Source organism: Toxotes jaculatrix, chromosome 13 (assembly GCF_017976425.1).
Source record: "Toxotes jaculatrix isolate fToxJac2 chromosome 13, fToxJac2.pri, whole genome shotgun sequence".
In the NCBI taxonomy this organism is placed as follows: domain Eukaryota; kingdom Metazoa; phylum Chordata; class Actinopteri; family Toxotidae; genus Toxotes; species Toxotes jaculatrix.
In genome coordinates this window covers 13,960,086-14,247,134 of record NC_054406.1, presented here as the reverse complement: position 1 = coordinate 14,247,134, position 287,049 = coordinate 13,960,086, and the positions used below count along the sequence as shown (strand labels likewise).

General features: G+C 41.3%; 18 protein-coding genes and 2 long non-coding RNA genes across 35 annotated transcripts in view; 14 read left to right on the top strand and 6 right to left on the bottom strand.

The window, feature by feature from the left end:
- The window catches only part of LOC121191950 (gasdermin-E-like), a 5,646-nt gene extending 3,514 nt beyond the window's left edge, over positions 1 to 2,132 (bottom strand). Inside the window, exons 1-3 of one of the 2 annotated variants that reach the window (XM_041053438.1) lie at positions 1,884 to 2,132; positions 218 to 470; positions 1 to 33 (exon numbers count right to left, since the gene is read on the bottom strand). The exon at positions 1 to 33 is cut by the window's left edge and continues 163 nt beyond it. In XM_041053438.1, the coding sequence (XP_040909372.1) occupies positions 1 to 33; positions 218 to 428 (244 nt within the window). In that variant the 5' untranslated portion in view covers positions 429 to 470; positions 1,884 to 2,132. The remainder of the gene's footprint in view (positions 34 to 217; positions 471 to 1,883) is intronic. The other variant, XM_041053437.1, reaches the window with a different exon arrangement.
- A 2,869-nt stretch (positions 2,133 to 5,001) lies between these two features.
- On the bottom strand, positions 5,002 to 22,220 carry LOC121192015 (oxysterol-binding protein-related protein 3-like). The gene is made up of 22 exons (XM_041053549.1): positions 22,127 to 22,220; positions 15,853 to 16,044; positions 15,282 to 15,398; positions 14,393 to 14,446; positions 14,206 to 14,319; positions 13,887 to 14,039; positions 13,647 to 13,737; positions 13,332 to 13,435; positions 12,987 to 13,076; positions 12,726 to 12,885; positions 12,444 to 12,568; positions 12,225 to 12,356; positions 11,681 to 11,774; positions 10,451 to 10,686; positions 9,596 to 9,733; positions 8,916 to 8,979; positions 8,345 to 8,423; positions 7,942 to 8,086; positions 7,307 to 7,451; positions 7,059 to 7,185; positions 6,372 to 6,494; positions 5,002 to 5,813 (listed from the first exon to the last, which is right to left on the bottom strand). Exons 2-22 carry the CDS (start codon positions 15,913 to 15,915, stop codon positions 5,717 to 5,719), a joined length of 2,451 nt encoding a protein of 816 aa, XP_040909483.1. The 5' UTR covers positions 15,916 to 16,044; positions 22,127 to 22,220; the 3' UTR covers positions 5,002 to 5,716.
- A 7,447-nt stretch (positions 22,221 to 29,667) lies between these two features.
- On the top strand, positions 29,668 to 33,713 carry tril (TLR4 interactor with leucine-rich repeats). Its single transcript, XM_041052576.1, has one exon. It carries the CDS (start codon positions 29,934 to 29,936, stop codon positions 32,409 to 32,411), a length of 2,478 nt encoding a protein of 825 aa, XP_040908510.1. The 5' UTR covers positions 29,668 to 29,933; the 3' UTR covers positions 32,412 to 33,713.
- Positions 33,714 to 34,233: 520 nt separating this feature from the next.
- LOC121192496 (cyclic AMP-responsive element-binding protein 5-like) lies at positions 34,234 to 49,941 on the bottom strand. 4 transcript variants are annotated; one of them, XM_041054253.1, is made up of 11 exons: positions 49,892 to 49,941; positions 47,255 to 47,321; positions 46,841 to 46,934; positions 44,739 to 44,848; positions 44,106 to 44,359; positions 40,341 to 40,467; positions 39,971 to 40,042; positions 36,390 to 36,749; positions 35,997 to 36,275; positions 35,791 to 35,899; positions 34,234 to 34,899 (listed from the first exon to the last, which is right to left on the bottom strand). In XM_041054253.1, the coding sequence occupies exons 2-11, from the start codon at positions 47,306 to 47,308 to the stop codon at positions 34,763 to 34,765; spliced, it is 1,596 nt and encodes a 531-aa protein (XP_040910187.1). In that variant the 5' UTR covers positions 47,309 to 47,321; positions 49,892 to 49,941; the 3' UTR covers positions 34,234 to 34,762. The 4 variants fall into 4 exon arrangements, with proteins under 4 accessions (XP_040910187.1, XP_040910190.1, XP_040910189.1 ...); XM_041054256.1 differs by having other exon boundaries at positions 34,234 to 34,893; XM_041054255.1 differs by having other exon boundaries at positions 49,896 to 49,935.
- Positions 49,942 to 54,330: 4,389 nt separating this feature from the next.
- On the top strand, positions 54,331 to 67,458 carry LOC121191924 (juxtaposed with another zinc finger protein 1-like). Its single transcript, XM_041053388.1, has 5 exons — positions 54,331 to 54,594; positions 61,601 to 61,673; positions 63,334 to 63,530; positions 64,911 to 65,080; positions 66,093 to 67,458. Exons 1-5 carry the CDS (start codon positions 54,480 to 54,482, stop codon positions 66,267 to 66,269), a joined length of 732 nt encoding a protein of 243 aa, XP_040909322.1. The 5' UTR covers positions 54,331 to 54,479; the 3' UTR covers positions 66,270 to 67,458.
- A 1,611-nt stretch (positions 67,459 to 69,069) lies between these two features.
- On the bottom strand, positions 69,070 to 88,831 carry tax1bp1a (Tax1 (human T-cell leukemia virus type I) binding protein 1a). Of its 3 annotated transcripts, XM_041053213.1 has the most exons (18): positions 88,717 to 88,831; positions 86,954 to 87,168; positions 83,494 to 83,596; positions 82,569 to 82,759; positions 81,995 to 82,150; positions 78,844 to 78,992; positions 78,270 to 78,360; positions 77,959 to 78,144; positions 77,583 to 77,834; positions 76,905 to 77,096; positions 76,716 to 76,788; positions 75,761 to 76,272; positions 73,683 to 73,769; positions 72,584 to 72,770; positions 72,278 to 72,486; positions 71,479 to 71,561; positions 70,970 to 71,045; positions 70,608 to 70,745 (listed from the first exon to the last, which is right to left on the bottom strand). In XM_041053213.1, the coding sequence occupies exons 2-18, from the start codon at positions 87,140 to 87,142 to the stop codon at positions 70,743 to 70,745; spliced, it is 2,739 nt and encodes a 912-aa protein (XP_040909147.1). In that variant the 5' UTR covers positions 87,143 to 87,168; positions 88,717 to 88,831; the 3' UTR covers positions 70,608 to 70,742. The 3 variants fall into 3 exon arrangements, with proteins under 3 accessions (XP_040909144.1, XP_040909145.1, XP_040909147.1); XM_041053210.1 differs by lacking the exon at positions 70,970 to 71,045 and having other exon boundaries at positions 69,070 to 70,745; XM_041053211.1 differs by having other exon boundaries at positions 70,607 to 71,045.
- Positions 88,832 to 89,275: 444 nt separating this feature from the next.
- Positions 89,276 to 109,837, top strand: hibadha (3-hydroxyisobutyrate dehydrogenase a). Of its 2 annotated transcripts, none has more exons than XM_041053214.1 (8): positions 89,276 to 89,400; positions 91,867 to 92,027; positions 92,196 to 92,305; positions 92,498 to 92,619; positions 102,469 to 102,602; positions 102,793 to 102,869; positions 107,976 to 108,132; positions 108,949 to 109,837. In XM_041053214.1, exons 1-8 carry the CDS (start codon positions 89,331 to 89,333, stop codon positions 109,105 to 109,107), a joined length of 990 nt encoding a protein of 329 aa, XP_040909148.1. In that variant the 5' UTR covers positions 89,276 to 89,330; the 3' UTR covers positions 109,108 to 109,837. The 2 variants fall into 2 exon arrangements, with proteins under 2 accessions (XP_040909148.1, XP_040909149.1); XM_041053215.1 differs by lacking the exon at positions 89,276 to 89,400 and adding an exon at positions 90,952 to 91,531.
- Positions 109,838 to 128,761: 18,924 nt separating this feature from the next.
- On the bottom strand, positions 128,762 to 131,459 carry evx1 (even-skipped homeobox 1). Of its 2 annotated transcripts, none has more exons than XM_041053805.1 (3): positions 131,093 to 131,459; positions 129,822 to 130,057; positions 128,762 to 129,289 (listed from the first exon to the last, which is right to left on the bottom strand). In XM_041053805.1, exons 1-3 carry the CDS (start codon positions 131,457 to 131,459, stop codon positions 128,762 to 128,764), a joined length of 1,131 nt encoding a protein of 376 aa, XP_040909739.1. The 2 variants fall into 2 exon arrangements, with proteins under 2 accessions (XP_040909739.1, XP_040909740.1); XM_041053806.1 differs by having other exon boundaries at positions 129,822 to 129,967.
- Positions 131,460 to 140,979: 9,520 nt separating this feature from the next.
- Positions 140,980 to 142,448, top strand: LOC121192022 (homeobox protein Hox-A13a). The gene is made up of 2 exons (XM_041053560.1): positions 140,980 to 141,640; positions 142,201 to 142,448. Exons 1-2 carry the CDS (start codon positions 140,980 to 140,982, stop codon positions 142,446 to 142,448), a joined length of 909 nt encoding a protein of 302 aa, XP_040909494.1.
- A 10,672-nt stretch (positions 142,449 to 153,120) lies between these two features.
- On the top strand, positions 153,121 to 155,969 carry hoxa11a (homeobox A11a). Its single transcript, XM_041053999.1, has 2 exons — positions 153,121 to 153,827; positions 154,652 to 155,969. Exons 1-2 carry the CDS (start codon positions 153,161 to 153,163, stop codon positions 154,882 to 154,884), a joined length of 900 nt encoding a protein of 299 aa, XP_040909933.1. The 5' UTR covers positions 153,121 to 153,160; the 3' UTR covers positions 154,885 to 155,969.
- A 4,982-nt stretch (positions 155,970 to 160,951) lies between these two features.
- LOC121192348 (homeobox protein Hox-A10) lies at positions 160,952 to 163,262 on the top strand. Its single transcript, XM_041053998.1, has 2 exons — positions 160,952 to 161,816; positions 162,595 to 163,262. Exons 1-2 carry the CDS (start codon positions 160,952 to 160,954, stop codon positions 162,867 to 162,869), a joined length of 1,140 nt encoding a protein of 379 aa, XP_040909932.1. The 3' UTR covers positions 162,870 to 163,262.
- Positions 163,263 to 167,317: 4,055 nt separating this feature from the next.
- On the top strand, positions 167,318 to 169,499 carry hoxa9a (homeobox A9a). Its single transcript, XM_041053228.1, has 2 exons — positions 167,318 to 168,105; positions 168,495 to 169,499. Exons 1-2 carry the CDS (start codon positions 167,553 to 167,555, stop codon positions 168,734 to 168,736), a joined length of 795 nt encoding a protein of 264 aa, XP_040909162.1. The 5' UTR covers positions 167,318 to 167,552; the 3' UTR covers positions 168,737 to 169,499.
- A 3,199-nt stretch (positions 169,500 to 172,698) lies between these two features.
- LOC121191610 (homeobox protein Hox-A7-like) lies at positions 172,699 to 176,387 on the top strand. 2 transcript variants are annotated; one of them, XM_041052838.1, is made up of 3 exons: positions 172,699 to 173,170; positions 174,108 to 174,468; positions 176,281 to 176,387. In XM_041052838.1, exons 1-2 carry the CDS (start codon positions 172,786 to 172,788, stop codon positions 174,419 to 174,421), a joined length of 699 nt encoding a protein of 232 aa, XP_040908772.1. In that variant the 5' UTR covers positions 172,699 to 172,785; the 3' UTR covers positions 174,422 to 174,468; positions 176,281 to 176,387. The 2 variants fall into 2 exon arrangements, with proteins under 2 accessions (XP_040908772.1, XP_040908771.1); XM_041052837.1 differs by lacking the exon at positions 176,281 to 176,387 and having other exon boundaries at positions 174,108 to 176,230.
- Positions 176,388 to 179,985: 3,598 nt separating this feature from the next.
- Positions 179,986 to 181,794, top strand: hoxa5a (homeobox A5a). The gene is made up of 2 exons (XM_041052834.1): positions 179,986 to 180,625; positions 181,257 to 181,794. Exons 1-2 carry the CDS (start codon positions 180,043 to 180,045, stop codon positions 181,505 to 181,507), a joined length of 834 nt encoding a protein of 277 aa, XP_040908768.1. The 5' UTR covers positions 179,986 to 180,042; the 3' UTR covers positions 181,508 to 181,794.
- A 7,226-nt stretch (positions 181,795 to 189,020) lies between these two features.
- On the top strand, positions 189,021 to 209,858 carry hoxa3a (homeobox A3a). 6 transcript variants are annotated; one of them, XM_041052830.1, is made up of 4 exons: positions 189,021 to 189,142; positions 199,230 to 199,284; positions 203,141 to 203,720; positions 206,394 to 209,858. In XM_041052830.1, exons 3-4 carry the CDS (start codon positions 203,258 to 203,260, stop codon positions 207,188 to 207,190), a joined length of 1,260 nt encoding a protein of 419 aa, XP_040908764.1. In that variant the 5' UTR covers positions 189,021 to 189,142; positions 199,230 to 199,284; positions 203,141 to 203,257; the 3' UTR covers positions 207,191 to 209,858. The 6 variants fall into 6 exon arrangements, with proteins under 6 accessions (XP_040908764.1, XP_040908763.1, XP_040908762.1 ...); XM_041052829.1 differs by lacking the exon at positions 189,021 to 189,142 and adding an exon at positions 196,802 to 196,973; XM_041052828.1 differs by lacking the exon at positions 189,021 to 189,142 and adding an exon at positions 197,531 to 197,874.
- LOC121191609 (homeobox protein Hox-A4) lies at positions 190,605 to 194,819 on the top strand. Its single transcript, XM_041052835.1, has 2 exons — positions 190,605 to 191,084; positions 191,617 to 194,819. The coding sequence occupies exons 1-2, from the start codon at positions 190,667 to 190,669 to the stop codon at positions 191,943 to 191,945; spliced, it is 747 nt and encodes a 248-aa protein (XP_040908769.1). The 5' UTR covers positions 190,605 to 190,666; the 3' UTR covers positions 191,946 to 194,819.
- LOC121191612 lies at positions 195,580 to 200,731 on the bottom strand. The gene is made up of 3 exons (XR_005895125.1): positions 200,353 to 200,731; positions 200,090 to 200,267; positions 195,580 to 196,191 (listed from the first exon to the last, which is right to left on the bottom strand). It is a non-coding gene; the product is annotated as an uncharacterized LOC121191612 (long non-coding RNA).
- A 1,210-nt stretch (positions 209,859 to 211,068) lies between the features above and the next one.
- LOC121191607 (homeobox protein Hox-A2a) lies at positions 211,069 to 213,824 on the top strand. The gene is made up of 2 exons (XM_041052833.1): positions 211,069 to 212,095; positions 212,728 to 213,824. Exons 1-2 carry the CDS (start codon positions 211,732 to 211,734, stop codon positions 213,450 to 213,452), a joined length of 1,089 nt encoding a protein of 362 aa, XP_040908767.1. The 5' UTR covers positions 211,069 to 211,731; the 3' UTR covers positions 213,453 to 213,824.
- Positions 213,825 to 217,419: 3,595 nt separating this feature from the next.
- Positions 217,420 to 218,803, top strand: hoxa1a (homeobox A1a). Its single transcript, XM_041052839.1, has 2 exons — positions 217,420 to 218,032; positions 218,424 to 218,803. The coding sequence occupies exons 1-2, from the start codon at positions 217,426 to 217,428 to the stop codon at positions 218,801 to 218,803; spliced, it is 987 nt and encodes a 328-aa protein (XP_040908773.1). The 5' UTR covers positions 217,420 to 217,425.
- Positions 218,804 to 220,509: 1,706 nt separating this feature from the next.
- Positions 220,510 to 268,451, top strand: LOC121191453. Of its 2 annotated transcripts, XR_005895108.1 has the most exons (4): positions 220,510 to 220,582; positions 224,416 to 224,506; positions 266,198 to 266,315; positions 267,931 to 268,451. It is a non-coding gene; the product is annotated as an uncharacterized LOC121191453 (long non-coding RNA). The 2 variants fall into 2 exon arrangements; XR_005895109.1 differs by lacking the exon at positions 266,198 to 266,315.
- Positions 268,452 to 287,049: the final 18,598 nt, after the last annotated feature.

The window sequence follows — 287,049 nt, the reverse complement described above, 5'->3', positions numbered from 1 at the left end:
GATAGGTTAGGAAATCTGCTGTCTCAGACACTCCTGAAAAAATATGTGGTGTGAGATGTTTATATTATAAAGAATTTTGAAAGGAGAATAGCTGGTGTTGAGAAATGCTTTATGTACTTTGAAAATATGTACAAAAATATATTATGCTAATTTAGCTTGAGGTTTTTTGTTTGTTTATTTTTAAACATAAACAGCTTTTGTGTGCACACCTACATACCCGGGCTGAGCACCTTGTCTCCCTGCAACACGTCACTGAGGGTGAAATCTGTCGGTTGGTATTTGGGCCTTTGCCAGTACCAGATGCGGTTGCGTTTGACGACGAGTGCCATGGGAACCAGTTTGTGTGAGTCATTTATTCGAGACACGTGGATGAGGCTTCCTTCTGGGTCAATCTGACGGACAAAGTTGGCAGTGGCCTTGGAAAACATGGCTTCAGCAGATGAGGATTGCAGACAGCTGGAAGAGAGAAACTTTCTAGGCTTCAATTTGAGGTAATTTTTGTCCACTGGAAGATGCAGACAGCAAAGACAAGCCCTCAGATGCACTTATGTACTTATTTAAGTACTAAATCACTAATGGTGATTCCCCTTTGGTTTTCCCCTCTTGATAAAGTTTGTGTCTCTCAGCAAAGTTCCACTGATGCCCCAACACCATGTAATACCCAAACCTCTGAGTATCTTTCTACCAACAGAAGGCAGTGACTCACCATGCATAAAGAAAGTCCCCTGCATGTTGTTAACATATTAGTGTGACCACAATCACACAAATGCAAACACAGACACAGACACACACACACACCTTATCCTGCTAATTCAAACGGCTCAGCTTTCATAGCTTAAATATTTAACGTTATCAGGTGTAAGGGGGATTTGTGCTGTAAGAGAAGAGAGTCAGAAAGAACAGATGAAAGTTCTGTGCTGGTTTGAGGAATGTTAAACAAAAGAATGCAGCACTTGGCTGAGGTACAGCGCAAGAAGCCAGTTCGTGGAAGTAAACCTGCAGGAGAGAATTCAGATCTTTGAACCTTTTCACCCTGAATGTAGCCTTGGATGCCAACATCTTTCCCCCGTTCTGAACAACATCACAAACTCCCCTTGACTTTCAGCGTGTTGAGTCATTCGTTTTGAATAATTGAAGATTTGTCGTAGCGTCAGCAGGGACCTTTTTCTAACCCCAAACTCAAATTCCAAAAGCTCAAATATGCTGTTTCTAAATATTTTATGTTTCTTTTGTTTAGTGTGATCTGGACCGAGGAAACAAGAGGGCAAAAACAAAAAGACACAATAATAGTGATAACAATTTAAATAAAACTAGGTTTGGGGTATATATGAGCAAATGCATAGTGCCATGTGTTTATGCCTATGGTTTTTTTTTTGTTTGTTTGTTTTTCAGTAACAGGCACATAATAAATGACTTGCTACTGTGGCATCAAACATTATCAGTTCAATTTACTAAACTTTAATGGTTTTAAAGAAATAAAATTAAAATTAAGATGCAATTTCATGTTAAAAAAAAAAAAAAACACACACACACACACTCACACACACTAACACGTGCGCCAGAGCGCCTACATTCCCGGCAGCCCACTTATTGTAACATACTGTAACCCACCAGGCTGCACTGCGCGTGCCTACATGGTGAAATCAGCTGCGCAGGAGCCTTAAAGACTCAAGACTGAGAATATGAATTTCAAAATCAAAGAAATAAAATGTAGAAATTCATGTTTCTGTCGCAAAATCACAACACACCGATCGCGTCAGTTAGCTCTAGTAAAGTAGACCGACAGTAGAGTCTTTTTTTTAAACTAATAACTAACTAACCAATACGCCGATAAATTCGAGTTCGTTAAACTTGGTTGCTGTGTAAATGATGATGTCTCTTACCTCAAATAAACAACTCTATGAAGATGACTTTGAGAAAGATGACTGATCAGGGTTCCTGTGCGTCCAGTTGTCACTCCTGGAGTGTCACCCAGGTTGCCATGCGTAAAAGTAGACCCAGCTGTTCAAACGCGGACAGAAATAGTCTTCTGGTTAATTTCAAATATGCCTATGGGCTAAGTAAGTAGAGCGATCAACACTGTAACGGAAATTAGTTGTACAGATACTGTTCGGTCAGAGCTGTGGCTGTTAGTGGTGGGACTGCAAATTAGTCCACATGTCCCTCCTCCCACTTTTACTGGAGTTAATTATGATCATATGAGATCTTGTTTGTGTCTGTGCGTGTGTGTGTGTGTGTGTGTGTGTGTGTGTGTGAGAGAGAGAGAGAGAGAGAGAGAGAGAGAGAGAGAGAGAGAGAGAGAGAGAGACTGCGTGGGCATGTACGTTTCAGGACAAGAGCAGACTTGCCTCCTTGATTTTCCCTTTTTTCAGTAATCATGTCTCATTGATTCATTCATAGCATTTTGCTGCTAACCTGAATGAATGATGGTGGTTTGTAAGTAGGACTACAGAAATAATGTAGGGCACATGTTGCTACAAACCACACCACACATCCTGTAATCATGTAAAGCACCACCTGTGCAGTTCAGTGATGAACTCCAAAGATGGTGTGAGGACAGTTTTTGTTGTCAGTGTTGTTGGTTCCCATAATTTATCGGATTCAGATTTAAGGTCTGATGTCGTAAGGGAATGGGTTTAAGAGAATGTGTGCATGTGAGTGGGTGGGTGCATTTTGCTTTTGGTATGTGTTTGTCAGTGGTGATAAGTAAGAGGGCTGTCAGGGAGTTGTCAGTCATGTGTAGAGATAATGGTCCACTGTTCCCCAGAGGTATGGATGCACCCAGATGCACAAACACTGTGCAGTCGTAGCTGGTCCAAGACTACTGTGACAGGTTGCTGATGGGCCTCTGACCACTGATAGTAGTCATGTAAGAGGTCTTCAGAAGTGTTACTTGAGCTGAAGTAATAATTTCACAGTACTTCAGTAAAACTGGAAGAGCAAAGTGCATGTAGATATAAAAACAATAAAAGCACTCATTACACTGAATGGCTGCTATGTATTGTCAGTATTATGATGTTGTATATTTAAATACTAAATATACTGTGTGATTGTTAAATCTATATACCAATACATTTTATTATATAAGCTGCTGCTTATCATTTGTTCTGTGAATAAGTCATATCTTAATCTGCTAAGTAACTAGGAAGTGGAAAAAAATATTAATTTTCTGCTGAATTGTAGGGAAGCAGAAGTACAAATTAGCATAGAAAAAAGTACCTCAAACTGTACTGAAGTATAGTACTTGAGTAAATGTAAAAGGTGTAAAATGTAAAATGGACTGCACACAGATAGTGTTTTTCTACCTTAGCAAAACGAAACTTTAATTTGTCTCTCATTCACCTACTTACACTTACCACACACACGCACACACACACACACACACACACACACACACACACACACACACAGTTAGCCAATATGCAAAAAAAAATTTTTTTTTAATAAAAGAAAGTGAACCCACTTAATTCTGATACATGTAGACCACATATATATATATAGACAGTTATCACCTGCTTGTTTGCTTCAACTCTTATTTATTTGTAGATAACCATGGCAACGATGCTTGAGGCTTCATCTTCAACTCAGCAAATAGTTTGTAGCTGGCTATTTAACACAGAACTCTTAAATAAAGGAATAAACACCAGAACTTAGGAACATCACGTAAACTCAAAATAAATGGTGATGTTGCTCTGTAACGAACAAGATGTGTAAAGAAGCAACTGTTTGTTAAAAGTTCTGCTCCCAAGTGGCCAAAAAGTAAAATATGGCATGTGGAATATGGAAGTAAATATCATGTTTCATTATGCAATTAGCATTTCATTCATTTTAAATTGCCTGAGCTTGACCTTGTTGTTCTTTAAGACTAAACTGACACGAAAATGTGTATTTCAGCTTTTTAGTTTCTGTTACCAAGTGCAGGAAGTCTTTTCCTCTTCTCTCTTCCCTGTCTGCAACATTTTAACACAGATCATTTTTAAATTATGAAGGTTTCAGCTGACAGAAGGCAACACAGATTCCCTGCCCAGTTCCATGCCAGTTTAGTCTTTAGTCTGGTTTTCAGACTGAAGACTAAAACAGAGCAGATGAGAGTCTCTTCTTTTTGCACAGAAAACAAATTTGCTTAAAGTTTATTCAAATTTGGGTGAAATCAAAACAGCATAGCAGATGGGTGTGCAGATTAATTTGGAGATAAAGTGGGAAATGAGAGAATATATGCAGAGATGAGTGTGAGGGGAACATGAGAGACTGTGTTTGGATCGGGACTGGCCCTGTTGTTGAATCTGAATAACTTTCTAAAAGAAAATTGGCTTTCACATCACTAGTCTGGACAAGACTTCTCAATAAAGTTTATTTCCTGCAAAAGAAAAAAAAGATTGTGCTGCAATGGACACCATAGCAGAGCTTCACATTCACCTTGGGAAGGACAGGCCGTGTCCTGCTGCTGAAGTTGCCACCGATAATCGGCACCTTTTTTCACCAGCAGGCTACCTGTCCTGTACTTGTCCTGGACGTGCTGGTGAAGGGTTGCAACCTGTTAAGAATTATGAGAGCTCTACTCAAAACAGGGATGAGGTATGAGAACAGAATCTGATCAGACTTTCAAAGGAGGTGTAGTATCAACAGTTTTAAAAGTAAATTTAATGAAAATATAGTAGCATAGCGACTTTCTCAGTCAGTCAGGTGCCATGGACAGAAGATGCTCCAGGGATTTGCCAACCAGAAGGAGATTGTGGTCCTGTGGACAAAGGTTATCCCAGTGAAAGACAGTGACAGCCATCCCCTGGAGAATATTTTGAAGAAGATGAGGTGATGGAAGAGGAGGTAATGGAAAAACTGGATGTATATGTGTGTTTGTAAGTAGTGGTCTTTCAAGTTGTTGTTTCAGTGTTTTTGGGAGGGATTTCATTATTTGTAGCAGTAAGAAAAACAAGTAACCTAAACTGTGGCTCATCCTTTGTACACAGAAAAACAAACATGTGTCACAATATAACTTGTCTGTCCATTGTACAGTTTATTGTCCTCTTTTAAAATGGAAAATTATTGCTTTCTTCCCCCCTCAGTAATAAAAAAAACAAAAACTGTACCCACAGACTGTCAGGACTGATTACATCAAAGCAGCACACTGAAATAAGGCCGGAGTCCTTCTTTTAGTAGTAGAACCTGCGATCAGCCACTGACTAAAGCAATCAGACAAACCTGGAGTTAGGATGCTGATTGGATGGAGGAACACTTCACTTCCAACCCTGATCCTTTTCTCTCCAGTCAAGTTCATATATACTGACATCATCCAAACGAGGAGTTTTTAAAGTCTCTGAATAAAAGTGTTTTTGCATAAACTGCTGAAGCAGTTGCTTGAGGGCAGCACTGCAGTAAAAGGCACTTTGGTAAATGCTGAGATGCAACATCACATAATGATATGAATATTTAGTCTACATACACTGACACTGTGTAAAATTACAGTTATGATAATGAGAAGAGAAAGCGTACCCTTCAGGAGAAACATAATAAACAACAGGAACAACAACAACAGAAGGTCTACAGGCTCTGCTCTGTCCCGGAAGTGGAAGCAGGAAGTCCAAACTGGTTTGGGTTACCATGACATGGAGTGATTCATGTTAACTGAGTCAGGACACTTGTACGCTGGTATCAGTTCAGTTTTACTCTTCCCTCTCTATGATATGCAGTAGTGGAGAAGATTGGTTAAATCCAGAGGTCACCATAACACAGGGAAGTCCATTTTGCTGAAGCTGGGGTCTCTACGCAGCTCCCAGTACGTGTTGTTGCTCACCCATGTGTCATCCTTAGACTTCCTGTTGACACAACAAGAACGAAATCTTTTTTTATGACTGAAACATCTTGAATGATACGTCACTCTTATTTAAGTCAAGTCTTACCTGTCGAATGTACAGCATATTACATGACCATATCCAGATTCCAGGAAAATATGAATCTACTCTGAAATAATTTTGATGAAAACTAAACATAAATATCAATGTTAACTTGCACCATCTAAGAACAACATAATCAAATGTCTGATTTAAAACATCCAGGAATGTAAGGGAGGATTGTATTTTAAATTTTCTGGGTGTAACATAAAGTTAATCATGAGTAGAGCATCTGACGAGCGATGAGTTGCATGACATTACTTCTGAAATGGATGTGATGTAATGGTCAATGAAACAAAGAGTAATAATGACTTATATTGTCGTTATGAGCTGAAAACCTATGTTCACAATCCAGTTTGTCCATCATGAGCCTGCAAGACTGTGACTTTTCAGTCACAGTCATTTATTACACATGAGCCACAGTGGCTGCGATGGAGGTCGCTGATCATCTGGGAAAGACTGATAACATGGAAAAGGACATGCCTGAAAAAGCGTGGCTGGTGTGTCATGTTGTTGTCCTGCAGCACTTTCCTCCTCTCCCTCTGGAGCTGCTCTATCCTCTGTTTCTGCTCCTCGGCTCCTTCTGGGTTCCCCTCCTCCAGCAGCCTGGACAAAGAAAACAAACACCCTTTATCTGACACTTGACACTGTAACAAGAAAAACAAAGAATGTTCTGTGACACCTTTTCCTCTAATACTCTTTTTATTCATGTACTTGTGTGGACTAAAAGGTGCATGATGGCATTAAATAACATTTTAATGAGTTTCATTTATCCAAGCTAAGGAAGATCTTACTATATAATGTATATATATATATATAATATCATCTTTGTGTATGAGTGGGTACTGGTATTTGTATGACATCCTCCTGGATCTAATCTCCCATAGACTGTTGTCATGGTTATGGTCATATTTCTGACTTGGTGTGCGTCGCACCACATGGACACAGACTTGGCCCACAAAATCATGTTTGTAAAAAAGAAAGAAAGAACAAAAGGGGGGGGGCCAAATGGTTAGAATTGGCAAATCTGTTCACATTCTACAGGTCACTGGAATAAGAATAAATATACAGTTACAAAGTAAAGTATAGTAAGTTTCTATAAAAAGTAGGGATGATGTCTGTGAGGACACTAACAGAAATCAACACTACAGACAGATAAAGAGCGCCAACCTCTGGTCCGGCCTGAAGCGTGTGTCTGTGGGGGGCAGCAGTGGTCTAAGGGTGGAGTCCAGCTCATTCAACTCCACTGCAAACTGGGTGAAGCCATAGTACTGCTCTTGGTCCACGGGCATGGGGTCTACACATACACACACACAGACCAATTAGCAGCTGACATGTCAAGTATAGTTTTGCTTTTTAATTGAACTGCTGAAGCTTAAAACATGTTTGACTGACATTTCCATGGACCAGTCACTCACTTGCTCTCCAGATGCACGTGGCAGAAGGCGGGTCTCCTTGGAACACAGACTCGTTCCATTTTCCAAAAATGGAGTGCACAACTTTTCCATTCGAATCTGTCACCACGCCTTCTATCTCGTTCACAGTAGAGCTCCATGATTTTGCCTGAAAGAGTAAAAGACAAAAGTAAAACACTAGCTGAAATGTAGCATTTATAACTACAATGTGATAAATACGCCATGATCTAGGCCTATCACACTGGATGAGAGGAACAGAGTCATGGGGATCAGGGTTTTTTTTTTTTCCTCATGTTTTTATTTTTGGAAATTTCAGTTCCTCTTTTTGTCCAGAAGATGGTGCTGTGTGCCTTGATATTGATGGTACCAGGAGTGAGCATGTCTGTTTGAGTAGGCAGCACTGCATTAACAAAATGCAGCACTTTCTTTTCTTTCTTTTACAAAATAACAAATTTAAAGTGTTTGCTCAGATGATGACGAAACTAAAAGTCAAGTGGTAAATGCCGGGCATAATGATCACGAGTCACTCACCGAGGTTCATGTGAATGTGACAAATTAAATCATGGGTCCTCTCATTCACAGCTCAAAGGCAGACATTCACAACACAGACAGTGATTTAAACATTTGTGTTTCCTAACCTTGACAAAAGTAACTTTACACTGGCAGACGTCACTGTTGGTATTTTTGATGGCCATCTCTCCATAGTGTTCGATCCAGCGCTGGCCACTCAGGATGTTGTGGATGCAGGACGTCACTTTGTTCCATTCGTAGTGGTCCCCAAAGCTGGACAAATCACACACACACACACACACACACACACACACACACACACACACACACACACACACACACACACACACACACACACACACACACACACACACACACACAAAATTCATGTTTCATTCCTAGTACTTACACTTGCGGCCTATACTGTGCATTGTGATGTGGACCCTAATGTTAAAAATACAAGACTATAAACCCCATGTGGACATGCAAACACACACCCACACACGGTAAGTAAAGGAGTAAAGGACTTACGCAGGTAGTGTGACGTGTGTTGTTCCCATGGGAACAATTTCCATGGATTTGCCCCAGAATTTATTTTTCCATCGGACATCTAAAAGACAAAAAAAAACAGGTGGGCGCTTGTGACAGTGGAAATTGCCGTAATATCTTAATTTAGATCTTAAAGGTTCTTTTTTTGGTCTCGTCGGCAAACAATAGCGTCTTTTTATAAATCAGCTTCTTTATTCATGTGCACGGAGAGAAATGCAAACAAGGCAACAGCCTGCAGTTTCTTTGACTACCAATAGCTGTTCAGCTGTCTCTGAACAAAATACCAGAATTTAAAGTATCAGAGGTAACAAACGAAGCCACATGTGCAAATATTAAGAACTTAATTATCACACGATGGAAAATTACAGAGCTCACCAAGCCCACATAAAGTTAAATGAGGTTACTTAATATTGCACAACACCAGTTTTCACCTCAAATATAACCTCCACACTCAGAAACAAAGGTGTGGCGGCACGGAGGCGACCTCCAAGTAAGCCCAGACAAACAGAGGGGAAATGGGATGTTTATTCCAAACGTGCTCTCTCCTGCTCACCTTGCCAAAAGGTGAAGTTCCTTGAATCAGAGTGACATGCTGACACAGGTGGGTGATGACTCACCTGGGAAATGGAAAGAAGAGATACAAGATGAGATCAAGGCAACTTATCAAAAACAGACAGACACTGTAGCTCATGATGTATTCATCTATCAGTCAAATACAAAGGTGGGAAAGGTGATACGTTGAACTTTTTGCTGGCGATAAACCATTACTGCACATTTTCAGAGATTACTGTAATCACTGTAAACAAACAAGACAAGGCCACAGAGAAGGCTGGCAGGTCAGAGCAGGACTTCACAGCTGAGGTGACAGAGGAGATCAGGGATGCAAACTGTGTTTCATCATAATGCACAGCTTTGTACATTATGTTATTATGATGATTATTATTATTTACATTGTTTGCTACTAGATTGGATTCTGTGAGGTCCTGTCAACTGCTTTGGCGCATAGAACAGGAAGAGGGCATTGATAGCCCTGACATGAGACAACCAAACCAAGGTGAGACAATTAAATTGAGAATCACTGTTTGAAACTACTAAATGAAGCAGCTTTAACTTGAATACATATATCAATTACAGTACCTTTAATAAGCAAGAAGTCACTTTACATATCAAAATATATGTTTTGTATTAAAAGTTCTTGTGCAGTGAATCGTGTGCGAGCTGTGTGAACTCTACCTGTTCAGATATAAACCTGAAGCCCTTATCAGGTCTGTCACATTCATACGTCTCTCCCAGGACAGGGTTAAAGGGTTTGCTTCCTGCTCGATAGTAGGTGGATGCGTAGGCCGATATTGCAAACGTAGCAACATACACCTGTGTAGGAAATCAGAGAGGACAGATGAACATCTGGCAGGCTGTAGGATTTTCTCACTGCTCTAAGTAATGTCAGTATATGACTGTAAACACATGTACCCAAGATAAAGAAGATAATATTGTGTGTATGCATGTGTGAGACCTTGCTGTGTTTCAGTGTGCAGATATGTGACATTTCTGTGTCAGTGAAAATGCTGTGTCTCTATCTGACTATTAAAGTGTGTCAAATACTCAGGGTCTAACAGCCAAGCACGGAGGGAAAAAAAAGACAACCGAAATCTTTTTGCCAGCAAAATGTATTTTATTTTTGTTATTAAAGCCTCTGACAGAAACGCACACTGAGCAAAACACGAACCTCAGAGCAGAATTTAAAGTACTGGGCTCAAAACACATTCCCTATCTATAATTTGCTACAGCTACTGTGATGTTCATTTTTTTTTAAAATATCTGTTCACTTTTGTTGATGTGCACATCAAAGGACATAAAATATTTTTACTTTCTGCAAGCTAGAACATTCCAGTTTTCTTTTTGTTAACATATGAATATGAGTCAGTGCTCAAGTGAGACTAGTTTATGCATGAGTGCAGATGTATAAATGATTGTGTGTAAATGAGATCTCACGTTTTAAGGTAGAATTAGTTCTTATTTACAAGGCTCCATTTTGCTTCTGCAGACTTGTACATGAGGTATTATCATTATCGTGTTCTTTCCACTTACCATGCGTTGGTAAGGGTCTTGGGTCTGGTTTGCAGTGTCCAGCAGCTCGCTGTACTCCAGCTCCTCACACAGCCTCTGCAGGGTGTTGATTGGCTCATTGAGCTGTACTGGCATGGCCACCTTGGATAGGTCCTTTCCGATGTTGTTCCTCAGGATGTTCCACAGGCTCACGCTGCTGGTGGGGCTGGGAGAGGGCAGCGTGGAGCGCCGACGAGTCAGGGTCAACACGCTGCTGACTGGAGGAGAAAAGTGTCGAGAGAGGAGCGGTAAGACAAGTGGGTGTTGTTAAAGAAACGATAACAAGTGAGACAGAGCAGTGTGAGAGCTGAAATGTCAGAGAGGTGGGCGCTCGAGTGTGCACACTGTCTAAAATTCATTCTAAAGTCCCTGATGCTTAAAGGTGATTTGATGGAAATGAGGATAAATTGTAGCTTCAGAAGTGGCACTTAAAGGCAGCACAAAAACATTTTTTCACACAGTGTGAACAAGCTGTGAGTATAACTGTCTCAGTGGAGGATGTTGGTATCCCATCATGGTCTAAATGTTTTTTGAGAGGCTTTTCCTGAAAGGAAATAAGGAAATTCTAGGAAAAACTGTGAAACAGTTTGACTGACTGGCTTTGTTTTTTTTAAATATTTTCTCAAATGAAAATGATTAAATGGGTTTATACAAAACAACATATTGACACAAATGTTGGCTTTTTATCAGCTTCGATCCAGAAATACTATACTCTCTCTGCACAATCTGTAATTGCACGATCTAAACCAGATGAATCCAGTTAAAACAGCCTATTTGCAACTGAATAACTTAATTCCCAAGTTTCTTCTGTTTTGTGCGAACTGGAGGCAAAAGGTTTATGCACTGAAAACATAAAACAAACACCATCTGCAGCAGTGAATTGATGACGCCTGTTCACAGATGCTTTGTTGCATACTTCACGATGAAACATCGCACTGAGTTTGTAAACATGTCTGGAAGTTGGCGGTGGTCATGTTCGACATATTCTCTGAGCAAGTGAGTAATTTATCTGATTCCAGACATTGATAATTTATGTGATGCTGACACTTTCTGAGAAATACACAAAAGAACACACAGAGGCTTAGTCACAGGCGCAATGTGCAGAGACAGAAAAGTCCTGCCTCTCTTTGACAGAATAAGGTTTCTTTACACCGTCTTTCTCTCTGCTGTTCACACATTCACAGACACACAACTTGTTACTGTCTCATGTACCAGAGTTGTGTCTCTCGCTGCCTCCCTCGTTGCTGCAGGTATCCATGGAGACACTGTCACTGACATCACTGATGTACGAGTCATCGTCGGACACCTGGAGACAGAAAAATCGATGGTGAAAGGTCAGCAAGCGTCCAGAAGCCAAAAGACACACAAACCGTTAAGTTTTCAGTCAACATAGATTACTTTTCCTGCACTACCTGCCATTGATTAGACTTTGTCTCACTGCAATGCTGAAATAAATAGTCGATTAATAATAATAATAATGTTAAAACGATTTATAAAGAAAAAATGCCAACCATTTACTGCTTACAGCTTGTCACGTGTAGGGATTTGCTGCTTTCTTCTTTTTTACATGATTATAAAATGAAAATATTTTGATTTTGGAAGTTTGTTGGACTGGTTTAAAAAGGCGTCACCTTGTGGTCTGGGAAATTGCTATGTGATTAGAATGATTTTTCCCAATTTCTCACATTTCACAGACTTAGGAGGAGATGTTCTTATGAAGAATAGGAGGAGGATGAGGCACTAGATAACGTCTGACCTCGTTCTCAGAGGAGGAAGATGAGAGAAGGTACTCCTGAGCGTCAAAGAACTCTGATATCGACTCTGGGATAGACGCTCTGCTATCGTTGGATGTCTGGTGGACCAAGGAGTGGGAGCTGCTGGGACATTCCTGTTGGAGAGCAAATGGACCTGTGGTATAACATAACTGTGGTGAAATCATGCAGAATTATGAGCTCTGAATCACAAAGTCACTCACTGAGGCATAGGCAGTCTTTAAGCCAAGGACCTGCACTGGCTGGGGGCCCTGCATGTCGATGGTGTGCCTCAGTCTGTCTCTTTCTGCTACCAGGGAACTAAAGGCTGATTTCAGACTGGTGTGGACTGGAGAGAAGCAAGTGCCAGAGAAAGAAACAAAGAGGACAACAACAGGTGCAGAGTTGTCATGGAAACTATCTCACCATACCATACCATACCATACCATATAGAAGCAAAAGAAAAAGCATCTTCAGAGCACGTGCTGTCTTAGGCAGGGACTCACTGTTACTGGCCAGCCTGCAGAAGTCCTCCTGTAGACGGGACACATCTGTAGGTGAGTCTGGGGATTCAGGACAGACCTCCTGGGTGTTGGTCTCAGTGGTGGAGAGGTTAGGGTTGGAGGCGTGAAGACGAGGGGACTTGGAGGAGATGCAGCTTGGGATCTGGGGGACAAACATAGACACAGGTGAAGAAATGTCAGCCATTTTTTTCCCCTTCGTTCTCACTGTTGAATGCTTGTGAACTAACAAAGCTGTACATGTACCTGTAGTGTGGCTTTGGGTTCTTTGCCACTGTTTTTGGATCGCCACCTCCTCGGCCTCTTCTCTTTTTTGGGGATGTCATAAGTAGATGCCTGTGGCATCACAAAAAGAAAAGAAAAAAAAAGTTTATACTGACCTGAGAGCCATTACTCATCATTACTTAGTCCCTGAGTAAGATCATTATTTAGCTTCTTAGTCCATGGGAATATCAGCCACTTTTCTGTTACACCCGCAAAGTTGGCAAATGCAATTTTCACTGGGAATTACTGAGAATAGCTTTAAGGAAGGACAAAGAGCACATCCACATTTCACACCGTGGCCAGCTTAATCTGTGTGCCTTTGTTTACTTGTAGTGCGCTGATGGCTGGAGCCGAGTATGTGCGGTGGAGGTCCTCCATGCTCTTCAGCAGCAGGTTGAGTTCCAGCAGGTACGATTCACATTCCTCCAAGTCTGGGTGAAAGACAGATTTTTATTAGATGAAAGTTTGGGTGCGTGCAGGCACAGTAATGAGAGATAAACTAGAACATGAGGAGGATTCGCTGCAGTGAGACACACTTATAGAAAAACTGTTGACAGAGAAGGATGACAGGCAAGCCAGGAGACAATTAGTGAAGCAAAAAAAAGCAGAGAGAAATAGACAAAACAACAAAGAGCAACAGACCTTTGCAGCACTTGTCCATGTCTTCTGAGGAATGGAGCCAAGAACTGACCTTAGCCTGGTGGACTGACGCCTGCTTGGTAAGAGTGGCCCTCTGTTTGAGGGAGAGAGAGAGGGAGACAGATGAGGAAGGGTGATGCACACAACTTCACCTAACCACATCCCTACTGCACCAAATTTAGGAGCAACAACAAAGATTATTTTCAAAATGTTTCCCCACAAACGAGCACCGGAGCAACTTACTTTTCTCAGAGAGTCACTGAGGGAGGGGGAGGATGAGGCGTGGGGGTGGAAGAGGTGCCTCTCGTGGGGATACATGGCAATCTCGTTCTGCCGAAACACGCGGTGATGACGCAGCTTTGACACCCACTCCTCAAACAGCTCTGGAGACTTCACCTGGGTGCCATAAACTCAAATTACTGAAGAGAAGCCGCGAAAGCTGCTGTGAGTCGTGTCTTTGTATGAAACAGACCCAGGAAATGAATGAAAAAAGATGCTGAGGTATTTTGTGTACTTCGCTAAACCTGGCTCACATCTATCTCATCTGAGTTTCAAGAATTACCTTCAGGTGATAGATGTTATCCTCTGTGTCCAGGTCAATGCACATGGCTTTCTTCTTGATTGACATGACGGAGAGGCCGACGTCTATGCAGCCGTGAAGCTTCCCCTTCTTCAGCTGTGCAAAAACACTTTGTTAGCATGTGTCTGTATGAAAGAGTGACAGACAGTGCTATTGGGGTGATACCTACATCACTTCCACGCTTTGCATACTTCAGGATGCCTTTCTCCAACAGAAAGTATCGCTATGTGGGAAGAAATCAAACGCAATCAATATTTAGTTTTTATAGAATTTCCACCCTTAAATCACAGATTTATTGAACTCTTTTGGTTATACAATGGTTAAAAACACAGATAGAAAAAAGGTCTGCAGACATTGTGCAGTTTTACAAAAATAACATAACTTTATCTTGACCTTGCCATTCCAGTTCACAACAGCAGCAGTGAAATCAGCAGTGTAGAGACCATATTTAGACAAAACCACAGCTTACAAACACACCTTGCTCACCTTAGATTTACAATAAAAAAAGGCTGACATTACTCGTAGGTTATTAAAAGGTTAGTAAAAGTGGTAGTTCCATCATGTTGCAAGGCAGAAGTTTCCAGGTATGCATGAGCACACTCATGGAGAGAAGAGGGGGAGGAAGATGAGTCAGGGTTACAGTATAATCAGCAGGGAATAAAAAGAATGGAAAGAAGGAAATACAGAGGACTATAATGGTGAAGAGGAGGAAATGCAGAAATAGCTTGAGGTATTAAAAGATAGAAGGTCAGGACTCTAGTTAGACATTTAGGGAGGACTAAAACTGTTGCTGGTCCAATCTTGATACCAGCAGGAAAAAAAAACAGACATGTACAGTATTACTCTCAAAATGCATAACTCCAATATCTCTTTACATAAATGAATATGAGGCATTTTATAATTATAACATCATCCTTCCTTTTGAGAAACACAACTACATGTGATGAAGAATCAAAAAAGTTTAGAAACATCACAGAAATGTTGTTCTGTAACGACAAGCGTGGCCACACAGCTGTTGCTGTCTAGGGTTTTAATAAGAGAGTATGTGAGGTTCTCACCTTATGCCATCCCTTCATGGGCCACTTCCTCCTCTTTAGCAGGAACCCCTCCTGCCTGTCAGGCTCCTGCATGTTGGCAGGAACCCCCCTGAGCCCCTCCACAATCTCCCAGCTGTCCTGGAGGGAGACACGGGACCAATACTGAATGAGTTATTTTCTTTCTCTTGAAATGACAGAGGTCTAACGCAATCTAAGCCTGTAAACAGCACACAATTCAAGCGCAATCCAGTTGTGAAAAAAAAAAAAAAGTATTACAGTGCTTAAAGCATTTCTCAGTATTTACAGGGTGTGGGCTGCCTTTCTAGGAGCACTTAAATGTTTAGTCAGTGAGAAGAACTCTTAACAATTAAATCAGTTTCAACAGTTTGATCTAAACAACACAAATGAATAATATCTGACATGCTTCATTGCCTTAGGGAAACCATGCTGCACGGTGCATTTAAAATCAGCAAATCTGAGGTCAGCTCATATTAACTGAGAGGAAAAACAAGCGCTGAAAAGCTAACAGTGGCTGCAAGCACTTTTTATGCACACAGCACACACTCACGCAGATACACCGACGCACACACACCTGGTTGCTGTCATGCTTAGAGGAGCCGCTGCTGTCACTGTGAGTGGGCGACGGCGACGTCATCTTTTTGCGACCTCAGTGCTTTCTGCCCACCGTTGTCCTGTTTCTGTGGAAACCGCAGCAACACAGATCACAGCGGAGCCGCCAGGAGCATCACTCTGACCTTTGAAGGCCACGCCACAACAGTCAGCACTGTGGAGAAAGGTTAAAAACAAACTGAAGTCAGAGCAGCACAAAGGTTACGCTCATTTTAAAGAGAACAGCAGCAGGTCAAAGAGCCACACAGATAAAAACAGGGAGGAAGCACTCACTCACTGCGTGTCTCACTAACTGTGAACAGCCTAATTGTGGATTTGAAATCCCCAAAATCCAAAGCAGCTTTGTTTTACGGAAGCTAGATATAAATATCCCAAATAAAAACACATGAGAGGCTAATAACACTTTATCATGACACCTCTCTCTCTCTCACAGACACACACACACACACATTTCAACATGCACCATGTGAATTCAGAGGTGTTCAGACTAATGCCCGGCTTTGTGTGGCCTGCTATGATAAATCTGAACTATGAACACATATGAACTCAAATAAATGAACCATACATGTTGTATGATCAAATGTCTCCTTGTAAACAAGCATGTGAGAATCGGGAATACAGAAAAATCCCCACTGGAATGTGTAAAGCATCATATAAAACACAACTATCGTTTAAAAAATAACAGCAATGTAAATGTATAACTACGTCATAACTTTTTATTCTGGTAGTTGCATCTGACACATTTGCATGATGCTAGATGCAACTACCACTTTGCATACTACAGAAGAGAGGAGTGGATCCTTAACTGACCTAAACCACTGGCTGCTTTTAGTAAACTGAATTTTCTCCAACTCCCCAGCCTCGTCCTCCTGTACCAACATTTCGGATTCGAATGCAAATTTTTTCCATGTCCTGATCAAATGTTGTGTTTATGGCTGTATGGGATGTACAGGGAACACCACATTCTCAGTGTGATGTAACACCGATGTCTCACTTTTCCACAATAGACATGTCCCAACCTGCATGTGTATGTTATACCTCTATGTATGTTTTATAGCCACTCCCTGTGTACACTGACTTTGTTAAAGACGAAACTCAGATGTGGCTGTGGGGACGTGTAGTCTTCATGTGAGCAGGGCACATCCCTGTCTGGTGGTCTAACACAGTGAGGGAATGCCTGTGGTCTGTGTGCGCTCGCATGCATGCAAATTTGTGTAAACTTCTGGAGTTTAAGTATGCTGATAACTAAATATCCTTCAAACGGTCTGGTGGTTTAAGTGTGTGTGTGTTTGTGTGTAATCTGTAGTTCCCCAAGGTCTTGCTTACAGTCAGTACCATGCCCAGGACGTGAGTCATCAACAGGAAAGAATGTGTGCCGTGCTTCGATACCTCCGACACACCATAACACACAGCTAGCTGCAGTCAACCCTCGGCTAAAAGCAGACTGAAACACATGGAGGGCTCACTTACGTCGGGTGCTGTGGAGCACAGACTGAGAGGCCAGACAACACTTTTGAGTAGGCTTCAAATGATAAACTTGGGGAGCTTGAATTAGCTCATCAAGCTGTTGTGTTTGCACTTTTCAGGCTGTGACATGCCTGGTGTCTTCAGCTTAATCTGAAGCTTTGTGGATAAAAAAAAAAAATCTAAAAGTTAAAGAATGTGTTGCACATAGCTCCTGCTTTTTTTATTTTTACATCTGTGCAAATACATCTGCATGCAGTGTAAACTTTAAACAACAAAAGGTGCATCCAACCATAAAAAATTTGTGTCGGGCCTCCATGGCAAATTCCCAGCTCTAACCAAATTCTTCGAAGAATACGACCATGATTATATACACAATAAGTAGTGAGTAAGGGCAGCAGCACCTAGCACTGCTTTACATAACACACTCAGCCCTGTCTTCTATTCCTCTGCCTTTTCTCCCTTTGATACAACTCAGCAGCAAAGTCTGCAACATCACACTTCCTCAGAGAAAAACCTCAAAAATGATCTGAGCACAGATGCACAAATTTTGTTTGAGATGTCACTACCTCACGACACTTCCTCTCCTCACTAGCTTAAAGGCTCGAGCGAAAGCGGTGTATTAGTCTATAATACTTTCTGCTGTAGATGCACTGTAAAATCTGTAAATGAAGCTGAGAGATGTGAAGCCCCGAACATCTCACTGAGTGCCCTACTTACCTCGACTGAGTGATTACTGTTGTATTGTACACCGCTGAGCCTCCTGCACTGTAAGACTAGAAGTGCTGGGGTTTTGCCTTCAGCCTTACGTAATGAGAGTCAATCATTAATGGCACAACACCTTGTAAATGATCTGTTAAGATGGAAAGGGGTCATTCTCGCAGCAAGGGCCAATGTCGCAGAGTCACAAGACGCTAATGAGGGAATAAAAGGTTTAAAGGTGATGGAAAAGTGATTACTTTTTGTGTGTTTCTTTTGTTGTTTTGTTTTAGTCTTTACATGTGTCAGCATGCATAAGGTCAGCTGATGGGAGGGAGGAAGGGATAAAACACATGCAAATAGGGTGGGGATTGGTTTTGCGTGGATGTATGACAGCGTGACGACGGTCTTACGTGGGAGACCAGAGGGTAAGATTTTGCATAAACTAAGTGCTGTGTGGTCTAACAACAAACGCCTGTGTAGTAAAAGAATCTAACTTGGATATGCTCTTCTTTCTTTCCCTCTAGCATACTTTGTCTTTGACTATACTGTGGAGACGGGGAAATACACTTTTCCTTCCACTTGTCCGTCCTCACAGCCACCAAAGTGCCAAACGTCCTGAAAAGGCCCCACCACACTAACCACTTGAGCTCTCTCAAAGCTCTGCTGCAACAAGCTCTTGCAAACCATAAATACACTAAATTGTCCAGGAATGTTGCTTTTAAATGGCATCATTCAACTAAAACTTATTCAACAAGTCATTAAGTCCACTTTTACGTCCTGTTTTGAGTTGAACATGACTACGGGCCAACACTTACTGTTCATATTTACGGAAAGCCCTGTGGCTTCTCATAAAGCAAAGCCTCGTCTGTTGTTCAAGACTTTCCATGAAAAGGATCTCAGGGCAATGAGGCTGAGGAAGCCTGAGGAATTGTCAGGCTGGAGTTTCCAGTCCTGGCATGACAAACACTCAGACATTGACTTAGCAGCCAGTCCATCTGCTTTCTGCCTAAGCACATTCTTGCATATATAGCTGTATATCCTTCCCATTACTCGCTGACTGGGACTGCAAAAAGGTCCTTGCAAATGGCCCCATCTGTGACAACTTCCTCCAATAATGCACCAGAGTCTTCCCGTAAAGCTTCTTCTCAGATTTATGGAGTTAAAGCTGTATATGATCCACTGATTATCAGACCGAGAGCCAGCATAAGATACTTTAAACAGACTCACATCTGGCAGTATACGATATTATGTGGCTACTTTATACATCAACACCCATCAAAGTTTATAACAAAGTGGTGAAACGGATGTGTGGCAGCATATGGTTTTGAATTAGTTGGTGGCAGTAGCACTTAACTTCTCTGACCTCTGACATCATCTCCGACTGAATGTACCAGCAGATAGCGTTGGCCCACTGGAAGATATTTTTACCAACATTCTTTATCTGAAAGCAATGCAGTGGCTGTGTTTCCTGCATGCAGGCAGAGAAAACCTAATGTGGTTATCAGCGAGTGATCAAAGAGTTAAAAAGCAGCCCCAATATGCCATTCAAGCGTCAAGTTATTTTCAAGTGCACTCAAAGAGAGACGGAAGGAAGAGGCCTGAAAACCAGCATGCCCATAGATTTCTGACCAATGTATTTTTGAAAATCTACATCACAAAAGATGTCCTTCTGTCTCTTCCCTGCTGAGACAAGGGACACTTTGTGTTCGTGCTCAATCAGGGGTTGCTATGGATACTAAAAAAAGAAAGAAAAAACAAAGGCAAGAATATAGTCAGTTTGTTTGTTCTTTATGGAAAATCTAAGGGCATAAAACATGGGGCTATTAATAGAACCTGTGCTGTTACCAGCAGAAACATGATTTCACGAGAGTCTCAGTGCCGACCAGTCAGCTCGGCTGGAAGTAGGGCACAACGGCCTGTAACCCTATAAAACCATGAGAGATCACGGGCACGCTGTTCTCAGAGTGGCCACTTGGAGTATTAGTCAAGGCAGGAGTGCTCTGTATTTACCAGCTTTTAAGTGGGTGTTGTGCAAAGGAGAGAGTGACATAGAGATAACTCGGTGAGTCATGTCGGCCACGCTGGATGTTCATACCCAGAAATGTTGCTGTGGGAAGAAATATTTTGGCTGGACAGTGATCAGCTGGTCGAGAGACTTAAAAGTGATGCCTGTGGCGCAATCCTCTTTTGCTTTAGATGACAAGAGTGCAAGGAGAGCAGATTTAAACAGTGACCCATGGAGCTTGTATTGACTTAACATCCCGCTCAAGCGCACTTCAACTGCGCAGACGAATGCCAACACATGAACCCAGATTGTCTAGCTGCTGGATAGCCTCTAATGCTCTGCCTACTTTTGGAACTAAATTAATCTTCCAATTGTTTTCTCTATTAACTGATTAACAATTTAGGCTACAAAACATGTAAAGTGAAACTAATGCACAGATCTAAGTGTGCAGAGACATTTTCTGTCATTTTGGCCGCAAAATGTCACAAATATACCAAACTGCCGGAGCCCAAGGTAACATCTTTAAAAGTCTTAAAGTGACCAAAAGCCAGAGATATTCCTTATAAAAAGATATAAAACAGAGAGCGGCAACACACCCTCACATTGCAAAAGCTGGAATCAAAGAATCCTTGGCATTTTTGCTTAAAAATGACTTGAACAATTCTTTGTTTTGCATATTAAAATGGCTGCAGATTCATATTATCTCTGTCATCTTATTCACTAATCAGTGAATCGTTTCACTGTCAGTAGATCATATAAATGCTGTTTGGTGAGTATAGTACTTGTAATTGAACCCATCTTGTATCTTCACTCTCTTTAAATTCCTGAAGAGAGGAAAAAAAATCTACAAATATTCTTCATTCATTAACTTCATTACGGCTTTATAAACTAGCCTCACCCTCTGTTTAGATATGTTTACAAAAAAAGCTTCAGGGGCTACAGTTGTGTTTACCCTAGTAGAGTGCAGGGCTGGAAATGTGTGCCCACGGGCAATCGTGTTAATGTGAATGGCACAGTGATAGTGGTGACATCACCGCTCATGCATAAACTGATCTTGTCTGGACTAAGTGGTGACGAGGCCAAGTATTGATTTACAGTATGATAAAAAAAAAGTCATTCAAGCACCACACAAGTGAAGTGAAAGAAAGCGCTGATCAGCTGTTGATTGAGTTCATGAATGAATGGTGTGTGGGGCCATCACAGGTTACCTCCATCTAAAGAGCCACCTTCAAACGTCTTGTATTGTTCAACCAATAGTCCATTACCCAAAGATATTTAATTTACGTCTACAGAAGCCTTAGATAACTAGTAAAAACTGAATTGTTGCCAGACATTTTTTATGGATTGACTAATCATTTCAGCTCTAAAGGTGTGTGTAGCTTCCTGGAAGACACACAGTCCTGTGTCTTGTATATGTGGACCACACAGGAAGTACTGCCCTATGCAAAATACAAAACACTGCCACACTGTAACTTCACAAACAACAACTTTGTACGAATGTCTCCCATAAAATCAGACCTGACCAGCAAGACAACATGTAATCTGAACACTCTGAATAAAGGAACAATAGTTAGCTTAATGTTGGGAATGATGCCAGCAAGGCAACCAGCGCTAATTGGCTAAATCAAACAGTCATTAAAGGAGAGGACAAAACTGAGAAAACACAGGTGTGCCGTTTAAATTCACAGCCCTGCTCGGGCTCAGTTCCCATTACCAACACCGCAATTCAAACTTGTCGGCGCAGACAAAATGTCCACAAAAAAAAAAAAACCCCAAACATGTGGTCGTTAAACTCGGTGCTCACACAGCCTCGATAAAAACCCAAAACGTGACATTAAAACCGGTACATGGAGACTCTCACACACTAATTCAGCACCAAATGTCAGGGGGAAGTCCATTAATAATTCTATCGACAGCGATATCTCAGTTGAAACGGTCAGCAGGAGACACGACAGGAGCGCTGTCAACTCTGCCGCTTAATTCAAACCGAAGCTTGGACAGTAGCGGCGAAAACACAGATATAAATTCACATAAGTTAAGAGTATTAATGAAAGGAAATTCTTACGGTTCTGTGGCGAAAGCTACAGCATCGTATCTTCATAGTAAAGACGTACAGTACCTGCTTTGGGGCTTTCAGCTTCTCGCTTCAGCGCCCGAGCCTTGTGGACGGGGAGGGGCTTGTTCAGTGGGCAGGAGTGACTGGCGCTCCTCATAGCCAATCGCGATGGAGGAAGCGGCAACGGGGTGGGAACCGAAGCGAGGGGGGGGGGACCAAGTTTTTGAACGGACCATTGAGTGACGTAGCCAAAATGTCAGAGTGAAAAAAAAAAAAAAATCAAATCAAGGTGAGAGTTGGCGTCGGATAAAGTAGTTCCAGGTAACTTCCAGCTGGTAAAGTGACGCATAGTCACGGGAGTACACAATGTAGAATTGTATGTTTCTGTTTTACTTTCACCCATTTTTAAAATTATGACTTTCAATCACATGTATGTTTCACATGTTTCACAGGTCAGAGAAAGTCATACACGATTAATATTATTCATGGAACCAGCTCCAAACTCCAGAAAATGGGCCTTCATCGTATTAAGGATGCAACTCATTAACTTATTTTCATTACTGAGTTGTCTGCCGCTTATTTTAGCAGTTTACCGTGATACAGTCGTGAAAAAGCTCCATTACAATTTCCCATCACTTGGGCTATACATATGCCATATATATGCTATATATATGTATATGTATGTATACAAAAGCCAGTAGGTGGTGAGACACACTATGTCTTAATAATCTGTCTGGCCTCATTGCTTCATAACATCATAACAATCATAACAGTCATACACAGTCCAATGACAGATTGTTTGGTGCTTTTCCTCAGACATTCTGGTTGCAAAAGATGGCTTTACAAACAAGTGCTGACTGTTTTCTGAAACGATGAGTAAGTGAGAGAAGTTGTGTGATTGCACCCAAGTGGAATGAGCGTGTGGGTGAATTATGAGCATGTGTTTGTGTGTTTCTACTCAATGTGCGTCTTTCTCTGATGAAGTTATGCTCCTCATGTCCTCTTCGGAGAAAGCCCAGCTCAGTCGGTCCACCTCTGTTGTCCTTGTAGAGCTCCAAACCACCTTCATGCTTTGGATTTGTTTACCCAACAAAACAAATTTCCTCCTTTGCATGGGCATGAGGTTGTCACTTCCTGCCTAGGCTTATTTCTATGGCAACAGAGGGAAGTGAAAACACACAAGAAATGGGGGGGGGGGCTTCTCTGAAAGGGAGAGTCAGAGCTGGGTGTGTCCATGGCAATGTTTAGACTATAAAGGAATGTAGGCCTACTGCGTCAGGACTGACTGAGAGAAACTGAATCTTGATTACTGACATGTAGTGGTGTGATGTTAGAAGTAGAACAGACAGAAACAGGATATTGTTATCGGCCTTTGTATCACAGGTCTTTTCATTGTCCAAACCAGGTGGATTCCCTTTACTCACCAAAGCAATGCACAGTTGGAGCCACAAGGGACTACACCCTTGTATACCTGACAACAGAGACACACACTCTGAGACACGCCTGTCTGCACACAAGAGTGCACCAGACATACACCAATGCTGACTGTCAAGCATTTGGTATTTAAACCTTATTTTAGAAAGAGAAAACATGAAGAAGACACAGTGAGGCAGTCATAAATAGGATTATGTAATAAATGGTGATACATACACTTTTATCTGTGTGTGCCAGTATTACTATTTATATCCCCTATCACCTTTCTGTCACTCACAGTGCACACACTTACACACACACACACAGTGCAGGCAGGTTGTGTATGACAGTGTCATCTATAGGTTAGTCATGGTTACTGCACACTGAGCAACTTGTATTCATGCTGGGAATTGAACGAACCTCGTTTCACTGAGTGCTGCTGGTTGACAGCCAGATGAGCTGGACTTTTGTTTAACAAAGAGGTAAAGCAGAATGTTTGTATTGTTTTGCACTGCCTCATAGGGTCTATAATTTTCTGAGTTACGTGCACTGTGAAATTTGACTTTAAGTGTAAGGAAGGGATAATGAAAAGAGACAACACCCTTCTACAAGAGGACCTCTTAGTCTCCCTCTCTGTTTTAGACCTTTAAGTGTCCTTGAGCAAGACACTGGCAGAGTCTCTTCTCTGAGGCTGAACCTGAAATTTTGACCCATTAAAGACATTTCACTATTAACTATATATGCCAACGTGCTGGTGGCACTCAGTTGCAATATTACTTTACTGTGTCCTCCACATTTTATATTGTTCCATGTCTGCAGAGGGCGACGTTGCGCAGAAGCAAAGCAGTGTGGGGACTCTGAGTTGACAGCTGCAGATCAGATGTCTCAGCTCTCTAAATTACTGACTGACGACTTTGTTGTAATGACTCATAAAGCCTACTTTTTTTTTTGTACTCTTGTTTGTGACTTGTTTTGCATTGTGTTAGACTGAGTGATACTAATCCAGAGTTCATGTGCATATGTGCGTTTTTGTGCTTGCTTTCATGTTTTTGTGTGTGCTCCTGCAGCTCGGAGCAGCCTATCACAGCTTTCAGGGTGTTTGAGTTCCTGGGTATGAGTGTTATCTTCTGTGCAGCTCAGTGATCTTAAGATCTTAAGGCATTACATTCTCTTAGTGTCATTATGTGATTGAGGCTGATTATGTGCATGCAGACAGTTTCTATCAGACTTTGTAGATCAAAGGGTTGCACCAGTACATACACACGCACACTATCCTTTACACTACCCTCCTTATTCCTCTATCTCTCCCTCCAGTCTCTCCATCCTTTCAACAGGGCAATAGCATACTCTCTAATTTTTTCCAGATGTCGAGTACCTCCCTTCCTCTTTTCCTTGCTCACAGGGTCGACTGAAACCCCGAAAGTTCTGCCACCCCTCCTTTCCTCCCTCACCCTCTCTCCTCTCCTCCCCCGGCTCGTTCAACATATTGGTCGCAAAGAAAAAACGTGACCCCTGGAGGTCAGGCAAGAGAGGCTGCAGCTCTCCCAAAGCAGAAAGGAATGTTGTGCAAATGTATTTCCCACATTGCCTGATGGGACTAGTGTTGTTGCAATCAGCCGTTTGGTCCATGCTGCTTATTCAGAGTGCCAGCTGTTTGTGACGTGTTCTTCTGCTCCGATTTTGTTGAGATTTTGATTTTTTTTTTCTTTTTTTGTAGAGAACATTCTTTCAGTTGCTGCAACTGGGCTTGGTCCCCTCCACTCTATGCCTCCATCTTGCTCTCCTTTTCTCCCCCTTGAGATGGGAACCAGCTGCGGGAGTTGAGCAGGGGAGCATTGGGAATATGGAGAGTTGCAGTCATGGGGCCCAGGTGTTCCCTCCACTCTTTTTCTCGCATCTGAATACATTTAGGTGCACCTAAAATATGGTTGCATCTTCTGCATAACATACCGAGCATCTACAATCTTCTTCTCACAGAGCCATGCCTGTGCAGTTGCAGACACGTGTTGCGCAGAGGGGATAGAGTCTCTTTCACCATTTCCCTCTAAGTGCATAAACATACTCACTCATCCGCTCACAAACATACAGACACACACACACACACAACATTAATGTGTGTGAGTGTAGAGTAGATCTATGATTCCCGGCTCTAGCTAAAGCGCTTAATGATCCCAGCAGCTGTTGCTCATGTAAACTCTCCCCAAACACACACACACGCGCACAATCCCACCTCCTCATTCCCTCTTTCCTTCCTTTACTTTGCCCTCCCACCATTTATCCCTGCACAGTCATTCATTTAAGGACCTAAAGAATACATCGAGTGGACACATACACAGCACTCGTACACATGATCGTAAACATCATCAAAAGTACACATACGCAGACAAATGGGCCCACACATGATTTCCAACCCTGCCACACACAGGGACAGTCTGTTATTTGTTTGAACTATTTCCTATTGATTAGAGCACTGTTGGAGGGCTAATCTGAACAAAGCTGCTGTTCATCTTCATTCACTGCAGCCCGTCCTCTACGCTGATTACCATGATAAGCCCCAGATATGTGCTAGTTTCATGCAGTGTTACTTTACCAGGACGTGTCCCACACGGATCCCCTCTGTGATGCATGTTAGGCCCGCAGGGAATAAGTGAGCCGCAGACATCCCTGAATTCTGAGATACAATAGGATGCACGTGTTTCCACTAGCACAACTTCCTGCAAGTTTGTGACTCTGTGTGAGGCTCATTAGTCCCTACATTGTGAGTCCTGTGGTGTTTGGTGCATTTTTTATATGTCTACATGTGTGGTATACATGATAAATGATCACTTCAAGGCTTTCACCCCTTATCTTATGTGCTTTTGTAGTCCTGTGTTTAATTGTGTGCATGTATGTCCATGTGCTAAACCCATATTTGTGTGCTTTATCTGTCATGGCATGGTATGTTGCAACATTTTAGCCTTGTTGTATGCTTTTAAATGTATTTACTTCATTGAATATCTGGATTAAACGGTATTATACTGAAGAGCAGTTGTGGAAAAGCGCTGACATCCATTAAAGGAATATTTTGACATTTTGGGAAAATCACCTTGTCACTTTGTCATCATCAGCAGTCATTTCTAATGTGGTGTGTCTGAAATTACTTCCTATTTTCTATTAAGCACACTATACAAACCTCCGGACTCTGTAGCAGCTTTTTTTTCCCCAGTTGTGTCACTGGTATGTACACTACTTTCTGCTAACAATACCACAATGCAATGCTCCACACTTGTGTGAAAATTACCATTGTAAAAAGCACCAAGAGTAAAAAGCACAGTATCTCCCACTGAACTATAGTGGAGTAAAACTATGAAAGGCTACAAAATATACTCAGGTACTTAAGTAAATGTATTTAGTTACTTTCCACCTCTTCTAAGGATACAGTGCTCGTGCAACAAAACTGGCTCTGTATCCTCATCACAAAGACAAGCTGTTTCAGCACCTGAAGACTGTGCAAGAGAAATGTAACACCCCAAGCCGACCTGCATCAGCTCACTTACACACAAACTCACCTGCACTGACCTGGATATTCTTTATTTCACGCAGACATACTTTTGAGTGCGCGCGCACACACACACATTTGTCAGCCCCAAGAAACAGGCACACTCAGGTGCAGACATATATACAAACCCTTCTCTCTCCCTCTCTTCCCCTGATGGCATTAGGTTTCCCACATACACGCTCTCACTCTCTCTCTCTCTCTCTCTGCTCAGAGACTGAAATGTCATATGGCCAGTTGATTGGACAGTGAGAGGCCCGCTGAGAGGAGAGAGAAGTGATGAAAAGATGGGCTGGTGAAACCAGTCTGCAGCCTTTATTGTGCGCAGGCACAGTGGTAGACAGCTCTTTGCGGGGTCCTCAATGCTGCCTATTGTGCCAGCGTCTTTGTGAATCTGGGTCAAGTCCAGAACACTTTTTCCCTCGCAACAATCTCTGTCTAGATCAGTTTAAGATCGCACTCTCTTCGCCCGGCCTCTCTGATCCCCAGCTCTCGCTCTCCTCATACTGTTTTATCATTTCTTATCCTGTTTCCATATTTCATTCTTTATCTGTCCATCTCATTTACACACTGGACTCACTTGGGAATGACACCTCTGCCCTTAACCTCCTCCACATGTTACGGCATTAAAAGTCAATCTCAAGTTATTTCTGAGGCTACAGTGAAAACCAATCTACGCTGACGAAATCTTTTCTGTATACCGTTCAACTCTGACACACACCAGGCGACTGCAATAAAACAACTGGACCGGTCCCACTGTGTCTGAGGCCACATCGCTGAGTGATTTTTCAATGTGTGTGTTCCACAGAGAGAAGGAAAGAGAGACAAGAAGACAGGGATAAGGGGGGGAGGAGAAGGAGGAAGAGGAGAGGGGTGCAGAGATTCAGAAATACTATAGAGAAATGGCCAGACAGGAAATGACCTCCTAGAGAGAGGGGGCTTCCCCAAGGGTTGTGTTTCTCTCGGCCTTTCTTTCTCTCATACACTGACACTCACTCACACACACAGCCTATAAGCTGACTATGATGTCTACCAGCAGATATTCATGAGAATGAGGCCAATAAGGGAGTGCTTTTGCTCTGTGCTGGAAAAGCAATGAGTTACAACAGTGGCTCATTTGCTGGGCTCTGGAAACCATTGCATCACTTGTATCTCAAGGGTGGTTGAAAAAGCATGTGTGTGTGTGAGAGAGTGAATTATGACTGCACATTCTTCCCACGGTTGACAAATCTCTATTCATGGACCTTAACATCACCTGTTGCATTTGAGAGTGTGTGAAAACTAGTTAGAAAGTGAAAAGAGAAAAACAAATACTGAGCTAAATGTAATTAATAAACCGTTGGAAATGGATGAAGAGTTGAAATATTGAGCTAAACGTATGAATAAATGCTTCAAACGTCCAGCTTCTGCAACTTGTACAACTGAGATTGTACGACTGCAAACCAAAGCAACCATAAGCAATGATGATTCAGTTGCATGGGGAAAAAAAACATTATGGGAAACATGCCGGGTAGTGCTGGTGAAGGTTGTAGAGGCACATGAGGCAGTATAGGTTAGGAACAACTGATTTAGGCTGCGTGTAGGCTATGTCAGTGGTTGAACGCTTTACCTCATGTGCAGATAAATGTGCAGATGTCTTGGCAGTAACGTCACGTGCTTTTTAGACTGGGGACTGGAGCTTTTCTGCACGCTGTAGTGCAGAGCATCACTCCTCGGGCTGCACAGTTCTGCGCAAAATCTTCACATGCATGCTCCGCTCGCCCTGCATTTATTTTCCTTCTTTCAAGTCGGAGATCTTTAACTCAGATTTTGGCACCTCTCCTCGTCAGTCTTAACACACACACACACTTCACGACCCGAATTCCTCGTCTGCAAATGTGAACCATCTGGGCTCCTTGTGGCTCCGGCAACACAGGGTGCGTTAATGAGAGAATGGTAAATTACAGTTAAGCTGCATAATAATGGCGTCCCTACTGTACACTGACTAGAGTGCGTGCAGGGCTGTTGATGTGTTGATTGCAGCTCTGCTCACTCACTTTGTGTATTTAGTGTCTGTGTTGGGCAGACTGAGTGTCCCCTGGCTTTCAGAACACAAAGCTGTTCACTACAGCTCTTTTGTGAATCGTTTTGCATAGATGATCAAAATCAGTGACAATATGGGTTAAAGTGTTTTGTTACGCTTGTTTCACGAGACTTGACTGCGTTTGCTGTGTATGCACCCTCCTGCGACGGAATCCAAGACTCTGGAGTTCTCTTGGGATTCCGTGGGAAGGAAATCTTCCCGTCTGCTTTGTCCATACCAGGGATCCGATCCAGATCTCAGACCCCCGGTGGCTGCGGGGGCGCGCAGAAAACTCGGTCAAAGGGTTTCTCAATCTCTCCCTCTTTCACTGTTGACTCGTATGTGTGTGTCTGTGTGTTTGATTACCTGCGTGCACGCGCAAAACTCTGGCTCTCGTGCGTCAAAAGACTTGTGCACATCTGGTTTTGGCAGGGTCGCAGAGTTGCGGAGGAGGGACTACTTCACCGTGTGTGTGTGTGTGTGTGTGACTGTGAGCATGCTCTGCGCCTGAACTCTACTGTTTTTTGCGGAACTCTGTAATTCGCAGCAGATGACCACTTGGGGGGATGGAGGCTTTACAGGGGAGGTGAGCGTTTCCCCAAACAGCATCAGAGCGCACTGCACAAATTAATTTGCTCTGTACATGATGCTGCTCAGTGATGGACCCGTGCGCTTGATCGGTTCAGCGGTTTTCAGAGCAACAAGTGGATTATGGTCTCCAGCTTGAGAGAGGAGAGGGGCGACTGCACCTGAACAACACAACGAATGCCGCATCTGTCTCTGACTGTGCCAGCCGCGCTGTGGGAATGGATACCGGCAGTTTCCTGGCAGGGATATGCCTTTTCCTGCTGTCGCTCAGCGGGTTCGTCTCTTCCTCTCCGGCGACAAGCTTTTGTCCCGACCGCTGCGACTGTCAGCACTCGCAGCACATAATGTGCACCAACCGCGGGTTGCGCGCTGTGCCCAAACCCGCCATGCGGGTGCCCGAGGAGGTGCTGATCTTCAGCCTCGGGGGAAACTTCATCAGTAACATCTCTGCCTTCGACTTCACGCGGTACAGTGACCTTGTAAGGTTAAATTTACAGTACAATCAAATACAAACTATTCACCCCAAGGCATTTGAGAAACTCTCCAAGCTAGAGGAGCTGTACTTGGGACATAATCTTTTATCAAATGTACCTGCTGGAACTTTACAGCCCTTGAAGAAATTAACTATTCTCTATGGAAATAATAATGACATCAAGAAAATTACACCGGAGCTCTTTACCAACTTGGATAACCTCGTTAAATTGCGTCTGGATGGCAACTCAATAGAAGCTCTGCAGGACTCTGTTTTTAAAAGTTTGACCAGTCTACATTATCTCCATCTGGAATCCAACAAACTGCAGCACATTCACAGAAACGCTTTCTCTAAACTCGCCAACCTGCGCTTTCTAAACCTGGCCCACAACAAGCAGTCTGCCGTGCGCAGCGTCCTCACTTTTTCCCAACTCAGAGCTTTGACAACTTTGCTGCTGTCTGAAAATGAAATTCAATACATTGGAAACCACGTCTTCCAAAATCTGAAAAAGCTGTCCAAACTGTCCCTGAGCAACAACAGAATCTCACGTCTGGAGAGCGGGGCTCTGAAGGGGCTGTCCAGCCTCAGAGAGCTTCTGATTGACGGTAACGGACTGGAGGAAATCCCCGCCGGTCTCCTCGACCCTCTGGACCGCATCGAGGAGCTCGACTTCAGTCGTAACCGGATTTCCAACGTGGACTCTCTGGCCTTTTCGCAACTTAAACATCTAAAGGTGCTGAAGCTGAAGAACAACTTTCTCACCAGTCTGTCTGGTGACATTTTCGCCCTTAACAACTTGCTTTACGACCTGGATCTCCATGGCAACAATTGGACGTGCGACTGCCGCCTGGAGGAGCTGAGGAGATGGATGACACATGCGCATTCTCAGGGCAAACTGTTGACTGTGTTTGTGCAATGCCATCACCCTGCAACTCTGAGAGGGAAATATCTGGACTATGTGAACAGCTCCCAGCTGCAGCCCCTTGGGAACTGGACCCACTTGTGTAGGAGCCAAGCTGGGCCTGAGGAGAGCCGGGGAGGGGGTGTACTGGTAAAGAAGGGAAAAGAGATAACAGATGCAATAAAGCAGGAGGAGAGAGGTGGGGGAGGCCAAGTGGAAGAGACAGAAGGTGTAGGTTTAAGACAGGGAAACAGGGATGGGGTGATGCTGAGGAAAGATGCAGAAAAGTGGAAAAGAGAGGGACAGGAAGAGGTGGGAATCCAAGGAGACCAGGGGGGTCCAGAGGTGGCAGAACCCTCTCTGTCATTGGAAAGAAAGAAACCAAAGAAGGAGTCCCTCAGTACAAGGTCACGACCTGCCGCAGAGGCCACTGGGAAACGTGCAAAAGGGCGACGCAGGTCAAATGTAATTTCCAGAACGGAACCACCAGCCTTTTCCACACCAAGTCACAGAAACTCCACGGATTTAAGCACAGTGCTCACCACATCTTCTCCTGTACAGTCAGGAGAAAAGTTTGATCTCCTGAGATCAGATCAGGAAGATTCTCTACCTGTAATCACAGATCCATGTGTGTTCAACCGCCATTTCATCACTAATGTTTCAGTGGATCAAGTGACATCCAGTACTGTCACCGTCTACTGGACCACAAGGGATCATCACCGCTACACACCAGGACTTGGGCCAGGCCTGGATGAAGTCCACTACAGGATTCTGTTTGACCGCTTTGGCGCCCCAGATCGTTTCCCCCGTTACGTTTATGCCCGTGGAACAGCTCGCTCTGTAACCCTTCGAGAACTCAGCTCAGATCTGACCTACATGGTCTGTGTGGAAGGAGTAGTTGGAGGCTCTGTCTGCCAAGTCGCCCCTCGTGACCACTGTGCAGGACTGGTCACTCTCCCAGATGTGTTCAGTCGTGGAGGCACGCTGACCTCTGACCTCCAGCTGGTGACGGTGGCGACACTGGCTGGCAACGCTGTACTGCTGCTTGTCATTGGTGGAGTCTGGCTGGGGCGGAGTTTGAAGAGGAGGCTGCAGAGGAGGAAGTCGGCCGTGCACGTGCGCCACATGTACTCCACCAGGCGACCGTTCCGTCCCACCATGGCGACTGCCTCCGTGTCCACTGACTTCACCAGCTACCAAAGCAGTCGTCCAGCACGACTCGCACCACTAGAGGAGGGGGATCTCATTGAGTTCCCTTGTGACCGCTTTCTGGACAACAGCAGTGTTCGCAGAGACAGTGACATGCAGAGATTCTCTGACTAGAACAATAAAAACTCTGAAAATGCTGACACTGTACTACAGAAGGATATGTGAAATAGTTTGTGCTGCAATCTTTAGCCTAGCCTTTAGAATACAGAAAATGCAAAGCCCTCTCAGTTGACACTGTGCAGTATCACAATAAAAAAAACCTAGGTGTATTTTAGGCTATGAACAAACCAAGTCAACAATCTCACCTTTTATTGTTTGGTTTTTAATTTGAAAATTGTTAAAGTGACAACAGAACAGCTGAGCTCATCAGGGCTTTTTCAGACACCAGAGGAAATCCAATCCCTCTGACTTCCTCTTCCTGCTCTGTGCCTTTTCTTCTTTCATTTCCTCGCACCTGTGTTTCTAAATGTGTGATTTGTTGTGAGTGCAAATGTCATACGCATGAATGATGTACCACTGATTTCAACTATGGTGCTAATATTGAGTTCACAGACATCATATTGTCTTGTATTTGTACAGTTTGTAAAGATGGCTGCTGGTTGGCAGGGAAAAAAACATTTGTTTTGTATCATATCTATCTTTGTTTTGTACTATTATATTGAACTTTGTATCAGTTTGCATTACATGAAGAAGTAAAAATCCCCAACAATGTGACTGATTTGTAATTTCAGTGTTTATGGATGATTTACTGCTGTGGTATATCTGTGGCTTTCAAATATCTTTTATGTAATCCACTGATTATATAAAGAACAAGGGGATTATATCTCTAGAAACAGGAGAATATATAGCATACTGTACATTCATGCACAAGGATTATTTGTGTTAACCTCTTGAACTCCAGGTTGTGTTTTATTCCCTTTATTTTTGCTGTTGTGAGATAGTCATTATATGCTTATAGAGTTAAGAGTTTGTGAGGAGGGGGATGATAATAGCAGTAGTATGTTGGAGAAGTAAGTGTGCATGTGGATCCATGTTGTTGCATGTGTGTCAAGATGAGATCTGGCAATAGTTAAGCAGTCCCTTTGTTTGAGTAGACAGGGTGGAGTGCCTCCCACACTTAGTCCGAATCACATACACACTCACACAAGCAACAAAGTATTTTCATATCATTCGAGAGTCAAAATCTCATAAAGCAGTTAAGGCGTCCAAGATAATATTCTGCACCACAGAGCTGGTTGTTTACAACTTGTATAAGACTTACATTCTTAGGTTTTGGACACTTTACTCATGATAACTATAGTCAGACAAATTAAACTTTTAAATAAACGAGTAAAAGCCCAATTTTAGCTGCTTCTTTTTGTGTTATATATTTAGAAATATTAGTACGGGCCAAACACCAAACAGGATATGATCTACTTTTCTGACCACTCTAGTTATCAGGGTCAATCACCACTAACAAAACCAGTCACTAGATGGCAGACTAGACCATACTGTATGTACAGAATCCCACTGATAATCTCAGACTGCTTTACTGTGTCCAAACAATTTTATATCAAACAGATTTTAAAAAGATCACAAGAAAATACCAGAATAAGTGTTTTTATTTTAGCATTAGATTTACAGCGATTGTCAACATCTTTACAGTACAAAAAGTGTAATTTAAGTGAAAATTAAATTAAACTCATTGGGATTGAGACATGAGGTGCAGTTTATAGTTATTTAGTGTCTTAGGGTAGCTGTGTTTAAAAAGGAAAAAAAAAGGTCTGAAAAGGAAAACCTGTACAATCATGTTTTAAATGGCATTCTAAGTCAGACGTGGGTTTGATTTGAAAACTTACAATAAACATTTTTTTGTTTCCATATTAATCATATGTAGAAAAATACATACATTTTGACAAGCTGCCTCTGCTTCAAAGAGAAGGCATAAGGTGCGCACTTGCAGCTGCTCAGTTAGAAATATAAACTAATAATATAGGCTTTGTTTTTTTTTTAAATTAGTGCAAGATGAAAGAGCAAGAGAAGACTGAAAGGATGTGTTATGATAGTGTGTATGCATAGACAGTGGGTAGCAGGCAATGGTCAGATTGCTCTGAACAGAAACAAACATTTTCTGAACAAACACAGGATCCAGTTGCCATGTAACATCACAGTTTTTAACAAGGCTTTCAGAAAAAAAATGGACATTGTTGCACCTGTTATGGAAAGAAAAACTACAAGCATCTCTCAGTATGTGGTTCTGGTATCATCTCCAACGAGAGAAGATAAGGATACTGTTGAAAAATATCTCAGTGTTCAACACAGATTTATAAAAATGTGCCTATCCAGTTCACTATTTCATCTACAATGTAAAGAGACATGAATCCACAGTTTGGTGAGACTTTAGTGTGATTATGACAGAGAGATATGTCAGTCTGATAGGATTCAACCATCCAGTCTCAACCCCCCCTTCTTCTATAAAGTGAGAGCTAGCGTCCAGACTTGGGGTCGTGGCTTGGGTCTCCTGCAGTTGCCGAGGAGGTGGAGATGCTGTTGTGTTGGATGGCCTGCAGATGAGGCCCAGGACCTACAGGGGTGGGACTTCCTCCTGGGCTCACCCCTGCAGCTGGACACAGAGACAGCTGTCAATCAAAGTCACTGATGCTGTGTGGATTGTCCGTTTTGCACATGGGGTTTGTACACATTCAGTTTCATATGAACAAAAGTGGAATGAAAACCCGTTACAGTTGAGATTAAAGGAAAATATCTCTTTTATTTTAACAAATGAATACTGTACATACAGGTAAAAAGACAACAATAGAAATATATGAATACAACTCATGCCAATATTGCATCCGTCTTTGTTCTCTTAAGCTCAACACTTACACATAAAACAACACATAATGGCTGCTTTCCATTTAAGCCACAAGGTGCAGTGTTTTCTTTTTTCAGTATCTTTTATTTTAGGTCAGTTACTGATTCAGTTATTGTTGAAGATCAAATTTAGCCCTATAGGAGTGCAAGATGGGCATGGTCTGCATTTTGTTCCATGCTAGCGTCATGCAAAGCAAAACAGCCAGTGCAAGAATAGCACTGCACTCCAGAGTATTTCAAAAACCATCAAGGTCTGGTTCATTAAATGAGTATGAAAAATAAAAATGAAAAATAAATTTCTTTGAATGGAGAGTTAAGAGTGCAGTGCTTCCCCCCTGATTGGTTCTCCACAGGAACAAAAGTGCATGTACTAATAGACTGTGGGTGTAAAAGCAGAGTTTTGACTCTTAAGTGCTGTTTAGTTGCATGTGGTAATATACAGTTTAAGGTCCCTGTGTGTGTAGAGGGGTGGTTTGTTATAACAAGACAACATGTAACTGTGGGGTATTCCCTTATGTGCACAAATATGGTATAATGCATCTGAATTATACCCTCAGTGGTGGATGGAGATGATTGGTGTCAGGCGCCTGGAAAACTTGATGGTATTTCTAGCGAGGGGTACAGGGTATGAGGTTTTACTCACTGGGGTACCCCTGTGCCTCTCTCTGCCGGGCGGTGACAGGACAGTCCTTGTGGGTGAGCAGAATCTGCTTCAGCTGACCCACCTCCGACCTCAGTGACGTCACCTCGTTCTGGGAACACACAGACAAATACTAAGTATCCTTGAAGTGTGCATTGTGTTTGTGTGTGTGTGTGCGTGTACTTGCCCGTGTACAGAGCGTGTCCCACCTGTAGCTGCAAGTTTGTGTGCGTCAGCTCTTCAGCTTTCTTCTCCAGTGACGACACCCACAGCTTTCTCTTCTGTCGGCAGCGGGTGGCTGCAGCCCGGTTACGTTCCAAAAACTTCTGCCTGCGCTCGTCAGGGTCCTGCTCTGCCGTCCTCCTGCGACGGTTGCTGCCTCCTCCTCCTCCTCCTACCCCAACACCACTGCAGCTACCACCTGCTTGCACTGCATGCTGGGAATGGGAAGGCTGCGAGGGCTGCATCTGTTGTGCAACTGGTGATAACTGCAAACAAAAAAACATTTTTAAAGTAACCTCACTGTGCCTGAACGCAGAAATGTGAGGTCAGGTGTTTCTTCTGCCATTGTTAAAATAATCAGTAAGTGTAAAGCACCGTACCTGTGCTGGAACAGGCAGTGGAGGTGCAGGAGGTGATGCCTGGTGCATGTGTGAAGGCGGTGATTGGTGAGCCTGAGCGTGCGGTACATTCCCTGACTGGTGAAGCTGGTGCCCGTGCGAGCTTCCCAGGTGCTGTGGAGGAGGGGCATGGCATCGCTGTTGGTAGGGGAGGGGAGGAGCTGGAAGCTGTGGATGATGAGGATGATGATGATGAGGATGGTGGTGGTGTTGCAGTGGAGGTGCCTGGTGGCGCTGTGACATCATCTCCATCATGTGACCCATGGATGTAACGGGGTTGTTGATGGCGACCATTCCAGGGTGGTGCTGTTGGAAATGATGACCCAGCGTCTGTTTGGATCTCTGAGTGGAGATAATTAGATAAAAAACGTGATAAGAGATAAAAAAACTGAGCAGCCATCAGGACAATCACTAAAACCAATGTACAGCAAACCAATACCAAATATATATACATTTTCTACTACTCAAAAGATGAATGATTTTATAAATGACCCTCTTAGAAATATTTGGATGAACCAGTTCTAAACTCATAGAGACAAAGAGTTGTACATGTAATTTCTTTAAGAAAGTTAAACACAGCGGTAACTGGTGCTTCTGTGATTGACATTCACATTATGAGTTGTATATTTTCATATCATCTCACCTAAATTGCACATTCTTTTTGAGTTTATTATGGCCTCTAGGAATGCTAAAGTCAACCAAATTCCTGTCTGAGATATACCAGGAACTCATGAACCAGGTATGAGGTTTTGGAAATGGGTAGATAGAATATAGAAGGACAAGTGACAACATTTGAAACTGCTTGAGGTTTTCTCTAACCCGCATTCTTTATACATGCCTGCCCTTTAGATACATAATATTGTAATTCTGTTTCTTCATGGTGTAAATCTACTGTCTTTGTTTCTGTTTATATATAGAGCATGCCTTTCTTGAAGACTCTTAATTTTTTTAAACTGTTAAAACACTTCCCGAGGAGAGTGTTTCCTTATCCTTTGAAGAAAATGTGTGTGTTTTGTGATTTCCGGCTGTGTGAATAAAAGTTTATTTGATCTCCAGATTGCCCAGTGCACGCTGTGATAATTAGGGCCAAGCCTGCACTAACACTGAATAAGAGCTGGCTGTCTCAAGTAATTCCTAGACTATTATTTATGGCAAAAGAAATCTGGATGCTAAACATTACAGAAAGTCTTTTGTGCCCTTATGAATTTAGGACTACATTGGTATTTTATAAAAGTATGATTTTTATAATTAAGCATCTTAATACTTACAACTTGTTCCAGAAAGTGACAGAAAATGAGAAAATCAAACACTGTTTTATAAAGTACATTAATGCAAATTCCATGTTATATTTTGTTAACCCCAGAAAAATACATAAAACAAACACACATCTCAAATATGTAACCGTATGTTCCATTGAAATACTGCCTGTTACTGTCATTATGTTATGTGAAGAGCTTGCCATTCCACAGAAACATTTTCCATCTCTCTCATCATGGCTGGGGTGTGTTTGACCCCCCCCCCCCCCCCAGGAACCAGCTATATTAGTAACAGCAGATAAGCTCCCAACCTAAAAGCCACTTCAGGTCAAACAAGCCCAAGAAGGCAATCAGTAGATGTAGATCTCCACAGTATTCTTTAGCGAAATGTCTCAGAATGACTAAACTGGACACTAAATAACATAACAGCTCTCAGCCAAAATCTCCCACTTACTCCATCATCGCCATTTCTCCTAATCATCTACAACGCAACCGTGAAGGCAACTGTAGATCAGATGGATAATGTGTTCCAATAAGTGCAGCCGTCTGCAGCTTGATATCTTCACACTTTATCATTCCCACGTATCATCTGACTAAACACACTGTAAGAGCTAAATTAAACCTCATCTCACCTTTCTCCTACACTCAGCAGAGGAGAGGGAGCGAGAGGGAGAGGTCATGTTTGGAGCATGACATCACCCCCCCTCTCTGGCAATATTGCTATCTGCTCCCTGTTACACAATATTTCTTTAAGAGAAGAAGCTGCTGAGTTTTTTTTTTTTTTTTCCCCTCTCTCTTTCGACCATTCAGCGACGAAAAAAAGGGAGCACATTTAGCGGCTGCCAGGGATGAGGTCACTGAGCTGTCTGTGCCAGCTTTACCAGCCAGCCAGGCTGCCAGTCAAGCACACACACACAGACACACGCACACACACACACACACACACACACAGGAACAGGACAGGACACGAGTATTTCTTCTCTGTTTACTACATAGAAACACCCTGACACTGGGGCCGGTGATTACATCATGGATCGCCTTGGAATGGATGACAACACCACGCTGATATTTCTGTCTGGAGGGATCAGTGAATGAAGACATGAATCTGTAAATGATACACTGATCCACTTGTCAAATGTTTACTTTTCGACTTGAGCTGAGTGTGGGGTTACTGTACGGCATAGGTTAATACACCTACTGTGGTTTTACACAAGCAAAGTCCTGTTAAAAAAACAACACCTGATGAGAGTAAACTAATATAGAATAGAGTAAAAATGGTCTGGAGAATGAGAGAGAGAGAGAGAGAGAGAGAGAGAGAGAGAGAGAGAGAGTGTCTGTGTGTGTGTGTGTGCGTGTGTGTGTGCATACGTGTGTGCGTGTGTGTGAACAAGAGATGAAGAGAGGCTCAGATTTGAACCTGTGACCTGAGTGGCTCTGAAACCTGAAACCACTTTTCATTTGCCATTCTATATACAAGCTCTGCACATGGAGTCATAACCTGTGAGAGTGTGTATGTGTGTGTGCGTGTGTGTGTGGTGTGTGTGTGTGTGTGTGAAAAAAGAGAGGGTGCGTGTGTGGACCCTGGATGACTTCACAGTTTTCCCTTTGAAGTTACTTATGATAGCACACATATACTTAACAATTCATACTGCATGCACCTAGAAAGAGGAAATGTAAAATTTACAAGGTGGAGAGATTGAGAGCATGTTGACACAGGAAAATAAAATAACCAAGAAAGTCACAGAGAGCATGTAGATAGTGACTTCCTGTGGTATGTTTATGTGTGTGTATATGTGTGTTTTTAAGTGTGTTAAATTGCAGAGTTGAAGAAGAAGTGTTAAAATGACAATCCGCTGTTTTACGGAGGGAATGTGAATGAAAGGCTGGTCTGTGAACTGTCAGTTTTACACTTAGGTTTTTGTACTTATTAAACAAACAAAATATAACTGAACTAACTAATAAAATTAGCTTTATAGGTGCATGTAGGCTGGTAATGTTACTGCTAGCTAAGCTAGCTGTTTCCCTGTTTTCATCTCCTCATCTAACTCCCAGCCGGAAAGCAAACAAGTGCATTTCACAAAATATTGAACTGCTCCTTTAATACTGTACATAACACTGCATAATCAGCTTTAGTTCACAACTCTGGTATCAGTTTTCAAAAAGCCACTAGTAGTCTATGCTGTAGCACTTAACGTTATCATAAACGGTAAATTATGGTGTTCACATTCAGACTACAAAGCACAATGTTAATACCAGAGGAGAAAGGAATAATCCACAGAAACAGGAAGGAAAATATCCGGTCAGTACCTGAGGCGAGGAACAGGAGGGGTTGTGTACAGGACCTGGTATGCCCATTACACAAGACATCTGCTTCTCTATCTGAGGAAGAAAAAACGAAATTGTCACAAAAATAACCTTTCAACCATGACACGAAAAAGCATCAGCACCTACATAACCTCAAGCATGAAGAGTTCCCCACAAGGTCACATCCATCTGGAGGTTTGACACTTTTGATTAATTCATCCACAAGAGTGAAGTGAATTTTTCTGTCAGCCATGAATATTTCCAACTCGGGGATTTTGACCACTTTGGCCACTATACCTGCATCCATAAATCATAACGCATGCGTGTCTGAAGCCGACTGTACGTGTGTGAGTAACCAGTCTCCCATACTTACAGGCATGTGCTGAGCAGATGCCCCTTGCATGGCGGGGTCTGGCAGGGTGCCAGGTAAGGAGGCTGGCAGCGGTTGTCTGTGTCTGTTCCGCATGTGGTGGAGGGAGGACACTTGCCCGGGAACTGGGCTGTGGTCAGCCACAAAGACAGCAAGAGAGGGAGAGGGGGGAAGAGAGGGATGGGTCATGCCAGAGAGCTATCCACAGCTAAAGTTTCACTAATCCAGGTTCAGAGAGAGGCGCAGATTGAAACATTTATATCTAGGTCTTAATGGCAGATGAGATTGAGCTAGATGGATATGGGTCAAAAAAAAAATGTCAGTGTGGGAAACAGAGATGGATGAATCGAAGGAGTGATAAGTGAGGGATTTGGTTAATATCTGCTAGAACCTACTCACTTAATCTCTCACTTTAAAGGGTTGAAAAGTCAACAAATTTTGAACCTCACACTTACCTCTACAGGTACCCAGCTGTGAATATAGTTTTGGTTTATGTTTTCAGTTTTGAAATATCTATCCCTGAGATTTTTGCCATTACTGCAATGCAATGAAGGTGAGTGGTATTTTGTTTGTGGTGTTAAAAGAAATGAAAACATAACATTTATACATTAAAGCGTCTTTTTAGAAACAATCATGTTTTCAATGGATAATCCACAGAGCTTACCATGAACAGTTCTTAGTGGAACTATTTTCTACAACAAAAACTGTCCCCAAGAAATCTTTTCCATTATCCAGGATAACAAATTGTTTTGGGTAGCTTGAGATATTTTGGGCTACTCATCGGTATTTGTATCATTTCTGCAGTTGAACTGGCCTGATTTTTTTCTTTTTATTTCAATTTAATTAATTTAATTTAATTACTATTTAAATTTAATTATCATTCCTTCAAATCACTGTGACGAGGCCTTGTAAAATCTGTTACAGCTGTTTGTGCTTTATCTAAGTGCTTTATCTTTTTAGTATGATGTTTATTCAAAAGATGTTATTCTTCAGCCAAAGTGAGATCAAGAGTTTGATGTTGTCTAAATGCAGACACCTTCGTGACCAAGTAGCGAGCATGTGTGTGCTGTTTTGACAAAATGCCATCACATCCCACCAGAGAATGTCGGATGGACAAAAACAAAATCTTTCTCCTAAGTGGAGAAAAATGTAGTGGGCTACATTTATAATGATTGGGCATATTCAAGGCAGTGAATGGACTGTTTAACGTCAGTCAATACTGGAAACAATGGGGGGAGAAGAAACCTTTTATGTGCCCACATTTCTGAGGTAAATATCTTGAAAATGTGGGCACATAAAACTGAAACTACAGAGCTGTATTACACTGGAAGTAAATGAGAAAATATGCTGTTTTGTCATCAGTGAACCAACACTTCTGGTCAAAAATAAGAAAAAAAAAAACAATATAAATATTGTTGTGTGTGATGTAAAAAGATGTAAACAGAGGTTTGAGGTGAAGCAATCACAATGGAAAGTATGATGAGGTGAAAAGAAGTGAAGGAAAACAGAGAATGGGAAAAAAGTGACAGCTTGAGAGGGAGGAGAGAAGTTGAGGGATCACAGCGGGGGATTCAGAGATCCAGGGTGCCATGTGCTGACTTAACCGCTCTGGCTCCTGGCCAATCGGACAGCGTGGGCCCTCCGTGGCCGCGCTGAGGTCATCGGCAATGATGTCATCACCGAATCTGGGGTATGTGGCCCCGTTTAACATACAACAAAGTACAGACAAACCAAAACAACATTTCCTAACGTAACCACAACAGCTTTACCGGGCCAACCGCCAGACACTCAGAGACCAGGTCGCTATGGAAACCGGTGGTAAACACGAGGGGAAACAGTCAGATTCCCGATCCACGGTTCATTTAGTAACACTTAGCTGGTCTTACTGACTAACATGCTGTCTGGATTCAGCTGGCACTGGTTTACTGTGGCATAACTGACTGTCAGCTCTCTGCCCACTGCCCTGTCATGTTCCGTCTGGTGCTGGAAAGATGTTTGGTAGTTATTATGTCACTGATTTACTTCTGGTACCTTGACTCATGTAATCAACTGCAGGGATGTGACAGGGGCCTGGTTTATCCGCGGTATCTGCTGCAAGCAGAAATCAGCAATAGGTTTTTTGACAGGCGATAAGAAGGCTTTTACTTTTGTAAGACTGAGTTTTGGGAAAAGAGAAGAGTTCAGAATTCCTTCTCAGCCCTTAAGGTATTTAGAACTGACTCATAAATGTGAGCCATTCTGGTGTCCTAGGGATTTAAAGTGCTGACCATATAATTGCAGAATCCTCGGTTTGAATACGGCTGGAGATCTTTCTCTTTCTCCAGTTATATCCTGTCTGTCTCCACTGTATATTCTCCAATTGAGAAATAAAATGCCTCGAAAAAGTATTAGAAGAAAAAAACACATAAAGACAAAAATGTCAATATGAAACAGTGTAATTTAACTTATTCACTGATTACTAGTAGACACAACAATAAAAAGAAACTACAAAAGGCAAACAGAAAAAAAAAAATTAACTATTACAGTTTAAAAAAAAGTGCTTTTGACACATTTAAATGCTGAAAGAAGTTAAGGTGACAGTCGAATTACAATTAGCAAAAGAAGTTGAAAAGGCAGTGAGAATAGACATGCTGCAAGATGTTTCACTTTACGTGTAAGTGATGAATAAAGTTTGAGTGTTGATTTAAGTGTAAGCTTTTGAAAAACACTAAGTTTGTGGGGAAAAAAACGAAGCAAAAACGGTTTCAGTTTGTTTTCCTTTATGGTTTGTTTATTTTATTCAATTTTGTTTATTTTATAAAGTTCCAGTCACAGACATGTTGTCATTGGTAGTCTTACGGAAAATTTCAGATATCTGTGAATTATGAGAGCTTCAAATTAAATAATATTAAAATTGTGAAATGTATAAATGTTGCAAATGTAATCTATATTAAAACAGTGGTGCTAATTTTTACAGTCTATGGTTAAAGAGCTGATTGTATTTTCAATTACAATGTTCCCACCTATTTTCATTGCCTGAAGGCATGTAGAATTTTATTAAATTTCATTAAATAATTGAATAGATTTTAGAGATTTGACATGGGTAATATATAACAAAACACTTTTTCTCATTTAAGAGCACGCTGTAATTAAAATTGCTGTGAAAATTTACACTAAACCCACAGTATATTTCCAAACAATCTGATATTCAGATGACTGAGTATCAACTGCAGTTCACAAATCCACAAAACTGAACTGTCAGGAAGAGTGGGAGCAGCTGTTGGGAGCTGGTCAGATGAAAGACAGGAACTCCTCTAATCTATCTCTTGAACTGGGTGATAACCAGGGAGCCATGGAAGCTGCCCAGACACTGAGAGGCTCTGAGCTTTAAGAGACATAACAGAAGCGGCAGCTGGGTGGTAGGGTGGGTAGTGTCAGTGGGTTTGAGTGGGTGTTATGCAGCGGTTCTCCATCTCTTTTGCTATTTCTTTGTTCTCTCAGTAAATTGATGTTTGATTTTTTTTTTCCTCCTCTCTTTCTCTCAGTTCATTAGCGCAGTGATAAATTATGCAGGGGGGAAATGCCAGTCTGTGCCAGACAGAATGAGCTATAATATGCCCAAAACAGGATGGGCGAGACAGGGTGAAGGAGAGGAAGAAAGAGTGAGAAAAGGCAACATTCAAAGGACATGTGTATGTGTGTATGTGGTGCATGAAGATGAAGTAAGATCCATATGTGTATGTTTGTATATGTGTGCATTTGGATGCATGGACCCATAACCATACTCACCCTGAGTGTGTGAGTGTGGAAGGAGCCTGGGTGATGACTGATCCAGACTGGGAGGACAGAGTTTGCTGGGCAGCCAGGCTGCAGCTAGGGCCCATCATGGGGCCATGACACTGTGGATGCTGCAGGGGATGGGTCTGGGGATGGTGCAGTGGTGGCTGAGGATTTGGGAGCTGAGGCTGGGGTGGGTGCTGGAGCTGAAGCTGGGGTTTGAGCTGGTGCTGGTTCATACAGGACGGCCCATTATGAGTAAGTGTCTGTGGGGAGAAGAGGGGAGCGAAAAAGAGCTGGGACCATTTTGAACTTTTGAGGGCAGTGGCTTCTTTCAGTATTTAGGTGCATGTCTGCCTAGCTGTTTCATTTACAGGGGAGAATGTGATCGCCTGGTGTATCTTTCCTTGCTGCAGGTCAGATGTCTGCAGTTGCCTAATTGGGTCTCTTTTATTTCCCTCACACTCAAGTGTCACTCAAAACACAAACCTGACAGACCTCAGAAGCAAACAAGCAAGCATCTGGCAGTAATAAAAGACAAGACTGTGTATGTCTTGATTCTTGCTCTCTATTCCTTACAGGGTAACTGTGAGAGCTAGCCAAAAATTCTTCTTAATTTTACTTTATATTTTTGTGTAAATTTACCTGTTTGCTCTTTTCCTCTTCTTGTGCTTGAAGAAACTCTTCCTCTATCTCCTTGAACAGACCAACCTCTTCACAGTTCTGCAAAAATCGGGTTGGCGTCGGCGTCTGGTCTGGAAGGAGAGGCAGGTTTAAAAAATGAGCACACGTTCATGTATCGCTGCCCTGTTGCCACAATAGTCTCATGTTTTAGCTTATTTGCTTCCTAAATCAACTATCGCTCAGACTGTAATGCCAAGAGGAGAAACAAGTCTCCTCTCAGCCGCGCTCTCTGTCTCTGTATGTGATAACATCAGTCTGTCTCCCTGAGCCGTCTAAACATGCAGGGGTCAAAGGTCAGCTGGGCTCTTTGTTTTGACATAAGATTTCCTGCAGGAGGTGTGACAGGCTGCAGGACAGAGACACACAGAGAGAAAAAGACGGGGAGGGAGAATCTGCGGAGGTCAGATGTCATGCTGATGTTTACGTCCCGACAGACAGCTGTTTCCATGGTTACAGACAGTGTCACGTGACAGTGTTCCGACCATGAGACTCAGTAGTAAGTGGATCATGGTGGTACAATGCAGAAAAACTTGAAGTAAAACTGTGTGTCATGCACGATAGGTGAATGGCAAAGCTAATCGTCATGCACCTATCGTGCATCCTTCATTAGCGGTGCGGATGCGTTTACTTTTACAGTCTTGAAGCTATGATGTGCTACTATATTACATGGAAGCAAGAGCATGTCTCAAATAACTGGGTACAAGATCATTCATTTTGCCTTTAAATAACTGCAAATCTGTTTTATTTAAAGTCTCAGTGGAGAAAGAACCACGGCATTATAAATAATTCATTGTTACATTCAGTACACACTAGGGTTTGACTGTGGTTTTTGAGTTTTTGAAAGCCCTTTTTTTTATCCCAAATTCATATTATTTCCAATCACAAAAAGAATCTAAAGTAGCATTTAGACGGTCATGGGACACATATCTCTCCACTAAAACCCATGACAATTAAATTCTCATAGAGATAAGCAGACCTTTAAAAGAGGATGAGCCCTCTCTATTCACTTATTGGAGAAATTAAGCCTTGAAAGAAGAGGAAGAAAATGAAGATTTTTCCTAGTTTTACAGTTTCTCTGTAACTGTGGTATAGAGATTAAATCATCAGTCGGTGAATCAGTTAGTCAATCAATAAAAATTCCACGTTCCAGTAATTTTTCAAGCAAAAATGCCAAACATTCTCTGGTTTCTGCTCGTCCATGTGAGTATCTACTGCATTTCATTGCCATATATGATAGTAAATTGAATATCTTTGCATTTGTGGACTATTGGTTGCACAAAATGCTATAAGAACATCATCACCTCAACAGACTAATCAATAATAAAAACAACTGTTTGTTGTGAGCTTACTGTGGTATATTTACAGTATTTAGCCACTGCTGTAATGATAAATGACACTGATTGTATGTCTGGCCTTGGTAAATATTTACTCAGTTATTCCTCCCGGTCTACTGGGAGGACCCATGCAGTCCTCCCAGTAGACTGTCTCCTGTGTTCCTTACTTTGGCCAAATAAAGAGTGAAATATTTAAGTTTGTGCTGACCCATGTGTGCCCCCTTCCCACTTTTTTTTTAAATCAAAGTGGGTCTTCGCTGATGGCGTTATCAGTATGTTTGGTCTAATCTGATGGAGTATACTGTACATGTTGCAACATGAGCAGCTCTGTTTCACAGCACAGACTATCTGAGGGAAGGAAGCTTGTATTGAGCTTATCTGATTTCATACTGTATAACGTAGCATCATCATTTTTTCATCAAGCACTGATCCTGAAAAGAGGTCATCACACACATATACACATGCAGCCAGACAACAGCTGAATTGAGTGACATATAGCATGTCTAAGCAGTGATGGTCAGTGATACGGGGGGCAAGCCGCTAATTAAAAGCAAAATAACCCCAGAGGCTCACAGACAGAAGCCACACACACACACACACACACACACACACACACACACACACACACACACACACACACACACACACACACACACACACACACAACTATTAAAAAAAAAGCCAGTTTGTTGTTGTTGATGTGGGAGAAAGACTCTGTGTTAGTCTCACCTGTGAAAGCCGTGTCTGTTTTGATGGAGGGGAACTTGAGGGTCATCTCATGCTTGTGTCTGTGGATGATCAGGTGCTCCTCTAACTGGAAGCGCTGCAGCACACCGACAGAGTGAGAAAGACATGAAGAGATGCGTGCAGCTGTACGACATGACACATGGGAGGGGTTTTCAGTGAAATCAGCTGATGCCTCTTGGCCTCTTTCTCACACACTAGCCTTTTTAGCAGAGCCTCCGGAGTCTGCCGCTTTGCATTTTAATGCAAATCTTGTATGATCATGTGACAAATAAAATCTTTAATCTTAAATGTTGAAAAATCCTGCAGTTATATAATCAAACTTTATAATGATTTTCTTTTGGTTTTGCAGCCTTTGCCACGTATGTGTAACACACACACATGCTGTACCCAACTGACCTGAGAGCAGCCCGGGGCGCCGCACACATAAGGCCTGTCCTGTTTGTCATTCATGTCATCCACAGGCCTACAAAACAGAGGAAGCAAGAACAACATTTTAACCTGCAGCGTCATCATACTGTGTCAGGTCACAGCTAATGTAGGATGATTTCATTCAGCAGGCGGCCTTGTAGTCCTCCTCTCTATATTTCTGTTTACACAGAGACAGTTTCCTTAGATAAATCAGACAATAAGCATGTATTATACAGTTATCCTGCTATCATCACATCTTGTAGTGGCAGCATTGTGGAATGAGGTAGATGCCACAGATGATGGATGTTTCACCCTGAGACACAACATTATCTTGAGGAAAATGATCCCCCGGGTGCCAGCGGGAGTGCAACTGTCTTGGGTTCTGATGATACTGTTTTACACTGTAGGTAGTCATTTTTATTAGGACAAGTACTATAATACCCACAATCTGTTTGTGCTTTTCCTATTCATTACACATTACTGATAACATGTAAGCACCAAAGGGCATCAAAGTCGTACAGAGCCACAATCTTTACTTTTATGGTTATTATGTAGCAAAGTGCTAAGTGTAGCACAATTGTGTCAGCCTACAATTTGGCTTTCAGCAGATGCATTAGTCAATAATACAAGTGTGATGAAAGGCTGCACACTCGCCATGCATAACATAAAAATCAAGTCACCATAGGATAAAAATATCAGCACAAACACAGAATAGAACACAATAATAAACCCGCTTGCAGCACACTAACCCTGACTTGACCCAGGCAGCTCTTTGGTGGAGATATTAAGCCAGTGATGGGGGGTAATTATGACTTATTTGAAGTGCTACTGGTGCTGCTGCCCCTTCATTTTCCACTGAGAGCAAAGGAAGAAGTCTCCAACTCCCTGACCTCAGGCATTTCTCTGAGCTGCCTGTCACTAGACAAGAATCACACACTTGTAGAGAAGACCCAGGGGTCATTAGGTCGACCATCCTCAACTTTTTAACCTATTAACTCCAGCAAGGAAGAAGTGTCCTTTTGGGTGGAGATGATGGTTCTGAGAAGTGCGTTGGGTACATATTCACAGGTACACGCACGCTCTGGGGGTTTGCGTGAGCGGAGAGTTGCTGAGAAGACAGCAAAGTATGTCCTGATGTTATGGGAAAGAGTGAGAGCTTAAGAGAGGAGCGAGGAGAGAGAGGGCAAAAGTACACACTTCCATAAGAAATGGAAAGTGTGTGTATGTGTGTGTGGGGATGATGGAGAGGGGAATGGAAAGGGCAAGTGGCAGTGAAATGCAGACAGAAAGAGAGAGAGAGAGAGAGAGAGAGAGAGAGGACACAATGAATGGAAGAGGGAAGGAATGAGGGTGGGAGGCGGCAGAGGGAGGGCTGCACTGTAGGCCTACTCCTGACAGGTTTGAACCTGCCTCAGCCCCCATTTTCCAACCCCAGGCAAGGTGACTTCATAAGTGTGTGTGTGAGCGTGTGAGCATGTGTGTTTGTGTGTTACAAGATAGAATGAGCAAGCAAGTGTTCACAACACCACGGTTGTAGATAAATACACACAAATAGATCTTTAGATAACTTACGTCAGTTGAAAAAGTCAGGTTTAATTGTTTTATAGTGTTTATATAACTAGAATTTACCTTGTAACTTTTTTTTTTCTTGCATTTGTATTACATAACCTCATATTTCATGGATAAATAAAAACTGACAATCTGAGGAAAATTATCACTATCTTCAACAGATTTCACCTCTCACTCCTCCTTTCAGCAGCAGTTGGACAAGACAAGCAGACTCAGCACATTTCCACCAAAACCTTCTGTCAGTGGTTACATCAACGCACCATGACGTCATCCTTAATTCATAAATCCAACAACAGACCAGACAACATGTTGTCTATTTAAGACGGATTAATGTCTGTGTTTAAAAAAAAGAGAAACGAAAGGAATCTTTGGGGCAACTAAATTATAAGGCTTTTTTTCCCGCCTCTTCCTCTGCCCTATATGCTCGTGATCAACACAACAATGATTTTGATGAATGACATAATACAGACACAACTTTTAAAATCACCTTGTGCTTGTGAATCACGTACAGCACGTCAATCTTTTTAAAAAAATCAGCTAACTTTAGTTACTTACTACTTCTCAAAGCCCCCATGTTTGATGGATGAATGTCAACAACATGGAACCGGTCGCGCCGGCTTGGAGCTCATTCAGCTCAAATTAAGCGGCGGTTCTGACCAGCAAATCCTCCGACAGGCGGGCGGTCAGTGCCTGTGTGCGTCTCAAGAACATGACCCGGTGCGTTTCCTTCCCTACAGTTCCGTAAAGCAACCTGTTCAACTCATAAACAAGTCCGGCACAGCTGTATGGCGAGTGCTGTCACACCCCCCAAATAGACACTCGCGCTCAACCCGACGTCCGCCTGGTGATGAGACTTCACCGGGACAGCTAGCCAAAAAAAAAAAGAAAAAACAAAAGAAAAAAAAACTTGCCCTCTTAACTTTCCGGCACCGTTAGAAAAAAAATAATCACATATTAGCTGTACAAACAATTTCAGCAGACTGTGGTTTAGTGTCCGGAGAGCGGCGGCAGCTGAGTTTAAAGTTTTGTGAATGAAAGTAGATTGCGGAGGCTTACCTACAAGTAGAGCGGGACAAGCGGCGCTCCAGAGAGGAACCACGTTGGACTGGAGCGAGATTACAATACGTTCTATTTACAGAAGCATTACATCACCCTCCGGGTGACGTCACGTGGGATTCCTGAACTTCTAAATCATTGCGGTCCCGTACGGAGAGAGGGACTGAGGGGTGGAGGCGGGGTTAACGCACCGGCCGGTAGGGGGACGGGACAGGAGAGGACAGCAGCATGGTGGTGGACCTGGACCAACAGAAAAAGCCAAATCAGACACACCAGAGGCAACGTGACGGGACACGGGGCAGACCGGGTGGGCGGGTGAAACCCAGTTTTATTTTTTTTAATTTTCTTCCCACTTTCAGTGTCTGTCCGAACGGGACGTCCCAGACACTGTATCGAGTTTATGCGTCAAAATGAGCAATGACCCTTGGGTTTTCTCTTTTCAGAACTTTTGTAGTGTCTTTATATTTATCCCAAAATGCTGTTCTTGTTATGAAACATAAACAGGCTTGCGGTGAGGACAAAGTAGGCCATACTTTGTCCCGAAATTATCTGCACAAAAGAAACTGAGACATTATGAAACAACGATTAAAGGACTGGTATAGTGATACAGTGAATCCACAACAACAACAACAACCAACACTACAACAACAACAACAATGATAATAATAATCATAAGCATAATAATAGTAATGGCACTCTGTCTTAATCTCTGTTGAACCAAAAAGTTGTACTGCAAATCTTTATTTAATCAGTTACTCTCACTGAGATCAAGATCTCTTCTTCAAGAAAGACCTGAGAACAAAACCATTTTCGGTATAATCAGACAGCCAACATGCAAAAAATAACACATTTATTTAGACAACCAACAATCAAGCAACAAACAGAATTAAGAGACACAAGTTATTCACATACAGGAGTACATATCATATTGCAGCAATCATAAAAGTCATTAGGGATTATAAATCTTTAAAGTTTGGAGAGGGATATGACAGAATGGTATATATAAAATGAAACACAATGTGATAGACTGGGTTTATTGTTACCATCAGTAGATCCACAGACACTGGTAGCCATTGTGTGTTTAATATGATGTCATAAGTCATGATCAGGGCATTGAGAGTCGCACCCCATCCTGACACAGGTTTGTATAGAGGACACAAATCTTACACAGGAACAGCTTCACTGTTTTTTTGTTTTGTTTTGTTTGTTTGTTTGTTTGTTTGTTTAAGTTGTTATTTATTGTCTTTTGTAAATGAAAAAAGACCTTTTATTCAAGGATGTGTAGTTGGACAGTTTCTAATGCAGGTTTGAGATATTCAGTGTCCCCTTCAATGCTTTTCAGTCAAATTGCAATGATTTAAATTACAAAACACATAAATGCCCATTTTTCTCAGATTTGTTATGTTATGCCATGGAATCCCATTGGTCTTGCTAAACAATAGGAGGTACTCTGGTCATTCACATGTCCACTGAGCTCAGCCATGGAGTAATATCTCTGCCATGTTTGGTCAGGCTTTCCGGTGCTCCAGCCAGCCTAGAGCTGAACAGAGGGATATGGTTTTGTTGAGGTTGGAGTGCAACATGGGGCTGAACCCTACTGACTCATCATCCACCAATTGCCTAAAGTATGCAAATTCTGGTAGCCAGGGCAACTGCGAGAAACAGGAAGTTGTGATGATGTCACTCTGTGTTTTGAGCTCTTCCCCTGTGTGGATGTGAATCACTGTGTTTTGTTTTCAGTGATGATAAGGGATGTTTTACAGCACGTGTGTGTGTGCCTGTGAAGAGTGCGCAGTCACACTAAAAAGTGTATGACGGCAGCCAGGAAGTCTCTAGCTGGTGCCCTGGAGCAGACAATGCCACTGAGATTACAACTACCTCCATAACTCAGTGGCAATACCAGCCATTACCATCTGCCATCTTCACCTCAGCATGGCTTTTAACAGCCAGACTGGGAGCCTTTAGAGAGCTGCCTGCTCAGAGTTTGATGTCACGTTGTCTGTAAAAGTATGGTGTTTCAGGTCAAAGGTCGGATAAACTTACTGACCTCAATGTCCATGAAGCATTATGCTCACTGTGGCTGCATCGCTTAGCTGGATCAGCTGCTGAAGTGATACATGGTGGTTTCTGACTATTTCTGTCTGTGAATTGCAGAGTAATGTGGGACTGGTGAGCGACTTAGAAAGTAAATGGAAACAGATACTTTAAACAGCATCCAAGTATACAAGTTACAGTCATCTGATTATGTAATGCTTAGAGTTAAATTTACATCCAACTCTTGCCCTCACATGCAGATCTGCTCGAGAGCAGACCACTGGTGTGTGTGTGTGTGTGTATGTTTGTTATGATTTTGCTTGGTCCGCATTGTACAGCATGTTTAAACTGGAGTTGTGTGTTGGTCATCACACTCGTTGGACTGTTTGTTTTCAGCGAAAAGAGGCTGATAATCAGTAAATCCATGCTAGTTTGAAATCTTTCCCAAACTACTACATTGTGCGCCACCCTCAGACCTCAGATCAGATGATGTCATGCACCATAAACTGTCTCTGTGTCTCTCCCTTTCTCTCTTGCATTTCACAACACATGCTAGCACTTCTAATTTACGTAATGGTGTTGGGAACTGCGTCACTGTCACAGGTCTGACACGCCATGTGTGTGTAATGAGCGTGTTTATGTTGAGTGTGTGTCTACATGTTTGTGTGTAAGAGGGAACATCTGTGTTTGGCTGATGAAGTCACTGAATCTCTGTACTGTACATGTGTGAGAGACTGTGGATACTGGGTGATGTCATGTTGTTTGTGTGAAGTGTGTGTGTGTACTTGTAACAACTGGTACTTGTTGGTAGCAGTGAATCGTTGTGTATTTACTATTTTGTGTGTTTGTGTTGCTGTGTTTCATGTAGTTGAGTTTTTCTGACAGAGGGCAGTCAGAAAAAGAGTGAGTGTGTTCCCAGGTCTTAAGGTTGTTTGCTGAAGTCTCCGGCTGGTGGTTTATGACAGGCCATTTTAACGCTCGATTAACAGGTTCAACACAGGCCAGCCGGCCCTGGTTAGCCAGTCCCAGTGATTTAAGGACATTCTCCTCTCTCTGGGAGCTATACACACACACACACACACACACTCTCTCTCTCTCTCCTCACCACTGAGCCATTATAGGGTAACATTAATCAGTAAACTTTATGGATATATTCGATTCTGTTGTCAATGGTTTATGCAACTCTTATCATTTATATATACTCTTATACTGTATGTTGAGACAACAATAACAATCAAACAAACAATGAATGATTTTTTATGTTTCCAAAATTTCATATTAGTTTCTTTTTTTTGAAGCAGTTGCTTGACATGTTTTATAAACAGCTCCAGCCCATTACATGGCAATAACTGAATCAATTCCATTACAACAAAAAGGTAAGCCAAGGAAAGTATTTATATAGCACACTTACACTTCTACATACACATAAGCAACTCAGAGTGACTGGATAAGACATAAAAAAAACATTTAAAAAAGAAATACAGCAAAAGACATTTATGCTAAGCTCATTACTAAAAATTAATGTTTGGAAAAAATGTAATCCAGGAACTATTTACCATTGTAAATATAAAAAAGAAGACTGTAGATTGTCCTGTTCACAACCAGTCATTAGGCTGGGACTATGATCCTGCTGTTCCTGTTTCTTTGGTTCCTCCTCCAAACTTCTGTCCACATAGATGACATAGAGAATGACTGCTCAGGCCTATTTACTGGAAAGCTCTTAAGTCCTAATGGGATTCCTATTCAGTGTTTTATTGCAGGCTGATGCACAAGTTAAGCATCATCCATAGAACAAGTATACAGTCCATTACTTGCCATAGGTGATCTACAGTAGATTTCCAGTTCCATAAAAAGTTACAGATATTTGTGAATTTTGCTAATTTCTTATACTTACAAATTTAATTTAGGCATAATCGATGGTATGTGTCAAATTAATTAATATTAAAAGTTCTGCTACTTTCTTAAACACTGTTTAGCTCTAAAAGGAAATATGTCAGTGTGTTCAAAAATGCATGGAATGGATGCATTCCTGTCAAATTTCCTTCAAATGAAATATTACATTAGACAACATCTGAAAAATATTGATAAATCTGGTTATGTTCACAGCATAGGCCTACACAGACTGGGATACTACATGCTTTGCATATGTGGTACATGTTTCTTTGCTGTGTATTAAGATTTAACCTTCAGGTATGCACAAGCACTTAATACAGGAGAGATGATGACAACACAAACAGAATATAAATATTAGAAAATAAGAGATGATAAAATACATAAAAAGAAAGAAAAAGATCCCAACAGGTAGGCAGGTCGTGACGTAGATCCCACCAGCCAGCCCTCCTCCTCCTCCCCCCATCCCCACCCCCACCGTCCCGCCTGCCTCCCAGCTGCGTCCGCCGCTGTCCTGTCTGTCCGCCCGGTGTCTGCTCCGCCGCTCGGCGCTCTGCCCCGCTCCCACCCCGGACCCGAAGCCTCTGCCTCCTCGTTCACCACCCCCGGCTCCCCGGATCCCTCCCCATCCCCTCCACCCGGTGAATGCACCAGTGCCGAAAACATGACGGGCATCGCCGCCGCTTCTTTCTTCTCCAATTCCTGCAGGTTCGGGGGCTGCGGTCTCCAGTTCGAGTCTCTCGCCGAGCTCATCGTCCACATCGAAGACAATCACATCGGTGAGTCGGGCCGGAGGGGGAGACGGAGCTAGGCAGCTAGCTGGCACTAGCTAGCATCCTAGCTAGTTAGCTAAACGCAGATAAGCTCTGCTTCGCATTCCGCTATTCCTGCCGCTCGCTGTCCGTCGAGGCTCGTCGGCGTGTGAGTTATTCAGCTGTGCGGGGACTTTATTTGTTTTGAAAAACGCCGCTTCTCTGTGAAATGAGGGGGCGGCTTTTTTGTTTTATTGCGCTGTGACCCCGACAGTTACCTTCTGCAGCGGTATCTCGACTACGAGGGCCGCGTAGGTCTCATAGGTGTAACTAGCATCCCGACCAGGCAGCGGTTTCACAGCTAACGCTGCAGCAGAGTGTGTTTACGTTTCCAGGCCTGATGCAGTGCAGCCGGGGCTCCCCTCACACTGCTTGTGTATTGCGTCTGTCGCTTTTCTCACCTCAGGTGTCTCGGCTCGTCAACACATCACCTTTTTGCAATGCTTTCCGATAATGTCGGTGTCACTTAATTACCATTGACAGTGTATCACATTAAACCGAGTTGTGGCAGACATGCCGCGGCGTAATTAGATTTTCTTCCACATGCACAAGCTTCAACTTGTTGCATCGGCTTATTAGATTTCCACCTGACAGTAAACCCACTGATCTGTCACCTGGCATGACTGTCAAAATCAGTTTTCCCACCATTTAACAATAGGCAAAAAATAGCTACAGTGTAAACAACATAGGAATAGTATGAAATTGAAGAAATAAACTCCATCAGCTTTATTAAATTCATGCATTTTATTTGTTCATGTACTGATATTAATTGTTGAATGAGTAGTTCTCTGTTGTCCAGGTATATTTACCAGCATCACAGAATGCGACAAATACTGTGGAATATCAAGATAAACAGGGCAGATATTAAGTTTTAATTACGAGGTTATGAGCTGCAGATGTGGCTGTTAGATGAGGGCTCAGTAAATAAAATATCAGCAAGAGTGTATGACTTTGTCATTAGCATTGCCTAGTTTTTAATGAGGGACCGTTGCCTTGACATGGCAATGAAAAAGCATTCAGATGTAGTCTAATTAGTGCTCTGCAATGTAATGCTTGTTGAATATTTAATTCAGGCAGATCAAACTCACAGCTCCTCTAAATAAATCCACTTTTATAGCTTAACCTATAATCCACCATAGCAAATTACACTATAGAAGGGCATTATATTCATAAAGTTGAGAACCACTAAAACACACAAAAAAAATTGTGACAAAGTTGATGTGGGCTAATCATTATTTGTGGTGTGTATCCATCCTCAGGAGGCTGTTTGAAGGGGGTGAGGCAGTGTGTGTGTGTGTGTGTGGGGGGGGGGGGGGGGGGGGGGGGTAAAATGGATGCTTCATTGAGCTTGTCTCCATGGCAACTGGCAGTCTCTAAAGGGGTTGGGGGCAGTATATTGGCTGAGTTATTGCACACCTGCTGTCTCACTAACAAAGAGCGCTCCCAAGCAGCCAGCTGTGGTGAGGACTCTTAGCGTGGGATGCCACATCACATGTGGGGGCAGGAATGATGTGCTGATGTTTAAAAAAAAAAGGGGGGGTTAAGTTTTGTGTGACTGCGTTTGTAGGAGAAAGTGGAGCAAAGTAGTGGGTGGGTGGTGGTGTGGTGGTCCACTCCTCTTCCTACCCTAAGCTCCAAGGATATCTTCCAAATTAACCAGAGAGGGGGGAAATGAAACAAACACAAACACCTTTGGTTATTTAGACCACAATGTTTCCCCCAGTAAACTGATTTTAAAGGATCTAAACTCACAGAAAGGCAGGGATAGATGATGTTTTCTCAGCCACACAACCCAACCCGCACAGCCACTGATATATGCCCCATCTGGCTCTTCGCCTGACCTTTGACACCAACCGTCAGCTGAGCAGAATGGCGGTTTACCAGTCGGATCACTTGGATTAATGAGTTGCCCCTCTGCTTGCTTTATACCGCGGCTGATCATCAGCGGTGTCAGGATCACACACAGTCTAATCAATACCGCTCGCAGATCGGTTACCACAAGGATAAGTGTGACAGATGGAGGGGATTGAGGTGAGAGTGTGGGAGATGGAGTGGGGTGGAAGGGGATGGGGGTAGTGGCGGCATTCAGCTTTGACTCCCCTTTGGCTTTGAAGTGGTGCAGTGGTGTGTGATCAATAATCAATCAAAAAAGATAAGCTAATTTGATTCCTCCTAACTCCTTCACATGAGATGTGGGATTAGATGGTTGAGGATTTGTAGATAACAGATTGCCTTGATTTGTGGTCTTTCCCGCTGTGTGTGAAAAGATGAAGCTATCCATAAATCAGGTAATCTAGAGGTGATAACAGGCTTGTGATAACAGACAGAACTGGTGGTAAAAGTGAGTCAGTGGGTCTGAGGTCAGGGTGCAGAAAACAAATTGTCGCTGGTCATTACCATAGACTATGCTGCCCTCTTGTGGCGGGACACCCTACGTGCTGCATAGCTGGAAAAGCCTGATTTTGGTTAAGACTTTGGTTTGGCACCCTGTGTATCTCCGTTATCTCACCCTGTTACTTATCCTCCTCTGACACGGCACACAATAGCTGGCAGCAAAAAAGGCCAGATGATCCTGTCGTGATCCTTTCCGTGAGAAAATTGGGTAATGTGTGGGTCTTTGGTGCTGACCTCATCCCAGAGGAAAGCATAGCAGTCCTCCAATAACACACCCGCACTGTTTAGATAACAGCTGAATGCAAGAGGAAATGGGCTAGGTGAACTGTGTGTAGTGTGATGTTTGGTTGTTGTCGGAGGCTTTGTGCGGTGACTGTAGGTAAGGTCTGAGGAATGTAATGATGTCAGGCTCGCCTGCCTACGTGCACGGCAGCGATGTGCTGTGTTCCCACCTGCACAAGCACATACCTGCCTCTTACCTCAGCAAAGAGGTGGAGGGAGGGAGGGAGGGAGGGGGAGGCAGATAGAGATTAAAAGTGGGGAAGAGATTTGAAAGAGAAGGTTGAGAAAGGAAAAAGATGGGGGCGAGAACAGGGAAATCCCAAATGTCTCAGCTTTGTTTGGACAGAATTTACTTGTTCTTTTTTTTTTTTTTTCTTCATCTGGATTCGATTACACTACAGCTGGAATCAAAGGCTGAGCTGTGACTTGAGCTAGGCCAGCATTGTGTTGTAATAATGTAAGCTCTGCTGTGGCACGCTGATAATGAAGCTGCAGTAATTTTTAAAGATGTAATCATTCAGCCCACAGGACAAGTTTGGCTGTAGCCCTGTATCTGCCTTGGTTAAAAGAAAAGGCAAATGCAGACACAATATGGTGAAGAAGTTGTTAACTGTCTGCCATTAACAGTCAGAAAACTGCTTTCCTGCTGCTGTTAGTTTGTTTTGAATAAGGATATAAGGGTGTAACTAAGGACGTATTAAGTGAATTACTAGAAGTTATCTCTATGCAATCTCTGGTTTCAGCATCTCAGATGTGAAGATTTGCTGCTTTTCTCTCTCACAAGATAACAAACTGAATGTCTTTGCATTTTTGGACTGTTGGTCAGACTCAACAAGGCATTACATTTAGGCCTGCAACTAGTGTTAAATTTTGTTATCAATTTTTGTGGTAATTATTTTCTTGATTAATGGCCTGTTTGTTTGGTCTGTAAAATGTCAGAAAACCAGCAGTCTAAAAACACATAAATAAATAACTCATGCATAATATCATGATAATGTTTAAAACTTTACATTCCAGCACTAGATGCCAGCTTGTTTCCCATCCTGCTTTCAGAGGTGTGACAGGGGAAGGGGCGTGTGTTTGTTCATGTGAGAGAGCGTGTTCACCATACTTCCTAAATGACCTGTCAGGGTGTAGTGGAGCAATTAGTGGATTGGCATCCCAAACTAGAAACTGCAGTCCCTCTCTTTTCGTCCTGCACATACATCCACACACACACATTCACACAGATCACCTTTTCGGAAGTCGCAAGGCCCCGAGTGCCCAACCAAGCCCTGGGAAGTGTAATTACAGAGAAGTTTGCCTTTCCCCCCGCCCATATCCCCCCTTCTCCCCTCTCCTCCTCCTCCTCCTCCTCTCCTCTCCCTCCATCCGGTTGCCTGCTGCTCTTGAAACATGTTAAAATGCTCTCTGTGGCTTAATTAGCAGCCTGCAAAACAAGCCATGCATTCTTGGCCTGGTTTCAACACATACGCACGTACATAGACACACACTCACACAGACCCATACACATGTTCATATACTGTACACATGGACACATGCACACACTGTGTATGCAGCAGGGGGCAGCAGTGCGCTGCTGGCGAGAGATGGATGTCTGTGTTGAAATGCTTGGAGGGGCTTTTGATTGGGTGCTGCTTTTAATGACAGGAATGCTAATTAGGGAGATATTTATAGACCCTGGAGTCTCTGCAAAGTCTCAGACATGCAACACACATGCACTGAAACACACAAACATGTAGATGGAAAACACACATCGAGTGGCAATGCACAGTATAGGTTAAATGTAAAGCTTTGACCCCCCACAAGTTTTAATATCTGTTTATGGATTAAGACTTGGTTTTAGTGTTTAGGTTAGACTTTAGGTTAGGGTAAAGGTTAAGGTTTGGCATTTAGTTTTGATTGTTAGGGTTAGGGTAAGGGGCTAGAGAACACATCATTCCACTGGCGGGTCCCCACGAATACAGTAAAACCAGGATATGTGTGCGCTTTTGTGTGTGGATGTGCAGGTTCCCCTCCTGCTCTAGTGGCAGGATCAGCAGTGTGTTAGCTTCCTGTCCTGCTAGGTGAGCGGAAGTCATAAAACCCGGTGAACATTTACTGCAGCTCTCTCTGTGCACCTGGCTTACTCCACTGCCACCAACACCCCACCTTCCCCCTTGCTCTCTACACACAAACACACACACACACACGCGCACGCACACACACTCACATCATCTTAATCGTAAATCTGTAGCTCCTTGTACATCCCAAGTTATTAAAAGGAATTTTACTTCTCATTCTTGTTCTTAAATACATGGCTGTCAGACATTTGCCTAAGTATCATTCAGCCATGGTTACAGTGTTTGTGTTACTTCTGAATATAACCGACCATACAGAAGTGTGACTCCTGGTTCATCATTGCAGACAGACGTTCTTAAAGTGAGTGCTTGGTAATAGAGTGACTGCAGTGCTTAAAAGATAATTATTTGGTCAGGCAGTCTACAGATTTATAAAGAAGTGGTTCCAGCTTTTTCAAATGTGCATTGGCATTTCCTCTGAGTTATGTGATTGTAAATAGAAAATCTTTGGAATAAATGATTGTGACAAGAAGATCAGTTCATTTTTTTTTTAATATTTACACACTCTTTATAGACATAGCAATGTATTTATTGAAGTGAATTAAAGTGACGCATTAACTGATCATGAATCTCATCACTAGTTTTTGATATCAGTCTGGAAATTTGCTGCCATTAATGGCTACCTTACATTGAAGTGATTAGTTTCTGAGTTTATTGTACCATTCCAGCAGAGTTAAACAAGCACTGAATGCCTGAAGCACTGAAATGTCATTTCCATATTACACACAAGATCTGCACTTAACAGTTATTTTCACTGTCAGTAAATCTTTCGATTCGTTTCTCTGATTGGCTGATCAATCGTTTTGTCAGTCTAAAACCAATTTACACTGTGATAGATTATTTCCTAGCGCTGCTACAAAAAGGTTCTCAGTCAGTGGTTTTCAAAAGGACACTGTCATGTCCCATTACTCAGCCTTGTCAATGCTGTAGGTCGTGGTGTGTGTGTGTGTGTATTTGTGCATGTGCATGCTCAGAGAGCTCTGGCCTCTGCATCTGAGCAGCAGGTAAGATTATTAAGTCTCAGCTATAAAAGACCACCTCTGTGGACCACCTCAGACTCGTGTGTGTGTTTGTGTGTCAGCGTATGTTTGTGTGCACGCCCCTGGTATCTTATGTCCTTACCTAGCGATTTCAGTGCTTCAGTGTTTTTAATGTAAACTCAAGCGTATTGGACTCTGGTCTGTGCAGCAGCAGAAGCAGTAGTAGTGTGCATTTTTTTTTCACTGGGTTGTTTTCTTGTTTGCTGGTCTCCTTGGTGTTCTTCTGCACTGTGGGAAGTCCGCATTCTTTTTTAATTATGAGGTGTGAAATCCTGAAAACCAAAGGGCTAAGAAGGCCAGCACGCAAGCACACACACTTGGGATTAGTTTGGACGGAGCGTCCAGGAGTGTGTTGTTAATTGTTGCACAGAGATGATCCAGTTCTTGGATCTGAAGTTCAATACATCTGCCAGTCATTACATATGCAGCTCTCACACACAGACATGGACATGCATGCCACAGCACAAACCTACTAATTTAAAGTTTGGATCCTTCTGAATGTTCCCGTGTTGAACACTTGATGGCACTGGTACTTCACAGATGCGTGCAGGCGCTGTGTTTTCACGCACACTTGCTCCTGTTTTCCATGGGGTGGGAGGTGGGGCTTTGAAGTTAACACTGCTTCCCTCAGGCAGTGGAAGCTGCCTACTGTAGTGTTACTGACTTAGCAAGCAAACTGGAAAACGTGTGTGTGTGTTTCGAGTAATACACTGTGTACATTCATCACAAGCTCCAAGTCGCTCCTTCACTCTCAGACAGATTTCCTCTTTGCCACAGTCAGACTCCGGCGATGATTAAGCAGCCTTGGGTCACTTAAGGAAAGGCACTGGTGCTAAATTAGACAGGCCTTGACGCTGGCGTAATAATGCGCCACTTATGAAAGTATTCGAAATGTATCTGCAGGCTGCCATATATCACAGACTAATACAGAGAACGCAGTGTGAGAAACATCCAGTAATCTATCAGCCAGTCTGGCAGGAAGAATAGACATATGAGTCAGCTACATACTAAGAGTATTCACATAACATTTTCCCTCCACAGAGAGCCGTGATTAATCTGAATGCCTCTCTCTCTCTCTCTTTCTCTCTCTCTCTCTCTCTCTCTCTCTCTCTCTCTCTCTCTTTCTCTCTTTCTCAGACACAGATCCGCGGGTTCTGGAGAAGCAGGAGCAACAGCAGCCCACGTATCTGGCCCTAAGCTACATAAACAGGTACACACACATGCACACACCCTTAACCAAAGCGTGTCCGTCCACAGAGGGCAGCATTGCTCCATCAGTGCAAGAAGACTGCTTATGTGTGCGCATTTATGTGGGAGTGTGTGTGTGTGTTCATGTGGCTTGCGGGGAGTAGCTCAAAGAACTGATGTCTTCCCATACACACAGCAGTGACTCATCCACAGACCAGCACGGAAAAAAACCACACAAGACAATCACTCCTGACTCCCTGCTCTGCAAGCGGCACAGCCAAAGGCAGCGTTTCAGCATTACGGCATGTGTGTGTTTTTGTGTGGTGAACCAACGTGTCACGTCCCACTTAATGTCCCATTAAATCACTCCAAGATGCAACATTGAGGGAGATAACGGTAAAACAGAGAAAGAGAGAGTGAGGTTTGTTTTCTGTGGTAATTGTTCAAGTGGCGAGGTTGTAAATGTCATCTGTATTTACAGTACAATATTGTGATGACTGTATATTTAAAGGGGCAGTACATTCAACAGCTTAATTATGCCTCGTTAAAGCTCAGACTTCCCTCTCAAAACAAGAGTCTACAGAACAGCCATAATTAGATGATATTAAACCTTAAAGGCTCCTATTAAAGCAACACTATAGAAACTTAGAAAGCACAAACAAAATTAGTATAAACAATATTACAGATAACAGAGCTCTATTAAGGTATAATTACACTTAATCATAACTTGGGTTATTATAGTGTTGTATTTACCAAAGACATTGCTGACTTCATCTCAAAAAGGCGTCAGGTGGAGCAGTTGATCAGAACAGATTTAAACATGCCTGAATTTATTTGGGAGAGAAAGCAGAAGTTAGATTATTGCCCAAACACAGTTGGCACAGTTTAAAGACTGTCTTCCTGGTTCAGTTTTCTCATAACATACTTGCCATAGTTGTGCGTGCATAGTTTTCCTCGCAATGAGGGATTATTGCCAACATCTCAGGTGTGCTCACTTTTCGTTTTACCTGCGGAGAACCTGCCTTTTTGATAATCTGGCCAAACTGTTGACTTGTTTACAGTCTGTCTGATCGTCTCGTCACTTTCTTGTTTCATCTGACGTCACTGTAGTGATGTCTGTGCGTTCCAACATCTAAATAATTACTTTGAGTACAATGTCATTATAACTGACAGAAAGGCCAAAACTATAAAAAGGAGTTGTAATAAACCAGAGTTACCCTGTAAATTATCACTGATAATAAAAGGTAAGATTGATAGATCAAATGAGTGCTATGATTTTTTTGAATAATGTTTGGCAGTTCAGGTTGGACAGGTGGAATATTTTGTTTCATCGAAATATCCCGCATTTATAAATTGACATCAACATGTGGAAGGTTTGTTGGTGAATAATATTAGAGGCAGGGACAATAATTTGGTCAGTCCTATATATCAGGTGATATTAGCTTGTTGCAGATGTATAGACTTAGTCAGTTCATGTCACCATAAAACACAAATACAGTTTTCAAACGTGAAATGTTTAGTATGTTAAAAAAAAAAAGAGAAAAAATAATGATATAAATATATATATATATATTTTTTTCAAACTCAACGTCATTTTCGGTCCAGAAAAAAAACAATGTCAGCTGGGTCATAACAGAAACGCATCACCGCATCTACTGATCACCCCATGTTCGTGCCATCAGGTTCATGACGGATGCGGCGCGCCGGGAGCAGGAGACCATGAAAAAGAAGGCCACGCCCAAACTGTCCCTGTCCATCACGGGAGGAGTGTCCAGGAACAGCACAGCCACTCCTCCTCGCCACACCAGCGGCAACCTGACGCCTCCCGTCACGCCCCCCATCACCCCTTCCTCCTCCTTCCGCAGCAGCACACCTACAGGTACGACAGGTGTGTGTGTTGAAATGTACGTTTGAGAGGAAAGAAAGATGGATGGCTCGTACGTGTGGAGTGAATGGAGGTGTTGAAACGAATGCAAATTAACTCTACTGGCAGTAACAGAAAAAGCTCAGAGTTATGGTTGAGCCATCGGGAGCATATTCATCAAATTCAGACAGTAGTGATGAGCAAATGAAGGTTTCTGTAACCTAAATGGAATGCAGCTTATTTCATACCTGATGTCTGAGCAAGAGAATTCAAAACATAACTGAAAGCATATCTACTAAGAGAGCATGAGCCAGCTGACTGTTTAAATAATATTAAATAATGCAACCTGTAAATAGTAACCACAAATTATTCACTTAGAAGTCTATTTTGTAATAGTTTGGAAATGTTTGGACATTTCAGGCCAGTATTTCCTCATATTTTTAAATCATGAGGAAAAATCTTCTTCCAGCATTGAAAGTGGAAGAGGCTAGCACCCCAACAACTGTCTACTGCTGTATGCATGTGTGTGCGTGTGTGTGTGTGTGTGTTGTTGTTGTTTTGTGTGTTGGGTTACGTGGCTCCTGCAGTGAGCAGACCAGTCAACACTCTGCTAATTACATAGCAGCTGTCACGCTGTGTGTTCGCATGGGGCCGTGTGTTGCACAGCCCAGAAGCAGATGTCCAATTCCAGCCCAAATGGTTCCAAACGTAGTGTTAGGTCTGGGCTCATACACCAGCATGGCTACACACACACACACACACACACACACACACACACGCACGCCCTCTTTCAACATGTGCCAGGGTGCCATCCATTTCCTCATGCTGAGGTGCAGCATTTCCTGTGAGATGGTGGGGGGTCAGTGGGCCTTAGTGTGTGTGTGTGTGTGTGTGTGTGTGTGCCTGAACATTTCAGTAATGTGTCATGTGGATGCTTGTGTGTGTGTGTGTGTGTGTGCATGCATGTGAGTGGAAAATGTTCTGCACTTAGCAAAGCACTTTTTCCAGGCTGAGCAATGGGGATCACTCCCACTTAATGATCTCTTTCTCAGTGCCAATCCCTGTGTTTTGACTCACAGGCACACACACACACACACACACACACACACACACACACACACACACACACACACACACACACACACACACACACACACACACAAGCAGACATGCAAACCACTGCTGTTTTGTCTGAGCAGCGCTTTCAGTGACATGTGGGCTGCTAATGCATCAAAAGTAGGAGCAGAATACAGAGAAAAGTATTAATAAAAAGTCACATATCATTTCTGTTTGGTAAATTCCCAGGGCACGATGTCCTTTTGGGTGTAACCCAGTCCATATTTCATCTGGGATGACTAGATTTTTTTGTTCTGCGTGTCTCCATCGTGCCCTCAGGCAGTGAGTATGATGAGGAGGAGGTAGACTACGAGGAGTCGGACAGCGATGAGTCGTGGACCACAGAAAGCGCCATCAGCTCTGAGTCCATCCTCAGCTCCATGTGCATGAACGGGGGAGAAGAGAAGCCGTTCGCCTGCCCCGTCCCCGGCTGTAAGAAGAGATACAAGGTAAGGCTACACCACAGGATAAAGAAGTCAGTCGCAGCCACGCAGCAACAGGACACACTGGAGCTCTTGTCTGAGTATCACATGTCTGGACATAATGTTTGAAAAAGCACATTATAAATCCAGAATGTCGTGATTGGAAGCTGGGATAAATATATCATGGTATATTTGCTTTGGTTGAATTTTATTACAGCTGGTCACAAAAACCTCTTTCAGCTCGACGGCTGTGCTCTTTAGCTAATGGACAGTGTGGGAACGTTACTCTTTCATACCCTATTTTAAACCAAAACAGTGACGTGGGATAAAGCCACATTTGCTGTTCGTCTGAATGGGTCCAGATATTTTATCTAACCTGGCTCCCCCACCCTGCCTCTCACCACGGTCTGATGCAGGTCTGACACTGTTAAGCTTTGATACAACAAGACGAGCTAGCAGCTTTGGGATGCTGTACCTGGGCACGAATCACAAATATTAGCCTCATGGTGGCGCCAGAGGAAAAGTCAGGATATCACCGAAGTAATTAGGATACATTATCCTGGAATGACAAATGTCTGTATGATATTACACCCTTGCTAGTGTTGCTAAATAGGCTGAGATGAGGGTTGGATGTTGGATGTCTGTCCAAGATTGTGTTAAGTATGTGTATTAAAGCATCAAACCACTTTTAGACAGTGAGATGATTTGATGCTCAGACATAAAAAAAACCCTTAGCAGCAGTTTCATGCTCAGAATGTGGATTTATCTTGCGTGTAGTACAGCGTATCATATGCATCCTTTGTTAAAGCGGTTTTCTGGATGTGGATTAGTGCCATGAAAACTCAATGCCAATATTTCTACATACAAGAGCTTGTGTAATGCTGTGGTTTAATAGAGATTTACATGGTTTTATAACCATAAACAGGCTGCAGCCATGTTCAGTACTGCATAATTAACATGCAATATAATGTAATAAGAAGTGGTAATAGTTTTCCTTGTTTAACTCTGTGCCCCTCCTCTCCCGTTCCTGTCTCATCAGAATGTGAATGGTATCAAGTACCACGCCAAGAACGGCCACCGCACGCAGATTCGCGTGAGGAAACCCTTCAAGTGTCGCTGTGGCAAAAGCTACAAGACCTCGCAGGGCCTGAGACACCACACCATCAACTTCCACCCACCTGTCTCCACCGAAATCCTCCGCAAGATTCAAGGCTAGAGCCTGTGGTCACATCAGTCAGCTGCCCCAAACATAGCCTTGTTCTGTCCTGACTTTCCTTACCCGACCCTTTTACACCCATCCCACACACTAAAGGTTCAAGTGCATGCTTTAAGTTGTTTTTCATTTTTTTTTCTTTTTCATCTTTTTTTTTATGTTGGTTATTTTTTTTCTACCCATGTTATATCACTTGTATTTTTGGAAAAAAAAATGTATCTTTGTAGTATTTTTTTATTGTTGTACATTTGCACATTCGTATATGCTATCACGTTATTTTTTTCTATCGTTTGACTCACATAAGGTGCTAACTGTAAAAAAACAAAAACAACAGAAAGAAAAGACAAAAAAAACAAACGAAAGAAGAGAGAGGAAACGTAAAAGGAGATGTGAAACAGGAAGTGTAGCCGAGCCCTGCCCCCATTTTCCCGCTTGCCTTTGATTGGGATGAAGTTGACTTTAGTGCTGATCTACGCTCAGTCGTCCTTACACTCCCTTTCTGTGAGATGCAGAGAGTTTGCTGAGCTTAGGTCTGTGCCTCGACAGGAACTTCTGGGGGTTCAAGTGCGAGAGTTAAGTTATACTTTAAATAGATATATTGATATATAAACAATAGACAGATATGTATGTGTACATAAAAATATATAAAAAATATTCATGAGCATACACATAAATAGTTACACTTTATTTTCAAGCTTTATTTTATATATTTTTGTCAGTGTTTTAGATAGGTTTTTTTTTCTGTGTATCGGTAAGTGTTCCTTTCATTCCTTATTTGCTGAGACGGCCAGCTTTGTCACCTCAGAGGGCAAGGTCAGACAGCTGGCTGACTTTATGTTCAGAGAGTCAGGTTTTCTCTCACACATCATAGAGGTTAGGAGCTAATACGCCTTTCAGTTTGACACACTCTGAATGCGATATTTTACTGTTGATCAGGAAGAGAACGTATTCGAACAAGGGCCGGGCCAATAATCCATACCTTGTACATTTCATGCCCACGGAAAGCCATCCATGTATTTCATATCTCCAGTGTTTCCTCATCCAGAGTGCCAGAGCTGTGTTCCATAGACCTAGCCGTGAAAGCAGGTTAAGCATCATATTGTGTTCCAGTTGCCAAGATCTGTGTTGTTTTGTTTTTCCATGATTGTTGCCAACAGCTCTCCACTGCCAAACATTGACCATACCATGTGCCTGATGAGGGGAGGGAGGGTGGGAGGGGTCGAAGGGTGGGGTGTGGGTGGTTTTGGGAGGGAGGGAGGGAGTTGTAACGGTTTCACCCAGGAGGTCGCCAAAGGTGTGGCAGCGGTTTTCTTGTTCATCGCGCCTCCAAAATGTGCGGCTGGGTGGGATGTACGTCGTAGGAATGTCTTCACGCATGCTTTCTGTGTCGTAGCGCGAGAAACAACATGTGGAAGAAGAGGGTGGATTTGTATTTGAAAGAGATTACCACCTACAACCTGTCATTTGTGTGTGTTGTAGACAACAGCATTCCGGTTCATTGTATGTATGGATGTGTGTGATATGTATGAGTGTTGTTTATGTGTTTTTGTTGTTTTGTTTTTTTTTTCCTGCAGTATCCAGGTCATCAGCCTATAGAGTGTTACTGTATTCGGTGTGTTTCAGTGCCAGGCCGCTGATTCGCCGGCTGGTGGCGGAGTTGCGCCGTGTAGTGTTTTCAACCCCTGATTGGGATTTCGTCATTAATTGCCTCTAGAAAAAAACAAGAGCGGCGCCGTGGCGAGCCGCGTGCCAAGACACATTCATTCGTGACGTCATTTCCCTCATCACGCACAAAGTTTTGAGCAGAAGGCTCAAAGCATGAGCCTTTCTCTCTCTTTTTTTTTCTCCACTTGATGGGTACAGTGACCTCTGACATGCACACAGCCTCCTGTCCTCCGAGCTGCTATTGCCATGGAAACCACCGGGTTAGCATGGCAAAGGGACCTTTTTAGTGAAAATGACCTTAAAGAAACAAGTTGTCCCATAAATGATTTAACCCCATAATTGCTGTTTAATACCCTGTTCTGATTATAGTAATCACCATGCACCTGTGCTCACAATACCTTTAAGCTGCCTAACGAATAAGCACAATTGTTGCCTGACAGAAATCCACCTCTATTCTTAAGCACCAATAAGTGAACTGAGATCTGTAAAATCTTGGTATCAGTTTCAGAGTACATCTTTGGACCCGATACCCTGAGAGTAACCCTGAGATAATGGTTTGTAAAGAGTGTCTGTGGCCAGGATCAGAGCAGAGACGGTCGAAGATGGACGGAGACCGAGAGTCTCCCATTTGAGCTCTGTCAAACACTCGTAAAACCATCCCTGCTTCACGGACACCGCCGTCACCATGGCAATGGTTTGATCTTTACACGGGGGCCAAACTGCAGTATTACACATATGGGGAAGGAGGAGTGGAGGCTGTGTGCAGAAGGAGGGGATGAGGGAGGGATTTAAAATATACTGTGTACAGTGAATGTATTGTAACGTGTCTGTTGTCAAGTGCTTTTAAATTATATTTTCATATGTAACGTGGAGACCAATGTTTCCTTTTTGTATGGGGGGGACAACAGGTTGTGCGCAGAGTGACTTGTAAATGATGTCAAACTGTCTTTCTATATAAAAGAGAAGCTGCTTAAATGTAAACAGGAAATGACTGAAAAAAAAAAAACAGCAAAATAAAGTAAAAAGCTCTGTAGCTCAGACTGACGGTGGCGTTCTTTGTTCCCCTTTCAACCCCAATGAAGGACAACGGTTAGTTAAATGCATTTAGACAAGCTTACTTTATTCATAAAGATCTTTGCAGTACACACTTTAACCATCGTCCTGACATTCTCACGTGAAAAGGGCTGCGTCGGACACATGACGTATACACACGCGCGCGCAAACACACACACACACACACACACACACACACACACACATTTGCCTTGTGATTAGTGGGCATGTGCAATTTTTAAAGCCTGAACACAACACTGTCAGGGGTTACTTTGTAATGACAGAAAAATAGACAAGCGGTGGTGTGAGGCCCTGTGGGGAGACACATATAAATGACATTCACTCATGAGGGGCTAACACGGAGCTGCGCACAAAGCAATGACGTTTCACAGTCCCAACTTTAAAACGTGGAAGTACATAACGATAAAAGTGTCTGTAACTCAGTGTCCTGCAGCCTATTTGCCTTAAACATGGCAGTCCAGCCTTCTTTTTTTTTTTTTTTTTTTTTTTTTTTACCGACCGACCAAAGACCGGAAAGTGCACACCAGGAAGTAAAACCTCATTGGTCCGTCATTCTTTCGTCACTAAAACATGAGGGAAGTTAACAGTGAGAGGAGGCAGGGTCACGACAGTAATTCACAGGTCTCTCCACGACTTATATTTTCCATATGTACAGTACATTCAGAATAAAGCCTTATTTAGTGCAGATACATGAAAACATAGTGCTGTTTTTTTTGTTTAAACCACCTGACGTCTTTGTTCTCAAAACACTACCATACGTACAGTAGCTCGGGAGTAATCAAAGATCGCTTCCCAAGTCAAAAAAAAAAAAAAATCCACCACACCTTTCTTCAATTATGTATGTACACACTCAGATGACTCTTAAAAGACATCACATATTCAGATTTCTCTGCATTTGCACTTAAAAAAACATTTTCTTATCTCTTCTGCCTTTCCAAGCTTTGAACCATGTGGACAATTAAAAGATGGAGCGCCTTCTTGGCTGCTTCACCCCAAGAGAATCCTACTTAGTGTAAAGAAATATTCAGGGTAGTGAAAGAACAGGGACGTTAAGATACTAAAAGGATTTTTTTCCCCCAAATCACTGGTTCAAAGCTCCTGCTACAATTCACTCTTTTCGCTTGAACAGCTGTAATTTTGTAGTGCTGATTTGTTTTGAACACAGAATAAATGCATGCACTTCCGATGGTGCTCGAGTCCCCCTTGAAGCAGAAAGATGAGCACAAAAATGATAGAAAAGTAAAGGACCGTGGCACTGTTCCCAAGTGTTAATGGTCCTTTTACCCACTGTGAGTTAAGGTGAAAGCTACCCTACTAAATAAACACCACGGCGGAGGAGCTGTCAAACTCTGCTTCCGTTCAGTAGTGAACTACATTCTTTTCTAACCTTTAAGATTGCAAAAAAAGTGCTAATGATTGTATATTAACAAGACAACTTAACCGAACCCCAGTTAAAATGAACTAATAGCTGACAACACACATTTACCCGGACGGGGATGTTGGGATTCTAGGTTTGCCCTCTGAACCCTTCATTCGATCTGCTCAAAGTTGAGCACGTGGCCGTCAAAGTGCGTGAGGACGTGCCGCTCGAAGAGCTGCTGCTGACAGTCGAGCGGGAACTGCTCGGAGCACACGGGGCAGACCTTCCAGTGGCTCTCGACGTGCTGCTCGAAGCTGCGCTGCTCAAAGTGGGGCGGGAAGATCACCTCGCACAGTGGGCAGCGCTTGTGGACGTCGTTACTGGAGATAAAAAGGGAGGGGGTTAAAGTAAACATTAATATGGTGCGTTTACATTTCCTATGCAGCTCCGTCCTCCATTGTTATAAAGCTGAGAGTGCCTTCACTTTCCAACACACTGGGACACTTTTGCTCCACAGCCCATAATATCACTAATGAAAAACAGAAATTTCAGCACCTAGAAGAGTTATTGTTGAGTCACTGGTATTAAGCAACAACTGTATTACCTCCTGCTGGTTTATTTCAGAGCCTGGGGTAGAGACTAGACACATAATGTTGTCCTCAAGTGATCTTCTGTGTTCTCTAAATGAAGATTGTTACCACATGATTTAATACAAGCTGCACGTATGAGAATGAAAGTGATCCATTGGACTGCAAATGATTTGAGGTTTAATGATTAGATAATATTTTCTTGTGTTTTATAGACTAAATTTTTAATAGAATCGTGAAGAAAATAACTGGCACATCAATTAATTAATTAAATAATCCCTACATGATTTTAAAAACAGACGCCCACTCACTTTCTGGAGTCAGTTAACCACTCTGCAGGTTTTTTATATTAGCCTTGTTTTGTTCCCCACCAGCACATAAGATGCACTGAAAAGGAAGGCCACCGCCCTGACGTCTGTTTTTATCTATGATCTTGTGTTTGCTCGTGTAATGTTTTTCCTTCCTTATATGTCCTGACTGTAAAAGTCAAGTTATTCTAACATTATCTTTTATGTTTGTGAGCTACCTGGAGTCAAAGCAGAAGCTGCTCCTGGCTTCACTGCGCCTACTGGACTGATGGTCACAGGATGGCTGAGCCCCGTCAGCAACCTGCGATGCACAACACAAGCACATTATGAAACGGACGGCCACACTCACAGAGCTGTGTACATAGGGACATCAAAAAAAAACAATACAAAAGAGGAGCTGGGTTGAAAGAATTAACTGAATCATTAAAGATTAGTGTGTGTATGCGTGTGCACGCCAGGTTTCTATTTAAGATCAGCATACTCTAAACCTTCCTCTCTAGTCCCTGTTCAGTTTGCTACAACAACCAAAGAAATAATCTGACAGACGCTTACTGATCTTAGGTCTGTCCCTGTGTAAGATCTCCCCTAATTACTATCTCCTGGCGCTTGTTATCTTCGTCTCTCTTGAGTTTTGAAGGAGTGACGTTAATTAGAGCTTTATGCAAATGAGTTCAAAGCTTAATCTTTTAAGGGCAAGCTGCATTTCCCTCCGTTGGGTGCAGAGGAGCACACCAGAGATAGAGACAGAGGTGAAATAAGCAAGGGATTGCCATGACAGGAACTGAATGGCTGCAAAAAAACGCAAGGATAGGAACGAAAGGCTGTGATCAAAATGAATGAGTCAGAGGCACTTATGCTGCTATAAAATACCCGGACATATTGCTGTACTTAGATCAAACTGATGCTGTGACTTTATTCATGTATGCATTATCGATGCATAATCCAAACCATGTAAAACCTTAAATAATAATGATTCTACTCTAAACAAATTTCCAGCCTCTGTTTTTATGAACATACATTTCGTGGTTCCTCTGGTGGATGCTCCAGGCTTTCGGGGGGGCTCGTGCTGCGAGAGGGCTGGATGCAGACCACCTCTCGGTCCCAGTCAGGTGCCCCCTGGTCGGGGCTTCGAGGTGTGATTGGGGGTGCACAGGGAGGGGCGCACGGTGGGGCCTCCGGCGGTGGACGGGACATGTGCTCAGGAGACAGAGCAACGTCGACCCGGTCTAGAGAAACAACAAGAACAACAACAACATGTGGAGGTGTTATCGTATATACCTGAAATATGATTTACCGATTTCCCAAAGTTTGAATTCCTCCCACCTCTCGTGGTGTCGGTGGAGTAAGGATTGCCGTACTGCAGCTCAGCCGGCCTCTGTGGCACCAGTGGGGGAGGGGAGGGGTCCTGGGGGTAGGGCATGGGGTAACGCAGCACCATGGGCTGCCTGACCTCAGCACCCTGGACACCAGCCTCCTGCTCCCTCTGCCGGCACACATAACGCTGCAGCTCCTGGAGGAGAGAGAGCATCCAACCCTTCAGTATCATATTTCCTGTTACTCAGTATACTCAGCAGTCAAACTTTGCACCTCCACATCTTTCTTCATATCTTTCGTTCACAATTACATTTAGATTGCCTCTGCTTTTGTTTGTGCTTAATGTGTAAATACTATAAGAGCAGAATCACCATCATTATCTCTTTGAAGAGTGAGGGACTGAAGAGGACAGCTGTGTGTGAAAGAAATTCAGTCAGCGTTTCCACACAGCACATTCTCACTGTGGGGACCACACGGGGAGTAAGTACTTTCAGCTTTGAGTTAAGTTTCCCTCTACAATGTTACTGCCCTTTGTGATTATATCTGAAGGAAGAGAATTAGTACCCTACTCATTACTGTAATGGGTGTCAAACTCTGGCTCCCTCTGCTCTAGCTTTGCTGATAGAGGCACTCGCCCTCTCCCTCTTTTACCTCCCTCCTTCCTCACACTATTCCCCCACCTGACCTCCTCTCTTGATGACTTCATTAGTGCGCTGCTATCAGGTTTAACATTTAAACCAGGGTTGGGAAGGTGAAACAGACACGTCGCGTGGCATTTGCACTGTCTAATGGCACTGTACCGATGGGCGAAAGAAGCAAGTATAGATGTTTTAATTAGTGGGGAGTTGGGGGGTTTGGAGAAGGGAAGGAAAAGCTACAGGAAAAGAGCTCAGACACTGGACTTAAATGTGATGACATTTCTACGGAATTCAATTGAAAGCCTTGATTATCTGAACACAGTATGTGATTCCTAAAGTCCGAAGCCTTATGAAGAGACAGGAAGTTAAATGGCTTATAGCTTTATAGCTAGAACCAATAAAGTTACTGCTTATTTACACAAAGCTAATACCTGCTGAGAAGCATACAAGGAATATGTGTAATGTTTTACCTCTTGTAGCTGCTCCTTGTCTTTAAGGGCCTGGGCAAGGTTGCGTTTCAGCTCTGTCACCTCATTGGCTCGCTCTGCCATCTGCACCTACAGACACAAAACACAAAAGGAAAAAAAATTTCTTTGTACAAGTTTCTCTGTTGAAGATCTGTGACCTTTTTGTGCATTTTTACAGTGAGTCTATCAGGACACAATGAGTTTGTCTTTGCTCTCCGGTAATGGATGCTGTATTTTGGAGTAACAATTGCTTTAACATTAAAACTGATAAACTGTGGCACCCTGGCCGTCAAAGGGCTGAGGCGCAGATCATGAACTGGAGTATCATTTCCTATCTCTGTCCCCCTCTTACTTCCTCTCATCTCTCTATTGTTAGATATCTAATAAAAGCAAAAAAAAAAAGGAACTGAAAAAAAAAAAACATAATAGCTAATTGTCTGATTAGTAATAATATTATTATTAGTAGTATAGTATTAATATTTGCTCATGGTGTTTGGTGTGCATATTACAGACACACAGGAGATTATTATAGCTCTCCAGTGCTCCAAAATAGTAGAAAGGTCAAAGGCAGAGTTTGAATGATAAAATAACTTGAGCTGCTACGAATAATTATTTTCATTATTGATTAATGTCCTGGTTATTTTCTTGATTAATGGATTTCATTTATAAAATGTCAAAAAAGTGAAAAATGCTCATCATATTTTCCTACAGCCCAAGGCCACAACTTCAACTGTCTTGTTTTTGCAAACCAACAGAGCCAAACCCAAAGACGTTCAATCACATATGACAAAAAACTCAAGCAAATTCTCCCTAATAAAAAGCCAGAACCGGGGAAAGTTTGGCATTTTTGCTTGAAAAATGATTGCAACAATTAATTAATAATTGGCTAATTGATTAATCAGAAAGTAAGTGAACAAAATAATTGGCGCCGTTGGATTTTATGTGACTCGGAGCTGTGTCAAATGTGTGGCGCTTACTGTAAAGCACACAGGTAAAGCCACAGAAACATGGCCTGTGTCCAGGACAGGCTGGAGCAGACCAGGGGATCACAGTAAATCTCTTACTTTCTAACAGGACCGACCCCGTAGGATCGTTTACGTGACTTGTTGCCCGCTCTTCTCTTATTTCATCCCATTACAAAGGTTCCAATTCCCTCCTCTCCCATGGTTTCTCTTTCTGCTTCATGTCTGTCCGTCTGTCCCACTTTTCTCCCTCTTAAATTCTGTTAGCTTCTTGCGCTTTCCCCCTCGTCCTCTTTCATCTCCTTTTGTCCACTGTCGCTCTCCCCCTCTTTCATGAATTTACGGCTCAGCATTAGAGGGTTAAGTTCAGGTGAAGGGAGTCTGCAACAGTGAATTTCTGTGCCCCCCGCCCCCTCCCGCTCCTCTCTCTCCCCCTGTCTATTCCTCTCCCTCGCTCCATCCTCTGGGTGGCTGATGTAAACAGCCGTAAAGCATGGCGTTCTGCGGATGCCTCTCTTGTCAGTCTCCGGGGCCATTAAGAGCGGCTCGGGGCTCGGGGCCCGGGGCGCTCGCCTCAGACAGGAGACTCTATCAAAGACAGGGGAGAGTCTTATTTACAGCGCCGATAAACACACACTCACTCGTGGAGATTAAATGCCAGTAGGACGTTCGCACGCAAAATGCAGCAGGCCCACGTAGACGCAGCACGCTCAAGTGCACGTACTGAGTCACACACGCACATACCACACACATTGGCTCATGTGTGGCACAGATCCAGCGGCTATTTGTTCATGCATGCCATAACCTGGTTACTGTGAACACTGTGTGTAAAGTGTTATTGTTGCCATTTAGAAAGCAATTAAGAAAATTGTTCTCCAGCCACAACAAGTGCATTTATCCAAGTGCTGCTACTCGCTCTGCCCTGTCTCCTTGATTGGTCAGATACTTTACAAAAGATTCGCCCCACGCTTACAATTTGGTGACATTTTATGCACTAAATCAAATTAAGGTGAACTAGAAAAAAAATGTGCAGGCTAATCAATTATAGCACCATGTATATGTTGCATATGATGTATATCTTGTACATGGTGTACTTGTTTCTTTAAGTGTGTGTCTTACTCTGAATCGCTCCTCCTCGCTAGCCAGCCGCTGTTTGAGTGTCTCGTTGATGGCACACTGCTCCTTCCACTTCTCCTCCATCATCGCTAGCTCTTCCTCCACCGAGCGAGTCTGTTCCTTCTCTGCCTCCCCCATGCTCCTCCCCTCCACCTCCAGCAGCACCTGCTCCTCCATACCGTCCCTCACTTCCTCTGCCTTCGGTGAGCTTTCCACCTCGCTGTTCTCTTCGGCACTTGGTCCCTCGTTCTCCACCTCCACCCAGCTCGTCATCCGCAGGCTCTCCTCTGGCAGGCTCTCCTTCTTCTCCTCTTTTTCTTTCTCTTCTTTTTCATTACCTTCGTTCTGGTTCACTTCTGCCTCTCCCTCCGCCTCGGCCCTCTCCTTCTGCATGTTCTCCCTCTGCCTGTCTTCCTTATCTGTGCTGATGTCAGTGTATGTGGGTTCCCTGTTATGGAGTTCTGGGGTGATTGTCATCTCAGCTGCTTCTTGTAGGACTGCAGTAGCTATATTACCTGAAAAAACACAGAACATATGGACATCCACTGCTTTTATCAGTATTAACATTAAGTATTAAGACTTACTATGAAGTCATAATTATGGATATTTACAGATATTACAAATATATTTTTCCCTATAACTCTACCAAGGAAACACTGTGGAAATTTTTAAAAAATATTTTATCACAGCTTTGTAATTGAACATTTTGGCGTCATCACTTTCCATCACTCCATCTCATCGCCCTCTACTTTCATTTATCTCCTATTTCCAAGAATGATTTCCACTGAATCTGCATCAGCTTGTTGTTTTGAGATGTGCATGTTGACTCATTTCCTTCTACCTTAAGACACGAACCTATCAATCACCCCTCGTATGATTTGCAGGAGCAAAGCATTATGGTCTATTGAGGATATTGATAGGGAAATAAATTAAAGTGCATGTTTTTATGAATGCATACCTGCCGTGGGTGATTCAGGACTAGGGGTCAGTGGCTCCTGTGTCGTCTCAGTGGATGCATTTCTCTTTGGCTCCTGGAAACAGACACACAGCAGCATGAACGATACATCAACACAATCTAGTTTCTGGCCATTTATGTATAAATCTATAGAGCGGTAATGTCTTTTAGTCTCACGGTTCAGTTACTCACCCCCTGTGATTCAGTTGTGTTCAGCTTAGCAACCTGCCTGCGGAGGCGCTGACACTCCCTGTACTTCTCCTTGTAGTGTTCAGCCGCCATGTGAAGACGCAGCTTCAACTCCTCCACCTCCCTCTGCAGCTCGGCCTCCGCCTCTGACACCACCATCATACTGGGTGTCACCTCCCCACTGGTCCCAACACCCTGAAATGGATGGATGTTAAGAGAAGAAAATGTAAATGTATTTAAAAAAAGAGAGCCATTATTTGTGGATGTTTATTTGTGTCGTATTTAAAGAAACACATGTTGATGGAATACAAAAATCTAAAATAGGATTTACATGCTTAACTACAAGAAGTTTGTTTTTTAATGTTGTTAAAATGTGTGATAATTGTCAACTCTACATTAAATCCAACCCTTTTTTTTGATGTGATTACTCAGTTCATAAAACATGCACTCCTTTATAAAGCTAAAAGTAGCTCAAATTTAAAAATAATGCTCCAGATGAGGCTCAGTTTTTTTGATCCTTCTTACTTCAGCCTTCCTTCACTCTCAGATAAAAAGCTGCTTTCTAAATCAAAATGAAATTTAAATTAAGAGTGTTCCCTCAGAATAATTCCTTTCCATATTTAGTTTCAGAATTCCCTCTTTCCTGGCCGATCACACCCGCAGAAAGTGAAAGACACTGACCACTTCCTTCTGAGCAGTGCTTCTCATGCGGTCTAACTGACTCTCCATGCGTTGGCACTCGGCCTGAGCATCAGCTAGACTGGCACGGAGCTTGTCAGCCTCCAAGCGGGCGCGGTAGAGCTCAGTCATCGTGTGGTCTCGGGCGCTGGCTGAGTCACGGAGCTCCGAGGCCAGCAGGGAGGCCTGCTGCCGGGACGCCTGCAACTGCTCCTCAGCCTGACGGAGCTGCTCACGCACACGGGCCAGCTCTGCCTAAAGACGTAAAAGGAATTTATATACATATTATAGACTAACTGATTTTACAAAAAAGTTGCAGTAGACAAGTAATGAATGAGGATGATCATATTGGAAAAGGATTTATTACTACCACCACTACCTTGTCAGCCTTGTGCGCCAGCAGCTCTTTCTCCAGGCTGTCCCTCTGGGCAACACAGGCTCTGAGCCTCTCCAGCTCCTCCTGGAACTGGGCAATGGTCACCTCCCGGTTCAGCTCCACTGCTTTCAGCATCTGCAGCTCTGCACTCAGCTTAGTGTTCTCCAGCTCGGTGCTGCGCAGGTGGGCCTAAACACGCCACAGCACAGAGATAGAGAAAAAACAAATGGAAAGGTCAGAATAAAGACAGACGCACACAGGCTTTGTTAGACAAAACGAAACTTTCCATGCGTCCAGACTTTTATCTCTCCTACCTTGTAGAGGTCTCTCTCGTCCTTCTCGTTCTTCAGTTGGCTCTCCAGACTGTCTCTCTCTGCTGTCAGCTTCTTCAGCCGATCACGCAGACTGGGACAAAAAATAAATAAATGTCAAACTAAGGCATCACAGTACACAGGATGTCAAGCCACAGACTGAATGTCAGGGAATGCCCCCCTTATTCTTCACTAGCTAACTTTAGCAGCTTTAGCAGGCCTTACTCATGGTGATTCATGTGTAAAATGAATGACAAATTACAGTAAAATCTGTTTTGGCAAAAGACTGTGTAGGAATATTTCTATGCGATATGTAATACTTCCACGGGGGTATGTTTTTGGCAAAATTAGCTGTCAGGCTGGTGCTGATTCCATTCAGTTACTATGTTTGAGGCCCTAGTTTGTGCTCTCTTTTATTTTGTCAGCCCCATGTAGATGAGTGGAATGATGAAGATGCTGAGGAAGCAGAAGACCGGCAAGAAATCCTCCTCAAACACCGTTATTTCACCGTCATGTCCTCACATAAATTGGAAGAGTTTGGATGATTGATGGCCATGTGCCAGTATTCTCCGCTCACCAATCGAGCTCCGTCTCCTTCTGCAGGCCTCTCTGGGTGACTCCCAGCAGGTCCTCCTCCAGCTGGCGGACCCGGTCGGTGGCCTCTGTCAGCCTCCTCCTCACCTCCTCCCTCTCCTCTGACAGGCCCTGCGACGAGCGCAGCAGCTCCTGCGGGAGACAGACAGACAGACGGACAGACAGGCAGCTGTGGATCACACTGACAGGAGCTGCAGCCAATCACAGCAGCTGAATCAGCGGGCTGAGCTTGGCAGGAGGAGAAAAAGTGCTGGACTAAGTCAGGAGATTATGCAATACTGACAATTTATCAAGTCAAGTAGAGTCAAGTCAACTTTATTTATATAGCCCTAAATCATAACAGACATTATCTCTGGGCTCTTTTCATATAGAGCAGGTCTAGACTGTACTCTTTAGAATATGAATCACAGCTGGTAATATTTCATGTCATGTCGGACGGTCGTCTCGCACATATTATATACTGTATGTCGCGCTGCTGTATTTGTTTTTATACTCTTTATGTATATTGTATTTATCACTGATGCCTACACTCAGCTGTCACTTTATTAGGTACACCCATTTAAAACTCATGCAGGCTATTACAACAGCACTGCAAAAAAAAATGTCACCTTCATGAATATCAGTGTTGAGGTTTTGCTGTAACTGTTTTAAATTTGCAAGAATGGAATACTTATCCTCACACATGCACGACTATTTGCAAAAATTCATATACATAGTATATATACATATGTATATAGTCTAAGATACTCTAATGCATATGTTGCATTCTACTATCCTGGCTTTTAAACTTTGTTTCATGCTGTCTTTCTATTTTATTTCATTTTCAATAGTTCTTTTTCTGGTTGCTACCTCCATAGCATATTTCAAGTGCAGCTATAAAATGTGAAATTTCCCTCTGGGGATCTGTAAAGTCTTATCTTATCATCACAAGTCATCAGTTACAAATTACGACTTGTGAGCTTTTTGCTGGGCGCAAAAAAAAAACAAAAACCCGAACACATTGAGTATTTGAAGTTACTCAAATGTTCAGTAGCCTTAATTGAACACACAGCAGCGGTGTGGGGTTGACACATGCAGGAATAACCTGCCTAGTATCAGTGAACTCCTACAAATTCCTGTCATCGTGCATATAAGGTCTGTTTTCTCCATGTGGTGTGCCTGTGAAGAAATGCCTTGTTTGAACTTGATGCTAATCAGCAGTGAAGGACATTAAATCACTCATAGCTAATACTGGTTGTGACAGAACAACATACCTCGGCACACACCCTCCTTTCTACTCGTAGCATGCGCGCACACATACTCGCCGGCACACACTGAGGAGGACGGACACACAGCTACACATTCAAGGACATATGGAGACAGACGGATAGCACAGAGTACAGCCATCAATCCAACGCAGATAGAGTGCACATGCATACACCAACACATACTCAGGCCTGTCTCCCTCTGGGCTTGGCTCTGTGCAGATTACTGTATGATTTTTACGGCTGGCGTTTGGGAAGCACTTTAGCAGTGCATAAAGACCTTATAAAAAGTGTAGTCGTAAAATTAGCAGCCACAAAATATGTACTTATGTTTTCATGTTAAACTCAAAGGATATTTTCATCAGCGTGGCATGAGCTAACGCACCTACTGTAACTGCTCTACAAAAGACACACACACAGAGACACACCTACTCGCACAAGTCGTATATCTACAGATGGACATGCCTGTTGAATGAAAAGCGGCACGGTAATAACAGTGTGTGTGTGTGTGTGTGTATTACCACGTAATTTATGGCGATTTTGTCCTTCGTAAAAAGAGCAGCGGACTAACTCAAAGCAGCCTGCTCTTTCTCTGAGCCTGGACCTGAGAGCTGCACTAGGGGGCGATAAGAGACTAGATTCAAACTCACTAAGCTCTTGGCAAGGTTCAGAGTTTCACGTCTCCCTTCCTCTGCCAAACCCCCCTCTCTGCTTTCACTGCGTTTCCTTGAGCTGACTGGTTTTAGGCGTGTGTGCCAAGCTACTGCTTATCAAATGAGCAACTCATAAAATAGTAAAATCTGCAATCTGACTCATCCTGGTGAGTGAGTGAGTGCAGAAGGCAAGGGGGGAAAAAGCAGATTAAATTAATGGGAAGGTTTACCCATGTTTAATTTTGATAGAGATAACTCAATGTATTTTTTATCTAACTCGCTTGAACTAAAAATAATTTATTTCCTCGTACTGGCAATAAACTAACTCTGAACTGAAATTACTGATAATTGAGAGAGAAAGACAGGGACAGAGAGACAGACAGGGAGAAAATAGACAGTGAGAAAGCAGTGGCCACTGAATCGCGTGACTGAGTGGTGTTTGTCCCTGAGGCTGGGCAGGGCTCTTTTTTCAGGCAGGCGGTTTTGCGGACTACCCTCCTCTCATTCCACACACAGACTAAAAGGGTTTGCAAGCGGGTGGCATAATGAGTGTGTTTGTGTATGTGTGTGTGTGTGTGTGTGCGCTTATGCATGTGTGAATGCACATTAGAGGGGCCCTGTGGTGTGGAACCCGAATGTGAGTGTGGGGGGGGGGGGGGGGGCAGTTTGTGCCTGTGTATGAGCACGAGTGTGTGTGTTTGTGTGTTTGACGTCATGTTTGTTCACTCTGTGGTTGCGATGGCACCGTCCCTGACGCCAGATGCCCGAGAAAACTGCGTCCCAATTCCGTTCTGGCCCACTGAGTCAGGTCATTAAAGAAGGAGAGAAAGACTGGCATGCACACACACACACACACACACACACACACAAACACACACACACACGCTTGCGGCTCTTTGTGTGTCTCTAAAACAGGGACACAGATTACTCATAAATTCGGGCTTTTGAAGTTTTCAGACCTGTGATCACTGGTGAGGAACTGGCTCCACACATGTGCAAATAGGCTAACCATGGGACTAACCGTCTATGTACACCCTCACCTCTGCACATGTACACGCTCCCACACACGTGCACGAACACACTGAAACTACCTCACCTTCAATTTCAATACATTTTGATTGGAAACACAAATTTTGGATGTAGATACATGTACAGACAAACTATATCCAGTCGTCCTAGATCTCTACCTCCACGCATCCTTTTCTGTTATTACGTCACCTCACCCCTTCTCTCTAACCTGGTTGTGTGTCCGCAGCAGGCAGCACGTCTCCCTCTCCTGCTCCCTCTCCCTGGCCAGTCGTTTCTGCTCCTCCTGCAGCTGTTGTTTCTCCTCCTGCAGGAGCCGCATGGCCTTCAGCAGCTCCCTGCGCTCCTGCTGCGCCTCCTCCACTCGCTATAAAGCACGAGGGAAGTTAAGGGTAAGAAGAGAGAAGATGAGAATAGAGATTTTTGGTGTTCAAGTCACAGAGTTGTGTCATTTTCATGCCCTGTCTCAGGAGAGTTGATGTCATTTTGAAAACATCAGAAAAAGGCATGACATGCGTCATTGTGGGGTTTTTTTTAATTCAGTTTGTGTTGTATGATATATCATGTTGTTTTCATGGAGGCCTAGAAGGACAATAATGTAATAGTATATAAATACCAAGAGGGCTCCTCTCTTTCCCCTACATGGTGAGGTCAGAGGTCACGGTGAGGTCCAGAACAGCACCCATGAGTCTGATAGGGATCTATTACCTTGCCATGACCCTTTTTTGGGGATAAATACCCAGAAAGATGGAAAAATACAATTATGTTCAACTTGTGTGGTCTACCTCTAGCAGGCCAGTCTTGGTGGTGACGACCAGTATGTCTGAGTTGCTGTCGTCCTCGGTAACAGTCAGCAGCTCTTCGGTGGGTGTGGCTGACCTGAACTGGAAGGGCGTGCTGGCTCCTCTGATATCACCAGCATGCGTGACATAGCAGAACTGGTAAAACTCTCCGTCAGATTTAGGTACATAATACCCTACGGTCCGAAAAGATAAGAGAAGGGTGTGTTAAATTAACTTCTTTTGTTTTTCTTTTGATTTCATATTTACTTCCTCAAGTGGTACCTATTTCAGTGAATCAGGAAGTATTTCAAGTTGGCCTGGCCGAAACATTCCGACAATATCTAAAACTGTTCTGCTTCAAAATGGAGAAAAGAAATACTACAGTGATTTAAAAGCAGTGAACATTGTCCCTTTCACACAGCACTGTAGCAAGTAAACTGATTAGAAAACAATGTTTCAATATGTCACACACCATTTATACTAATATAATAATATTATATATCTATATAATATAATAATATACTAGTAATATATGTACTAACATTTCAAAAAGCGCACAGCTACACACTGAGCTCTCGCTAGATCGCATTAGTGACGTGTTAGGCCTGGTTCTCTGGGACGGAGGAGTATGTACAGAATATCCGGCAGCCAACTGGTTTTACTGACTACTGACACACCACAGCATGCTCTCATATTTTCACTGTGTAATATCTGACCGTTCCAGGTCCAGTAAAACCAGTTTGCAGGCCCTCAATGTGTATGTGTGCGGTTTGAGAGGTCCTCAGGTCCCAGGCCGCCGTTTGCGGCTGTGTTCCCTTATTAAATAAAAGTGCTGGTTTTAATACGTGCCGTAAAATGGAGGAGTTACTTTGGAATACCCCGAGTCTGTATAGTGGTTTACATAGGGTGTGTGTGTGTGTGTGTGTACCTTGAAACACCACAGTCCTGTGCACAGTAGTTCCTGGTTCATAGTTTTCAGGCATAGGAGACCAAAGGAAGGTGTAGTAATCCCTGGCTGTGCTCCAACCCACCTGAGGAGGCAATGTAAACAATAATGGACATGAGATACATCCAAGATTTAAAAAAAATAGTGCCTTACTAGACAGGGTGAAATAATTGATTTTATGTTGAAAAATCATATTACAATCATTTTAACATTAAACTCTCCAACAACACACTTGATAAAAGCATCAGGAGGATTACATGCAATGTTCAGGGCAAGAATGGAAACATTTAAAACCATGCCCTCTCATTCTTCCACACACCTCCTCCTCCCTTCACTTCCTGCCCCCTTTTGGGCTCACAAAAAAAAAAAGAGGGGCAACGAAGGTGTGAGAATGGGGTGGGAGCGCAGGGGTGTACGTAGCTTTGTGTGCCAGCACACACATGCGCAGACTCGTGAGACTGCAGAGAATGTCCCACAAGGAAATGAGAAAAAAGGAGTGAGGGGGGTGAATATGAAGCGGGGGGGGGGGGGGGGGGGGGGGGTGAAAATTTTACACAAAATGGCAAGGGAGATGTAATTCCATGAATTTCATGTGTTGTTAGGTGACAGATGATGAAAGGGAGTTGTGAACATCATAACTCAGGTCCTGTGTCGTAAATCTGCTGCACACAACCGCACACTCTCCCTGCCTGGACCGTTCACGCGCAAACACACACCTCATTTCAACTCACATGCGCGATACATGTTTTTGACATTACATAACTGCACTTCAGCTGTGGCTAACTCAAACACCTGTGGTACTCCGGGACTTTTTCTTTCTTTTTTTTTTTAACTTTTTAAAAAATAGAAGGAAAAGTAGCACGAGAGTGAAACCTTGTTTGGACAGCAGCCACGTAATAATCATATAATATTACAGATTTGGCAGTCACTTGACTGTGTTTTTCAGAAAATTATAGGATGCACAAAATACTGGGAGGGGTTACTCGCTTTTGTTGAATTTTAAATGAGCCATAATATGCAAAAATTGAATTATAAAGTTCAAGTACATTTTCAACTGGTTCCCATAAATCAATTCTGCAGTTAAATATTTAAATAAACAACAATTAAATTAATAACTGAATGAATTTTAGTGGCCAAAAAAAGAAAACAATCGAGGAATAAATGAGAACAGGCCAATAAGTGACGAAGCATTTGGAAGCTTTAACTGGGAACAGTAAATCAAATGAACTACTCAAAACATTTGTCAAAATTTCAGGTTGGATAATGCTGTTGCATGATACATAATTGCAGTGTTTGCCTTATCTATCCATCACACTGAGCATAATGCTATTCCAAACCAATAGTAATAGTCAGCATGGAAACCTAGGCCAAGAACATTCTTTCCACCTCCAACAGTATCTCAGTGAGAGGCTTGGCTGCGGTGGATTCCTGCCAAGTTTGCTTGTGCGCTCACGTGTATTTGCTTAAGAGAGAAGAGACACAAATAATTTTGCTAATTGCAGAGTGAAGTGGCATTCCAACACGGGAGTGATGTTATAAAATAATCACAGGCAAAGCAGCTATCAATCATTCAGCCAAGGTGTGAGGGAAGAGCACGATGACATGTTAATTATACACTCACACAACGGGTTTCTCCCTGCCGACCCAACAAACATGCCACAACCAAAAAATCCTCCACGGGGCTTTTTAGGGAGCTGTGTGTATATATATATATATGTGTGTGTGTGTGTGTAGGTATGTGTTATATGTGTGTGTGTGTCAAGTTAAACCAAACTTTCACTGGACAAATAAAGGAAAAAAATATGTCCAAGTTATGAGTGATGTATGTAAAAATTATCCACCATGCCGGAAAACAAAAGAAAACTCGACAAGCTTGATTAGAGTGTACACTGTTGGTGTTTGGTGTGTACACAATGCAAGCATCTGAGTACTGTTTGAGAGCACCACCATCTAAGAGCAAGTTTGTTTTACTAGGATCCTTATTATTGGACTATGAACATGTTCGGCCAGTAGGTGGTGTCTGTGCACAACTCAAATTAACAGTGCCTCCCTGAGCAGTCTGAGTCATCCTCACAGCAAGTCGGCTTTATTGCTTAGTGTCTCTTTTTCTCCCTCTCTCTCTCTGAAACAGGTAACGCCTACCTGTGTGAAAGGTAAGAGGGGGAAATGCTCTCTCCCTGAGTCATCTCTGCACAAAGGTTTTGCCCCTGGGAGGCAAAAAGAGTCTCACATTACAGATTAACTTTTTTTTATAAATGTTGATCATCGGTGCTGAGTGAGAAAGTCAAATCGAATCAGTCATTTATAATAATCCAGCAGCCTGTTGATTTTTACATGATTGCTTCCAAACACCCAAGGCCAAACGTAAGATTGATGAGCATTTGTATAGTGATGTCATCTCATTTTCTAATATTATCAAACTGAGTGATTATTATTTATTTAAGGACACATCAATACTGACCTGAATACATAGCCACAAATAAAAGCAAGAAAATGATCACAAGCAAAATGAATTTACTCTAATAATATATACAATCACACTTCAAATATTTCTAAATAAGATAAATATCTCTATGAACACACAAAAGGACAGACGTGTACATTAAGAGGATTAAAGAAGTGTAGTCTGCTTGTTCCCCGACATGAAGCACTAACCATCAAACACGTTTCATTAGCGAGGATTACAACAATTAAATTTTCCAATTGACTTTTTCCAAATAAACCCAGCATCTTTATTCTTTTTTAATTGAGCTGGTCGATTTGAAGTCAGTTCTTAAACAACGATAAAATGTTTGTCTTTTGACTTTACGAGACATTAAGTTTCCTAGTTCACATTTCCTGTTAATTACGTGTGAGATTTGATGGCCTTGATAAAAGAACGGAGCAGGGGGGAGGCTGCTTTGCAGGAAGCAGAGAAAAGACTGACGGAAAGACAGAGGGGAACGAACAAGTGAAGTGGGGGGGAAGAGAGCTTCTAATAAGAATCAGAGTGGTTCATAAAGAGCACCAAATGTTTGCCCCCCAGCGAGACCTACTGTAACCAGCCCACCATGTACACTCTTCCTCTTTCTGCATGCAGAGCAACCACACCAAAGCTTGTGGTGAAGTTTTAGGCATGTAGTGAAGAGTTGAGGCAATAGTGTCAAGGCGGATGTATGTGTTAATGTGCCAAGTTCAAACCTACGGCCAATTAATAAAACCCTAACACGTAATCCATGTCAGAAACACTTATGTAATGACCCGGGAATAGCTCCAATCTCTAAGTATCTCTTTGTAACATAAGTGTTTCAGATTAATAAAAGCCTGGTCCTTAATTGATAAAGCTTGGAAATGTCTTTAAAGGATGGTCTGAGTAACTGCAGCTGTTGTGTGTGTGTGTGTGTGTGAGTGTGTGTGTGTGTGCACATGTGTCTGTGTGTGTGTGTGTGTGTGTGTGATGTACCTTAAAGATGCCCACCCAGTCTTTGGGGTGGGGTGTAATGTAAGGGGTCAGGGTGTAGCGACACTCCAGGGGCGCCTGGGGCAGGAAACTCTTCCCCACATTCTGGAAGATGACGTGGGCGAAGTTGGACGTTTCCATGACGCTGACGCTGCTGCCCGGCGAAGAGTCCACCACCTGGAATGACGACATTGTATCCTGTTGGTCACTTCATTTGTCTGTAAGGGAAGAGCAGCAGAGGAAAGGGACCTTGAGTATTAAAAAGAGTGAAGGAAATATTTAACTTTTCCTCTGAGTCATGCACACAAAGCCAAAAGCTGTTAATTTGTACTACAGCAAGAGCTCAAGTCAAGTTCCAAAACCAGCTCAGAAAATATGTATGTGTGAAGTCAATAACTACCTAAAGGTGCAGTGATGTGTATACACAAATATACGGTGTATACCCACCTCTGTGCGTGGGAATTTACAGTGCTCTAGATCTACCTTAAGTAACCAGTGTCAGTGTTCATTTTGCAGAATAAAGCAGCAGTCAATTACGCTGAATAATATCTCATGTAATCTGTAGTATTTACTGAACACAGGTGACTTTTGTTGACCGACTTCAGCCTTTAAGGCAGTGCATTAAAACAGCAACAAATGTGGGGGACAAACCCTGTCCTTCTCATGGAACAAAAATCCCTTCTGCTGTTGCTTTTCTGTAACCCACAGGAGTTCTGGAGGAGGAGGACAAAATGCTGGACATTTACTGGTAATGGGAGTATTTTTATAGTGTGGTATTGTTCTTTCACATAAGGGGGAACTCTGTGATTTTACTTGTCAAAGTCAATTTACTAGTCATGGTGAGAAGGTACTACCCAGTCTGTGAAAACAGTTATGTACTTTGTCCACAGAGATGGTGATGGCATGGTGAGTAAAGGACGTGGGCTTTAACCAGGCAGTGACAGCCTAAGGACAGATGCTTTTAAATTGCATTACAGGAAATTAAGCCTCCAGTATTTTTGGAGTATGATACATACCAGGGACCTAAAATCAGGATAACTGTGGCATCAGCTTTAACCTTTTAACCTTTTTTAAGTCACCAGTGTTTATGAGAATATGACACTAAATTGCTGAAGCACCCCTTCAAGTAGAGAATAAGAGTTCTTTTTTAAGCTTTTGCAGTTAAGGGGGTTGAAAGACATCGCATACCCATAGACTGAGACACCAACATACCAATACTGTAACTAAGCACCTTACAGCAAGAACGTTAACAGCTCAAACTAGGCCTTTGGGGAGAAGAGAATAAAAAAACAATGTGTGTGTCAATGTGTGTATGTACTTGTAAGTGATGCAGCTGCTTTGCATCATTGTCCTCTATTCATTTTTCCCTGGAGGAGACAAAGGCTAGAAACAACAAACCACCCTGCCCTACATTTCCATGTGACCCAGCCCTGTACTCATGACTGAGGTAAATTAATGAATGTGAAAGTGACTAAGTCATAACCACGACTGTGGCTCGATTCATCTAACCAGCTAACATAACATGGCCTGTATACTGAGTCACAGCAACCGACACTTAGTAAATGTATCGCAAAAGCGTTACGGGACAGCTCTGCCGTGTAAAACTGGCTCAGTTAGCCAGAGGATAATCTTATTTACGGTGGCTAGGAAGCTAACATTAGCTTGCGAACAGGCCATGTCGTGTCAAGACTAGCTAGCTAAACATTATCACAGACACAAGAGACGAAAATCACAGGCGTCAATTTTGCTTGAAATTGAAAGAGTACCCTTGTCATATGAAATTCACTTGCGAAAAAGAGTGAATTTCTGCCGGACAGGCCGATGTTTTTCTCACTGTCCCCGATGTTGTCAAAGCTCTGACGATGATGCGTCTCCTCCTGAAAGAGCAGATGATGCTGAACTTCCGGGATGCTGAGCAGCGCTGAGGATGCTGAGGGTGCTCACGAGGAGAAGGCTGATGTGGTCTCTAAGACTAAAAAAAAGCTCCGTAATTATTTTCTGAAAATTATTTAAATCATTTCTTTCCCTTTGTTCCGAATATTTCACCCCTTATGACTTAAATCAATTCCAGAAGTGAATAAGTAGTTGTAGTGTAAAAGTTATCTGCAGTTCCCAACACTGCAAAGCAAAACATACATTATAAAGTTAATTTTGCACTAAGTAATTCTATTGATTTTGAGTGAATACTGTGCTTACAGTAACGGCTAAAAGGCATTAACAAGTTAAAGAACAGGATATCCCACCTTTGCTTCATTCCCATTGGCTGTCGAAAGTCGCCGAGAGCTGCGATTGGAGGAAATCAGAGCCACTCATAACAGTTCAGTTTAGCTTTGTTGGCTTGACAGCTGTCACTGTACGCCGAGGTCAAGGGGAAAGAAGCATGGCTGCGTTGTTTAGAGGGTCACGAAATTTATTGTTTAGGTGGAGTAAGCATGTCGACCTTGCCTACGGTAACGTATTCGCTTATGTTGTCGGTTTCTTCGTGCCGTTTTGTTTTCCGTTTTACGAGTGTGTGTTCATGGGAAAATGCAAGCGGAACACTTTCTGCTCCAGCCTGTTAGCTAGCTCGTTAGCCCACTGGAGAAAGTATGAATACTTGCTGCCCATGTTAGTGAAGTGCTCCAGTCTGGACACAGTGTCCCTGACCACCTGCTGTGTGGTGCTCAGTCATGCAGTGTGTTAAGACAATGTGAGCAACGGACACGAGCATAGTGAAATGTGAAGCAATGGTCAGCAGCTAATTTTAAATGACATGGTATCGTTATAACTATCTTTATGGCTATGCGTTATGTGTGTACAGAAATTCACATAATATTAGTCTACTTTAGGTGTTGCTAGTCACAATACTGCAGTTTGTTCTACACTACCCAAAACCATGGATTAGTCTTGGACTACAACACTGTTACAAAGCTTGCTCCACTCTTCAATCCACTCTTATCTGCCCATCCCACACAATGCAAGGCACAATCATGTTTCTGAATCAGGAACAGTGAATATTGATTTGAATGATGCTCCTTGAAATTCAATGGACCACTGGCATGATATAGTTACAGAGGCCCCTTCTTCCTGGCATGTAACCCTCTGGTGTTGAAATAGTAGTGTTCATAACTCTGTTATACTCTCTATATTATATTTTCTCATTTCTGTGAAGGTGCTCCCTTAAAAGTCCCCACAGTTTGTCCCCCCTTTCCCCCAGTAGTACCTTTGACACAGTCTTACCCAAGTCCTGTACAGCCAGTTTCAAAGTTCACAGTTAAATAATGCCAACAATTGGTTGATATCAATATGTGAACACATTAAACTAACATTTGAGAGCTGTTGCCTTACTATATTGTTTATATTCAGTGCTTTGACTTGGTTGGTCTGGGTCTAGTATGATTTTTTTTAAAAAGTCTCTCTACCTCCATTAGTAAAGTATGTTAGTAAGTTTTAAGCTCTCATTGACGTAAATTAATCAGTGACTAGCTCTGCTTATATTACAGGCTAAAACTGAAACATTAGTGCTGAAATGATGAGATTGCAGAACAAATCAATTATTCATTCGGTGGAAAACATTTCCTGGTTTCAGCCTCTCTAATATGAGATTGTTCTTTTTATCTGTTTTGTATCTGCGTGAACTGAAGACAATTTAGCGTAGTGTTGGATTGTCGAACAAAACACAATTTAAAGACCTCACTTTGGGCTTAAAGAAACAGCCGAAATTATGGACTAAACAATTGATCGAAAAAACCCCCAACATAATTATGTAATGGAAATAATATGGTGAATATATGATGAATGTGTACAACCTGAGAAAGGAGTGTGTCATTTAGAAAATTTAAAGTTCAGTTTATAAATAAGATGTTCCTAAGAATGTGCCTTAGTAATAGTTTCACTTTACTAACATTTATAATATCTGAGACTGCAAAATGAAACAATGGGCATTTTATTGGTTCAGTTCGCCATGTGCAATTCAGTGCAAAACACCACGTTGTTGCATCCTTACTAAGGACTGTACAGGACTGAAGTAAATGCATATGTGGGTCATGCAAAGAACAGGCTAGAAAATAAGGTCAGGCTCATATAAAAACTATATTTTACACAACTGAAATATGTCATCAGCTTTAACTGCAGGAACAGTGATTCCACTCTAAGGCAAAGCAAAATTATTTATATAGCACATTTCGTACCCAGAGCCAACCCAAAGAACTTCACAGAGACAGGCAGAAGCCCAAAGCACAAAGAACGAGAACAAACAAGCAAAAGCGCAAGGAATAAAAACAGTAAAAACAAACAGGCAAACTCACAAAGAATAAAACCAATAAAAACAAGCAAACAAAAGCACAAAGAATAAAAACATACAACCAAATAAATGTTTATCATCACATAAGTAACAGGATTGTGGTATCCATTGTATATGTTGAAGGGTTGACAGAATTTAAGGAAAGGCTTTTTGTTAGGACTTTGCAGACCTAATCCTTTTGTTGTAGTCTGGTTGGCCCACCGCCATTGTTTCCACTGTGTTTAGTATCTGTTAACCTGGCTGGACCTTGGCTGAGCCAGCAGTGTTTAATAGATTGGCCAGACTTCCCAAAGGTGGTGGTAAGTTACAGCAGAAAGATTTGCTCTGTTATTACTGGTTCTAATTAGAGCATTTCCAGCGTAATTAGAGCATATTTACAGGTGGTATTCACTGCCATTTAAACTGACAGTCATTAGCCAAGGGGACCCAAGTTTTTAATAGTGGAACTACAGTTGTAAATGGCTACAACATGATGTTATTATAGATAACTGTAAAAGCACAAATCATTGAATTGCTCTAAAGCCTTCCTAAAGGTCAGTCTGTTGAGAAATGAATTTGTCTTGCTCTGGTCTTAAAGCTAAACAAAACATCTCACCATTTTTTTCTCACTCTTTTCTTTGTTTTTCTTCCTCAGTGTCAACACGATCAATGGCCTCAAAAACACCAGTGGGGTTTATTGGTCTGGGAAACATGGGCAGTCCCATGGCCAAAAACTTGTTAAAAAATGGTTATCCTGTTATTGCCACCGATGTCTTCCCTGAGTCCTGTAAGGAGCTGCAGGACCTGGGTGCTCAGGTAACGCAGTCACACATTACATGCGTAACATTCTTTTCCCACTTATTGTTTTAAACTCATTGTAACTCTTAAAACAAACTTCCGAACAAACTTCAATACCTGCAGTTTGTTCATCAGCAGGTTTGTTTTGTGTTGATGATATTGTGCAATGATGAATCCAATATCCAGGTCGTGGACTCACCAGCAGAGGTGGCAGAAAAGGCAGACCGCATCATCACAATGCTGCCATCAAGTCCCAACGTCATAGAGGTCTACACAGGCCCAAATGGCATCCTCAAGTAAGCAGACTTCACTATCACACACTGTTTGTGACATTGGTAACAGTCATGCTGCCCCACCCTACCTCTATTAAAAGAAAAACAAACATAATTGCAAGGTGTTTAATGTACACAAAGAAAGGCTTGGGTAGACAAAATTTCTTGTATGTACAGTACATGAAGTTCTAATGTGTTTTGTTTTGCCTTATTCAGAAAGGTGAAGAAGGGAACACTGTTGATCGACTCCTCCACCATTGACCCTGCGGTTTCAAAAGAGATGGCAGTCGCTGCAGAGAAGATGGGTGCCGTGTTCATGGATGCCCCAGTGTCAGGAGGTAATGTCTCACCTGAAGCATGAGTAAACGAGTGTGCCTTTTTCATTTGCTGTCTGACCACAACAAAGCCCATCTCTGCATATATGCTCAAATATATTTGATTCATTTGTCTTAAAATGGTCCCCAGCTCCCCTATTGTAATTTGCTCTTTTGCTTTTATTAACTGGCAACGTGTCATTGTGCTTGACTCAACACAAATTGAAAATGATGTTGCTTATGCAAGCTGTGTCTGAAGAGAGGATATAACATTTATGTAAATGGTTTGGTAGGATTTATTCCTTTCTCAAAGAGTATTGCGACTGATTAGGTAATTCAGTGGGAATGAGAGAAGAAGGAGACAGTGTCAAAAGCAGAATCAGACAGCTAGTTTGTCCATTTGAGAATACCAATCATGGTGTTAGGCCTATGACCTCTCAGCCTTGCTTCTGAACTGTCTTACACTCTTTTGTATATCTAAACTATGGGACCTTTTGGGTTAGTGCTAGGACATGGATTGTAATTACTGAGCGGGCCAGCCAGTAGGTGCCCTCCGGAGATTTTTATTGCTGCTTTTGACCGGGGGTCTTAAAGGCAAGGTTAAGGTTTTAAGTCCTCATTATGTTGGTGCTGTCTGCTTGTGACGGCTCCTTGACAGAGCACAGGATCGCCAGTCATCCTTAATGGGCTGAGTCGCAGTGGAGAATCCCGTGTCAGAGCTTTTCATGTTGATGGAGCCGTAATGGCGGGTATCCCATGTTAGTGCCTTTCATGTCAGATAAAGAGTCATAAAGAGGAGAGAAACTGCCTTCACATTGAGTGCAGGAGAGGAGAAGAGAGGAGGGAGATAAGACATGAAGGAGACACACTGCAGTAAAACCGTCCATCTCTCTGTCTCTGTCTTTCTCTCTTTCTCCTTCACACACACACACACGCAATTTTTTGATTTAGGTATTCAGTTAAGGTATTCAACATCCTGATATTCCTGCATATCGGGCTGCTAACTCTGATCACAGTCTATTTGCTTTTTATTGCACAATCATTTCATGCATGCACAATACCCACTGTAGCTCCCTCCCTCTGCCATACAAACACAGACTCGGCCCACACGGGCATGTTTACCAGCTGGCGTCAACAGAACAGACCGACAGCAGTCAGTGAGATCAGAGCCTTAAGCCGGTTACTCTCCTTTAACACACACACACACATACACACACTGTTTACATACTATAGACAGTGCGCAGTTCATGTGTGCACTCCTCTGTGAAGGTTCTTCCTCTCCTGTCTCTTAACTAAGCCTCTTTTACTAGCCTGAGATGACCAATGATTTACCTGCTACCTCTGGCCTCTGCAACAAGCTCTGCAGACACTCTTCCCTCTCACACACGCATGCACACATGCTGCATGCACCCACCCACCCAGTGAAACCTCCAGACGTCCATAAGTCACATCCCTAAGTGCATACAGCCATTTTATTGTGCAACAGCAGAAAGTTCTCAGCAGAAAAATAAAATAAAAGTGATTTTTAGTAATAATCAGTTAAAGTCATTTATGACACAAAAATACCAAAACTTCACTAGCACCTGCCTCTGGAATGTGAAATTCTCTCTTTTCTACATTATTGTAAATGGAAAATCTTTAAAGTTCAGACTGTTGCTCGGACTAAACAAGGAGCTAATAGATGCCAGCTTTGGTTCTGGGAACTTGTGATGGGCATTTTTCTCTATATCTTGATCTTATATGGACAAAACTATTAATCTCATTGTCTTAAAATGAATTGACTGGTTAATTTATAAGGTTAGTTGCAGCACCACAGTGTGCGCACTGAGCAAGTTGAAGGTTGGTCGTGATGGTGTGACCCTGATAAGCTGAGACATGCTAAACTTGTGGAGACAAGTCATGAAAAAGTGTTCCAGTATGTGGCAGCTCAATGGGAAAAAGCTGAGACTTGGACCCCCTCCACCCCTCCTCACCCCATTTTCCACATCTCTGGGTGGGTTATGAGGTTACATGCCGTGTTCCAACCAGGAGATGGCACCCTACCCAAATAGGGCACTGTTATCATAAGGTTGGTGTGTGTGTGTATGTGTGCAGGCGTACAAACGAGAAAAGTATGGATGACATCAGCTCAGCTCTATAACCGGTAATACTCAGAACAGTTCTCAGTATTTCACAAAAATTACAAATTAAACACAACAGAACATAAAGGTAAAATGAACTTAAAAATAAAATACTTTAGTGCTTAAATTTAGTTAAAAAACAGAGTGAATTGTCTCAGAGGGACCCCAGAGACACACAGTAATATACAATCATATCTGTGTTATATTTTATAAGGATAATTTATTATATCTTTTGGATACATTTGATTGAATTGACTTAAGGACAGGCATAATCCAGTCAAAATTTATTTTGTTCGCTGAGGACGACGCACTCAGCACAGAGTTGCTGTGACTTCCTGCACTCTTAAACTTTTGCAGATGCAGCCTGGTCTTTTTGTGGTTTCTGTATTTGTTTTTATTTTTAATTTAGATTTTTCTTTTGATATAAAATGAATCCTTTCGTGTGTGTGTGTGTGTGTGTGTGTGTGTGTGTGTGTGTGGTGTGTGAGGTGGCGCATTTTACACAGTAATGTGTATTTGTATGTTGTGTGCGTCACTGGAGGTTTGGCAGCCAACCGTGGGATCTGAACTGCAGAGTCATAACCCTTTTTAAAAAGAGCGATCAAAAAAAACTCTCACTTTCTTCTCATGGGCATCCTGCTGGCTTTCTTTCTTGCACATTGACCATTGTCTTGGCTTTAGCCCTGCATGACCCAGCTGTGTCTTGGCGTACGCACACACATTCACACACACACATATCCACACAGGGTTGTAATCTTCATGCAAACACTTTCCTGAATAGACTCAGTTATATTAACTCAGACACAGGCTCTTTAGGCATGCTAACATATGCTTGCACACACACACTTCTACCACTGTCTGGTGTCATTAAAAGCGTCCGCATGCAAAGTTGACCCACAACAAAACAAGCTCTGATGTCACAGGCCCAGGGTGTTGGCACAGCGATGGCAAAAATAGGAGGTCTGGCTAACAAGCGACGGGGTCGTTAGCAGTAATTACCCAGAATGCCTGTGTTTGTGTCTGTGTGCCCATGGTGGGCTGCCACATTGCTAACTGACGATGGCTTTAAAAAGGCTCTAAAAAAACCCTTTCATTGTGTTTTTCCCAGCGCTGGGAAAGTCAGCTATTGGTGCAAATGAAAGCAAGAAGGAGCCTCGCAGTTGTGGAACCATGGGCACTCGGGCTAATGTTGCTTGTTTGCGAGGCCTTATAATCCTCAGCTAACTACCTATTTAAGCTGAGTCTCAACACCACTCTAATCATATCCATACCACATCAACTGAAGCCTGAGTGTTGCAGTGTGTCATTTGCTGACAGTTTGAACGTCATCCTCCAGCCTGCAGGAGCTTGTTCAAGCCAAGGCTGGCACCGGTTGTTTCGTCAATCAACACTGCCAATCCACTTCTCTGCTGACAGATCTAGGCTCTGTTTCTCCCTCGAGGCCTATACGACCAGGAGCTCCTTCCACAAACATCAACTCTGTCTTTAGCTCATACTCTGGTTTTCCAGAGTATGAGCTAAAGACAAAATTGATTCTTTCATGTTTAATTTTGAGGCCAGTGTTAAAGAAGAAGTCTAAAAGTGCTATGAATTAAATAAAAACAGCAGCTGAGCTTGCAAATCAGCAGAGCCGTCGCAGTGACAACAGAGCAAATTCCATCTGCTGACGAAGACTATGCAGTACGATTAAAAACTTTTAAATTCTGGACACTGTGAAGGGCAACCACTTTGTTGAGTTTTCTGGATGAATCCTAACTTTTCACACTAAAATACATTACTGATTGAGCAACAGATTTAAAACGCCCAGATCTGTTCGCACCTTTTGGAAGAACTGTTAACAGGACTTTGGATTTGGAAAATTCATTTATCATATAACCCCGCTGGAATTCACAGTGTTCCTGAAGGGTTATTGCGATTCCTAAAACGTCACTGTGCCTCTGGCACAAATCACAACTTATGAACCATGTTGTGCTTTTTGTCACCAGGTTTGTGTCTGGAATTAGCCCCTGGTTCACTTATGTGCTGTTCTCAATAAAATAAATTCTCACTTCATCTGTCAAAGGCAAAAGTATTACATTGTTGGATTATTTTAGCACAAAGTAGTAAACTTGTTTTGGATACTAGTATTTTCATTGCATTGTGGTTTTTTTTTTACAGTGCATAAACTTCAAACGTGGTGAAGTAGGTAGCAGATTCTCAGTGATTCTGTATTTTACTTTCTCCTTAGACTAATCTAACATGTTTTAGTGAGAGCTGTCCCTGGTACGTCTGCTCAGGCCAACCTAATCCAGTCTGAGAATGGGATTAATTGAGAGGATGAGTCTGGGAAGCCTGAGGGCAGTGTAGTGAAGGTTAGTGATGATTCTCTGACACTGAGTTAAGGAATCAGGTTGGATGGGCAGGGGGTGGTGCTGTCGCAGTCTGTCATGTTGATGGCTAACCAGCACCAGAGAGCGTCAGTCGTCCAAAGACTAGATTAGCATAACAAGCCTTTCACTGACGGGTTTTGGTGACACAGAGGGAGAATGAGGGGGGGGGGGGGGGTTCAGTGGGCAGGGTGACCAGGGGTGGTGATGGGGGGAACTCTACCCTATGCTCCAGATGGAGGTAGACCCACAGCAGCTGGGGACTGGCTCTTACATCTCTGCCCCTGTGTCATCTGTTGTGCACGTGTGTGTGTGTGTGTATTGTGTGTGTGTGTATGTGTGTGCGTATGTGTGTTGTGTATGTGTGTGTGTTTTAGACAAAGTCAGCTGGTGTATGAGTCATACAAAAAGTCTCTGTCCATCAAATGTAGCCCAAACATCACATTGCATGTCACTCCTCTAAAAGGGAATTAGCATTGTGTCCTTATGAAGGACAGTTTCTGCACCTCAACCGTGTGTGTGTGTGTGTGTGTGTATTTGTGTGTGTGTTTGTGTATGTCTGTGTCCCTGCCTGCGAACAGCCTAATTGGGGATCATTATTAACTTGCTCTATCCTAGATGAGTCTCGTTGGGCCAGGAAAGGATTGATTGTGGATCTCTCCTGCTCCCTCCGTCCTCTGTCACCTATCATTGACCAGCCTCTCCCCTGCGGAATAGAGCAGTTACTGATGATGATGATGATGATAATGATGATGGTGATGATGATGAGGGCTGGTCTGGTGGTCAATGAACAGACATTGCAAACTAAACGCTTAACGCCTGTAGCAACATTTGTACACAAGAAACTGTGCAAACTCTTTTGTCGTTCTTTCCAAAACCCAAACTTTCTCCGGTCGCCTGCTTGTTCGAGGTTCTCATGGAGTGTTTGTGTGCAGGAGTCAGTTCTCATGGGTCTGCGCTCGTTAACTGGAGCTGATAAAGAGTCTGTTTTTAACATAACAGAGGAGCATTAGCAAAGTTGGCAGATAAACTGTTGAAAGTGCTGATTTTTGTGTGTGTGTGTGTACGTGTGCACGTCTGTGTTTTTATGTGTAAGCGATTTTGGTTAACGCATACCCTCTTAGTGTTTCACTTATTTACTTGATATCCGTTACGCTTTTTACGGGGCCTTTTTGGGTTTTTAATTTGTTTGAGAAAAAGATCTGCCCTTGGGTGTAATTATAATGGTGGACCACACGAGGCTGTGTTGTTGGCCTGTAAACATCCTACCCCCACTGGCTTACGCTGCAAGAAGTCAACTCCCTTTGACTCAACGCTGTAACGCTGTTATGTGTGAAGGCTCTTTTCAGTCTGATTTGTAGATGACTGCAGTCAAGCCAAAACTTTAACCTTACATGTGCACATAGTTAAAGTCATAATAGCAAACAAGGTAGGATATTGCCAAAGCTAGAGTTTGTTTACACCAACTGCATTTGGACTCGAAGGTGTGACATGAAATTTGGCATATCCCCGTATCTCTCCTGGCATTCTCGCAGTTAGAGCAGTTACATTATCATTTGAGGAAATGAGGTGTTTGAAGGAGCGCTAATGATATTATAGGTGTTGTTTTGCTCTAAGTGTTTTTCCATATACTCTGGGGGGAAAAAAGCAGGGTTGTGGCACGCTGTCAAGTGCGTCACTCATTACCAAACTCTGGGAACATCCCTTCTTCTGTGTGTACGTGTGTCCGTGACTGTGTGTGTTGTTTGTGTAGCCTCATATTCACAAATGTAGTTTAATTTAAACCCACCGCCAATAAAAAGTGCCTACTGGTTTACATGCGGCTCGTAACTCCGAGACACAGCCTCAGAAGCTCCAACTGACGTCTTATTGGCGGCCCGCTCTAGGATCTGCACCTGTCCCTGGTACACACACATACACAGGAACACACACACAGATTCCCATTTACTTTGTATGTACAAACGCCACTTCAAAAAGAGCCCAAGTTTAAACGGTTATAAGGCTGTCATGAATTGCTCTGGTTGATTCTTTTGCGTGTAATGAAAGAAGTGCTAATGAATGTAGTGTTCACTACAAACAGGCCAAACCAAAGTTGTTGCTCTGATCTTCCTTTGCCTTCACACAACCAGCTTCACCCGCTTAAGCTGATGGTTAATGCCTGGTGTTGAAGCCTGCTGTTAAGCATCTGTCCTAATAGTGTTTGATTGCTTGCCTATTAACGTGAATCTTGTTAATAGAGGAGATCAGATGAAGGAACCGTCTAAACGTGTCCGCAGCTAAATAGAAGCATGGGCCACACACAACTAAACACACACACACAGATATTTACACAGCGCAGTGCCTGTCTGTACTTAATACAATGTAGTAAGGGAGCCATTTTCATTATCCTCCTCCTCACCCTTACACTCTAGAAAGTAAAAGCCGCAGAGTAGCTTATTATTAGTCCAGCCAGCTTCAACGTGGGCAGGGAATGTTTGTGTTGTGTTGGGTGATTTGGGGGTGAGGAGGTTGGCACCCACTACTCAACCAACCAAAACTTGTCTCCTGGAGCGGGATGAGAGAAAGTGACCAAGGAGAGGCGTGGAAGGCTCGCCTGCTAGACATTAAAGTGGCATTTTCGTCTTTGTTCTCAGCCTACTCCCCTTTCCTCGTATGTATTGTTTTGCGCAATCTTACATAATTACGTTATTCTGAATTTATGAAGTAGATTTTGGTGTGGCACCATACAGAATCTCTAACTTTTTCTGTTGTGCATGTTTTCTTAGTACCTTCATCCCTCCTCTCTCCATCTCTCTCCCCTGTATCTTCTATCATAGCCCCCCCACCCCACCCCACACACACACACACACACACCTTGTCTCCCCCCCTAGGGGGCGTCGTGTAGTTGTGCAGTGCTAACGATCCAGGACTGTCACTCCCGCTGGGATGGATGAGCCAGCGGACCCGGTGCTCAGGAAGCCTCATTAGGATTCTTCTTTAATCCGTCTCTGACAGGACCGGCCCGAGAACGGGACGTCCCCTCACACACACACGCACACAGTAGGAGTGTAGACGCTATCATAGACTCATACATGCAAACACAAATGCACTTTAGTCCATGCACAATAAACAGACTCACCGAGAGCCCCAACACACACACACACATACACATTGTTATGCTAATCATGTGTTATTCTTCCAGCACAGAGGATCCTCCATCATCCTGGTGTCACTGCTTATAGAAATCCACTACAGATCATAAGAGCTTATTATGGGTGATTAGTTAATTTGAGGGAGGGAGACTTGGGAGGGATGCTGGGAGGTAGAGAGAGAAAGATTGTTTTTCTTCTCTGCTGTCATATCTACATCTCTCTCTCCTTCTCTCTCTCTCTCTTTCTCTCTGTTGTCTCGCTCTCCTTCTTCCTATCCCTCTTTCCTTCCCTTCTTAGTGAGATATATTGATCAGCACGTTGACTGTGTTATCAATAATCTCCTCTTTAGTCGTCCGCGAACAGTGATCTCCACTAATGAGCCAGCACAGTTGTCACAGTGCTCTTTCTGTGTGTGTGTGTGTGTGTGTGTGTGTTTGTGTTTGTGTTTGTGTTTGTATTTGTTAGAGACTGAGAGAGAGAGCTCAGCCTGCAGCATGAAAACAAGAAAATGAAATGGGGAAAAAATCAGAAGGGAATTGATATGACTGGATGAACTTTCACAACTACAGTACCTATAATTAAAGGAAACTCTTCTTCAATAGTTTTTTTTAATCAATTCAATTTTTTCTCTGAAGTATAATCATAGCATTTTTAAGAGATGTACTGTGACTTCTTGTATGTGTGTATGATACCTAACTAAAATTATTTGGCCACTGCGGCTAAAAAAATATATATATAAATAAATATATATATATATATATATAACTAGACTAGAGTGAAATAGATTAAGTCGGACATATAAATAAGATAGAAAAGATAACATAAAGGAACAAGAAAAGAGATAAATCTATCATGTCTGTGGTCTGTGGACCATATGTGTGTATGATTGGTGTGTGAGGTGGCCTTATGTTAAGCGTGTGTTCGCCGTGGTCCATAGGCAGCTGCCGCAGTGTGCGCTTCATTATGTGGCCCTAATGACCTGCTGACAGCTCATCACTGCCACACACACAACATACACATACAGTGTAGTGGCATCATCATATACTTGACAACAGTACAGCCAATTAAAGCAGGGGGAGGGGAAAAATATGTATATTTATGTTTATGGGTCATGGAAATATACAGTAGCTCTCCTCTCCTCTGCAGTGAGGTCTGATAATGTGTTTTCAGCTGTTTTGTGCCTGGTAATTCCCTTTTAATTATTAACACTGACATTATTAGGCTTTCACTGTTAAGAGGCCTTTCATTAGAGTTAGACGACACCCTAAAGAGAGATTTGAACTCTCTTCCCTTTCTCCGAAGGAAGAGAGAAGGGGGTAGAAAGTCTGTCTCTTTGTCTACATGTTCCTGAAAACTGCTTCTCTCCGAACTTCCACAACTTTTTTGGCCTCTGTATTACTTTCAAATCACTGTAAATGATTTTTTCCCCCTCCTGTGTGTGTTACTGCTTATGTGTCTACCACCAATTCATTGTGTTAATGTTTTGAGCCAATCAGTGAAGCATTTAAGGGACAGTGCCATTTCATAAGAGACTCGGGCCAGCTGGGTAGAATCCACTCTGAAAAGAGGTTATTTCTGCATTAAGGACCCTGTGGAGGAGATGAGGAGGGGGTGAGGTTGCCTCCTACAACATGGCACGCTCCTTAAGCCATCAGGCACGGGGAGGGACACCTAATTGAACATGATAAAGTGTAAAGTTAATTACCCCTCAAGCCTGTCACTGATACCCCCATGAGGGGGCCTGGCCTCAGGCACAGCTGTTGGTGTATGTGTGTGTGTGTGTGTGTGAGAAACAGCGAGAGTAGGGGTGACAGGACAAAAGGCAAGGGCTCCCACGAGAGTTGTGCAGTGGATGATGGCAACAATCGGCTTTTAAAGATACCTCTGTCCCTCTGGTGCCCCACTACTTAACACGCCTGTCCCACTATGAGTCTCACGCACACATACACACACAGAACAGTACAAAGCTGACCTTTTAGACACAGTTGGTGATGTTGAAACAGTCATGTGGTTCATATATTTTGTTCTTTCGTTTGGAAAATCCATATACTTTATTAAGACATTCATACTTCTGCTCAGTTACAGTTTGAGTTGCCTGCAGTCACTTATATAAAGTTGCTGTGTCTTGCAGGTCTACAGGTTTGCAGGGGGGTGTATTTGGGATACTGGGGACTGATATCAAATGTGTGTACTGTTGAGTATGTGTTCATCTCTGTTAACCTCAACTCTATGTGTGAACGTATGGTGTGTGTTTAGGTGTCGGGGCTGCCAGCATGGCCAAACTAACCTTCATGGTGGGTGGAGTAGAGGAGGAATACAACGCTGCCCAGGAGCTGCTCACCTGCATGGGAGCCAATGTTGTCTACTGTGGACAGGTTGGCACTGGACAGGTGAGGATGGACACATAAAAAGGCAAATTCAGTAGTCTGCTCCAAATTTGGGTGACCCCACATTCATGTCTGATGTACATTTAAATGTATTTACACTCTTCCTTACGTTATCTGTATTAGATGTTGCCTTGGAAGCCACATTCATGTACACATAAACTGCTCTTTTCTCCTTCTGTTCAATCTTCACTAGGCGGCAAAGATCTGCAACAATATGCTGCTGGCCATTGGGATGATTGGGACCGCAGAGACCATGAACCTTGGCATTAGGTATTGTCAGCCAGCACTGTGCTAAGATGCTTCCTAATGCTTCCTTATGCTAAAGGGAAAAACAGAGACCAAACAGGCTACAATTACATAGGCAATTTTAATGCTTTTTTTTGGGAGAGCACAAATGAAAAATCTGATACTTGTGAGTGGATTATTAAAAGTGGACATAAACCATGACAATATATTTATAACATGGAAATATATACAGGGGTTCAGTAGGTCCATTGGGGTTCCATTGCCCTTGTTGAAGGATTTGGAGAAGCGGACATTTTCTTCTGAGTTGACAAATGTTTTCAAACATTTGGCCATCATGAGAAGTCCAAGAACCATGAACTTAAAGTGGCACGTTTGAGGCTTTCACATTTTAGCCACGCATGAATACGGCTATGAACTCGCCCTTAGATATAGCCGTCACTATAAAAGCAATTACTATACCAGTGATATGGCTGTAACTGTGGCAGTAATTTACTACTTCGATACAGGTTTGGAAATGTGTGTGTGTGTGTGTGTGTGTGTGTGTGTGTGTGTCTGTCTGTGTGTGCATTTTATGGAAGTGCCAAGGGGTCAGTCCAGCCCAGAGTCAGAGCCGCCTGTGCTGGAGAGAGATGGATGAGGGGGCAGATCCACAGACTCTGATTTACATCTGCTGATTGAGCTCTCACTAGTGTCCTGTCACACCCCTGTCACTGAACACCGCCTAGAAATCCCATCGTTCATAATGCCTCGTCCTTTCACAAAGCCTCACTGGCCAGCAGGCTGAGCATGATGGGATATGGAGTCTCCTTAGTTAAACCAGTACAATGGCTTGGATATGGCTCGTAATCATCCAAAAATCCAAACTCACTATGGGGAAATTTAGGTCTGTTTTTAAGGAATCGAGAAAATATTTTTCTTGGTGAATGTGATTGCTCTTAAATTTTCACTGAATCTTCATTTTAGAAAATTGTACCTGTTCATGCGTCATAACTGGATCTTTGTCGCATTGCACATTATATTATGCATATTGCGTTAATTCGTTTGTAGTGTGCGACAGCTGCATTTGTCTGTGTTGTTTGTGCTCATTGTTGCAACAATATTTATGCTGCGCTCTTTGCCAGATCTGTCTTACAAAAGATATTTTAATCTCAATGAGACACACACACACACACACACACATGCACACACACATTCAAAGCACAGATTTTTTTCTGAATATCCTTTTTTTGGAAGGAATGAGCTTTTCTACAGTCCACAGCGGACACATCAGTTATTCCTCACATGAACAAAATTACCAGGGTCATCAGATTAGTTTTCCATCTTAGAGGTGGGAATTTATTATCTACCCTGTTTATACATATCCCTTGTCAATAATAGACTGTTTCCTCTGTTCACCGCGTTACTATGTGTTTTATGAGTTTTGCAACTTAAATGGTGTGCGCACCCATCTTGTGTGTGTGCGTCCATGTACGTGCGTTGCTCTTCTCACAGTGCAGCTGTGTTAGTGCAGCTGATTTATCTGTGCTGAGACAGAGGAGGAAAATTGGCATGAGCAGTTGCACATAAATCCCCCCACTAGGCTTCTGAAATATGGAGGCATTAAGGGAGCAACACAGATTTACACATTGCCACACTGTCTCTGATGCACACACACACACGCACACGCACGCACTAAGGCACAGATTTACATCCAGAGACACTGAAGACAGCAGTTTTCTACCAAACTACAACAACTTCTACTCACAGTGCACATCATTATAATGTATGCCTATGAAGAAAGAATCAGAAAACTACTGCATCCCGTCACTTTGAATGTGAATTATTTTTTATATCTTTGTAAGTCTGACCCATCTTCAGTCAGCGTTGTGTGAGTGTACGTGCACGGTGTGTGCGTTTCCATGTTTCCCCTTCTTCTTACTAGCCAATCTCTAGGGCTTTATTAGAGGGGTTTGACAAAGACTGTCATCGTTTAGAGACAGAGCCCACACCCTTAAATCTCCCATGCTGCATTGCGGCCTCTTATGCAGAGAGGACACTCTCTTAGGCGTTACGTGTGCTGACACACACACACACACACGACACAGTCCGACACAAAGGAGACTGTGCGCTCACAGCCAATTTACAGGAAAACGGCAATAACATTTTATCATGTTAGACTTGGGCCTGATAGAGCTGCCCTTTCTTCAGATATGTGTGTGTGTGTGTGTGTGTGTTTCCTTACCTGTACATGTAGGCAGACACACAAACACACACTCTCACACACACAGTTCTGTTCATGGAGCTAATTTGTTGATCTCAGATGGAAGCTCGGGCCGTCTCCAACAGAGCGTGACGTTCTCTTAGTGCAAGGAATGGCCACGCATGACAATTATGAGCGCACACACACACACACACACACACACACACACACACATATACACACCCTGTCTTTCTGTCTTTTTTTCTTTCCATCTCTTTCAGCTTTTCTTCTCCATCCTTATTTGCTTTATCTCACAATTTTACCCTTCTCTTTTAATCCCTTCATCTCTCGTCTTCCTCTTTTCTGCATGCCGTAATTTCTGCATTCAACCAACCAGTCAGTGAAAGAGGGGGATGAGAAGCGGTAGCGTAGAGGGGCAGTAGTGATTTTAATGATGCACGTGGAGATGAAAGGAGAGGAAGACGAGGAGAGAGATGACTGGCTCAGGGAGGGATATGAGGCTTTTACGGCTTACGGTTCACCTTGCACGCCTGTGTACCTGCACTCATTCGTGCATACAAACATCCAGTCACTGATGCGCAACTAGGAGCACACATTTGCTCCTTTATTCATTTTACGGGGAGAAGGACAGGCAAATCAAAGGGTACAACAAAACACAATCCATTTTGTTGAGAGACAGAAATGGGCTTGCCACAACACACATGAACACAAACACCTCCTCCTCTCTCCATAGCTCAAATGAATTGTGAGCATATGTTCCGATGAGGATTAAAGTTGGGTGATAAATGTTGCTTGTTGCCTCTATAAATGGGATAGTAAATGCTTGTGTGTGTATATGTGCTCGTTAGCTCTTTAATGTAATAATAAATGGGGAAGGGGCTGGGCTTCTTCTCTCATGGCATCAGACCAGGACGAGGAGCTAATTGCAATGAAAAGACAGTTAATATCAGTGCTGCAAATGAACCCCACCTGCCAGAGCTCCCATGCACATAAACACATAAATACCCTCCCCTCTTATTTTCATGCCCACCTCCATCTCTCTCACATTTCTTTAATCTACAGCGGCATCACACAGCAACACGTTTGTTTTACCGTTTGTGTCTGTGTGTGTTTATCCATGTCAATCTTGTTAAAGCGTGACATGTCCTCTTCTCCACGCAAATTACCGCAGGCGAGGAACAACACCACTGCGTCAGCTAATAACCAGGGCTGTGTGTATGTGTGTGAGAGTGAGTGTGTGCGCGTGTGTGTATATGTGTGGGGAGCAGGAGGGGAACTTCATTGATTTATCGTTAACAGAGGACAACAGCTCCCCGTCAGCGTCTCTGGTCGCTATAACAAACGATCTGTGCGCTCGGACGCGCTTTATTGTAGCTCAGCCAGTAACCTTTTCAGCTGCTGACCCAGAACGCAGGGAGGGGCTGTCTATGTGTGTGTGTGTGTGAGAAGAGATGGTTGGGGGGGGGGGGGGGGGGGGGTTGTGTGCGATGTCAAACATATGTCCCCCAGAGTCCTCAGACAGGGAGGTGTCAGCAGGGAAGATGAGGGGGAGGAAGAGGAGAGCAGGCGGAGGAGAGGAGAAGCAGGATGGCGAGAGATGCTTACAGACGTAAACTAAAAAAGCCATCATGAGCGAGACTGCCATTAAAAAAAATTGCGAGCTAAAACACATGTTTACACACACAAATGCACACACACAGTGTCACTTATGCCACATTTCCAAAACAGTTTGTTAGAAAAAATTAAATGAGGGAGTCTGAGGGGACACAAAAGAGAAGAAGGGAAAAGGAGGAGGGAGACATGGAGAGAGTGTAAATGCAATTCCCATTCTTAATTAGTTGGTAGACAGCTAATAAAAACTGTGGTAGTAATGGCAGAATGAGAGCCAGGTGGAGGGAGGGAAGGAGGGAGGCTGCTGGCCTTAAGGACCTATGATGGTTTAATAGTCATATTGAGAACAGAATAGAGTTACAGGCCTGTAAGTAACAGTGAAGTGAGGCAGCCAGGGCTTGATGTGGTCAGCTTTACACTGGCCTTTAAACCGTTAATATACAAAAGCTACGTTCTACACAGGCAGATTGAACGACTGACACAGACACTATAGCTGCACCCTCCCTACTGTAATGCTTGGCACTTTGTTTCACTCCCTGTTTCTATCTGTCTGTACTCTCCTTTGTCCCATTTGCTTTTTTGCTTCTTCATATAGTAGTCTGGAGATTTGTCCTCTTGCATATGAAAGTAGGTTGCTGCAAAATGGGGCAGCAGGAGTAAGAGCGCACTTCTGTACGTGACAGGGAGGTTTATGGCTCCCCTGTGCTGCTTAACCACTTCTCCTCCTCCTCCACTTTCTTTTTTTTTTTCATGAAAGAGGAATGATGAAGGATAGATGTGCTGGTAAACATCAATACTGCATTAGCCAGCATTACAAAGCCTCCAGCCATTAACACTGAGGAATGGTCACAGGCGGGCATAAGGTTCAATGGGGGTCACTATAATCACCAGGCGCCCCCACGCCCATCTTTCTCCATGTTTCTCCATCACCCTGTTGTGAAAATGAATTCTATAATCGCTGTTCCCTGCCTGTCCCATTTCCTCACTACTTATAATTCCTCTTTCCTTTTTTACCTCTACCATGTCTTCACTTATCCTAAAAAGTTAAATGGAAATATAATAATCTGTTCATCAATTACATAGTCCTCTGACAAGAGTCAGTAATATTACGGTGTGCCTCTGTTTAGGAGACATTTATATTGCACTTCATACAAGGGAATGTTCTCTGGGCTTTTACTGGCTAATATTGTGGAGTTTCCTTGCTGTGCTTGTTGTTGTGGTCGATGTGAACCTCCAGAAACTACACTTTTACACCAAGGAGAGCTGGTTTGACTCAAACTCTGATCTTCACCTCTGTCTTCTTCCCCTTCTTGTCCCAGACTGGGTTTGGACCCAAAGCTTCTGGCAAAGATCCTCAACATGTCCTCAGGTCGTTGCTGGTCCAGCGACACTTACAACCCAGTCCCTGGAGTCATGGAGGGAGTCCCCTCTGCCAACAACTACCAGGGCGGCTTTGGAACCACACTAATGGCAAAGGTACAAGACCTGCTGCTGCTTTTCTGTCTTTGTGTCCCGCTCTCTTTTCATCAGTGACATCTGTGACTCTTTGTTAGGGCTGCATCAGGTGACTTGTTTCATTATCAGTGAATCTGTTGATGAGTTGATTATTTGTTTAAAATGTTAGAAAACTGTTAGAAATTTATGAAAACTACCCAAGGTGATCTTTTTTGTCCAACCAATAGTCCAAAAGAAAATAGCCCAATGAAGTAAAATGGGGAAAAGCAACAGATCCTCTACGCTGAGAAGCTGGAACCAGAAGATATTTGCTATTTTCGCTTGATGAATGACTGAAATGGTTAAGCCAGTCTTCAAAATTGCTGCCATTGACTAATTGAATAATTGACTAATCGTTTCAGCTGCTACTCCTACTCTCTCTCTTGTTCTTTTCTTCATTTAGTCTCTTTTTTTTTGTCAGGCTCTCAACTGTGTCATTGGCTTTGTCTCACTTCTAACTGTTCTTTTGTCTCAGCGTGGTACTATCTGCTCTCCTCTTCACCAGTCCATCTGTGACTTATTGTGTGCCACTTGATTTTACTGTCACTGCATTAGCTCCTCTGTAATGGTTAGTCCGTGTGTTATTTTGTGCATCTGGGTGTGTGTTAAATCACTTACAACGTCTGCTGCGCGTACATAGCCTGGGTAGTTCTGTCAGACAAAATCTGATAGAGTTAGGATGAATACTTACTTATATATCTTATAAATCAAACATCAGCTGTTAGATAAAGAAAAAGAGATTTTAGTATGTCAGTCAAACCTATCTGACACTGTATTTTTCTTTCTTCCTGTTTCTAGGATCTTGGTTTGGCCCAAAACACTGCCACCAACACGAAGACACCCATCCCTCTGGGTTCCCTCGCCCACCAGATCTACCGAGTCATGTGCTCCCGCGGCTACGCTAACAAGGACTTCTCATCTGTCTTCCAATTCCTACGCGAGGAGGAAGGACAGTGAATGTAGGGGGAGCGCAGCTGACTGTACCATACACACACACACGCACACACATACACACACACACACACACCACAACCGCACACCCCAGTGCCCCTTATCCCACTATGCTCAGGAGAGACTAAGGCCGTGCCCTCAGGCACAGATCTGTGGTCCAATTAACATACTGTATGTCGACATGTGTCCCCTCATTGCATTAGCTGAATCATATTTTCAATTCATGGCACTCTCTCTGCATGCAGGGAAATGCTAAAACTGACCTTAGATCAGTATCTAGAGACAAAGCAACTCTGTTCCCAGTCTGGACTGATCCACCAGAGTGGGGGAGAGGAGAGGTAGGATGAGGCGCTGCAGGTTTACATTTTTCAGGATGATTGGTAAGAAATAATTGCATGACCGTTAAAAGTGTAAGTATGTTTTTGTCGGGTTTGTGCTTTTTGCCTGTTACCCAAATAACCTGGATCTGTCCCTGTTAAATGATAGAGTACCAAAAAAAAAACCTAAGATACAGTAAAGATTCACATTCACATGTCTTTGAAGAGACAGTGCTAGAGTGTGCAGAGTTTGTGTTATACTTTCACTAATGGAAAAAAAAAAACATCCCAGATTCACAGCACTACATGTAAAATAACCAAAACTGGCCATGCTATAGGCCAGGGGTGTCCAGACTGTTCCACAAAGGGCCGTGTGGCTGCAGGTTTTTGTTCCAGCCAATGAAGAGCACACAGTTTGACCAATCAGCTGATGATTAAATGATTCAAGTCTGGTGTGCTGCTGCTGCTTGGTTGGAACACAAACCTGCAGCCACACGGTCCTTTGTGGAACAGTTTGGACACCTCTGCTACAGACTCAGACTTTACTTGTTTTGTTACGTTGTTTGTTTCTGGCAGGAAACTGGTGTCAGTCAGTTACTTACAGTAGGTGCCACCTGAGACTTACTGCCACACACATACTCATTCGTTCATTTCATTATTCACTCATCCAGTAGTTATTTTTTTACCTTGTGAATACGAGTTTCAGTAGTTTCAGTTCTTTGGAACTACATTTAAGTCTCACTGGATCGACCAGTTCTGCTCTACTATGCTGTAAGATAAGTATTTGGTTATTTTTGCACTGTGTGCGTCGCGGTGCGACGTGCCGGGCTATTTTGATACCGTTACAGCAAATCTCTTTGAACTTACCTCTCTTCTCTACTGTCTACATCTGCTTATCGAGCCGCTGGAGTATTATTTTGTGACCAATACTGTTTAAATTTTATACTGTTCACTACAAAATGTTGTTCTCACTGTGCAGCACTTCCTCTTGCCCGTTTTTACTTCAATTAATGCCTATCCCTGCGTATTTCTCTCCTCTCTTTCAGCTTGTATGACGTCTGTGTAAAGTGTCAGTGAGGAGCAGTTCCTCCCTGCTATAAGCAAATGTACATAATGTATATTTCTTATTGTTGTGTAGTATTTTTTTTTTTTTTTAGTAAAATTCATGAATAGTGTCTACAGTTTGTCTTTCCTGTGAAACAGATCGTCAGTCACTCTGTAGCCTAAAATAAAAGTTGTTCTGTGTATTTGGTGTTTGTCTGGTTTTGTAAGATATAGTTCACGTAATTACCTCTCAGTGTGAAATTTTTTTTATTGACATAGGTGCACGTTGTGATAATGGAGCTTACAAATGACATTAGTTAGTGATTAGTTCAGTGAATACAGAGCTTTTAGTGACTCAGTGGTCATCTGACCTGTTAACTGATGACTGAAGAAAGACTCTTCAGTGTTGTGTGTGTCTTCGTCTGACGTAAATAGAGTATGTGAACAAATCAAGATGGCTGATTTTTATGCACCCATTATGTTCACTACCAACTGAAACAAGACTAGCAGCTCAGTGAGGCTGCGCAGAAGTGCTAACATGACATGCTAACATGTTTACCGTGTTCATCATCTTGGTTTACAAAGTATAGCTGAGGCTGATCAGAATGTAAAAATGTCTGCAGGTATTTGGTCACAAAGAAAGTACTGGACAAATTTTACTGGATAAAAAGTCAAGATATCACCAGAGTGATTACAGTTCATCCTGAGAAGCACACGTCTTACACGTACAAGATGTCAGTGTAATCCATCCAATAGTGGCTCAAAACCATTCTGGGAATCATGAATATCTGAAATGAATTTCATGGCAATCCATCCCATAGTTGTCAAGACATGCATGGACAGATTACTGACTGGGCCTGCTGGGCACAAGCCCAGGGGCCCAGTGGGTCAGGGGGCCCTTAATCACAGCCTCTATTGAAGTGACTGTTAACATTTCTTTTAGGGTAATCAATCAAATAACTTTAAAGAGGCTCAAAACAACCACAGAGAGGCACAAAATGATCACAGATATGCAAAATGACCACAAAGAGACACAAAACAACGAAAAAGAGAAATGAAACAATTGTTTTGTCTCTCTCCACTCTTTCAGTCTCACACGCTCTTATATAGTAGGGGTAGGGGGCCATCCATAAAGACATGTCACTAAAAAAAAAAGTCAGAGGACCACCAAAATCTGTAGGATTTATCCTCTGAGGACCTTTAATGTTTGTACCAGATTTCATGGCAGTCTAATACAGATATTTCAATTTAGACCAAAGTGGTGGACCCACAGACAGACCGATATATGCCAGCAGGTCATAAATTAGCAGCCAAATTCTGTTCCACTCATGCACTTAGCTTTATGACTGTATTTATTCCTTATTTTCTTACTTTTGCGGATCTGTTACTGCACAGAAAAGTTAACATTTGTTATCTACTGCATGTGTTCATTACTTTCATCCTGTGAGGGGGACCCCTCCTTGGTTGCTCTTCCTTAAGCTTCTCACATTTTTTTCAGATAACGTTTTATTTGGGAAGTTTGTCCCTGGTCCATGGTCTTCTAGTTCCATGTTTCAGAGGCTGTTAGAGAAGCCTATGACCCCACTATCCTGCTCTTCAGTGGGTTGTTGTTCCATTGTTCCTCCAAAGCTCTTCAGCAGCCGCTCATATAACGTTTAACGTCAGTCGGGGAGAAATAGCAGCACTAATCTCAGAATGATGCCCTTATTTCCATCATTACAATGAAATGAGAGGAAAAAAACAAATGCGGTTTTGTTTTATTTTGCTCTCCTTTTTTTTTTTTTTTTTCCTGAGGGCTGGTGTTTCTTCGCGACATTTTATGGAGCTGCTGTCGTCTAAGTGGCAGCCGCAGTTGTAGCAGACTGTGGCGAGCCGTTGGTGGCAGGAGTTGTGTCGTGGGCTTGTGACTCACTCTGTTATTGTTCTTTGGGAAGTTATGCACTTGCCTCGGCTGTGTGCTTTGAAGATTATCTTCATCTGATTACAAAAGAGGGGAAGTACTTCTAAGTTCAGTATCTGATCAGAAATCTTATTAAGTGGCCAATGTTACCATAAACAGTATATCTTCCCATGTAATAAGCTCTTTTTTTCATCTTTTAGCTTCCAACACCATCTTGGCCTTTGCAGACAATAGACTCTGGTCTTCCTGAGGTCTCCCTAAAGAAGAGCTACGCCTTTGGCCTGGCCTGCTGAATTAGGCTACGTAGCTGATTCATATTTGGGTGTTTTAATTTGCCTGTGTTTTATAGCAGGCTGCTGAGCCGGCGGTTTCCTCATTAAAGGACACATGAAAGCAGGCTGTAAAGGAGCCGTGGTGAGACCGGCCTGCGCTGACGTCTGAAGGGGGACGCGAGCGACCGAGGGACCGACCGAGTCCCGAGCCAGCCGGTCTGAGCCGGAGGGCCTCACCCTCTCAGCCAGGCAGCCAGTGGCGGGACACCAGACACACCACATTGACTGTGTCCACACCAGGAGACAACACCAGTCTGATGCGTCAGCAGGAGTTCACCGTTTGATGCTTGACTTGTGTTTTGTCTTGTGGGATTTGAAGAATAGTCCAGTCTTACAATTCTAAGCTCAAAGATATGAGGCATATTAATTTTTGCAAGCTTTGTACATCCCCCTCTCCTGATTATAGATACCGAGCACCTGCATCGACCTGAGCTAAACTGTCCTGACATTAAATTTATGTACTTTATACACAAGTAATCAAGTTTTGTATATTTCCTACTTCCGCTAGTGTGTTCTCAGACTTTGAAGTTAATTGCCCACCTGGTTAAACCCCCCCTTCACTGCCATTTAGAAAATAAAACAGCCTCGGCTCTGAGAGTTGCTGCTGTGATAAATACCTGAGGCAACAGCGTTCATTATTTCTCCATTATAACTGCTGGTGGATCCTCTCGGCTGTTTAACGACTCGCTCTTTAAGGAAGTAAGAGCGGTGGGGTCACGCCGCAGGGAGGGGGGAGAGGCTCCTCCAAGCACCCCGTGATTCATATCAAACGCCCGTTAAGTGGCATGTGGCTAAATTAGTGGCTGGAATTTAGCAGGTATAATAGCTTGCTCGGCAGCGCGTAACGAGCCACTGTCTCACTGTGTAGTAATGGGGCCTTGATATCTTTTACATGAACCCACCAATAATAGTCAGGCTGTTTAGCCCGAGCCTGTGTCCACACCCACCGTGTCTGCACATTGGCGCAACACCCACACAAGTCTTCTTCCTGTTTTGTAGACAACATTCTCCCATCCTGAGTCATTGACTCCGCTTAGGTTCATTAGTGAAGATAATTCCATTGCAGGCAGCGGGTCAGCACATAACATGTCCTGACAACAGCGAGGCAAATAACAGCAGCTAATTATAACTATGAAGGCCTCATTTGAATATTTATGGGGGTGTAGTGAGTCGTTGTGAAGCATGGACCCACTACCTGGCTAAAAGGTTGCATCTCAGCAATCTGAGCGAACATCTGAGGGAAAAGGGGAGTCCATAAAATATGCCCCTGCCTGTCTTGTAATGCTCTCTAAGTTTAACTCTCACTTTTCCTGCCTTCACTTGCTCCAGGCCGGACATGTGGTGGTAAGGAGGATGTAAATAGTTTAATCAATTTGTCCCCTGATTTTTGAGACGTTCACGCTCCTCTATCCTCCAGCATTGTTTTGATTCATTCATACTTTCCTTTCCTACCCCGGCTCTCTTGTTATACCCTTGCCTTCTCTTCCTGCAATACACCTCTGTCTTCATGTTACCCCCCACATACCCTTTGTCACCTATGAGTAACAACAACACACACTCTCTATTCATCACACACTGCTGCACATGCTCAGTAGCTCTTCATTATATTAATTACTCTCATTGGAAGAGTGATCATCAGCCCCATCAGAATCCATCACCGCCTGGTTCCCACAGAGACCCAGGCCCAGTAAATAATCACCAGTGTCTATAACAGGGCTCCGGCCCCACCATTCCCTTCGGACCCACCAGGGTGGGCCCTAAATACCCAGGAGGGTGCAGCTCCCACTGAGCCCCGATTCATCTCTGCCAGCAGCTGGGGGAGGCGGTAGCTGTAAGGCCTGATCCAGAGACTGCTGGTGCTGGTTCAGACCTGTAATGGATGAGAGCAGAGCGGAGGTGGTCTGATCCAGGCTCAGCAGTCAGAGGGGAATAATGAATTCTGTTTTACAACAACCCCCGGAAAGTTGTATGAGGATCTCTGGATTAATTTATGTGGGGTAACAAATTAAATAAATGAGATCAAGAGTCACAGCAAACATACAAACTGTGGAATGATAACTCTTTCTGTTTTTTTTGTCAGGTGGAAACAATGCCACTGAAGCTCAGATACACACTAAGAAAATGTGGTAAGACCACCTCAGTGTTAGGTATGCATTAATGCAACTTTCTCCCTCCCAATATTGATTCAGAAACTCAGACTCAGACTATCTACAGATACCAAGAACTGATCGGATACCAGTCCTCTCTTCCTTCCAAATTTAACTCATCATATTTACATAAGGTAACATAAGGCCATGAACTGCTGTGGACCCAAAAACATGAGTCAGCAGCCGGCCAGGACTGAATAAATGTCAAGGACAGCAGAAGTACAGACTGTTATAATGACACTGATGACGAAACTGTGGATCTGTCAAACAATGGCCCATTTTGGAGTTGTTTCTTGAGGTTTAACCAACTCTTGGTTAAACCCTTGCATGCAAGCAGTTATGGATATAAGGCAGGCTTTTGATAGCTTGCACTTACTCAGCAGTTATTGCATTGTGTGAATAAAGAGGAGTGTCTTGATTGGTCTCCAGCTGTTTTGTCACTGTTTATACAATCTTTGACATCTCCATTGTATGGCTGGATGTCCATGTATTTTGTCCATGGCTCTCAGTCCCAAGCCTGTTTGCTCTTACTTTAAATCTTTAAAAACAGATCTTGAAAAAGATCTATACATTTGTTTTTTTTTTTAGAAATGCTAACTACTGTCCTTTCCTAAAGCAGCTGGGCCCAAAAGCTGCTGGTTTTGGTCTTTTCATGGGATGTTTTGACAGTGAGACACTTATAGAATATCACTTCACTTATTATTCTTGTCCAAAGATTAGAGTCAGCGTGGGCAAACAAATCACCTTGGTATCATTCTGCAGCACTGTCTGCAATGTTGATCAAAAATGGAATCCACTCTGAACGTACCAAACTCCAGTCTCTAATACTTACGGTAGTTTTCCTGAGCATAGCGACGCTGTGATGGCCTCATCTTGCTCTGTTTAAAGCTCTCTTCATGGCCAATTGACCTGATACCTCACGCTTGTCTCTTGCTAATTGAACAGAGAAGGAATGAGAGAGAGAGAGCAAATAAAGAGGCCTGAGGAGGAAGGAGTGATGTGATAGAGGACAAGTCTGAGGAGAGAAGCGAGGGGTGGTGTAGCATGCAAGGCCTCATTGATTAGGTGGTGAGCAGTGCAATGTTTCTCTCCTGACGCTTACACGCATTAAAGCTACATAAACACCCATAATTGGTTCGCTTAGAGCAGAGTGGAGGGAAACAGCACACACACACACACAAACACAGGCACCGTTGTCTGTATGTGTGTGAGGAATGCAGAGAGAGGAGGGGAGGAGAGAAAAGAAAAGAGGAGCAAAATTAAAATCTCATAAAAGGCATCACATGCTTCGGAGCATGTTGGTGTGGGTGGAAAGATGCTGCAATGCTGTGTGCATGTGTTATATGTTTGTCTCATATGTCCCAGTGCTGTACTAAGCAGGAATGATAAAACCATCCTCGGAGACTTGGGATGACAACAACACTCACTTCAGGGAGAGGAAGAAATGGGAGGGACGCTGCTGACTGTGACAAATTAGCTTTCAAACATCGAGGCAGCCGATTGGCTGTGGGCGTCAGGAGGGAGAGATACGGTTGGCTGGCTGGGTTGATGGATAGTTATTATGCCATTCTAATAAAAGAAGATGCAACTTTGGGGCTTTTCAGTCCAATGATAGTTGTGGAGAACTGTTCAGCACTGCCATATGGGATCCAGCGTGTGTGTACTCATTTATGTATTTGTGCGGTCCAGTTATGAACCGGAACATAAAGCTGTACAGCTGTAGCAAAACTAAAAGACACAGTGAAAGTTAGACATCTGTAAGACCTGTGTGTCCTGCAGCACTGATGTCAGTGGACAGTGTGTGTGTGTGTGCGAGAGGCAATATTCAGGGTGTTCCCTACATCCCGTAACACCACATCCATCAGGTCATAAGACCCCCTGACAGGGCGTAACTGGCAACCCCCCCCCCTTCCCCTGGTTTCTTTTGCTCCACCCCAGAGGGCCGTGTCAGTGGCTGAATGGAGCGCTCCCTGGACATGGAATGATGGGATTCCTCGGTCTTGGCTGTCATCTCTAATCCAACACTCTCACCCACACAGCTGAATCTTCATCCCTTTCTCTCATGCTGTACACTGCATACACACTCACACACACGGTGAACTTTCTCCCTCCATGTCCCCGCACTCTGGGCCACAAATAAATTTGCATTCACTGCCAATTCAGATGCTGTATCAACATCGCTGAATCTACATATTGTTGACGTGTCCAGGTGCTAAGTCACCATTATTTCTCCCTCCAACACACACGCGTGCGCACACACTCGGCCAGGCAGGTCACAGTGGCCCCAGAGCACTGGACTGTGCTAAGCAGGTAAATATAGCGAGGACAGGTTTTATTAGAATAGAAAAAGCTCTGTTACTGTCAAGGGGAAGCATGACCAATTGGGATGGATCTTTACCTCCACGCCGAGTCCAACAGTCGTCCTCAGCTATTCTGAGAAACCTTCACACCTCCTGGTTGTCTTTTCTGTGCTATTAACAAACGTCACATCAAGACATGGTTATTCCCAATTTGTTTTATTCTAGTGGTTCTATTTAGTCATGCAGTACAAAAAGTGGTGTCTGGGGTGCTCATACGCACCCTTTTTAATTTACTACTAATGTTCCCGGTCCATAAAAAACAAGAAGGTGTGTGTTTGTCATGTCTTCCTAATGCAATGGCCCAGCAGATTACCACCTTACTGCCTCCAAATCAATACTCTCGAGTGAGTGAAAAATAAGGCCGACGTTTCATCTCAAGTCACCAGCAAAAAAAAAAAAAAGGGTAGAAATAGAGAGATGATGAGCGAGATGTGGAGCCCAGGTTGTGTAATCTCTCTGGCCTTGTCACAGCTAAAAGAGCCTACACACAAGGAACCATCCATTCTCGATCCTCTAAAGCTCATTGATCCCATCAACATCCAGACGTATTAAGGAACCCTCCCCCTCCCATCGCCTCACACTCACTCTATAACTGGGATCAATATTGATTATCATCTTTAAAGTGCCTGTCTTTGACCATGTGCACCAGGAGCTCTTTTACACTGACGGTACTTTGAAAGAGTGGAGGTTTGAGGATGTGAAGAAACAATAAAAATGCTGCAGTGAGTTTTGTACTGGGCTTATCATTTGGAGATTTGGTGGCTCAAAGGGGGATGTGGACAAATGAAACCAAAGAAAAATGTTTGGGAAAGAACTTGATATAGACATGAAGGGCAAAATTCAGTCTTGTAGATTAGTTTTCTAGTGTGTAAAATAAGCCCTGAATCACTGTGTTTGTGTTTTTTCTCTGCACATTGCTGTGAATTAGTTGTGAGCCGACTGCTGCACACTTTTGCCACTGAAGGCAGGTTCATACTGTATCAGCATTGGTGTCTGGTTCCCTCCTTTATCCCACTCTCCCACCCCACACCTCCGACTCCATCCCGTCAATCATGCTTCTCAGATAGCCCCATGATCGCAATCGACACTCAAATGATGGAAGTGAATAAAACTCATTACTGACAGTCAGCGTGAGTCATGGTGGGACATTAAAAGTTGCGTCTGGCCCCGCAGTCGTTCATCCCTCAGCCGTGCTTTATGATGGGAGACCTAGTCCGGTTTCTCATCGCCTTTCTGCGCCAATCTCCATCAATCCACAACTACAGACACCCCCGCCTCTGCTATAATGCACCTTGTGTTGTCAGACAACTAACCACTTTCACCCAAGTGGTGGGAAAAGTTTTTAGTTGTGGGGATTGGGCAAGTGGTGTCATAGAAGTCTTGGTGTCTGGGGTTGCAAATGTGGTTGTTGCAATAAAACAAATGAGCTACTAGTTTTTATTTTTAATTAAGAACTCTCTGGAAAGTGGGGACCAATTATTCCAAACTCTAGCTGGGGCAGTGGTAGGACAAAAGAGACCTCTGGACAGCTCCTCGTCTGCCTGACACCAAGGCCGTTAAGCTATTATCCTGCTGCTGTCCATGCTCTCCACCTGACTATACTAACCACTGCCTAAACAAATCTTTACCTAATGTAAACTAAGCCAGACCAGTGACTCACCCGCTGTCTTAGACCTCCTCCTAACTGGTCCTCTCCTCATAAACCCAGCGCAGAGAGAGAGAGAGCAGCATTTACGAAAACACAGGAGCGGCTCACCTCTGATCTGCCCTGTGATAGAGAGAGTTAAAAAAAAAGACAGCAAGAGAGTGAGAGAGAAGGACAGAGAAACAGAGGAAAGGAGACGCCAGGGGTTACATGATTGCAGGACAAACTCATAAAAGTTCCATTAACCCGCGAGGAGTTAAAGAGGCCCTGTTTTCATCCAGCAGACAGCCGTCACAAACAGAGCATCACCATAAACCCTATCCTCCTTCCTTTCCTCCATCTTTCTCTTGATCTCCACAGCCCTGGCTCCCACAGTCTCTTTTGTCTTGTTCTTCCTCATCATTTACTTCTCTTCCTTTCTTCTCTTTGCTGGTTTTTTAATTTAGTCCTCATATGTTCCTTCCAAAGTACAGTGAACAAGCACAAGCATTACAAACAGGGATCTATAAAAATAAGGATTCCCCATTGCCCCTTCTCCTTCAGCATTTACACTCTTCTTCAATCTCTCTCCCTCCCCCTCCTTCTTTCCTTGGCTGACCAAAACAAGACTCCCTCGTTACGCCCTCTACCCCCTTAATCTGGGTTCCTGGTCTGTGAGTCACAACCTGAAGACGCCACAGGTCTATCTGTCAGCGTCAGACTGTCTGTCTTATTAAACCGGCTCGCCATTCATCCATGTTCATTCACTAAAGGCCTTAAGGTTGATCTAAGGAGAAATCTGAACGGAAATGTGGTTATAGTCTGTTTAAGCAATTGTGCTCTGTTTGCACACATAAACAGCAGACACTTTGATTAATTAGAAAAAAATCAGTGTAGATGTGCACACACACTGAGGAGATTGTGTAATCCGAGATTACATTGGTTTAATGTTACCTGCATCTTTGGTTCACTCTAAACACAATATGCTGACTAAGCAGGTCGTGGTTCACTGATTCCCTGCAAACCGCTGTGGCTTCTGTCAGAAACAAACCACATCACTTCCTGTTTATCGCAGGAGAACACTGGCTTTTCACAGAGTGATGTAGGAAATGTAGAAGCTTTCCTGAACAGGGTAAGAGCTGACACATAACTCTTCTATCAGTCAGTAAATATTACTTCAAATGCAGTTGTGCAATTACTTCGTCTTTACAACATGGATGGATGAATTAAATGCTGTGTAAATTGTTATGCAATCAGAAGAAAGAATATTTAACAATTTTGTGGTGCTGTATTTACTCAGGAAGTCAAAATCTTTTTCAGGACAGTTAGAACTGCACTGAGAAAGGATCTCTCCACGACCAGTGTAAACAGGAGGAACAATCATAGCATCCAGTAACTCTTTCGGTGTACATATGGGTATTGCATTCATTCACATAGGCTTGAATAAAAAGTGAATCTATGTTTTAAAGTCCCCCAGAGGGAACCAATGAATGGCTGTTGTTCCCAAAGAAGATCATCATGTCATTTGATATTTATATAAGACTTTGACATTAAACCGATGCTGTAAAATATGATCACAGAACATCATATTATCAAAATTAATAATCATGCATCTAGGGACAAATTATGATTATCACTTCAACACTAATCCTGCAACCATGCATACCTTCAACCTAACTTCAGTGGCTGCTTTAATCTTACAGATAATGTTTCTTTTTCCATGGGATTGTCCTGTGTGAACAAAAAAATCCTGGCAAGACATGTTTGTGGAGATATTTTGAGCACAAGATGAATACACACACACACACACACCACTGACCCCACCTCTACCTTTTCAATCACCAGAGTTTTATAGTTTAGTGGAAGTCTGCACCCGGCCAAACAGTGTGAGTGTTCTTTCAAATCATCCATTAAAGCACTAAGCACAGGCTCTTAGCTCCCCTTCTTATGCCCTCACTATCTGGTACCACTATCTCCTCTGCTCCGTTTCCCATGGTGTAACCTTACCTCCCAAACTTATCTTACCTCAGGACACACGCATACACACACTCATACACACTCATACTCATGTGTTCCTGCAAGATAGGCGCTTGTATCAAAATGTACATCTTTAGTATGAACTGCTCCCCTGGGAATCGGCCATCTGCTAAGCCTTGATCTCTTATAGTTGCTGTTGCTACACCAGTCAAGCTACCTGTTCTTGCACAATGCAATGATAACAGATGCAGAGTTACCACATACGATTTTTTTTTTAAACAATAGATCCTTGACTTTACACAGAGGTGGAAAACTCGGCCTCTCACCTCTGGCTGGTGACCATCGATCTTTGCCACTTCAAATGAAACTAACTGGCTGTTAGCTCCGTGAGTTGCTTTTTTATGTCTCTGGTTGAACTGTTTTGGAACAAACATCTTGCACAAGTGGTCTTAATATGCACTTGATGGCTACTTACATTATAGCCCCACTAAAAGGCTGAGGCTAAAGCTAACAGGTCCCCAAGAAAAATGTCAGTGTCCTCAACAGTTGGTGATCCATGACCATGGAGATAAAGAGCATTTTTCTTACAGCTTATGTTACAGCAGATAAATATGCTGTTTTATCAAATCCTTACACTTTGACTCCTGTGTTTTTTTGGTTTTGAAAGGGTTTACCTCATTAGACTGTCTTCTTGTTCTGCCTGTGTCTTTATTGTGAAGTCACAGCACCTGACCCTCAGGGCTTTGAAAATGTGAGCTTTTTGTGTTCAGTTAACATCACCAAACCACAGACACTGGTCAGAAGCAGTCAGCGGTCAGCAGGAAGATTCAGCACTTCACACTGAGTGCAGGCTGGCGGATAGAGGGGGGTTGGAGTCAGAAGGACAGGGGGTTGGGAAATGGAGGATCGAAAGGGAAGCCCAGACATCCCAGTCGCCCCAGGAGAGGACCAGTAGGCTGGGTGTGACGGTCATGGGATGGGGACATAATGAGGATACATCACTGCAGCAATGAGATGCTCTGTCACAGGCGCACACACACACACCTACTGTGCAGCCACATCACCAGCCGCCCACACAGACGTCATGTTGCCATCAAGCTTCAGCTCTAATCATGGAAGAACATGTAAAAATGAGCTTCAGTTGAGGCCCGTTCCCACTGTAAAAGACAACATGCTGCTGCTTTTGAGTGATGCAAGTCCAGTGAGACTGTGGGAACAAGGTTTTTCTTACACTCTGCTCTGGAGTCTGTTTGATTCTCTGGGAAAGAAAGGGGCACAACTTTTCCTGTCGCCTTCAGCCACCGCTGTTGCCGAGCAGTAAAGCGGCCAGCGTGCAGTAAAATAAAATGAGGTGTGGAGAGAATTGGACTGATCTGCAAAGCCATTGGCTGCCGAGAGGGTCGTAAAATAATAACACTCCGTCGTAAAACAAAGTGCTTATTAAATCATTTTAAACAATATCGCGCGATGTGGCGTTCTCTGCGAGCGGTTCCGCAAAACAAAAAAGATCTCACTGGGAAAGCAGCTGAGCAATCAAATGAAATTTAATAAGCTGATCATCATCACAACGCTGAGTAAGACTTTTTGGGAGACCTTGGTGGCTTAGTTTCTACCAGCACTATCAAAGTGACACTTGGCCATTATGTGGCCATTACTTAGAATTTAAGTGACACTTATGCAGAGGCATACGGCCTCTTCTGTTTTCTAAAGTAAGCCTGTGGTGTTTAGACTGTGCTGTTTTTCCCTTATGTGTTGGTGGGAACTTTATACACAAGCAAAAGCACCAACCAGTGCACATGTACTCTGAATGTGTATGATATATGTCTGGAAGTTAAATCTAAAGTAATGTCGCTGACAGACTTCCCTCCTCATTGATGGCCTAGTGGACATGGACGCACAAACACACACATATGTCCTAATGCCTATATCATCTACAGTCATTCTTTGACACTCACTGGCTCGTGAACTAAAACTCTTCATTGCATTGCATTCATTCTGCAGTGAACAGATTTCCACCACTATCAGTGTAATGGAGGAATGGAAAAAAAGAAAAGAAAAGAAAAGTGGGACCTCATGAGTATTGTCACTGACAGGAGTTGTTTCCATAAGGATGTGAGCATCTGTAATGAGAGGATATAGAGTGGTGCAGTTCAGGAAGACAGAAAATATGAGCTGTATTATTGTTAGCAAAGCAGCATTGTCAGCTACAGTATATGAAGGTGCGCAGCACGCAGTTGTCTCATGATGGGTGAATGTTGTCACTGATTTTACTTTTTCCAAGCAAAACAATTTATTGCTTTTCCATGGTCTTACTTTAGTCACTGGGCCCATTATTATCTTTCAAGCCTCTATGCCATATTCATCAGTGTGAACTCCCATCTAAAAAGACAAATTGTTTAAGAATTTATTGAAGGATCACTTTGAGTGTATTTTTAATTATATTAGCTCTGTGAATGGCTTAGATATTTAAGAATGACATAGCTGTAAACTGAATATTTCTATTAGCCACTGTTGAAAATATCATCTTGTTCAACATGTTGGACAAATGTTTCAGTAGTTGTGCACAGTCGCTCTCTAGTCCTGGGTGAGGCTCAAAGAGTTAAACAAACATACAGAGTCTGACTAGTGGCACAAAATGTCTTCCTCTACTTAAGGAATAAAATGAACATCACTAGTTAAAAGTGACTCTTTTTAGACATAACTAGATGACTGGTGAGACAATTTGTGCGGAACTAGTTATGTAGTCACAGTTTCTCAGGCCAGAAGGACAAAATCCTGATTGGGCAGCCAGTGGCTTTGTAGAGTCCTGATTGGCTGGCATTTTTAATTTGAACTGGTGAGCCACTAGGAAACCTCAAAAGAGGTTTTAACTAGTCAACTAGCAAGCATTTTTGCCTTCACTAGCTCACAAGTAAAGCCAAAAGACACTCAAACCAGTTAAACAGTGAACATTCTGGCTCTCATTAGTTCTACTTTCACCAAGATTTAAGTTACATAACTAACATAACACACCTGTTTAACTAGTGAGCATTTTGGAACTCACCAGTTAACTAGTGCACAAAATTGTAGGTCACTAGCTAACTAGTGAGCTGAATAAGTGCTTTTGTATCTCTCTAGTTAAGTAGTAAGACCTTCAGCATTAAAAATTTGATCCATATGGCCAGTACGTCATCAAAAAGCTGACCAGAGTTTGGTGCCTCCACTGTGGCTCCTGGTGTCACTGACAAGGCTTCTGTTGGAATTAGTTCAAGCTAGTTACACAAAAGTGCCATTAGTTGCCGAAAAAGGGTGACCAGTTACTAAATCTTAACACACTTTTTAAAATATCACCAATTTTACACATACACATTTTACTCTTTGAGGTTGCAGATGGTGACTAATTTTGCATTGTGAGAAATATAAATCCTGCCACTTTTATGGTGAAAAACAGCTACACACATGGGGAAAAATGCACAAATGCTTGTAGCCCGGATACATTCTTCTGCCTGTTTGGAGTCGCAAAAGGCAAAAGGGTTGTTAAGGTGTACACACCTGCTTAAAAGCTCCAGGAGCAAACCATAGTAATGAGGAGGGGAGCATAGGATAGAAATAGAATTAATTTGTGCAGTTAGATTGGTCACTGTGTGTCACTGCATCACTTACATAATTTTGTGTATTAAACGATGTATTTGAATGTAAATATGTGTATTCTGAGTTGGTTTTATGGAAACTTTTATCCTTTTACTATCTGTAGTTCCACCTACATGGTATTTCCCGAGTGCTTACCTGCGCTGGGGATCTATAAAAAGCAGCTAGTCGATACACTAAAGGAAAGTATGTCTCCATGTCGCATGTCACAGTAAACAAAAAAAAAAAAAAACAAAAAAAAAAAAAAAGAAAGAAAAAAAACCCCAACATGCCGCAGTTGGTACATTTCAGCGTGAACTTCCCGCCTCCAGTGTTCAGCCCTACAACCTCTGCACATGTAAGCACATATTACTTTTTATTATGTCCTTTTCTGTGTGAATTCCCAATTTACATCGATGCCTTGAAAGCGGGTTTAAAGAGTGAAATGCCTCGTGGTTTCCGAAAACTGTTTCTGCGCTGTGTGACATTTTGTGTGTTGAGCTACTAAGTCCTTTGCTGTTTTGTCGTGTTGTCTTTTCATAAGTGGACTTCTGTGGAGGATGTGAATGTTTTTGGTTTGCTCACTACCAATGAAAATGAACCGCTTTGTGCTGATAAGAAAGATAAGTGTGAAGCAAGAGAAGGCCATTTCGTACCCTGCGTGTTGCTGCTGTATCTGCTCTGAATGATGTTTGGTTGTGGTGGGATGCATTTTTTTTTTAAAATTACGCACTGTAAATGGACAAACCGCAAACCGGAAATGCTTGATTTCTCGTTGATGTCGCAAAAATATGCATAGATTTTAGGAATGTGCAAGATTTTTTATGTCACCAAATCCTGCTTTTCCGTCACCGAGCTGCCATGTTACGCAAAATCTCTGTTACCCCCCCCTCAACATTGTGACTTAATTGGTACTAAAGATATTAAATTTAGTGCTGCAAAGAGAATTTTTGCTTGGTTATGCACAGAAAACCCCGAGAAACACTTTCGGCTGCACTTGATTTGAACAACTAAATGAGAGGTTTTTAAAAAGGGAACGTTTTACATCCTGGATCCATCCTGCTTCTGTTTTTGTTGCTCTTGTATGTCAGATAAGCACGTAGCAGCCGGCCCATTTTCCTGCTGCATATAGCTGTCTCCGGTGCACCGTAAATAATGTTGATAAAGACGCAGCCGAAAACGACTTTCACGCGTCCCCCAATTGATTTAACGTGACCTCCGTTTCCAAATGATATTGGAAGCCTATTTAAACAGATGAAGGCTTAAATTGTCTTTCTTGTATGCGCATTAATCTCCCATTCATCATCATTACTGTGTGATTGGTCCGTCCACGCCTCCGCCAGCCCCTTGCGTTACGACAAGGGCCTGTAAATTAGGATGTAATCCAATTTAAACAGCAGTAGCAGCAGCCACAGATCCATTTGCTTGCTCTTTTTTTTTTTTTTTTGAATTTGCTGTCGGTGGCCAGCTGCATTCACCGCCCCTATCAAAATGCTTTGTGCTAGTTGTGGGAGCTGGAGAGCCCTGAGCCAATTCGCACTAATAGGATCTTATAAGGCTGATGTAATTGCTGTTATGTGCGCAATCTATGAGCCCATCATATCTTAAAGCTCAGTCATACGCAATCTTCCAGCGATTAAGTGGCATGTTGATGCTGGATTAGGCCGCTGAGGATTCAGCCGTATAGTTTATGCAGTGAGGGGATATGGAGGTCCATATGCGTGGCTGGGTAAATGTGGTTGTAATTTGCCTCACTTAAATGTGTCATTCTGGCACAGTGTGACGCGGGTTTAGGAGATGGTCGTATATACTGCTGCAGCTCCCGTGTAACCAAATGAAAATCAGCTCCAAGCTTTCCAAGCCTGTTAAAAAAGAATAATCCGCTATGAAAACAGACTTTTGGAGAGACTGCGCCTTTTGAATGTTCAGTTACACTTTGATCCGTTCATCTTTACTTTATGGTGCGATTTTTTTTTTATTATTATTATTATTTTGTGCAAACCAGATCCATTTTCCTGCATGACCTGTGTCCCTATCAGGCTTAAAGACACCGCCTGATAGTTTACATAAATCTGCCTTGTGCTTTCGCCCCGACCCCGGCGGCTTAAACGGTGTATTATTCCAAACATATGCATTTTAATCAGCTCGGTCACACTTACAAGAACTCCAGTTAATAAGGCCATCAATCAAACGCCTGTACGGGAGGGGGTGGGGGGCTTGGGGGGTGTGGGGCTCTCCGGTGTGTGTCAGTGTGTGTATGTGTGTAGGTGCAGCACTGTCTGATTAGGATGAATCTCTTACCTCAGAATGAAAATCTCCGCGCTCTGAAAGACGTTTTTGGTGTCTGGTGTCCCTTTTTGGGCAGAGAATGTATGTACGTGGAGGGGGTAACTTTCGAAGAGTATTTATTTGTTTGTTTGTTTTAGTTATTCGTTAGTACACAGGCTGTAGGAGAGTATTTCATCTAAAATATCAGATTTTTGCAGTCTTGCTTTTTAGATTAAAGCAACAATTAAATGATTACGCAACTCGCCTTTAGGGCGCATTGAGCACTGAATGTCTCCGCACATTGCTGCAATAACTTCTGATCTATCCCATCTACGACCCCCCCCCCCCCCCCCCCTTTTTTTTTTAATACTTGATTTGTGCGTGTCTCTCTGCGGGCCACAGCATCTCGCCAATCCTATTACACTCAGAAAAACTCTTAATTTGCTCAGCCCCGGTCAAATGCGGCCAATTAAGATCCCGCTGATTGGTGGCGGGCCCCACTGAATCATCGATCTCTTTGCATTTCTAATATCTTCAGACAACTAATTCTTGTCGTGTCTATTAAGTGGTCGGAGAGAAAATATGAGTGGCGTTAAGCCGTTAACGGAGCCCGGGGACCACTTAACTGTCACAGTCAATCTAGCGGTCCCATCAGGAGGGATGGGGGCCACTCTGGTGTTTTGACACCGGCTACTTGAGAACAAAATTAGTGTTATTATTGGAGGGGAATGGTGGGGGTGTTAAAACCAGTCGTGAGTATAGAAAATCCTTAATAGGCTAAATGCGAAATAAAACGAAATAAGATGTCCTGAGTGGAGGAAAACATGTTTGAAGCTGGTTATTATTTTTTTTTTTAATTTCTTGTTTCGGATTAAAGTCGTATGTAGTTTTTATAAATCCACAATCGGGCTCTTGGCTGCTTTTAAAACAAATCATAAAGGTGTTGAGAAGACAGACACTCCACTGCTCCATTGATTCTTTGACAGTGTTTATTGCAAATTTGAAGTTGAGGACAACCCAGCCAAAAAAAAGGAACCATAAAATAAAATAAAATAAAATAAAATAAAATAAAATAAAATAAAATAATATAATATAATATATAAAACATGATCAGTCACTTGTTAGTCCGCTTACTAACCTGGTGCCACTGCAGAAGTGCAAAGTGAGAAAAAAAATATTTGAAGAGGCCTATAGGAATAATTTAATCACATTTGTATCAGATTTAAGAACTGGCCCTTAAATCGTTAAGGGAGAAAACTGGAAGAAACTGAGTTTTAATGGCCTTAAAAATGCTCACTTTTATTTTATTTTTTTTCATTTTGATTGTCCTCTCTCCTTCTCTCTCTCCATCCTCTTCTGAGTTGCCCCCCCCCCACCCCCCTCGTCAGACCGTGCGCGCTGTAGTAATCCGTTCCCTTGGCGCCTTGTTACCTTTTGCCAGCAACGATCCCTTCCTGGTATTATCATTAATTCAACACTCAAAATTCACCGGGTCGTACATATACATCACTTACTAATTTTCACTAGCATCTGCACATTTCGGCCCGGGGCCGCCGTGCAGGGCCCCGGTGTGGACTGTGGAGAGTATGGTTCTAATGAGACGGCCGCAGTCTGTTAACAAATCCCCTTGTTAAAAAGAGAGATGGAAAGCATCATTCTCGCGTAACTAACAATATGTGTAGGTCGATTTGGGCGCGTAAAGAGACGAAATGTAATGATAAAAACCTTAACGCCATCCATCACGGAGATTTAAACGCTTCTCCGGATTCCCTCCTCTCTCTCTCACACACACACCAAATTAATCTTCTAAAAATCAAATTTGGTTTTCTGTCCATGCCGTCATATTTCAGCACACTGTCCTGGCTCTGCAATGGGATTATTATTTTTTTATTTTTTCAATAATGGAAGATCTGTTGTGCGTCACATAGCTGAAGATCTGACTAATTATCTTGCCCCAAGTCTAAGCTGGCTGCCACTGCTTACAGGCTACCTCTTCATGCTGTTTCAGTCCTGATCGTATAGTATGTTAGATTAAAAAGCTTATGGTAAAGGCTTATATAGAACAAGAGTTGTTTTGGTTTGGTTTTATCTGGTCAGAGGCACTTCTTCCCTCTGGTCTAATGTCACAGATGAGGATTTGCTGAGCACTGATGGCGTGAAAGTGACAAAAGCGTCAGTCCTGCTAGTTGGGGAGCAAGCGAAGTCCGAGCCGGAGGGCCTGGTTGAGATACCGTTGGATTGACTGGAATGACAGGCCAGGCAGGAGCAGGGGCTTCCTCCGGGACCGAGCCCGTGGGTCGGACCCGGGTACAGGGAGGGGTGTCTGAAAGCACACAGGAGCTCCGGCCTCTGGTAGGGGTGAGACAGCATCCGGAAACTGTCGAGGGAGCGCAGGGGATTAGAGAAAGGTGTGGCGGCCGGAGCCGAGCCTGCGCCGACGCCCAGGTGGGAGTAGTAAGGTAGCGGCAGGTGGGATGGAAAGGGGTAGGGCAGGTTCCCCGTGGCCGCCGCGTGGCTCATCATGTAGGTGTAAAAGGCCGGATCAGCGGGGTGAGGCCACGTCATGGCCAGACGCTGGCGCTTGTCTTTCATCCTGCGGTTCTGAAACCACACCTGGTACAGAGACACACCGTGTCAAATATTAACCACAACCCCCCATTTATAGAGAGACAAACCACAGTTAAAAAAATAAGAGCGGATCTGTAGCTCATGCAGTAGTTCCGCTTTTACGCACAAATTTACATTTGGGTTACACTTCAGTACACGTTACAGTATATTCTCATGATTAAATTAAATCAGTTGCAGTTTGCACTTGTTCTTGTACAAGGTAAAATAAAAAAAAATAAAAAAATACATATAAAAATAAAAACAGGCCTCTGTTAGCATTAAACGGCCAGTCTGCAGGGTTTTTGTCTCTTTTCAACACTTGATTTTGGGCTTTTTACTTTGTATTTTGAGGTGTTTTTTCCCTTTAATTTTCTGTATAAAATGACCTTTCAGTTATCAGCCATTTAAACGCGTAACAGTTTGCAGCTCTCTCGTTTTAGCAGAAATTTATAAAATACAAGCTCGTATAATATGATGCATGTATTCACGCCACAGAGGCCTGGTTCAGCTCTGCTCCTTAGAGACCAGGCTATCTTACCTTGATGGTCGTTTCAGGTAGATTCAAGGCGGCCGCCAGTTCACACCTCCGCGGCCTGGACACGTAGTTCTCCCGGTAAAATTCCTTCTCCAGCCGCGCGATCTGCTCCCGGGTGAACGCCGTCCGGTACCGGCGAATCTGGTCCGCTGCGTACGACAGAGAGCTCTGACCTGGGACAATCTTACCCGGATCAGCACCAGTGTCAGTCGGGTGACCTGGAGAATCTCCATTTCTACCTGAATTAGTTGAAGAGTAATTATTTAGATATAATTAATAAACAGTGTAAAACACTCATTCAGCAGAATAATTCAAATGGAACAAAAGAAAAAAAAACACATCGATGCGTTTCGTTTCTTTAATTCGTTTCATATTTAATAATCTGTTTTCCGCAGACCAGCAGGTTAATTTCATTATTTCTACTGCCCTGTTTCACTGTTAACTTTAAAGGCCTTCCTGGCATTTAGTACAGGAAGCTCAAGGTCTTCATTTTGTGGAGTTTTAATAAATACCTGCTAATAAATAAATATATTATAATTTATTATCATTTTTCAGAGTGTATTATGTTGAATCACAATTTTAGTTCACTAAAATGGTGAAAAATGAAGTTGCATTGTCGTCATTCGTTAATGTTTCTTGCTGTCATCCTTTTGGTTTGAGGCAACTACAAATTACTCAAATATTTACATTAATATGAATCATTTTTCTTATAGAATTTTGTTATGGTATGTAACGCATTTGCTGCAAACTGTCTCAAGAGTCTGCACCTTCAGAGCATGCAAAAAACAAAAACAGAAAATACGTGCCAGTATTCCCATGTTAGTGGCCTTCTTTTCACGTTTTAGCTTGTGGTTTACATAAAACCCTGCATTCTTCCTCATGCAGTAAATACACGTACAGGCACATTTGCTGTAGAGTGACTCTTTGTCAAACTCAGAGGGGAAAATGTCTGGTTAGACTGTGGGTGTCACCTCAGCGTGTTTCCAGCCACATTGGTCACTTGACAGAACAGCTGTGCAGCACCGACTGCAGTTCCACTGTATTTTGACTGTTATTGAGGCTAAAGTGTATTTTCATTGAGCACAGATTCTCATTTTCGATAGCACTGTACATTTTCGTGTATGGTGAATGTAATTTTTGAATTACATGTGTGTGATATTGTTTTTTTTTGGCATTATTCAGCCGTTGGCATTCAGTCAACTTCATTAAGCACCACCATGCAATCACAGAAAACCTGCAGTGGCATGCAGCTCCCAAGCACAGCCTATACCTACCTTTAGCTGTTGGGTAGTCCATGCTTTCAGGCGTGCAGCTGACATCAATTTCCTCGTAGAAGTCCGACTCGGTGTCTGAGCTGCTGCCGTCTTTGTGGGGATGATCAGTCCGGTGCCTCTCACCGGAGGAGGACGTGCCAACTGGCCTCACGTCGGCGCACATATTCCTCCGTGCGCTCTCCTCCACCCCCAGCTCGGTCCTGTCCCGGGAGTAAGGCGCAGCGCCGGGGCTCAGACAGCTCCTGTGGCTCGGCTTCCCCTGCGGTTCTCGCGCGGGGTTCCCAGTGGCTTCCGACAAATTAGAACCGCTCTTGCCAAGCTGACCTCCTCCCTCCGCCAGCATCACCCTCTCCTCTCTGCTTTCCATCACAAGCGCGACTTAGAAACCTCGACTTCGCGGGAGAGTGCAAGCCGTCAAAACCAAGGCAATGATTTTCAGGTTGGAGGGGTGTGTGTGTGTGCGCGCGTGCTGTGGAGGTGGTGGTGTTGTTGGTGGTGGTGGGTGGGGGGGGATCAGTCCCAATGAGAAGGAGAGGCTTCTGGAAAAGAGGGGATGCAATCCGTTCTGACCCTGAGAGAAGAGCGCTCCAGAGTGCGGAGAGGGAGCTCTGGGAGGGATCACCATTTACCCTCTCTCTCTCTTTCTTTCACCAGAGCTGTCATTCTTAATAGGCCAGTCGTCATGATGGTCCCCCCCTGATGACGACACGCATTGATTGGGTATATGGGTAAACAGAAGGAGCAATGGTAGCGTCGAGATGAAGGTGGTGGGGGGGTGTCAGAGGGTACAACAAGCAGCATCTATCTGTCCACCCGTCTCTGTCTATCTACATCATTTTAAAGGCTTAGCTGCATTTTTATATAAATATATTCAGTTATTCTTTAGGAACAGAAAATTCACAGAAATTAAGGGAAACAATAATAATTTTATAATATTCCAGTTTAATTTTTTTTCAAGTCCAATTTCTTAAATACACTTTAGAAAGGGCTATATGTGATCCATTACACAGAGTGATGGTGGCAACAACAATAATAAAAAAATTGACAATAATAATAATGAGTCAAAATAAATTATTTACTTGCATTCTTCCCATTCCTCTCTCATCTGTCCTCCCTCTCCCATTCTCACCTTAAGTGGAGTCAAGTTAAACCCTCAGAGGTCAAGCCTGGTGGTCAGAGTTTAGATAAAATGGCCATTTGACATGAAGTCTTAAAAATCAACAGAGCACGGACCAGAACGACAGCCAGGCAGAGATCTCAGTTCATTATTTCTGCCTCTTAAATCAGTTATAAAACCTATTATTACCATGTATGCAACTATAAGACACACAGCTTTAGCCTATATATGTACTATATTTTGACTGAACGTTTAGTTTGCAAGAAATGTTTCCGTCACTTCTTCACATTTTAAAAAGTCCAAATAAAAGATGAAGCTTTGGTGCTGTGAGTGCTTCAGCAAACAGCAGTGATGGGTGTTGCTTTGCTGTGGTTCGGGGTGGTGGCTGTATTTTTCAGCTCTTTGATGCAGCTTTGTAAAGTCTTTAAGCAAAAAAAGTCAATGAACAATGATAAACAAAGGCCTACTATGTTAAGAGCTTGTATTACTATTATTATTATTTTCCTCAGGGCTGGTGCAGGGATGATTTTAAATTATTACCATATTTTTAACTTCCTGTGCTTTCAGGCAACCTTCAGGCCTGATGTGCATTTAACACAGTTGTAGCAAATTTAGTTTCATTCTATACTTGATGTTTAACTGTGAAGGATGCAGTTTACAGAATGTCCACTGGATGTTTTTCAACATGTGATCGAGTACACTCCATTTGTATTTCAACTTGTCAACCTATATCACAGAAATATGGTGGAGAACTGACTATAACAGATGTTCACTTCTCTCTGAGTGACTTTTATTCTGTGTGCTGTATCGTTTTAATCAGGAGCAGATATTGGAAACTAAACAATGCACAGTGTATTTTGGAGCTATAACAGTGGCGTTAGGACCACACTCAGTCAGTGTTCCCTTTATTGTTAATTTTTTGATGATCTGCACCTGGTAACACTTACTTATTATAGGCACATTGCAGGTGTTTAGGAAAGGTTCTGCTGAAATTGACATTAAAAGGACCAGGTCATATCTGATGCCTCTGCAAAGAGATTTAAAAAAAAAATATTTGGTTAACCTGTTGTTGTGTTTCTGATCTGATTTTAGATCAGTAGCTGCAGGACATGGTGGCATGGCGGTATACTTAGATTGTGATGATATTATATGTAGAGGTGGAGTCATGTGTTCTCTCAGAGTGTAAAAGGGGAGGCAGGCTGCAGAGTATGGAGCTCCGGTAGCCTCCGCTGTCCTTGTGCGCCCTCGCCTGTCCGAAAGAGGGAAAGGGCCCCGAGCAGCAGCAGCAGCAGCAGCAGCAGCGGCGGCTTCGACCGCTCCCTCCCCCAGCTCGGCTGCTGAGGAGTGAGGGAAATTCCTTTGGCTTTCTCCCCCGACTCTTTCATCTGGCCTGCCAGGGGAAAAAAGTAAACCTCTGTCTCTGTCTTTCTCTCTCTCTCTCCTCCCCCACTCTGTGACGACTTGATGTTCCCGCTTTTGACAGCTTGAACTAACTAAAACTTGCTAAAGTTTGACATCTGAGTTTGGTAGCGTAACTGTCTTTCTACATATCTGCCTGTCCTGTCTGTCCGCACTCCAGTCAATTGGTGGTTTAGTGCGTTATTAATGGAAGTTTACAGACACATGAAACCTGTTTGTACGCTCCGTGACACATATGCAAAAGTGAAAGTTGTCCCCTGTTACTTATTGATCTGGTAATTTTTATATTGTCTTCACTGGGTTAGTTACAATGATGTGTACATAAACTAATAAATGATATGTTTAAATGTACACAAGGAGGCTATTAGAGTCGGTCTGATCACATGCGAGGCTGCATGGGCAGATTCTTGGGTCGACTGAAATTTTCCCTTGGTTTTGGAGACGGGGTTGGTTTGCTTCTACTTTCAAAAACATAAGGATGGGTTAGCATGCAGTCTTTTTTTTTTTTTAGTGGAACGCCCAAAGGTGGCAAAGCTCCCATTGTTTTGCTACTTACCGGAGTTATGCAATGGGTCGTGGCCAGGGCAGATGGGATCTTGTGATCATCCGGAGATAACACTTAGAGAGGATTTTGCGCAACAGATGAATGACCTTGTGGGTTTACAGTAGTGTCACTTATATTGTGTGTGTTTTAGATAGTGAAGGACACTGGATGGGTTTGGAGAGTTTGCTGATTGTGGAACAGTTTTTTCCTCCCTGATTCACATGAAGGGATGGCCGTTTGCCTGAAACCTGCACATTCTCAGTGGCAGAAGAACAGAAAACTGGACTGCGGTCACGTGTCTAGCTTCAGTGTCTAGTTTTTGCAAGGGGAGATCAAAGAGGGGGAGCGCCCCCCGCGGCAGACACTGCAGAATGCGCCCCTCAGTTTTACTAGCCAGCCCAACTTGAACTTGACCATGGAGCCTGCGCAGTACGCATGTAATCTAATCCATGGGCCCGGCAGAGCAGACCTGCCAGAATACTTTGCTTTTAACGCAAAAAGTGTCTCAGTGTGTGATTAGAAAAGCGCATGAACGGCTTTGGTGTGGATGTTGAGTCTGCCGCTGGCTGAGGCGCACCGCGTTTCACAGGAGGAGTCAGAACCTGGAAGAAAAATTCAAATCTGGCCTCTCCTTCATTATCGTGGCCCCTCCCGTCTCTGTTGCTTCAACTTGGCCTTGAAACAGGATGACGCAGCTACCAGAGAGTTAACTCGCTGACCTTGGAGCGAAGCATGTCCTGATGACTATACAGCTGTAAGCGCTGTAAGACCCGCTTTTATCGCTCTTCCCTGCTTCATCCTGCAAACCCTGCGCTATTAGGCGGAGGTCTTTAGCAAGCCACTGAGATCAGGCCTGTATTACCCCCCATTAAAAGGTGGTGTGGGGGGGCATCTTGGGGTATGGTTTACCACCAGTTCAGCAGTAGCAAGGCAACACACCAGGTGCAAAGCCATGGTGTTTCACAAGAGTGCATGCAATTCTTTAGACTGGTCTGTGCGTCCCTGGCATCTTTGAGAAAGGTGATATTTACAAGTCCGTCTGGTTGCAAATGGGTTTTTATTTTTAGAGAGTGTTGCTGTCATCAGTTCAACTAGAAGGATCTGTCCCCATTACTGTTTTCTTTGTTGTCTAGTTTTTTTGAGCTGGTAATAATGGATAGTTTGACATTTCTATTTGGATTTCTAAAACGATCTTTTATAATTCCATGGGTTTTACAATGAGTGCAGTTCGGGTGCTGATGACTTGTGTGTGTGTGTGTGTGTGGGTGAGATATCCCCGACAGTGAAATCAGCTTAGTGTTTCTGATTCATAGCTTTTCGATCTTTCATATTTACCCACAGGTTACAGCATTTGTCACAGCTGACTAATGTAAACAGTTTACGGGAAATAGAAATGACTGATGTGGAAATGTTCTTTTTGACTTTCTGTTTCGTCGTCGTTTAGTTGGAATTTTTTTTTTCGTGTGTGCTTTCAGATTTAGTTAGTTACTCCTCTAAAGCCTAACAAAGGTTTGTCGAACACGATTTGAATGTTGAACATATCATTGTGTGGGCCCGTTGTTTGCAGTCAGAATCGGAGTAAACAATATTTTTCAAATCAAAAAAATTTGAATCGCAGAACAGAAATCATAAATGCGTTTAATTAAAAAAAGAAATCACACAGCTCACGAAACAATGGGCTGCATGTTCATAAATATATTTGTTTTAAAGGTAGGCAAATAAAATCTAACAAAACACTTCTAAATCTAACAACATTTCCCCATGTAGGCCATATATATAAAGAAATCTTCGACAGGCAGTTTCAAAATCAGTACAAATGTCTGCAATTAGATGTGAAGTTATTTAACCTGATCAGAGCTGTTTTCGTTCATATCCATATTTTGGCAATTGGTTGATCTTTAAAGGCTTTACAGCTGCTAATGAACTTTTCCGACTATTTTCGTTTAGTTTTGACTGATTCCCTCACAGGGCTAAAAGAAAACGACATTAAACTCATTACAATGTCTTTTACACAAATGCAAGCGGCGCCAAGCGTTCACTGTATTCGCATGATTCTTTTTCCAACAAGGAAACGACAAAACATGAGAAATATAACGAGCCGTTTAAACCCAGTACACTGGGTTATTTAACGCACAAAGTGATGAAGCTTAATTTAGTTTATTTGTGGCTCATATTTGTGGCGCGCGCAGTTATTAAAGCTCCAAAACATGTTGCTTCATTTCGGCCTTGTATTAAAAATGGTGGCTGCACAAAGTCAGAAGCCAAAACACTAGTTTGGATCTTGATGGCGTTAAAATTAATTTCCAAAAACAAAAGAAACGGCAATGATAATGATAATGATCAAAAATAATAATAATAATGTGCCAATTGGGCCAACCGTACCACTTTCTCCAGAGAATAAAAAGAAACAAAAGTGCTTGGATTGTGTTTTAGTGTTAATATGAATATAAAAGTCTCTTGACATCCTGTTTCTTTTCATGCAGACTATTGAATGATGACATTTCAAAAGTAGCTACTATTCTTCTCTTGCTGGAGGGGATGCCCCGGGCCACCTCTCTGCAGGCAAAAAAAATACAGCATGTGTGGAACTGCGCACCGGCCACACATTCAATGAAACAAACTGCAGACCTTTATATTTACTGAGATTCCTGTATGCCAATAAATGATTTCACGTGCAGCCTACAGGCCGTAGCTTTAGCAGGCTGTTAACGCAACATTTAAGACTTCTACCGCAGAAATTGAAACAGACCGAAATTTTGCAGCCAACGTGTCAGTCAAAGGCACACACCAGGAACACCTTGGGAGTGTGAGTTTCCACTTCAGTGTAGACCTTTAGGTGGCTTCGAGTATGTGTGTGTGTGTGTGTATCCGAAAACGAAGTGGTGCAGTTTTTTTTTCTTCTTGTTATTTTTAAATGCAATCCTTCATAATCACACCGCGGGCGACCGCGTCCAGAAAATATGGAAAAGTCAAGTGTGTGACCGCCCTGTGGTTCACTGCTCTGACCACAAAAACATATTGGCTGTTATGTTTTGACAGCTTTTTGACAGCCGTCTACTTTAAACACGTGTCATCAACAAGGCTGAAATTTGACTGCACGTACTTCGTCTTAGCAGCCCGTTAAATAACACAATTTAAGCTATTAACGATAGAAATTTATAGCTGAGCATAACTTTATATAGAGCTTTCTCTGCTTTACCCAGGCGCTGAGGCCGTGGAATAAATGTGCTCTTTCTTTCTCTGGCTGCGTAATTTGGATGCCAGTACAAACAGGGGGGAGGTTGAACCTTGATAATGACCTCAGAGAAAAGCCTCCAGGCTGTGCTGCCAAGTCCCCAAAGTGGAGTCCTGGAATCTCCAAGGATCCTTCACATGGATCATGAGTTGGGGATCCATGTCAAAATCAGAATACTTTCGTGATTACCTGGTGATCATCATGGGAACTTACTTAAAGAAACAGTGTTTAAATCATGCTTCAGTCTGATCACTCTATCTTCAATAGGTTTTCCACTGATGGTTTACTAAGAATTCATTGCTACATTAACAATGAATTCGTGTTTTCAACGACAGTTGCTCGGCACACAATGTTTAAGTGGAAGTCCATGGCGGAATGTGCGTCTATTTGGCGGGACAATTTGTACGGCCATCCTGTAGTGTGTGTGTGTGTGTGTGTGTGTGTGTGTGTGTGTGTGTGTGTGTGTGTGTGTGTGTGTGTGTGTGTGTGTGTGTGCGTGTGTTCATTGTACTTTTGGATGTCTCGTGTCTGGAATGACCACATGTGCGCGCCGGAGGCCACCTTGGCGAGGACGCAGGGTTGTTGTTTGACAAAACTTTTACAAATAGTGAAGGTAAACAGAAAAATGATCCTCAGTAAACCAAAAAAAAAAAAAAAAAAAACACCTCACTACAGGATATGAAGGGGAAAAAAAGTGCTGGTTGTAATGCGAACATATGTACAATATAACTTGACAGCTGCAATATATGGGACGGTTACTGATCAACACCACTGTATTTATCTTGAAGCTTGATTTGCCTACATTGAAGAAAACCCCACAGGGCAGTGCGCAACAGTCTAGGCCTTGTACACTCACTCCATGACTCATAGTTGTTGGTTCATGTTGTCACAGAGTGATTTCATTAGGCGACTTAACTTCATTTGCATGAATGACTTCTCTGCATATTTGTAATGAAATCCTTTTTTTTTTAACCTGCGATTTCGCCACGTGAAGTTGTGGCAAACAATACGGGAACTCAGAGATTTTTTTTTATTGAGGATATTGCATAAAATTTCACTTGATTTAATAGAGTGCAAACCAGGGAATTGTGCATGTAAAATCCTTTAACGCCTCAAATAAAAAGGCATTTTGAACGAGTGGAGGCGACGTGCAACTCAAATGCAGAAAGGAAGATATCTGAACCTTAAACGAATGACAGTGGCATTTATTTTCTAATCTTTCGCATGATCATCATTCATTTGTTCCAATAAGTACCATTAATAAACAGAATAAGCTTCCGTTTGATAAATGTTATTAAAAACATAATCTTTTTTAAATCACCGTTTTAATAAGACTTTCGATGTGATTAAAACTCTTATTTGAATCGAAGGCGACACATTCCGTCAATCAAATCAAACTGAAAAATCCAAAGCGAAACAGTACCATGTATTTTCATTCAACACAAATAATGCACCTCCCCCATAGATATTTGTTGCCACAGCCCACTTTCATCGCTGGTTCTTGAAAACTAAAGCAGTCTTGTTGTCTCGTTGTTTGCTCTGTTCGGCACTTTTTTTTTTTTTTGAATTGTCATCGTCAGTAGGCCTCAAACACATTAGAGAAACACATTTGAGAACATTATATAACTATCAATCAATGTCACGGCTAATCTGGGCCCTTGAAATGTTTATTTGCATTTTTACAAAGATCCCAGTGTAATTTCAAATGCTTAGATATGTTATTTAAGTGAACTTTGTGCTGGGATTTCTTGCGTGGAACTTTAGCTTTTCGTATATCAAAGGAAGCAGAAGAGTCCTTTTTAGACTTTACGTGATCATTGTACGTGTATAGGCTGGAAATCAAACGTTTTCCGTGTGTTTTACGCACTTGAGTGACAGCTTCTTTGATTGATTTTTAAAAAAAAAAATTATCTTATTGTAGGTAACATAGGCTGCCAGCACTAACACACCCAATTAGGCCAAAGCTCACACTGCATTTTAAAACTCTGGTAACAGATCTAGTGAAAGCTCCACCAAGTCCATTTCCTCCAACACAGAATAGAGAAAGAGCCATTGCTCGTAAACACAAAGCAGCAGACTAGACACACACACACACACACACACACACACACACACACACACACACACACACACACACACACACACACACACACACACACACACGACACGTCTATCCCGTCCCCTCTTTTCAGAGATCAACATCATTTTCACACGTATCTGTCAAAAACACCCCCAAAAGATCTGCAAATAAAAAAAACAGCAACAACACCAAACATTCCTTTTTATATCTCCAACGCTGGGTGCGCACCACCCAGGTGAAGCGGGTACAGACTAGTTCGTGAGACTAAACGGTGGAGAAAACAAAATGATAGTAAAAGTTAATGTCCTCCAATAGCTTTCATTGGGACAGGAATTCTCACCCCTCTTCCGCTCTTTTCAAGAGCTCAGACGGTTCCTTCAAAGCCTGAATAGCCCGACAGGCTGGATGGCTAGACAGCAACTTTCAACTTGACCTTGGCCTCCAGCCGCGTCTACCTCCTATGTAAAAACACGCAAGCACTGCCAAGTGGAGAGCTGTTTTCTGTCTTTGCATATTGTAAACATGTCGGAAGTGGAGTGCCTGGAGTAGGCACCTTTTTAACATGACGTTACATCCGATTTTCCTTTTAGCTTTTTTTTTTTTTTTTTTAAACCTGAATCTGCTAATGTGCTATTTTAAGAAGGCCCTTTTGTATGAATGCGTTGTCTAGACATATTTGCATGCACGAGTTGATTTACCTGCAATATGAGGGCTCCCTATACTTTTCTATACCACTTCATTATGCTATACTGAATGCGCCGTTTGTGCAGAATACGGACGGACACGTATAACATACTTCGCAGTGTATCAGTGCATCAGCGCGTAACAGAAGTGCGTTCAATTCCTTGTTTTTCATGTGTAGCACTGGGCTACAATATACTTCAACATTATAGTTTAATATTTGGTAATCTCCTTTGCTAAATGGTTGTGTAATGATGCCCAGTTCCTACTGAGGCGCAGACAAAGGCTGGTCAGTGTGCGTCCGTACAGGCCACAGGCAATGCATATCAGTCATGTGGACATAATGAATCATAGCTGTCTTTAGAAATTCTTGACCATGATATAAATAATCAGCTTTCTTTTAAATTTCATAGTTATAAATATCATAATATGATATTTATAATCATATGGGACTCTGAAATGTAATCTGTTATGGATTAAAAAAGAAAGAAACAAGATCCGCTAATGTAAAAATTAAAGCATAACATCCATTTCAAATGAAGCAGACACGATAAAAATCTAAATCCCACTGAATAGGTACGGTCACCTTACTTCGCCGCATTTTTCTCCATTTAATTATCTGTACTGGGTGATGTTTACCGTCCTCTTTGCATAGCCCGGTCACGTGACAACATCTGGGCCAATGACGGCGCAACCTCGGCGCTCTTGTGCGCGTCAGAGTGGCTTTACTCTCTGGGAACCAGTATCTCCTTTTTTCAGTCTCTGGGCTTTTTAAAAAAGAGCCAGAAGCTTCAATGTTGGATGCCGTGCTATGACAACGTCACTGCTGCTCCGTCCTCGCTGGGTCGACCCGTCGGTGATGTTCCTCTACGACAACGGCGGAGGTTCCGATGAAGTGAGCAAGAACATGGAGGGTTTTGCTGGTGGCAACTTTGCTGCGAACCAGTGCAGGAATCTGATGGCGCACCCCGCGTCTCTGGCACCGAGCACGGCTTACTCCTCCAGCGACGTGCCTACCTCCGGCATGGGCGAGCCAGTCAAACAGTGCAGCCCTTGCTCTGCAGCTCAGAATTCATCCAGCGCGTCCCTGCCGTATGGGTACTTCGGTAGCAGTTATTACCCGTGCAGAATGTCGCATCACAGCAGCATAAAATCGTGCGGAGCGCAGCCCCCCTCCGCGTACGGAGAGAAATACATGGACACATCCGCCTCGGGCGACGATTTCACCTCACGGGCAAAGGAATTCGCTTTTTATCCGACCTACCCCTCAGGCCCATACCAACCTGTTCCCAGTTACCTGGACGTTCCTGTGGTGCCAACTATCAGTGCGCCGTCAGAGGCCAGGCACGACTCCCTGCTGCCTATGGAGAGCTATCAACCATGGACTCTCGCCGCCAACGGCTGGAACGGCCAGGTTTATTGCGCCAAGGAGCAGCCCCAGCCTGGACACATGTGGAAGTCCTCCATACCAGGTAGGACAAATCCTTCAGAGTCCAACCTTTTATTTTCTTTTTACAGGACAGAGCTGTTTGACGTGCTAGTGCGTTACAACACAGCAAACAGGACACACATTGTACAGAATGGGGTGTATGAAATGTCAGTTAGTGTGTCAACGTACAAAGCAAACAGCACAACAGTATGTTAATGTGGTTACAACAAAACAACCGAGAATAATGTGTAGAATCAGTCTTAAAATATCTAGTTAATCCTACTTTAAAATGGAAAACCTCACTGTCCGCTGAGCTGATTCCCCGTTACAGTCAAATATTTAACATCTGTCCTGATAAATATTATCAGCGGTCATTATCAAGCAATAGAGAGCACTTTTTCACTTGTTTTATGGAATTAACGCTTTATTCTACCAAGCAGATCTTGAGGTATTTTATTTTTCTTTGAAATCAAGTGGATATGTGTGTTTCATTTATCAGAATTTTAACGCTATCACTGTGAGGAGTGATTGTGAGACAGAGCCACTTGTTGAAAAGCAACCTATGACAGCTCCTTTTCTCACTCCTTTTTTTTCCCCCCTCAGACGCAGTGTCCCACGCCGGAGGAGACTCCGGCTCTTATCGACGTGGAAGAAAGAAACGCGTGCCATACACCAAGGTGCAACTGAAGGAACTCGAGCGCGAGTACGCCGCCAATAAATTTATCACGAAGGACAAAAGGAGGAGGATATCTGCCCAGACCAACCTGTCTGAGAGACAGGTCACGATATGGTTTCAAAACAGACGCGTAAAGGAGAAGAAAATTGTCAACAAATTGAAAACCATCAGCTAGTTGATTTTCTTTTTTTTTTCTTTCATTTTTGTTCTTTTTATTTTTATTACGGACATTATCTGTGGGAGATAAACTACTAGGCGCGCGCGCGCACACACACGTACACAGACACAAACACGCTCTCACACACACTTGGACTCATGGATTGGAATAACAAAACTCCTTCCTGACTGAACATGATTTATTTGTATGTTGCCAAATGATTACCCGGAGCGTCTGGAACCAAATTTCGGAGGCCCATGAATGCTGGACCCTTCATTTCTTGCCACTTGTTGTTAAATATTGGTTTAAGGAGTCAAGTGGAAAGAAAAGAGAAAATATATAACTGCAATATGTGTGACGACTTCTTTTTTTTTTCTGGCATGCTCACTCTCAACGCAGGAAAACTGACCCCAGTTCAGAAAGGTGCGCGCCACCGAGCTACGCCTTTATCTAAGTTTAACGAGAGCGATAAAGGCGAAGATTCACAGGAAGTGACGGTGTTACGGATTTGGACCTTGGGAATGTTAAATATTAATCTCTCCTGCCTTCCTTTTAAAACCTACTCACATGCTTAGCTTGTATGAAGTTTAGTCTTATCATATGAATCCGTGCTCTCATTCATTATCCAAATCCAATGGTGCAATTCTTATTATAATGCTTAGATAATCGTCCGGGATATGTGTTCATATCAATCATAACTTTTATAATGTGTGCGTATTCTTGTGGTTGTATATAAAGTCAATTCCGGCATGATACCCAGGTTATGTGTGTGTGAGTCCAATATGTCCGTTCCAATAAAATATGGACTTGGTTGAATTATGGTGAAGTTCTGTTGCAACTGGACCTCTCTCATGGTAGCACGGCTTTAATTTTCACATTCAGCCGCTTCATCCTTTGGAAGAAATGACCCCTACATTTTAAAAATCCTCTCCAAGGCCCATACTCTCGCTGCATTTGGCAGCTTGGGTTTAAACAGTGAAGGTGTCTTGTAGTGGCTTTTGTTGGGTAGTAGTTGAAGTAGTTATCTTTATCCAGAAATGCTTCATACAAATTCTATTTTGAGATTCAAATGTTTGAAAATGTGTCGTTAGACCCCTGTTTGGCCCTGGGAAAAGAGGAAATAGCTCAGTTGAAGCTGGTGTGTGCTGATACACAGGCTGACATCGCCATCTAGCGACGACTTTGTGACATGGTCCTGTGGACACAGTTTAAATAACACTGATAATAATAATAATTCTAATTCTAATAATGGTGACGATAATATTATTATTTTTATTCTATAATAATTACCTAAATATGTTGTCTTTATCTTTGACTGAGGCAGCAGCCGTAATAAACACACAGGTGCAAAGTGTAGAAAATCTTTTTTTTTATTTTAACAATAAACATAAATAAAACTCAAATTCTACCTTTTACACAGTCTCAGTGCGACTGTTCAATGAGAACAATCGCTTAAATTTTACAAGGACATTTAAGTTTGAAGGGCTCTGATATGAACTTGTGTTTTTTCCCCTCCTCCTCTCTCTGAAATGTATTTCTTAGTGCTTTTGTTTCATCGTTTCCATAATCACCTATTAAAGGTTTAATCCATGTAGTCTGAGCATGCGTTTAAATGCGACTCACCCTTTCAGTAAATTGCTCTAATGTTTGTGTTGCCTTATTATGTTGCGTTTTACTGAGATGTCACCGTTTTACGCGTAAAACTTTGATATGGAAAAAAAAAATTGAATTGGTTCCGACGTCCCTGAATAATACATTTATACATGTAGGTTGGCTGATTTCAAGCGGCGCAGGCTGTCGAGTATCACTCTGTTTGGTGCTACTATTGTTTCTCTAGTTTTTTTTTTTTTTTTTTTAAATATGGTTACGTGTCACAAAATTTTGAACCCTACGAGATTCCCTTGATCTCTCTGATTATAGTTCTGTCGTTCATGCGTCCTTTCCGTGAAAATTAATAATTAATAAGAAAAGCACCTAAACAGCCGAAAATGTTTCTCTGCCTCTGTGAAGAAAAAATGGTTGTAAAGGACACGGAATTAATTCAAGCTTTATTCGGTGCGTTTTCTGGTGGCTGCATAGAAATGTTTGGCATGGCAATACCATATTTTAAAAACAAATATTAGTAAATTGATTCTTTATTACAATAAGGTGAATTGCAATTTTGGTTTAAGAGATTTTAATTTGAATTTATTCCAACTGTCGCTTGAAGTTCCGTTTTGTTTAAACACATAGTGCGTGTGCGAGTACAATGATTTGCTCCGTCCCCAGTTTGTCGCATTGTTCAGAGTCGATAATGACTTGTTAGCAGAGTGTGAATATTTACCTTTTCTTTTTCAGAATATTTTCTTGTGTGTGTGTGTGTGTGTGTGTGTGTGTGACTAAGTGCAGCTGTAACGCAGCTGCAGCCCAAAACCCAGCAGCCCCTCATGCTTAGTTTGGCTGCGTTTAATGAAAATGATTCAGTCTTACTGGCAGTCAAATGTCAGACATGAAACCAAATCCGTCCTTATTCAGAGCTGCGGCTCCTGTCGCTGGCTTTCCCAGCTGTTAGGCTGATTTAATTGGGATATAACTGTTTTAGTCTGTTTTTTGTTAAATGTGCCAGGTTCATGCATTGCACGTCTTCTCCCAATAATTTCAGGCAGATACGCTCACACTGTAGGTCACTCTCGCACATAAGGCTCGTATTTACATTTTAAAAACTTCTCCTAATAAGTTAAACCGCGTGGGCTCATAGGTTATAACATTATTTGCATGCGCTAAGTAGATGGGAATGTTTTTGCTCACTTAAAAAATTAGGAAGAGTGATTTTGCGCGTTTATTTCGACTTTAAGAGGTTTAAATAATTTACAAATGCTTAATTTCTATAAATCCTGATCCGGAACTCGGGTGCAACATTATTATTAATATTCTTCCTCTTGCTCCTATTCTTCTTCTTGTGATTATTATTGTTCTTCTTCAAAATATTATTCGTATTGTTCTGATTAGTGTTAGTAGTGGTGGTAGTGATTAATTAATTCTGCTGTTGTGGTAGTCAGTTGTAGTCATATATAGTCTATTATTTTCCAACTAACCTATTGATTTTATTTATTGGACTTGTGTTTTAAGATTTAACAGTCTATCTTATCTTAATGGGAGTTTTATTTTGTTTTCTTTTGTTTTAAACGTTTAAAGCATATTAGCATATATTTAGTACTGGCCCGTTAACGTGAGGAACCACAGGATTATTTACACGGTCAGCTAAAGGCTTCATTGTGGAGTGTTTCTAAATAGAGCGCAGTCAGATGTGTTGTGCTTATGACACGCACGTGGCCAGCTGGTTGATTCGGAGTAATGTGAGACAGTACGTCCGCGAGCTCGGAATGCTGCGTTTCCTCGCTCCCGCGTCCTCTGACGTAGACACGGCGGAGCGCGCACGCGTTATACAATAAACTCAGAGATGGCAGAAAAGTGAGATGTCTGACTGCTCAGCAGATCCTGGAGTCCTAAAAAGCAGAGCGGAAGAAAGTGAAGCTCTGGAGCGGAAGTTTACGTTAGTGACGTGAACTGAGCGGCAGCTGGTTGGCTTAGAGAGAGCACAGCAGGGTCTCATTGGTTTGCTGAGGACCAAAACAAGGCTGCAAGTCCCGCCTCCGGCCTGAGACGTTACGTGACTGTCCAAAGCTCACAGCGCAGTGCTCCGCCTATCCCTCTCTCCCCTACCATGAACAATCTTTGATGGGACGGCCCCGCGACTGTGGCAGGAAAACACAGGAGGCAGGACTGGATCACTGTTCAAGAATTGAGTTCTGCTGCCACACTAAGGACAAACAGTGAATTACAATTAATTTTACTGCCCCCCAAAAAGGACAAATTAGCCACGCTCTCTTTTTAAAGCAGAAAGCCGTACCTGTAGTTTTATGCGTCTTTCACCTTTACTTTTATCACAAATAGCTGAAGTAGGTATGCCCAATTATGAAGGAAGCACGTGACTGTTCTTTAAGATGCGCCTCTAAACAAAATATTTCAGTCTGAGCCATTGTACGATTCAATCATGAAATCGCTGAAAACAGCGTATTTTAAAAACAAAGTCGTGGTCATTGTTTCTTTTCGTCGAAATGCGTGAAAGAACTCGGCTATTTTGCGTCCATTTTACATCCTCAGATAGTCTATGTATAACCATGGCACAAACTCCGTATTACTGAATTAACGGACACTTTTGGCGGCTTTCGGATCAGAGAAAAGGGTCATATAGACCACATATGTAACACGTAGCCTCCCCAGGACTTGTTTGTCTCTGGCCTAGCCTGTCAGACGTCGTTGAGGACAGACAGGGCCAGCACTAGGCATTGCTCTTTACATTGACCTTCGCCTGTCTCCGTGCGTAATGGTGGCGAGGCCTGCAACCTTCAGTCACTCAGCAATAGAGCGCTGGTCAAGCTTGAAAAGGCCGGTTTGGGAAGATAATCTCGTAATACACCGCAAAGACCTGAGCAGACATAAGCTTATCCAAGACCGTGACAGCGGTCAAATAGAAGCACTTGACCGAGATTATGTTGAAAGCCTCCTCCATGTCCTCGCCGGCGCCTTATTCCCCCACAGACGGACTTTTCCTGTCCTGATAACCCCCCTGTAGATCATCTCATTTGGTTTCAAAGATAAATGCCACATAATATACTGTATTCATTTATGAAGGCTGTTTGAACTAGATTTATTTTAAAAGAAAGATACTCGGCGACGTTTGTTTGCGTCGAATGCGCGGCCTTTCTTTCGTCGCCTGAACACACTGGATTAATCCTCTTTACACAAAATACACATTTGACGTTGATTAAAGTCAAAGAATGAACATAAACTTTGCAGAACATGTAACTGGGCCAATTTGTGCAGCGAACATTTGTTAAATAGGCTGCACTTGGCCTACACGCTAAAGCATGTTTTTTCTTGAAAATTTGGCTCCGTATGAAAAGGAGGTTTTAAAAATGATCATTATTATAAACAAAAGCAAGATGGGAGATATAGAAATATGTGTCTCTTTTGAAAATGTTTTTAAAAAACCACTGCAGATGCTTCGTATTTGCGGTCAGCCCAGACAATAGCCTGATATTACAGGGTTACTATTTTAATCCAAAAATAAACTCATCAAAAAGGCCAATGCCTATAAATTGACGTTTGGGTCTTTTCAGATAACAGTTGTCATCTGGTGGCCACCCTCCATAAGACTCTGAATCAATTAAGATTCGTAAATGGAAAGTTAATCGTGAGGTTTTTGCTCATCCTTATTTGAGCTTGGACAAAACAAAAGCGAGATAAGCTTGATTATAAAATAATATACGGTTTTCATAAGTTGTACGTGAAAGGCAAGAGCGAGAAATCAAATTCAGTGGCGATGTTTTCGTTGAATTTCGTCGTTCAATCGAATAAAAACTTTAGGAACGTATCTGATCTGAATGCTGTGGTTGACGCGGTCTGTTTAGTGTTTCTGTGGCAGTAAACTGAGATTATCACATCCTGAAAAAAAAAAAACCCGAAAATTCTGTGTCGAGAGATTTTAACAAAAGCGCGATGTGATTCAAGTTTCAAACGTTTCTATCCAAACAGCCTTTGCGTTGTTGTTGCGTGGTTTGACTTGAACGTTTTCCAAATGTCATGTTTACATCTGAGACTGTTAAATATCCTGTTTTATCAAAATCGCATCTAAAGCCAAAGGCAGCGTGAGATGCTGAAAACAAACAGACCTAAAATCTAAAAAGAGACAAGATCTAAAACTGACTTGTATGTGGGATTTTCTTATTCAGCGTATCCAATGGAGGAAAAAACGCCCTTTAAATGATACAAGCTCTATTATTTACTGGGCTCAATTCAGTTCTTTCCTTTGTTAAAGGATTTGAAATGCATTTATTTATTTGAGCTTACGCACGCAATTCGAGGACTGAGATTTAAGTGACAATTCAATTTCTAATGCTCTGAATGTGTTTTTGTTCACTTATGTTCACTTCACGACGATTTTCTGGCGCTTAGTCTTTTTTGTACATTACGAACTCCTTTGTTCAAATTAATCTGAAACCCTTCCTGTCGTTCTTTTTCATTTTTTTCCTTGTTTTTTAAATTTTTCATTTATTCCCCCCCCACTAAAGTCGATTTTATATCCTTTTTGTCCAGGCCCGCTCTTCCTGACGCCTCGTTTCCCAGGATACCCTGCAGGCTAATCCAGCACTGTGAGTCTCCACTGGTTTGTCAGAGCTGCTCCCGTTGACCGTGGAGTTGGTCATCTTCCCTTCCTGGCCCCTGTGTGGTCCTCCTGGCCCCTCTGTCGTCGCCATCGCTGTCGGCCCACATTTCTGTCACCTGTGGATAAATCAACAGATGTTCGTCGAATCAGGTTCCAATTTACTCACACATTTCTGCTCTTCTACTTGTGCTCAACTCTACTTGAGCTCTGATTGTTTCATGTTTCATTCTGATGGTTTTATAATCCTCCCGCAACTCCAGGCTCATATCAATGCAGCCAGCAACATGATAACAGCTGAGCCAAGACCATGTACCAATTCAAGTTCAAAAGCACTTTTTAAAAAACATCTCATATAGTCTATAAATGTGCAGTGAAAAAAAAAAACAATGCACAACTAAATACGTAAAAAATTATATTTTAACTGAATCGGTTTTGACTGAAAGTTCCACATTAATAAATAATCTCAGCCTGGTCCACATTTTGCTGTGGTTGTGCGGCCAATAGCCTATGAGCGCATTACAAAACTCCACTCTCATATTAAGTTAAATTTTGTGACCTTTGAGTGCGTGTATAAGAATTTGCGCATAAAAAGGTCACAGTTGGCACTCGCCTTCTTATTGAGTATTCAGACTGTCTGTGTCTCTTTTCGGCCTCCTGCTCAGCACATTATACTGTAGACAGTGTTTTCATTCTGAGATTAAGAATATAGTCAATAGACGCTTTGAGGCGCAGGTGTGGTGGCTGCTATTTTTTTTCTACCATAAAATGAAAAACAAAACTGCCTGTACTAAAACTCTGGTCTTTTTATTCCACTTAAAGACTTAAACTACAGGAGGTTTCTTTGCAAGACAGTGAATACGCCTATTTAGCCTCCTTTACAGCCTATAGGCCTACCTGACGTGGCGTTAAACTGTACTTTCAGATCCTCCCCAAGCTTGATTGTTTACTTGTTGTCTAACAAGGTTTTATGGCGCAAGGACTGGGCAATCTGTTTGTCGCATTCTCTTCCTGTTGTGTCAGGAAGAATCTATCACCCTAGATTAGCAGTTTCTCTTAATTTAAACTAAAAGCATGTTGTGTTAATGTCTGCGGATTCATAGAATTCATTGATTCATGTGTTTAATTTAACCCAAAATCTTTAACGTGTCTAATAATGTTTGCGTGTTGTGCATCAAGGTAAGAAAACGTTAAGCTTGGCAAATGGCAAGAACACGAAACCTCTGAGTAAATCCACAGCTTTGTCTATTTCCGTGTCAAAACTTCTCTGTAGTCACTCATGATTGTTTCTCATCAAAGGTCAGTGTCTTAATATTTATTTTTTCAGTCATATGTTTCGGTTTTTTTTTTTTTTGTGCAAAATCTGGTTGTTGTGCAAAATCAGTTGTTATCCAGAGAGTTTTGATGATAATTCTCCAAAGCAACATCACAAGTGCGTTGTTAGTATCAGTATTTTACTGTTTGGAATTAGATCCTAACCTACACCAGAGAGCATAACGAGGGCCTGCGTCTCTTCTGATACACTATTAACGCGAAGGTGAAGTTCATTTGACTTTTCCTTAGCCTACGGTCGCAGGCTCACATTATCGACCAATCTTGTTACCCAAAGCCTGCGTAAATGCAACAGCAATTAAAGGAACTCCATCCGGGGCACAGTGGGCCCTTTGCTCTCTTGTGAAGGACTCGCTCCCTCCCCCGAACTTGAAGTCGACCGTACAGACAAAGCTTTGGCTTTGAGAGCGTTTACGCAGCGCCAGACGGCAGTTCTGATGAAGAAAACCCCTCACACGGAGGATGGTCAGCGGGTTAGCAGAGTGACCTCCTTTAACACAAACCACATTTGACCTAAAATAGACTTTTCATTTTGAAATGCTTGCCTCTGTTTTTAGGACATTTTTTTAAATGAACCAATTTGCAAATGAATTTAGTCTAACGGTTAGAGATAAGCTTATGTATTTGAAGTAGAAATCTTACCTTGGTTGTGTACAGACATAATGTGTTTCTTGTGTTGTTGAAAATCCTCAGCTGCTGACTTTGAGTCCGTGTAGGTGGCGACTTCCTATCACGCTTGGCCAGTTTTGTGGTGTCTGTCTGGCCGGGGAGAAAAAAAGAGCCCAGCAGAATACTATAGCAGCTATAAAAACGCAGGTCTGTGCAGAGCTGGCTTTGGTTTTCCTGGGCATCCTGTGCTCAATTACAGCTTAAAAGCTTCAGCACAACTCGTAGAATTTGTCTGGATTGACTGAGAGGCGGAGCGTGTGGTTGCAAAGACACTGGAGTTGTTTGTCTCCCTGCAATTTATTCAAATAAAATGGGCTGAAAGCGCGACGGTGGATAGCACACAGACAGCAGGGTTTTTCCTGTTTTGAAACACTCACGGGGCGTTAGTTGGTACTTGCACCGTCTTAGTGTGTGTGATATTTTGAGGTTGTGTTTCACATGTGCCATCAGGAGCCCCCTTGGGTCCCCATGTGCACATCGGGCTGTGGGGCCAGGCCAGCCGCGGCGGTCTTAATCCGAGCTCAGGTCTCTCATTCACAGCACATTAGAGTCAGGTTGCAGCCTCTCTGAAACAAGCTCCACGGTGGCCTCAGAGAAGAGAGCCAGAGAATGTGCGCTATGACCGTGCTGACCAAGTCAAATAGAAGAAATCTCTGAATTTCAAAAGATTCAGCATATGTGCTTTCTTAATTTATTTTAACCTCTGTGGAAAATGAACTGTTGGTCCACCATTATCTGCGTTTTCCTATATACCAATTTATGGCCTAAAGATATTGGGGATTTTCACATTCAAGATTTAGAAAAGATTTCTGGAAGTAAACACGTGTTACTAACTTATTTCGAATCACGATTGCAAAATGCAACTTCACTTAAAAAAAAATACTGCACATTATCATTTTAAAACATTTCCTTTTGATTTTGTATGTATGTTGTTGAAATTTACAAATGCTTTCACGTGTGCGTCATAGAAAGAATAAAATAACATAAAACAGGGAACTGATGGAAATTATTATCCATCAGAACATAAACGTGGCTGTAAATTTCTGGAAGCTGTCTTCATACTTAAACGACGCACATTTGAATAAATATCTGCACCAAAACGTAAGGAAATAGCCGTGCGTAAAAGTGGAGCGGGCTTGAACGTTGGTGGCTTTTGGAGATGTTAGTGGGGCTATTAAATGTTAATACTAGGGGAAAAAACAAAGCAATAAGACCAGGATAATTTGAAAGTAGAATAAGTTTATTTCGCTAAAGAGCTCCTAACATTTGACTTTTGAGCAGACTGTTTTCATGATTGTAGGCGTCAGACTTTAACCCTCAGTTCATGCGCCTTTTCCTCAATAAACCTGTGGTCCTTTCTGAGAAGTATCTGTCGGTTTCCTCTGTTGCTCTGACTAACCACAAAGTGCTACAACAGTAAAATATATATATCTCTCAAATATCTCAAAATTACCATTTAAGATACTCGTCTATTGATGCAAGGTTTTAAAGACAGCCACAGTTCCATTGGCTGTTTTGTTAACCTTAAACTTGCAGTTCTGTTTACTATAAATTTTAAGAATTTCTCCTGTATTTATTTTGTCCAAAATCCAGCTTGGTCTTTGTTATATTGATACTAAACACAAGTCTGCAGTCAGTTGACACATTAGCCGCTACTTTGAACATGACCCTGATAACCAAATGCCCACTGGGCCAAATGCTGTGTTGTTAAACCACCAAATGATGATGACTAAGACATTTCTAAAAGGAGACTTTAGAGATAAGCTGGTCGTTCCCTTCCTCCAATTTAGGTCTGTGGTATCAGTGCACTTAGTTGTCTGTTTAGTTAATGTTGTTGACATTGGAAGGATTCGGGCACGTTAGTATGCGGAGTCGTTTTATTTTTTCCTGCACTGTATACATGATTTAAAAACAAGGAGAAGTAGAAAAGCTTAAAATACGCAAAAATACGCAGAAATACTTTTCCAGGTCAGACTGAGTGTGTAGGCGCAAAGAGCATCTGGGAAATTGTCACTGATATTTTGGCTAAAGCTTCGATTGAAATCCCTCTTCTCTATCTCAGCTGCCGGTATCCAGTTATAAATTCTCTCTTCTTCTGACTTTGACTTCGCTGCATGTTAAGGAATTCATTTTTAAACCGACGTGGCGATAAACCACCAATGTCAAACTTTAGGACACATAGCAGTCATGTCTCTTACACTCCTACACACACTCTTTCCTGCACACACACACACACACACTCACACACACATACACACACATACACACACACACACACACACACACACACACACACACACACATACACAGCCTGAAAATCTGTCAATTTTCTGCCGCGTGGTCACGTGACCTCCTCCTCCGTGGAGTGGATGGAGATGGCTCTCCACGTCAGCCTACGTCTCCAAATTTCTGTTTAGCGAACCTGCTTCAAAGAGGCAAGAGGCACGGCGCTTCAGAGCCATGTTCAGGGCGGTTATAGAGGAATCAAACCCCAACATAGAGTTATAGTAGAGGGTGAACTACGATGATGGATTTTGACGAGCGGGTCCCCGTCGGATCGAACATGTATTTGCCCAGTTGCACTTATTACGTGTCGGCGGGGGCTGATTTCTCCGGTCTTCCCTCGTTTTTATCCCAAACCCCGTCCACCCGCCCCATGACATACTCCTACTCCTCTAACCTGCCGCAGGTCCAACCCGTCAGAGAGGTGACGTTCAGGGACTATGCAGCCATTGACGCCTCCGGTAAATGGCCGCACCGGGGGAACTTGCCTCAGTGCTACCCCAGCGCGGAGGACATGGTGCACCGGGACTGTCTGTCGGCGCAAACCGCCGTCGTAGGGGACATGTTCGGTAAAAACAGCCCTGCGGCCGCCGCCGCCGCCGCGTACCACCACCACCACCACCACCATACAAGCGCCGGGTCCGCTGCCTCTAATTTCTACGGGAACGTGGGCAGAAATGGCGTGCTGCCACAAGCCTTCGATCAGTTTTACGAGACGGCGTACGGGAACGCGTCGGAGAGCTCCTCCACAAATGGCTACTCAGGGGACAAAACAGCGACCAAGCAGCCCAGCTCTGCGCCGGAGGACGCACTGTCGTGCCGGGACACCGAAGCAAAAGATCCCCGGGATGAGACAAGCAGCCCGGAGTTGTCTTCCGGCAACAATGAGGAGAAATCCAGCAGCAGCAGTACGTATTAAAGTCAGCGCCTTGGTTATGAGAGAAAGTTTGCAATCTTGCGCGCTGCTGTTAAAAATTTTATATGCTGTTTTATAAGCATATAAGGTTTATAGAGGGCCTGTAGACCCCCCACCCCTAACAAAACTTTGTTATAAACTGCAGGATCACGTGTTTGGAATTGAAATTGGCCGTGAAAGACAACAGGCCAGTGATTTTTTTTTTTCTGTAACACTCCCTGACGTTTCCAAAAAAGCACCCGGTTATGAACGTAAATTCCTACACAGACCCGCGTTAATTCCGATGTATTATAAACGTGCTTGTTTCACGGTTTCTTAGCCTTAAAAGAACATTTGCATGTAATGAGGGTGGTGCCTCTGGTTTAAGGTTTAGCACACATGAGCTCTTGTGTTAAAGCTATCATGGAGTTTGTGTTCCCACTTGTGCATTTCCTCCATTTATATGATCTATAAAACCAGTATTTTCATGTAAACCCTCCAGTGCAGCACGTTCTCCTTTCCCTGTAGCTATTAGTTGCTTATATTTGAAAGTGAGCTTGTTTTCATTTGCTGGAAAAGGTCAAAGCCCCAAGTGTATTGTCTTAGTGAACCAGCAGCGAATGGTTTGGTAATCTTTCCAGTGTAATATAATATCAGTATGTATGACACTTGAAATGTTGAAATGGGAAATATGTTATTAATGCTTTATGTAGAGGAAATCCGCTCATGCGTAATCTGGGTAACGTCCAGGGCGTATAAATCTTTTTTGTTACATAGTCACGGCTAATTTGAAATGCTTATATTTCCTATGACCGATAATCTTTTTGTGCCTTCCAGACGGACAGAGGACCCGCAAGAAAAGGTGCCCTTATTCCAAATATCAGATCAGAGAACTTGAAAGAGAATTCTTTTTCAGTGTGTACATTAACAAGGAGAAACGCCTGCAACTGTCTCGGATGCTCAACCTCACCGACCGACAAGTGAAGATCTGGTTTCAGAATCGCCGCATGAAGGAGAAGAAACTGAACAGAGATCGATTACAGTATTATACGTCCAATCCTCTGCTTTAGGAGTCAGAACAGTATGGCCACAGCTCAGATAGTCCTCTGCTGTTGGACTGACCGCGTTTACAGACTGACTCTCCGGCTGTGACTCTCCCAGTGTACATTGTGTACCACAATGGCCGCGACAGCAAGCAGCAACACTGCTCAATGGTTAATTTCAAGTTCGAGGACAACAGTATCCTGTGATCTGAAAAACCTAAAGAGTGAGCATGAATTAAGACAGTCTGTGGACTTTGATTTCGCTCTTCAGACTCTGTTTTGGAGAAAAAAAAGTAAAATCGGATTTTTTAAAAAATTTGTCCTCGCCAAGACAGTTTGCGTGCGAAGGCCCATTTTAATGTTGTTGTGACTCAAAGGCGCCTCGTTTATTTTCTTTTCACGCAGGCAAAAAAGAAGAAAAAAACACACACAAAAAAAAACTAGCAGTCGCTAATTGACTGACCCAGTGTATTTTGTAATCAAAAGATTTATTTTACCTTTTTTCTGTTTATCAAATCAGAAAAGTGGTGGATTTAGGATCATGGCGAACATGTGACTTTAATAGCTGAATCTATATTGGTGTGACCAAATATTGAGTCCAAACGGATGAGAATGTAATGTGTTTCTGTTTTGTCTGCTTATTTATTTTGTAGCCACTCGTTTACCTATCTCCTTTAATGCCACGGCTAACCAAGTCAAAGTCCATTACTACAGACTACAGGCTTTTGGGATTCGTGTTGCGCCCGGGCTGACCTCAAAACAAGCTTTTGTCGTCTTTCCTGTAACCTGCAGAATGAGGGCTGAGTATTTATATATTGAGTATCTTTCAATACGCAAACCCGTGTTGTCCTTTTGATTTTTTTTTTTTTTTTTTGGATTTTTTTTTTTGGAGACTATCAGTGGAGTAGTGACAATGCAGGCCAAACCAGAGAGATAAGCTTGTCCACTGGATCCATGTGGAGTTGCACTGAGGTTCACGCCCAACATATTCACACAGGTATATATGCAGCGGGGCCTCCTCGGTCTAATATTGATGAGCGTAACAGAATATTTTTTTCATGACTCGTGATCCTTTGGTACTTGCGGTCTAAAGAAGATTAAAAAAAAAAACAAAAAAAAACAACAACAACTACATTTTCAAGTGTGCTTGTCAGGGCAAGGCTGGTCAGGGTCATCGCATTGAATCAACTGCTTGGTATGCCCAAACTATTGTGTATTATACTATATTTCCAAATAAAAAACAAATCAAAAGATTATTGAAAAAAAAATCTATTTCTGCGTGGTCATTCTTTGAACAGGCATTTATTTTTTATTTATTTATTTTTTTTTTAAATGTAGGTCTTGTAAATAAAAACACGCAACACGAATACATTAAGCTCATGCTTACAACACAACTGACACATTAACGTGCCCACACATGTAGAAAACAACTAAAAAACAGTCAACAGCAACACATCTGAGGGCTCGCATGCAAATTCTGCATGTAGCCTGACTTCACAGAGACACACACACACTCACTCGTTACCTCATGCAAGTTAAATATGCTTTTTTTTTTCAAAGATAAAAGTTAATAACGCCTCAAATTAATTTAAAAAGCTGTTACTTCTTCTTAAACAATGTCACCTAATCTTAAAGGCTTAACTGCCGATCTTATATCTGACATATCTTATTACTGACATATAAAATCAACGTAAACATCAATATGCGTTCTGTTTATTCTCGTGCTGTATTCTGTATACTGCTGCGTTTTGCAATTATTTTAATCACACTTTGTATTTTGAGCCATATGAGGTACTTTACAACTCTTGCATTCCATCTGAAGGAAATCTTTGTTATTGAGCCAATGTGGATAAGTTACAGGTCCACACTTAGCCTATCTATCTCCATAACATTTATAGTTGCCAAACATTGTGCATTGCACCATCTACACTTTGTTTTCTACTCGCATCTCTCTCTCTCTCACTCTCTCTGTAGTCTGTTTTGTGTGTGTGTGTGTAAGCTGTCATTTCGCTGATTGGCTTTGGAAACACTCTCCCAACAGCCTTCTCCTTTGGCGAGGGTCGCCATATTTGCTGTTGTTATCACTGTGTTTATGGGAGCTAGCCGCAGCGCATTGGCGTTCATATATGACAGTCAAAAGGGCCATAAACGCGGGGAGAGAGGCTGAAGTTTATGGTTGCCTCTCTCTGCCATAGTCCGGCCTTGCCTTGCGCATCCTTTACTGCGCGCTGGAATTCCGTCCCTAATTACGGGACATCCTCCCCGTTGCCGCAGCAACGCGGCCATAAAAGCTGTCTGAGAGTCTGGAGCATTTGTACAATTGGAGTGCAGTGCAATAAACCGTCTGAGACCCAAGGTTATTAACTGTGTTACCAAGGAGGCGAGAGCCACGACAGGGAGAGGACGGATAGGAAAAGCCTCTGCTTGTTGGCTGCATCGACTTCATTTGAGAGGCTTTTCCCCCTCGTGTGGTTTATCTACCTCGAATCAGTGTAGTGGCTGCAACGCCTGCACTCAGGATTAGACTCCCCTCTGCCACCGGGCGGCGCTATTGGGACCAATGTCACGGCCGTGGATCTTTTGGTCTCCAAGCTCACCTCGAATGCGCGCAGGTAGGCCTAAAAGTTGTTGTCAACACAGCCCGGAGCTGGAATATTTTTGCTCTGCTGCAAGAACAAACCTTGTTGTATGTTCAGCACTTAGTCTCTTGTCTTGCACGCGAGGCCTGGTAGCTCGAGATTGGAATCGTTTTGTGTTTAGTTTCCACATTTCTCTCTCTCGTGCTCACTGGGCCGTGCGGTAGAGAAAGTCTTCCTGGGGGCCCTAATAAGGCAACACATCTGTGCCAAGCCTTCATGCTGCATGTGCTATTCATTTTGCTGAGCTTGAGCTTTTTAATGGGTGAAGAATATAGCATGGCCCGCTTTTACCTGGAGAGATCCGCAAACCCCGGTCCAGTCCAGCCACAAATGTTTTGGATTTGGGGAAGTCTGGCTTAATGGTTAGAAATGGATAGAGTTTGGTATCTTAATGATACAACCGTAAGCAGTTGGTGTTGGATACAAAACAAACGATTTGATTTTTTAAGTTATATTTTAATTTTAATTTTTCAGCTTGTTCTCATGCTAATGAAGCTCATCTTAAAGTACAAGCAGCTGGCTTGTGTGCTCAATCTTCTTCGTCTTCCTCCTCTTCAAAGAATCCACTAACAACATTTGACTTCCCTCCCGAAACACATCACTCTCTGTACGTGCCAAGTGTATAAAAGCAGTTATTAGGAAAAGTCAATTTGATTGTGATAGGTCAGCAATCGCTTCCCCCCCTTTTTCCTTCCTGTCATAGACGCAGATCCATTCAACGTGAGGCTATTCGGTGTCAGTCCGAGGGGCGAGTGGCTATTCTGGACCTTAAAGCGTGTGGAACCGAGTCTCTTTCTCCTTTGTCTCTCGTGAAAAATAAATACTTCCGCTGGATGTAATAAAACGCCGCATTATTGTTCATAACTGCACTCGGGACGAACATGATACGACTCAAACGGCCTCTTCGGCCACGATTATATGGGCCTGATCAAAGCCAGTGGTCAGAGTAAACTGTTTTGAGGATATAATAGCCGGGCAGCTGTGAAAATGAAGATTTAATAGCTACAATTAATAACTGTAACAGAAAGATATCGATAGGCCCCCATGCCAGTACAACACCATGAAGTGTGCAGGCCAAAACAATTTAATACTGGGGCGCACATAATGAATTGATGTATTTAGTTTCCTTACTGGCTCATATGTCCCGCAAGGAACAGGCCACTGTGGGGAAGAGTGCACAGACTCTAGATCTATTGCTGTTGGTTTGTCTGTTTTTTAGTGGGCTTACACTGCAGTGAATTATTTTATGGTATGGCAAATGCTCGGCGCGCGGTGTTTGTCTTTAAAACTCCCGCACTGCAGAAAAAAAAAGCTCTTTATTTTATACATTTCTAAAATACATCACTTTGCTTTTGAAACGGGTAATTGTATTATATTCATATACACATAAATAACCCAAAGCAACTTCTCAGTCATTTAAGTCATTTGAAATATGTGAGTTTTGAGCGCCGGCGATTGACAAATGTCCATCGTCGACGCGCAACAGTCTAAGCCAGAGTGTATAAATGAGCTGTCAGTGACAGAGCGTTTGAAAAACCAAAACTGGGCTCAATTTATGAATTTCTCCCAAATTTGCTCATTTCAGTACAACAGCCTGCAAACAAACCCGGGGGGCTAGCGGCCACCTGGGCCTGGTAATGGCAAAGCTGGCCGAGATTAACTTCAACCTGGAGAGAGCAATAGAGTGCACATGGCCAAGGACACTACGAGATGGAAGGAGAGTTTTATTGTGGCCCTTATTGCCCCAAATTGGACCGACAGGGTGACTTGTATGTGCAAGCTTTATGTCTGCTTTGCTCTGGCACACTGTGACTGTTCCCTCACAACGCCGGGATCAATATTTTAGCAGTTTCACAAATTTACATTTGTACACAAAGCGCAGTGACTAATATCTGATGTTTCTTTGAAATACAGATTCATTCTGCAGCAAAACAAAATAACATTTTTTGCGCTAATAGCCGTTGAACGAAAGTAAAGGTTTAACCTTTTTTTTTGTGTTGTGCGTAATGGCTTCGGGTAGAGATTAATCAATTCACAGATAGTGAATTATAGAAAATACACAGAAATACAACCACTACTGATACGAAACATGAATTCAAGTAGATAAATGAAAAACAATTTCAATGTTTTACTGTTAAATGTAAAATTATATTCACATGAATTTTATATATCATAAAACGAAAAGCAGTGCATAATACAGTATCTAAATTTGCTCTCAGGAATCTACTTTATATGCTGTTATATATAGTCTTAACTATATTAGGTATTTCAGGGATGGTTTAAGGGTGCCATAATCCTTCAAATATTGAATGAATTCTTTTTTGTATAAAGTCTTTTCTGTTGCTGTAACTTTAAGTGTTTTTGACTTGTGACGGAGAAATGCTTTGCCTGTGTTTACGCACGGGCATAGCTTTACTAATCCAGCGTTTTACATGATTCAATATAGGTCCAAAATTAGGTTAAAAGAGGTTATGTTTGACGTGATACAGTCATTTTTAGCTGTACACAAAGACAGAGAAACGTTTAAACTTGATATTAGAGATGATCGTCCCTGAGGGAATAAAAATAAACAAAATCTGAAAAAAAGAAAGAAAAAGAACGCAGAAAAGCAGTATGGTTGATATTACTCACGCTACCTCCTGACAACATTAGTCTTAACTTATTTGCTTTTAGTGCGGAAGAAGTCAGACTGTCTTCAGGCTAACGGATGCACCATATAAAACGGCTTTTTCTCAAGTCTTTTTTTTTTTTCTTTTCGCCAAAGGCGAATTTTCCCCTCAGTTCAAAACACTTTATTACCACTAAGTCCCATGGCTTTGTTATTTTATGTCTTTGTTGGTGTGTTTCAGCAGCCCTATACTTTTAAACTTGATTTGCCACCTTTAGGCCATGTCTTCTTAATGTAAAGTAGTATTTTTCTTTTGTAATGGAAGAGAGTTGTTTTGTCCAGCTTCATATTTGCACCTAAATGACAGTCGCTCATACATCCGCACATGTGTTTCAGATTTTATCATTCATATGCTTCTGATTTGGTTGCATCTATTTGGGGGCTTTGTGGTAACATTTGATTTGCACGTAGGAAGGAGACAATCAGTGCTTCAGACATCATTTGGCGGTTTGTACAGTAGAGAAGTGCTCCGAGAGCTCGATTGAGGAATGCTTCCATGAATTGCAGATTTTTACATTCAAACGGATTTTTAAAAACTTTGTCTCGCGGTAGACCTCGCCCCTTGTACGGGGGTAATGGTGGTGCATTGAGGCGAGGTGAGGGAACACGCTGATTGCTCTGCTGTCTCCTTTCTCTGCCTCAGCTCCATGATGGATATCGCTCCGGGTGCTACGTAGCCTCCGAGTGGGAGGGACTGCCCATCTTCCAGCATTTCCATTGGTTTTACAGTCCGCACGGCAGAGAGGGGGGGTGCCTCTAATCATATCCAACATGTTTTGTACAAGAAATGTCAGCCAGAAAGGGCTATCTTCTCCCTTCGCCAAAATACACCACAATAATGTCATGTTCGGACAGCCCGTCAGGAAATGCGTTTTTAGTGGATTCTCTGATCAGTGGCCGCACCGAGAGCGGCGGAGGTCACTACACAGGGAGCGCGGTGTGCGTGCCACATAGCACCGCTACAGAAGTGCCTTACGGACTACACAACTATGGGTACTTCCCAGGTATGGGTAAGCGGAGCGAGGTGGGTCCCCAGAACATGGTTTCCGCCTCAGGGGCGTACATGCCCAGCATGGAGATGTGGATGGACGCGCAGAGGTCATGTCGAATGGACCAAGAGCACCCGGTAGGTCCCCAGGTCGCGCCCTGTTCGTTCCCGCAGAACATTAAGGAAGAGAGCAGCTACTGTCTGTATGAGCAGCCAAAGTGCCCTAAAGCCTCCACAGCCGAAGATCTTACATATTCGAGGTTAACTACAGCCGGCCTCGGGTCGAGTTCTTGTACAGTTACCGATGGCGGCGGCGGCGGGGGCTCAGTGCCTGTGCCGGGCTACTTCCGCTTGTCTCAGACGCACGCACATTCTCATAAACTTTACAGCACCAACGGCCCCCAGCCGAACTCTTCCCATTCTCATTTTGGCCTACACCCCACTGCTCCCGCTCGCTTCCATACGCCACCAAACTCGGCTTCTGCTCCAGCCACGGCGCAGGAAGGGAGGAACACCGAGGAGCCCGTGTCCTCGGCAAAAGCAGACGTGCAGCCCCACGCTGCACCGGGGACCGAGGACACACGAGAGTCCTCGGATGCAGAAGCGTCCTCAGCTGACGAGGCAGAGGAGCACGAGAAAGAGAGACCAGCAAAGAGCAGTAAAGGTAACCACAGCTCATCATAGGTGTGATCCTGCACTGGCGTTTTGTTTGCATGCAGGCTGAGTGACGATTTTTTTTTTTTTTTTTAATGGCACCTGTCAAGTGTTGTTTTACTGGTTGGATTACACTGACAAGTCAAAACACGAGTCTAAAAACTTTGCATATACACGTTATTGTTTTTCGCTCTAATAATACAGCTTTCTTTGGTATAAATGCATTAGAAAGGTGCATTTGTGCGTGAATACGTCCGGAAATATAGTGTGCAAAATCTTTAAAATGAGTTTAGGATTATATATGGCAAAGCTAGATCTGCTTTAGTTATCCAGTTCTGCGGTGATGAAGCACCAAAGAATTATTTTTTGAATAATTATTATACATTTTAAATATATATAGAAGCTTCTTTTTAACCCGCTGCGTAAAATAGGAGCCCATAGGCCTGCATGTCAGTGTAGGCCTACATATTTTTTATTTCTCCTTTTGTGGTGACTTACTAAAAATAATGTTTCTATTTCACTGAACTATTAGTACAAAACGTTTTATGTTATGTTATATTTTGCAATTGTCAGCACGTGTCAATAGCAAGTTTCGTGAGTCTAACAGAGAAGCTGTACTTTACGCGTAATACACACACACTGTAATAGGTGCACAATACAAAGACAGATACACACTCTGAGAGGTCCAGATGCTCTCTCTGAGTTTCTCCCTCACACAGACAAACAAACACACACCGCGGTGCCTCATGTTGCAGTGCGTAAACCCATCTATCTGCCATTTTCTTTAGGAGACACAAAAAGTGAAAACACGGCCAACTGGCTGACAGCAAAAAGCGGCCGGAAGAAACGCTGTCCATACACCAAGCACCAGACACTGGAGCTGGAGAAGGAGTTCCTCTTCAACATGTACCTGACCCGAGAGCGCCGCCTAGAGATCAGTAAAAGCGTCCACCTGACGGACAGACAGGTTAAAATCTGGTTCCAGAACCGCAGGATGAAACTGAAGAAAATGACGCGGGAAAACAGGATCCGGGAGCTCACCTCCAACTACGGATTTTCGTGATGAACGAGGTGATCACACTGAAATAGAAGAAAATTGGTGAAATCAATTACACCCCCTTCACTCCTCGAGCACCACCACCACCACCACCACCACTTCCACCACTACTACCACCACCACCCTCCCTCCCTCCCTCCCCACTTTGTCCACATGAGCCATTTCACTGTGGGGTACAACTTTCTTTTATTTCCAGACACGCTTAATGTCAACGCATCGTCCTCTGTGAGCTGCTGAGAAAAGAAAAACGTAGAAAAAATATGAATGTTGGAAGTTCTCTTTGATTGATTCCTGATGTTGTGTTTTTGTATCGTCGACACGTTTCTGTCAGTTCTGTCGTATGGTTCGATAGTGTCGTCAGTGGAGTTAAATCAATGCAGTTAAACACACACACACACACACACACACACACACACACACACACACACACACACACACACACACACACACACACACACACACACATACACACACACACACACACACTCTGTGCCCTGGATGGTGGTTTAAATTGTCCACTTACCCCCCCTTTTTCCCCCACTGCAGGAAAATAATCTTTCTCTAAATTTAGTCAAAAGAAATTTGACTTTATTTCGTTTAAATTGGATTTGCATGGTTTAAAGTTTTCCTACATTTTTATAAGCAAATTTAACCCACTCTGGAATAAAACACCCACGTATCACCAAGGGTAGAATAATTCATCTATGATCATTAGATGTAGTCCACCATGATATAGATCTATTCTATGTATGAGCTAAATGTGTAAATTGAATCTTCATTCACGTTGAGGACGTTTACTCGAAAACGGTGCGCAAAGTGAAGGAGGATTGTTTTTATTGTACATTTCTGTGTATATATGACATTGTGTTTTTGTGTAATGCTTAATAAATTATCAGCTCGCATTAAGGAGTAGCTGTTTGTATTTTTGTACTGTGGCTTTCTATATGTATTTATGTATTTTTTTTTTTAGTCAGTGTATTTTACTGTTGTGGAAAAAAAACAAAAACAGAAAAGGCTTTGTTTCAAATTCACAGTCCAAAATAGTACGTGCTCCTCCACTGGAGGTTGACTTGTGAGTTTTCTTTCTTTTTTTGTGAACCAGCTCAGAAATGTTTCTGTGGGGCTACTGTAATGGCCATCGGAAATAATTAAGATATTAGGCTAGGCTATAAGCCGTCTAGCTGCATGCCCAGCCGGCTATTGTAGAGTTTTATGACTGGCTGGTATATGAGGTTTCTCCCTCTCCTCTAAGAGCAGCTTCAGTCGTGGGAGAGCCTTTCAGACGGAGAGGAGGCCCGGCTCTCAGCTAGAAATCTGAACTGTACAGATACATTGTGGATCAAACATTATCTTCGGCTTTAGTTTGGAATACTAGGATTAACATTTCGGGGATCGGGTAAGTCCATTCATCATTGGGAATTTGTCCATTTTTGCGCCCTGTTGCAGCGGCTTCACTGTAGTGTGTACTATACACTTGTACTTTTCTCGGTGCAGACGAATTTGTGGACACTCGATGACGGAACCGACGACCACGGTGCTTTATGAATTGGCTGATTGTGTTTCACTTGAGGCCCGGATCGACTGTCGAGTGGTTTAGGTAGTTTCATGTTGTTGGGGTCCATTTCTAACTCTGCAACATGAAACTGTCTTAATTGCCCCAGTTACATACATCGAAACCAAACGGAAAGCAGATCAGGGACATGAGGGATGATGGGATTTGTTGGAAGTTGTAGAGGAGTGATTTGGAAGCATGTTGTAAACCTGCCTGGCTTATGAATCGGGCATGGGTGGCTGGCTGCTGTGTATATTCTTAACCATGTCTCTTGTAATGTTTTCTTTAGAATTCTTCTCTTGTTTTGGCGTTTGAGCCCGTGCGGGCATGTGTGCTGAATTTAAACGTGATCAAAGCCGAGCTGCAGTATGCGTCGTGGACTTGGGATTAAGGGTAAAGCCGTGAGTGTTTTCCGTGAGTAGTAGTGACGCAGACACGCCAGACAAGGCCTCGGTTACGACCACTGCAGTGGAGGGGAAGGGGAAGGTGAATGGGGCAACAGCGACCTCCGTGGGCAATGAGACCGGATGCTTCCGCTGCGCAATAGTGGCTCAGACAAAAGGAGGGGAAGGGCTTTATGGCGATATTTAGATCCGCCAGACAGGCTGTTATCTGCAGAGGCAAAAGAAGTGAATAGCCCCTGCGGTAAACTGGGTGAAAAAACACCCTGATTTAGGTTTACAGCCTGAGAGCCATTGGCACTGTGGCGTCTTTTCCTGCTCTGAAGGTGTTTGTCTATTCTAACTTTTTAGTGCACAAATAGGCGCACAGCCGCTCCTTTACCTCCTCCACCCCCCCCCCTACCCTCCCCGGCTTGTTTGATGTCTGTTGGCCAAATAATGTGCAAGTACCAGTGAGGTGATAGTCTGCAACTATAATGCACGTTATGGACACCGTGTTGTCTTTTTTATTCTGTGTTCCTCAGCTGAATGTAATAGTAAGAGCAGCGTGGAGAGAATTCCTGCGTGTTGAATTGCCTGTGGCCTTGTGGGGTGTTGGCCAAGCTCCCCGTTTATTTGCTGGTAATAAATAATACGCGCTGGGTAATATGTGAGAACTCAAGGTTGCTGCTTTGGACATCTGGCGATGTGGGCTTAGGTTAAGGATGTAATGTACATTCATGCGCATACAACCACCTTCAATTCCAAAAATTCACATTGCGTTGAAGTCATTGACGTTTTTCTGTAATACACATTAAGTCTCATTAGAGCGTGAATATTCTGTTGCATATACATTTATGTTACAATGTTATAGCACATTTTCGGCCAAATGCATTTGTGCCAGCTGTGCTTTAGGTAAAGGTTAATAACATGCGTGTGTTTATATGTGATTTCTTGTAATTCTCTTATGTATTAGCGGGCAGTTTTCTTCCTGTTTCTTTGTGCATTTTATTTCAGTTATTTAAAACATTTTATAATCTAAACCACCATTACAGTTTATTTCAAATATGCTGGCGCGTCCTGGTGTTTGCCACTCCTCGAAACATTTTATTTTTTAAAAGGAGGAAACCACAGACACCACATTACCCTTATCTTGTTTGGGTGTAACGTTACACCAAAGCACTGGCTGCTGGCGGGCATGAGAGTGAATTTGTTAATGGCAGTGATGATACCAACATATAGGCCAATACAAGTGATAACGGTGGTGCAAATAACGAGCGGATTAAGCGGCAGGTTAAGGCAACGAGAAACCGGCATCCGCCATCAATATGTTATTTAGAAATTATTTAATACGTAGTGGGCTATCGTGCTTTAATTCAGTCTGTCAGTAACACCAGATTTATCCATTTTCTTTCCTCGGTTTACATTGTTCTGTTATTTATTTATTTGTTTTTAATTATAAGCATTTTGTATCACACGTATTTCTTTATGTTTTATATCGTGCAGCCACAGACTATCCAGTAAATGTTAGTTATTTTATTTGTTATATTGACCAATGGTTTTACACCGTAGTTATAGCCAAACTAAGAAGTCTGAAACTGTAACAAACAAGATAAAACGTGAACATAAAATAGTCCTGCTCCTTTTCCTTTTGGTTAACCTGACTGAAAATTTTCATTTAAAAAAAAAGTATATATATTTTCCATTTTTAAGAAATTATCTTATGTTTGTGGATTTCTTTTCCAGCTATAGGAAATGTACATAGTCCCGCACGGTTTTAGCTAAAACTGTTTATATGCTGTAGTGTCGAGTTTCAGATCTTGGAGAAGCAGTCCCAATTTATCCGATGACGGCTAATATCTTTGTTTAAATCACGAAATTTGCTTATTATAGAAAAACATGCCCCTGTGATAAACACTACCATATCCTTTGTTTTCAACACATTTTGCACAGGCCGACGCATAAATATACTATCTAAGTAAATGCTGAACCGAAAAATAATTAGTTTAGCCCGGTATTAAATATGATCTTTGTCGTATTTCTTCTTCTATTGTAAATTAATTTGATATTTGTGGCTGAAAAGGGGAAAATGTACGGGACATTGGAAGATGTCTGATGCAGCCGAAACAGAGCAAACTGGATAAAGATGTGACTTGTATAGACGTGATTCGAGATCCAGGCGTTGTTTGAGCTTCATGTAGCAAAGTTTTTTTAATATGGTGGTGTTTAAAATGTGTTTTGGTGAGCAGCAGTGGTAGGGTGCTTACGTGTCCTATAAAGTACCTCGTAAAAATAAGGCTTCCAAAAACATACTGTATCGTTCTGGATAACCCAGAAGAGATTTTAACAGCATCAACTGGCTGAGATCCTGTAAAATCTTTATTTTTTCCTCATTCATATTTTCCATCTCACTAAATAGAAGATCTTGCTCATATCTGGATAATTCTTAGCTTTAAAACTGGAGGTTGTTATAGGAGAGCGGGTGAGTATTTAATGACCAAAGGGATTGATTTATCCTTTATTGTTCAGCCTTTATGATCACGTGCGTCTTCTACCCAATGGCATGGCAGCCTGTCTCCCCATTACTAGCCCACTGTAGTTCTCAGTGGGGCCAAGTTGCTACTTGATTTCTCCACATTGTTATTTTGTGAGGCTGGGTTTACTGCGTGTATATGTGTGTGTGGTGTGTGTGCGCGTTTTGCTTTTGCATGTATCTGCTGAATGACTGCGTACATGTGAAAGTATAATTTTTCTGCCATGTCGACATCCGGAACACTGACTAGTTACTACGTCGATTCCCTCATTCTGTCCGAGAGCGAGGAGGTCTCTGTGCCGAGATACTCCTCTGGTCCTGGGCTCCAGCACGCCAGGCAACCCGCCTCCATCAGCGATCACAGCGAGCTCGGGACTTGCACTTTCACGTCCAAACCTCCGGTATTCGGGCCGTCATGGAGTCACGTCCCGGCTCAGTTCCCAGGCACCGTCTCCTCTGTTTATCATCACCACTATGGGCATCCCCAAGGCCCGGTGGGTGCAGATACAGATGGCCGGTATCAGTCGTGGCTGCTCGAGCCCATGTCTGGTTCCTTGCCCATGACCGGATTACCGACGACCCATCACCACGGAATCAAACCGGAGGGTCTGGGTACGCGAGCTGACGGAGCGCTGCCGGGCTCCCACACGGCGCTGCTGCTCTCTGATTACGCCAACGGGACCGTGGCGACGACATCACCGGTGGAAAAGGACGCACTGTCCGGCCAAGCAGGGGACATGAGCGGGGAGGGCGAAGAGAAACCGGGCCTGGATCCGAGTAAGTCGCCGCAGAGTCCTTAATGTTTATACTATTTATACCACATAAAGCTTTGAGGATCGGGGTGCGTGCTGGGGGTGCGCGTCTGAACAAATGCCATTTACATGCCATGAACGTGCCATTTCCTTATGGGGACTGTTAATGGCTCAGCTCTCCCATTGCTATATTAGATAACCTTTTGTAGCTTGAACAGAGAGAGTGAGTGAAACAGGAGTGAGTTTTATTTGGTTGTAGCTGCGTTTACGCATGTGTAGCCATTTTCTTCTCATAGGAGCTTTTTTCCCTTTTTTTTTTTTTTATGAGTCATGTGGTTTTTTTTTTTTTTTTTTTTAACATTTGGCCGCTCAGCACTGGGCCCTCACATCAGTTTCGCACCCCACTCTTTTCAGATAACCCAGTGTCCAACTGGCTCCACGCGAGTGCCACGAGAAAAAAGCGCTGTCCGTACACCAAGCACCAGATCCTGGAGCTGGAGAAAGAGTTCCTCTTTAACACCTACCTGACCAGGGATCGTAGGTATGAGGTGGCGAGGCTGTTAAACCTCACCGAGAGACAGGTTAAAATCTGGTTCCAGAACCGCAGGATGAAGATGAAGAAGTTTAATAAAGACGGCGCACCGAAAGACGAGTGACTGAACCGTAGATAAACAGTATTTAGGCTGATGGTGAGCTTTGTGTGTGAAAGCTCTTATCTCTGCTGGACCTTGTTTTTTTTAAACTTCATTGTCTTATTGTTCTATATAACAGAAGCTATTAGGCTTATTTGTCTTGTTAAAAAAAACGCATGTTGGGCTTCAGTTTGATGCGACTACCTTTATATTGCACAATTTTAACAGTGCCCACTCGTTTAATTAGTTCTTTTCTATTTTTCTTATGTTGATTTTAATTAATACCTCGTTAAAGTGTATTAGTTGGCCTGGTCCCTGTGCTTGTTTGTGTATGGATGTTTCTAGCTGTGTGTGTTTTCTGGTTTGTAGCTATATTTGTTGTCTATCTCTGAGGAGTCACCTGAGCGCATAGTTAAAATGTGTTAATTTTATTGTTTCTCCCTCACTGCTAGAACTACGTCTGATGACCATGAGTTTGAATCTAACATTGGAACCGTAGGGAAAAAAAACTGACTGAGCGCATTTTGAAGTAGGTACATAAACCTCACAAACCTCTTGAAAATGCTAACTGAATTAAAATGTGTTATAGAAGCTATTTTACATGACATTGTTGACTACCTATATGTCTTTCAACTACCTACAATAGCTTAACCCCCCCCCCCCGATGGCGGATTACAGTAGATTTGCTTGCATTAGATATTAAACTATGTTTGAATTTCAGGGAGTAACATTTTGAAAGAGCATAATGTTTGTTAGTGAGAGAAAATTAAACACTGTAGGCTACTTATTGAATACCTCACGGTCTGTTGACCGTCTGACTTTTGGTTCACAAATGTAATTTGTACTTTATTTATTAAATAAAACAAATTATATCTGCGAATTCCATGCACCTTACATTCTCATTTCAGTTTGGCTTCACGACGAAATTAATCACGTTTTTTTTTAATAGTAATAATATCACTAACAAATGTGAGTTCACATATTCGTGCTGCACAAAAAGTCTTTATTGGTGCTAATTTGCATTGCAAAAAAATGTGTATTCAGGTTACTGCTGTTGACTAGAGCTCGACACGCGCATACACACACATACACACGCGATAGTACTTAAGGAAAACACATATTTGCATACTTAAATATACTGTGCGAATCAGCATTTTATTTACCTTTTTGTAAATGTTTTCATGAATTTCAATTTGCAGGGAACGCACACACACACACACACACACACACACACACACACACACACACACACACACACACACACACACACACACACACACACACACACGCAAAAGCATACACACCCAAATCAAAATGCACACCTATAAGTGAATATTGGTATGTGTTTGTGAGTATGTGTGTGTGTGTGAGTGTGTGTGTGTGTTTGTGTTTCTGGATTGGGGACAGAGCTGCGTCTTGGCAGAGGATGTTGTTAGCTGTATACAGCCATAAAAGACAATTACCGCTATAACCTTTTATGGGGTGCAAAGCGCTGCGAGGCGAGAGGACACAAAACAAAAAAAGACATCGAGAGCTTCGACAGCTGAAGCCCAAAATAATGTAGCTGCTGTTCAGCTCAGATATGACAAGGCCTCTGAGCCTAAAGCTCCGTCAGTAGCGCCATTTCAACACAATGGGCATGAACAAGCCCATCATGTCAGAATATGATGAATCTACAATTTTGGATTCAGTTAAAAAGAAAAGAGAAAAAAAAAAGATGACATCAAATAGACAATCAAAAAGCTTTTAGAGAAGAGGTCTAGGTCTAGTTTTATAATATGGCCTCCCTGCGTAAGGCTGGTTCAAGTCTCTGCACGTTGGCGAAAATATTTGGCACAAAGAGATAGATCATACGAAAAGCAGCAAATTCGATGTGAGCTAGCTGAAGAGCTGCAAAGCCTCTGCTCGATCAGAGACAGTCACCGCTCTATCAGATACAGCAGGTAATTTAGTTTACAGAAGAAGGGCAGATAGATAGTTGAAGCCTAGTTAGAAGGTAAGTCGGACTTTAGTCCAGTTGGACTGCTGTTGTGACGCGTTAGGGGACGCAGATGGACCCAAACTTCAAAGACTCGTCCAGAGACAGTGCAATAAAACGCCTGGTCTGCTATACTGTCTGGCATTCCAGTTTTAATGGCTTTATGGCCGTCCAGACACAATTAGGCTGTTTCCAGAATGGCACCCATTTGTTTTTTCTTCTCTTTCTGTGGGACTGCGTTCTGGACAAAAGGCTGAGCGGAAATGATCAGCTTTATTGGATTCTTCCCCCCGACGGGGACGCGCAGGACTCACGGTCATTTGGAGCGATCCTTTGTTCCTACCTGGGAACCTTCCGCCCTCTGCTCCTTTGCTGGGCCTGTGCTAAAGGCGAAGGAGCAATAAAGCCAGCAGCTAGGTTCAAACACAGTAGTAGGCCTCACGTAGATGCCTATATCAAAATGCATCTGGACCAGTCTGATAAAAGACACCAGCACTCTCTTTAATATAACAACTGAAAATACGCAAAAGCTCACTCTGATCATCAATCCTCTAACTTTTATCTCATGTTTTTGCAGCAAAAAAAAAAAAAAAACAAACAAAAAGAAAAAACTAAAACGCCTGCGCACTGCTGCTTGCCCACCCTGCAGTCCCTAGCAGTCACCAGAGAGTGGCGACACTGTTCCACAACATCACACAGATATTAACACTCCACTCTAATGAACCTGCGCTGGGGAACAAACTGTAGTAACATTTTAAGAGTGCAACAAAATAATTTCACACCTTTTTACAGTCTCAGTGCAGAAGCTGCTTCTTCAGCCTGCGGCTCTGCAGGGGAGAATGTGGCAGCCAGCAACTCTCTGCCTTTGCCTTCAAACAGTCGCTCCCGGTGCACTGCTGTGTTTCTCTTTAGGACAGTTCAACACGGTTTTATAGACGTAAATTATTTTTACTAAATTAACTTGTTTAATTACCAGGTTATTGAGACTATCAGGAAATCTGAAGCATTTTCCCTCAATGCACTAGTGTAGATTGTGTAGATAGATGATGTCCTATCTGTATCTAATCTGTACCATATCTGTACAGACACTATCAATAGTTCTCCATGTTCACAGATAATTTAGCTAATAATAATAATAATTATTATTATTATTATTAGCTAAATTATCTATTATTATCTAATAATAATAATAATTATTATTATTATTGATATTGTTTACTCAATGCAATTGTGCTTTCTCTTTATTTTATCCTGTGTGTGTTTTGCAGTTATAATTATTTCCCATTTATGTAACACTGTAATGGCAGAAGTGATACATTATAGAGGAATTATTCTTATTCTTATTATTAGCCAGTGTAATTTAAAATGTTTTTATTATTTATTACTACTGGCAAATTCTCACCTCACCAATCTTATATAAATAATATTGGAAATAATATTAGAAATTATGCTGTTAAAACTAAACAGTATGTCTCTAAACAGCTATAATTATTTGCGGTGTTGGCACTCAGAAATTGGTTATATATAGTCAAAATACTATTATGTGTAATTTCTTTTATGACAAAAAACACGTATTGTTTTTAAAAGCAAGAGAAACCAACAAAAACACTGTAGTAATAGTAGTTTTTTTTATTTATAATCTTAGCTGTTATTATCTAGTTGGTTAGTGTCACCTCTTATTATGTGCGTGTATGATTATTATTGTTATTATCAAAAGTATGCCTTAGTGTTAAGTTACGCGAAATTAAAAGATGAATGATTATTTGTAAAGCCGTGGAAAGGAAAGTGATTTAAAACCATGACTTTAAATTACTCAAAATTATCTTGTGATCAGTGAGATTGTGTGAATTTTTCTCGTGTGTGTTTATGTGTGTGAAGTGTTAATCCCACTCTGCAGTCCTGCGCCATAATGAAATTCATGTCTGCCTGCTGATTGGCTGAGAGAGGCCAGGCCTGAGTCACGTGGTGAGTTCTTTGGTCCAGAGTAAAAATGGGGTTTGGTGTAAATCTAGGGTGTATTGCTGTCATATATCACACTACCTCGTAAAAACGACACTGAGGATTCTGGGCCAACAAATCAGAGAGGAAAAAAAATATGAGTTCTTATTATGTGGATGGTCTTCTTAGCACATATACGGCGAGTAGTTCTCTGTTCCCAAACGTAGAGCGGGCTTCCTGCGGCATTGGACCCAGTGGAGAGGACTATGGCTCGGCTCGGACTGCTGCGGCCATCGCGTTTGCACCGTCTCTGTCTGGAGTTTACAGCGTCAGTAACGCAGTATACCAGAGCCACCCCGTGTTTACCTCGGGCTACAGCCAGGTGCAGGACGCACACCGGTCACGTAATGCGCACGCACTGCAGTGCAGCCCGTTTGACCAGAGCCGCCTGTTCACCGACAGCTGCTGCCATCCGGGGCCGGGACCCCTCACCTCGCCGCCGGACAAACAACACCGGATGTACCCCTGGATGAGAGCATCAGGTATGTTCTGATACTGTTTCGTATATACTAATTCTAAACCCTCAGGTCAATGCTTTTACAAAACATTGGGATGCTTACACTGGCCGTTAGTGGTTCAATTAATTTCGTGAAGCCATTGGTGTTGCATGGAAAGAATCGTAAAACTTTTATTGCGCAACTAATGAGTTCTGCTGCCATAAATTCATTTGGCCAGCGCTTCTGTGTGTTCAGACCTTGCCGCTGGGGGGTTTCTGTGCACTCCTATTACTCTTATAGCCTCTTCTCCCCTTTGTGGTTGTAAAAAAAAAAAAAAAAAAAAAAAGAGAGAGAGAGACCGGCCTGATGTGTAAATCAGTACTCTTGCACTCTGCAGCTCCTTTCTAATTGGGTCTGCACTGCAGAGGCCCCTGGTATTTTCTGAAACTCGTTCGTACACATTGCTGGATCAATATGCACTATTGTCGGCAACATAAAGAAGTCAGGTGGATTTAGAATGCAAGCAATTTGAAACGGAGACATTTCTTTATAATTTTGAGGCAGAAGTTGTTGGGGGCTGTAATCTAATCACTAATGGCTCCTTCGGTTGCGCAGAACATTGCTGGCTTTTAATTGGAAAGGCATGCAGAGTATCAAAGGAGGCATGAGCCAAACACCCCAGCAGGACTACTTTAAATAGACACGAAGAACCTAAAATTAAAACCAAAAAAAAAAAAAAAAAACACTCTTCCCTACTGATTAGTTTGTATCATTGTGAGGAATGGAAAAACATGAGCCACAATTGAGTGCACAATCAAAAGTTAATTAATAAGATCCAAGAAATTTACTACATATTTTTATTGTCAGCACTAGTTTCAACAACACTCATTAAATGTTTAAACAGTCTCATATTTCATACATTAAATTAAAAAAAGCATTTCCTGCAACTTAAAACACAGCTCACGCATCTTATCGCCCACAGATCCAAATCGAAAGCGGGGGCGGCAGACCTACTCCCGGTACCAGACCTTGGAGCTGGAGAAGGAGTTCCACTTCAACCGCTACCTGACCCGCAGGCGGAGGGTCGAGATAGCCCATGCCCTCTGCCTCTCAGAGAGACAGATCAAAATCTGGTTTCAGAACCGCAGGATGAAGTGGAAGAAAGACCACAAGGAAGAACCGGCGTCAAACCCCGGGGAAAATGACGGCGACACCCAGGCTGTGTCCGAGGCCATGGTGCCCGAATCTGGAGACCCCGCTGGCTCCGGTTTGGGGTCGGAAACGGCTGCGAAGTAACGAAAGAGGCAGACACAGAATCAAATCGTTAATGAGAGAAACACATTGTTAAGTATGGGTTAGGAATGTAACTGACATACCAGTCCTGCACTACAGCTTCGTAGCCTGATCAAGTGAATGACAGCTGAAGGCAATTATGTAATAAACATTTAGCAATTATAGTGTAAGCTCTGCACTTCATATCCAAAGCCGAAAGGCATTAAAAAGGCTCCGCATGATAGAGCGATATTAACTACCTATCTAAACTCTATTTTTATATATGCAATACTAAATGTAATTCAACCTGATTATACTACTGAATCAACATTCCTTCAACCATAAACTACCTAATTTTTACCTGCTAATATCAAAAACACTGACGCAACGAATTCAGCATATGTTTAAATATATTGTAAATTAATCTATTCGAGTGTTTTTTTTTCTTTCTCCATAGACAGTTGTATTTCTAAAGGGATCAAATACAACATTCAGCGTAAATGTGCCTTATTTTGAAAGCAGACTAATTCCAAGTGAATGTTCTGTTAGTTAAAATGGCTCCAACTGTGTTTTAGGTGCTTCTTTAGGTTTAGTTAGTGCATCGCTACACTGTTTTTTTTTTTTTTGTTTTTTTTTTATTTAATTATGACTATATTCGTTAGAATAGTAACATGCGTGTTTCCACCCTGACTCGGGCCATCAGAATGAACAGAAATATGTGTTTATGTAACCTACCTCAGATTCCCAGAAAGCCCACATGCTTATTATACTGTAAACAGGAATACTCTAATGTAAATGTTTTGAAATCGTAGCTGTGCACTGTGAAATGTTGGTATTATTTTTCCTATTTCATGTTTAAATAATTTTTCAGGCTCAGAATTTCATGCGTGTTTGTGAATACCAGCAGGCTAAAACATGCATGCACTTCCATTTAGGCAGCATCACATTTCAGTATCAGGTTCTTTTTTTTATGACAGTGTAAAATGAGTAGGCTATTCTAACCCACAATGTGCAAATACTGTGTTATATTTCGGTTCTTAGAGCTAAGTACAAGCAACGTGAACACACACACATATAGATAGATAGATAGATAGATATGAATGTCTTTCAAACTGTAAATGAAAATATACTAATTGAATAAAATAGCTCTCACTTGCCGTTTTGTTTGCACTGAGTATCTACACTCGGTATTTGCGCTCTTAATATTGTGTAACCTCCACAGTCGTGACAATAATCACTGTAATGACGCGCCGGCTGAGTAATGATATGCTGCCCACAGTCACCTGTAAGTGTCGTTCACTGTGTCCAGTGTTAGGTTGCGTGTAATAAAACGTGTTGCAGTCCATTATGAGGGTTAGGTAAACACTGGAGTTGGGGAATGTTAACTATGAGGATGCGAGATGGGGCAGGCTGCAGATGAGGGGAAATTACTGTTGAACTCTGCATTCCCTCTTCCCTCGGTAAGATGGCGCCTGACGGTGACCTGCCCCCTTTTCCTTCTCTCTTCTTCTCTCTCAGTCCCCCCCCCCCCCCCCCCCCCCCCCCCACCTTCCCTCCCATCCAAGTCCCCCACCTCCCTTCCAGCGCTGGGTCATAAATCCGTTGTTGTTTATGAAAATTTACAACATGGCAATACAACTTTACGACGCGACTCGGCCTCCTATTGGCCGCAGCTCGTCACGTGGCAGGGAGCCGTGAACATGAACTTTTTATATATAATTTCCAATAGCGGAATAGAGCTGCCTTTTCATTTAACGGTCTCAGGCTTCCACTCGGCTGTTTTCACCCGCGATCTTCTACATTTTTATTCACCTCTTCCTTTCCTTTTCTTATTTTTTCTTTTTTGAAGTTTAGAGTTTTTTTTTTTCTTGGTTGACGCACAGGAGCTTGTCTTATATGTCTGGATCGTTTGGGTGCCCGGCTGTCGCTCTCCTGACACGTATTGGCAAGATGAGTGGAAGGAGCCCCGATGCGTCACTGACCCCCGGGAGCCCCAGTTTCCGTCCTGGGACTCAGCTGGAGACTTTCCTCCGTCAGCGCCCGCCCGTCTGCACCTGCCAACTCCCTCCCCTTACCTCCCTTGTTTACAAGCAGAAACCTTCATAAGGTAAGAAATCTGAAACTTGTCAGTCAGTTGCATGTGTTTGCTCTCTCATATCAGTGTCCAATCACAAACTGCTTGAACAAATAATAACCAGCTCACTATTTAAATGTTGCGCCTCATTTGTTTTGTGTTTAAATATGCCCAGGTTGAAATCCTGTGGATGAACTGGATTCATGTTACAGTTTGCATTGCTATGATTTCAAATGGCAGAGGCTGCTTGGTGAATCTAACCAGTCTGAATTTACGAAGCTATCAGTTTTGGTACACATGCATTGGTTTCGTGTTGATCCTTCTGTTTTGCATGAAGTCTTTTATTTGTTTGTTGTTGGATTTAAATGGTGATGTGCTTTCGGCTACAAAATTCATTGGATATATGGTGGCCAGATGATGTGCTCTTTGACGCCCTCCTGTGGAGGCACTGGGGTATTGTGGTTGCAGCTTTGCCTGTTTTTGCTGCAAGTGGTCTGTGGTGCAGGCTGGACTTCAGACGAGTCCACCTATGTGTTTACCCAATGTGTTCACGCAGAATGGTTTATTTTGTGTGCTGCACATGTGTGAACGTGGGCCCTGACTCACTGTGCATTACTCTGATCGATAGGATGGCTATGAAAGAACAAAAGATTATTTTAACGATCGAATGACCTTTGTTTGACACACGGGAATGTCACTGTAAAATTCAACTTTTCTAAATATTTCTGTTTGTGTGACTTAGCGAGCCTGATATATTGTATTGTGACACTGCAGTGATTTGTTTCGTGGAGTAAATTATTACTCAAACAACAAGTTCTGTGTGGAGCTAAAATGCGGAGTGTGAGCTGCTTTCTTCTGCAAGATATTACGGGTGAATGTACAGTTAAATGCATCCAGACTAATTTTCACGTCCCATTTTGCATCTGTCTGTAACATTTGTTCTTTTCCGTTTTTTTCTTTGCAAAAAATATTGGTTACACATGATCTACATGATTCTGCATATGCTTTGACTGCTGTTCCCTCGAGAACCCTATTCTTTCTGCTGGGAAAGAGTATGACTGTTGTTTTCAGGTTAGCGATTGCTCTGCTTGTCGTTTTGCATAAAATATCATCAACCAGTCTGTTATGAAAGTGAGCGCTCTGAGTTTATGTCGTGCAACAGCCGTGCGTAACGATGTTTAGGTCGAAAATGATTTAGAATATTCTGAGGTTTTATGTGTGTGCTCTTGGACACACGAGTGCTAGTGTGCGAAGATGCCTGCAGAGTGCACTGCCCTCCTTTTTCCTGCAGCAGTGACCCCTCTAGCTTCGCAACTCCACATATTTGACACCAGTGCGCACTCACTTCTTTACTCTCCTTTCTTTTGGTCCTTTTTTAGTTCCTGGGTGTGTCCCTGCCTCGGCTCTGGGGGGAAATAATTTTCGTGGGAACTTTGTTGCCATTGGCCAGTCATAAATCAGCTGTTGGAACATGACTGTTAAACCAACAGACTCTTCGCATAGGTCTGATTGTGGGCCCACTGGATGTGGGAGCCCGGTATTCACCCTTTCCTCACACCGTGCCTTCTGGGGGTCTTTTGCCGCAAAGTGCACACATACCTGGAACAGAATAAATAATCTATATCTCTGTGTTTTTTGTCAGTGACACAGGATTGGGCTTGTGTTGGGTGCTGCTCTGGGGAAATTGCATGTGAGGGGGGAGAACCAGAGGACAAGTCACTGCCTTCGAAAGACGAAGGTGCCATAAAAATTCCACAAGAAGAAAAGCAAACGGGGAGCGCTGGAAGAGGCGTCTATTTTAAGCCCCGATTTTCTGATCTCACATGCAGATTCTCTCACAGGGAGAGTAGTCGATAGCTGATTAGTGTATTGTTCAGTTTAAAAAATTACGCAGAGCTGCGCAGATGTCTGTTATGGCTTTGGAGTGCAACAACGATGGCACTGCAAGACTTACTTTCAACATTTCTTTTGTAGAATCTGTAAGTTTTTCCTCTTTGGCGTTTTTTTTTTTTTTTTGCTTTGTTGTCATGTAAATGACTGTTCATACAACTGTTTTTAAAATCCTACTCTAAAATAGCATTTAATGTATTTTAATTCTTTTTTTTTACAAGTGGAAAAGGAGGAATAGAAAATCACAATCGCTACTTCTGTGTCAAATACACACAAACGGCCAAATATAACAAATTACACAATTGCAACAATTCCTACAATTGCAAAAAACAAACAAAAAAAAAGGTAAAATGCATATGGAATATTGTTTTACATTAACGTTTGGCATTCTAAATAGCGGCCTCATTTTAACCAGCGATCATTTTTTAGCAATTGATTATTCCATTTTTCAATAATTCCCAGTTTATTTATTTTTTTATTCTTATCTTTATTTATTTATTTATTTGTGTATTTGTGTATTTGTATATTTTCCATCAAAGAGCTCCGGGCTGTACAGCTGCCCATAAAAAGAAATTACATGTTTGTCTCGATCTTGTGTTGACATCTCACAGGCACACGCACAATACTACACAATACCAGAGCTGCAGCTTGGTGAAAATGCTTAAAAGTCGACATGACAGAGGACTCGCCTTTAAATAAGACCGAATTAAGGTCGGGTTAAGCGGAAAAGGCTTATAGCATATGTCTAAGTGCTTAGTGTTTGACATCGTTAAATTCTAACCGACTTACATAGACAGTAAAGTGGTGGTATGTGCGCTCACGCTGAGTCCACATTCGTAGTTATTAATTTTTAGAAGTGGCATAGAGGACAGGCCTAGAATAGCGGTCTCTGTGGCGTCGTTCGATAATGTGATGTTTATTTTTTATCTTTCCTCAAAACATTTATTCATTAGACCTTCCTCACATTGTGTAGTTGTTTTATGATTATAAGAAAAATTCTGGGAGTAAAAAAAAACGCAGCCCTCCTTTGAATGGGCTTTTATTCTATTAACTGCGCAAACTGTTTGCACTCATCGCCTATCATAACATGCATAACAGATTCTGATCGAATTATTCCTGTACACTTTCCTCGCAGAGATTGCACTCTCAGCATGTCACTTGTTGTATTGTTTAGGAGCCCGTTGGTTTTTGCCGCAATGGTCGTTAACCTCGGAATGACCCCGTGTGGAGCCCACGCCTCAGAAAGCGCCGCAGACAGGCAGTGCCACAGTTGAGCCAGAGGATGGCGCACCACGACAATTCAAAACCACCCGAGCCCCGGCTCAGAGTTTGCCCTAGCCACGAGCGCATGGAGGCGCGCGCCCTTCATATCCCACCCAGTATTTCCTGCGTGCACGAGTTTACCTCTGGAGGTCACCAAGCAGGATTTACGACTGGTCAACAAAAGCACGTGATTCTCCGCCGTACCCCATATTTGGGTGCCTACGTAAGAGAGAATCAAGTCCATGTCCCACTCATTTCCATAATTCATCATAAATTGTGCAAGGGTGCTATAGGACGCGCTAAACCATAAGAGCCACAAATCAAGCACACAGGTTTATGCTATTTTACCTCCAAAATAATAAAAAAACAAAAAACAACAACAATACCTACAACGAGTAAACGGTGGAATTGTCAACAAATGAGCTCCTATTTTGTGAACTCATTCTGCGGTCGCTATCCCAATGGCGCGGACTTCCAGTTACATAATTATGGAGACCATAGTACGGCAAACGAGCAATACAGAGACTCAACAGCCATGCATTCCAGCAGGTACGGCTATGGCTACAACGGGATGGACCTAACAGTCGCGCGGGCCGGTACCGGACACTTTGTGGGCAGCGAGCGGACACCGGGCTACTCCCCGAGTCACTCAGCGGCGACAACACCCTCGGTGGAGCCGGTCAGGTACACCCAGTCCGCCAGCAGCACCGGGACTTCGTCTCTATCGCCACCACCTGACCCTCTACCGTGCTCCTCGGTCGCCAGCTCGTCCCCGGTCACCGAGACTCACTCTCAACAAAGAGCCGTGAAAAACTCCATAACGACCCCGTGCTCGAGCTCGAACGGGGGCACGCTGCTTCTCAGCCGGGACTGTGTGTCCAAAGCTTCCCCCCTGGAGGAAGAGAAGCCTGCGGGAAGTGCACCGACAACTCCTCAAAATGTCACCGACTCAACACAGCCTCAGATATATCCGTGGATGAGAAAACTACACATAAGTCATGGTAAACTGCCTTTTTAACGATCTTGTATTGATTGAGACCTGGCACTGTGTTATTGTTTGGTAAAGCTGTAATTCCGATGGTATTATTCTGAAACTTTGTACCTACAAGCGAAACAGGCCTAAATTTGAACATTTTGTGCTTTTATAACGTTTTAAAGCACAAAATAAATTTGCTTTGCTGAAGGGCATGTGGCGCCATATGCGCCTCTCACCTGTTTGGTAGTTTCAGTACTGTCAACATAGACCAGGTACGGGATAATACAATAATATAACATGTAATGTTAAAGTTAGTTAAAATCAGTGGCATATGTACACGACGTATGTATTTGTTTATTATACTATATTCTCTCTAGTCAAATAGCTCATGTTTTACATCCTTTTACTGTGTTAATTCATTTTCGTAAGATGCAGTTGGAAAGGTGTGTTTCACTTTGCTACTTGTTGTTTTGGACGATTTTGGATTCAGTTAAGCGCCATTTAAAACTTGTGTGCCAACTCTGACTCCTTTTCTACCTACAGAAATCACACAAAAATTACGAAACGTAGTTTTAAAAAAAGTTGCTAAACTAAATCTTTGTGAACATCTGGCGTATCTCATGTGTTTTTTTTAATCCCCGCTATTCTTGCACAAGATTTGTCAGGACCAGAGGGGAAGAGAGCCAGGACTGCATACACTCGGTACCAGACCCTGGAGCTGGAGAAGGAGTTCCACTTCAACCGCTACCTGACCCGCAGGCGGAGGATCGAGATAGCCCATGCCCTCTGCCTCTCAGAGAGACAGATCAAAATCTGGTTTCAGAACCGCAGGATGAAGTGGAAGAAAGACAACAAGCTGAAGAGCATGAGCATGGCGGCTGCAGGCGGAGGAGGCTACAGGCCTTGATATTCACTCCTCCAGCCCTGATAACGAGCACTATAAAACAAAAAAAACAAAAAAACAGCAAAAACAAAGATTGTCATATCAACTTCTCCTCCTCCTATTTCAAAAAGCGCAGAGACTCGTGAACGGGCTGTGTGCGGGACAGGGGACACCCCATGTAGCCCACTGTATGTCAAACGACTGTCCCCATTATATTCCATAATATTATTTCCTTTTTATTTCCACCGTGGTAATGCTTATGTGAGTAAAAAAAAAAACAAAAATGCATTATGTACAGTTCTGTCTAGATTTAGAGGAAAAAGAAACAAAATAAATGTTTGTTTAAGTTATTTCTTGTTCAGACGGAGAAAAAATTAAAAAAATAAAATAAAGTAAAAAACGTCAAAGCTTGAAATGCTTCCTACCTACCGCAAATAAATCCAGTAAAAGTTGTGTGATGCACTCAGAACAAAAACAGCCTAATAAATAGAGGGTTGAGGTTGAGCTGCCTTTGTGTTTAGCCTTCGTTTTCTCTGTATGTACTGTATATGTATGTATTTATTTGTTTGATGTATTGTACCAACTTGTCAGATAACTTGCTTCCAAAAGTAGAGCCAGCGGAGTACGTAAGCCTTGTGTGGTTATTGTGTGCGTTGTGAACACATGTATGGACAGAGGTGCCGACTCAGTCTTGTATGTACAGTAGCTGTGCCTTGTATCTTTGGTTTTTATTTTTATTTTTTATTTGATTTTTTCTTTTGTTTTTGCAGGAGCTGCTGTTTGCGTTGTTCACCTGGGCGCAACATCTTAGTAAAAAACAAAAAAGCGTTTTGTCTTTGTTTTCTAGCTGTTTTTATGTGGAGGGTCCCACGGTAAATTTCATTGCCTATGTGTACAACTCCATCGTGATAAGCTTTTTGTAAATGTTTTTCAAAGACTGGAAGTCAAGAATATACTATAATAATAAGAATAATAGTGATGATGACGACGATGATGGCCATTATAATAAACTTTCTACTGGAACGGCAACATTTCAGTGAGTGCACGTTTTTGTAACAATGAGATATATATCTATCTATATACATATAGATATATATATATATATATATAAGATTCGTTTGCGCTTTTGCCACGACTTGCTGCATGGAAGAGAGGAATCGGAGTTTGCTGTTTTGTCCAAAATCTTTAAGTCACTTGTATGAGCTGTTAAAGCAAAGCCTGTCAAAGTTTCCTCAGACTTAAATCTCCTTGAATTCAACAGGTCCCCCCTTTTGAATGAAAGCTTCTAGTTTTACTCACCTCTCTGTGGAGCTGAGGGACTTTGGGGTCCTTGGCCACTAACAGGCTCCAGGGGCCGGGCGTCCCCCTTACGCGCCAGGCTCCTGGGCTATTCCCGGAGAATCAGCTCGACTTTTCAAGCTGTAAACTTTATTAGGGCCGATTCTGGCTCTCTGACATTTGGGTGCTAAATGAATGGGGGGTTTTGTCTATGAATTAGATCGTAAAAATCATCCGGAGCGCGGCCAGATAGGCTCACTGGCCATAAACGGTCACGTGGTAGCCATTAAAGTAAGTTTTATGGTTTTGGGGAGTTGACAGTATATTGCACATAACATATAATCGCACTGACGGCGAGGCTTCGTCTGACTCTCTCTTTGCAGGCTGTAAGTGTTACTTGACCGGTACAGACCGTCTCTGTTGCTCAGTCTGCCTCAGAATGGACCGGACGCTCTCCAGGATGAGGACCGCGTCTCTGGGTAAGTTTCTGCAGACTGGCCGGTAGCCTGAGAACAGTCAGCCTGTGTTAAACAGCCTTATTATTGTATTCGCTCCCTCTATCCGTCCCTATTAGTCCATTACACTAATTTGTCAGTTGTGCAGTGCTGAATACTGGTCTCGGCAGATGTTGCGCAGGGTTGGGTCCGGCTCATGGCTATTTAATTGCTTCCTTCCCCGTGTAACTTGTTTCCCTCCATCTGTGGTGTAACTCATAATCCATTTTTACATGTTGGATAATTATCTCTGTGTCCATTTCCACCCCCACAAACTTCTAGTTGTTGTCGTTTTATTACATTGGAGAATTCACAGACCGTGAGCCAGAAAGTTTCCAAGGGGTGTGTGTGTGGAGTGTGTGGATTTCCTTGATAAAGTTAAGCGCTAATGCAGGCCTACAGATTTACAGCTAGCTCCGTTTGATTGGATTCTGTGCGTGCTGATGACTTTTGGAAGTTGTAGGTCCATCCCTGGAAAAAGTTGCAGTTGTTGTTTGGTTTGGTTGCTGTGTGCGCTCCACATGTTGGCACCATGCTTTAGGACAAGGCAGTAAACAGTGTCAAGTAAACACAACATGGGAACAAACAGCAGCAGGGAGACATCTGAAAAGGAATTCCGTTTTGTGTCAGCCAAGTCGTTTTGTGTTTGGGGTTGAAAAGTTCAGATGACCCCCTCAAAAAGTCACTCTCGCTTTGTGGTGACCTCTTGCCCGGTCAGGGCTTTGGCAAGACCGGTCACCACTGACACTGGGTGCTAATTCCAAAAAGCATGAACTGAAAATTGGGTTAAAACAGAAAACTTTGACTTTTTCTTTAGACGCATTGGTCTTCTCCTTTTGGTTTTTCCTGACTCTTTTTTGCATCTGCTTTTATGAACAGGATTTGTCTCAGTGCGCTTGTTCTCAGTTTGGAATTTCCAGACTAAACGTGTTTAAAAATAACCAAATAATTTGACAGGGGACAAATATTTGTAAATTGCGAGTTTCGGCAGCTAATAATCGGGAAAACTGCGATTCCGCTTTTTGTTGGATTGACAAAACTTAACGTTAAAAGTCATTTTAAGCTGCATGTAAACATTTCATTTTTGGTGCAAAGGCCCACATCACGCAGAAAATGCACTCCATTTTTTAAAGATCTATTTCAAAACAGGTTTTTGAAATCAAATTTATCTATCACTGCCGAACTTTAAACAACTTCTCAAACCTTTTCCAACTGGAAAGCTGCAGAGAAATGCATTTGAATTACGATCACGCTTTGTGAAAAGAATTCTCGCAAAGAAATGTGAAAAGTATTATTTTTTTTTTAATCAGACAGAAATACAGTTTGGCGGTTGCACTGATTGTCACATTATTTGAAGCAGTCTAAACCATATTGCTCATATCCCTCGGTTTTATTGCTCAACACATTTTGTGCATTGTTATGTAAAGCAGTCACCAGCTTAACAAAATACGGATTCATACTCTTTCCAGTTTGATTGTAGACACACTGAAAATAAAATAAGAAGCACAGAAAATGCGGCTATTTGGAAATAAAAAACCCTTGCCAATATTTCAAAAGGAGAAATTTCGACAGGGCCCCATGTGCGGCAAACTGCCAGGCAGAGGGAGAGAGAGGAGCGCTGTAGGTTCATCTGGAGGTCAGCCACAGCACCAAAGATAAATCTGCATCCTCTCAGAGCCACCAGCAGAGCTCGCTTTAGGCCAAGTTCACTGTCACCCTGCTGTATGGAGAGAGAGAGGAAAACCACTCACACATCCACGCTAGCGCGCACATATATATGCACACACACACGCCTTCACGTTAATGACACGTTTGCTTGGCGTTGCCTATAAGCATAATGCGTATAAATTAATTTACCAAAGGACGCAGCGCCTGTGGTAACATCCTGCACTAAGAGGAAAAGACTGTGCAGTGAACAGAGAGTGAGGGGGGGAGTCTAACTTTAAGTGTTGCCTCCAACAAAGACTTTTGGCTGCTTTGGTTGCTCTATAACGCTAATGAATGATTTGCATATTTTACAGCCCTATTAGTCTTGAGTGGGAGCCCATTGGATTTATCTTTTCACTCCCTCGTTGGAAGCACCACAAAGCTACAATTGCATTTTAGGTCATGTGTTGGCATCTTTTCTAATTATGAAATTTGTGAAAATGATCATCTCGATGGCAAGAGGTATACGCGTTGTTCAAATGAATTTTTCGTTTCAAGAGATCCGGATATCTCACTGGGCTGCGGCTGATGAGAGCGAGATAGCTGCAGAAGAGGAGGAAAAATTGGGGTCAAAAGTTTACGCGCTGAACAAGTCTCCGTCATCTGTTCACTCGGAGCTTGATGCCAGCCTTATAATAGCGATCTTGACTCTCCACACAAAAGAGAGAATAGCTTTGAATTACATATGTTGCACGGTGCACTCCAGGTGAACCCTGGAAGCGCGGTGACCTCGCGTTTGGAACCGGGGGAGGGGACCCCCCACCCGTCCCCGGCAACAAGATTGAGTGGCTGGCGTTTTATTAGGGCGGTTGATTGGTGAATTTCTTTTGAATAAATTGCATTTGATATGTTTAGGGACGAGGGCAAAATTTGCATTTTGAGGATTGATACTCTCGACCCGGTCACAGGGTAATGGGAAGGCCCACAGCCCCCAAATTGCGCCCCCGGACCCCTTAAAAAACATTTAGCCCTTCTCTTCCTGATCAGCTGAATAGAAGCCTTTAAAGAAAACAGAAATGGCACAGATGTTTTTGTGACTCCTAAAGAAAAGGTTTAAATATATATTTTTGTGTCAATTTGTATTTTTATTTTTTTTAACAGGCCTGCTATAGGCTATTGAAAAATAAAGTTATTCCTTAAAGCAAGGTAAATTATTGAAGCTATGGTTGTAGGTTTAAAGGCCCAGTGGGAAAAAATAGACACAAATAGAAAATATGGCTGAAAATAGAAAATGACTCCAAGAACAAAGTAATTTTGTGGATATTTTGCATAAATAAAACGGTCTCTCCTGATATCGTAGGCCTAAAACTTCCAAAATGCAAACGGTGACACAACAGACGAGTTTTTGTTTTAAAGAATTAAGACATATATAACAACCACAATTATAAAAAAACGTGCAAACTACAACTTTTATGATGAAAGGGACCAATAAAATCAGAATACATGGTCGCTTTCGATTTCAAAAAAACTTGTTTTTATTGTCATGTTGACATAAAATTCTTAGAAAAGAAACAATTTGTTTCCCAAATGACAAAAAAATCGGGACTAATTTGTGTGTAGAACCTGGACGCACAGTGCGCGGCATCCATGTGCTGGACTGGAATTTTCCGCGCTTTGCAAACGATACAAGCGTTAAAATGACCAATGTTTTAAAAAAAATTCAAAGAGCACAAATCACACGTTTGTTTTATTGAATTAAAAATAAATTAATAAAAGCTCCTTAATGAAGTTAGAAGTGGCTCAATGAGCAGCTGAATAGTTCTGAACAAAGTCACAGAGATTCATACAGGCTTTGACTTTCTATTTTATTCTATTCATTTATTTATTTATTTCATCAGGGACCAACATTTTACATGTTTTGAATTCCTTTAAAGCAAATATTCGTGGTGGTATCTGGCTTAATATCTCCTCTTCAAATACAGCATTTGAGGAATTTAATTAAAAATATATTATCTGCATGTCTCTGATAGTTTAAACAGTTTCTGCAGTCAGTCAGATGCGTTTTTACAACATTAGTTGTGTCGCTATTGTCTGAAAGTCTGTAATTCAGGCTCAATACTATCAGCAGCAACAGCTCATTCTCTTAGAGGAATAACGAAGTTTTCCACACTCGGTCTAAAGGATGTAGCTGCTTTTGCCCACCTCCTTTCTGTCCTGGCAGCCTTGAAGGTCACTGTAATTATAAAGTCTAATCAAAGTTAGCAGCTGTAGTGTCCACTTCCGTCTGTGTCAGCCTTGCAGTAATAACCAAATGGTCTAAAGGACTCAGACACGCTGTAAAAGAGAGATAAAGCATTTTATTATCAGTGTTTACCTACATAGAAATATGTCCATAAAGGTATGAAAGTTGTTTTCCTGCCCGGATCCATTGGCACATCTCGAATGCAGTGAGGATTTTTTATTCCGCCCTTCATGCAGGGACTCCGTATAGACAAGAGACCTTGTGAGAGCCATCTGCAATCTGTCACCATCGTCACAGCACTTCTCTGATAATCTAAATTTACAGTAAACTGTCAGCATGATGTATTTTGCTTAAACAGACCTTCACTTCACAGTATATGCTCTGAAAGGGAACACCGTGATCTGGCTGTTAGCTTATTTTTGCCCTGAAATAAAAATTAAAATCTCTAACACGAGCCTGTAACGTTTTTTTCCCTCTCCCACACATCAAGAGGAAAACAGGTCTTTAAATTTTGTGGAAAATTACCGAGATAGAGCAAACTGGTTTAACATGGTTTCCAGATGCTGCTGCCTTTTAACGCAACGGTCAATTGGATGATTATTATCCTATTATATATAATTTTTTTTTGGTATAAGCTCCACTGTTTGAGAGATTTCCACATGCTTTATTGCACTGTAGCAGCAACATACAGCAGCACCTTGCAGGCCGGTGTTAGATTACACAGGCGTTAGGGCTTCTTATCTAAAAGGCTTCTCTTTGCAGGACTGATTCTATTCGTGTGTCTTCATGATAATATGTTTAAATAAAGTTATTCACAGCCGAATAATAAAGACAGAAACTAGTCCGTAGCAACAAGTAGACTGACCTGTAAAAACCGAGCCGTTATTCACGCAAGGATAACTTACAGTAAGTGGATAATAGCCGAGATGACCTAGCCCATATTTATACAGGAACTATATATAATAGAATGGCAGCAGACTGTAAATTTAGATATCATGTGAAGTCGTCTTACCGCTGACATTATGTTGACATATTGCCTCTCAGGTGGTCTCTCGGCCATACGGATACAGTGGAAATATTGCAGAAAGTACATCAGCTGCCATTTCCAATGAGTTAGGTGCGAGATAGCCTGTAAGATACACAAGACAGCAGCAAGCAGCTGTGCCTCACAGCAACAATGTCCTAACATGAAGGGGGAAAAATGCATTCTGTTTTTTTTTTTCTTTTTTTTTTTGAAGAGCAGAAACAGAGGCCTTCTTTTGGTTGCTGAGTAAAAGAAGAATCCACCTGTTTTAATTCTTCAGCATCAGCGTATCCACAAATTTAAAAAAAAGAAGAATTTCACAGACGAAGCTCGACATTGTGAAAGAAAAAGGAAAAGTGTTTGATATTTACCTCTGTAGTTTAGAAGAGCACCCTTCTCCACAGATGAGCATTATCACTCGTATGGTTCGAAGTGTGATTTTCTAAAGAGTTGTAGGTCTTTTGCACATTTTAAAAAAAAGAAGTCCCCCCCGGGGACCTTCCAGGGTGCTGCTGACCCCGCGCTAAGTGCTCCCCAACAGACCCTGCAAAACTGAAGTCCAAGTCCGGGGTGAATCCCAGGTCACTGCGTCTAACAGATATGAAAATGTCGCCTCTTTGGAAAAGGGGGCACGCCTTGTTGTTTAACAAAGACTGTCAATGGGCAAGATTAATCAGAAACAAAATGGAAACGGTGTCACTTTGGGGTCAGGCAGAAGTTATCTCTGTTTAGGGGAGCGAATAGAAAAGAGGGGACCAGAGGGGAAAAAAAGGAGAAGGAGAGAAAAGAAAGCTTTCAATATTTCCGAAGTTTGGCCTCTTGTTTGTCCATGCAGGGGCCTCGTTGACGTGGACAGTGTGGATCAGCTTTGTGAAGAGCTGCTGCATCTTCAGGGGACACAGGGATACAGTGAGTCACCTCGGACATGGAGAGGAAACAGGACCTGGACGTGATGGCTGATGGCGAGGGGCACGGTCAGAGACTTTTATATTTATTCTACACCTTCTAAAACATTCAGATTCAAAAAGTAAAGGAGCAAAGCAGTTTATTTTTTCCAATTAGATTTAAATACACGCGAGAATGATGCTGAATAATCAATATCATTGTCACATTATTTGTTTCCCTAAAACAATTGCATTCCAAATTATTGTTATTAATTGTGTTATTACTTCAACATTTGTGTGCCCCTTCTCTACAAAACATTCTTTCACTCTTATAGCATATTATAGTGTTTGTGTCCAGTCTTTGCTGTTTGCAGTATAGTGGTGCTGCAGGCAGCACAAGAGAGATTCATCAAACCAACATGTTGCAGCTTTTTATTAAGGTGTTGAAAAAAAAGAAAATGTTCGTGGAAAAGCTTTTTGTATATTTCCAAACGTTCTTCAGATTTTTGGGAAACTGTGTTATATGTGAGGTTATCCGTGCTGCACAGCATAATTCTGGCTGACATCTCTTACTGTAAATGGTCTGCTCTGGTTTTAAAAATCCCACGGTTTGCTTTGGTATCAGTGCAAGATGCGTGTCTGCAAAGGGTTTGTCCAGTGTTTGGGATGAGCTTTTCAATGGAAGTTGAACACAGAAGAACTGATAATACGTGATGGTAGCCGTGCGATCAGTGTCATGTAAGTTTTAATGTGGTATTAAAAGACAAGCAGAGGCCAGAAGTGGCTTGAAATTGTTGCTATGTGCTGGCAAATTGCAGAAAACACGCGTTATTGCATTCATAACCATGAGATGAACAAAAAAAGGGGTTCACATGCACATTCGTGCAACTTGACAAGCGAGGGGTTTTATGTTTATATGTGTGTCATACGCATTAACCAGGTTTAACTGGTGCACAGGTCATATGCTTTATATGCAGGCTTGGATGTCCGCAGAGCAGCAGCTCGTCAGTGCTTTATGGTCAGGGAGGCTTGTGCACTTTCACTCTTCTTTTTCGATCATTTGAATAGGATCACATACAGCCGTACACGTTGCATTGTCTCATTAGCCTATTTTTTCTTGTCTGCTTCCTCATCTTCTTATTAGGATACAACACAGTTTTAACTCAAACCTCATATTTCTGTCACTGGTTGTCAGAAATAGTCTTTTGTTTCTGAGCAATCTGTATTTTCTCAAAGCTGGATTTTGATATTCATTTTCTGTTTCAGAGGAGGTGGATTCTTTTTTTTTTTCTTTCTTTCCCCGCACACAGGAAAGCCTCACCCACATAAGTTTGGCCTCATGCAGTAAACAAGTTAGTTGATTGGTTTTGCTTTATATACTGTGATTTAATAAGGAAAACACCAACGTAAGCCAGTCCGACCAGTGTTGGTGGTACCAATGCCATGCTTTCCATTGGTTCCTGTTTACATGATGCCCACAGGACACGCGGTGATTGGTGGCGCTTCACACGTGACCAGGCAACTTTGTACATTTGACAGGGAGTAGGAGGGTTTTGTGGAGATCAGAAAAACGACAGCGCGATAAAAATTAGTATTGTTGCACTTCACAAATTAATGACCATGAGTTCCTACTTGATAAACTCCAACTATATCGAGCCTTCCTTTCCTCCATGCGACGAATATCAGCAGAGCGGATACATCCCCAACCCTGGTGATTACTACGAGCGGCCAAAAGATACGGGCTTCCCCCATCACGACGAACCATCCTATCCGAGGTCAAACTACACAGAATCGGGCTACGATTACGGTAACGTCCCCGCCACGGGACTCGATGATTTCGGCGAGGGGCATCACGCACAACCGCAACCGGTTCCACAGAGCCACGGTCCTCGCCTCACCGCGGCCCCAGATGGTGGCGCAGGGGCAAATGCCAGCAAAGACTGCAGCCTTGCCAGTGAGGTATATCCCGGCGTACCGAAGGGCAAGGAGCCGGTGGTCTATCCTTGGATGAAAAAGGTTCACGTTAGCACCGGTGAGTTATCGTCACGGTTAAATAGCAGAACCACTGAGAAACAACCACTGGAACACACGCAAGCCTATTGAGGCAGTACTAGTAGCAGCCCTTACAACAGCAATTTACGACTATCGAGCAGCAGGGTCGGTAATTAAGCAGCCTCGTAAATTTTATTGCCTATGTTCGTCTGTCGGGGCCATGTGCCTTTGTTGGTTTTTAACCCAAACTACCTCCACCACTGGATCCGAGCCAAACTGTAATATCCAACCCCGCTGTTTTGTTAATCATTTCTAAGCTTGATCTGTCCCTGGATGCGAGTGCTTGTACACTCGGCATCTCCACATTAAGGTCATGTCCGTAAACTGAAACAAGGCATGAGAATAAGGCAAACAGAGCGGCTGCAATTTCCCACCAAATCCAGAAATGTTTAATAGTTTTTCAACCTTGTAATGCTTCCAGTGGAAGAACTATATGGGTTTGGAATAAACGCTATCAGTCTGCATGTAACACCTGCTTGCTTGCCTGTGTATGGCTTTTTCCCCCCCTCCAGTCAATGCCAGTTACAATGGAGGAGTGCCCAAGAGGTCCCGCACTGCCTACACCCGCCAGCAGGCTCTGGAGCTGGAGAAGGAGTTTCACTTCAACCGGTACCTGACCCGGCGCAGGCGGGTGGAGATTGCGCACACCATGTGTCTGTCCGAGCGCCAGGTCAAGATCTGGTTTCAGAACCGGAGGATGAAGTGGAAGAAGGAGCACAAGCTTCCCAACACCAAGATCCGCTCCTCCAGCTCGGCCTCGTCCTCAGCCTCGGGGGCCCAGCAGCAGCAGATCAAAACAGGCCAGCAGCTTGTCCCCACGCCGTGCACCGCAGGCCTATAGTGCATGAACGAACCCCCACCCCATAAAAAAACCCAATCCAGACTGAGATGGCAAATAACACAAGTGGAATTTGTTGGACCGATTCTCAGTATTTTACACACATGGTGTTATCTCCTTCACCTTGCCTCTGCCATTGGGCCCCTGTCACGTCCTTTGTACCCTTTCCCTCTCCGGTCGTCCTCGCCCTCATCATATAAGCTTGAAAATTCACCTTTAATTGCCAACGGTGGCAACTGAAGTGTTTATATATTTGTTTATTATTATGAAAGAAGGATTACGCACACTCAGACGTAGGACTTGGATCAAAATGTATCATTACAGTTAAAGTTGAGTGAGGTAAAAGTAAGTTTGAACTCGTTTTTTTCTATGTTCTGTTGGATTATTGTTTTTCTGTTTTGTATTATTGCTCATGGAGAGTTCTAATATACTTGAAAGATATTTAGCGAGACTCTATAGATGCCTGTTTAGAGAACCAGGCGGCTGTTTTAGAGGTATGGCATCGGTCAGAGTAACAGTGTAGTTTGTGTGTTTGAGTGGGTTGGTTTACTGTTGAATGTAGTCCATGTGACTTTCACATTTTAATGTACATAGACGAATCATAATGAAGGCACAATAATGAAAGCATTTCGTCAAGTAGAATTCCGTTTGTTGGTGTTGTAAGGTCTAGTTTTATTTGTGCTAGTGCGTCCCATGTTGTGCTGTGTTCTAAACTGTGAATATTTGTATGTGTTGTCTCAGTAATGACCGTTGTGATGTGTAGGCTAGTGTAGGATCAAATTGTCCTTGTGAAATAAATATGTACTTCACTTATAAGGCTGACATTGCTTTTGATATTTTGTCACAGCAAATTCAGATTTGATTTGAGCGCACCATGCTTTGTTAAAGCCGTGCATATTAACATGGCATTTAGGTGCTGCCTTTATTTTAGGAATTCCTAATTTTAGGAATTGCAATTTCAAAGTCCAACGTCATATTTTCATGCTGTGTAGTTTCATTTCAGTACCTGGAGTTGGAATTATTTAGAACTTTTTTTATTTGAAGTATTTGCATCAGTTGTGCAGTGTTTGGAGATGCGTGCGTAAAACTGTGATAGCGTGTATGAGTATTGGAAATTTACTGCACCACACTCGAGAAATATTTTATAGATTTTTTTGGTTTTATTTTATCTGAATAGATTAAAAAACAATTAACAACATTTTATGATATTTGCAAGGACGATTAACTTGTTAATCATTGCGCATCAAGTTTTCAAGTTTCTCTTTAAGTAAGATTTGTACTGAGGGGAAAAACCTTTAACGTTTTTAGGATATGAATATCATGTGCGACATTTTCAGGACTAGGTCTTTTCTAAGAAATATATCCTTATGTACAATACAATGCACGAAAAGTGTTCACATGCCAGATTCTCTTTTGTGTTTCAGTGCTGGCTGAAATTCTAATCCGTAAAATGTGGATGGATGTCATGCGTACTTTCGTGGATTTAAATCAGAAGTGGTAGAAATCTGTGAGGCAGGTATCAGCTGTTGGTTCTAAGAGTTACATGATTTGCTACTGACACGGGAATTAGACCAAACCCAGATTGTTAAATGTATCCGGCCACACATATTGTTCTTACTTGCCAGTATAAGGAAATCTCAGCCAACCTCAGTGCACCAGTGTGTGAGTGTTGGTCACTACCTGCTACATCCAAACAATAGAGAGTTCAACCAGGGGACACGGCCGGCTCTGGCCAATCATCGGCTCAGAGCACTTCTTCTGACCCCTGACCTCTCGGCACACACAATGTTCAGACCATACATCAGTGCTGAGACCTCCGCGAGCTTTTTCTTCTCATTTAAGGTTTACGCAGAGACAGCGCGGAAACAAAAACGGTGCATAGGTGTGAATCTGAGCCATGAATTTTCCCTAAATTATTCTAAGAGACAGCTCTTCTGCAATTCATCACAGAAACACCCCTGTCAGGCCGTGTGGAGAGGGCTGATATGAGCAGAGACACGCTGGAATTGTGCACGTAATTTAGTGTGATTTTCAATGTGTGTCGACATTGATGGTTTCTTCACAATATTTATGCCAGTAATTGCATAATGAATGGGCGTGCAATGCGTTTAATCGTAAATTAGATAAAACTGACGCTTGCCAAAATTCCCAGAGTTAAAATCCACAGAGTGACATGATTCACAACTTGCAGCTTTGTAGTATTGGTTGCTGCTTGTCACCGATTTATTAACTACACATGTCTGCGTACATGAAATGAAAATGAGCAAATTTGCTGCAGAAACGTTAAAGCATGCTTCTGAAAGAGCTCTTCCGCTCTGTGCAGCACTTGCTGCAGACATGGAGGTTGTGCAGAAGATGGCGTTGAGGCTGACTGGCACCGCAGACTCCAAGAAGTCCAACTAGTTAAATTACAGATTCCAAGTCATTTGATTCGCGAATAGAGGTCACTTCCAATGTACTGAAATTTTAATTCGCCCGTTCACGTGACTTGTTGAATAATGAATGCCCCGGGGTCAGAAATAGATCTGAAAATCTGCCTTATTTTCATTTGAAGTGATCCTCTGCAGGGTGCGAGTCACATCTCTTCTCCCCTGACAAAACTCTATCTGCTGGACTCAGACCGTCATGACTTGTGAGTAGATTTAGCTGATTTTCTTTTTTTTCTTCAGTTTTGTGTATATCTTTTAAAAAATGTATAAAACGTCCCAGAAGAAGAGATATTCATAGAAATTGTAATATGTATTGTAATATGACCTGTTTATTAATGTTTCTGAGGTTGCTGAAAACATATTTAGCTTATTATTAAACTCAGATAATCGTGTTTCTCTATTTTATTGCCAAACATTTTAACTGACCTTTTTATTACTTAATGTGTGGATGGATTTTTGTGCTAAAACGTTGTGCACTAAACATACTTAAATCTTGTATCATATTGAACCTTTCAGTAATTATGATACATGACTCCAGGTCTCAAGTTTTCATATTTTCCTAAATCTTTGAAACAAGACGACAATTATGATCAAATTAACCCTGCGCGTTGCCATTAAACATCTCATGAGACAAAATAATTGTGCAAATTTGTTTAAAATGAAGTGATAGTACAGACGTGGCTGTAGTTTTTTAAGATGTGGTACCCTGTAGGTGTGGCAGGAACTTTTCTGGGTGGGAAATAACGCAGTCACCTAAAACTGACATAAATAATAATACGAAAGAAACAGTCTGAACTTATTTTGGCGAGGTTTACTTCACAATGAATCTGAACAGCGAAAAGGTGATTACTTACCAATTAATCGATTCATAAATGGCAGGAAATGTATTTAAACAATAATAGCCATGCAAAGAGCTTATCTGTTGCTTCTGAAAGTTGTCAGGACAACTCAGAATGAAAGAGAGTGAACACAGTGGTCAGTTTAGACACAGGTTAAACATTAACAGTCATTAGGGTACGTGAAAATGTGTATTATTATTATTGTTATTATCAGTATTATTCTTAATAATAATAATAATAATAATAATAATAATAATAATAATATTCTATTTTGCACTTACCTCCATTTTAACTGACAGCTATTGAACAAAAGCCTATTATATGAGATCAGAGAAATTTTTCAGTCACAAAGAGTCAGTAAGTTCAACATGAAAATTAAAATATCTTTATTACAACCACCTATGCAAGCACAAATCCCCAGTCCTGGTCCGTCCCAGTGCTGCTGTGCGTCCATGAGAGATGGCTCCACTGAGCTGAAGGCGTTGAATTTCGCATTAGCCTTGATGTTGGCCGGTGTAAACCTCGCAGAAAGACTTATCTTCGGCTGTGTGTATCGGTAACCCAAGCTTGGCTGTTAAGAGCTCCGAGTGTCAACATTGTGGGAAGATATGGACCGCTGTCTGGCCAACATCCAGAGGTCTGCGCCTCTAACTCTTCTTCGCTGACAGTGATAAGGAGCCTTGATTTGTGTAAATAACTCTGATACATTTGTTTTATGCTGAAACAGATGAGATTTCAAACATAATCATTCAACTTTTACTTTTATGCAAAGGGCAAGTCTGGAAAAACTTTTTTTTTTAAGTAGGTTCTCAGCTGAGGGCCTTTGGTTTTACATTTTCTCCTTGTTTTTGTTCCTTAATGACATCCTACTCGACTCTATGTGCCTCTGCCCGGGTCAGGGAAAAGTTGAGGTGTGTTGGTTGGATTGGCCTGCACTGCACGGTCATGTCGAGCCATATAATCCCAGTGACAGCTTCGCATCTGTAGAACAAAGAGAGAACAAAATAACACATTACAGAGTCAAACATTTCGTGTAACAAAAGAAAAACAACCTCATTTTTCATAACCATGCGTCCAAAAAGCTGTGCGTAAAAGTTAACTTGTAACTCTCAACACCAATATTCCCTCCTCTTCAGTTTTAGAAGTGTTGAAGGTGAATTAATAAGAGTCCGTCTGCTTCTGTTCCTGCCTTTAAAAGTTTACCGCTCAAGTTGTAGTTTGAGAAGACAAAGGCTGGTGTGGGAGTGGGATGCTGTCCATGTCCGCCCCGAATGATTAATAGATATGGTGGGATTTTTCCACGCCCGCTGCTCGGTGTTGACGGAAAACAAGCGCCAAACGGCTCCCCAGAAGAGAGAAGCTCTTCCGGGCTAGGACTTTTGGCAATACCTGGAGTGGCTGAAGCTAAATGTTCTCCGTTGGCGCACGCGTGGCACACTCTTTAGATAGGGATTGGTTTATATTATAGTGGCAAACTACAGCAAGGTAGAGGCTTAGTCGGCACTTTAGCCATCCCATCCAGCCCCTCCTTTCTCCAAAAGCTCCAAAACTCTTCCTTTGCACAAACCTGTAATTTCTACCATCACTCAGTTGGTCATAGGAAACGCGTAAGCGCATGTAGGTCTAATGGGGGTCCTTGTACTGATCAGCGGGGTCGAGCAGCCACTCTTTGGTTACTTCACCTCTAGTTTCCGCTCACTGCTGACTGACACGCAACCCTCACGACCACCAGGATGCACACACGCCCTCCTTATGTCGGACAGGTAAATGTGTGACGTTGTGTTTCAATTTAGCCAGCAGCATGCAGGCTTTTGCTGATGGAGAACCAGAGGCTGACTAAGTGGTACTACAGCCGAAGTCTGACAATGAGGACGGGGGGGGCGATATTGAGTTGAGTTCCCAGTAATGCATTCTGCAGCCCCGGCTGTGCTGTAGAGAGAAAGGAGAAGAGGTTTACTGGTGTGATGAGTAATCATTATGCCACTCTAAATGGTATTTTGTGGGGAAAGCCCTCTCATTCTCGCATAGTACTAATTGTCGCGCTGCAGTGCAAAACACTCCGCTTTTAGCCTGGCTCAGAGCCGCGGCTGCACTTGAAACTCAGCATAATACGGCAGGATTAGCTCTTTCAGCCACTAACAGGCACCAAATATATGGCACTTTAAAACTGACAGAACAGTCTTTCCCTCTGAATGGGCGACACGTGGAAAAGCTGCTTCTCTGCGAGAGACTTGCTCCTCTGCCAGATACATTGCAGTGTCACATACCCCTCTTTTTTCTCCCTCCAAACTGATCCGTTTCTCCTCAGGGGCAATGACTGCCTCCATTAATGATTCACGGGCTCAAATAAAAGGGATTTAAGTTGACGTTGCGTCACGTGAGCGGAGCGCATAATACTGCGCGATGTTATGGCACGGGGAAGAAAACCGGAGCCCCGGTCTGGCCATATGATGCTGATTATATGCGGGTTACCCCCACTTTCCGTGAGGGGAGTCCGGGCTGTGTAGTTTGTTTATCGAGGGGAGAAAAAAGAAAAGAGAGGCAGACTGAAAGACAGAGGATCCCGGGTTTGTGGATGTATTATACTGCTGTCACGGACGGATATGTTTTTCCACGCGGACAGAGTCAGAGCCCGAGCTTTGGGAGGATGGATTTTATTTTGAGGTATTTCCGCCGATTGTTCATTACTGTCGTGAGTTATTGCTGCGCGAGGCAGAGGTCAGTAAAGAAGGTCCAGGGTTTTCGCAGGGCTTGAAAATGGACAGGTAGCACGAAGCTATTGATATTCACCTATGTGTTATTAGCCCAGATTCATCATAGTTAATCAAGCAAAACATAAAAACAAAATGTACACACACATCATATGTAGGCAACCATTTAAGGATTTGTCAGGGCCATTGACGTGGAGGCGTCGTTCAGTTTTATGCTTCCCATGCTAAACATTATAATAAATCCAGTATTACTTTCGTAAATGTACATATTTTTTTCTAAGCACATCTTTAGTATCATAAGCAGCTATTTGGATAAACAGGCCTGTATCACCGTTTGTAAATAAAGCGGCCATTTAAATATCGGCTTCCAAGAAAAACCCAAACAAAGCGCGCGGCCGCTCCAAGGTGCAGCCTGTCCTATAAAACAAACATCTTGTGTCTTTACGTGTTTTGTTTTGTTTTGTTTTTTTTGCGCAAATGGTACATCAAGATGAGCTCCATTAAAAAAAAAGGAGAAAAAAAGTAGGGGAAAGCGGTGGGGCTGTGTCGCTCCGCCAGGGAAACGAGGATATAATGGAAGACAGAGTGCCATCCAGGACCGTGCTGCCGCGCTGAGGTCACGGCGCTCCTGCTTGATTTATGGGCACGGGGACTTAGGGAAGATGGTGCGCAAGAGCTAATGACTATTCGATCCGTTTGTGGAGAAAATGCTCACCGGCCAGCAGGGAAACAATAAACATGTTATTTACATAGGCCCGTTTGGATGTTTTTTAGTGATATTACGCTGATAGGCAGCAACATTTTGGCTGCGATGTTGTTTTTGTCTCAGAATAATCTTTGCGTCAAGGCTTCAGTTCATGCATTTTGTTTACTGGTTTGATAGTCTTGTGTTTTCTACGGATGAATTTATTTTTGGGTGATGTTTTGTTGCAGAATCTTAAAAAAGAATGTTGGTTTTACGGTACCTGGAAGCAGTAAAGATAATTCTGTTTTAATACAGACATGCATCCTATTGTTAAATGTAAAAATTTGACCCATTTAATTATTTTTAAAAAAATGTTTGCATCGACTTTTATCAGTATTGGGTTTGCAGTTTTTTGCAGGACGTTTCTTTCTGCGCCATTTAAACACAGGGCCCGAACAATTATGCGTAGTAACAAAAGTCTTATTTTTTACAGTCCCATTTCTAACTACATAAAGAGCGCCTGTTTGAAAATAAAATTCGCACTAATATAATTTACAGAACACGTTCAAAGGTTGTATTATCTCATCTTATTTGAAAAATATCTATTCCATTCCTCGTTGCAGAGCTAAGTAAATCCAGGCCATCGCAAGGTCTCCGAGACACCTTGAACTGCCTTCGGTAAGTCCATATATCTTTATTGATTTGTGTTATGAATGCTTGATGGTGATATCCTTTTTCAATTTCTAATAAGTACCACACACGCCCACCAAAGCACTGGCAGGGACAGAGGAGCAGCCCGTGGCTTGCACACTTCCTTGCAGCAGCAATATGACCAGCCCGTGAGCAATAATTCCTTCTTCTCTTCCACTTGTCTTTGTGGTGTAATTTGTCACTATAAAAGTGACGAGGGGAATCGCAGCTCTTGGAGCGGTGCCTTACTCCTTTCAAAAACTACTTTCTGTGAAAGCCATCTGCTTGTAGCAGCCATAGTTTACTGCACTGGAGTTTTACAAATGTGCTTTCTTTCATCAACATTTAAGATTTTTTATTTTTTTTCCTTTCTCCCACATCATTTTTATTACGCACGGCAGCAGCAGCAGCAGCAGCACAACCACCACCTTACTGACATTTAACCCTCTGCTCGGGGCCAAATTAAAGAGAGAGACGAATCAGCATTTTAGCAAAACACAAAGAAGTAAATAATTATACAATGGGACTACTCTGGTTTGGAAAAGAAAAAGCCGAGTTAGCTAAAAAAAAATCCTCACGCGTGAATTTTTTGTCCCACTCACTCTCCCACGCCGTCCGTGTGTTCTACCTTTCTTTCTTTTTTTTTTTTTAACTGTGTCATTCAGTTTTGTCCCAGAGCCTGAAATCGGCAGAGAAGCTGCAGCTCTGGACGTGTTTACAGCTCGGGGAAACCGACAGGACATAAATCTATTTTTTTTCATGCTTTCTCTTTCGCTGCAAAAGACAGCATTACCATGCAGAGGGATTCCCCTTGCTGCCGGCTCTCTTCTCCCCTGCTCCTCGCTGCATGTCCTCCGCTTTGCCTTTTGGTGATGAAACTTCTTCCCATTTTTCACACCCTGCTCCTGGTGGGGTTTTCCCTTGATATATTTCGAACAAGGCTGTGATCTGAGGTTGTTGTTCTTTCTCATCTAAAAAAATATATATATATATATATTTATAAAATACAAATATGTTGTATTCTTCATGCAAGAAGCCGTGCAGGCAGTGGAATACCTGGCGCAGAAATGAGAACGAATGGCTCGTCCTTCTGCCAAAAGATTGAGGATTGTCTGCAAAAAATGCGGGTTAATGATTAAGCTGTGCATAGAAGCCCTTTATGTCCCATGGAAATGGAAATGCAGCATGGTCAGCGCCTTATTATTCCTTTGTATTCTCCCCTCTCTCCAACATCTCATCCGCTGGGCTCATAATTCCATTGCAGGACGCGGAGTAAATAATAACAAAAAGATTTAAAACACTTAAGGGATGGACTTCCATGCTATTTGTAACGAAGTATTATTATTTTTTTCTAGACACACTACCTCATTTGGTTGGGGGAGGAGGAGAGGCAGCCACTTGATTTGAACTGGCTTTCCAAGGCGCTACTTCATTTGCATAATTTTTCTTGTCTATGGTGACGCTCTGGTTCGGGGCAGTTCACTGGTGTCTGCATGGTACTGGTGAAGGATCACATAGTCCAGCATAGCCTTGGCTGAGTTTAATATTGGTATGAAGCCCTGGCCATTGCTCTATAGCATGACGATAAATTCAATCTTGGGGCCAGATAACTCTTATCTCGCTGACCCGACTGCTCACGCCTGCTTTCGTAATCTCGGTTTACCCATCCACGTCGAGTAGGGAAAAAAAGAAAAGGAAAGGGGTTTCTTTCTGCTCTTCCCTTTTTTGTTGTGGCTGCTAATGCCTGGTGTATGGCAGGGCGCAGTCTGCTGCCGCTTCACCCAGCCAGCCCTGCCTTTAAACTTTTCTCTGGATTACTGCTTTGATCGATTTCGTCGCTGAATGAGAAAATATTGCTCGGTGCTCTGCATTCGTCGTCAGAGGATAAGGTAAGCAGGCCAGAAATAGGCTCCCTCGGTTGTAAATGGCGGAGTTTGTGTGTCGCGCGGTGATTTATCACCGTATGACTTAGATCTCGGTTCAGGAAGAGTTCACACACACAGTCAGGCAGCCAGATTTCTCTAACTTGGAGCAGAGGGCTGCGCAGAGAGCTCAAGTCTGTCTTTTGTCTCTCTTTCTCTGCCATTTATGACTATCGCAATGGGCTCGCCTGGAGATATACACCACAAAGCTTTCTGATATCTTTTCCAGGTCATCATGAGAGCAGATACAGTGAAGACACCTTCTTTCAGTCTGCGGTTTAGCTGCGTTAAGGGCAAGCAGAAGGCTCATTTTATACTGATTTGCTTCTTGCTTTGCACGGCTGCACAAAACCCAGTGTTGCTCGACATTGGTCTCTCACTTCTTTGTGCTCCTTTTATGAAAATGCATTCGAGTTATGCGCCTGCTCTTGGACTATATCCATACCTTTGGAGTGTGAATTAAACAACTAATATTTTTATTGCAGCTTACAGCCTAACGTCGTTCCTGCTGAACTCAGGTTTTACTGTCAGACACAACCGCCAAGACCTTTTAGTTTCAGGAGTTAAAATGTGAAGTTAGGACAAATAAGTTGGAATCACTTTAGATTTTATTTAATTTAAAAAATATATATACATGTGTATTTTTTTCCCTTCAGATAATCTGCTGCCTTGACTGGGGCGACGGGCAGACAAAAGAACTGCATGATTTCAGAACCAAATAGCGGACGGGTTTAAGTTTTAGCTGTATTGAAATTTAAAGACTTTTATTTCAGAGTGTTGCATATTATTATTATTATTATTATTATTATTATTATTATTATTATTATTATTATGCATTGTACTCTACTATTTATACTTGTTTTAGTCAAAACACAAGGAGTCCACATTAAACATTCCACTATTTCATTAGCAACGTCACATTATAAAAGATTTAATCAAAGTGACCTGTGGATCTGTGTCTGCTATGGTTAACAGTTTCCCCCAGTAATGTTTTAGAGGCGGATTCCCATGGTTACCTGTGTGAATTATGGTGCTTTAGCAGCAGGCTCCGGGTGTGCCATCTCCGGGTTTCTGTCTGCCTGAGTACCGGGCTTGGCTGCTCACCGGGTCGCTCATTCCGAGCAAGCCGTACCGGCCCAATGACCCCCATATATCACCGCGACGGGCCGCCGCGTAGACAGCACCGACAGCAGCCATTATTATAGGCCTGCAAGGAAAAGTTCACTTCGTGGTCATGGAGATGCACGGATGCCCGCCCGGTTTTTCAGGTTTCCTCGTGGCCCTTCCATTTATCTTGTAGCATGCAAAGAAAAAAAAGAAAGAAAGAAAAAAGAGAAAAAAGAGAATGAGGTTGTTTATGCTTTGCGCCAAGTGGTTGTTACTGAAGGAGGATATTCTTTTAACTAATACTGGAAAAAAAAAACGTTTGTGGGCCACGGGGAATGTTTTCACCTGCCACAAGGAAATTAGATACACTGTTGACAGCCCTGTTGGTAGAATAACAATGTAAGAGAAATATTATTTTCCTGTGTGGTAGCCTGCTAATAAGCTTTTCCTACAGCTCCCCTATTTTTTTTTTTTTACCTGTAGCCTTTTCTCCATAAGTTGTGCTGTAACTCTGTATTCAGTTTCATTGTTAGTAGGCTCAGAGGTTTAAAATGTCATGCAGTTTCTTGTTAGCTCCTAAAATTGATTTGGCAATCTGAAATGCTTTTGAAAAGGTTTTTTTGTTTTGATGTTGTTTGGCACAGATGGTAATGCAAGGTTAGTGCGTGCCCTGTGTAAGCCATAAGGTAAACGGTAATAGTCTACAGAACTGTTGGCCCTATCTTGCCTCCATAGTCTCCAGTGTCAGGCCTGTATTGAAAAGTAAGATGGATCGCCACCATTTCTTCTCCTCACAGTGCTTCTTGTAACCCTAGGTTCACCCGAGGAGGCCATTGGCGGAGAGGCGTCACGTGACCACGGGGTGCCAATGTTATTCTACAAGGGTGTCAAGACCCTGTCAGTTTCTGAAATAAATATTGGGAAACGGCGAGATGCAAAAGGCAACCTACTACGACAGCTCCGCAATTTACAGTGGCTACCCATATCAAAGCGCAAATGGCTTCAGTTATGATGCCAATCAGGTCCAATATCCCCGGGCCTCTCATGTGGAAAGTGAGTACCATCGACCTGCCTGCTCCCTGCAGTCTCCTGACGGCTCCGTGGCTCTGCAGAAGCCGGGGGAGATGGCGGAGAGCTGCGACAGGACCACAGCAATTCAGGCGGCGCAGTCCAAGGTTCATCCCGAAAGCAATCAACCGCCTGTGCCGGTGTCAGGCCCACCCCCTCCTTCACAATCCCCCGGTGCTATCAGCCAAAACACAAGCAACGGGTCCAACCAGCCCAGTGCTAAGAACGGCTCCCCGACCTCTACTGCTCGCAGCAAACAGATCTTCCCCTGGATGAAGGAATCACGTCAGAACACCAAGCAAAAAACCACAAGTAGCTCCAGTTCAGGTACTTTCAACTCTCCAAGAGGTCAACACACACACACACACACACACACACACACACACACACACACACACACACACACACACACACACACACACACACACACACCTTGATAGCGTCTGACCATAAAGTTACATAAGTTTTGTTGAGGGAGGACACAATACACAGGAGGTTTGGGTGGGTGGGCAGGTAAGGGGTTAGGAGGGAGGGGTAGGCCAACAAGACAATACTGTCTCTGGGAAAAACCCTTATCACAGATAACAGAGCATATGGACAAGTGCTACTTTTACTGTAATCACGTCTTTTATGTAAATCTAAAGATTTTGTCAAATCTTATTGCCAGTTTTCCAAAATGATACCCTAAACATTACATACTATCACTGTATATTGCAGACTGTAGAAGAGTCCCGTGCCTCAGCACTGGAAGTAGATTCCGCCATTTGCTGTCCCTGTGCCCTGAAGCTGACCTGTCTCTACTGTAAACACGCATCTCCACTGATCACATAGTGTTCCCGGAGAGACAACAAACAAACACGCACAACAGTTGTTCAGTTTGTCCTGCTGTTTTTATTAGAGGGAAGCTTGGTGGGTCAGTGTGTGTGGGGGGTAGTTGGCGGTTGTGATGGGGGGGTTTGGGTGTGTTTATTTATATAAATCCAAACTTTTAAAAAAAATGAGAGATAGTCATTTCCCATGACCTCCGTATTTAGTAAATTTTGTGGGTAACATTTCAATGAAGGTGCAGGTAGTAATGCAATGTTATGCTGCTTCATTTTGATTTATGTTTGGGAAGGCGTTCTCGTTAGTTTTTCACAACCCGTGAAAGTGGTAACATTATGGAAGGCCCTTTACGCACGTTTTACGCAAGTACGAAAACCAGATACTGATGTTTTCAGGAGAGGAAAACCTGGTGGGTCAGGATGTGGAGTCTGTGTTTCGGGGGTCTTTATTTACATACCGCCAACTTAAAAATTAAGAGACGGCCATCATCCAATGACCTTTTCGTTTGTAATTAAGTGGGTAATTTTCTAATTAAGTTGTGGGTTTCCTACAGTGAATGTTTAAACCCCAAAGGAAGGTGGCGCCTGACATTTGATTTATTGAAGATTCATGTTTAGGGAAGGTCTCTGATTAGTTTTTGACAACACACTGAGCTTCTAAAATGAATGGAAAACCTTTTATGCACGTTCGCAAACTCCATCCTGCTGTTGGCGGGTCAGTGTGGCTTGGGGGTATATACTTGCACAGAGCTAATCTATATATTCAGAGTTGTACATTTCCTTATTACGATTATATTTTGTAAATTAATTGGATATTTTTCTAATTAAGTCAGAGGTAGTCGCTTACAGTAAGAGCTACGAAAGTGAAACAACATGGCGCCCTTCACCGTGATTTATGCTGGGAATATATAGAAGGCACGTACGCACGCCAAATTCTGCTGTTTTGATTAGAAGAACGCTTGGATGGTCAGGGTGGGGGTTTGTGTTTGGAGGGGGTTTATTTACACAGAGCCAGTCTAAAGATCCAGAGATGCTCGCTACTCATGACCCTCTCGTTTTGTTATCCATTAGTAATTCTCTGATTAAGTTATAGGTAGTCTCTTACAATGAGGTTTGAATATGCGAAGCAGCGTGAGGGTCTGGAAGAGTGTTTTTATTCGTTTAAAGAACACGTTGAGGTGCTAACATTTGAAAACTGCATGAAAAGCCTTTTACGCACAGTAATCCTGCACAGTGCACAAATCTTTCCCAAATCAGTCTCTTATAACTTAAACCTCATTTTAAAAAATAAATTCATAAATATTATTGAAATAATTATCGTTAGAAGTGATCACCCTGCCTACATGGGTATCCCTCCAATGCCACGTGCTGGCGCTTTCATGTCATAACCTAATGGGTCAGGACGTGTCATGCTATATGCCTTTCGCTCCAGGTTTGGGCGACAGGTAGTGAAATTTATTAAGTGTTGGCTGTCTGCCACAACGGTAAGCAGACCAACACCTTGCTATTCTGCAGCCAGGCCCCAACCTCGTGGAAGGGGGAGGCTTATCAGAGAGGGCAAGGCGAGCTGCTTTATACACCCCGAGGAATACATAATGCTTGTGTTTGCATTACGCGTGTGCCTCTGTGTGACTACGGGGCAAGATGAGGGTCAGAATGTTTTAGCAGGAAATCTGAGGTTACCTGGGCCCATATCAGATATTGACCTAATATTCTCCAGTTACTCTTTTTTTTTTTTTTTTTTTTGCTTTGCAGTTAGTGTAGCGTACACACAGGCGCAGTGTCCATACATTGATTGTTAATTGTCTTATGGAGCCCTGATGATAACCCCTATGCTTATGCAGCAGGGAGCAGATTTATCAAAATGTTGAGATGTTTGCAGCACACACACTCGCGTACATGCACATGCGCACGTTAAGGAAAACGAGGAGGAGGTGAGAGAAAAGGAGTGGATGAAAAAAAACCTCTAATGTGGTGGAGCAGGGCATATTTATCTAGTCAACTGTTCCCCGCCCCCTCTTGATGGTGGAGAGTTTTGTTATCAGCTGTGTGATGTTGTCACACGGTTTTGCTTTCACTCTCACTTTCCTGTCTACTGCCTCTGTACCTCTCTATCTCTCTCTTTCTGTCTGTAATGGATTACTGATTGACATCCTCCTCTCCTCCTCCCTGACAGTGGAGAGTTGCCCCGGAGACAAGAGTCCTCCGGGGTCAGCAGCATCGAAGAGGGCCCGGACAGCTTACACCAGCGCCCAGCTAGTGGAGCTGGAGAAGGAGTTCCACTTTAACCGGTACCTGTGCAGACCCCGGAGGGTGGAGATGGCTAACCTGCTCAACCTCACTGAGAGACAGATCAAAATCTGGTTCCAGAACCGCAGGATGAAATACAAGAAGGATCAGAAAGGCGTCGGAATGATGCCTTCCCCTGGTGGACAGTCCCCGCGGAGTCCCGTGGGCCCGGCCTCCGGTGGTGGCGGCGGAGGAGGCGGAGGATACCTCAACTCTATGCATTCTCTTGTAAACAGTGTACCTTATGAATCCCAGTCGCCGACGTCTTACAATAAACCTCATCAAAATGCATACGGTATGGCCACGTCATATCCCCCTCCTTTGAACAGCTCCCTCAACAACTGCCCGCCCTCCCAGAAGAGGTATCCCGGGACCGACTCGGCCACGCCCGAGTATGACGCGCATCCTCTCCAAGGAAATGGCAACTACGGGACGCACATGCAGGGCAGCCCCGTTTATGTCGGCGGAGGGTACATCGACTCAATGCCCAATTCTGGGGCCTCCGTTTTCGGTCTGACCCACCTCCCGCACCCGCCGTCCGCAAACATGGACTACAATGGAGCAATCACAATGGGCAACAGTCAGCATCACGGAGTGTGTGATCCGACACCGACGTACACAGACCTAACGCCGCACTACTCTCAGGGAAGAATCCAGGAAGCGCCCAAACTGACGCATCTGTAGCGGTGGCGCTGCCCGGATCACTCCGCCCATTGTCTTACCCACCTCCAGACACATTACTGCTTTGTTTCTGCGCCTCCTCACGGCTTCCACCTTATCTCCGCCTTTGTTTATGTTCTCTATAGTTTGATGTGTGAAGTAGCGTAGGATAAATAATCACGACTTGCTTGAATTTTTCTCTATTTGCTCGTGTCATTGTCTCACAAAGACCTTTATCTGGGCTATAGGACGTCTAGAGCGGGAGGGAGGGGGGCACAGTACCTATGTGCATAAGCCTATTTAATCTTTTTTTTCCTCAAAATCTTGTTTTAAAATTGAAACTCAAACAGGGTATTATGAACGTATGCTATTCATTTTTTAATGTGAATTTGTCCGTCTTTTATTTATCCGAAGTTGAAGAATTGTGTTTTGCATTTTGTTGCACTTGTGAAAGGATCGTTCAAGCCACGAGCTTGGATTGTGAGGGAAATACATTTTCAGCCACAACAACAACAACAACAACAACAACAAGGGTCAGGAGCTTACACGCAACCTCCCTTGCTTGTGTTTTGTTCTATTGGACTTTATAATGTTATTTATTTGTTTGGTGTAAAGATGAAAGAGTCCTTTAGTATTATTTGACACCCATGCGATCTTTGTGTGGGGAGAAGGTTGGTGGATATTAGCGTCTCGGCCCTTTCCCAGCCCATACATGTAGCCTGCAGAAGCAGCAGCAGCAGCTCACCATGTTGCTATTATAGCCTATGTTTCCATTTTTTTCTTCTTCTTCTTCGAGGAGGTGTTTTATTTTCTCAGCGAATGTAAAATCAATCAGTCATGCAATAAGGGTGGAAAGAAGGACACACGTTAGCAGTCTCTTTATTGAAGAAAAAAGAAAGAAAAAAGAAAGAAAGAAAGAAAGAAAGAAACGGACATCATCCATTTTTCTTTCGATGTCATACATTCCATGCTGCTCCAGTTCGAAGAAATAAATAAAAGAACTGAAATATAATTGTAGCATATCCTTCAGTTTTAATTTAGAAACATCAGAAGCATTTCACGTGATCACAAAATTAAATACAAGGCAGTTTCTTAAATAAAAACAACTTTTAAAAAACACATTTCTAGTTTTGCTATTATTACATTTTGTTATTGTTGTTATAAATTTCATGATAGTATAAAATTATCAAGGTGATAACACAAAAGCAATTGGCAGTAAATTAGAAGCATAGCAAAATACTAATAATAAACCATAGATGGCAATTGGTAAATGTATGTTAGTTTATTATTTATGCATCAAAATAATATGGGATCAGAGATATAATTAATAACCAATAGCATCAAAGTAAAGGGCCGCGGATAAAATCAAACGCTGAATAAAAGCTACTTGATTTTTTTTCCCCCCTCCCTCCTCTTGATTCGACGTGAAGAAAACTCTCGGGTGGCCTTCTCCCCTCCTCTCATCTGCGTGGGCACATCCATAATAATAAAAATGTCACCCAGGCCTTTCTGGAGATTCTGCAAGAAGACAACAAGCTAAATGAGAAAATCGTTTGGAAAATAATTCCCTGATATGATCAGTCAGTCAAATGCGGTCAGAGAGGATGCAGGCTGAACTGGAATCATAACGGGATCTTATTTGTCTCATTATTCTCCAGATTTGCGGATGTCAGCGTTAAGCCGGTTCAACAAGAAGCACCTCGGTTACGAGGATGGTTACAGAAAAAGGAAATGATCAGTGGCAAGCTGAAAAACCGACGATGTATTCCTCTCTGTGTATTTTTGCTAAACTGAAAGGGTTGTGTAGCAATGATCATACATTTAAAACATAAAAAAATGTGTATTTCTTTTCTTTATTTGCAGTAATTTCCTAGTATTTATGATTTTTCAAAATACAACTCAAACACGTGAAGCTGAAATGCTCATATTGTTTTGTAATTTACTAAAATTTTCTGGAAAAAAATTGCATTTTTTAATTTTTATTTTAATCATGCTCAGAGAGTTTTCTGCCTTTCTCCTCAGATCATCTAAAACCTTTTGTGCCATGATCAATCTTGATGATTATGTTATGCCTTTGTGCAACTGCAGTATTATTTGTTCTCACTGATTTTGCAGCAAGAATTCATTTTCAGCCCAATCTGATTGATATAAGAGGGCATGGACATTAGGAGCCCTGACATATGGTTAGCAGGGAAACCTAGAACAATTGAACCATGGTGTGTCATAGCAAAAAAAAAAAAAAAAAAAGCTGATGCACTGTGTATTTCTGCATCCAACACAGGCAGACACACACGCGCGCGCGCCCACATGTGCACACGCATGCACAGCGAGACACTGATTTGACCCATATGTGCCATACACAGGTAGCCCATAAATAACGTTTTAGCCGAAACTGGGATTTGTATTTCTTTCACAGCATTTCCATCCGTGGGAAAGTGCTCCTAAATCAATCCTGCTGCAGAGACAAGTGTGTAGGACAGGCTGGGGTCCACTAAATGCCGCCACCCACTCCTTTCCTTGCACACAAAGCCTGTGCGTAATTCCAAAAAAGCCATCCATCTCTTCCCCTAGCAACTCTGTCCTTCACCACACAGTCTGCTCCGCGCACAAACCTGCATGTCCACCGAAACAAAAAAAAAAAAAACAAAAAACGTGTCGTTGTGTAAATCGTATTCACACTTCAAAGATAAAAGCCAGGTGGAGAAGCTGTTTCGCCCTGTACTCACCGATGGCGCATTGCCGCCTCCTCAGAAAAGGAAATGGTCGCATCTTGTGTAGCTGGATTCTTATTTATCTTTTAAAACGTCCCTCCAGCGACAGCCCGGGTATAACTGCGAGCAGAAAATGGTTCTAATCTGAGTGGCCAGTGTTTCTCGGCGCTTCCTGGCTGCATTTGATCCGGGGGAGAGTTAGAAGCCTTAAATGTGTTGTGAGGGCACCGAGCTGTCAGACCTTTTGGCGAGTAAGATTGATCGCGCACAGGCTTCCAGGACTCTTTGTTTGGTATATAAGCAACAAACTGAGAGAGGCCTACCACTTCTCTTCTTCCTGTCTCTTACTCACTAAACCATATATATAATTTTTTTGAATGAAAATACAACATGTAGTGCTTGACGAGAAACATTCCTAATGGGGCTTGCACAGATTATTCTGGAAGAGCCATAAAACCAAACACTGCAGGGGAGAGCCATTCAATAATATTTCCATCTACATAATAACACTGCAAATGGATTGGTTGTAAGATGGTCGATCGTAACCGTGTTGGTGTTTGTTTCATCGCAATTTCAGGTAGAACTGATACTGGAAATGCACTAGGAAGCATTTCTCAGCATTGTAGCTGCTGTCCTCCCAGCAAACCCTGGTCTTGCCTTGGGATTTTCCACTTTTAACACAAATATGAAACCAATCGAAAAATCTGGATGATGTTTAAAGGAAGGTAACAACCATGACAGCTTTTGGTCATCGAAAATTGTTTGACTATTAGAAATCACATACACAAAGAGTGCCTGTGTGTTTAACTCAGAGTGTTTGTGTGTCTGTGCACGCACATGGGCGCGCGTGACCTCGTTATAAAATCGACCTTTTCTGGAATAAACGAAAAACCAGTGTGTTTATAATATCATATCTATACAGCCCGCATAAACAGGCTGTAAGAAAACAACAGTGACTGTGAGTGCGCATGAATGCATCTGCGTGCATCTGTTTATAAGTTTCTGCTCCACGTCTGTAAACGTTAAACTGCTGTTACAGGATGGAATGGTCTGAAGGTGTCATATCTGTCAGTGTTAACTTAATGGATTGGCTTTTTATTGCAACACATGTCAATGGATGCGCTACATATTTCATTATTATGCACCTTTGAAGAATCACATCTATTCTGGAGTCCACACTCACCACACTCACTGAACAGGCTGGATTGGTGGGGTCTGTTTCTGTCGAGAAGTCTCAATATCAGTTTTTGGGGTGTGTGTGTGCATGTGTTTTCACCTCTGAAGCCTCACTCTTGCCTATATGAATAGCTACTGGCGTGAAATGTGTGTGTGTGTGGTGGGGGCGTTCTCGACTGACATCCTCAAACAATACGAGAAAGAGGAGTGCACGAATCCGCGCGCCCTAGGCTGGGCTCCTTCCCTGTAATAGTGAGCGTCAGCCATTCTTAAAAAACACATTTTGTAGCTTAGTGGACTGGACTGGAAGGGCGAGAGGAGGATAAACTGAGCGGACAAAGATGTAAATAAAAACAGTCGTCCCCCAGCTGAGCGAGGCGTTCTTCATCTGAGTTTTTGGATCAATCAGGCAGACAGTGGCTTCTTTTGATTAAACCCCAAATTGTCATTGGGCAGAGGTAATCATGTGACAGGCAATTCGGTCCAATTTCAACCTTGTCTCCATGAATTCAATAGTTTAATAGTAGCTCGGTCCCCACACGGCCGTAATCAGTGAAATAGAAAAAAAACACCACCACGAGATTTTTTTTTAAATGATTTTTTCTTTCTCGTCCTCACTGAGCCGCAACATTTATAAAAATACGCGTGCAAACTTTCCTCGGCTCTCAGGGAGCGGAGATGAATTACGAATTCGAGCGAGAGAGCGGTTTTATCAATAGTCAGCCGTCGCTTGCTGAGTGCCTGACATCTTTCCCCCCTGTCGCTGATTCATTTCAAAGTTCATCAATCAAGAGCTCGACGCTTTCACGCCCGACACTGATTCCTCCTCCCTTTGAGCAGACCATTCCCAGCCTGAATCCGGGCAGCCATCCGCGGCACGGCCGGCCCAGACACAGCCCCGACGGATGCAGCCAGCTGCCCACCGCCTCCTTACCCCCGGAGTACCCCTGGATGCGGGAGAAGAAAGCCTCCAAGAGGAACCACCTGCCAACCTCCACCGCTACCACCATCTCCAATGGACCTGTGTGTTTTTCTCCAAAAGGTTGGTGATTTCTACAGCACTTTCTGCAAAAAGAGAAGTGCTCACTATCTGTTGCTAAATTTGAGCCCAGTGCACAGGCCTTTCCTTTAAAAAAAAAAAACACACACACAGAGACAGGCTGGAGTTGTATTGTTCTGACAGATTTATGGTTATCGCTTTGCTGTGATTGTCTATGAAGCGAGGAAAAAAAAAAGTTTGGGTAAAGTTTAGTGATGTAAGATGATTTATTCCTCTAGCCGTAGCAGAGTTTTGATGTGTGACAGTAATGAAGAGTGATGGAGTGCCGTTGCCGAGGAGGGCAGCTGGAGCATTCATTAGTATCCCACACCAGCTTGGACCTCACTGCTTTTATATTTTCACCGTGTTTGTTTCACGTTCACGCTGAACATTATTTTTTATAATTGTGTAAAACAATCTGATGAGTATCTTTATGCAGTAATGATTTTTAGATAAAGGGTTTACAAGCCATCAGCTTGGGTCAGTAGCTCCAGCGGCCATTTTGCTGCAGCGTGTTGTGAGCCACTCTCTGGTGGTTTGTGATAGCTTTAATGTTAGATTCACGGGCGGCGGGGTTATGTAACTGTTGGGTCCTCCGTTTTTAATCCCACGCTACCGTGGTGCTTATTTTCCAGGCTCGCCTGAGATTGTGGAGAACGGTGGGGGAGGAGGGGGCTCTCGTCGGCTGAGGACAGCATACACCAACACACAGCTGCTGGAGCTGGAGAAGGAGTTCCACTTCAACAAGTATCTGTGCCGGCCGAGGAGGGTGGAAATAGCGGCTCTGTTGGACCTGACCGAGAGGCAGGTCAAAGTCTGGTTCCAAAACCGGCGAATGAAGCACAAGCGGCAAACCCAGAGCAAGGAGAATCACAACGGTGAAGGGAAAGGGCCCGGCGCCGAGGACGGCATCCAAAGCGAGGAGGAAGACGAGGCCCCCCTGTACGAGCGGAGCGGGGCCCTGCTGGAGAGAGATACCTGCTCTTTTCAGAACAACTCACTTAGCTCCACGCAGCAGCTCCACAATGCAGAGTCCATGAGCTTTGCTGCTGCGCCGCTGAACAGCAATGACAAAAATCTGAAACATTTTCCCAACCCGTCACCCACTGTTCCGGGCTGCATGTCAACAATGGGCCCCGGCTCGGCATCTGGCCCGGACAATGGCGACAGTCCCCCAGCCCTGGATGTTTCTATACACGATTTTCAACCTTTCTCCTCGGATTCCTGCCTACAGCTCTCCGATGCGGCCTCGCCGAGCTTGTCAGAGTCTCTGGACAGCCCCGTGGACATTTCTGCGGACAGTTTCTATTTTTTCTCGGAGTCCCTAACTACAATCGACCTGCAGCATCTGAACTATTAACTGAAATCAATCACAATAAGTTTTTTTTTTCTTTTTCTTTTCCCCCGGGACAATAAATATCAGGCTACGATGGTATTAACTCTGATGTTATTTGTATATTCGGCACATTTATTCTGTTGATATTTGACTTGACGATTAATTCAAGGTAAGGATGAAATTAAATCACTGAAGTAGCTCTACTCAAACGTGGCTTGTAATTACCATAACAAATTGATCTCTTGGAATGGAAATTATGAGTGTATGTGAATAATTATACAATATTAGGCCTATGGAACCTGGTCATTTTTATTTTTGTATAGCTTCCAACGTCTTGGATATTTTTGTTAGAATACAATTAACTTGCTACAATCGCTTTTTCCTGGTGTTTTGAGTCGTTTCTTTTTTTTTTTTTTTCCTGTTTACAGAATTAATTTTTTTTGCTCGAATTATTCGTGAAGAAAATATGCAAAATAAAAGAAACAGGGCATAGGAAGATAAAGACGGTATGCAAATGTTAACAACAGGTTGGCAATGAAGATAAATAGCTGAGCCCGCACTGAGTTGTGAAAAGGCACACACACGTTTGAATTTTACTTTTATTATGTAATTTAATTTCCCCATAATACGAATTACTTTAAAATGTTTACTCAAAGATAAAATAGCCTCTTTCTTTATAAAGATGAATCCAAAAGATGTCAATTTTTATTTGAAACTTTGGTTATGAACTTTTAAAAATAATTATTATTACTAAAGTGACTATAAAATATCCAAAAACTGGTAGTTAATTAACAAATTATCGATGCCAATTATTTAGTGAAATGACTTTTGAAAAATGTTTACATTTGCACAGAAATGCTGGGAGTATTTCATGCTGCCTGCAGAAACACTAATATAAACTATTTCTGTGTTCACCTTCAAACTTCATACTTTGTGGAGAGAGAAAAAACAAAAAACAAATACGCCAGCAAGGATCTTAGCATGACAGGGGCTCTTAACATTGTGTGCATGTTGCAGGCAAATACCCGAGCCATGTTTGCCTTCAGGAGCTCATAAATCACTCCGTGGCATGAATGAGACGGACATTAAGGAGACCAATTGTGGCGTAATGTGCACAAATAAAACCCCACTTACATTTTCATATGGGACTCCCCAATTCCTGGGCTAAAAGGGGCTGAGTCTCTGCATGCGTTTGGTAATAATTCATTTTTATAGCTTGTTTAAACACGGCTCTGGCTCGGGGACAGCGGCAGCAGTAGCAGCCTGCTCAGGTTATGAGGCTGCTACTCTTCACCCTTGTGTTAAAAGTAGCCCAAACTCAAAAGAGACTACTTGTGGACTAGATTTGATTTATCAAACACACATTTACTAAGAATAGCTCGCTTGTACTGCGGATAGAGAACCATTATGCAACATTTGGCTTACTTTATCAAGGGAGTTTGTGTGTATTTTTTTTGGGGGGGGGTTCCACAACATTATTGGAGCAGCAGTTAGTGCTGCACTGGTACAGAAAGTCTTGAGGTTCAATATAGGGATTATGAATGTTCTTGCTCTATTGTATTGCGCTGGAGTTGACTTATGGGAATCGGTTATTAGCTCATGCGCAGCTTGACTCGATAGACTATTCCACTTTAACAGCTTTTGTGTGTGAGAACAGTGAAAACCACCGGTTGCCACACCGACCCGCGCGGATCGATTCAGAAACTACACGTGCGAAATTCATAAGCTCGAGCGTTCAGCGGTTTATCGAATAATCTGGAAGCCATAAGCAGCCCATCGACTGGCTGAACATTAGTCTACTGGGCAACTGGAGTGTGTGTGTGTGTGTGTGTGTGAGTGAGTGTGTGTTTAAGGAGAGGGGGTTTAGGGGGTAAAAGGAGGGGCTGTTCCTGCACTCCTGCGCTCTGACTAACCACGGGACCAGTGTAACCAAATCATTCCGAGACAGCGCGCCTTTTCTGCGCACATGTGTTCACACAAAGAGCCAAGAAAACTCAAGCTCCAAGGCCTGGCGAACTTTCCACAGGCAGGCAGGCAGGCAGGCAAGGCAGGGTCCACTGCGCCCACTCACTAATGTTGCAGAGGCAGCTGGGAAGACAGGAGAAGAGAAGAGAGGAGAGGGGAGGGGTGGGGGGTGTAGTATTGACCCCACTGCGCTTTTTTTTCGCTGGTGGGAACTTTGCACCACCTCTTCACTTTCTGTAATATCCAATGAGCTTGAGAAGATGAAAACTTTTGAGTATCAAATTTGATACTCAAGACGGCCATGTCCATTTTTTTAAACTATAGTTTTGTTTTACCTGTTTACATCTAGCCTAAAAGCAGTGGTTGAAGAAGTACTTACACTTAATTCTTCAACAAAAGTATCTATCTATCTATCTATCTATCTATCTATCTATCTATCTATCTATCTATCTATCTATCTATCTATCTATCTATCTATCTATCTATCTGTCTGTCTGTCTGTCTGTCTGTCTGTCTGTCTCAGTAATATAATATATCCATAGGAGTAAACAGTCAAGGCATTTTAAGTGTTTGGCCTGTGGGGGCGCTCATCTCTCCATCTGATCCTCTCTTTCCTCTCCCTCCCTCCCTTCCTCTTTTCCTTCCTCAGTGAGAGGTTGGCCCTGGACTCAGCTATCGCTGCCGCAGGTCTCCCACGCACACTCTCCCTCCCCCTTGCCCCCCCCCCCACCGCAGTGCTGCTCTTTCGTAGCCATTCATTTCTCCAACAGCTTTATTTGATGAACTTAACAGGATAATCAGCCCACACTCGCACCTCGGGCTATATGGGCTACATTAGCTCCACGACGGGCCTCGCATTATCAGATCATTTGATCACTATACATGCATAATGAATACATGTGGGAGTGAAATCAGAGCAGATAGCAGACCCCATGACCCTGGGAGAGAGAAAGAAAAAATGAACGCCACATCATCGTAATGTTTAAAGTGTTGTCTTGTCGTTACATCACCTGTGACCTCCCAGCAAGCGCTGAAAAGCAGCCAAACATTTCTAATGCGACCTTGATGGGGGGAACAAAGTTATAAAAGAGCTCCCTTTGACTGAACTGAAATACGTTTTGTCCGTGTCAGGAGTGAAACCTTCCTGCCTCTCCCTCACTGTCAAACTGTGACAATATTTGCTGAACAAATCTCTCCCAGTGTTAAAGCGTGAAACACTTCGCATTGGAATGGGACACTGATAGTCCACAGATAGCCTGTGGCGGTGGCACACACACACACACACACACACACACACACACACACACACACACACACACACACACACACACACACACACACACACACGCACACACACACACACTGATCCATCCATCCAGGAGAGAATGACACTATTATACATTGGACAGCGCGGCTGTTTTGCTCGGGCGAACACAGACACGCACGAAGGGCACAAGCACAACCGACCCCCAGCACACGCGCATACGCACACGCGCACACCCACACACCTACACACCTATACTCCTCTCTAGTCCAAAAATAGCGTACCTGAGGTCAGAGTGCTAGGTCGTCCTCATGGAGAGGTTGCAGAGGGTGTGACGTTAATCTTTCCCCGGGTGGGAGAGCGCACAGCGGGGGTTAGAAGACGCCGTGTTTGCCGTTCCCCGCTCTTCATGCGACCCCGGAGCTGTCCACCGCCGTCTGCCTCCCAGCTCATTGTTTGCTCGGCCAATACATTAGTGACGACGCGCGTCACCTTGATCGACGAGCGCCTGGAATTTAAATAGCCACTCAAACACCAATCTGTCACCGGCTACGGGGGATAAGGACAAGTGCCTCACTGGCTGACCCGGGCCCACGTGACAGCACCCGTTCATTGATATCGGCCCGTGCGCCCCCCTCCCTCCTCTGATAGGGACCGAGTATAGGTAAAGGTTGGCACGGTCACTCAGGGTAAGAGGGGAGAGAGGAAGAGATCAGAGGGTGTCTGTAGAGCGGACGGTCCCTCGGTCCCCGGTAGAACAATGCTACAATGAGCAGCTTCCTAGACTATTCGGTGATGAGCGGTGAAGGTGGCTCATGCTCTGTCAGGGCTTTCCACTCGGACCACGGGATAACAACTTTCCAGTCTTGCGCGGTCACTGTCAACAACTGCGGGGCGGATGACCGTTTCATGGCGAGCAGGGCTTCCCCTGACGGCATTCCTCACCAGCCGGGGTCTTACCAGTCTACTGCGAGCTCTCTGGGTCTCACCTATGGGGCCCACCCGGCCTGCAGCTCCAGCTATGGACCCCAAAGTTTCTGTGCTACGTATAACCATTACGCGCTCAACCAGGAAGTAGACTCCACAGCTGGATTCCCCCAGTGCGGCCCACTGATGTACTCGGGTAACATTTCCTCCTCCATGGTCTCTCAGCATCGCCAGGGTTACAGTGCCGCCCCCCTGGGCCAGCTGCAGTATGCCCACGCTGCCTATGGCGGCGGGCACGAGCAAGCAACCTCTTTTCCTGGGTGCTCAAACCCCCTGTCACCTCTGCACGCAGCTCACCTGGAGGCTTGCTGTTCACCCCTGTCTGAGGGTGCGTCTTCTGCACAGACCTTCGACTGGATGAAAGTGAAGAGGAACCCACCAAAAACAGGTGGGTGCCAGGTGGTGCCTGTGGCAATGGCACAACCTGTAGTCTGTCTGTAAACAGCACAGGCTTACAAGTGATCCAAGCTCTTTAAAGTGATGTCAGATGAGGATGAGTGCAGCCGATGCCAAGTTGTTGAGTACAGATTTGACAGTTTGGATTTGACACTTCCTGGCTGATACTGCCAACTGCATAATTTGTTGTGCTGTCTGAAAGGAAGAGACAGAAGGATGGGAGTATCTCGCACTGCACAAAGAAGTATTAAAGTGTATACACCAACAGGGTTTCTATTATCTAATGGTGTGTGTTGTGAGCAAAGAACACACAGGGTTTATCTTTTTGTTTTGTTTTGTTTTTGTTTTTGCAAGTTCACACTGATTGGTTTCTCTGTCTGCAGGCAGGTCAGGGGAGTACGGATATGGGGGTCAGCCGAACACGGTCCGGACCAACTTCACCACCAAGCAGCTAACGGAGTTGGAGAAGGAGTTCCACTTCAACAAGTACCTGACCCGGGCGCGGCGTGTGGAAATTGCAGCTGCGCTGCAGCTGAATGAGACTCAGGTGAAAATTTGGTTCCAGAACCGGAGGATGAAGCAGAAGAAGCGGGAGAAGGAGGGGCTGCTGCCGGCCAAAGCTCCAGCCTCCGACCCGGGAGAGAGCATTCAAGAGAAAATGGACGATGCAACATCTGAGAAGTCTGTCTCAGCCCCTTCTACTCCTTCTCCCACATCCTCTACGGTGTCTTCCACGGAGGCTGATCCTTACTCTTCCAATTAAGAATCAACTGCCTCTTTACCTCTTTGAGCCACAGGCGACCTGTATATACCAAAGCTCAGTGTGACAAAGCCAAAATTCTGGTTGATGGATGACTTATGGGAACACATAGAATCAGTTAATGCACTATTTGGAACTTTGGAAAATAATATGGACCATTTCTGGGTTATAGTTTTGTTTTATGTTGTATGTTGTGTTTGGCAGAGCAAGAGAATCGCTGTCTAAACAAATGTAGGTCATGATTTAAATTATGTCCACTTTCTTTAGAAATTTGACGTTAAATCCAGAGTTGCGCTACGACTGTGATGGTGCAAAAGATATCCAGTACTTTCCTTATTCCTGCCCCTGACCAGTGCTGCTGAATGTGCCAATGTAAAGCCACAAAGACGCACACACAAACAAATACCTCAAATGTGCCAAAGTTGTGCGTCATGGCCACGGCCAGGCTGATTGCACTGGATGTCGTCAATTAGGCATCAACACAATCAACGAGATGACCTCGTTAATTAATCGTTATAGAGTGCGTTGTTATAGTAGCTCCTTAATCACTGTCACTTCTGTGTTTCAGGCCTGTGAGTCTGTTTGTCGCGACTGTGTGAATGTCTATTGTGTGAGATTTGCATGATGCGTGATGCTTTCATGTATTATTAGCGGGGGCGCTGAGTTTTATCAGTTGGGGAACCGGTCATCGATGATGGCCATATACGTTCCAGGCTTTTATCTGTTATCTATTTAATCCAGTGGAGCACATACAAAATGTCTTGTCCAGAGAGGCGTTTACGGGTCAATCATGTGTATTAAAGTGCGTTTACCTCTAAAAACTACCTGTGTCATTGCTGAGTGGGGAAAGTATTGGGAGAGACAGAATTAAAGAGATTTTACAGATTATTTTAACGCAAACCTTCCACTTAAATACACCCATCAGACCTGAGTGACAAAAGCAAAGCTCTGTCCATTTTTCCCCCACCGTTTGAGAAGCCGCACGTGTCTCTTGTACACTAGAGTCCCTCAATGTATGCGGCCGTGCGCGCTCCAGTCCCTGGGGTACAGAGTTATTGGCATAATAAAGGCATGTTTATCCACGGAGGAGATGAGAGCGCGGACGTCCGCGTCATTTGTGATGACAACCTCATCGAGCGCTCGGCTTACTGAGGGGACGAAAAAGAAACTCTTATTGATTAAAACATCGAGGTTTGACTATCGACAAGAATGGGGCCCCCACCGGCCTTGTCAGCGTTAACTCCTCAGTTCCCCAAGTTACACGGAGGTGTCATCATCCCCACCTGATGACAAGATGAACAGTGAAAACTTGCAGCACTGTGTCACGCAGTCAGCTACACCAGCCATCGCTTTAACAACAGCTGTTGTTTCAAATAATCCGTTTCAAGTTAAAATAAATCATATTGCGTTTAAAACCTATAAACATTATAAACAGTATTTTTTTATTAGCGCCCCTCCGTAAAAAAACACATACAATTTGTGTCTAAACTGGAAATTTAGTTTTGTCTTGTTTCATCTGTCCTTTTCAGTGTAACTTGTGTCCTCTGTCCCGTTTTCACACTAAAGAAAAGGTGTTTCCTGATTCTCTTGCCATTTTAATTCCTGGTGTGCAGGATGCGAATCCATCCTACCATAAAAGGGCAAAAAACGCCGAAAGAGCCATGATTAATGAGCGACGTTCACCTTTACCTTGGATCCACCTGCAGGAGCAGCTTTGTTGGAGCTGTGGGGACCTGAGGCTGCAGCACAGGCTGCTTTGTCTAATTCACTGGAAAAAGGAGAGTAAGTTATGTAGACGATCTGTCTTTTATTAATCTCACCTCTGGTCAGTTTATTTCTGATTCTGTTAATGCGTTGCATCTGGTGTTTTTTTTTTCCTACATTCAGGACAAAGGTTCGTATAAATCCTGTGACAAGGTTAGCTGGTTAACTGCAGACGCCCTCATTTTGTTGTTAGAGGAGTTGTTTCGGTGTAAATAGTGAAGAATGCACATAGACTTGTTGCTCAGGAGCCTGTTTGTTTTTGTCAGGCCAATCTGCATCAGAAGGATGTGAAAGAGTATCTCTATTTTTTCCAGGAAGGAAAAAAAGAAAAAAGAGTTGTTTATATCCTCTATTTGAATGAGAAACGAATTATTTTATTTTAGCAAAGACATTTCTGTAATCGTCTCTTTCCAACTAAAAGTCCTTAGTAATAGTTAAATTAATGTAATATATATATTTACATGTTCACTGTTTTGCCAGGGGATGGAAACTACTTGATAGAACATTTTAAATCAAAACGAAAAGTTGCTGTACTTGATCATTTACTATTTCTTTTATTTTAATTATTTAACACATCTTCAAATTGTTATTATAAAGGTCCATCGATAAAGTTTAGACTAATAATTAGAGGAAATCATACACAGATTAGATTGACTGCATCAAAACAATTTAATTCTTAACTACCTACCTGCAACTACTTTGAGTAAAAGAATGCACATTTTAAAATTCTGACTGGTTTTAAAGTCAAAGAAAAATTTTTTTTAAATTACTAAAATTACAACTCTAACAACTTATTGTTTCATTGTTTATTTATTTATTGGCAAATAATTGGCTTTGAGAGATTTTACGGTCTAACCCTCATATTTATATGGGTTAATAGGTTTTTTAAAAGTCATTTTGATTTTGTTTATGGCTCTCGACAAATTTTAATCAGAAGCCCAACTTATATTTCCACAGCTGTCCCTCTAAATCTACACATCTGGTGTTCCTCTATTTGGCTTGTAATCATAAATTTCCCTCTGTGCAGCAGAGACTGAATTTTCAAAAAGATTCCAGCTTTTTTTATTATTATTATTATTTATTTATTCGTGTGTGTCCAAACCTGATAAGAGCTTAGATGTTAAATCTATTGGATAAAACAAAAGTTGTAATAGAAAGCAGAGAGTAACACGATGAAAAAGTTATTTTCTTTTCACACATTTGAACGAGTTATTAGTTTATGTGAGTTGGTGGATTAAATAAATGGCAGGAAAACTAAAAACCTCATCTGTGTTTCTGGAGACCCCCTTAAAAACAGCAAGAACAACTGGGGGTCCCCGAGCCCACATTTTTGGGAAGTTTTAGCTCTGTGATTCTCCCTCCAGGCCCCTGTGCGCTTTGCAGGAGCCACACAGACTGGATTAGAAACGCAGCTGATTCTCAAAAGAAACCCCGGGGTCAACCCTCGGTCACAGTTTCAGTTTGTTGTCACAGCACCACCCAGACCTAAACAACAGTTTACAGACCACACTGGGCAAACAAGCAACTCAACAAGGCAGTCACAGTCCAGCCCCAACGGGGTCTTTGACCAAAACACATTCAGACTCGGTGCTAAACGCCAAAATGACCTCAGTCTTGTGAAATTAGGACATTGTTACTGGTCCCACCGCCAGAATCTGGCCCCGCGCGGCTGATGGTTCCCATTAAGGCCCCAGATAAACACATGGACGATGACAGATGTTTGACACAAACCATTAAGGCTTCGTGAAAAGGAGGACAGTCGTTTAAAGCTTTTGACTTAAGAAGGTGACGCAGAAATTAGATGAAAAATTCAGCTGTGCGTCCTTGACGTGGCCTCAAACAGACGTGCGCCTTGTGCCAACCAGTGCTTTGTGGCACGGTCGAGACTGGAATACCACACATGAAAAAAAATTACTTTTTGACATTGAATCAAATAGTTAAGCTCTGAGCAACTGCAATAACTTTTTTTTACAGTGTTCCTCTGAAACGAAGGTAAAGTGTATGTTTATTTCAAATACACTAATCTATATTTTAATTTTCAGTTTTCCCCTGATGAATTGGTGAAGAAACATAAAACATACAAATTATGCATATGGTTTACTTGGTATAAAATCAAATCTATTGACGTGTTAAATAAATTTGAACTTAAAACTAAAATTTTAATTTAAAAAAATTAGCAAAATAAAATTAATATTAATTCTGGATATAGCAAAGCCTTACGGAGAAATATACATTTTTCTAAATGTCGACTTCAAAACATTTTTTTTTTGGTTAAAGTTTTGTTTATTATTTGTGTTGCTTTGCATTTTTTTCAAAATTTGTATCGTTCAAGCATTGCAATTAGGGGTGTGCCCGATTCATCGATTCATAGATTAATCGTGACGCGACACTTGACGATTCAGAATGGATTCATAAATGTTCAAAAATCGATTATTTTAATAACGGAAGGAAAGTGCAGCGGTCGGAACGAAAAAAAAGTAGCGCGTGCCCCCCGGACATATTATGGGGCCCTATGATTTCCGCGATCACTGAATCTCGGAATTGGCCGACTAAAACGGAATCTATTTTTAACGCGGAATATCGCGGAATTTGACATAATTTGAGTGAAATGCTGTTTGCAATTTAGGAACGTGTGTCTGGGGAACACTGCACGGAGGGAAGCAAATCTGGGTGGCACAACAAGCCCCTTCCACAGACTAAGTCCCTCCCCCTTCAAAACAATGTAAGCATGGTGAAGCGGCTGCCTACGGCTCTGTGTTCGTCGGCGAAAAAACTGCGAAACTCGACGCGAACTGCTCGGCTCTGTACTGAGGGGTTAGCGCCGAGTGTTCCATATTCTGTCAACACTCCGTTGACTGGAAACGTAAGAATACCCGCAGTGACCATATAGTGTCCAGAATCCATATGAGAAACAATCTGGCTGACATGCACATACCGTAAGATTTAAAAGAATTACTTTCTGGACATGTAAATCAAGATATCAAATTGTAATAGAAGTGGAAATATTGTCAATTTCCTTTCCCTATTTTTTCTTTTCTTTTTTAACAGATATTTTTTCATGTACATGTTCATAATAAAATAAATCAGAATCATGTCAGTACAGCCACACAATATATATTTTTAGTATTATTATTGTTGTTTTTAATCTACATCAATAAATGAAACAGGCATTACATGTGCAAGCTAATGTTTTTTTTCTTCTTTTATCAGAGGAGTTAGAAAAGAGAGATAAATGTGTTTTACTTCAATGAATGGATATGTAAAAATATACATTATTTTACAAGTAACTACAGAGTGGGGAAAAAAAAAGATTAATCGAGATGCATCGATAATTGGGGAATAATCGAATCGTAGCACTGTGAATCGTAATTGAATCGAATCGTGAGGTGACTTAGATGGCACACCCCTAATTGCAATAATTACATAATAATGATAATAATAATAATAATACTCAGTATACAACATCACATTTGTGTCAATTTTCTGTGTATTTTCTTATGTTTAAGTTTTACTTCTCTGCATAGTAATAATCTAGATAAGTTTCTATTAGTGTTAAATATTGTATCATTATAGTGGTATCTTAATTGTGACTTGTATTTTGGAGGGTGTCAGGAAACATTTCACCTCCGCAAATTTTTTTGCTGTCAACCTGCTACCAAAGCTGTAAAAGAGACAGGCTTAACAATGTGCTTCACTTGGTTAAAGATAAAGTTTTCTCTCCAGTGACAAAAACGCTGGATATCCTCTGCAAATCCTTCACTAAGATGTTACACCTTGCATGTGCACCATGAGACTGAATTAAGGCATTTAAAGAATAAGAATCTTGTGGTAATGTGACTTTTCTCCAACAGTATCAGCGGATGCAGAAAGATGATATGTGAGACGGGAAAAGAAAGCAGAGATGACAACAGGACTCACGGGCCACCGCCTGAAAGGGTGCAGGTATTTATCTCAGAACCGCATACACACACAGAAATGCAGTGATATATATTTGCACTGACGTTGTTAGTAAACAATGCAAATCCAGGTGCTTGAGGATATTAAGGTCAGGGACGAGTTTGACATGTATGCACTGGCACACACACACACACACACACACACATAAAGAGAGAGCGAGAAAGAGAAACAGAGAGGAAATACATTTCAAAAGCTGTCAACCCTGCAGTGTCAAGCTGAGGTCTCAGCCTCTGGAGTCTCACCTTGTTGGTTTGATTTCCTTTTTTTTTTCTCAGAGGCTTATGTGTATTTGTCTTTTGGCTTGACAAAGACAAAGGAAAGGACCATAAAGTTCTAACAGAATTATATAGTATGCAGAAACGAGAATTCTTTTACAGGGAGACGTTCAGAAGCCCACATCACTGCGCCACCCATGGAAAATATCCATTTGGCATTGCCATCAAACCTTATTGACCAAAGCTTTTATGGTGAAGCCTCATTTCTCCATTGTAATAGAAAAATTCTAGGTGTCCTTGGACATTATGCAAATGAACACAGACACAGTCAGTGTGTCCTCGAGGCCTCTGCAGTGACACCTGCACTGATCAGACTGCGCCTTTGCACATAAATCTTATCTCTGGTTTGTTTATAGTCAGCTATGGTACTGTGCCTTTGATACACACACTAAAAATCAAAACAAGACAGTGAAACGAACAGTTTCTTCTCTCAGTCCGCTAGTGAACCCACGACAGCAGACAAAAAGTGCTGGAAGCCCGGTGAGACGCAAACAGACAGAAGTCACTCATCAGGGTAGTCGAGGTATTGGCACATCTGCACTCATTGACCACTCCCCTGTTGTGATTGGCAGCCAAAATGAATTCCTCCATCGACAGATGTGCATCTCCATGTGCCGATAAAGGGACGTCGCCAATGGAGGGATTGACAGTATGATGGAGGAAGAGAAGGAGGGGAAGGAGAGGAGAGATGACATCATGTGGTCAGTGGCAGTCTGTCCTGCTGCTTCTACATATGTCTGTGACGCTGGTTAGACGATGGTAGCCTGGGATATCAGAGGGTTAACTAAAGAAGAAGCAGGGATTAAGTGGTAGGTTAGAGGCTGACTGGAGCGCTGTTCGTCCACGGCTACGCGACAGAACTCACCTCAAAGAGTTGTCTGCAGTTTTCTTTGAGCTTCTTTTTGTCTGTTGAAGCAGTCCCACTTGGCCAAAATGGAGCAACACAAAGAGATGTGAAAAGAGAAGAGCACAGCCAGGACGCTTTAGCAGGTCTGAGGCCCAGAGGAGGAGAGAGGACTGGGGAGAAGGGCAGTGGTCTCGAGACAGAGGTCCATCCATCACACACGTCCTGACCTCAGCTTGACCCCAACATGGCAGCCAATGAGGCGCCCTCGCCCCTTAAAGAAAGAAGCCCCCCCACCACCACACACAGACACCCACACACACTTATCTACCCACACACACACACACACACACACACACTCACACACACACAGAAAAGAGATCGGGTGACGCTGAGTGGAGTCTGGATGTGCTTTGTGTTGGCCATTGTGGCTTCCCAGAATCCTTTGTTTTTTACGTGACTAATGTGAGTACCAACACCTGACAGACAGGCTGTTCATCCTCTCTCTCGTCCTCTCACTCTCTCACTCTCACACACACACACACCAGACAGGAATAACCACCACTGGACATCCTTGCTCAAAAATGCGTAGGTCAGAATAGCTTTAAACAAATAAGACAGAGCAGGACTGTGGAGATTAACACTGAATGTAGAAAAAAAACAGTAAAATCTGTATTTTTTTCAATCATCAATATTAACTTGAAAGGATAAATTTTTTCTAAAGATAAGAAGTCATTTGAGTAAGTGAAATTTGGATTGTAGTAGAAAACAGCTGCAACCATGTGGACCGTGTGGACTCTTCTGGAGCTTGTTTTAGGAATGAGGTTCCTTTTTGAGTACTACCTATTCTTATAACAAAACGTCGGTCTATTACTCTTAAAGAACCAATTCCATGTCATGTTTTCCATCTCCGTAACCAGACATGGTCAAAGCTGTGATCAAATGTTAATACTAAGTAACTTTGCGTTACTGAGCTAAATAACTGTAATATAATTAATAAATTTCAAATTGTAATCCCTTACACTATTCATTGCTGAAAAAAAGTAATTGCATCTCTGCAGTGCTGCCCTATACTGATCTACAGAATGCAATGTCAGGCAACCAGATGGTCGGTTTGTCCCAGTGCATGTCAACTTAGATACTGAAGTCACAAACTGAATCACTGAATATAATGATTAGTAGATGTAAAATAACTTTTTAATGCTGTCTTTGGGAAATAGAAGGAAAAGTGTGGATTTACCTCTCATAGTTTCATACTTTGTAACAGGGAGTCAGATAATACAAACATTTTTATATTCCACATGCCAGTGTGATCCTCATCATCAATCATCATGACCCTCTACAAAAATAGGTTCTAAGCCTCCTCAATAGTTGCACATTTTGTTATGCTTGATGTTATTTTCTTATTGAGCCAAAGGTGTAAGATTAACACACAAAGCCAAAACATAATCCCAAACCCTAAACTGCATAGCCAGCAACACACCCAGCAGCCTTTCCTGAGTGCTTGTCAATGAGCCAGTAGGACCTGAGCCAAACCTTTGATATCAAGGACCTGAGCCTTTGGTCTCATGAATAACTAGACAGGTGAAGTAGCACGTGTTAAAATAGCCTGGAGGAAATAATTGCTAACATATCACAAAAATAAAGAAACACAGAACCACAGCCCCGTACTTTCACACACAGATACATACACCCACAGCTGCAGGGCAAAAGAAAGGTTTCGGCACCTCAGATTAAACGTCTCCACGTCCAGGCAGAGTTTGGAGATGTGTGAGCAGTGGATTCTGCTTAGGGCAACGTGCAACAATTGTCGGGATGTTTGAGCTCACCTGACACCATTATACCTGAGAACCACCTGTCAGTTCTCCCCATAGGAAGAGCAATGGTGCTCACGTGCGTTGTGACAGAAGACCAACTGAAACACAATCTAGGAGGGATTAGGGAGCAATTTGTGTGTTAACTGATACAAAATGGAGTGCTCAACCTCTTTGATGGTTGCTGACATGAGTTAGCAGACCAGGTCACATCAAGAAACTTTGACAATTTTCAGAAAAAAAATTGAGACAGTTGTTTCACTTTTCTAAATTAAGTCTTGTTCAAGTTGTTGGACTGATGTGTTAGAACATTTCTTTTGTTAATAGCACTAATTGAAATGAACATATTCACGCCAGCCCCATCAGAAGCAAATTCAAGTTTACTGATTACCGCTTCAGTGCACTTTTGATGCTAGAAATTACACACACAGCTGCAAAGACAGCATGGATGTTAAAACAGGCAGTGTTAATACAGCAGCTTGTTATTGTAAAGAATGGCAGAGATGTTTCAGTGACAGATGTAAGGCTTAGTGTAACTCTAAGCTTCTCGTTTGTACGCGCCCTGAAGCGCATCACACTGTGGGAGTCTGAGAGGCACAGTGAAACTATGCTGATGATTGGCTGCATGTCCCCTTCAGGCAAAGAGCAGTCTAGATTTGAATCTCCAACACTCGTAACCGTAAGATTAGCAAGACAAGCTGATTCTAAGTTAAATCTGTGAGATACTGTGTGTTTATGGCTGTGTAAACTTAGACAGATAAAAGCTTTCTTATCATGCAGCTGGAGTTGAGATGCTGACACAGCAGCAGTAACCATCAGAAAACATTATCCTAAATTGGCACTTTTAGACTCTATTTAGTGGTGCTCAAGCACACCTAAATTTCATCTCAGCACCCCCAAAAAATAATAATGATTATTAGTATTACTTATGTATCGTTACCTAGCCCAAGTGTTATGCACCCACTGGCTCACTTACATCTGAAAATCTCCCTCTTCATCTTGCCAGAAAGCATGGCATAGCACAGCCATGACAGTGATGGCTGCACAGCACTTTGGTGCTTTTAACGCCTTACTATACGATGACGTTTTTTATGACATTTTGAGGCCAAAATTTTTTTTTACTTTTTTTGGCCGATTTTGACGCCTTACTATACTATGACGTCTTTTATGACATTTTGAGGCCTTACTAAAGTATGGCGTTTTTTGGCATATTTTGACGCCATACTATACTATGACGTTTTTTATGACTTTTTGAGCTAAAAAAAATTTTTTGACTTTTTTTGCCCGAAAAAAACGCCATACTATACTATGACGTTTTTTATGACTTTTTGAGGCCGAAAAATTTTTTGACTTTTTTTGGCCAAAAAAAAACGCCATACTATACTATGACGTTTTTTATGACTTTTTGAGCTGAAAAAATTTTTTGACTTTTTTTGCCCGAAAAAAACGCCTTACTATACTATGACGTTTTTTATGACTTTTTGAGGCCGAAAAAAATTTTGACTTTTTTTGCCCGAAAAAACGCCAAACTATACTATGACGTTTTTTATGACTTTTTGAGCTAAAAAAAAATTTTGACTTTTTTTGCCCGAAAAAAACGCCATACTATACTATGACGTTTTTTATGACTTTTTGAGCTAAAAAAAAATTTTGACTTTTTTTGCCCGAAAAAAACGCCATACTATACTATGACGTTTTTTAAGACTTTTTGAGGCCAAAATTTTTTTTTACTTTTTTTGGCCGATTTTGACGCCTTACTGTACTATGACGTCTTTTATGACATTTTGAAGCCTTACTAAAGTATGACGTTTTTTATGACTTTTTGAGGCCGAAAAAATTTTTGACTTTTTTTGCCCGAAAAAAACGCCATACTATACTATGACGTTTTTTATGACTTTTTGAGGCCGAAAAAAATTTTGACTTTTTTTGGCCGAAAAAAAAGCCATACTATACTATGACGTTTTTTATGACTTTTTGAGGCCGAAAAAAATTTTGACTTTTTTTGCCCGAAAAAAACGCCATACTATACTATGACGTTTTTTATGACTTTTTGAGGTCGAAAAAAATTTTGACTTTTTGAGGTCGAAAAAAACGCCATACTATACTATGATGTTTTTTATGACTTTTTGAGCTAAAAAAAAATTGTGACTTTTTTTGCCCGAAAAAAACGCCATACTATACTATGACGTTTTTTATGACTTTTTGAGGCCGAAAATTTTTTTGACTTTTTTTGCCCGAAAAAAACGCCGTACTATACTATGACGTTTTTTATGACTTTTTGAGGCCGAAAATTTTTTTGACTTTTTTTGCCCGAAAAAAACGCCATACTATACTATGACGTTTTTTATGACTTTTTGAGCCAAAAAAATTTTTGACTTTTTTTGGCCGAAAAAAACGCCATACTATACTATGATTTTTTTTATGACTTTTTGAGGCCGAAAAAATTTTTTGACTTTTTTTGGCCGAAAAAAACGCCATACTATACTATGACGTTTTTTATGACTTTTTGAGGCCGAAAAAATTTTTGACTTTTTTTGGCCGAATAAAACGCCATACTATACTATGACGTTTTTTATGACTTTTTGAGGCCGAAAATTTTTTTCACTTTTTTTGCCCGAAAAAAACGCCATACTATACTATGACGTTTTTTATCACTTTTTGAGCTAAAAAAAATTTTTGACTTTTTTTGCCCGAAAAAAACGCCATACTATACTATGACGTTTTTTATGACTTTTTGAGGCCGAAAAAAATTTTGACTTTTTTTGCCCGAAAAAAACGCCATACTATACTATGACGTTTTTTATGACTTTTTGAGCTAAAAAAAAATTGTGACTTTTTTTGCCCGAAAAAAACGCCATACTATACTATGATTTTTTTTAGGACTTTTTGAGGCCGAAAAAAATTTTGACTTTTTTTGCCCGAAAAAAACGCCATACTATACTATGACGTTTTTTATGACTTTTTGAGGCCGAAAAAAATTTTGACTTTTTTTGCCCGAAAAAAACGCCATACTATACTATGACGTTTTTTATGACTTTTTGAGCTAAAAAAAAATTGTGACTTTTTTTGGCCGAAAAAAACGCCATACTATACTATGACGTTTTTTATGACTTTTTGAGGTCGAAAATTTTTTTGACTTTTTTTGGCCGAAAAAAACGCCATACTATACTATGACGTTTTTTATGACTTTTTGAGCTAAAAAAAAATTTTGACTTTTTTTGCCCGAAAAAAACGCCATACTATACTATGACGTTTTTTATGACTTTTTGAGCTAAAAAAAATTTTTGACTTTTTCTGCCCGAAAAAAACGCCATACTATACTATGACGTTTTTTTATGACTTTTTGAGCTAAAAAAAATTTTGACTTTTTTTGGCCGAAAAAAACGCCATACTATACTATGGCGTTTTTTTTACTTTTTTTGGCCGAAAAAAACGCCATACTATACTATGACGTTTTTTATGACTTTTTGAGCTAAAAAAAAATTGTGACTTTTTTTGGCCGAAAAAAACGCCATACTATACTATGACGTTTTTTATGACTTTTTGAGGTCGAAAAAAATTTTGACTTTTTTTGGCCGAAAAAAACGCCATACTATACTATGACGTTTTTTATGACTTTTTGAGCTAAAAAAAATTTTTGACTTTTTTTGGCCGAAAAAAACGCCATACTATACTATGACGTTTTTTATGACTTTTTGAGGCCAAAAAAAATTTTGACTTTTTTTGGCCGAAAAAAACGCCATACTATACTATGACGTTTTTTATGACTTTTTGAGGCCGAAATTTTTTTTGACTTTTTTTGGCCGAAAAAAACGCCATACTATACTATGACGTTTTTTATGACTTTTTGAGCTAAAAAAAAATTTTGACTTTTTTTGGCCGAAAAAAACGCCATACTATACTATGACGTTTTTTATGACTTTTTGAGGCCGAAAATTTTTTTGACTTTTTTTGGCCGAAAAAAACGCCATACTATACTATGACGTTTTTTATGACTTTTTGAGCCAAAAAAAAATTTGACTTTTTTTGGCCGAAAAAAACGCCATACTATACTATGATTTTTTTTATGACTTTTTGAGGCCGAAAAAAATTTTGACTTTTTTTGGCCGAAAAAAACGCCATACTATACTATGACGTTTTTTATGACTTTTTGAGGCCGAAAATTTTTTTGACTTTTTTTGCCCGAAAAAAACGCCATACTATACTATGACGTTTTTTATGACTTTTTGAGGCCGAAAATTTTTTTCACTTTTTTTGCCCGAAAAAAACGCCATACTATACTATGACGTTTTTCATCACTTTTTGAGCTAAAAAAAAATTGTGACTTTTTTTGGCCGAAAAAAACGCCATACTATACTATGACGTTTTTTATGACTTTTTGAGGCCGAAAAATTTTTTGACTTTTTTTGGCCAAAAAAAAACGCCATACTATACTATGACGTTTTTTATGACTTTTTGAGCTGAAAAAATTTTTTGACTTTTTTTGGCCGAAAAAAACGCCTTACTATACTATGACGTTTTTTATGACTTTTTGAGGCCGAAAAAAATTTTTGACTTTTTTTGCCCGAAAAAACGCCAAACTATACTATGACGTTTTTTATGACTTTTTGAGCTAAAAAAAAATTTTGACTTTTTTTGCCCGAAAAAAACGCCATACTATACTATGACGTTTTTTATGACTTTTTGAGGCCAAAATTTTTTTTTACTTTTTTTGGCCGATTTTGACGCCTTACTGTACTATGACGTCTTTTATGACATTTTGAAGCCTTACTAAAGTATGACGTTTTTTATGACTTTTTGAGGCCGAAAAAATTTTTGACTTTTTTTGCCCGAAAAAAACGCCATACTATACTATGACGTTTTTTATGACTTTTTGAGGCCGAAAATTTTTTTCACTTTTTTTGCCCGAAAAAAACGCCATACTATACTATGACGTTTTTCATCACTTTTTGAGCTAAAAAAAAATTGTGACTTTTTTTGGCCGAAAAAAACGCCATACTATACTATGACGTTTTTTATGACTTTTTGAGGCCGAAAAATTTTTTGACTTTTTTTGGCCAAAAAAAAACGCCATACTATACTATGACGTTTTTTATGACTTTTTGAGCTGAAAAAATTTTTTGACTTTTTTTGGCCGAAAAAAACGCCTTACTATACTATGACGTTTTTTATGACTTTTTGAGGCCGAAAAAAATTTTTGACTTTTTTTGCCCGAAAAAACGCCAAACTATACTATGACGTTTTTTATGACTTTTTGAGCTAAAAAAAAATTTTGACTTTTTTTGCCCGAAAAAAACGCCATACTATACTATGACGTTTTTTATGACTTTTTGAGGCCAAAATTTTTTTTTACTTTTTTTGGCCGATTTTGACGCCTTACTGTACTATGACGTCTTTTATGACATTTTGAAGCCTTACTAAAGTATGACGTTTTTTATGACTTTTTGAGGCCGAAAAAATTTTTGACTTTTTTTGCCCGAAAAAAACGCCATACTATACTATGACGTTTTTTATGACTTTTTGAGGCCGAAAATTTTTTTCACTTTTTTTGGCCGAAAAAAACGCCATACTATACTATGACGTTTTTCATCACTTTTTGAGCTAAAAAAAATTTTGACTTTTTTTGCCCGAAAAAAACGCCATACTATACTATGACGTTTTTTATGACTTTTTGAGCTAAAAAAAAATTGTGACTTTTTTTGGCCGAAAAAAACGCCATACTATACTATGACGTTTTTTATGACTTTTTGAGGTCGAAAATTTTTTTGACTTTTTTTGGCCGAAAAAAACGCCATACTATACTATGACGTTTTTTATGACTTTTTGAGCTAAAAAAAAATTTTGACTTTTTTTGCCCGAAAAAAACGCCATACTATACTATGACGTTTTTTATGACTTTTTGAGCTAAAAAAATTTTTTGACTTTTTCTGCCCGAAAAAAAACGCCATACTATACTATGACGTTTTTTTATGACTTTTTGAGGTCGAAAAAAATTTTGACTTTTTGAGGTCGAAAAAATTTTTGACTTTTTTTGGCCGAAAAAAACGCCATACTATACTATGACGTTTTTTATGACTTTTTGAGGTCGAAAAAAATTTTGACTTTTTTTGGCCGAAAAAAACGCCATACTATACTATGACGTTTTTTATGACTTTTTGAGGTCGAAAAAAATTTTGACTTTTTTTGGCCGAAAAAAACGCCATACTATACTATGACGTTTTTTATGACTTTTTGAGCTAAAAAAATTTTTTGACTTTTTTTGGCCGAAAAAAACGCCATACTATACTATGACGTTTTTTATGACTTTTTGAGGCCGAAAATTTTTTTCACTTTTTTTGGCCGAAAAAAACGCCATACTATACTATGACGTTTTTCATCACTTTTTGAGCTAAAAAAAATTTTGACTTTTTTTGCCCGAAAAAAACGCCATACTATACTATGACGTTTTTTATGACTTTTTGAGCTAAAAAAAAATTGTGACTTTTTTTGGCCGAAAAAAACGCCATACTATACTATGACGTTTTTTATGACTTTTTGAGGTCGAAAATTTTTTTGACTTTTTTTGGCCGAAAAAAACGCCATACTATACTATGACGTTTTTTATGACTTTTTGAGCTAAAAAAAAATTTTGACTTTTTTTGCCCGAAAAAAACGCCATACTATACTATGACGTTTTTTATGACTTTTTGAGCTAAAAAAATTTTTTGACTTTTTCTGCCCGAAAAAAAACGCCATACTATACTATGACGTTTTTTTATGACTTTTTGAGCTAAAAAAAATTTTGACTTTTTTTGGCCGAAAAAAACGCCATACTATACTATGGCGTTTTTTTTACTTTTTTTGGCCGAAAAAAACGCCATACTATACTATGACGTTTTTTATGACTTTTTGAGCTAAAAAAAAATTGTGACTTTTTTTGGCCGAAAAAAACGCCATACTATACTATGACGTTTTTTATGACTTTTTGAGGTCGAAAAAAATTTTGACTTTTTTTGGCCGAAAAAAACGCCATACTATACTATGACGTTTTTTATGACTTTTTGAGCTAAAAAAATTTTTTGACTTTTTTTGCCCGAAAAAAACGCCATACTATACTATGACGTTTTTTATGACTTTTTGAGGCCGAAAAAAATTTTGACTTTTTTTGGCCGAAAAAAACGCCATACTATACTATGACGTTTTTTATGACTTTTTGAGGCCGAAATTTTTTTTGACTTTTTTTGGCCGAAAAAAACGCCATACTATACTATGACGTTTTTTATGACTTTTTGAGCTAAAAAAAAATTTTGACTTTTTTTGGCCGAAAAAAACGCCATACTATACTATGACGTTTTTTATGACTTTTTGAGGCCGAAAATTTTTTTGACTTTTTTTGGCCGAAAAAAACGCCATACTATACTATGACGTTTTTTATGACTTTTTGAGCCAAAAAAAAATTTGACTTTTTTTGGCCGAAAAAAACGCCATACTATACTATGATTTTTTTTATGACTTTTTGAGGCCGAAAAAATTTTTGACTTTTTTTGGCCGAAAAAAACGCCATACTATACTATGACGTTTTTTATGACTTTTTGAGGCCGAAAATTTTTTTGACTTTTTTTGCCCGAAAAAAACGCCATACTATACTATGACGTTTTTTATGACTTTTTGAGGCCGAAAATTTTTTTCACTTTTTTTGCCCGAAAAAAACGCCATACTATACTATGACGTTTTTCATCACTTTTTGAGCTAAAAAAAAATTGTGACTTTTTTTGGCCGAAAAAAACGCCATACTATACTATGACGTTTTTTATGACTTTTTGAGGCCGAAAAATTTTTTGACTTTTTTTGGCCAAAAAAAAACGCCATACTATACTATGACGTTTTTTATGACTTTTTGAGCTGAAAAAATTTTTTGACTTTTTTTGGCCGAAAAAAACGCCTTACTATACTATGACGTTTTTTATGACTTTTTGAGGCCGAAAAAAAATTTTGACTTTTTTTGCCCGAAAAAACGCCAAACTATACTATGACGTTTTTTATGACTTTTTGAGCTAAAAAAAAATTTTGACTTTTTTTGCCCGAAAAAAACGCCATACTATACTATGACGTTTTTTATGACTTTTTGAGGCCAAAATTTTTTTTTACTTTTTTTGGCCGATTTTGACGCCTTACTGTACTATGACGTCTTTTATGACATTTTGAAGCCTTACTAAAGTATGACGTTTTTTATGACTTTTTGAGGCCGAAAAAATTTTTGACTTTTTTTGCCCGAAAAAAACGCCATACTATACTATGACGTTTTTTATGACTTTTTGAGGCCGAAAAAAATTTTGACTTTTTTTACCCGAAAAAAACGCCATACTATACTATGACGTTTTTTATGACTTTTTGAGGCCGAAAAAATTTTTGACTTTTTTTGCCCGAAAAAAACGCCATACTATACTATGACGTTTTTTATGACATTTTGAGCTAAAAAAAAATTGTGACTTTTTTTGGCCGAAAAAAACGCCATACTATACTATGACGTTTTTTATGACTTTTTGAGCTAAAAAAAAATTGTGACTTTTTTTGGCCGAAAAAAACGCCATACTATACTATGACGTTTTTTATGACTTTTTGAGGCCGAAAATTTTTTTGACTTTTTTTGCCCGAAAAAAACGCCATACTATACTATGACGTTTTTTATGACTTTTTGAGGCCGAAAAAAATTTTGAATTTTTTTGGCCGAAAAAAACGCCATACTATACTATGACGTTTTTTATGACTTTTTGAGCCAAAAAAAATTTTGACTTTTTTTGGCCGAAAAAAACGCCATACTATACTATGATTTTTTTTATGACTTTTTGAGGCCGAAAAAAATTTTGACTTTTTTTGGCCGAAAAAAACGCCATACTATACTATGACGTTTTTTATGACTTTTTGAGGCCGAAAATTTTTTTGACTTTTTTTGCCCGAAAAAAACGCCATACTATACTATGACGTTTTTTATGACTTTTTGAGGCCGAAAATTTTTTTCACTTTTTTTGGCCGAAAAAAACGCCATACTATACTATGACGTTTTTCATCACTTTTTGAGCTAAAAAAAATTTTGACTTTTTTTGCCCGAAAAAAACGCCATACTATACTATGACGTTTTTTATGACTTTTTGAGCTAAAAAAAAATTTTGACTTTTTTTGCCCGAAAAAAACGCCATACTTTACTATGACGTTTTTTATGACTTTTTGAGGCCGAAAATTTTTTTGACTTTTTTTGCCCGAAAAAAACGCCATACTATACTATGACGTTTTTTATGACTTTTTGAGGCCGAAAATTTTTTTGACTTTTTTTGCCCGAAAAAAACGCCATACTATACTATGACGTTTTTCATCACTTTTTGAGCTAAAAAAAAATTTTGACTTTTTTTGCCCGAAAAAAACGCCATACTATACTATGACGTTTTTTATGACTTTTTGAGGCCGAAAATTTTTTTGACTTTTTTTGGCCGAAAAAAACGCCATACTATACTATGACGTTTTTTATGACTTTTTGAGGCCGAAAATTTTTTTGACTTTTTTTGCCCGAAAAAAACGCCATACTATACTATGACGTTTTTCATCACTTTTTGAGCTAAAAAAAATTTTTGACTTTTTTTGGCCGAAAAAAACGCCATACTATACTATGACGTTTTTTATGACTTTTTGAGGCCGAAAAAAATTTTGAATTTTTTTGGCCGAAAAAAACGCCATACTATACTATGACGTTTTTTATGACTTTTTGAGCTAAAAAAATTTTTTGACTTTTTTTGCCCGAAAAAAACGCCATACTATACTATGGCGTTTTTTATGACTTTTTGAGGCCGAAAAAAATTTTGACTTTTTTTACCCGAAAAAAACGCCATACTATACTATGACGTTTTTTATGACTTTTTGAGGCCGAAAAAATTTTTGACTTTTTTTGCCCGAAAAAAACGCCATACTATACTATGACGTTTTTTATGACATTTTGAGCTAAAAAAAAATTGTGACTTTTTTTGCCCGAAAAAAACGCCATACTATACTATGACGTTTTTTATGACTTTTTGAGCTAAAAAAAAATTGTGACTTTTTTTGCCCGAAAAAAACGCCATACTATACTATGACGTTTTTTATGACTTTTTGACCTAAAAATTTTTTTTTGACTTTTTTTGGCCGAAAAAAACGCCATACTATACTATGACGTTTTTTATGACTTTTTGAGCTAAAAAAAAATTGTGACTTTTTTTGGCCGAAAAAAACGCCATACTATACTATGACGTTTTTTATGACTTTTTGAGGCCGAAAATTTTTTTGACTTTTTTTGCCCGAAAAAAACGCCATACTATACTATGACGTTTTTTATGACTTTTTGAGGCCGAAAAAAATTTTGAATTTTTTTGGCCGAAAAAAACGCCATACTATACTATGACGTTTTTTATGACTTTTTGAGCCAAAAAAAATTTTGACTTTTTTTGGCCGAAAAAAACGCCATACTATACTATGATTTTTTTTATGACTTTTTGAGGCCGAAAAAAATTTTGACTTTTTTTGGCCGAAAAAAACGCCATACTATACTATGACGTTTTTTATGACTTTTTGAGGCCGAAAATTTTTTTGACTTTTTTTGCCCGAAAAAAACGCCATACTATACTATGACGTTTTTTATGACTTTTTGAGGCCGAAAATTTTTTTCACTTTTTTTGGCCGAAAAAAACGCCATACTATACTATGACGTTTTTCATCACTTTTTGAGCTAAAAAAAATTTTGACTTTTTTTGCCCGAAAAAAACGCCATACTATACTATGACGTTTTTTATGACTTTTTGAGCTAAAAAAAAATTTTGACTTTTTTTGCCCGAAAAAAACGCCATACTTTACTATGACGTTTTTTATGACTTTTTGAGGCCGAAAATTTTTTTGACTTTTTTTGCCCGAAAAAAACGCCATACTATACTATGACGTTTTTTATGACTTTTTGAGGCCGAAAATTTTTTTGACTTTTTTTGCCCGAAAAAAACGCCATACTATACTATGACGTTTTTCATCACTTTTTGAGCTAAAAAAAAATTTTGACTTTTTTTGGCCGAAAAAAACGCCATACTATACTATGACGTTTTTTATCACTTTTTGAGCTAAAAAAAATTTTTGACTTTTTTTGCCCGAAAAAAACGCCATACTATACTATGACTTTTTTTGTGACTTTTTGAGGCCGAAAAAAATTTTGACTTTTTTTGGCCGAAAAAAACGCCATACTATACTATGACGTTTTTTATCACTTTTTGAGCTAAAAAAATTTTTTGACTTTTTTTGCCCGAAAAAAACGCCATACTATACTATGACTTTTTTTGTGACTTTTTGAGGCCGAAAAAAATTGTGACTTTTTTTGGCCGAAAAAAACGCCATACTATACTATGACGTTTTTTATCACTTTTTGAGGCCGAAAATTTTTTTCACTTTTTTTGCCCGAAAAAAACGCCATACTATACTATGACGTTTTTCATCACTTTTTGAGCTAAAAAAAAATTGTGACTTTTTTTGCCCGAAAAAAACGCCATACTATACTATGACGTTTTTTATGACTTTTTGAGGCCGAAAATTTTTTTGACTTTTTTTGCCCGAAAAAAACGCCATACTATACTATGACGTTTTTTATGACTTTTTGAGGCCGAAAATTTTTTTGACTTTTTTTGCCCGAAAAAAACGCCATACTATACTATGACGTTTTTCATCACTTTTTGAGCTAAAAAAATTTTTTGACTTTTTTTGGCCGAAAAAAACGCCATACTATACTATGACGTTTTTTATGACTTTTTGAGGCCGAAATTTTTTTTGACTTTTTTTGGCCGAAAAAAAACGCCATACTATACTATGACGTTTTTTATGACTTTTTGAGGCCGAAAAAATTTTTGACTTTTTTTGGCCGAAAAAAACGCCATACTATACTATGACGTTTTTTATGACTTTTTGAGGCCGAAAAAATTTTTGACTTTTTTTGCCCGAAAAAAACGCCATACTATACTATGACGTTTTTTATGACTTTTTGAGCTAAAAAAAATTTTTGACTTTTTTTGGCCGAAAAAAACGCCATACTATACTATGACGTTTTTTATGACTTTTTGAGGCCGAAAAAAATTTTGACTTTTTTTGCCCGAAAAAAACGCCATACTATACTATGACGTTTTTTATGACTATTTGAGGCCGAAAAAATTTTTGACTTTTTTTGCCCGAAAAAAACGCCATACTATACTATGACGTTTTTTATGACTTTTTGAGGTCGAAAAAAATTTTGACTTTTTTTGGCCGAAAAAAACGCCATACTATACTATGACGTTTTTTATGACTTTTTGAGGTCGAAAAAAATTTTGACTTTTTGAGGTCGAAAAAAATTTTGACTTTTTTTGGCCGAAAAAAACGCCATACTATACTATGACGTTTTTTATGACTTTTTGAGGCCGAAAATTTTTTTGACTTTTTTTGCCCGAAAAAAACGCCATACTATACTATGACGTTTTTTATCACTTTTTGAGCTAAAAAAATTTTTTGACTTTTTTTGCCCGAAAAAAACGCCATACTATACTATGACGTTTTTTATGACTTTTTGAGCTAAAAAAAAATTGTGACTTTTTTTGGCCGAAAAAAACGCCATACTATACTATGACGTTTTTTATGACTTTTTGAGGCCGAAAATTTTTTTGACTTTTTTTGGCCGAAAAAAACGCCATACTATACTATGACGTTTTTCATCACTTTTTGAGCTAAAAAAAATTTTTGACTTTTTTTGGCCGAAAAAAACGCCATACTATACTATGACGTTTTTTATGACTTTTTGAGGCCGAAATTTTTTTTGACTTTTTTTGGCCGAAAAAAATGCTATACTATACTATGACGTTTTTTATGACTTTTTGAGGCCGAAAAAAATTTTGACTTTTTTTGGCCGAAAAAAACGCCATACTATACTATGACGTTTTTTATGACTTTTTGAGCCAAAAAATTTTTTTGACTTTTTTTGGCCGAAAAAAAAACGCCATACTATACTATGACGTTTTTTATGACTTTTTGAGGCCGAAAAAAATTTTGACTTTTTTTGGCCGAAAAAAACGCCATACTATACTATGACGTTTTTTATGACTTTTTGAGGCCGAAAAAATTTTTGACTTTTTTTGGCCGAAAAAAAACGCCATACTATACTATGACGTTTTTTATGACTTTTTGAGGCCGAAAAAATTTTTGACTTTTTTTGGCCGAAAAAAACACCATACTATACTATGACGTTTTTTATGACTTTTTGAGGCCGAAAAAATTTTTGACTTTTTTTGCCCGAAAAAAACGCCATACTATACTATGACGTTTTTTATGACTTTTTGAGCTAAAAAAAATTTTTGACTTTTTTTGGCCGAAAAAAACGCCATACTATACTATGACGTTTTTTATGACTTTTTGAGGCCGAAAAAAATTTTGACTTTTTTTGCCCGAAAAAAACGCCATACTATACTATGACGTTTTTTATGACTATTTGAGGCCGAAAAAAATTTTGACTTTTTTTGCCCGAAAAAAACGCCATACTATACTATGACGTTTTTTATGACTTTTTGAGGTCGAAAAAATTTTTGACTTTTTTTGGCCGAAAAAAACGCCATACTATACTATGACGTTTTTTATGACTTTTTGAGGCCGAAAAAAATTTTGACTTTTTTTGCCCGAAAAAAACGCCATACTATACTATGACGTTTTTTATGACTTTTTGAGGCCGAAAATTTTTTTGACTTTTTTTGCCCGAAAAAAACGCCATACTATACTATGACGTTTTTTATCACTTTTTGAGCTAAAAAAAATTTTTGACTTTTTTTGCCCGAAAAAAACGCCATACTATACTATGACGTTTTTTATGACTTTTTGAGCTAAAAAAAAATTGTGACTTTTTTTGGCCGAAAAAAACGCCATACTATACTATGACGTTTTTTATGACTTTTTGAGGCCGAAAATTTTTTTGACTTTTTTTGGCCGAAAAAAACGCCATACTATACTATGACGTTTTTTATGACTTTTTGAGCTAAAAAAAAATTGTGACTTTTTTTGCCCGAAAAAAACGCCATACTATACTATGACGTTTTTTATGACTTTTTGAGCTAAAAATTTTTTTTTGACTTTTTTTGGCCGAAAAAAACGCCATACTATACTATGACGTTTTTTATGACTTTTTGAGCTAAAAAAAAATTGTGACTTTTTTTGGCCGAAAAAAACGCCATACTATACTATGACGTTTTTTATGACTTTTTGAGGCCGAAAAAAATTTTGACTTTTTTTGGCCGAAAAAAACACCATACTATACTATGACGTTTTTTATGACTTTTTGAGGCCGAAAAAATTTTTGACTTTTTTTGCCCGAAAAAAACGCCATACTATACTATGACGTTTTTTATGACTTTTTGAGCTAAAAAAAATTTTTGACTTTTTTTGGCCGAAAAAAACGCCATACTATACTATGACGTTTTTTATGACTTTTTGAGGCCGAAAAAAATTTTGACTTTTTTTGCCCGAAAAAAACGCCATACTATACTATGACGTTTTTTATGACTATTTGAGGCCGAAAAAAATTTTGACTTTTTTTGCCCGAAAAAAACGCCATACTATACTATGACGTTTTTTATGACTTTTTGAGGTCGAAAAAAATTTTGACTTTTTTTGGCCGAAAAAAACGCCATACTATACTATGACGTTTTTTATAACTTTTTGAGGTCGAAAAAAATTTTGACTTTTTGAGGTCGAAAAAATTTTTGACTTTTTTTGGCCGAAAAAAACGCCATACTATACTATGACGTTTTTTATGACTTTTTGAGGCCGAAAAAAATTTTGACTTTTTTTGCCCGAAAAAAACGCCATACTATACTATGACGTTTTTTATGACTTTTTGAGGCCGAAAATTTTTTTGACTTTTTTTGCCCGAAAAAAACGCCATACTATACTATGACGTTTTTTATCACTTTTTGAGCTAAAAAAAATTTTTGACTTTTTTTGCCCGAAAAAAACGCCATACTATACTATGACGTTTTTTATGACTTTTTGAGCTAAAAAAAAATTGTGACTTTTTTTGGCCGAAAAAAACGCCATACTATACTATGACGTTTTTTATGACTTTTTGAGGCCGAAAATTTTTTTGACTTTTTTTGGCCGAAAAAAACGCCATACTATACTATGATGTTTTTTATCACTTTTTGAGCTAAAAAAATTTTTTGACTTTTTTTGGCCGAAAAAAACGCCATACTATACTATGACGTTTTTTATGACTTTTTGAGCTAAAAAAAAATTGTGACTTTTTTTGGCCGAAAAAAACGCCATACTATACTATGACGTTTTTTATGACTTTTTGAGGCCGAAAATTTTTTTGACTTTTTTTGCCCAAAAAAAACGCCGTACTATACTATGACGTTTTTTATGACTTTTTGAGGCCGAAATTTTTTTTGACTTTTTTTGGCCGAAAAAAACGCCATACTATACTATGACGTTTTTTATGACTTTTTGAGGCCGAAAAAAATTTTGAATTTTTTTGGCCGAAAAAAACGCCATACTATACTATGACGTTTTTTATGACTTTTTGAGCTAAAAAAATTTTTTGACTTTTTTTGCCCGAAAAAAACGCCATACTATACTATGGCGTTTTTTATGACTTTTTGAGGCCGAAAAAAATTTTGACTTTTTTTACCCGAAAAAAACGCCATACTATACTATGACGTTTTTTATGACTTTTTGAGCTAAAAAAAAATTGTGACTTTTTTTGCCCGAAAAAAACGCCATACTATACTATGACGTTTTTTCTGACTTTTTGAGCTAAAAAAAAATTGTGACTTTTTTTGGCCGAAAAAAACGCCATACTATACTATGACGTTTTTTATGACTTTTTGAGGCCGAAAATTTTTTTGACTTTTTTTGCCCGAAAAAAACGCCATACTATACTATGACGTTTTTTATGACTTTTTGAGGCCGAAAAAAATTTTGAATTTTTTTGGCCGAAAAAAACGCCATACTATACTATGACGTTTTTTATGACTTTTTGAGCCAAAAAAAATTTTGACTTTTTTTGGCCGAAAAAAACGCCATACTATACTATGATTTTTTTTATGACTTTTTGAGGCCGAAAAAAATTTTGACTTTTTTTGGCCGAAAAAAACGCCATACTATACTATGACGTTTTTTATGACTTTTTGAGCTAAAAAAAAATTGTGACTTTTTTTGGCCGAAAAAAACGCCATACTATACTATGACGTTTTTTATGACTTTTTGAGGCCGAAAAAATTTTTGACTTTTTTTGCCCGAAAAAAACGCCATACTATACTATGACGTTTTTTATGACTTTTTGAGCTAAAAAAAATTTTTGACTTTTTTTGCCCGAAAAAAACGCCATACTACACTATGACGTTTTTTATGACTTTTTGAGGCCGAAAAAAATTTTGACTTTTTTTGCCCGAAAAAAACGCCATACTATACTATGACGTTTTTTATGACTATTTGAGGCCGAAAAAAATTTTGACTTTTTTTGCCCGAAAAAAACGCCATACTATACTATGACGTTTTTTATGACTTTTTGAGGTCGAAAAAAATTTTGACTTTTTTTGGCCGAAAAAAACGCCATACTATACTATGACGTTTTTTATGACTTTTTGAGGTCGAAAAAAATTTTGACTTTTTGAGGTCGAAAAAAATTTTGACTTTTTTTGGCCGAAAAAAACGCCATACTATACTATGACGTTTTTTATGACTTTTTGAGGCCGAAAAAAATTTTGACTTTTTTTGCCCGAAAAAAACGCCAAACTATACTATGACGTTTTTTATGACTTTTTGAGGCCGAAAATTTTTTTGACTTTTTTTGCCCGAAAAAAACGCCATACTATACTATGACGTTTTTTATCACTTTTTGAGCTAAAAAAAATTTTTGACTTTTTTTGCCCGAAAAAAACGCCATACTATACTATGACGTTTTTTATGACTTTTTGAGCTAAAAAAAATTGTGACTTTTTTTGCCCGAAAAAAACGCCATACTATACTATGACGTTTTTTATGACTTTTTGAGCTAAAAAAAAATTGTGACTTTTTTTGGCCGAAAAAAACGCCATACTATACTATGACGTTTTTTATGACTTTTTGAGGCCGAAAATTTTTTTGACTTTTTTTGCCCGAAAAAAACGCCATACTATACTATGACGTTTTTTATGACTTTTTGAGGCCGAAAAAAATTTTGAATTTTTTTGGCCGAAAAAAACGCCATACTATACTATGACGTTTTTTATGACTTTTTGAGCCAAAAAAATTTTTGACTTTTTTTGGCCGAAAAAAACGCCATACTATACTATGATTTTTTTTATGACTTTTTGAGGCCGAAAAAAATTTTGACTTTTTTTGGCCGAAAAAAACGCCATACTATACTATGACGTTTTTTATGACTTTTTGAGCTAAAAAAAAATTGTGACTTTTTTTGGCCGAAAAAAACGCCATACTATACTATGACGTTTTTTATGACTTTTTGAGGCCGAAAAAATTTTTGACTTTTTTTGCCCGAAAAAAACGCCATACTATACTATGACGTTTTTTATGACTTTTTGAGCTAAAAAAAATTTTTGACTTTTTTTGCCCGAAAAAAACGCCATACTACACTATGACGTTTTTTATGACTTTTTGAGGCCGAAAAAAATTTTGACTTTTTTTGCCCGAAAAAAACGCCATACTATACTATGACGTTTTTTATGACTATTTGAGGCCGAAAAAAATTTTGACTTTTTTTGCCCGAAAAAAACGCCATACTATACTATGACGTTTTTTATGACTTTTTGAGGTCGAAAAAAATTTTGACTTTTTTTGGCCGAAAAAAACGCCATACTATACTATGACGTTTTTTATGACTTTTTGAGGTCGAAAAAAATTTTGACTTTTTGAGGTCGAAAAAAATTTTGACTTTTTTTGGCCGAAAAAAACGCCATACTATACTATGACGTTTTTTATGACTTTTTGAGGCCGAAAAAAATTTTGACTTTTTTTGCCCGAAAAAAACGCCAAACTATACTATGACGTTTTTTATGACTTTTTGAGGCCGAAAATTTTTTTGACTTTTTTTGCCCGAAAAAAACGCCATACTATACTATGACGTTTTTTATCACTTTTTGAGCTAAAAAAAATTTTTGACTTTTTTTGCCCGAAAAAAACGCCATACTATACTATGACGTTTTTTATGACTTTTTGAGCTAAAAAAAATTGTGACTTTTTTTGCCCGAAAAAAACGCCATACTATACTATGACGTTTTTTATGACTTTTTGAGCTAAAAAAAAATTGTGACTTTTTTTGGCCGAAAAAAACGCCATACTATACTATGACGTTTTTTATGACTTTTTGAGGCCGAAAATTTTTTTGACTTTTTTTGCCCAAAAAAAACGCCATACTATACTATGACGTTTTTTATGACTTTTTGAGGCCGAAATTTTTTTTGACTTTTTTTGGCCGAAAAAAACGCCATACTATACTATGACGTTTTTTATGACTTTTTGAGGCCGAAAAAAATTTTGAATTTTTTTGGCCGAAAAAAACGCCATACTATACTATGACGTTTTTTATGACTTTTTGAGCTAAAAAAATTTTTTGACTTTTTTTGCCCGAAAAAAACGCCATACTATACTATGACGTTTTTTATGACTTTTTGAGGCCGAAAAAAATTTTGACTTTTTTTACCCGAAAAAAACGCCATACTATACTATGACGTTTTTTATGACTTTTTGAGGCAGAAAAAATTTTTGACTTTTTTTGCCCGAAAAAAACGCCATACTATACTATGACGTTTTTTATGACATTTTGAGCTAAAAAAAAATTGTGACTTTTTTTGCCCGAAAAAAACGCCATACTATACTATGACGTTTTTTATGACTTTTTGAGCTAAAAAAAAATTGTGACTTTTTTTGCCCGAAAAAAACGGCATACTATACTATGACGTTTTTTATGACTTTTTGAGCTAAAAATTTTTTTTTGACTTTTTTTGGCCGAAAAAAACGCCATACTATACTATGACGTTTTTTATGACTTTTTGAGCTAAAAAAAAATTGTGACTTTTTTTGGCCGAAAAAAACGCCATACTATACTATGACGTTTTTTATGACTTTTTGAGGCCGAAAATTTTTTTGACTTTTTTTGCCCGAAAAAAACGCCATACTATACTATGACGTTTTTTATGACTTTTTGAGGCCGAAAAAAAATTTGAATTTTTTTGTCCGAAAAAAACGCCATACTATACTATGACGTTTTTTATGACTTTTTGAGATAAAAAAAAATTTTGACTTTTTTTGGCCGAAAAAAACGCCATACTATACTATGACGTTTTTTATCACTTTTTGAGCTAAAAAAAATTTTTGACTTTTTTTGCCCGAAAAAAACGCCATACTATACTATGACGTTTTTTATGACTTTTTGAGCTAAAAAAAATTGTGACTTTTTTTGCCCGAAAAAAACGCCATACTATACTATGACGTTTTTTATGACTTTTTGAGCTAAAAAAAAATTGTGACTTTTTTTGGCCGAAAAAAACGCCATACTATACTATGACGTTTTTTATGACTTTTTGAGGCCGAAAATTTTTTTGACTTTTTTTGCCCCAAAAAAACGCCATACTATACTATGACGTTTTTTATGACTTTTTGAGGCCGAAATTTTTTTTGACTTTTTTTGGCCGAAAAAAAACGCCATACTATACTATGACGTTTTTTATGACTTTTTGAGGCCGAAAAAAATTTTGAATTTTTTTGGCCGAAAAAAACGCCATACTATACTATGACGTTTTTTATGACTTTTTGAGCTAAAAATTTTTTTTTGACTTTTTTTGGCCGAAAAAAACGCCATACTATACTATGACGTTTTTTATGACTTTTTGAGCTAAAAAAAAATTGTGACTTTTTTTGGCCGAAAAAAACGCCATACTATACTATGACGTTTTTTATGACTTTTTGAGGCCGAAAATTTTTTTGACTTTTTTTGCCCGAAAAAAACGCCATACTATACTATGACGTTTTTTATGACTTTTTGAGGCCGAAAAAAATTTTGAATTTTTTTGGCCGAAAAAAACGCCATACTATACTATGACGTTTTTTATGACTTTTTGAGATAAAAAAAAATTTTGACTTTTTTTGGCCGAAAAAAACGCCATACTATACTATGACGTTTTTTATCACTTTTTGAGCTAAAAAAAATTTTTGACTTTTTTTGCCCGAAAAAAACGCCATACTATACTATGACGTTTTTTATGACTTTTTGAGCTAAAAAAAATTGTGACTTTTTTTGCCCGAAAAAAACGCCATACTATACTATGACGTTTTTTATGACTTTTTGAGCTAAAAAAAAATTGTGACTTTTTTTGGCCGAAAAAAACGCCATACTATACTATGACGTTTTTTATGACTTTTTGAGGCCGAAAATTTTTTTGACTTTTTTTGCCCCAAAAAAACGCCATACTATACTATGACGTTTTTTATGACTTTTTGAGGCCGAAATTTTTTTTGACTTTTTTTGGCCGAAAAAAACGCCATACTATACTATGACGTTTTTTATGACTTTTTGAGGCCGAAAAAAATTTTGAATTTTTTTGGCCGAAAAAAACGCCATACTATACTATGACGTTTTTTATGACTTTTTGAGCTAAAAAAATTTTTTGACTTTTTTTGCCCGAAAAAAACGCCATACTATACTATGGCGTTTTTTATGACTTTTTGAGGCCGAAAAAAATTTTGACTTTTTTTACCCGAAAAAAACGCCATACTATACTATGACGTTTTTTATGACTTTTTGAGGCCGAAAAATTTTTTGACTTTTTTTGCCCGAAAAAAACGCCATACTATACTATGACGTTTTTTATGACATTTTGAGCTAAAAAAAAATTGTGACTTTTTTTGCCCGAAAAAAACGCCATACTATACTATGACGTTTTTTATGACTTTTTGAGCTAAAAAAAAATTGTGACTTTTTTTGCCCGAAAAAAACGGCATACTATACTATGACGTTTTTTATGACTTTTTGAGCTAAAAATTTTTTTTTGACTTTTTTTGGCCGAAAAAAACGCCATACTATACTATGACGTTTTTTATGACTTTTTGAGCTAAAAAAAAATTGTGACTTTTTTTGGCCGAAAAAAACGCCATACTATACTATGACGTTTTTTATGACTTTTTGAGGCCGAAAATTTTTTTGACTTTTTTTGCCCGAAAAAAACGCCATACTATACTATGACGTTTTTTATGACTTTTTGAGGCCGAAAAAAATTTTGAATTTTTTTGGCCGAAAAAAACGCCATACTATACTATGACGTTTTTTATGACTTTTTGAGATAAAAAAAAATTTTGACTTTTTTTGGCCGAAAAAAACGCCATACTATACTATGACGTTTTTTATGACTTTTTGAGGCCGAAAAAAATTTTGACTTTTTTTGCCCGAAAAAAACGCCATACTATACTATGACGTTTTTTATGACTTTTTGAGGCCGAAAAAAATTGTGACTTTTTTTGCCCGAAAAAAACGGCATACTATACTATGACGTTTTTTATGACTTTTTGAGGCCGAAAATTTTTTTGACTTTTTTTGGCCGAAAAAAACGCCATACTATACTATGACGTTTTTTATCACTTTTTGAGCTAAAAAATTTTTTTGACTTTTTTTGCCCGAAAAAAAACGCCATACTATACTATGACGTTTTTTATGACTTTTTGAGGCCGAAAAAAATTTTGACTTTTTTTGGCCGAAAAAAACGCCATACTATACTATGACGTTTTTTATGACTTTTTGGGGCCGAAAATTTTTTTGACTTTTTTTGCCCGAAAAAAACGCCATACTATACTATGACGTTTTTTATGACTTTTTGAGGCCGAAAAAAATTGTGACTTTTTTTGGCCGAAAAAAACGCCATACTATACTATGACGTTTTTTATGACTTTTTGAGCTAAAAAAAAATTTTGACTTTTTTTGCCCGAAAAAAACGCCATACTATACTAGGACGTTTTTTATGACTTTTTGAGCTAAAAAAAAATTGTGACTTATTTTGGCCGAAAAAAACGCCATACTATACTATGACGTTTTTTATGACTTTTTGAGGCCGAAAAAAATTTTGACTTTTTTTGCCCGAAAAAAACGCCATACTATACTATGACGTTTTTTATGACTCTTTGAGGTCGAAAAAAATTTTGACTTTTTTTGCCCGAAAAAAACGCCATACTATACTATGACGTTTTTTTATGACTTTTTGAGTTAAAAAAAAGTTGACTTTTTTTGGCCGAAAAAAACGCCATACTATACTATGACGTTTTTTATGACTTTTTGAGGCCGAAAATTTTTTTGAATTTTTTTGGCCGAAAAAAACGCCATACTATACTATGACGTTTTTTATGACTTTTTGAGCTAAAAAAATTTTTTGACTTTTTTTGCCCGAAAAAAACGCCATACTATACTATGGCGTTTTTTATGACTTTTTGAGGCCGAAAAAAATTTTGACTTTTTTTGCCCGAAAAAAACGCCATACTATACTATGACGTTTTTTATGACTTTTTGAGGCCGAAAAAATTTTTGACTTTTTTTGCCCGAAAAAAACGCCATACTATACTATGACGTTTTTTATGACATTTTGAGCTAAAAAAAAATTGTGACTTTTTTTGCCCGAAAAAAACGCCATACTATACTATGACGTTTTTTATGACTTTTTGAGCTAAAAAAAAATTGTGACTTTTTTTGCCCGAAAAAAACGCCATACTATACTATGACGTTTTTTATGACTTTTTGAGCTAAAAAATTTTTTTGACTTTTTCTGCCCGAAAAAAACGCCATACTATACTATGACGTTTTTTATGACTTTTTGAGCTAAAAAAATTTTTTGACTTTTTTTGCCCGAAAAAAACGCCATACTATACTATGGCGTTTTTTATGACTTTTTGAGGCCGAAAAAATTTTTGACTTTTTTTGCCCGAAAAAAACGCCATACTATACTATGACGTTTTTTATGACTTTTTGAGGCCGAAAAAATTTTTGACTTTTTTTGCCCGAAAAAAACGCCATACTATACTATGACGTTTTTTATGACATTTTGAGCTAAAAAAAAATTGTGACTTTTTTTGCCCGAAAAAAACACCATACTATACTATGACGTTTTTTATGACTTTTTGAGCTAAAAAAAAATTGTGACTTTTTTTGCCCGAAAAAAACGCCATACTATACTATGACGTTTTTTATGACTTTTTGAGCTAAAAAATTTTTTTGACTTTTTCTGCCCGAAAAAAACGCCATACTATACTATGACGTTTTTTATGACTTTTTGAGCTAAAAAAATTTTTTGACTTTTTTTGCCCGAAAAAAAACGCCATACTATACTATGGCGTTTTTTATGACTTTTTGAGGCCGAAAAAAATTTTGACTTTTTTTGCCCGAAAAAAACGCCATACTATACTATGACGTTTTTTATGACTTTTTGAGGCCGAAAAAATTTTTGACTTTTTTTGCCCGAAAAAAACGCCATACTATACTATGACGTTTTTTATGACATTTTGAGCTAAAAAAAAATTGTGACTTTTTTTGCCCGAAAAAAACGCCATACTATACTATGACGTTTTTTATGACTTTTTGAGCTAAAAAAAAATTGTGACTTTTTTTGCCCGAAAAAAACGCCATACTATACTATGACGTTTTTTATGACTTTTTGAGCTAAAAAATTTTTTTGACTTTTTCTGCCCGAAAAAAATGCCATACTATACTATGACGTTTTTTTATGACTTTTTGAGCTAAAAAAAATTTTGACTTTTTTTGGCCGAAAAAAACGCCATACTATACTATGGCGTTTTTTTTACTTTTTTTGCCCGAAAAAAACGCCATACTATACTATGACGTTTTTTATGACTTTTTGAGGCCGAAAATTTTTTTGACTTTTTTTGCCCGAAAAAAACGCCATACTATACTATGACGTTTTTCATCACTTTTTGAGCTAAAAAAATTTTTTGACTTTTTTTGCCCAAAAAAAACGCCATACTATACTATGACGTTTTTTATGACTTTTTGAGGCCGAAATTTTTTTTGACTTTTTTTGGCCGAAAAAAACGCCATACTATACTATGACGTTTTTTATGACTTTTTGAGGCCGAAAAAAATTGTGACTTTTTTTGCCCGAAAAAAAACGCCATACTATACTATGACGTTTTTTATGACTTTTTGAGGTCGAAAAAATTTTTGACTTTTTTTGGCCGAAAAAAACGCCATACTATACTATGACGTTTTTTTATGACTTTTTGAGGTCGAAAAAAATTTTGACTTTTTGAGGTCGAAAAAAATTTTGACTTTTTTTGGCCGAAAAAAACGCCATACTATACTATGACGTTTTTTATGACTTTTTGAGGCCGAAAAATTTTTTGACTTTTTTTGGCCGAAAAAAACGGCATACTATACTATGACGTTTTTTATGACTTTTTGAGGCCGAATAAAATTTTTTGACTTTTTTTGCCCGAAAAAAACGCCATACTATACTATGACGTTTTTTATGACTTTTTGAGCTAAAAAAAAATTTTGACTTTTTTTGCCCGAAAAAAACGCCATACTTTAATATGACGTTTTTTATGACTTTTTGAGCTAAAAAAAAATTTTGACTTTTTTTGGCCGAAAAAAACGCCATACTATACTATGATGTTTTTTATGACTTTTTGAGGCCGAAAAAAATTTTGACTTTTTTTGCCCGAAAAAAACGCCATACTATACTATGACGTTTTTTATGACTTTTTGAGGCCGAAAAAAATTTTGACTTTTTTTGCCCGAAAAAAACGCCATACTATACTATGACGTTTTTTATCACTTTTTGAGCTAAAAAAAATTTTTGACTTTTTTTGCCCGAAAAAAACGCCATACTATACTATGACGTTTTTTATGACTTTTTGAGCTAAAAAAAAATTGTGACTTTTTTTGGCCGAAAAAAACGCCATACTATACTATGACATTTTTTATGACTTTTTGAGGCCGAAAATTTTTTTGACTTTTTTTGCCTGAAAAAAACGCCATACTATACTATGACGTTTTTTATGACTTTTTGAGCTAAAAAAAAATTTTGACTTTTTTTGGCCGAAAAAAACGCCATACTATACTATGACGTTTTTTATGACTTTTTGAGCTAAAAAAAAATTGTGACTTTTTTTGGCCGAAAAAAACGCCATACTATACTATGACGTTTTTTATGACTTTTTGAGGCCGAAAATTTTTTTGACTTTTTTTGCCCGAAAAAAACGCCATACTATACTATGACGTTTTTTATGACTTTTTGAGGCCGAAAAAAATTTTGACTTTTTTTGGCCGAAAAAAACGCCATACTATACTATGACGTTTTTTATGACTTTTTGAGGCCGAAAAAAATTTTTTGACTTTTTTTGCCCGAAAAAAAACGCCATACTATACTATGGCGTTTTTTATGACTTTTTGAGGCCGAAAAAAATTTTGACTTTTTTTGCCCGAAAAAAACGCCATACTATACTATGACGTTTTTTATGACTTTTTGAGGCCGAAAAAAATTTTGACTTTTTTTGCCCGAAAAAAACGCCATACTATACTATGACGTTTTTTATGACTTTTTGAGGCCGAAAAAAATTGTGACTTTTTTTGGCCGAAAAAAACGCCATACTATACTATGACGTTTTTTATGACTTTTTGAGCTAAAAAAAAATTGTGACTTTTTTTGCCCGAAAAAAACGCCATACTATACTATGACGTTTTTTATGACTTTTTGAGCTAAAAAAAAATTTTGACTTTTTTTGCCCGAAAAAAACGCCATACTATACTATGACGTTTTTTATGACTTTTTGAGGCCGAAAATTTTTTTGACTTTTTTTGGCCGAAAAAAACGCCATACTATACTATGATTTTTTTTATGACTTTTTGAGGCCGAAAAAAATTTTGACTTTTTTTGCCCGAAAAAAACGCCATACTATACTATGACGTTTTTTATGACTTTTTGAGTTAAAATTTTTTTTTGACTTTTTCTGCCCGAAAAAAACGCCATACTATACTATGACGTTTTTTATGACTTTTTGAGGCCGAAAATTTTTTTGACTTTTTTTGGCCGAAAAAAACGCCATACTATACTATGACGTTTTTTATCACTTTTTGAGCTAAAAAAAATTTTTGACTTTTTTTGGCCGAAAAAAACGCCATACTATACTATGACGTTTTTTATGACTTTTTGAGGCCGAAAATTTTTTTGACTTTTTTTGCCCGAAAAAAACGCCATACTATACTATGACGTTTTTTATGACTTTTTGAGGCCGAAAAAAATTTTGAATTTTTTTGGCCGAAAAAAACGCCATACTATACTATGACGTTTTTTATGACTTTTTGAGGCCGAAAAAAATTTTGACTTTTTTTGCCCGAAAAAAACGCCATACTATACTATGACGTTTTTTATGACTTTTTGAGGCCGAAAAAAATTTTGAATTTTTTTGGCCGAAAAAAACGCCATACTATACTATGACGTTTTTTATGACTTTTTGAGCTAAAAAAAAATTTTGACTTTTTTTGCCCGAAAAAAACGCCATACTATACTATGACGTTTTTTATGACTTTTTGAGCTAAAAAAAATTTTTGACTTTTTTTGCCCGAAAAAAACGCCATACTATACTATGACGTTTTTTATGACTTTTTGAGGCCGAAAATTTTTTTGACTTTTTTTGCCCGAAAAAAACGCCATACTATACTATGACGTTTTTTATGACTTTTTGAGCTAAAAAAATTTTTTTTGACTTTTTCTGCCCGAAAAAAACGCCATACTATACTATGACGTTTTTTTATGACTTTTTGAGCTAAAAAAAATTTTGACTTTTTTTGGCCGAAAAAAACGCCATACTATACTATGGCGTTTTTTTTTACTTTTTTTGCCCGAAAAAAACGCCATACTATACTATGACGTTTTTTATGACTTTTTGAGCTAAAAAAAAATTGTGACTTTTTTTGGCCGAAAAAAACGCCATACTATACTATGACGTTTTTTATGACTTTTTGAGGCCGAAAATTTTTTTGACTTTTTTTGGCCGAAAAAAACGCCATACTATACTATGACGTTTTTTATGACTTTTTGAGGCTGAAAAAAATTTTGAATTTTTTTGGCCGAAAAAAACGCCATACTATACTATGACGTTTTTTATGACTTTTTGAGATAAAAAAAAATTTTGACTTTTTTTGGCCGAAAAAAACGCCATACTATACTATGACGTTTTTTATGACTTTTTGAGGCCGAAAAAAATTGTGACTTTTTTTGCCCGAAAAAAACGGCATACTATACTATGACGTTTTTTATGACTTTTTGAGGCCGAAAATTTTTTTGACTTTTTTTGGCCGAAAAAAACGCCATACTATACTATGACGTTTTTTATCACTTTTTGAGCTAAAAATTTTTTTTGACTTTTTTGGCCCGAAAAAAACGCCATACTATACTATGACGTTTTTTATGACTTTTTGGGGCCGAAAATTTTTTTGACTTTTTTTGCCCGAAAAAAAACGCCATACTATACTATGACGTTTTTTATGACTTTTTGAGGCCGAAAAAAATTGTGACTTTTTTTGGCCGAAAAAAACGCCATACTATACTATGACGTTTTTTATGACTTTTTGAGCTAAAAAAAAATTGTGACTTTTTTTGCCCGAAAAAAACGCCATACTATACTATGACGTTTTTTATGACTTTTTGAGCTAAAAAAAATTTTTGACTTTTTTTGCCCGAAAAAAACGCCATACTATACTATGACGTTTTTTATGACTTTTTGAGCTAAAAAAAAATTGTGACTTTTTTTGCCCGAAAAAAACGCCATACTATACTATGACGTTTTTTATGACTTTTTGAGGCCGAAAATTTTTTTGACTTTTTTTGCCCGAAAAAAACGCCATACTATACTATGACGTTTTTTATGACTTTTTGAGGCCGAAAAAAATTTTGACTTTTTTTGGCCGAAAAAAACGCCATACTATACTATGACGTTTTTTATGACTTTTTGAGGCCGAAAAAAATTTTGACTTTTTTTGCCCGAAAAAAACGCCATACTATACTATGACGTTTTTTATGACTTTTTGAGGCCGAAAATTTTTTTGACTTTTTTTGCCCGAAAAAAACGCCATACTATACTATGACGTTTTTTATGACTTTTTGAGGCCGAAAAAAATTTTGAATTTTTTTGGCCGAAAAAAACGCCATACTATACTATGACGTTTTTTATGACTTTTTGAGATAAAAAAAAATTTTGACTTTTTTTGGCCGAAAAAAACGCCATACTATACTATGACGTTTTTTCTGACTTTTTGAGGCCGAAAAAAATTTTGACTTTTTTTGCCCGAAAAAAACGCCATACTATACTATGACGTTTTTTATGACTTTTTGAGGCCGAAAAAAATTGTGACTTTTTTTGCCCGAAAAAAACGGCATACTATACTATGACGTTTTTTATGACTTTTTGAGGCCGAAAATTTTTTTGACTTTTTTTGGCCGAAAAAAACGCCATACTATACTATGACGTTTTTTATCACTTTTTGAGCTAAAAAATTTTTTTGACTTTTTTTGCCCGAAAAAAACGCCATACTATACTATGACGTTTTTTATGACTTTTTGGGGCCGAAAATTTTTTTGACTTTTTTTGCCCGAAAAAAACGCCATACTATACTATGACGTTTTTTATGACTTTTTGAGCTAAAAAAAAATTTTGACTTTTTTTGCCCGAAAAAAACGCCATACTATACTATGACGTTTTTTTATGACTTTTTGAGGTAGAAAAATTTTTGACTTTTTTTGGCCGAAAAAAACGCCATACTATACTATGACGTTTTTTATGACTTTTTGAGCTAAAAAAAAATTTGGACTTTTTTTGCCCGAAAAAAACACCATACTAGACTATGACATTTTTTGTGACTTTTTGAGGCCGAAAATTTTTTTGACTTTTTTTGCCCGAAAAAAACGCCATACTATACTATGACGTTTTTCATCACTTTTTGAGCTAAAAAAAAATTGTGACTTTTTTTGGCCGAAAAAAACGCCATACTATACTATGACGTTTTTCATCACTTTTTGAGCTAAAAAAAAATTGTGACTTTTTTTGGCCGAAAAAAACGCCATACTATACTATGACGTTTTTTATGACTTTTTGAGGCCGAAAATTTTTTTGACTTTTCTTGCCCGATAAAAACGCCATACTATACTATGACGTTTTTTATGACTTTTTGAGCTAAAATAAATTTTTGACTTTTTTTGCCCGAAAAAAACGCCATACTATACTATGACGTTTTTTATGACATTTTGAGCTAAAAAAAAATTTTGGCTTTTTTTGCCTGAAAAAAACGCCATACTATACTATGACGTTTTTTATGACTTTTTGAGGCCGAAAAAATTTTTGACTTTTTTTGCCCGAAAAAAACGCCATACTATACTATGACGTTTTTCATGACTTTTTGAGCTAAAAAAAAATTTTGACTTTTTTTGCCCGAAAAAAACGCCATACTATACTATGACGTTTTTTATGACTTTTTGAGCTAAAAAAATTTTTGACTTTTTTTGGCCGAAAAAAACGCCATACTATACTATGACGTTTTTTATGACATTTTGAGGCCCAAAAAAATGTTGACTTTTTTTGGCCGAAAAAAACGCCATACTATACTATGACTTTTTTTATGACATTTTGAGGCCCAAAAAAATTTTGACTTTTTTTGGCCGAAAAAAAACGCCATACTATACTATGACGTTTTTTATGACATTTTGAGGCCGAAAAAATTTTGACTTTTTTTGGCCGATTTTGACGCCATACTATACTATGACGTTTTTTATGACATTTTGAGGCCCAAAAAAATTTTGACTTTTTTTGGCCCAAAAAAAGCCATACTATACTATGACGTTTTTTATGACATTTTGAGGCCCAAAAAAATTTTGACTTTTTTTGGCCGAAAAAAACGCCATACTATACTATGACGTTTTTTATGACATTTTGAGGCCCAAAAGAATGTTGACTTTTTTTGGCCGAAAAAAACGCCATACTATACTATGACGTTTTATATGACATTTTGAGGCCCAAAAAAATGTTGACTTTTTTTGGCCGAAAAAAACGCCATACTATACTATGACGTTTTTTATGACATTTTGATGCCCAAAAAAATGTTGACTTTTTTTGGCCGAAAAAAAACGCCATACTGTACTATGACGTTTTTTATGACATTTTGAGGTCCAAAAAAATTTTGGCTTTTTTTGGCCGAAAAAAACGCCATACTATACTATGACGTTTTTTATGACATTTTGAGGCCCAAAAAAATTTTGACTTTTTTTGGCCGATTTTGACGCCATACTATACTATGACGTTTTTTATGACATTTTGAGGCCGAAAATTTTTTGACTTTTTTTGGCCGATTTTGACGCCATACTATACTATGACGTTTTTTATGACATTTTGAGGCCCAAAAAAATTTTGACTTTTTTTGGCCCAAAAAAATGCCATACTATACTATGACGTTTTTTATGACATTTTGAGGCCCAAAAAAATTTTGACTTTTTTTGGCCGAAAAAAACGCCATGCTGTACTATGACGTTTTTTATGACATTTTGAGGCCCAAAAAAATTTTGACTTTTTTTGGCCGAAAAAAACGCCATACTATACTATGACGTTTTTTATGACATTTTGAGGCCCAAAAGAATGTTGACTTTTTTTGGCCAAAAAAAACGCCATACTATACTATGACGTTTTATATGACATTTTGAGGCCCAAAAAAATGTTGACTTTTTTTGGCCCAAAAAAACGCCATACTATACTATGACGTTTTTTATGACATTTTGATGCCCAAAAAAATGTTGACTTTTTTTGGCCGAAAAAAACGCCATACTATACTATGACGTTTTTTATGACATTTTGAGGTCCAAAAAAATTTTGGCTTTTTTTGGCCGAAAAAAACGCCATACTATACTATGACGTTTTTTATGACATTTTGAGGCCCAAAAAAATTTTGACTTTTTTTGGCCGATTTTGACGCCATACTATACTATGACGTTTTTTATGACATTTTGAGGCCAAAAAAAATGATGTATTTGTTCCTGTATCTTTCACATACTTCATCCAATGTGGATCAAACTTTTCAGTCATGTTGACCATGTGATTCAGAACAGATTGATGTACTGATATCATGTTACACAAATAGCTCCAACTACTGGGAATAGGAAATATGTGTATTTTTCATGTAGTCGTGTATTTTTCATGTAGTTCACTGGAAAGCAAACCAGATTAAGAGAGAGAAACTGATCAGCATACAAAAGAGAACACAGTGACATGTTCATATTATGCTACACACATACAGCACCTACTAGGGGAGAAGACATGTCTTTTGTACATGTGTATGTCTCTGTATATCTGTAGAGCAGATGAGATTAAGGCTGTTGGAAAGAAGAGAAGAGAAGATAGTAGAGGCATTGGTCCAGTTGAGCTCCTTTTACTTGAAGCCATAAATGTCTGTTTATGTCAGTGTGCCATGTGAGCTATATAATGGAAATATATACATTCTACATAGATGTGTTAACATGGAGTTGTCATGACAAGCTGTGGAGATTTAGGATTTTGTGTGGATCTTACATCATCAATCTATTAGCAGGGCACTGCAGGGAATTGAACCCCACCCTAGTGTACTAGGTGTACCATAACCAGTGCCTTTTGCTTTTTGAAGTGATGTAAAGGTAAAGCAAAACCTATATTTCAACAGCATTTCTTAAATATTGTGTTATCAACATATCTAGTTGGAATGAGATATAGCATTTGTGGAAATGCTCTTGTAATGAACAAAAGAAAACCTTACTTAATAATAATAGTGTATAATGAATAATGTATATGACATATATTTAGGTATTACTGCTATAGAATCAAAGCATGGATTTATTGCATATAATCTATAATGTGTTATGTATTTTTGTGTTACGTCTGTGGGTAAGTGGTTATGTACATGATTGTATGTGATTTGAAATTGTTCTTAATTGTTGAGAAAGTAGAGAAAAAGGATTTGCACATGTAAAGAGCACACAAACACACAACAGGCTCCATTAACCTGCTTCATCAACATCTCTCAAACTGAACACTGACTGTGTGAGTTATCCTCTGACAAACTTCAAGATACTTTTTCTTAATGTGCAACTTTCTTGTAACTACATTACACATGTAGTTGCATAAACATAACTCACTCAAAGTACAAATGTCCATTAAAGTTAACTTTTTCATATATATATCCACAAATAACAGGATATATTTAACCAAGGACATCCTGGTATTCTTAACACATACCTTAACATATGTGGCTGACATAACACCATTGAAATGTCTACACACACAACTCTAAACAACAATAATTTACAAATAACACACTGTCCACTAAACCAAATTACATGTTTGCTCTGCACAAATAATCAGGATGACCTTCACACTCTCAGCTCATTTATATGCTCATGATGAGACACTCGTAGCGCCCCCTGCTGGGAGGGGGCCATGTCTTTTCTGTTGCTGTATACTGCTATGCTTCTCTGGGGAGAAGAGCAGGAGAGGAGAGGACATAGGAGGACTCTTGTGCGTGGCTGCGCTGGCTGCAACTCCCGCGGCTCGCAAGGGGTAGTAGGGCCCACCCATCGCTGCTTGCAGCTTTCATTTCTTTTGTGTCTATACCTTCTCTGAGTTAGTCTGGCTGAAACAACCTTTAGCTTTCAACCTTTAGTCCACCACATCCTTTTTAACAGTGTGCATTCACATATATTTTTCCTGTTAAAGAACTCCTCATTCCTGACAGACAAGGGCACAGATCGTATGTAGGAGTGTTAATCTGATGACAGAGATAACACCTGCATGAAATGCTGATATCACTCACTTATTTCAGAAGCTAAAGTGAACTGTCAGCTCTGGATCTGAGGCTAGTTCTTAATTTGTGCTTAAGGGGAACGTCTGTGTCAGGCTGCAACGAAAATGATCAAAGCAAAACAAGTTTACTTTACCACACCCACTTTCACCTGGTAATGTCGAAGAAAGTACAGGAAACTGTCCACAATATTTTGACTGCATCTTCTTACAAAACAGGAAGATTAATTTAATTAAATAATTTTAATACTAAAATAAGTTTAAAAAAAATCAGCATTACAGAAATTACGATCAGCAGTTTTAATTTAACTAGTCACCAGTCTTTACAGGCTTTTATTGGTCTATTTTGCTGGGCTTAGCTGGGCTGAGTTTATCTTCAAAGCCAGTGCAGACGTATGAGGTAAAAATGACATTTTGTGATTATGGTGGTAAGAAAAAAGTTCTAATCAAACCAGCAGTTTGAGCCAGTAAAGGAGAATAAATTGCAAAGCAGACACATTTGCTTTGACTGTGTACCTTATGTCCAATGTATGTTGGTGTACTGTGTGTGTGTGTGTGTGTGTGTGTGTGTGTGTGTGTGTGTGTGTGTGTGTGTGTGTGTGTGTGTGTGTGCGTGTGCGTGTGTGTGTGTGTGTGTGTGTGTGCATGTGTGTGTGTGTTAAAGCTAGCTGACCTCTCCAACACCACATGCTCACCTGCAGACAACTGGACAGTCACCCTTGTCAACAGTCCCCCTCCTCTACCTCCCCCTCGCTCGTTATCATTTGAGCTCCACAGAGACTCTTCTAACGACAGCGCTTGTCTATAATGTCGTCGTCACGGCTTGTGTATGTGTGTGTTACCCTGTGTGTGTGTGTGCGCCTGTGCACTCAAACTAGTGCATGTTTGCCCCGTAATGACAGCGGCTGTCTATAACGGCTCGTCCTGGCAGGGATCATTCGGTCCTCCTTCTCTCCCACGTCCGCTGTCTGGTGTCACCCGTGTCCGGGTGGACGATGATGTGATCTTTAGTCCCCTCTGCGATCTATAGACTGGCATTTGGCTCAGAGAGCGTCCCCCGGCCCTGACATGCATGCTAAAGCCTGCCGCTGTTCTGCCAATATACCCCCCCCCCCGCCGCCCGCCCCGCCCGCCCCGCCCGCCTAACCTAACAGGAAGTTAACGCCAGCCAGCGCAATATTCCGACAGACAGCATTAGATAGTGGAGTGGCAGATAGCCACTGAAGTTCGAGGCCCCGTAGGAAAAAGAATAGACGGTTTGTGTGTATGCATGAACCTGTGATGCAGTGTGTCTTTTGTTGGTGTGCAGTAGCAGTTGGATGTCAGAAAGTCATTTGGCTACGTTCATATTCATATTAAAAAGCCATTTAATTTTCATTAGAAGCTGAATGTTAGTTTTATCGAAGGCAAACATTTAAAAGCTTCCTACCTCATTTAGCCTAAAACGGAGTAGGCTACAGTTTCCTCTGCTTTTAGTCAGTGTCAAACCCTTTTCAGCTCTTCCCATAATGCCACATATTCACATACTGCATTCCCGCAGGCAGTCAGCAAGCGGATGAGACAGCTCCCCTAAAGATATAGAGAAATAAAAATTAGCAAGCACAGCATGGCTGCAAATGGTAGCTAACTGGAAAAGGTAACCTGTAGGTTAGATGAACATACAGATTATCACTTTAAGCTTAACAGTGTTCTCCTAAATGTGCTAATCAGGTTTTCCTTTAGCTTCCCATGTCTTTGACCACAGAAAGACTCTATCTCAACCCTTATTAGCTTATTGTATTGACATATATGTTCTATTTATGTGTCTGTGCTTTCTGTCTCAAATATAGGCTTATATGCTCTTTGGTCTGCCATCCAGATGTGTGTGTGTGTGTTCTTTGGCTGGTGTGTGTGGTCCTGGGGGGCTGGCTGTGTCCACTCCTGCACTGATGCCACCACACTGTCATCTTCATACCTGACAGCACAAACCTTCTTGTTACATTTCCTCCAACGCAACATTTTACTTTCATTTCTTCTTATTTCCCACTGATTTTTCTCTTTTCTTCAATCACTTTTCCTGGTTGTCCTGTCTCACCCGTGCTCTCTGTCCTTTGCCTTCTCACCCCTTTGCTATTTTTCTCTACGGGTCAATACTGTGTGTGCAGGGGAATCAGAGGTTGCAGTTTCTAGATAAACACCCTGTTAGAAGGATTATCCCTGTTGTCCTAACAATGTAAACCTGGGATTAGACCTGACTCTCCAGGGATATATGTGTGTGCATGTTTGTGTGTGTGTGTTGTCCTAACTGAGTCAGCTCACCATCTGAAAAGGCTGCCTTTCACAGCGTGTTAGGTCCCAGTAGCTCATAGAAATGATGTGGACACATGAAATATGTACATTCTACATGTGTGTTCATGTTTATGTCAAAATGTGTCAAAATATATTTAATATATTGTAAGTTATGGTGTGGAAACCGTACTGTGTTCCGTCCATATCTGCAGAACAGGCAGGACTAAATGGGGCTTATACTGAAAACGCAACAGCGTGTTGCTTCAGATACTGGTGAGCTGATGAAATATCATCCAGGAGGCTAGTAGTAGCAGGAACAGATCCATTAGTTTGAAAGCTTATCAGATACCACAGCAGTTTATAACCCTATCAGGAAGAATTTTTACAATTTTGAAAAGGCTGCAACATGCTTGAAACTGTCATGTGCAAATTAGGTTACAGAGAGATTTCATACAGTGAAATGAAACCACTAAGTGGTCAACAAAAGTACTGTGTTTTGTTTTGGTTTTTTTTAAGTTCTTGGCCTGGTGCAGTAACTTCTTGGGTTCTTGGTGTCCCAGTGAGGTTGTCAGACAGTGCTGATGTGAGGAAATCAGTGTTCCCAGCCCAGAAATAGTCCACCACAAAACCTAAATCCCATAAAACCAGAATGAGTTGTTTTAATATTTTTTTTGTAAAGATTAAACAAACAAGCCATATTGTGTTGATTAGTGAGTTTAAGAGGTTATTTGGATAAAGCCAGACTAGTGTTTTAACCACTGTTTGTGGTTAAGCTCACAGGCTGCTGGCTGTAGCTTTGTTTTTACTGTACAGGTGTGAAAGTGGTACTGATCTTCTTATCTAAGTCTCATCAAAGAAGCAAATAAGCACAAACTATTCTTTTTATACTTCTTTGCCTGGTCTCTGTTATACCCTAAATTCTCAACATGGTTGTGCGACAGTGTTATTTCCTTGTGGGTAATCACAGTTGCCTGTGGTTGCCCGAGCTCCCTATCACCAAAATCAACGCCTATGGGGCTTGCGTCTGATCATGGTTTTAGGCTTCCCTAAGGTAAAATTGTATTTATCTTATCTCTTTTCAAAGATAAAGTATGTTTTTAAATTATTTAATATTTCATGGGAAAGTGTTTTTAAATTCTATTTTAATTTTAGAAACCAGAATCAAACTGTGCCATTACAGTAGTTCAGTTACAGCTTTGGGTAACTGAACTGATGGTAAAGGAGGTGGCGAAGAAAGAGCTGAAAAGAAATTAAGGTCGGGAAGCGATTAAGGGGGTGCTTGAGAAGGCGTGGCGAAGGCTTTGGTGGTGATGAGGAGGTGAGAGGTCAAAGGTCAGCCCCCCTAGTGATATCTCCTGTGCCAGAGAGGCAGTCACGACCCGGTCAGCGGAGGTTCAGGTGTCAGAGAGAGACGGCTGACTGACGAGACCAAGCGGGACCTCTCCTGCGCTCTGTCCCGTTTGGACCTTTCATCCTTCCTTTCCTCCCTCTCCCCATCACTCCCCCATGACCCATCCCTCCCTTCCTTCAACCGCCACCCTCTTCGCTCTCTTGACTTGCTGTCTACCCGAAGAACCCCAACCCCTGTCAGCCTCTCATCCTTCCCTCCTTCCTTTCCCCCCTCTCACCTTCTTTTTCACCCCTTAAGCTAAACATTACCACAGGGTTTCACTCAGCAGGCCAGGCTGACTGGGGCAGCTCTCTGTGGAGCTACATGTCTTCAGTCCACCATCATATGTTCACACATGCACATTCTGCACATATATGCACACAGGTTGCTGGCAAGGAGACATGTATACCTATGCTGTGTTGCCAATCTTACACAGGAAAAGTTTCAGTATTTGAGTTTGAAGGAAGTCTCCAGTTTTCTACATACTGGGTCTCATTTTTCCAGTTGTTCCTATCATGCCTGTCGGTTATGAAAACACTTTATTCACTGACTTCATTGTAGAGATTTTGCACATGTGGACACCACTAGACAAAGACGTCTATTTCACACGAAGTACATGACCCTGAATATGGAAGAAATTTTGAAATATAATGGCTTATTTTATTGCAGAGCTTCTTTGTTTCAAATTCGAAGACTGGCCTACCATTCTTCACCTTGTCTGTTGTCCCAGTATACAATCTTAAGGGTCAAAGAGAAAGTCACAACTTTAATTGCCCTCTATCAGACACTAAGGACCTGCAACATCCACTGACTCAGACTTCATGTTAAGTTGCACAATTAGTTTTGAAAGACAGAAATTAGTATCAAGAAGGCAATTGTTGAGTGATTGCTATTGATTCTATTAGCCTTCACACATGTACTATGTTCATTTCTTGCTGTGGGATGGTAAACATTGTATTTATTGCACCCTCAACACATATAGGGTGCTCAATTTCATCTTTTGATGAATCCAATAAATCAATATAATACAACCGTTAGTGTGGGTGGATGCAATATAGATTGGATGCCTACCATTAAGTTGGAAAAGACTGAGCGGTCCACTTCCTCATCAGTGACTATTTTCTAATTACAGCCGATTGTATTACCAAGATTTAAAATTACATGTCAGAGAAACAGTGTATACATGTCAATATACTTTTAGAATGGGATATGCAATATCATAACAGTGGATATTTTTAAGTTATTGACTCACCCTGACCTGGCCAGGGCTGATATATTAACCATAGCTGACCACAGGTCACAGTGGCTGTGTCATCTCATCAACCACTGGTGATGGACGAACACAATGCAGCCATTAGTTATTGAGAAAGCAACTCTTGACTATGTTTGTTCAGAGAGCGTGTGTAGCGATATGGTACTTAATAGAACAATCAACTTTTGATGAGCAAAGGCCAAAAACAAATAAACATAAAAATGAAACAACATAGTTTCCACTGGTAAATTAAATGACTCTCTGAAATAGTGGCTGTTTTGTGATGGGGGATGACACAGATTATATTGCTGTTTTACTTGGAACCTGGACCCAAACATTTGATCTTTCACTGTAGGTATTTTCCCACCTTAATTATAATCTCACAGGCCACCATCAGTTTTCACATACCTGGCTGTCAACCTCAAACCACAGTGCAAAAAATTATTGTGACTACACGACTGAAACTTTGTGATAATGGAATAAAAAAATGTGGAATATTTATTGCGGGTTTGTTACGGGACCTGCTACATTAAAGGCACACTCATTACTTTGAATGTAAATAGTGCGGAGTGAAGTTGTCCAATATGGATACAGTTCCTTTGAATACTTTGCTGGGCCTTACATGCATGTATGCATTAAACCACAGAGATTGCCTTATCGTGACTCCACGTGTCTTAGATCCCTTTGAAGCAGTCCAAGTGTATTTCATTTGCTGAATAAAACTGTTGATAAGTCCTGATGACATATAATGCACCTGCAGCTCTATCAAATGCACAAATAGTTTAAACGTTGATGAGGGACTGGTATGCAAAATTTGAACACACAGGGCTTGGGGATTTATGTACTTGAGCAAGTCTCTTTAAAATACATTAAGTATTATAAGTACTTTACTAGGGTTCATGATAATAGGGTCTTGCCCCCCCAAGCTTTCATGCTGCATCTAGTATCCGTAGTTTATATTCATAACCATTTCACGTCTGCAGAACGGACCTCACCCTGAAGGTATGGATGAGCTTCTCATCAGTCTCTTACTGTCTCATCATCGTGTTGACTGGCTGGCATGCCTGAGGACATAAGACAGTCAGACACAAACACTGGCAGGTATGCACACAGAGACATACACTCCGGCAGGTGCAGGCTCCATGAAGGGCTGCCAGTCGTTTCTTCTGTGTTGCTTTTCATTAACTTGTCTAATACAATCAAAGACTGTCAGCAAGAGTGACAGAAGGAGAAAGAAAGGGAAGAAAAGAAGGGGGGAGAGAGAGAGAGAGAGAGAGAGAGAGAGAGAGAGAGAGATTGCCTACTTCTTTTCACAGATATGACTCAGTTCTTGCAGCTGCATCTAAAATTAAACTTCCTTTTTCTTTCTGATAACATTGTGTCTGGCCTTTTGTTGCTCTTGAAATGTCCTCAGGCGTTTTACACACACAGAGACATCACATACACACACACGTGAGAAAATGTAGCGATAAAAGCAGGAGTGCTCTGGGCAGCATACAGTACATTCTACGCTGTCAGATCATCATATAGTATATCTCCAGAAGCGCACACCTGCATGTTCCAAAGAAAAGAAAAACTGGTAAGTATTATTGTTGAAAAGCAACATTTTCAGCAATGCAGTCAGGATGTTTAGTGAAATGCCACAGCTTAATGAAATAACGACAGAATACATTTACCTCTCTGCATAAACCGATGGCTTATTTCTTTGATTTCGAGAGGCGCGTCACTCTGATAAAGGTTAAAGGGAAGATATTCTAATCAGGGACTCTTTACACAACAGCAGCTCAATAAGGTCAACTGGTGTCACAACATTCAGGTTGGAGGGAGGAATGTGTGCGTGCACAACTGTGTGTATGGCTACTTTGCAGTCACCCTCCGTTTACCTTTCTGTTGCTTGTGCAGTTGCTACAAATCCTGTTTCTTTTTCTGTCTTTGGTTGCTTTTCTCGTGCTCTGTCTGTCCCAGTTTCCCATGAAAATGCCATTACTATGTCACTCTAACACATACACATACATACACTGAGTCACATATAAAGCGCTGGTGTCTGATGGGGTGATCCGCTGGCCAATCGGCTGTATTGATTATTGGACCAGGGGAGGTTGGTGGAGCGGCAGCAGTAATTAGGGCTTTTTGGTGTGGATTAGCCGAGAGAAAAGGTCACTCGCTCAACATCAGTGGCAGGACCACAGGCGGGAAGGGGGGGGGCGGCGGCTATGTGACGGGACTGTCCCCAAACATGACGACCACATTGGCAGGGCCACGCACATATAGATAGGTAAGGAAATGCTGAATTAGAGTGAAACATAGCTTAAAGGATTATTCCTGTTTATTAGCACTCATTTTTATTGGTTGTGATAAGTTAAGTACTCACCCAAAGAACTAAAACAGTGTAACTTGATTTGGAAGAAATTCCCAAAGTAAGTAAATTCTGGCAGGAATAATCTTTCATTGCACAGGAAATCTGTACATGCAAGGAGACTAATAAGATAAACTGAGCTGAACCAAGATGTAACTCTGAAGTGACGTATATGTTGACTACTGAATATACATGATTAAGTACTCAAAACATGCAAATATTATTTAGGTGCATGAACATGGCTATAAACGTCTGCAATCCCTCTATAAACTGCAATCTCTCGCTAAGTTTTACTTTATGTTGAGCTGCCTTGCCAGTTTTAATTCTGTAACAACTTTTCTTCTCTGTCTCTCTCTGCAGGCCTGCAGGTTGACTCCTCAGTGGTATGGCAGGTCTCACTGTGTCTTATGAGGTCGTGACTCCCAACCAAGACTGTGACTTGGAGAAACAGGACTGAGGAGCTGCAGCAGAACATGGGATGCCCCTTTTTATTTTTGTTTTGTTTCACTTTTTTTTCTTTGTTGAATAGGTGGAAAATTCCTCCTTCTGTACTTGCCGGAGCAAAGCAAAACATTTTCTTGGCAACAAATGAGGCAGAGTTTACATAAGAAACATAATGTGACTGTAACAAAAAAAAAATCTGAAAGCTCTGGCAGTTCTCTGTGTTGTGTTGTAACTGAGGAAACATTATTCTTTCTTCTCTCTTTGTGATTGTCGTCTTCTACGCCACTGAAAATGTGATTTATTTTAAGGGCAGCACATTTTCTTTGTGAACATATTTTTAGAGTTAGCGCAGCCACTTGTCTGCATTATCTGTATGTCCCACATTATATATGTTCACTATGAGTCTGGTACCATGTGGAACCAATTGTTTTTTAATAAAAAAAAAAAAACCCAATGTGAATGATTAAGAAGGTGTCTGCTTGTCTGCATTTACTGGGTGTCAGCTCCCCTTCTTCTACTCAGTGTGAGGCAGCAGCAGCTGTGGCAGATTTGGGAGTGCTGGTTTTGTGCAAAGCTGCAGCACTCCTAGTGGCGGAAACGCAGAGGAGGCGCTACATTTCTGCAAAACCGACCAGACAGGAGGAGACAAGTGCTGATTGAGAGAGCTTGTGAGCATGAGTATTGCTTTGTATTGCACCACTTAGTTTTTGTGTGTGGTGTTTTTGCAATGACAATGACATGTGTGTTTGTGTATATGTGTGGTGGTGGAGGGCGATGGGAGGGGCGTGGATGCATACGTGACTTTTCTGTGTCTGTCTGTCTCATCACACAACAATGCACTCGAATGTGTGTATGTGCATCACTGGAAAAAAAACTATCTGCGGCACTGTGTGTTCACTAGCACATCCGGGCTCAGGCTGTCGTGCATTTGACCCTTTCTTTGTATGAAACAGTGTGTATGAATTGTAAATGTCAGTGGAAATGGCATGCCAACAGAGGTTCTGAAGAAGTGTTGTGTTGTGTGACAATAAAGGACATACATAACTGACAGGCGAGTCGGAAACAAACACGTGAGGGCCAAACAAACCTTGAATCTTATCGTACTTCCAAAACAGACAGCCTTCTTTCCCTTTCTGATTAATGTGAAGACAGTCAGTGCGGCAGATATTCACTTGTATTTGATGTCACCTCTTTCTGCTGATGTTTACATTTTCATATCCAGTGACTGAGAAGGATGAAAAGGATTGTCCAACAATCAGCAATTAGATGCATTACATAACAAAAATTCACCTGCAGAGTCGACAAAGTATTGTAACATCTGCATTTCATTCATTTCATTTCAACACATACCACAAAACATATAATCCCTGTAATACCAGGTTTTCCTGTTGTCACAGCAAACTGATGCTGATTAAGACTTTGTTGAGATTTTTTTTGTTTCCATGACAAAGGCATGCAGACTGATCCTGTCTGGTTGGGTCAGAATCTGTTGTCATGGTGCTCATATAAAACTAACAGGATCTATATGGTACACTATAGCAGCGGGATAGGCAGGGCAGCCGGGGTCTATCCGGACTCGGCACAGCTCCTGCATTACAGAGTTCACCAGAGGGTCAAAAGTGTCACCACATACATCACAGTTGTAGCAGAACGGCACACACCGTTGCCATGGAGATCGGCCATTTTTTTCCCCTGCTGTGCTAAGCCAAACAGTGGTGGGTGGGTGCCGAGATACAAGAAAAGACAAAAAGGATTGTGTGCCCGGGCTTATGTATGTTTCAGAGTGTACCTATGTGAAGTGAGTGTGTTTATTTGACCAGGCGTATTTCAATTACGGCAGGAGAGACACATGTGTGCCTTCCTTGTTTGGTCTGACTATCTGTGGTCTCAGCTGTACTCATCAGGAAAGCTGCGCAACAATAGCTAAGGTGCCCGCGGTGGGAGCTGCACAGCGTGATAAAACTGGCAAAATGACGGTGTCAGAAGCTCCATTGAACATAATCAGGCTGTGGTAGATGGGCTCGGCTGTTGGGTTTGGGACTATAAGTCTGGCGATTAAACATGCATGGGGAGAATCCTTCATCACGGGCGAAACAAAGACGCCCTGCCCTTCCCACGTGCTCCAACATCGCCATGGAAAAAGCCTGTTTCCTTGGCAACCAAAGTGGCTCTCTTTGTCACAGGAATGGGGAAGGAGGCAAAGGAGGGAAGGGAGGGAGTGGGGGTGGGTGGTGGAGAGGGGGAAATTGAGTGTAGGCATGACACTCCACACTAACCTCCACCTGACCTCTAGGTGAACATGCCATATTGGTTTCCTGTTTTCCTGGAGGGGAAAGTGTGATCGGTTGGTTCTGATTCAACAAAGATGAGTCCAGTTGCCTGAGTTGAGATTCCGACAACTACATTTCAGGGTTTACTCATCATAGATGTGTATAATGTTTCTGATGATGTTTCAAAATATCATACAGGTTTATGCAGCAAAGAGGACTAGAAAACATTGTGTCATTAGTCCATGCTGACAGACAGCACTGCCCAAGTGCTTTCTCAAAAGCCGACATCTTTTCTTCTACTGCCCCCAGTGGCAGAGTGTTGTGCCAGTGAAGGTGAAAGAGGGAGAAGCATAGAAAGGGCTGAGTGAAGGAGAAATGACTCAAGGCAAGGAAATGGAGGATGCAGTTCAGAAAGCGTAGTGTTGAGAAAAAGACAATGGGTTGTTAATACAGGCCAGCCAGACAAAGAGAGGAAGGGAGACAAAGCGAGACGAAGCTTTTATGTCGACCCATGGCTGCTCCTGTAGCAAAGGCTGGTACTCGGGCTGTAATGCTAACCTAGTGTTTCCCTAATGGGCTTAATGACATATGGAGCACAGATTGTAGTAGGAGCCGGCTCACTTTGAAACCACTGTCGCCTCCCTCAGGGCTTTGCAAGCAGCACATTATGAAGACGTGGTGACTAAGGACACAGTTCAAATCTGGTGAACTTTAATAGTTTTCAGATGATAACTGAAAAGATCTTTTTGTAACCTGAAATATCTTTATATCTGACTATAAACACCTCTCAACAGGTGTTTGACTTTCTTTTTCAATTCCCAGCATAAATAAAATACAGAGGATAACTTCTTAAAACGATTATTATTTGTGACACCACATGATGATGTGCCTTCCTTTGTAAATTCTTGCTACTGGCCCGTATAACATCTCCCTAAGCATCTCCCAGTGGCATATCACCCGCCATTTTGTTTCAATTTGTTCCCATCACTTATCTCTTCCTCCTCTCAGCTCCTTTAGTCTGTCCACATCTCACTTGTCGTCTGGACGTCATCTTCTCATGGACTGTTACTGATGATATCGGATTGCTGTTGGCTTTACGGCGCTGGAAAGTGGAGCTAATGGGCTTTCAAATGCTTTATCGTGAATACAACCTGTCAAGAGGGGAGAGATAGGATCAGATTTGATTAGCGGGCAACAGCAGCAGAATAAAACGTATTTAAATAGAGGGGATATTGTCTTGTTTTTCTGCATGTCTGTGAGTGTGAGAGATAGAAAAAGAGAAACTTCATAAAGAATATTTATAATAATTTACTGCTTTGCACCAGCCTTATTAGGTGCCCTTGGATTATCCTCATCTTTGCAAGTCTTTTCATCCGTGCTTTCATTCTCCCTTCCAGTTTCTCTTTTTCCATGTCCCTCCCCAGTGGAAGAGAGAGTAACACTGCCTCTTTTGGCTGGATACGGTAAATGTGTTCCTCTCTGGCAGATGAATGATGTCAAACAGACATATTTATATTCATTTAGGACTGAGGAGGAGGAGAACCCATCTGTAACGGATGTGATAGGAACCGCTATGTGTGAGTGTGCGTGCATTTAGGTGTGTGTCTATGTGTTAGTGTGTGCACATGCATGTTTGAGCATGTGTTCCAAGGTATCCATCGTTTGTGATAAATGAATTATGCTTTTGTGTGAGTTGATACCGTGTTTGTGGATTTGTGTGTGTGTGTATGTGTGTGTGTCTGCGTGCAAGCGAGGTCATTCCCCGGTCACTTGTTCAGGCTGTGTGATGAATGAAGAGGAGAGGTGCCTGCAAAGCTGGAGAGATTTGGGAGAAACATTGTTCCACAGGGTTAAAAATGATCTTGTGTTGTGCCAGAGGCTGAGGGAGTGTTGCTAAAAAAAAAAAAAAAAAAAAAATGTAAGGCTGAAATTTAAGTGGACGTTTATCATATCTGATGTTTAATATCAACCTCGGCAAAGTAATAAACTAATAAAATATTAATATTAGCTATTTGATTGTGCAGATTTGCTCAGAGAGAGATTTTGCAAGTAAATGCAGTACCCAAAATCTCCCCCACAATGTCCATTTTTTCTTTCCTACAGGAGAAGGTGGAAGTGGCTGTGTTTGGCTTGGACAGCAGGCCGGTGGGGTCAAAGACATCTGACTCAACCAGGACGTATCAGGTTGCAGTAGACAGGAAGTAAGTTGACCAAACAGGAAGGACTTTATGCAGAGGAGGCTACTGAAAGCCAGCAGCATTCACAGCCATCAGTGTTTGTCAGCACTGTGCCAAAAAATACACTCTGTGTATGTGTGTGTGAAAGTAGTATTTCTCTGTTTTTTTATTCTAAATATTTACATGCTGTTGTTTTTTAACTCCATAACTCTTACATGAATCTTTGACCTTTTTTTAGATGATGAAAAACAATGAAGATGAAGAAAAAAAATCAAAATCACTTATTTAAAAAAATCCAGGTATTTAGTCATTGATCAGCTCTGATTTGCGGATGTACTGGGATGATTGGTGTGTGTGTGTGTACAACCAATTGTGAGCGTGTGTGCCTAAGACTATGTGCTTGGGACAGTGTGGTCAGGCAGAAGTGCATTGTGGGATCGATGTCCACACCTCATCCTAAATTATTCATCCTGTCAGCTGGCCTGTCCACCATCACCGTGGAAACCGCTGACCAAGAGCTTTACCCCCTTCCCTACGGATTCACCTCTTCATCCCTTCCTCAGTCCTCACTTCCTCCTCTCTCTCATTATCTCTTCCCTGATTCATTCATTTACAGCCTCTCTCGCCTTCACTCCCACTTTCAAGCCTTCCTTACTTCTCCAATCTTTTCATCTGTCTTTCTTCCACTCCCATTATTCAGTATATCTGTCTTCCTCATTAGTCCTGAACTCCCACTGACTGTCTTTCTTTTCCTCTTCCTCTTTCTCTCCCTTTATTTCCCCATGCTGACATTTTCTCCTCTGCTACCTCCATGTTGCTGACTAAGATTATAATGTGTTGGCTTTGTAGGATGTTTATGTTTGTGTCTTTGAAGTCTGCCCCAGTGGCCTCTTGGAAGACAGCCATAATCCTAGTGAGCCGCCAGAGGTTGTTCAGCGTGCCGTGTGTGTGTCTATTCATCCTCATACATGTGTGAACGCATGTGTGCACATGATCAACTCCAAGTGCAGTGTGTGTGCGAGTGTGTGTGCGCGCGAGCGTGAGTCAGTAATTGTGACATGGCTCATACATCATGGCCAGAGCCCGTTTGATTACAAGCGGAGGGGCCCAGTGATTAATTGTTGGATTCAGCTTCCTGGCCCGAGTTGTGACACCCGGTCACAGAGCATCTGTACTGACACACCCCCCTAGCCCCACAGCCCTGCTTCAGCATACCCCCATACCGACTACACCCCTATACACACACCCACACACACACCCAAGTACCCCCTTGCCTCCATCTCACTTCCTCCCCAGCACTCCATTACCTCCTGCCCTTGTCTTGCCTCCACCAACAACACACACCGTACCTTTTACTTTCCTTCCTCACCAGGCTTGACTCCCTTGTACTCCACTGCCTTCTGTTTTATCTTAGCCCTACCCTCCCACTCTGTTCCCCCTCTCCAATCCACCTTATCCCCCACCGTATATCTTGTCTTTACTGCTTTGCACTCCCCACCTCTGCACTCCCTCATCTTGCTTCTCTTCCCTAACCTTTCCTTTTTAAGCCATTCTGTGCAACTCACAGCTTCATATTAACCAAAGCCTCATTGTTTTGATCTTATCACCTTTAGCCTTGCAGCTTTTCCCCCTTTCCCACAAGCTGCGACCCCTCCATTCCTAATCTGATTCTGCTCTCCTCTAAGTGCATCTGAACTCCCTCATGCACACACAAGCAATCGCACATCCAGTATACCTATCCTTGCATGTGAGTGCACAGAACATGCACACACACATTTTATTGCCTAGCCAAACGCCTCTTTTGTACATCTGTTCCAGCATCTAAAAGCATCTCCACCTGCCAGTAAAGGTCATGAAACCTAGGTCCCCATGGTCCAAAGCAGCCCTTAATCCTACAAGCAAGCAACCTTGAGGCCAAAAAACTGCCCTTTTGTGCTTCAGACATGGTGCCATCAAAAAAAATACCCGGAATTGTATTTATGAAGGTCTTTTCTAAAACAAGACTCGTGCAAAGAGCTTGAGCCAAGTCAAACTGTAATTTTTAAAATAAGGGGCTATTTAGTTAAATCAACATTGTGGTAGTTCTTGGTACACTGCACTTTGTGTGCACATCTTTGTAACAATTTTAACCCAGGAACTGACTCAAATGCAGGGATCGCACAGGGGATCAGGTAAGAGTTCAAAAGCAGTCCGAGTCTTGTCTTGTAAGTCAGACTTCACACACAGGAAGGTCAGTCACAGCGTGGCAAACAAAGCAGGCAAAAAAGCATGCACGAGCAACAATCAACGAGAAACTGGAACAGCTGGAAAACTTGACTAACTGGTACTGCAAAGACAATCTGACAAATGATGAGGGGTGGGGGAGGGTGGACAAGGCTATATATACACAGGGAGCTAATTGCCTGATGAGGAGACACAGGTGACACAGAAAACTGGTGGGAAAAAAACACAAAGGCAGGAAGTACAGGAACCATAAACACATAAGGTGAGTGATTTCAAAATAAAACAGGAAATAACTACAAAGAGTCTAGGCGGGATGTTACAGTTACCCCCACCCCCTAGGGATGGCACCGCATATCCTAGGCAGCTCAGGATGACAAAGTTGAAAGTCCTTGTTGAGGGTGGGGTCCAGAATGTTGCTGGCTGACACCCACAATCTCTCCTTCAAAGTGTACCCCTCCCAATCCACCAGATACTGGCGGCCCCTGCCCTTCCTGTGGACAGCCAGTAGCTGTTTTACCACGTAGGCTGGTATTTTAGGGGAGGTGGGGGTCTGGTGGAAGGAACCAACAGGCTCTCTTTGACAGGCTTTACCTTGGAAACATGAAAGGTCTGAATCCTCATGGTCTGGGGCAAAGTCAGACAGCAGCAGGGTTTACCACCTTGGCCGATAAACCTGTGGGCCAGCATACGGGGACTTTATCTGGAGGAGCAAGTCTCAGGTTGACAGCCAGAGCAATGGAGCTGTAGTCTGTAAAAGTTAGCAAAGCCCAAAAAACATTGCAGCCACTCAGTGACTGCACTGACCTAAACGACACCGGAACGACACTGACTAGACGTGGCATTAATACTCCTCTGCCTTCACGAAGAGCTGATTCTCCGGAAGCCTCTTGAGAACATGGTGGACATGCTCCTGCTCAGTCTTGGAAAAAATCAAGATGTCCTCCAGATAGACAAACACAAACTAATTGAGCATGTCACAGAGAATGCGGTTAACAAGGACCTGGAAGACAGCAGGAGTGTTCATGAGTTTGAACAGCATAACCAGGTACACCTAGAACCAACTGGGTGTGGAGAAGGCTGTCTTCCATTCATCACCCTCTCTGATCCTGACCAAGTGACAGGCATTTCCGAGGTCTAGTTCAGTAAATATAGTGGCTCCCTGTAACAGTTCAAATGCTAAACTATGATGTAGTTCAGACCACAGTAATCGATGCAGGGGTGGAGGGACTTATATTTCTTATCGACAAAGAAGAAACCCATACCGGCTGGGGAAGAGGACGGGTGGATGATTCCAGCTCTGTGTTTGTATTGTTCCATAGCCTCTCTCTCCACAGCCAAGAAAGAATAAAGGCAACCTTTGGGGGGAACAGTTCCTGAGAAGAGGCCAAAAAACAAAACAGGGGTTCGAAACAGCATGTTACTGAGGTTACTTTTTATGTCAGTTACTTCACTCTCTTCAAACTAAATACATGCAGTGTTGCATACCAAGAACAGAACCGCCTTTGCACATGGTTCCCATAAACTGTAAAAAACAATAAGTGTTCCACGCCAATGTTCAAAACTTTGACACGCTTCATAGCGAGGGGGAAAAATTTAGTGTGTCCACCTGAGTGTCATGTGTCCATCACTGCCAATCACAACTGGAGCTGATAAATATCTGTGAATACTGCAGTCATTTCACCCCCGAAGAAGAGCCAATTCCCAGTGAGAAGAAACGCCAGATGTTCATGGGTGTTAGTCGTTTTTTTTTTTTTGTTGAGTGTGAAAAGGCCTAGATATAAAATATATAATCATATCCTTTAAATACAGATCTGAGAGAGATTTGGCACTGTGAGGAAGATGAGGAGACAGAATGTGAGGAAGCAAGAAATTCAGAATGAGAGTCAATAGGAAACAAAGGAAGGGAATCTGTGAGTGTGAGCAAGCAAGCTGGTGAGAAGTAGAGACAGTTTTTGTGTGTGAGTGTGTGTGTATGTGTGTGCATTCCCCTGGCTCTCACCTCCATGCGGTATCAGGATGAGGGATGGTCCTGCCAGCGATCAGCCCAAGCCTGGACTCAAGCTCCGCACAAGGATTCCCTGCTGAAACCATTAGTCTGGGCATTAAACACCATTAGAGCATACACACACACACACACGCACACGCGCACACACACACACACACACACACACACACACACACACACACACGCGTGCTTGCGTGTTCACACATTCAGGGTGTAAGTGCTTTACCACAACCCTGCACTCACAAATATACATCCATGGTATGAGTGTGTAGCTGGATGGTCTCACACATATATTCGCATATCCACGAGTTACAGGAGGTACACACACACCATCAGAAGAGAGAATTGAGGAGAGTGACTGCCAGACAGATTGGCTGAAGCTGAAGGGAAAAGAGCAATAGGATTGGAGAACTCCAAAGAGAAAGAACAACGAAAAAAAGTAGGGAGGTGAGAATAGAAGGTAGTGGAGCATTGAAAATCCACTTTTCCTTTAATGTCTCATTTCTCTTGCTATCATCTACTCTATTTGCCTTTTCTAATGCATAATTAATTAACGACAAGTAAGAAATTAATTTCCTGGATGTCAGTTTTTTTTCGTAGGCTTACCTCATCTTTCCCCTACACTGCACATGAATGCTTTTTTCATATCTGCATGTATTTATTACCTGTTTCTGTATGTATGTGTGTGGTTATGTGTGTCTGTGCTCTCATGTTGCGTGCTGGAGCGAGCGTGTCCCCGGCGATCCAGGTGTAATTGGGTTAGTGACAACCAGGACAATGTGACACCTGCAGGTCTCAGCTGTGCCTCTCCCCACTGAACTGGCCTGGAGTCAGCTGGAGCTCTGTCATCTGGACTAGCCTCAGCTGAAATGGCCATTCTGGGACTGATCCAGGGTTAGAGGCTCCGCTGGGCACAACACAAAATATCATTCTAAATCCTAACCTTTTGTCTTTTAGCTTGACAGAAGCAACAATAAAGGACAGAAATAGAGATTATATGACATCCATCTTAGAGTATTAAAAAAAGCTGTGGCTCAATAAAACGTGTATCTTAAAGGTCCCAGATCATTAAAATGGGAAAGCATTATAAACTGTGAATGTAGCTGTACATGTATATTCTGATCCACATGTAGCGTGTTGCTGATCCTGCAGCATGTACCTTAGCCTTCCAGTCAATCTGATCTCAGGCCAACTTGTGAGTTGACCTGTGATTAGACAATCAGAGTGTTTGCTGATGAATAGCAGAAAATCTTAACATGTGTGGCTGAGACAGAAAGGGGCCCTCAGATTTACAGAGTTATTTAGCATCAGTGAAAACAGCCTAAAATGTGTCATCTGATGCGTTGCCAATTTAAGGTTCGTTTTTTATTCATATGCAGATTGATTGGTAATTTTATGTGAAACATAATTTCATGAACCTTTATGAAGTTACTGTTTTATCAAGTAAACCTATGCTTCCCGTCGGTATATGTTTCTCTGTTTAAATGTTAATTAAATACATTGATTCAAGCATCAACTGGGAAATAAAAGCTGCAATTCCCAAATGTAATTCTAAAAAAAAAAAAAAAAAGATGTTACATAAAACCATACACAGACAAAGATATTCATTTACAGCTCTGTGTGATCCTCTGAAGGGCACCTTGTGGCGTGAGCATTAGTGACAAATATCACACACACTCACGCAGCAAATAAACGCTGTTGGTGTGTGACAGTTTCCCGGATGCCCTCCTCCTCTCATCAGGCAGAACTTGTGATCACAGGCTGATATCATCACAAAAACGTCTCCCTGTCACATCAGATTTCTGCTGTTCATGTCTGAGAACTGTCTCTCTAGGCCCAAGTGGCGGCAGACCATGCTAACCAGCGCCACGCCATCGGAAGCTAATAAATCATCTGTGGTTTTATTTCAGATTTATTCGGACCGTAATGAAGACGCGACGGGCCCCAGGCTGTAACCGACGGCGACAGGGTGACACTGATGAATGGCTAAAGGTGCGTTCTCTACAGTCGGAAGGAGAGGGAGGACTGTCAGGCTGCGGCGGTGCGCTGTGTGTGTGTTTGTGTGTGTGAGATCAGTTGCACTCCAAGAATCTGTTAGATCACACAGTAGACACAGTAGACCTGTACTGTAGATAGCATTAAATGTATAATTATCACCCTTTGAGTACGGAGCCTGTGGATGATAGAACCCGAAAATGCATCATCAAGGTTATCTTCAATGTTACCTTCATCTCCGCCATCATTATCATCATTACCATAATCATGGATATTGTTTTTACCATCCTCATCATCAAAATCATTATTAAATTTTCAGTCGCCATCATTCACGTCAATACCAGCATCATTACAGTCATCTTCACCTCATAGGTGATCCCCACTTTATTGTCATCACTTCATTATCTACTGTACTCACACATCATCATTATCAGCACAAGCCAGCAACACTGTCAACAGCTTTTTTGTCATTATCATTATCAGTTCTGTTCAATATTATCATCATCTTCATCCTAATAACTGTCCAAAACTTCAACATCACCTAAAAATCAGCATCACTGTGATCATTACCATAAACATCCAAATCTTTGCCATCAACTTAATCACACTTAATCACTCATTTTTATTAGTGTCTTAATCGCCATTATCCTCACCACCCCTACTACCGTTGTCATTATTGTCAACATCCTATTCCTTATTTCTTTATCACAAGCATCACCTTCATTGCTATTGTCTTTATCAACCTTATCAGTGTGATTATCAATATTTTCATTGCCATCATTGCATCAACGGTCATTAACCAGCATCTTCATCGTTACCATCAGTATGAAAATCAGTGCCTTCATCATCTATTATTATCACAACCATAATCATTCACATTGCTATTACCACTGTTATCATTATCATCACCAACATTACGAATGGGTCTATTGACTTCATACCATCGTCATCATCATCATTATATACCTGCCATCATAATAAAAAATGTCATCATCATTGCCATTTACTTTGTCTAGGTTTGATTCAACTGATCCAAGTATTTTTTCCCCAATACCTCAACTCAGAGTATGTGCTGATACTTAGCATCAGTCCTGTACCAGTGCTCTCTTTTTGCCCAATATAAAATTTACATTCCTCACTGTCTGGATATTATTGGCCATATATTACTGGGAAGAGGAAGCACTGAATTTTAATGACATTAACAAACGTAACATTAATTTTAAAATCATCACCATCTTTTTTTATCAACATTATTATCATTATCATCATCACCATCATAATCAGTACTAACTACAAATCAATATGATTTCAAAGAGATTACCTGATGAAATAAAGTTATATTTAAAATCATTGCTATCAATTTCATCATCAAATCTCTGATCAAACATATCATGGCCAAATGCCTCCGCCTCAGTGTGCTGGTATTCCCATCGCTCCCTCTGTGTTGCTGTACTCCATTACACTGACTCTGTGTTTTGATAGCATGCACTTTCTGTGTGTCATCACAGTCCTCTCTGTTGGCCAAGGACAAATCGACTAAGCCAACTCAATGTTTCAATCCTGGCAGCTTCCAGTCATCTTGTCAATCAGTGAATCCATACCAAGCTTGTCTCAGCCAGGCCTGACACAGTATGGCACAGCACTTTGTGAAGAGCACCGAAAGACATGGATACGTCATACATCATAGGCAATAATGTGGCACCAATATGACTACAAGTTTCACAAAGTTCTAACTACACATTATACAGCAAACCAAATATAATTGAAATATTTTTAATTCTTTTAAAAAGTAATCAGTAATGTAAATATAACAAGTAGCTTCTGCCCATATCGTCCTTACATTTCATGGAAAACAAAACTTAAAACCCATTTAACTGCTACTTTATGTATAAAAAAATATCAAATAATCATGTATGGTCTTGAAAGGTGGCTCTGAAAAGTTTGAAACTTGTTCTCTGCACACCTAGCCGATTGCTGCATTAAGTAGGCATGCTTGTCAGATTGTCAGTATCAGAAACTGACAAAAAAACTGTCACAGGAAAGGGGTGGGTGGAGGGGTTTCAGATGCTGTTCGACGACTGAAGCATGCTTAGCCCTTGAGGCTGAAAATTTACTAAACTGTGTTTCGTAAATATAATTAAAACACAGTGTAGTTGGTCATTGAGAAGGAGTGGATACAGCAGAGGTTTAAGCAGCTGAGACAGCAGAGAAACCAGGATTTACACACACACTGCTTTCACAGCTCAGTGTGCAGATTCTGTCAAGAACCTGCCAGCTCCTTCCCACGTTAGTTAAATGTAGTAGAGGATGGGGGTTACTGCTGTGTGTTTTCTTGGAGCAAAGGAACGTTTTACTGGTTAGTTTGCTTGTAAACTGTAAGACCATAGGCCTTGGCTATTCCAAGCCATTGCAGTATTTTTGTGCCGATTTTAACGTGTGAATTTTATTACAATCAGTAACACAGGGGTATGATGTTTACATGTGCCTTAGCAGCTTTCGGTGTGTATAGTATTGTGCACTGTAGTGTGAGCGCGTCTTCACTCCATCACCCGCTCTCTCTAATTACTGCTGTTTGTCCATGGTGAGACAACATGAAGGCATTTGACCTTACTGGCTGACAACCACCATGAAAGGACAGATAACACACTCCTCCTTTACACAGGACTGGCACCATCTCTCTCCTTCCATCTTCATCACTCCCTCTCACACACTCTGTTACACTCCTTCACTCTGTTTCTCCATTCCTCTCTCCAACCCTGTCCAAAGCTGTCACTCACTAGCCGCAGAAATCACTTTCACAATCTCTTATCCAGTTATCTTCCCTGTCTTTCACTACTCTCTCACTCTTTTCCACGTTTCTTCTGGCCTCCCTCTGGCCCTACATGATAAGTTGTGCTCTGTTTACCATATTTGCAGCATAGTTTAACAAGGTATTAGCATACCCTGTGGGTCTTTAAATTTTAGTTTTCAAATGGGTGACAAACACGCTTTCATACACATCTAACAAAAGCACACACACGCATACAAATGCATACGCCACACCTATAAGTGCGCAGTGCCAGTTAATTAGAGCTCGAGGCCCTTCTCTCCTAACGAACCTGGGGGTAATTAAAGAGCCCCTGGACACGGGTGTGTCTGTGAGCTGCTTCTAATTAAGCCCCAGCGAGCTTATTTAGCTAATTAGCTAAAGGCTCGATGTCGGACACCAAAGCATTCCAGCCCCCGGCGGAACACAGGAAGTTACAATGTTCCCACATCGTTCCTGGCAACACTTTCATTTCCTGGGGCATTAATCACTAGAGTTACAACTGTCGCCATAGTGACTCGCCATGCGGGAATGGGGGGTTGGGGTGAGGGGGGGGCCTGCAACCCTGAGGGTGAGAGGTGTGGGCCGTTCATGTTAAAGCTCTGGGATGATGGGACCAATCACATGCTGAGTTCACAGCCAGCAGGTATGAAGGGGAGGGGCTGGAAACATATTTGAGAATTGGAGTATGTGACATTAACATGATGCCTATCAAACAGCTAGTGATTAAGGGCATGATTATATAACAAACCCCCATCTGATATGGACAATAACTAGTCATCACCTGACCATCTAAATCAAGGCAAACTATGATTTATTTCAGCTTGGACCATTGGTCTGTCTATGGTTTCTGTCAATTAAGATACATTGTACTCACCAAAATAAGTGCTGATATATTCACTGCAACATTTCTAAAAATAGCTTCATTCTCCAGGTAAGTCACATTTATTTGGCAGAGAGAACAAAGCTGAACAGCACAGTTTTTACAAAATCTGTTTGTTGTAAACATACATTCATTTGTCAGTTTATTAGGTACTCCTAGTTAAAAAAAAAAAACTAATGCTAAAAACTAAGACTTCAAATTGTGTTGTATGACATCCAACCATGACTAAAGTGTTAACACCTGTTCAGAATGAACAGGTGATGAAATCGTTCATACAGGGAAAATGGACCACACTTTTGGACCTTTGGTCTGTCCCTGAAACCATTAATGGTGCAAGTACTGGAGGATTTAGCTGCCTCAGGAATTTTCACAGCTGAGACTGAACTTGAATTTAATATTATTGTTAGTAACCACAAGGTAACAAAACAGGTAAAGAGGGACTAACTTAACACAATCCATCTCCTAAACTTCAACATAACCACGTAACAGTCTCTGTAACAGTTAACTGAAGAGTCTACTTTCTTTCCATCATCTGAGCAGACAACAATTTACTTGGATAAAGGCTTTTCACAGGGAGTGTCCTCTGCATGACACAGGGATTTCTAGAGCTTGTCTGGGGTGGTTGCTATGGTGATTATTTGGCTCTTTACTGCGAGAGCCTTTTCTACATTTGTACAGGCAAAAAGTGACATAAGTAGCTGTGTGAAGAATGAGCCTCATGCTGAAGCCAAACTGGACTATTTAAAGTTTAGCACTACTGATAAAGTTAGAGTACTACAGGAATACTAGATCTGTCCCAGATGAATACATGTTTCTAGCAGCTACACTAACTTTAGTCACAGTAAACAATACACAAGTCACTCTTAAGGGATAGATATGGTATGTGCACTATGTAATATAAAAACAGTAAAACCGGAGTCTGCTGGGGGAGCCTGTTTAATGTTTATGTGATAATGGTACAAGTTATTTACTGTTAAAGGCTAAAAGCCTTTTGAAATATGGGTCAAACTTTGTTTTAATTTTTAAACACGTAAACACCTTCAGTCTGATCTAATGGGTGTTCTGGGCCAGTTGCTGAGTAGTGGCAGATGAAAGTGGGAGCACCGCAATTTCAAGTAATGTGATTACCGGGCATTGTTTACTTTATAGCTCAAGTAATTTGGTGATTATTTTATCTGTTGTTTAAATTCCCAATATACTGATTTTGCAGCAAACATAGGTCATATCCGTGGCTAAAGGTTAAACAGTTTTATTATGGAAAAAAAAAATACTGTATTTCATATGTGAAAGATTAACTGAACATTGATCATTAACCTGGCCAACTGTCAATTAAGGAAATTACTTACAATTTGCATCCCTAAATTGGGCAATGTAAATAATTGGACTGCTTGCTGCAATACAACATAAGCTGATTACCATTATTAAAAGCACCTCCAGCAAAGTAGTGTCTGCCATCTGCACCATGTGTGAAGGCAAGTGTTTAAAGGTAAGCTGAAACAAAATAGTGGAGAGAAGTGAGTAAGTACTGTTCTCCCATTACAGGCACGAAGAAGCATTGTGATTTGAAGTGTTTCACAAGTCCTCCCGGAAATCACTAAACTTCTAAGAGCGGATGCATCCCAGAGTAGACGTTCGTCTCCTTTCATCTGCCTCCTCCTCATTTTCATCGTTCCCTCTTTTCCTCTCTGTAGCCTGTGTCACCAATAACTCAGCTTCCAACTTCATAGCTGGAGCGCATCTGATCCCCATTCATTTCCGCAGTGGGAGAGGGAGAGCTGGCGTTGGCCACTAAAGTCCTGATCAATCATGATCTAGCACGACAGCTTGTATTAGAGAAGGAGAGATGGAAGGATGGAGATACAGAGAGAGAGAGAGTGGGGAATATAAGATATTCAGACGTGGATATTTCTGTTTCGGAGATGCATGTGATTTGTCAGCATGACCAGATGTGATCAGAAGATGGTCAAAGGAAAAAGTGAGAGGAGGGGAGATGAAAAAAAAAAAACACATCCCCAGCCTGGTTCGTTATTAAGAGATTAAATCCCATCTCTGACAGACTTGTCAGTGAGAGGGGGAGACAGAATCGAGCATGGCCGGTAATTTGACTAGTTCCCTATCTCCTCACCGCTCAGTTGGCCGATGACAGCCAGGCGACAGAGCGTTGAATATGCAAGATGTCTCTCCCTGTATCCCTCTAAACTCTGCCGTCTACCTCACTCGTGAACGCTGTCATGGCTACCTCAGTGAGACACACATACACACACATGCAGACACAAAAATATATGCATGCACACACACAGCCCTGTGAAATGGTACATTTTCAACCATTTGCATTCTCACCAAGAGGTTCTGACCTCCCAAGATATTGACAGATGAAGGTTTGCAGGTGCAGATCCCTCACATGTGTATGCGATACGAATTCTCACTTTTAAGGTCTAGCTTTGGCTCTACCTTTACTGTTCTTACTCAGAGGGTGTGTGTGTGTGTGCATCTCCACTGACAGTTCCTGTTAGCCTGATGTGCAGATCCTTCCAGCACACCCACAGTGAATCCAGTCAGGCCAGGTGTTATTTTAACACTCACTTTCGGAAGATGAACGAGGGACGTTTTCCTCCTCCTCCTCCCATCTCACACATTCGCATCCCTTGTTCTCTCTTCCCTCCCTCTAGTCCCATCCCTCCATTCGGAAAAGCCTGACCCAGTATTACAGTGACATTATGGGGCCACTTACCGCCCTGCTAAAATAAACCCCAGTGAAGGAGGCGTGTGACAGAACAGGGTTACAGCACGCCGTTGCGCAAATTAATCAAACAAATAAACGAGGAATTTAGACTTAAACAGGGAGGATCTCTCCCTCTCTCCCCTCCTCTCGCCTATCTCCTCTCTGGTCTTGTAACTCCTTTGTTTTTTCTAGTCTGCTTTCTCAGACGTGCAGACACTTACAGATGAAAACATACGTACATGCGTATATTCTCATGCACATTTCTGCACAACTACAGAAGCAGTTACAGATGAGAAAGTAAAGACAGCAGTCTGACCTGTTTGACATTCATCCAGTGTCAATTCTTCATTTGCTCTTACAGAGCTTGAATTTGTTCACAGTCAGGCAGCCTTTTGCTCTGGACCAGCTGTCTGTTGCTGATGCAAACAGGGCTGAACCATAAAATACATTTCTTACAGATTTCTATCCAAACTTTAACACATTTTCATGGATACTTTGTCAGCAGTGGTTGTCAACTGGTAAGACCTATAACTCTGAAATGCTAACAGGCATGACAACTGTAGCATCACTGATGAGCTCAATTCTCATTTTGCGTTATATTGCATGTTTATATATTAACGTAAAGCTCACTTCTGCCCCAGAGGCTTCTGATTTTAAGGATCAAAATTATAGTTTTGCTTCTCTAGTGGACATCAGAAGTAGTCACTAATCAAAGCCTGTATATTCTCTATCTCCTACCTTTTCCATTTCTCAGCAGGAGGCTGTCTGTTGACAGTGTAAAACTAATCTACAAACAAGGTATTAAAAGTGTCCAAAGGCAAAATCATGTAAGTTATTTCTAACCTTTTTTTAAAACCCACCTAATGTTCACAAATCTAACATTAGCATTATTTTTCTGCTGTTATTTCACATTCAAAATCTTGCTCAACTCTCTGTGCTAGAAGATTTTTTTTAAACTGTGAAATTCATGTACTTGAAATGTTGAGTTTGCATTAATAACATGCTAGCACTGCAAGATCCCATACTCTAAGTTCAGCCATATAGTTGCCCCCCCCCCCCCCCCCCACCCGTCCAGATTTCCTTGATTATTCTTACTAACCCAGAGAGAGTAGACACGAACTTGCTGAATAAAGTAATAGGTGCATGTGTAGGTGGAGCATATAGAGGTAGGTGGAGTAGGTGATATGAAATCAGGAGGCTGTGGTTTTCCAGTCAAGTCAAGCCGTTTACAGTACATACTATTTGCACATTATAGCTTAAGTTATGGGGCTCTTCAATTACTGAATTGGAAACACTTTCCTCTGTCTATGATATCATAAGTGTGGTATTTGATATTTCTTTTTCAATACCAACATCCACCACATTCTCTCATTTTTCAATCTTGGAACAATTTTCTCACCACAGTCAGGAATGCAGTGTGACATCCAAGTCTTAGTGGCAAACATTTGTTGGAGCCAGCTCACCTTCCTTCTAATTTCCTCTCTGCACAGTCGTGCCGTTAGCTTACTTTAATCTACACAACCCTAAAGATATATATTGCTGTTTGCTCTCGACAGTTGCAAGTACATCCATTAAACCAACAGTCTATACAGTGGACATTAGTGCCGCATCGTTTACATATATACTGTTGACCACCCAGTAGAGAGGCGTAAGGCCTCTCTGGATCAGCCTTTTAGTTTTGTTACTACATCATTTTCCACTGAAGCACTCATTCAAGAAATGTGTGTTTTGTTCAGTTTAAACACCAGTTACTTCATGCAAACGTTCAGCCGCTGCGTCATCTCTCAACACTCTCAGATTGCTCCCTGTGTTACACGCTGGTTACCATAGCAATGGCTCAGAGTCCCATTCCGAATGCAGGCAACATCTTGATTAATCTAGACGATGACAGTGCGACTCTTGATGGGGACAGCTCCACATTGATCCGTAATGAAGCCATTGAGCAGCATGACGA

Coding starts and splice junctions, on each gene's coding strand:
- hoxa1a (XM_041052839.1), top strand. CDS start 217,426: ATGAGCAGCTTCCTAGACTATTCGGTGATGAGCGGTGAAGGTGGCTCA. Junction 218,033..218,423: donor GAGGAACCCACCAAAAACAG/GTGGGTGCCAGG, acceptor CTCTGTCTGCAG/GCAGGTCAGGGGAGTACGGA.
- LOC121191924 (XM_041053388.1), top strand. CDS start 54,480: ATGACGGGCATCGCCGCCGCTTCTTTCTTCTCCAATTCCTGCAGGTTC. Junction 61,674..63,333: donor GCCCTAAGCTACATAAACAG/GTACACACACAT, acceptor TCGTGCCATCAG/GTTCATGACGGATGCGGCGC. Junction 63,531..64,910: donor CCGCAGCAGCACACCTACAG/GTACGACAGGTG, acceptor TCGTGCCCTCAG/GCAGTGAGTATGATGAGGAG.
- hoxa11a (XM_041053999.1), top strand. CDS start 153,161: ATGATGGATTTTGACGAGCGGGTCCCCGTCGGATCGAACATGTATTTG. Junction 153,828..154,651: donor GGAGAAATCCAGCAGCAGCA/GTACGTATTAAA, acceptor TGTGCCTTCCAG/ACGGACAGAGGACCCGCAAG.
- LOC121191607 (XM_041052833.1), top strand. CDS start 211,732: ATGAATTACGAATTCGAGCGAGAGAGCGGTTTTATCAATAGTCAGCCG. Junction 212,096..212,727: donor TGTGTGTTTTTCTCCAAAAG/GTTGGTGATTTC, acceptor CTTATTTTCCAG/GCTCGCCTGAGATTGTGGAG.
- tax1bp1a (XM_041053210.1), bottom strand. CDS start 87,142: ATGTCGTCATTCCAGGTGGTGGACTCTTCGCCGGGCAGCAGCGTCAGC. Junction 82,760..83,493: donor CAGGACTGTGGTGTTTCAAG/GTACACACACAC, acceptor TTCGGACCGTAG/GGTATTATGTACCTAAATCT. Junction 72,487..72,583: donor CTCCACCGACACCACGAGAG/GTGGGAGGAATT, acceptor TTGTTTCTCTAG/ACCGGGTCGACGTTGCTCTG.
- tril (XM_041052576.1), top strand. CDS start 29,934: ATGGATACCGGCAGTTTCCTGGCAGGGATATGCCTTTTCCTGCTGTCG.
- evx1 (XM_041053805.1), bottom strand. CDS start 131,459: ATGGAAAGCAGAGAGGAGAGGGTGATGCTGGCGGAGGGAGGAGGTCAG. Junction 130,058..131,092: donor GGACTACCCAACAGCTAAAG/GTAGGTATAGGC, acceptor CAACTAATTCAG/GTAGAAATGGAGATTCTCCA. Junction 129,290..129,821: donor TACCTGAAACGACCATCAAG/GTAAGATAGCCT, acceptor TCTCTGTACCAG/GTGTGGTTTCAGAACCGCAG.
- LOC121192022 (XM_041053560.1), top strand. CDS start 140,980: ATGACAACGTCACTGCTGCTCCGTCCTCGCTGGGTCGACCCGTCGGTG. Junction 141,641..142,200: donor GTGGAAGTCCTCCATACCAG/GTAGGACAAATC, acceptor TTCCCCCCTCAG/ACGCAGTGTCCCACGCCGGA.
- LOC121191610 (XM_041052838.1), top strand. CDS start 172,786: ATGAGTTCTTATTATGTGGATGGTCTTCTTAGCACATATACGGCGAGT. Junction 173,171..174,107: donor CCCCTGGATGAGAGCATCAG/GTATGTTCTGAT, acceptor TATCGCCCACAG/ATCCAAATCGAAAGCGGGGG.
- LOC121192015 (XM_041053549.1), bottom strand. CDS start 15,915: ATGACGTCGCCGTCGCCCACTCACAGTGACAGCAGCGGCTCCTCTAAG. Junction 13,077..13,331: donor CAGCCATCAGCGCACTACAA/GTAAACAAAGGC, acceptor GTGATGCCACAG/GCATCTACTTATGACATCCC. Junction 6,495..7,058: donor CGCTTCAGGCCGGACCAGAG/GTTGGCGCTCTT, acceptor TTCTTTGTCCAG/GCTGCTGGAGGAGGGGAACC.
- LOC121192496 (XM_041054253.1), bottom strand. CDS start 47,308: ATGAATGACAAACAGGACAGGCCTTATGTGTGCGGCGCCCCGGGCTGC. Junction 40,468..44,105: donor TCCACACTCACACACTCAGG/GTGAGTATGGTT, acceptor GGCTGACCACAG/CCCAGTTCCCGGGCAAGTGT. Junction 36,276..36,389: donor CACTGCCTGTTCCAGCACAG/GTACGGTGCTTT, acceptor TTTTGTTTGCAG/TTATCACCAGTTGCACAACA.
- hoxa5a (XM_041052834.1), top strand. CDS start 180,043: ATGAGCTCCTATTTTGTGAACTCATTCTGCGGTCGCTATCCCAATGGC. Junction 180,626..181,256: donor AAAACTACACATAAGTCATG/GTAAACTGCCTT, acceptor TTCTTGCACAAG/ATTTGTCAGGACCAGAGGGG.
- LOC121192348 (XM_041053998.1), top strand. CDS start 160,952: ATGTCAGCCAGAAAGGGCTATCTTCTCCCTTCGCCAAAATACACCACA. Junction 161,817..162,594: donor ACCAGCAAAGAGCAGTAAAG/GTAACCACAGCT, acceptor CATTTTCTTTAG/GAGACACAAAAAGTGAAAAC.
- hoxa9a (XM_041053228.1), top strand. CDS start 167,553: ATGTCGACATCCGGAACACTGACTAGTTACTACGTCGATTCCCTCATT. Junction 168,106..168,494: donor GAAACCGGGCCTGGATCCGA/GTAAGTCGCCGC, acceptor CACTCTTTTCAG/ATAACCCAGTGTCCAACTGG.
- hoxa3a (XM_041052830.1), top strand. CDS start 203,258: ATGCAAAAGGCAACCTACTACGACAGCTCCGCAATTTACAGTGGCTAC. Junction 203,721..206,393: donor CACAAGTAGCTCCAGTTCAG/GTACTTTCAACT, acceptor CCTCCCTGACAG/TGGAGAGTTGCCCCGGAGAC.
- LOC121191609 (XM_041052835.1), top strand. CDS start 190,667: ATGACCATGAGTTCCTACTTGATAAACTCCAACTATATCGAGCCTTCC. Junction 191,085..191,616: donor AAAGGTTCACGTTAGCACCG/GTGAGTTATCGT, acceptor CCCCCCCTCCAG/TCAATGCCAGTTACAATGGA.
- hibadha (XM_041053214.1), top strand. CDS start 89,331: ATGGCTGCGTTGTTTAGAGGGTCACGAAATTTATTGTTTAGGTGGAGT. Junction 92,028..92,195: donor TGCAGGACCTGGGTGCTCAG/GTAACGCAGTCA, acceptor TCCAATATCCAG/GTCGTGGACTCACCAGCAGA. Junction 92,620..102,468: donor GGATGCCCCAGTGTCAGGAG/GTAATGTCTCAC, acceptor GTGTGTGTTTAG/GTGTCGGGGCTGCCAGCATG.